The sequence below is a fragment of the Mesoplodon bidens genome (assembly GCF_964165515.1).
Source record: "Mesoplodon bidens genome assembly, chromosome: 2".
NCBI lineage: Eukaryota > Metazoa > Chordata > Mammalia > Artiodactyla > Ziphiidae > Mesoplodon > Mesoplodon bidens.
Genome location: NC_138177.1, coordinates 22801510 through 23084805, shown reverse-complemented (window position 1 = coordinate 23084805; position 283296 = coordinate 22801510). Strand labels below are relative to the sequence as shown.

At 48.4% G+C, this 283296-nt stretch overlaps 7 protein-coding genes and 2 pseudogenes across 11 annotated transcripts; 7 read left to right on the top strand and 2 right to left on the bottom strand.

Moving 5' to 3' along the window:
* Positions 1-59156: 59156 nt before the first annotated feature.
* On the bottom strand, positions 59157-67111 carry H3-3A (H3.3 histone A). The gene is made up of 4 exons (XM_081221022.1): positions 67010-67111; positions 65330-65480; positions 63993-64146; positions 59157-59611 (listed from the first exon to the last, which is right to left on the bottom strand). Exons 2-4 carry the CDS (start codon positions 65455-65457, stop codon positions 59483-59485), a joined length of 411 nt encoding a protein of 136 aa, XP_081077148.1. The 5' UTR covers positions 65458-65480; positions 67010-67111; the 3' UTR covers positions 59157-59482.
* A 51350-nt stretch (positions 67112-118461) lies between these two features.
* On the top strand, positions 118462-131762 carry SDE2 (SDE2 telomere maintenance homolog). 2 transcript variants are annotated; one of them, XM_081224524.1, is made up of 7 exons: positions 118462-118646; positions 124210-124327; positions 125332-125443; positions 125779-125948; positions 126968-127082; positions 129019-129526; positions 131427-131762. In XM_081224524.1, exons 1-7 carry the CDS (start codon positions 118527-118529, stop codon positions 131646-131648), a joined length of 1365 nt encoding a protein of 454 aa, XP_081080650.1. In that variant the 5' UTR covers positions 118462-118526; the 3' UTR covers positions 131649-131762. The 2 variants fall into 2 exon arrangements, with proteins under 2 accessions (XP_081080650.1, XP_081080651.1); XM_081224525.1 differs by lacking the exon at positions 118462-118646 and adding an exon at positions 120815-121468.
* Positions 131763-151878: 20116 nt separating this feature from the next.
* On the top strand, positions 151879-157319 carry LOC308629434 (deleted in azoospermia-like; annotated as a pseudogene). Its single transcript has 2 exons — positions 151879-151908; positions 156458-157319. The product of its transcript is annotated as a deleted in azoospermia-like (transcript).
* An 8178-nt stretch (positions 157320-165497) lies between these two features.
* LOC308612229 (left-right determination factor 2-like) lies at positions 165498-168741 on the top strand (the record flags this gene model as incomplete). Its single annotated transcript, XM_081224574.1, has 4 exons — positions 165498-165803; positions 166676-166922; positions 167157-167399; positions 168378-168741. The coding sequence occupies exons 1-4, from the start codon at positions 165554-165556 to the stop codon at positions 168739-168741; spliced, it is 1104 nt and encodes a 367-aa protein (XP_081080700.1). The 5' UTR covers positions 165498-165553.
* A 5667-nt stretch (positions 168742-174408) lies between these two features.
* PYCR2 (pyrroline-5-carboxylate reductase 2) lies at positions 174409-178431 on the top strand. The gene is made up of 7 exons (XM_081224616.1): positions 174409-174634; positions 174935-175005; positions 176012-176191; positions 176286-176507; positions 176721-176813; positions 176996-177159; positions 177701-178431. Exons 1-7 carry the CDS (start codon positions 174568-174570, stop codon positions 177864-177866), a joined length of 963 nt encoding a protein of 320 aa, XP_081080742.1. The 5' UTR covers positions 174409-174567; the 3' UTR covers positions 177867-178431.
* A 25457-nt stretch (positions 178432-203888) lies between these two features.
* LOC308612723 (left-right determination factor 2-like) lies at positions 203889-206900 on the top strand (the record flags this gene model as incomplete). Its single annotated transcript, XM_081225373.1, has 4 exons — positions 203889-204194; positions 205482-205728; positions 205963-206205; positions 206537-206900. Exons 1-4 carry the CDS (start codon positions 203945-203947, stop codon positions 206898-206900), a joined length of 1104 nt encoding a protein of 367 aa, XP_081081499.1. The 5' UTR covers positions 203889-203944.
* Positions 206901-209294: 2394 nt separating this feature from the next.
* Positions 209295-243048, top strand: TMEM63A (transmembrane protein 63A). The gene is made up of 24 exons (XM_081218941.1): positions 209295-209932; positions 213063-213238; positions 214803-215002; positions 217869-217948; positions 219890-219953; positions 220903-220940; positions 224409-224551; positions 225295-225346; positions 225732-225840; positions 226629-226699; positions 228777-228857; positions 229043-229166; positions 229258-229391; positions 230687-230824; positions 232468-232621; positions 234993-235099; positions 235242-235328; positions 235793-235855; positions 236807-236969; positions 237843-237948; positions 239186-239353; positions 240306-240421; positions 240772-240834; positions 242090-243048. The coding sequence occupies exons 3-24, from the start codon at positions 214814-214816 to the stop codon at positions 242255-242257; spliced, it is 2418 nt and encodes an 805-aa protein (XP_081075067.1). The 5' UTR covers positions 209295-209932; positions 213063-213238; positions 214803-214813; the 3' UTR covers positions 242258-243048.
* Positions 243049-243565: 517 nt separating this feature from the next.
* EPHX1 (epoxide hydrolase 1) lies at positions 243566-282754 on the bottom strand. 2 transcript variants are annotated; one of them, XM_081218951.1, is made up of 9 exons: positions 282646-282754; positions 263048-263235; positions 260369-260549; positions 252552-252779; positions 251856-251985; positions 251137-251342; positions 248930-249038; positions 244681-244797; positions 243566-244071 (listed from the first exon to the last, which is right to left on the bottom strand). In XM_081218951.1, the coding sequence occupies exons 2-9, from the start codon at positions 263228-263230 to the stop codon at positions 243870-243872; spliced, it is 1356 nt and encodes a 451-aa protein (XP_081075077.1). In that variant the 5' UTR covers positions 263231-263235; positions 282646-282754; the 3' UTR covers positions 243566-243869. The 2 variants fall into 2 exon arrangements, with proteins under 2 accessions (XP_081075077.1, XP_081075078.1); XM_081218952.1 differs by lacking the exon at positions 282646-282754 and adding an exon at positions 266204-266372.
* On the top strand, positions 273926-274679 carry LOC308629433 (small ribosomal subunit protein eS19-like; annotated as a pseudogene). Its single transcript has one exon. The product of its transcript is annotated as a small ribosomal subunit protein eS19-like (transcript).
* Positions 282755-283296: the final 542 nt, after the last annotated feature.

Below are 283296 nucleotides of genomic sequence, written 5' to 3'. Positions count from 1 at the left end.
TATCAAGTTGAGAAAGTCCCCTTCTGTTGGTTTGCTGAGAGTTTTTTGTTTGTTTGTTTGTTTTAATTTATTTTTGGCTGCATTGGGTCTTCGTTGCTGCACTGGGCTTTCTCTAGTTGCTGTGAGCAGGGGCTACTCTTCATTGCGGTGCAACGGGCTTCTCATTGCGATGGCTTCTCTTGTTGTGGAGCACGGACTCTAGGCGCCCAGGCTTCTGTAGCTGTGGCACATGGGCTCAGTAGTTGTGGCTCGCGGGCTCTAGAGCTCAGGCTCAGTAGTTGTGACACATGGGCTTAGTTGCTCCACGGCATGTGGGATCTTCCAGGGCCAGGGCTCGAACCCGTGTCCCCTGCATTGGCAGGCGGATTCGTAACCACTGCACCACCAGGGAAGTCCGAGAGCTTTTATTATATGTTGAATATTGCCAAATGCTTTTTCTTTGTCTATGGAGATGAGATATACATGACTTTCCTTTATTGGCCTATTGATATATTGAATTATATTGATTGCTTTTCGAATGTTGAGCCAACTTTGCATTTCTGGGATAAACCCTACTTGGTAATGATCCTTTTTATATATCACTGGATTCAATTTTTAATATTATGTCTGTGTTCATGAGGGATGTTGATATGTAGTTTTGTTTTCTGATAATATTGTTGTCTTGGTTTGGTTTCAGAGTAATGGAGGCCTCATAAAATGAGTTGGGAAGTATACTCTCATCTGTTTTCTGGAAGAGCATGTGTAGGCTTGTTATTATTTCTTCCTTAAACGGTGGTGGAATTCTCCAGAGAAGCTATCTCAGCCTGGAATTTTCTTTCTTTTTAACTGTGAACTTACTTTTTTGATACATACGTAGAGCTATTCAGGTTATCTATTTCTTCTTGAGTGAGCTTTGGTAGTTTGTCACTTTCAAGGAGTGTGTCCGTTTTACCAAACTATCATTTACTGGTATAAATTTATTCATAATATTTCCTATTGTTCACTTAATGTCTGAGGATCTGTTTAGAGTTGTCTCCTCTTTCATTCCAGTTGGTATCTTCTCTCTCTTGATCTGATTGGCTAGTGATTTATTTATATTTTTAGAGAATCAGCTGTTGGTTTCATTGATTTTTTTTTAACATAATCGATTTTACCTCTTACTATTACTTATTTCCTTTTGCTTGTTTTGGGTTTAATTTGCTCCCACCTCTCCACCCCCAGTTTCTTAAGGTAGCTTATTAGGTTATTAACTGGAGATCTTTCTTTGTCTAATCATTTGAAGCTATGAGTTTCCCTCTAAATGCTGCTTTATTTACATCCCATAAATTTGGTATACTGGTAAATTTGGTATTTTTGCACTTATTTAAAATATTTTCTTATTTTCTTTGTGATTTCTTCTTTGATATATAAGCTATTTAGAAGTGCATTGTTTCATTTCCAAATATTTGGAAATTTCCCAAATGTTTTCTGTTGTTGATTTCTAATTTAATTCCATGTGGCCAAAGAACATATTTTATATGATTTCATACCTTTTTAATTTATTGAGACTTGTTTTAGATCCAGAATAGTCTCTCTTAGTAGATGTTCCACGTTCACTTAAATAGAATGTGTTATCTGCTCTTGGTGGTTAGAAAGTTTTGTAAATGTCAAGCAGGTCAAGTTGGTTGATGGTAGTATTAAAGTATTCTATATCCTCACTGATTTTATGTATGCCCTATCAATTACCAACAAAGGAGTGTTAAAGTCTTCAGCTAAATTCTGAGTTTGTCTATTTTGAATCCTTTTTTTTTGGTCGATTTTTGAATTATGTATTTTGAAGCTCTATTATTGGGTGTCTGCATTTATGATTGTTATGTCTTGATGGATTGACCTCTTTTTTATTTATGTAATGTATCTCTTCACTCCTAAGTTTTATTCCTTGTCCTAAAGTCTGTTTCATCTTGTATTAATATTGCCACTTAAGCTTTCTTTTGATTAAAATTTACAGGGTATATCTTATTCCATGTTTTTACTTTTAACCTGTCCATGTCTTTATGTCTAAAGTGGGTTTCTTGTTGATAGCATATAGTCGGATTTTTTTTAAAAAATCATTTGCTCTTAATGGGAGTGTTTAGACAATTTACATTTAATGTAATTGTTGGTAGATATGCATTTAAATCTATTATACTCCTGCTGTTTTCTCTTTGTTGCATCTGTTCTTTGGATGGTTTTTCCCCTCTTTTACTGCCTTCTTTTGGAATTCTCCTACTGACTTATTCTTTTGTTTTTACTTTTTTTTGGTTTACTTAGTGTTTGTGCTAGAGTTCATAATACATGTCTTTAATGTGTCACAGTCTACCTTCAAATATATTATACCACTTCATGTACAGTATAAAAACATTACAGCAGCTGGGCTTCCCTGGTGGCGCAGTGGTTGAGAGTCCGCCTGCCGATGCAGGGGACACGGGTTCGTGCCCCGGTCTGGGAAGATCCCACATGCCGCAGAGCGGCTAGGCCCGTGAGCCATGGCTGCTGAGCCTGCGCATCCGGAGCCTGTGCTCTGCAAGGGGAGAGGCCACAACAGTGAGAGGCCCGCCTACCGCAAAAAAAAAAAAAAAAAAAAAAAAAACATTACAGCAGCATACTTCATGTCCTCCCTAGTGGCTTTAGAATAGATTTTTGCCTGGGCTATGGAGGAGAGAAGGATTCCTGGGAAGGAGGTGGGTTTTCACATCTGTTCCCCCAGAGCAGCCTATCACTCCTGCATGCATGTTCCGCCAAGGGTGGCTCTCTCCATCCTCCTGGTCTGTACCATTGGAGGCCCAACCCAGAAAAGAGCTTGCAAGTGAGTGTGAGTTCTCCTTTTCTGGTCCTCTCTGCTGTCAAAATTGACACACTAGCCCACACTTGGCCTTTAAAAACTTGTTAAAATTTTAGTTCATTTCTTCTTCTTTATCTCCAATGGCACCCACCTTTTTCTTCCATGATCAGCATAATATGACATGCTCAGTGCAATCCCTTTCTCTGCTTGGATGTGTTTATTACCCTTTGGAATTCAGTTTATTTGGTTCCTTTGTAATAGCTCTGAGATGGCCCCAAGGAAAGTTATGATTTTTGAATATTATTCGGTTTTTCTTCCATTGTTAATGTATTTCTACATCTTAAGAATGGTGAACCTTGAAAATATATTTTTAAAATACCTTTTTTCGTGATTTGTTGCTAATTGTTTTGCATATTGATCTTGTATCCAGGAGTCTTTTTAAAAAATATTTATTTATTTATTTATTTATTTATTTGGTTGCACTGGGTCTTTGTTGCAGCAGGCGGGCTCCTTAGTTGTGGCATGCGAACTCTTAGTTGCGGCACACATGTGGGATCTAGTTCCCTGACCAGGGATCAAACCTGGGTCCTGTGCATTGGGAGCACAGAGTCTTAACCACTGTGCCACCAGGGAAGTCCCCAGGAGTCTTTTAGAATAAGCTAGTCTATCTTGAAAAGATTTCACATTTTTTCTCTCCAGCCTTAGAACAAGATTATTTGATACTGTGGTATTGAGAGATGACAGTTGTACCAATCTGGTGACAGATTGATTTTTTATTTAGTTTATTTTTATTTTAGTAAAATATATATAACAAAATATTTACCATATTAACCATTTTTAAGTGTGCATTTCAGTGGCATTAAGTATATTCATGTGTTGTGCAAACATCACCAATATCTCTAGAAATTTTTCATTATCCCAAATTGAAACTCTTTCCCCATTAAACAGTAACTCTCCCTTACCCTCTGCCCCAGCCCCTGGTAATCACTAGTCTACCTTTCTATCTCTATGACTTTGACTCCTCTGTATACTTCATATAATTGAAATCATGCAATATTTGTTCTCTTTGTTTCTGGTTTATTTCAGTGAGCATAATGTCTTCAAGGTTTACCCATGTTTGGCATATGTCAGAATTTCATTCCTTTTTAAAGCTGAATCTTATTCCATTGTATATCTGTGTATACCACATTTTGTTTATCCATTCATCCGATGATGGACATTTGGGTTGTTTCCACATCTTGGCTGTTGTGAACAATGCTATGAACATGGGTGTGCAAATATCTCTTGAGGACCCTACTTTGCAACTCTTTGGGGTATATACCCAGAAGTGGAATAGCTGGATCTATTTTTCACTTTTTGAGGAACATCTGTACTGTTTTCTACAGTGTCACCATTTTACTTTTCCACCAGAATGCAGTGTACAAGAGTTCCAGTTTCTCTCCAGTGCCTGTTTTATATATTTATGAAACAGCCATCCCAATTGGTGTGAAGTGGTATCTCACTGTGGTTTTCATTTGTATTTCCCTAATGATTAGTGATGTTGAGCATCTTTTTTTTTTTTTTTTTTTTTTTTTTTTTTTTTTGCGGTATGCGGACCTCTCACTGCTGTGGCCTCTCCCGCTGCGGAGCACAGGCTCCGGACGCGCAGGCCCAGCGGCCACGGCTCACGGGCCCAGCCGCTCCGCGGCATATGGGATCCTCCCAGACCGGGGCACGAACCCGTATCCCCTGCATCGGCAGGCGGACTCCCAACCACTGCGCCACCAGGGAGGCCCCTTTTTTTTTTTTTTGAGCATCTTTTCACATGCCTGTTAGTTAGCTACTTTTATGTCTTTGGAGAAATGTCTATTCAAGTCCTTTGCCCATTTTTTAACTGGGTGGTTTGGTTTTTTGTTGTTGAGTTGTAGACGTCCTTTATATATTCTGGGTATCAATCCTTTAACAGATAAATGGTTTGCAAACATTTTCTCCAATTCTTTGGGTTGGACATACTGATTTTTTGAAGGCTTTTGCTTTCTTACCTGTGGCATAAGCAAGATTGCTGAACCTTTTTTTTTTTTTTTTTTTTTGCTGTACGCGGGCCTCTCACTGCTGTGGCCTCTCCCGTTGCGGAGCACAGGCTCCGGATGCGCAGGCTCAGCGGCCATGGCTCATGGGCCCAGCCGCTCCGTGGCATGTGGGATCTTCCCGGACCAGGGCACGAACCCGTGTCCCCTGCATCGGCAGGCAGACTCTCAACCACTGTGCCATCAGGGAAGCCCAAATCTTTTAAACAGTAAGTGCAGAGGGGATAGAAAACAGATAACACTCTCCACATCCATCCACTGGGCTTCAGGATTATATTGAGAACTAGCTTCAGAGTCCAAGGTCTGATGAGGACAGCTCTGTCACAGCCAACTGGTGATTATACTTTGAGCTGTGCATGCAGTAAGCCTCTCCTCTGTGGTCTCAAAGACCTTTATTTGGCTACTCTTCCGGAGTCTTTTGTCTGCCTTTTTTTGGTTTGTTTTAAAGGCCCTTTTCTCAGCGATCTGTGAGGAGACTGAGAGGTTTCTGCCTGTATCGTCCCCCCACAGTGATTGTCAGGAACTCCTCCGACTTCAGCCGTTTCCAAATAAGGCAACCAGCAACAGCCTGGAGCCTCAATTAATTGTCTCTGGGGACAGCTGCCTGTCCCCAGAAACCTTTTGCCATGAACTGGCTGTGAAAGGGGAACAGAATCTTTCCTGGAACAGATTCATTTAGCTCTTTAATATAATTAAATCCCTTAAAGAATTAAAACTTCTGTGGCCAACACTGTCTTTATGTTCCATTTATTAATATCCTGTGAATACTATTTCTGCCTAAGGGATTGTATACCTGTGTAGCATCTTGGGGAAGTCTTTATATTACACAACAAAGCACTGAGTACACAGGCAATCCATGGGGATCACAGAAAATTAAAGTGAAGATTTTTGTTTCTTCTGGCCCTAAAATGGGTGTACCACAGAATCTCTGTAATGCTTTCTGGCTTCACGTACTAACTGCCAGTATCTGAACAGGCTGCCTCCCTCTTTTCTCAGTCTCCCTGTCTTTCCAAGACAGCCCTACCCACCTACCCTGCCCCCAGTGTATAGGGCACACACGTGCTGCCACCAACTGTGAGGTTAACAGAGACGCAGCTTTTCTGGACTGACTTGTATTTCTTATCTGTGAAATGGGAGGTTTGGACCAGATGAACTGATCTCTGAGATGTTTTGTGACAGAACTTCCCTCCTGGGCAATTCTTTCATGCTGGGAACAGACATATTTCCTCCTGGTATCCCTACTACGAAGGTCTCCATCCTGGCCAGAAGGAGCCCCAAATTCTGGAGACAAATTTAAAGGAAGAATGAGTGGCTAAAGCCAAGCTCCAGACTTAACAACAGTCCCCAGAGAGGGAGTGGGCACTGCTGGTGGAGTCCTGCTGCCAGGTCAGGGCAGCATGATTGGGGTCAGAGCCACCAGACTGCGTCCCTGCGGCTGTCCCGAGGGTTGCTGACTCACGGAAATTTCTCAGGCTCAAAGCCTCAGAGCCCAGGGAGTCTGCACTTTTATTTCACCACTCCCCTTTAACAATAAGTTAAAAAAAAAAAAAAAAAAGGAAACGGCGCACCTTCATAAAAGCATCTAATCATTTGCAGCAGAACCAAAACTAGATTTGGAGCTACCCAGTCATCTTACTTGGAAACTGTTTTTTAATACTCTTGGTTTCTCCAGTCATTTTGCGAGAGGCCTTGGTATGTATGCTTCAGTGGGACTGTACTATTTTATTTCACCTGTAAATGTAGACCCATGACACTCCCCCCCTTTCTTTTGGATAGTTTTTTGCGTGGCTTTTATGGAAGAATTTTCTTTTGTCCATTGGGTGTTATTGTTAAAGCCAGCTCTCGTGGAGCCATGCTGCTAACCAAAGTTAATGACAAGACCTGCCTCCATAAAATGAGGGTTTGGAGGAGGAGGAAAGCAAAACCCTCGAATCTGTTCCTAGACTTGGGCTGACAAGTGCTTCTGGAGAGAAAGTCTCCTCCCTCTCGAGGGTGTTGGTCCAGGTCACGTGGCCTCAGGGCCCCTCCACTTCTTTGCACGACCGGCCCTCGCTCCCCTACAGCAACAATGACGGGCCTGCCGCTGCCCCTCGACCCCCAACTCCAGCAAGTGAGCTCGCTTCCCGCCAACAAGTGAGAAGCCCCTTCATCTCCGCTCTGCATCACCTCACGTTGCTGCCTTGCTTCCCACCGATCCCGTTCCATCCCCTGTCCCCCAGGGCCTCCCTGCATCATTTAGGTTCTCTTCTGGCCTGGCTGCCTTTCTCTTCCCATGTAGGCATGCTCACATTCCATCTCAAAAGGAAAAAGGCTCATGTCCCCTGAGCACTATGAGCTTTTGCCCAGTCTCCCTTCCATCACAGGCACAAGCACAGGCTCAGTAGTTGTGGCTCGCGGGCTGTAAAGTGCAGGCCTAGTAGTTGTGGCTCGCGGGCTCTAGAGCGCAGGCTCAGTAGTTGTGGCGCACGGGCCTAGTTGCCCCGCGGCATGTGGGATCTTCCCGGACCAGGGCTCAAACTTGTGTCCCCTGCATTGGCAGGCAGATTCTTAACCCCTGCGCCACCAGGGAAGCCCCACCCTTTAAACTGAGTAGGTCTGGGGTCTTAGTCACATGGGAGAAGGAGGGGGGAGGAGGGTTGAGTGACACTTAGAAACAATGGGCCTGCTACTCCTACTCAAGGTGGTAAAGGGAGACGCCGCAGTTACACAATGCTATCCACGTACCTTCTGGATTCTACTGTGGATGTGTCGGAAACCTTCCCCAAATCTGCCCTCCTCCTCAATCCCCCATGTCAGCAAACTGTGTCCTCTTTAGAGTCTCCCCTCATCAGCCCCCAAGTCCTGTTGGTTCCCACGCCAACGCTCTCCTCCCAGGGCCGGCACCTGTTCTCCCTCCACCCTTCTCCCGGCCTCCCCATCCACCCATCCATTCTCTGCAGCGCAGCCAGAGAGCTTTCCAAAAGGCAGATCTAATCATGTCCCTCAGCTTACAACCCTTCGGATCCCCAGAGGATTCTAGATAAAAGCCAAACTATGAAAGCCGGCTAATTACAAAGCTCAGCATCATCGGCTCCACCTCCCCACTGCTCCCCACTTGCCTCCAGGACACACCCCCAGAATTCATCCCAGTTACCCTGCAGGGCCTTTCCTCTGGGGACACTTCTACTTCCCCTGGCCAACTCCTGGTGACCTTCAGGACTCTGGAGCCCCCTCTGCTGCCCCTGTCCTTGCATAGCCTCCTACCATAGCCCAGGCACTGGGACCAAATCGGCTCTTACCCCACCTCCTCTGCAGACTGGAACCGAGAATCCTAGAGCGCCTTTCATCTGTGTGTCTCACGGTTCCAGCACAGCATCGGGCATCCATCACGGGATGAAGGTCATCCCTTCCCAGGAGGGCAGGAGGCAGGATGGCAATAAGGGAAGAGAGCAAGTCTTTTCAGAAGACTTGACAGACTTGGGACGTCGTGATGGGTTTGTTGGGTGACACTGGGTGGCATGGCTGAAGGGGAGTAGCGCCCAGCAGGAGCCACCTGGCAGAGCTCACTGCCACCAGCACTCCAGTGCACATGCAGTCACTGGTCCCCAGCCTGTGCCCACAAGCTTCTTTATGGGCATGAATTGGGGCGGGGGACAGTGTTGGCGGACGAAGGGCAGAGGTGGTCCCTCCATCCCCTCAAGCCAGGTTTCCCCGCGGCGGCCCAGCCTGCCCTGTGCTCCTGGATCCCCACTCCCACCTACAAGGCCTCTGGGATCGCCCTGGTGGCGCCTGGCGGTGGGCAGGGGAGAAGACCCGCGGGTTAGTCAGTGTGTCCACTCTGGTAGGTCTCCTTGTGAGTCGGCGCTGCAGCCAGGGAAGCAAACAGGATCAAGCTCGGCAAGCTTGCTTGCTTGGGGCCCTGAGGCCTCCCCTAGCCGGGTGCTTCCTGCCCCAGGGCCACGCTCTCCCTGCCTGGCTCACCTCCTTTTCCTCTCCCCACACCCGCCCCAGTCTCTCCCCAGCATCCCATAGCTCTTCCTGGATTTTCTGAGCTTCACTGCATGAGGGTTGGGTGGGGAATAGGTACAATCCCATGAGAGGCAAGGGGTCCCTTGCCTCTGTGAGGGAGGATGGTTATAGAAGCCAGTAAAAAAGGAAGTGGAGGGAAAGGTTAGGGGGAGACCATCCCTGAGTGGAAGCTACCATCTGAAGTTCAAGTACACCTGACAGAAGAAGAATAATGGCTAATGCTGAGTGTTCATTTGCTTCGTAGCAACTATGGTGCTAAGTGCTTTAAGCATGCGCTCATCTACTATCCCCATTTTACAGGGGTGAACACTGAGACTAAAGAGGTGAAGTAATTTTCCCAGTATAGACAGCAAATACTTGGCAGAGCTGAGATTCAAATTCAGCCGAATGTCATTAAGACTGTGGTTTCCAGAGTCAAACACTGCCTGAGGTCAAACCCCAACTCCGACCCCTCGCTCTGTGGAAACTTGGGCAAGTTACTTAAGTCTCTGTACTTCTGTTCCCTCATTTGTAAAATGGTGATCAGAACCTACCTCAGGTCCCCACTGAGGAGTGAAGTTAATACCTGAAAAGTGCTTGGCAAAGGGCCTGGCACGTGATAAGTAATCCACAAATGTGGTTATTATGATTGATTGCCATTATCAGGCTGCAGCCCTGGAAGTGGCCAGCTACTGTTCTGCTTGGCTAAGTGGACCTTAGCTTAGTCACCCTAGTCCAGACACAGAGGGAAACGCCCTGCTAGATTTGCCTTCTTCCTGGAGCCAGAAGGTGACACATGTGTGTTCTTCTTATCCAGTCACTTGTTGGGAGACTGAGTGGATGTCACTAGATCCTCAGCCCCGGGACCAAGACCTCCCACACTCCTGGTGGGCTCTAGTATTGCTATCAGGACCAGTGTTACTGATTTTCCCTTTTGCTTCAGGCTCCAGTACACTTCAGACCATACTGAGCCTGTCTTTATTTAATATTTTGTTCATGATGGATTTTTTTGCATGAATTTTCATTTTTAAAATATTACTTTAAAATGTCTATCTTGATAACTGGCTTTATTGGCAACCCCTTAAATTCTGAGCCTGAGGCAAGTGCCTCACTCACCCTCATCCCAGCCCTGGCCCAAGGGGCTGATTGAGTGCCTCACAGTATGGCAGCTGGCTCCCCCGGAGCCAGTGACCCAAGAGTGAGCAAGGAAGAAGCTGCAATACTTTTTTTGTGTGTGTGTGGTACACGGGCCTCTCACCTCTGTGGCCTCTCCTGTTGCGGAGCACAGGCTCCGGCCGCGCAGGCTCAGCGGCCATGGCTCACGGGCCCAGGCGCTCCGTGGCGTGTGGGATCTTCCCGGACCGGAGCACGAACCCGCGTCCCCTGCATTGGCAGGTGGACTCTCAACCACTGCGCCACCAGGGAAGCCCTGCAATACTTCTTAAAGCACAACCTTGGAAGACACTTCATCACTTCTGCAATATCCTATTCATCACACAGGTCAGCCCTGTTCAATATAGGAGGGAGTACATAGGTACGTGAATACCAGGAGACAAGAATCATGGCACCATCTTGGAGGCTGGCTGCCGTACCAGGTCTCCTCCCCAGAGTCTCAGTGGCTGGGAGAGGCCTCCACAGACTGGAGCCAAGTCCTCCCTTCTTCACCACATTTCCCTCTCTCAGACCCTGTGCAGTACTGACTAGGCTGGGCTATTGGGGCCTGCGTAGGATCCTTCTCACTGGTCCAGGGAGAAGCACCTGACCCAATCAGCCCTCCCCCAGAGTTTCTTAATTTGGGAGAGTGAGTTGATCCCCTGGTGGAAGATGTGACCTGTGGGTAATTATGTCCAGCTGGATGGAAAAATGAGCCATGAGAATCGAGAGAATCCCAGGCCTCAGCTCCCACTGTCCATGAGGCCAAATGACATCCTTGCTCTGCTTTGTCCATTGTCTGGGTTTTAGAACCAATAATAAATTCCGGCTTCCTCCCGAGTGTATTTGAGTCAGGTTTCTGTCACTTCATCACCTCTTTGTCAGTGGCCTTCCGTGGAAGATGATGCTAGGGGGTTGCTTCTCAGAGTCTGGCCAACGCTACCTGCATCCAAATCACGTAGGGCTCTTGTCGAAAATGTCGGCGCCTGGGCCCCATCACAGACTCTCGGGGGTGGGTCCAGGAATCTGCAGTCTTCACACTGAAGCTTGGGGCCCTGCAGTAAGGCAGCAGCCGCTTTCTGGCTTTCCTCTGCCCGGGCCTGCAGCTCCTGGTGGCTGGTGCTGACGTGGACTGAGACGCTCAAAATGTGGAGGGCCCATGAGGGGGATGTGGGTTCACAGCGTAGGACCAAGTCGGGTGAGGAGATGTAGGCATCCAGGCTGAGCTGGGGCCAGAGCCTGAGGTAGGAGGGAGCACTACCCAGGAAGGCGGCTGGGAGGGGAGAAGCTTCTCGTTCTCGACGGGTGGTCTTGACAAGTCATGTCAACACACAACCTGCTTCCCTGCTCCCCCCACCCCGCCCAGTTAAAAGAGGAGGTTGGCCCAATGATGGCAAAGGTCCCCTCTAGCTACAAAACTCAAGGCCCTGGGAGATGGGTGGTTTCCCTTGCAGAGGCTTGTCCTCAGGGTTGCTTCCTGAGGGGTGGGGACCTGCAGGCTCCCTCCCTGGCCGAGGGCTGATCTCTGCTGTTTGTTTGTTCACTTCGCTCCTCCCCAGGGGCTGAGGCTCCCTCTGGGAAGCAGGTGCCAAGGAGCCTGGGCACTTCTGGGCTTAGCCTTGTTTCCATAGCACCCAGCCACCCTGCCAGGAAGATGTGGGTTTCTCCTGGTTGACACCCAGAGGACACTGGCCTCCTCCATTTCCTGCCACACTGCTGGATCGCACAGAGGATGAAGTAGTGGGACATGCAGTAAACTGGGATTTGCAGGTCCCGAACTCAGCCTTTCATTCAGGCCAGTCCTTCTGGAAGTATGGGCTCCAACCAGCAACAGGGAACAGGGAACTTGTTAGAAATGCAAATTATTGGACCCAACTCTAGACCCACTAAATTCTAGGGGTAGGGCCCAGCCATCTGTGTTTTAATAAATCCCTAGGTGTTTCTGATGCACATGAAAGTTTGAGAACCACTGCTTTATCCGTGTGCCTTGGACTCTGCCAGTGTCAGCACTGAATGTCTTGAGTCCCAGAAACCTTTCAGTTCCCGGCAAACCGGGATGGTGGGTCACCCCAGCTTTAGGTCTTGTGTTTCATTTTCTGTTGCTGTGAAACAATACCACCCCCAGAATAGAGTGACCCAAAACAATATTATTTTGTTAATGAATCTGCAACTTGGGCAGGGCCAGCCCATCTCTGCTCCACTCTGTGTTAGCTGGGCCGCTCAACGTCTGGGGTTTGCTGCGTCATCAGAAGGTCTGGCTCCTGGGACTTCCCTGGCGGTCCAGTGGTTAAGACTCTGTGCTTCCACTGCAAGGGGGCATAGGTTCGATCCCTGGTCAGGGAACTAAGATCCCACATGCTGCACGGTGCAGCCACAGAAGGAAAAGAAAAAACAAAAAAGTAAAAAGGTCTGGCTCCTGTGCTGAGACTGGAATAGTGAGGCCCCTGGCATCTCTGGCTACACGTGGTCCCTCCAGCCTGGTGGCTTCAGGGTAGATGGCCTTTTACCTGCCGATCAGGGATCCCAGAGGGCATGTCCCAAAAGAGAGAATACAGATGGGAAGCCTGTTGGGCTTCCCTGGTGGCACAGTGGTTAAGAATCCGCCTGCCAATGCAGAGGACACGGGTTCAAGCCCTGCTCTGGGAAGATCCCACATGCCACAGAGCAACTAAGCCTGTGCGCCACAACTACTGAGCCTGCGCTCTAGAGCCCGCGAGCCACAACTACTGAAGCCCACGTGCCACAACTACTGAAGCCCACGCACCTACAGCCCGTGGTCCACGGCAAGAGAAGCCACCGCAATGAGAAGCCCGCACACCGCAACGAAGAGTAGCCCCCGCTCGCCGCAACTAGAGAAAGCCCACGCGCAGCAACAGAGACCCAACTCAACCAATAAATAAATAATTAAAAATTAAAACTACCCCAAAAAACCAAATGGGAAGTCTGTCATCAAACATCACTTCCAAAGCAGTCACAGGCTACCCAGATTCCAGAGGAGGAAACAGACCCCATGCTCCACGGAGGGTGTGACGTCACCCCTGTGTGGCGGGAGATGCTCATCCACAGTCAGGAAACCCACTTAGCCACACCTTGTCTCCTGCCCCAGCACAGAAAGTTAAGGGAAGGGAACTCTGATCAGCCAGAGTCCATTCTTCCTCCCTGCTTCCTTCTTCCGACTCTACAAAGTCCATCACGCACCTACAGTATGCTAGGAACTGGGGCTGGAGGCTAATGTTTCTCTGCAAATTCATTTACTATTTAAAGAGTCAGGCCTGAGCTCCAGTCCTGGGAGCCTGGGGCAGCTTCAGATGCTGGGAGTGGAGAGCCTGGACACTGCTAGGGGGGCTGAGCAGCAGGGTGGGCTCTGAACTTAGGGACAGTGAGGGGGTGGGAGAGAGAAGAGGGAGGGAAGGAAGGAGGGAGAGAGATTCTGCTATTGCTGCTGCTGCTGCTGCTTTGAAGCTTTTCTAGACAAATGGCGAATTATCCCACGCGGATGAGGGCTTTAGGTGTTTCAAAGCACCTTCCCTCACATCATCCTATTTGATTCCAAATGGACCATTAGAGCAGTGCCATAACAAATTGCAATTTGTCCAGTGTCTATTTCCTACCTGACGGTGAGCTCCTTCGTGGGGCAGGACTGTCTACAGCCATCTCGAACCTTCAGTGGCCAACAGAGAGAATCCTTGTGCCATCCGATCCCATATTTTCTCCAGGAGCTGGGTTCCTCTGCAGGTACTAGCAATATGGAACACGGGGCTGTATTACTGGAACTCCCGCCCCACCCTGCCCCGCCCCCGGCCACTGCAAGCGCTGTCTAAACTTGTATGAATGAGAAGAAAGCAGCCCCTCCCCTGGGCTGTCACGGCCAGTCCCACAGCCTGAATTTCAGCCCCTGTGTTGGCCAGAGCCCCCGGGCAGGGCTTAAGCTGTGGAACCATTCACGGCTGCCCCGCCCCCCACCGCGCGACCTCCAAGGTGTTTAAGTGAGGCAGCTGGTGCCTTAGGAAAATCTTCACCTGTCTTCTAGGGGCGAAGGGGTCAGACACTGGAAACCACTTCCCCTGCAGCGACTGGGGCTTCCGAAGCCCAGGCCTCGTCTTACTGGCTTTGGCGCCATCTAGTGGACATGTCTGGGTCCCCCTGGCCCACAGACCTTTCTGTAGCCCAGAAGCAAAACCAGCGACCTACCTGGCCACACGGGTGCCTCTGGACTTTTTGAGTCCCAAATCCACAGGCCAGCCGCTCTCCCACGTGGCTTAGCGTGCAGTGGGGTGCCTGCTGGATGCCAAGTCAACACTTCTTCCCCTGAGATAGGCAGGGATTCACACGGAGACTCTCCCCTTCAAATCCCAGCCCTGCACTCAAACGTGTGCACAAAAGTGCTCATAACTAGGGGCTTCCCTGGTGGCGCAGTGGTTGGGAGTCCATCTGCCGATGCAGGGGACACGGGTTCGTGCCCCGGTCCGGGAGGATCCCACATGCCGCGGGGCGGCTGGGCCCGTGAGCCATGGCCGCTGAGCCTGCGCGCCCGTGAGCCATGGCCGCTGAGCCTCTGCGTCCGGAGCCTCTGCGTCCGGAGCCTGCGCGTTCGGAGCCTGTGCTCCTTAAGGGGAGAGGCCACAACGGTGAGAGGCCCGCGTATCAAAAAAAAAAAAAAAAAAAGTGCTCATAACTAGAGCAGAATGAAACAACCCAAATGTCCATCGAGGCAGTGAACACTGTAGGAAAAAGAAATATGAGGGGCAGAGGGAAAGGTTAGCAGCTGGCAAGAATCCTGTCAATTAAGGCTCACCTTCTCCTGCTCCAGAAATTGCCTCATGGAGAGAAAAGTAAAATAGGAAGAAAAATAACTTTCTTTTCAAAATAGAAAGGGGAGGGAATTCACCAGCGGTCCAGTGGTTAGGACTCGGCACTTTCACTGCCATGGGCCAGGGTTCAATCCCTGGTCGGGGAACTAAGATCCCATAAGCCACGTGGTGCAGCCAAAAAAAAAAAAAAAAAAAAAAAACCAAAAACAAAACAAGTAAAATAGGAAGGGAAAATATTTTGAATGAGATTAGCACAAGTAAGATGCCTGCAATGGGAAATGCTGAAATGAGAAACCAATCAGGTGCTCCTTTCATCCAGCAGCCATCAGGAATTTACTGTTGCAGCTGCAGTAATGGGAAGTTCACAGATTTTTTTAAATTTAATTTATTTATCTATTTTTGGCTGAGTTGGGTTTTTTGTTGCTGTGTGCTGGCTTTCTCTAGTTGCGGCGAGTGGGGGCTACTCTTCATTGTGGTACGTGGGCTTCTCATTGCGGTGGCTTCTCTTGTTGCGGAGCACGGGCTCTAGGCGCGTGGGCTTCAGTAATTGTGGCACGTGGGCTCAGTAGTTGTAGCTCGTGGGCTCTACAGCGCAGGCTCAGTAGTTGTGGCGCACGGGCTTAGTTGCTCCGCGGCATGTGGGATCTTCCCAGAGCGGGGCTCGAACCCGTGTCCCCTGCACTGGCAGGCAGATTCTTAACCACTGCGCCACCAGGGAAGCCCCCAGTTCACAGATTTTTAATTTCCTTCTTAGGGAGTGATAGAAAAACCGAATGAGAATGCTCATAACTTTCTCAATCATAACTTCCCACTTTCATCTCCTTCTCCCTTTCTAGCTTCCCATCCAATTGTGTTTAATGTTTAGAAGAAAAGGTAACCACCTTTCGAAGACATCCATGCAGGTACACTCAGGATTGGAGAAGTGTGCTGCCAGCTGGCGGGTGGTCCAGCAGGTGCTGGAGGACGTTCCCAAATGCTTTTGGAAAAGCTAATGAACCCTTTTGATCAAGACCTTGTTTGTTTTTGCTTTGGTTTTTGGTTTGGGTTTTAACCCCACCTCATGGCTTCTGGGACCTCAGTTCCCTGACCAGGGATGGAACCCAGACCATGGCAGTGAAAGCGCTGAATCCTAACCACTAGACCACCAGGGAACTCCCAATCAAGACTTTGTTTTAATTTTAAAACAAAAACACTGATATTTCATCCTCCCAACTCACGGGGATTTTATGGGGATTCAACCTGAGAGGGATCGAAGCATTTTCAAAGGTGGGGGAATTCCCTGGCAGTCCAGTGGTTAGGACTCTTCACTCTCACTTCTGAGGGCCCGGGTTCGATCCCTGGCTGGGGAACTAAAATCCCATAAGCTGCATGGTGCAGCCAAAAGCAAAACAAAAAAACATTTTCAAAGGTGGGACAGAACTGCAAGAAATAAATGACCCAAACAGGGAAGGAGGAAAGTCACTCCTCCCAGAGCGTGCCGTCCTAGGATGGCTGTCAAGGGGGTAGAATTAGAGAAAGCATCAAGGTAGTGTGAGGACTGGGGCATGGGTCTGGATCTTCTGGTGACTCTCAGTGGCGTCTTAAGCAAGTCACTTTCAATTCACTGGCTATGTTTTCCGTAACTTTCAATAAAATCATCTGGTTATAATAGGAAAAAAAAGATGGTAAACACTGATTCTATGGAATGTTATGTAGTGGCTAAAAGGAGTATGCAGGACTGGAAACATCTTCAACAAGCATATCACAGATCAACATACACAGCACAATTCCAGTTACTAAAAGAGACCAACCCAAACCTGACCTACGGTTTACACATCAGTTTGAAAATGTATAGGAGGACGGGTCAGGACACACGGCCTGGTGAGGGGGGGATGGGGGAGTGTGAAGGAGGCCTTTCGTTTTACAAACCTTTACTGTACATCTTTTTCTGTTTTTAAGAGGTAAATAAAAAAACAAACAAAAACCTTCTGTTGCCAGTATCTGAGTCCCTGCTGCTTTTGCAAAAGGAACAGCCGGCTCCCCAGTGGCTCCGCCCCCCTCCCATCAGCATGTCCTTCTCAGCCTCACACCTGGCAATTGGAACCGCGCTCTGGCTGTGGCTGCCAGCCCCTCCCCACGACATCATCCCCAGCCAGGGGGTAACTTCAGAAGCTTATGTGGTCCGGCTGCTCCTGTTGAAGACCCTGCACAGCTCTCAGCAGCTGTGAGCACTTGGTGGGCTGTCAGCGTCCACACCGCCTTCCCATTGGGGGCAATCTGCATTGTGCAGGGCCTTTCCTCCCACTTCAGAGGCTGAAGGGCTCCAGCTCTCACCTCCCCCTCTCCTGGGCAGTGGGAGCTCCCCCAGGAGCAGAGCCTACAGCTGAGTAACAGCAGCAGGGGCTGAGTCCCAGCAGCGCTGCAGCCCAGTGGTGGCGTCGGCTAACTAGGCTCCCTTGGCCCCTCTTTGTTTTCTGAGCCCCGGTCCCCTGACTCCCAGGCAGCTCCTCGAGCTCCTAGTTCCCGCCCAGTAACTCCTTTTGGGAGTCCCTTTCAAGTGTCACAGGTACCTCACTGTGTGAGGGACCCTGATAAGTGTGATAACCTGTGGTCCATGCAGCTGGTGCAGCAAGAAGTTGCGTCAGGACCCAGATGTTTAGAGTCAGCAAATGTGCCATTCTAAAGGCAGTTTCTACAACCACAGGAGATGACTTTGCTGGGTTTTCAAGGTATATATGGGGACATGAAGGGCTTGGTGAGCTCCCACTTGGGCCTTTCCTGGCTTGGCAGGGCCTCACCTGGAAAGGCCGACCATGGCCACCACCACTGAGCACCCCTCAGGGAGGAGCTGGAGAGATGAGCAGCCGGATTGGGCAAACATTTGCTGGTGACGTGTCCTCTGTGGGTATTGCCAAGTCAACTGTCACTTTTACAAGCAGTAAGCTCCAGCACTCAGAGGGGCCACTTCCCAGGTGCTCTCATCACCCTCTGAGACCCTCTGCCAGCCCTCAGACCCTCCTCAAACTCATCCCCCGCCCGGCCAGCCTTCTCCAACCCAAACACAACCTGGAGCCCCTCTCCTCCAGGCGGCTCCTGACTGCCCCGCAAAGCCCCTGGGCTGCCAGGCTCAAAACAGTCCCCTCAGATCTTTCCAGTCCTCTCTGCTCAGCTGGAGTTCACGCAGCTCAAGTCCCACCTCCACCCTGCAGCAGACACTTAGACATTTATTTATTGAGCCCCTACCATGTGCCAGGTTCTGGAGCGTGCCTAACTCGTCCCCCATCTCCCCCCGCTCTGAATCTTCCAGCAGCGCCCGGCTTCTGCACCAACTTCCGCAGCTCCCCGGGAGAGCCCTGTCTATTCAGCGTCGGTCCCCGGACTGGAAGGCAAGGCCCGACCGCTGCACTCGCTGAATCCTCCCCTCCCCTGCCTGGGCTGCAGCCGCCCCTCAAGTAAGTGCTTGTCTTCTCAAGGCAGCACCTAGGAGCTGGGACCAAATCCCCAGAAGCAGCAGCAGCAGCAAATCACATTCTCCCAGCTCTGATTTCACAGTCCAGGAAGCGGCGCCTCTGACTGGGCTCTGCAAATAAAGGCGATTTTTAAAAACCAGAGGGTGCTGGGGATTTAGCCAGCAAACTGCCTCCCGCACAGCGACTGGGACGGCCCTTCCCCGCCTCCGGGCCTGCACGCCCCAGGGACAGGGAGCGGGGGCGGGAGGGGTGCGGCTCCCACGTCTGCGGGAGGCTCACGCTGGCCCCGCAGACCTGGGTTCGGGTCCTGGCCGTGCCGTGTGACGAGCAACCAGTCACCTCCCCTCCTAGGGAAGGTTTTCTCGGCGGCCGAGACGGGCGATCACACTCCCCTGCTTTTCTCACCCGCGAGGGCCGAGGCGGGGGAGGCGGCGGGCACCGGGCGGGCGGAGTCGCAGGGGCGGAGGGGCGGGGCTCGGCGGCGGACAAAGGGCGGCTGATGCGGCGGGCCAGCCTAGCCGGCTGGGCCCGGACCGGAATGGGGGTGGGGTGGGGGAGTGTCCTTCTCGCCCCCCACCCTGCCCAGGGGCCCCGCGGCCGCGCCCCTCAGCGGGTGGCCCAAGCGGAACCGCGCGCCGCCGCGACAATAGCTACCATTTCCGCTCGGCGCGGCTTCCCCTGGCTTCTGCCCACGGGTCCCGAGCGCCTGGGCGCCTCTCTCTCGTTTTATAGACCGGGTGTCCCTGTCGATTTCATTGATTTTACAGAAGTTCGGTTTTACCCCAAACGTGCTTCCTTTTTGTGGAAAAGGGGAAGCGGGCGCGAGGCCCGGACGCCGCTTCACGCGGGGGGTCCTCGGCCTCTGTCGCCCCCGCCCGGAGGCGGCGGCGCGGGGAACTAGCGCTCCCGCTTCCGCCCGCGGCGGCCACCAGAGGGCGCGTGGCGCCGTCCCCTGGTCCTCCCGCGTCCCGGCCGCCGAGACCCGGCAGAGCGCGCGACCCAGGCTCGGGCCGGGGGACTCCGAGGTCCGTGGCGGGCGGGCCACCCCGCTCCTGCGCAGGGCAGCGGGGACGTGCTGGCGGGGGGCGACCGGCCTGGTCTGGCGGGGAAGGGCCTGGAGGGGATGTGTGTGCCTTGGAGGATAATCGCGCAGACCCTGTCCCGGCCCGAACCTCCTGAGGCCACCAGAGAACCAAGCTCGGTCGCCGTGTGACCTCGGGGCAGGTGTTGGCCCTCCTGGGGACTCGGTTTTCCGCCTGTGGACGGGGAATGAGCACTGCCCCTCTGCGTGCGGGGCGCGGTTGCGAGGCACCCTGAGGCCACCCGGGAGGGGCCCGGCTGGTGGGCTTTCCCAGAGCGGCACCGACGAAGTGGTACAAACTGCCTCGTTATTGTATTTAAAATCGAAAGTGGGTGAGAGTGGGAGCCAGATCCTCTCATTCCCAGGTGCACCTACCCCCCGGCGCTGTGATGTTGTCGCTACCCACCACCAGCCTGGGCCGTCCCGAGCAGCCCTTCCTTTGAGCACACTCCGTACAGGGAAATCTGGCATCAGCTTAACAAAGGGATTCCTCCCCTTACAAAATCACTTGCAGTGGGATTTCTCTCAATGAATAAATTGTAGGAAAGTGTCCCTTGTAAAGAGAGTATCTATAACAGCCCAGGGGACTTGAAAATCAATCCTTTTGTAAAATAAATACTTCCCTGGTAATAACAGATACAGGGCCAAGGGCGGGCATGTGATGGGGGAGCTGACTCAGGGCTCAACTGATAGGTGCCCTGACCTGCTGCTTAGGGTTAGTTCTTTCCCACTCGCTCTGTAGATGGGATTCTGCCTCACCTGGCCTGGGGATACTAAAGCTGGGCCCCTTCCTGCCTCAGTTTCCCCTCCTGACCCCACCTCCTCCTCCCTCACCCCCAGGACAGATTATCTGGCTGCTCCATGTGCCTCTGCGGGAAGAGACCTAGAGCCAGCTTCACTGGCCAGCCAACCCATGTATGCTGACCAGGGCCTCCCACCCTGCCTGGGTGCTCCTCTTGGAGACTTTGGCTTGGGGACACCCACCCATTCCCTACTCCCACTCACAGAATTCCTGAACTCAGTGGGGCATCTCTCTGGATGCTGGTGGATGGAGGAGATGGCATCCAGGACTTCGTGTGAAGTGTGGACCATCTCTTGGTCCACCAGCCCCAGGCCACCCTGCTGCAAGGAAAGACCCAGCCACCCAGCGTTGGGCAAGGAGGTGACACAAGCCTTCTTCTTCCCTGGGCCATTTGGTGCTGGGCAGAGACCGACCATAGCAGATAGCACTGCTCACTCGCTGCTTTTAAATCCTCTGACCTTTGTGAATTTTTCGTCAAGTCCAAAGAGCCAGGCGAACACACAGGCGCTCACCTCCCTTGGCTGATGAGAGGCAGAGCCAGTGAAGTCAGGGTTTCCCATTTAGGGGAACCACCCACCACCCCAGCAGCGCTGGGCCTCCCTGGCCAGAGGGCAAGGGCCAAGCCTGGGAAGCCTGTGGGGAGGGGCACACGACCTGGGGCCTCAGGGAGGAACCACCCGACTGCCTTCACCATGGCAGCCCCCTCCCCTCCTCCGCAACTGGGGCGGGCTTGGAGCCTATTCAGCAGCGATGGGCTCCATCCCCTGGGCAGCATGTGCAGAAGGCACCTCAGGAAGCAGATTTCAGTCATTGTTTTCTATTTATTCTTCACTTATTTGTTCTACACACAGTTCCTGACACCTTTTTTTTTTTAATTATTTTTTTTTTACTTCTTTATTGTTGACACCTATTTTGAATTAGGCTCTCCAGTAGAGGTGGGGGTGGAGACCTAAAACGTATTTCTTTTTTTTTTTTTTAATAAATTTATTTATTTATTTTTGGCTGTGTTGGGACTTTGTTGCTGTGTGTGAGCTTTCTCTAGTTGCGGCGAGCGGGGGCGACTCTTCGTTGCAGTGCACGGACTTATTGCAGTGGCTTCTCTTTTTGTGGATCATGGGCTCTAGGCGTGCAGGGTTCAGTAGTTGTGGCACGTGAGCTCAGCAGTTGTGGCTCGTGGGCTCTAGAGCGCAAGCTCAGTAGTTGTGGCTCACGGGCTTAGTTGCTCCGTGGCATGTGGGATCTTCCTGGACCAGGGCTCGAACCCGTGTCCCCTTAATTGGCAGGCAGATTCTTAACCACTGTGCCACCAGGGAAGTCCAAACATATTTCTTAAAATATGTGTTATTTATTTATTTTCCTTATTTTTTTGGCTTCGTCGTGTCTTAGCTGCAGCACACGGGATCTTCGCTGAGGCATGCGGGACTTTTTTGTTACGGCACGCGGTCCCTTTGTTGAGGCGCTCAGGCTTCTCTCTAGCTGTGGTATGCGGGTGTTCTTTTCTCTAGTTGTGGCACCTGGGCTCCAGGGCGTGTGGGATCTGTAGCTTGAGTCACGCAGGCTCTCTAGTTGAGGCACGTGAGCTCAGTAGTTGTAGTGCGTGGGCTTAGTTGCCCCGCAGCATGTGCGATCTTAGCTCCCCGACCAGGGATCGAACCTGCATACCCCACGTTGGAAAGCAGATTTTTTACCACTGAACCACTAGGGAAGTCCCCCTAAAACATATTTTTATAGGATTCATGGAGAGTGCTTCTTACTTCCTGATACTGAGGCGAAGAACTCTGACTTCACCACTTATCAGCTGTGTGACCTGGGGCAAGTCACTCAACCTCTCTGAGACTCAGTTTCTTCATCTGAAGAGTGAGACCAAGGGCACCTTGAGTCTTGGCCATAAAGCTGTGAGAGGTCCCTGTAGAACTTTCTCTGGCCACAGGAGAAAGACAGCCTGAGGCTCTGGGGGTGCAGATTAGCTCAGACCCTCCTCCCTGAAGGCCCTTGGTCTCCCTCCATCTTCCCTCCCCCGCCAGGGCTCCTCCGGCCCACCAGGCCTCCTCATCAGTCTCTTCCCTATTGTCTGGAGACATGCAAGCGTGTGCTGCCCGCGTGATTGGTAATTGATTGACTGAATGCCAAGGACCACCGAGGACTCCTGACCAGGACAGGGGCAGGTATCCCACGACAAAAGAAAGGGGTCCTCCAGCTCCCCCCAAGTCAGGAGGCCCCCCCGCATCCCAGCTCTGCCTCTGGTGGCTGTGTGTCCTCCTTTCAGGGCCTTACCCCATCCCATGAGGGTCCGCTCCTCACACCTCCCTGTAGTCAGCCATCAGCCAGGAGAATTCATCTGGACCCTTCATCTCCTTCCTTAGAAATACACCCCCCCAACCCAGGAAAATTCCCTATCACAGCGGGAAGGGCTACCCATCCTCCTCCCAGCTTCCTCCCCACCAGAGTAGCCCAGCCGGTAGCCAGGGCTCCGGCCTTTAAGGAAAAGCCGATGTCTCCCCTGCCCTGCCGCTCCCTTTCCTCCCTCTCCTCTTCTCCCTTCCTCCATGCAGTGGGCAGCAGCCCAAGGTCAGAGGGGAGACAGACACCACAGGCCTGCTGTCCCCCACAGCAATTCTAATCACCTTGATGAGCCTAGACAGAGGCCGCCAGAGGCGAGGAGACTTGCGTGGGGCTGGCACCATCGAGAAGACACACGGTTCAGCTCACCCACATTCATCGTCATTATTCTTCAACTCCTCTCTGGTATTGTCAGGGGCTTCTTTAATGAACCTTCTAGCAGACAGTTGATGCTACTCCTCCAAGAAGCGACATTCCCCTGCTGAAATGCCCATCTGATGAGGGAGAATTCTCTCCTCCCCCCACTTCTGACCTAGTTCTGCAAACACTAAAAGTCATCTGGAGTACAGCTGGCATTTGCCCCCCACCCAAAGGGCAAGAGAGGAGCCCTCCCCTCCAGGGACAGGGTTCTGTCCTCAGGAGCTACATGGTGGACGGGGTCAGGTGGACCCAGTGTGGAGAGATTTCCCAATACTTGGGGTCCCTGACAAGCTGGAGCAGAAGGGGAGAGGGCTTTGGGACACACCAGAAGGATGAGTCGATGCCCTGCCAGGCCCAAGAAAGGGAGGGCATCTGTGCTTCCAGGGAGATGAGATGTGCGTAAGGCCACCAGCACCTCTCCTCACTGGGGCAGCCAGAGCCATGGGACCCAGAGGAAATGGGGAAGGGGGACACCATCCTGTCTGGGCCCAAGACAGGCCTCAAGCAGCACACTAGTGCCTTGAGAAAGTCAGGAGGAGCTTGATGGTGGGACCCAGGCAGCTGCAGGTCATGCTGTTCCAACAAGAGGGACATCCCCAGCCCTGGGTCGGCAGTGACCAGTGTCACAGCTTTCCACTCCCTCGCACCTGCTCAGGGCTCTCCCCCGTCTCAGCGGCCCTCTCCACTAGCCCCCGGGCCTCTATTCCGCCTCGGTCCCTCCCGGTTCATTCTCCCCTGTGCTCCCTCCAAGCCAACTTGTCAAGGCCCAGCCTCCTGTTGCTGGTTCCTCCCAGCCTCTCCCAGGCCCTCAGACCCACTCTGGCCCTGCCCTCCACTGGCCTTGGCTGTAACTGCTATCCACACCCAAGAAGCTAGCGCTCATGTTGCCTTGTGGGGTGTTGTCCTTATGACACATCCAGATGGGGGCATCCTGAGGGCAAAGACTTTACATTCTGAGAGCTTCCCATTCTGAAAGCTTAGCTTCACGGACCTCCAGTGAAAAAAATGGGCTTTGGGGACTACAGTTACAATTCTGGATGAACCCTGTGATGGTTTTAAAATGTGTTCACAAGTGCTTTGGCATATCTCCCTTCCAAAGATGGAGCAAAATCCCCTCCCCTTGAGTGTGAGCTGGACTTGACCTAATAACTTGCTTATAATGAATTGGATGTGGTGGAGGTGACATGTGACTTCTGAGACAAGGTCATAAAGGGCATTGCAGCTTCCCCGTGACACCCCCCCCCCGCCCAGATCACTGGCTCTAGGGGAGGCCAGCCAGCATGTTGTGAGGCCACTGAAGCATCTTCGGAGAGGCCCGTGTGTGGGTAGCTGAGGCCTCCCAACAGCAGCAGCACTAACTTGCCAGCCACGTGAGTCAGCAGCCTTGGAAGCAAACTCGCCAGCCCCACTCGAGCCTTCAGATGACTGCAGCCCTGGCTGACATCTTGACTTTAATTTCATAAGAGATCCTGAGCCAGAATGAAGCTACTCCTGAATTTCTGAGCCACATAAAATGTGAGTGATAATAAATGTGCATTGTTTCAAAGCCACTGAGCTTTAGGGTAATTTATTATCCAGCAGTATAAAACCAATAAAGCCACTTATAAGCTGAGTGTGCTTGAGTGTTCTGAGCCTCAGTTCCCTTATCTGTAAAATACAGATCATACATGTACCTCACAGAGTTTTGAAAGGATTAGAAATAAGACATGTTAACACTATGCAGCAGGCCCCTAATATGTGGTAGCTGAATATTAAATAATGTTGAACCCCTGTCTGCCCATCCCTTCCACAAACATGCACTGGTTTCTTGATAGACAAGGCATCAAGTCCTGCTACAGTCAAGAGAGTACTGCCTCCAGGGCTGGGACTGGAGGTGCTCCTGACAGGTGGACCCATAGTCCCGCTGGCAGGGAAATGTTTGTCGTGTAGCTCGGAGCTGAAACCTTTCAGCTGGAACACAGAGCTGAGTCTGCCTTTACAGACAGGAGCAGGGTTGCTGGGGCCTGGGAATAGAGGGAGTTTGTCCCTGAATACCTTTTTTGTGCCTTTTGTATTTTGAACTATGTGAATGTATCATCTACCTGACAAGTAAATAAGTCAAATACTTATAAAAAGTGAGGCATAGGGACTTCCCTGGTGGTCCAGTGTAAAGAATCCGCCTTCCAATGCAGGGGACACGGGTTTGATCCCTGGTCAGGTAACTAAGATTCCACATGCCGCGGGGCAACTAAGCCCGTGGGGCAACTAAGCCCACGCGCCACAACTACTGAGCTGGTGCGCACCTCAACTAGAGCCCATGTGCCACAAACTACAGGGCCCATGCACTCTGGAACCCGCGAGCCACAACTACAGAGCCCACGCACCCTGGAGCCTGTGCGCCACAACTAGAGAAGAGAAAACCCGCATGCCACAACTAGAGAGCCCGCGCACCATGACAAAGAGCCCGCGCGCCTCAACGAAAGATCCCGCATGCCTCAATGAAGATCCCGCGTGCCACAACTAAGACCCGATGCAGCCAAAAAAAAAAAAAAAAAAGTAAGGCATAACAAAAACAAAAAATAAATAAATCACAACAGAGTAACATATTGTGAAAAAAAGTAAGGCAACAGCCCCACATGGAGTTACTTATGCTGGGCCGGATGTCACCAATCCGAGACTTAATTACAGTTTCGGTTCTCCCAGAGATGGAATCTTAGACCAGTCCATCAGGAAACACCCAGTCGGCACTAGTGAGGTCATCTGCCTGGCAGAGCCCTGCCGTTCCCTAAAAGTGACCTTGCCATAGCCAACCTGCTTTTTGCTCCCTTCTATAAAAGTCTTCCCTTTTGTACAGCTCCTCTGCTAGACTGGATGCTGCCCAATTTGACTTGATTTTTGCTCAAATAACTTAAAATGTTTAATGTGTCTCAGTTTATCTCTTAACAATACAAATCTTAGAAAATCCACCAATGAAAGGACCAAAGTGTGATGATCCAGGCAGGGTTCAGTGGTCGTGGATGGAATGCGGGGGGCATACAGAGAGCAGGGGGAGCGAGAGGGGGAGACAGAAGCAATGGAAGCCAGGCGCCCCCTCAGCCTTCGGGGCCCAGTGTCCCCCACCCACACTCCCACCCCGCTCCCCCTGTGCTCCCAATCAACCTCCTGCCCCCCTCGGTTAGGACACCCAGGGGACTGTCCTAGAGCTAGTCACTTAGCCGGCTCCCTTCCCCACCTGAGCCCTGAGTTTCTGGTACCTGAGAATCGTTTCTTGTGGTCTCTTTTCCCCAGGCCTGACCCACTTACCGGTGAAGGGGAGGAGAAGAGAGAAGGCCGTGCAGAACTGGCTTGGAGCAGAAGTCTTCACTGTTCTGTGAGGGCAGGCAGACCCCAGCTGTCCCCGCAGTGCCTCAGCAGTGGAGCTCAGGCCTCTGGGCTGTGCCTGTGGTCCGAACACAGGCATCCTTCTTGGTCGTGGCAATAAGGGACCTAACACTGGTGACCAGTGCACTCCAGGCCCTGGAGGAGAGAACAAGGAGGGCTCTTTTCACCAGTGTGTAGTCTTCCTCACATCCTTCGTGGTCTGGAGGCTGCCTGCAGGCCCAAGGCTGCACCACTCCAGAGAGACCCGAGACAGCCCTGGCTCTCCACACATCCTTGGCTGAATGCATGCCTTGCACGCATGTGGAAGAGACACAAAAGGGCCTGGCAGAAAGTAAAGGTGGGGTCAAACTTGCACAACTGCCTGAACTTTGAATGCATTCCCCTGACCTACACACAGATCCATCAGCGAAGGGTGGAAGCCTTACTGGTCAAAAAGTGTGGGCATAACCTCTGACCAGTCACTGGCTCACAGGGACAGCCTCTAGACAGGCCAGATTAAACATCAAAACAATCTAGAGGCAGGACAGGAATAAGGACGCAGATGTAGAGAATGGACTTGAGGACATGCGGAGGGGGAAGGGTAAGCTGTGACAAAGTGAGAGAGTGGCATGGACATATATACACTACCAAGTGTAAAATAGATAGCTAGTGGGAAGCAGCCGCATAGCACAGGGAGATCAGCTCGGTGCTTTGTGACCACCTGGAGGGGTGGGATAGGGAGGGTGGGAGGGAGACGCAAGAGGGAGGAGATATGGGGATATATGTATATGTATAGCTGATTCACTTTGTTATAAAGCAGGAACCAACACACCATTGTAAAGCAATTATACTCCAATAGAGATGTTAAAAAAATTTTTTTAATTAAAAAAAACAAAACATCAAAACAAGAAGGAAAAACGGAGTAGACGGAGCAGTAGCTGCACACTTCGGGGAGACAGACTCCACAGAATTGGCCTGAGCAAGCCCATAAACAAACACACCCAGCAGTAACAAGGGCGGGCAGGAGGGGTGGGGTGGGGTCCAAGTCCAGAGCCACTACAACATATGACCTCCAATAGCCACTTGTCAATTAAAAAAAAAAATACAGGATATGCAAAGAAACAGAAAAGTGTGCCCTGTCATCTGAATAAAAGGAGTCACTAGAAATTCACTGAGGGGGCCCAGATGTTGGGCTTCGTCTCTCTCCTTCCCTCCCTTTCTCTCTGTTCCAATTTCCAGGGAAGAGCCTGATCGGGCCAGGTGTCCACCCCAATCCTATCACCTGTGAGAGAGGTGCAGGGGTTGGGGGGGGCGGGTAGAGAAAATTTGTAACGTCATAGCAGGTAGGAACTACCTCCTTGAGCCCACAGGGATGAGGATCAGTTCCCAGAGAAGAGAGGGGTCATTGATTCCAATTCAGGCAGTGTTAAAAAATCAATTGAGACATATTGAAAATTGTAAGTTTGTTTGAGCAAAAACCCATTTGAAGGGGGCAGGGTTAAACTGGAAGTGGTTAGGAGCACTCCTCCAGGAGCTGGGGAAAGACAGAAAGACAGACTTATTTGTGGAAGCGAAAAAAGGAAATCATTTGGTTGGCTGTAGCTTACAGCCTAGTTGGCTGTTTGTGATGAGTTGTCTTTATAGTTCTGATTTCATAACCTTGAAGCATTTACAGGCTTAGATTTTGGTCTGCCTAGGTAGCCCCCAAAGCATTAGAGCCACAGTCAGTCTAATGGCCTCCTTGTTTAAGTAATTTAACAGTAGACACCCACAAAGGTGTCTGCCACCCTTGTTTCCCTTCTGAAAAGGTAAGCAGTGATGCCCACAGGAGCCCAAAGTCACTCGAATTTGTTTCCTCCCATCAGAGGAGAGCAGCACCCGGTAGCCATTTCTCAGGCAGGTGCTTTGCAAACGTCCATTCTCCCCACTGTGGGGCTGTGTGGGAGTTGGATGGGAGATGGGCAGTGGGAAGAGGGCTCATCACCCCTAAGCTCCTTTGTGGTTATCATGCCTCAGAAATCATGCCATCATTTTATTTAGTAATATAAATTGCACTCAAAGAAATGGCCGTTGAGTCTTCTTCCTTTTCTTCCCTCTATTCCCTCTGACTCTTCCTGCCAATGATCAAGATTGGGCTGTACGTCCACAGGACATGGGTGGGGGGAGCCCTGACAACACTCAGGGTGGGCCCTGTGTGAAATGCAGCTCCCAAGTTTGCAAGGGAAGACAAAAGAACTAGGTCCAAGAAAAATAAAAGGTATTAAAATAGGCTTAGCTACTTTGGGGCTTTCCTTTGTACGTATTTTTAGCAAGGATTGTGTGCCTAACTCTGCATTAAAATAGCTGATGCTACCAGTCATTGTTTCAGGCCCTTGCACACTGCAGCCTGGCAGGCTTTCTGCAGCCAAAAGTGAAGGCAGCTGGCAGGGCTAGCCCACCCAAGCGGGGGAGAGGGCATCTGTTTCACCGACAGCGCCCCCCTCCCTCATGAAAACCTCAGCGGTGGGAATGCAAACAGAAGCAGGGTGCTTTGGGTATGGCCCAGGGCTGGGAGAGAAAGCTCACAGGAGGCAGCCATGCTTGAGGACTTAAGCCTCCAAAGAGCACGCCCTGCTGACTGTAGCCAGCAGAGGCTGGAATTCCTCCATTGGATCACCAAGGCTGGCATTCCAGCAAGACAGATGTGGCAGCCAGCTCTCCACACGCTCCACCAGGGGGTTTCCTATGAGTACTTGTCCCGGGAGATGTGGTCAGGGAAGGCTTTCTAGTCAGCAAGTCCTACCTTAAGATGCCTGAATCTGTCACAACCTGCCCTCTGGTCCAAGGCCGGTGGGGCTCTGGCCACCTGGGAGGAACACATGTAGCTGGGGAGGGGGTGAGAGGGTGGAAGGGGGAGGGGATCCCGGAGACTAGAGTGAGAAGGTGCCTGAGACAAACTTCCCCTTGCCCAAGGGTTTCCAAGTCTTGGCCCTGGAATGAATGACCTCCATGCCGGGCTGGGCAGAGTGCCTCAGCAGAGCGGGGCTGAAAATACTGAGAAGGAACGCTGCCATAGTGTCTACCACTGACTTGGCAATACTAGGGACAAGGCAGTGCCGTGTTGCTGTGTGTGAGGACTTCAGTTTTTACAGTGGGGATGTTAGCATTTGAAGTAACCTTTTCAGGAGCCACACTTCAGAGGTGGCTATGCCAACCGCTTCATATCTCTTCATCTACATATGCACCTGAGGGATGTTAAAAATAAGTTTTCTTCGGCGAAACGACTGGTGTTCCGGACGTGTGATTGGCTAGGAAGCCTGAGCAGGCACTTCTGTGGTGAAAGGGATTCTGAAAAGCTGGCAAGTCCAGGTGCTGTGGGTCTAGAGTTCTACTCGTTCCCGTGGTTCCCCTTAGGGGACGATCCTGTGGGCGGTACTATAGGAAGAACAGCGTTGCATTTGCTTCCAAGGGACCACTTCTTGCAAGTATGTCAAAAATCGGGGACCTCGCTGTGGGCCAGCAGCACTGCGAGCGCGAGGAGGTTATTGAACTTCTCTGAGCTCCGTTTTCTGTAGACTGGGGTTAACGATGAACTTGCAGGGTGGTTGCGAGGGGTATCGAGCTTTTAAAGATCAAGTTTCTGCAGCAGCGCCCTCGCACTCTGTGGCTGGACCAAGGTCAGAAAGGGCGTCCCGACCTCTTCAGGGCTCTGGGCCTCACCGTCGCCGGTTCCCCGCGAATGCAGGCGGCGGCCGAGCCGCAGGGACCGGGCGGGCGGCCCCTCGCTTGCGGGGACGCGCCCTCCAAGCCGGGGTGCTCCCAGCGCCGCCTTTCCTTCCTCCCCGCCCGCGTCCGCTCCGCGCCGACATCTGCTGGTTGAGCGGCCCTCCCCGCTCCCTCCACCGCCCCCGCTCTGGGAACCCGGAGCTGGCGTCCCGGCTCAGGTCGCAGACTCGGGGCCCGCCTCTCCCCCCACTGCCCCCAAGCGCGACGCTCCCGAGGTCACCCGCCACTGTCGTGCCCGCGCCCCACGGGGGTCCGGGCAGCTCCTGCCTCCGGCGGAGAGGGACGTGTCTCGGAGGCGCGGGGACTGCCCTTCGGCCCCACCGCCGCAGGCCTGCCAAGAACAGTCGGCAGCGCTCAGCAGCTCCCTCTCTCGCGGCTTTGAACTTGGCCCTTCCCCCACCCCACCCCCACCCCCAAGCACTTAAAGCAGCTGCCAGGAACTGAAATATTAATAGGTACAAACTTCCTGGAAAGATTTGCTGCCCCAATATAGAGGACCCCGCCTTCCTCCACCAAAATAAATAAATGAAGGGCAGCTCGGGGCACGCGGCCGGGGAGCCTGGGAGCCTGGAAGCCTGGAGCGGCTCGCGGGCGACCCCTCCCCTTGGTGCCGGGGCCGCGGCTGGCGCGCGGGCGGCGGGGCGCCCGGGAAAGGATCTCCTTTGTGAGCACGGCCCGGGCGCGCGCCGGCAGCGCGGACGTACTGGCGGCGGGGGCGAACCCGGGCACGCGCCCGCGCCGAGCTGCCCCGGGCTCCGGAGACCTCGCCTCCGGCTCCGAGGGGTGGCTCGGGCCTACACTGTCCCGGCGGGACCGAGGACTGAGAAGGTTCGCACGCCGCTCTGCGTCCTCGGCTGACCTCCCGGGCCTCACCGCCCACGGCCCGGCGGTCAGCCCCTTTTCGCAGAGCGGCGCACTGGCGGCCACGTGACGCGCGCGCTTCCCGAGCCCGCAGCTCCTCCTCCCGGGACAAAGCCCGGCCAGCCCTCCGCGCTCCTCCGTGGGGTCAGCTGTCATTTAGGATCCTCTACACAAATCCCCAGCTTGAGTTTAATGACACGTTTTGCTTTCTCAGAGTTCTTCGACATTCGGATCTCCCGGGCTTCCCTGGGTCGGGGGGGAGTGGTGACGGAGGAAGCCAACCCGCCTCTGCCTTTCTGCCAGCCTCTCCGGAGAAGATCACAGACCCGCCGCTTTCCCAAGACTCTGAGCTTCCGGCGCCGGCTCCCATCTTGCAGATAGCAAAGTTTCAGTGCCCACCCCCGACCCACCTCAACCGGGGGAGTGGTCTTTCCCACCCCCCGCTGCTCCCCAGTTCCAGCTTCAGGCTTCTCAAGGTAGCAAGTGCCCTTGGATTTGCTCCAGCTTTTCTCCCTGACCGGAAGTCATTCATCTAAAATATTTCTTGAGCTCCTGATAGGTTCCAGGTATTATCCTAGGCGCCGGGGTTAGGGCAGCAAAACAAACACATACGAAAGTCCCTGCCCTCCTGGAGTTTGTATTATAATAGAAGAGACAGAACGGCATAAGTGAAATATAGAATGTGTTAGTAATTAGGGCTAAAGGCAAAAAGGCAGGGAAAGCGGGTATGAAATGTACATGGAGGAGAACGGCGATTTTTTTTTTTTTTTTTTTTGCTGTATGCGGGCCTCTCACTGTTGTGGCCTCTCCCGTTGCGGAGCACAGGCTCCGGACGCGCAGGCCCAACGGCCATGGCTCACGGGCCCAACCGCTCCGCGGCATGTGGGATCCTCCCAGACCGGGGCACTAACCCGTGTCCCCTGCATCGGCAGGCGGACTCTCAACCACTGCGCCACCAGGGAAGCCCGAGAACGGCGATTTTTGAGTAAAGGACTGAGTGAGCCAGCCACGCAGATATCTGGTGGCCTACAGTGTTCCAGGAACAGCCAGGAGGCTGGAGCAGAGTAGGGGGAGGCACCTAGGAGAAGCTGGGGATGAAGGGGTCAGGGTGGATGATCCGATGTGGGAGGGCCTTATGGGGCCATTGTAAGGACTTGCGCTTCTCCCCTGGGTGAGGTGGGAGCCCTGCAGGGTTCTGAGCAGAAGAAGGATGTGTCTGACTTCTTTTAAAAGCAGCGTTCTGAATGGGAACAGACTGCAGGGGCAGGACCAGAGCCAGGAGGCCCTTCAGTAATCTAGGAGCCATGAGGGGGCATGTCCAAGGCTGGTGGCAGCTGAAATGACCAGAAGTTGTGGGATTCTGGAAATACTTCGATGGGGAGACTGACCAGATATGAGGTAGGAAAGAGAAAAAGGACAAGGAGAGAACCAAGGCTTTGGCCTGAGCAACAGGAAGAAAGAGTGGTCATTAACCAAGATGGAGAAAACTGGCCTTGCTAGTTTGGTGGGTGGGAGTAGACCTCTCTGGAGCACAGTTTTGAACAGGTTAGGTTGGAGGTGCCCATTAGACATCCAGGTGCAGGGTTGAGTAGACACTGGTTAGACAGGTCTGCAGTGCCAGAGGAAATGTACAGGCTGGAGATAAAAATGGGAAGTCATCAGCAAGATCTGCTGGTATTCAGAGCCATAATTTTCTGAGATGATCCAGCTCTGTGCTGTCTGATGCAGTAGCTGCTGGCCGTTTGTGGCTACTGAGCACTTGAAATTAGTGGAAATTGTGCAGCTGAAGAGCTAAATTTTAAATTTTAGTTAAATTTTAAAAACTGATATTTGATTGAATTATTGGAAAATTTTTAATAAGTTTGGAACAACTTGGGTATACAGATATACTTTTTCAGCTGTAGAGTTTATAAAATCTAAATTCAGATCAAGAACTTCCAGTGGGGCTTCCCTGGTGGCGCAGTGGTTGAGAGTCCGCCTGCTGATGCAGGGGACACAGGTTCGTGCCCTGGTCCGGGAAGATCCCACATGCCGCGGAGCGGCTGGGCCTGTGAGCCATGGCCGCTGAGCCTGCGCGTCCGGAGCCTGTGCTCCGCAGCGGGAGAGGCCACAACAGTGAGAGGCCCGCGTACCGCAAAAAAAAAAAAAAAAAAAAAAAAAAGACCTTCCAGTGAAAATTTGGTGTCCACATTGAGATATGCTGTGTCAAATATACACTGTTTTGAAGATTTAATACAAAAAGTTAAACGTCTCATTAATAATTTTTATATTGATTACATGTTTAAATGATGCTATTTTGGATATATTGGGTTAATAAGATGTTATTAAAATCAGTTTTACCTGTTTCTTTTTTACTTTTTAAAAAATGGCTTCTAGAAAATTTTTAATTACACATGTGATTGATATTAAACTTCTATTGGATAGTTTCAATCTAGGGAGGGAATGTGGTTAGAGAAGAGAAGGGGTCCATGGATTAACTGAGCCCAGGGGCACTCCATGATGTAAAAGCCAGCAAGATGCGGAGGAACAGGCAGAAAGCCTGGGAAGGAGCAAAGAGACAGGAGGAAAACCAGGCAGGTGAGGTGTCCCAGAAGACCCTAGAAGAGGGTGACACCAGGAGGAGGGAGTGAGCATCTGGCAGAACGTTGCTGCAGGGTCAAGTGATGAGGAGAGAGCGTGGACACTGGGTCCAAACCAGGAGATCACTCACTGGTGGTGCTGGCAAGGGCAGTTTTGGAGAAGCAGTGGGTCCAAAGCCTGATTGGAGCAGCTCCAAGAGAGGAGGGGAGGAGAGGGATGGACAACTCTTAGCAGAGTTTGCCTGTAAAGGGAGAAGGGAGAGGGAGCTGGAGAGGGAGGTGGGACAGAAAGGGCAGATGCTATGGTGTGGAAGAGTCTGGAAGCTTTTATGGATGAGGTGATACCTGAACTAGGCCTGGAAGAATGGGTAGGATTCCAATGAGCAGAGATGAGGCAGAAAGAACATTACAGGAGGAGTAAAGGAAATAAAGCAGATGTCTACAGAGCAGCAGGGAGTGTCGTGTGGCTTGAGAGGGACTCATGGTGAGGGTGGGGGAGTGGAGGGAAATGAGGCAAAAAGCTGGGCTGAGGCCAGACTGGGTAGAGATCACACTCTGCAGGAGGGGGGAGCAGTGGATCTGATGCTACCAGAGCTGTGCTCTAGGAAGCAGGGTGCAGGCAGAGGGTGGAGGCAACTGGGAGGGAGCCCACACCTCCCCCTGCATCCTTTGTCATCCATCTTTCGGTGTCTAGGCAGGAGCCAACCTGCTCTTGACCCTGGCACTCACCAGGCTGAAAAGACACTGGCCACTGAGCGCCTGTGGGCTTTCCACCTTGCCAAAGTCCTGGCTGCTGGCCGATGGGCCGTCACTGGCAGTGATCTGTGTCAGTTCTGGGTCAGAATTCTCTATGCCCTCTCTTCCCATGCCGCTGTGACTGGTGATTGTCCAGATGGTGGTTCTTCTAGCAGCCTGGATCCCTGAGACGCTAAGTGGAGCGGAGCCCTGCCATCGCCCTCTCCCCCTGCACTGGGCATATAACGTGACTGAGCAAGAAACTTTTACTGTGAAGTCATTGGAGTTTGGGGGCTGATTTACTGCAGTAGAACCGAGCCTAACCTGACTAATATCCCAGCTCTGAGGGGACCTTCCCTCTCAGCAGCACAGAGGTGGGCTCGGCATGGATAGAGCAAGGGATACATCAGGAGTTAGTGCCCTGGGGAGGATTTGGCGGGGATGTCTCCAAGCACAGGGCTCACTACCGCTGCGGGGCCACTGCTGGGCTGAGCCTGCATTGCCTGGGCACAGACACCAGCGTTGTGGTGGGCAGGAGGCACCTGGAGAGGATGCGGGGATCCCGCCTGTAGAGGGTCAGCCAAAGGCGGCAAAAGAAGGGGGAGTGTCCGATTCACCAGCTGCTCAGCCCAGCAAGGACCCTGTCCCAGGAAGGAGTGAGGCTGGAGACCAGACTCCACTCTCAAGGGAACAGCCTCCTCCTGCAGCCCTAGGCTGGGAGCTCTGAGCAAGGCAAACTTGACCATATTACTTCCCCACTTCAAAACCAAGGGAAGGTCCAAGTACCCTAGTGGAGATGTCAAGGTCATTTACAACCCGGCCCCTTCCTTTTGCTTATCCAGCCACTCCCTAGACTGTCTCCTCCAAACTCCTTGAGAGAATGCCTAGAATGCCCCGCGCCCACCCCTCCGTGGCCCCGACCTGCTCCGGCTCTTGCCACGCCACCGTCTGCAGGCTCTGCCTTTGATTCACGCTGACCTGCGCTCCTCTCTCTGCTGGAAGTAGGGCCCTGTCGTTATGGCCTGGAGGCCCCCGTCCACAGTCTCTGTCACCTGTCTGAGTTGCAGACAGGGAATGGTTCCCTCCACAAACTCTGTGCCAGGCATGGTGCTGGGTGCTGGTTCAGAAGTGAGCAAAATAAACGTGGCCTTGCCCTCTTGGAACTGACCGTCTTGGGGGCGGATGGATGTTAAACGCATAATCAGACAAATACACCTATAGATTCGACCTGGAAGGGAAAAACAAGGTGGGAGGGATCTCTTTTCTTGTGGATTGGGGATTTCAAGGGAGGGTCTCTTGGAGGAGGTGTTTTTTAAACTGAGGCTGAGGCTGAGGGGTGAGGAGGCCTCAGGAGGCAGGGGCAGGGAGGGTGCAGCTGGCAGGGGGAGAGCGCAGGGTGGGTAATGAGCAATGCCAGGAAAGCCTAAACTGCAGGCCCTGCAAAACCCAAGGTGTTCTTGTTTCCCCTGGCACTTCCCTCTCTTGCTTTTCTTTTTTTCTCTGTCTCTCCCTTTTTTAAAAATATTTACTTCGTTATTTGGCTGCCCTGGGTCTTAGTTGTGGCACGTGGGATCTTCGTTGCTGCATATGGGATCTTTAGCTGTAGCATGTGAACTTTTTAGTTGCAGCATGTGGGATCTAGTTCCCTGACCAGGCATCGAACCCAGGCCCCCTGCATTGGGAGCACAGAGACTTATCCACTGGACCAGGGAAGCAGGGAAGCCCCTCTCTTGCTTTTCTTTCTCTCCTCCTTGCTGTTCTCCCACCAGCCCCATCTCCTCTGCCTGGACTGTAATAGGTACTGCAGGTGCGCCAGGTACTGTGCCCAGGCCTCTGCATACACTCATCCTCCAACAACCCTGGGAGACAGGTGCAATGGTGCCCATTTTACAGACAAAGTAACTGAGGCTCAGAGAAGTTAAGAGACCTGCCCAGGTCACTGACCAGCAAGTGCTGAAGCGCATATTCAAATCCAGGCCGGGTGTTTGTGCTGCCTTCTTTGGCCCGCAGGGCTCTGGAGCTTGGCTTGTGCCCCAGGGCACTGCCTGGCAGGGGTGAAATGCCCTCCTGCCCTCCCTGTACCCTGGGGGGTTGTGGGCGTAGAGGAGGCTGTGACCCCAGGGCCAGGCTGCCCTCTGGGGCCCTGCACCCCACACATTGGTAATGCAAGGCCCTGAAGGTGCAGGCTGTGTCTGGCTAAATGGTCACAGCCCCAAACCACTCAACGGCCACTGTTTTTGCTGCCAGGCCCAGTTGTGTCTACCAGCATCTCAAAGAAAGTAAAAGTGTCGTCATAAATCAAGGGGGCAGGCCCTCATTCAGGCCTGATGACTTGCTGACATCATTTCTGGGATTAAAATGGAGCCCAGGTGAAGGCAAAGCAGCCAGGTCCAATCGCATGAATGGAACGTCGGCGGTGGCAGCAGCTGGATGGGAGGGCAGGAGCCGGGCCTGCCGGAGCCCTGCCGGAGCCCTGCCGGAGCCCTGTTGGAGCCCTGCCGGAGTCCTGTTGGAGCCCTGCCGGAGTCCTGCCGGAGCCCTGCCGGAGCCCTGCCGGAGCCCTGCCGGAGCCCTGTTGGAGCCCTGCCGGAGTCCTGCCGGAGCCCTGTTGGAGCCCTGCCGGAGCCCTGCCGGAGCCCTGCCGGAGCCCTGTTGGAGCCCTGCCGGAGTCCTGCCGGAGCCCTGCCGGAGCCCTGCCGGAGCCCTGCCGGAGTCCTGTCATCCAGGTGCTGCCACCCTCGACGTTCCATTCATCCACAACAGTCCCTGGAGAGGTAGGGGCGAGGGAAGCTCCGTTTCTACAGCAGAGACACTGTGGTTCCTGAAGTCACACGGCCCGCACACGCCGAGCTGGGGTTGGAACACTGGGCTCTCTGACCCGAAGCCCACATTTCTTTCCAGAGGGCCTGGCAGCGGCCGGGAAAGGGAGCCAAGGCCCCGTGTGGCCACCTGTGGGAGCTGAGTCCAAGCCCCACGCTGGAGGCCTTCTTAGAAGCTTCTTTCCGGGTCGAACGTTTTTGCCAGTGTCTGGGCATCTCGATACGCCGAGGGTCACTATGCTGATGGTCGGGTCTCGAGGTTGGTGACCTCCAGAGGATGAGGAGGGAAGAGGACAAGTGTAGGGCTGCATAGAGGAGACGCCCGGGGATGAAACCAGCTTTCCAGGAAGGGAAAGCAGCCTCCCTTTATGTTTCTGAGATCGTTTACTGCCTCCAGGACCGGGACTGCTGGTCACTAACCTCTTAGATTGTGTGTGTAACGGTAGCGGTGGGTGGAGGGGCGGGCGGGTTTGACCAGTCTCCTGAAGTCCTCTCACTCTGCTCTCTGTAGACAAGGACCCTCTCCTGCTGCATCCTGCTGGCCCCTGCACAGCTTAACTGACCAGAGTAGTTTCTAGAAGCAGTGCTTCCTAGGTACCATAAAAAAAGAGAGCACTGACCCTTCTGGTTCCCCAAGAAGGGGTAGCTTTATGAATTTAGGTACCTGAGCCCGAAGCAGAGCTGAGAAGAGTCACTGTTTCTTTTTTTTTTTTTTTTTTCAACTGAGGTATAGTTGACGTACAATATTATATAAGTTTCAGGTGTACAACATAGTGATTCACAGTTTGTAAACATTATGTTCCATTTATAGTTATAGTAAAATATTGGCTATATTCCCTGTGTTGTAAAGAGAGTCACCATTTCTTAAGCAACCACCATGTTGAGAAACTATTCTAGACATTTCATCTTTTTAAAATAACTTTGTTGAGTCCTATTTTACATATCGTATAATTCACACATTTTGAGTGTCCAATTCAATGAATTTTTTAGTAAATTTATCAAGATGTGCAACCATCAGCATAAATCAGTTGTAGAACATTTCCATCACCCCAATAAGATCCCTCACACCCATTCACTGTTAATTCCTGTTTCCTCTCTGCCCTGGGCAACCACTATTTTCTGTCTCTATATAGATTTGTCTTTTCTGGACATTTTTTCAAAATTGAAGCATAGATGATTTACAATATTGTATTAGTTTCAGGTGTACAGCAAAGTGATTCAGTTTTATGTATAGATATACATTTTCAGATTCTTTTCCATTATAGATATTACAAGATATTGAATATAGTTCTCTGTGCTATACAGTAAATCCTGTTGCTTATCTACTTTACATATAGTAGTGTATACCTGTTAATCCCATACTCCTAATTTATCCCTGTCTTCCTCCCTTCCCCGTCTGGTGACCAGAAGTTTGTTTTCTATGTCTGTGAGTCTGTTTCTGTTTTGTATAATAAATTTGTTTGTATTCTTTTTTAGATTCCACATATAAGTGATATCATATATTATTTGTCTTTTCTGGACATTTCTTATAAATGGAATCATACAATATGCAGTCTCTCGTGTCTGGCTTCTTTCACTTTGCAGAATGTTTTCAAAGCTCATCCATGGTATAGCATGTATCAGTACTTCATTCCTTTTTAGTGCTGAATAGTATTCCATCATTTGGATATACCACAGTTTGCCTATGCATTCACTGGTTGATGGGCACTGAGGTTGTTTCCAGTTTTGGGCCATTATGAATAACGCTGCTAAGAACATTTGTGTTCTTTACGTTAAGTTTGTGTTCTGATACTTTAAATCTGTTATTACTAATCCTCCCAATCCTGTGAGGTGGGTATTATCATCCTCGCCTTATAGATGAGGATACTGAGGATAATAGATACTAAGTAACTCATCCAAGGGCACACAAGTACCATATTTCATCACTTCTAGAAAGTACTTTTTCATATTTTCATATTTCTGAAACCAGGATGCATCTAATGAATGGCTCATCATAGCTCATTCAGCAGCATTTCCCCTTTTCTCAGTGGTATGTAAAATATATTTTACAATCAAAGGCATCTTAAATTTGATGAGCTATGGTATTAAGTGGCTGATCCTAGTAGCCTCCCTTATATATAGTTCACCCTTGTGTCAGGACTCTTGGGTGCAAGTGACAGAAATCCAGCTCAAAGGGGAACTTACCCTCAATAATTAGGAAGGATCCTAGGAATAAGTCATTGGACTGAAGGAAGAGCTGCAGAAACACTGAAAGTAGGACTCAGCACTGTTAGATCTCTGTCCATATTTCATCTCTGCTCATCTTTGCCTATGGGTTCTCTTCCTCCATGGGGGAAACCCCAGCTTAATAGTCCTGAGAGTAAAATAACTCCCGATCCCTCTCTACCTACCTCTGTGCATCAATCCTAAGGAAGAACTCTGATTGGCCCTGCTTAGTCACATACCCATCACTGGTCTAATCACTGAGGCCTGGGGAATGGTATACTACAATGGCCCAGGCCTGGCTGGCATGCCTTTCTTCTGGCCAGAAAGTCTGTTACCAGAAGAAGGGGAGTAGGAGTAAGTGAGCTGGGTACCACCACCCTCACTCCCTTAGGCCAGTTTCACACAGCATCACTCAGTATCACTGCAGACGTTACAGACTAAGAGGTATTTAGAAAGAACATCTGAAGTTGATGATTCATTCATTCTCTTGTGAGGTAATGTTCTAAAGAGTTTAATTATACTTCCAAGAACTGTGTTGTCTGAAGGATTTAAGAAGGCAATGAAATATGCATGTAATATACTAGACGTAATTATGTTTAAACTTCTCATCAAGTAAAGATTTGTTTGCAGACAGTTCTCTAATAGAAACAGGAAAGAATCTCTTAGGATACTAAACCTGTGAATTTGCCATGTTGAATTTAAGCCCCAAAGTACTGGCTTATATTTAGCTCTACTTTTAAACTGCGTACTAGCTCTTCTGCATCTCTCCCAGAAAGATCTGTCATCTTCCTGTCTCCAACTTTTGGCTCACTTTCCCTTTATCTGAACTTCCCATACCCCATTTCCATCTATCCAAATTCTACCTTCGATTTAATGCCACTGTCTCTGCAGGAGTCTTCCCTAATAGTTCCATCTGAAGGCAATTTCTCCTTCTTCTAGGTTCCCATAGCTCCCTTGCTGGGACCAGTTATATGGCACTCATCAGAAGAGACCTTAGAGCAGGATAATTTCCTCAGCATTGGTTGCGATTTTCCTCCCTGTGTTTTAATTCCCATTTTAGGAAAGTAGCCAAGCCCTTCTGTGCCTTTGTCTCAGGGAAGGTTAGGTCACAGGGCTTGAGACACTTCTAGTAGTATTTGGGTAGAGACTAAGCTGCTATAACAAAGAGACCCCAAAGTATAGTCATTCAAACAGGATATAAGTTTACTTCTCTTTCATGTGCCAACGTAGAGGAGGCCAGCTGAGGCTCAAGAAGGATAAACTGCGCTGCTCCACAGGATTATTCAGGGCCCCAGGCTTCCTCTAAGCTGTTGTTCCTCCATCTCCTAGGCTGTTATCCTCATCTGCATGGTTGCAGCTGGGACATCATCCCATCTATGATCCAACCCATTGAAAGGGGTTTAGAAAAGCACATGCCCAAGGCTTAGCAGTAGCACACATCACCCACTCACATTCCATTGTCTGGAATTAAATCAAGTGGCTACATCCAGCTGCAAGGAATGCTCAGAAATGGCATCTCTAGCTGGAGCAACGTGTGCTAACCTAACTCGATTACTCTAGAGGAAGGGGAGAAGATATTTTGAGGCATAACTAGCAAGTGACTGCATTCTCCTTTCTGGCTTTAGTTTTCCCAAAGCTGGTGAGGTTGAAGAGATTATGCTGGGTGCTCCAGGGGGTGGGGAGAGGTGACAAGCAGTAAGACCCAGAGAAGAGAGTCTGGGGAAAGAAGTTATCTGCTGTTCCAGTTATCTGTTGCTGCATAATATAATACCCCAAAACTTAGCATTACACAATGACACCATTTATTTTGCTCACAAATCTGCTACTCGGGCAGTGTTTGGTGGGGACCGCTTGTCTCTGTTCTGCTCGTCATCAGCTTGGACCTGGACTCAAAGGCTGGGGCCTGGAATCACTGAGGCCTCAGTCACATGTCTGGTTGATGTTGGCTGTTGGCTGGGACCTCACTTGGACCTGTAGGCGAAACACCTACACGTGGCCTTTCCATGTGGCTGTTGGGATTTCTCACAGCATGGGGCTTGGGTTCCAAGAGCAAGCATCCTGGGAGAGAGCCACAAGGAAGCATATTGCCTCTTCTAATCTAGCCCCAGAAGCCACGCGGCATCAATTCTGCCACATTCTATTCACTAGAAGCGAGTTGCCAAGGATGGCCCAGGTTCAAGTAGAGGGGAATTAGATTCTACTCTTTGATGGGAAGAGTGTCAAAGAATGTGTGGACCATGTTTGGAAATTGCCACAGGTTCCGTGGAGCCTACTTGCTGTCAGCTGCAGTGAAGGGGGTAGTGTTTCAGAGAGCTGGCTGCCTGTAACACCAGGGAAGGCAGATCCTAGATGTGGGAGGCCCAGCCTCACCTAAGAGGCATGGAAGCAACAGCACCTTCAGACCCATAGGGACCTTGTGAGCTGGGGTCATGGGAGTCACTGCTGATACCACCAGGGACCTATGACCAAAGACTGGAGACCATGTGGTACCTGGGCACTGCACATGACCCTGTGATCCTGGGACGTGTACTTACTAGGATGATTTCCATCTTCAGTAACAGCGAGTCCAATTTAAACTGATCTGAGGGCCGGGACTTCCCTGGTGGTCCAGTGGTTAAGACTCCATGCTTTCACTGCTGAGGGCACAGGTTCGATCCCTGGTCAGGGAACAAAGATCCCGCAAGTCGCATCACACAGCCAACGAAAAAGAAAAAAGAGTTAATAAACTGACCTGAAAAATAAAGCGACCCACTCCTAGGTATTTACTTTAGAGAAATGAAAACTTATATTCACCCCAAAACGTCTATACAAATGTTTATAGTAACTTTAATAAGTCATCAATCTAGAAACAAATGCTCTTCAGTGAGCAAATACATAAACAAATGGTTCATCCACACCATGAAACACCGCTCAGCAAAAGGAACAAACTATGATACAGGAAATGACATGGATGAATCTCAAAGTCATTGTGCTGAGTGAAAGAAGCTAGCGTTGGAAGCTTACATATTGTTCAAGTCAATTTATATGGCACTGTGGAAAAGGCAAATCTATAGGGATGGAGAACAGATCAGTGACTGTCAGGGGCAAGTGGTTGGGTAGACAGTTCAACTACAAAGGGCGAGCATGAGGGAATCTTGCAGAGTGATGGAGCTGTTCTGTACCTTGATTGTGGTGATGGTTACATGAATCTATATATAAGTTAAAACTCAGAAGTGTACACACACACCCTGTGAAAAAGGTCAATTTTTTACTGTATGTAAATTCAAAAAACAAAACTATGCTTTTCAACAAATGGTGCTGAAACAACAGGACATCCACATGCAAAAAAGTGAATGTGAGATGTGGCACATATATACAATGGAATATTACTCAGCCATAAAAAGAAACGAAACTGAGTTATTTGTAGTGAGGTGGATGGACCTAGAGTCTGTCATACAGACTGAAGTAAGTCAGAAAGAGAAAAACAAATACAGTATGCTAATGCATATATATGGAATCTAAAAAAAAAAAATAATGGTACTGATGAACCTAGTTGCAGGGCAGGAATAAAGAGGTAGATGTAGAGAACGGACTTGATGACACAGGGTGGGAGGGCGAAGCTGGGGCGAAGTGAGAATAACATCGACATATATACACTACGGAATGTAAAATAGTTGTCTGGTGGGAAGCAGAAGCATAGCACAGGGAGATCAGCTCGGTGTTTGTGATAACCTAGAGGGGTGGGATAGGGAGGGTGGGAGGGAGGTGGAAGAGGGAGGGGATATGGGGACATGTGTATGCATACGGCTGATTCACTTTGTTGTGCAACAGAAACTTACACGGTATTGTGAAGCAGTTATACTCCAATAAAAATCTATTTAAAAAACAAGGGAATATGGATACAGACCTTATACCCTTCACAGAAACTACCTCTAACTGGATCACAGACCTAAGTATAAAAGGTAAAACTATAAAACTCCTAGAAGATAACACTGGAGAAAATCTAGGTGAACTTGGGTATGGTGATAGCTTTTCAGGTACAACACCTGACACTGGTTTGTCCCGTGGAATGGCACGTGAGAGGCTGGGCTCAAGCGGGTTCAGAAGACACAAGGAGGTTGTGTGTGCCTGTGGCTCAGATGCCTGTAACAGAGACTCTTTCTTCATCGCCTGTCTTCCCTTAATCCCAGGACTTCATAGAAAGTTCCTTGTGACCAGTTAGCTGAGAAGGAAACAATTCAGGTCTGGTTTACAGAAGGTTCCAGCCGTAACTCTACAGTCCCACGCCAGGGTGGCTCCGGAGGACAATGAAAGAAAATCCTCCTAGTGGGCAGGACTTCAAGAGGCACTTTGCCCACTTTGTCTGGGCTGAGAGACAGCCGGAAGTATGGGTCTATATGGATTCATTGGCAGGGATGTGGAAGGAATATGATTGGAAGGTTGGTGACAAGGAGGTCTGGGGAAAAAGTATGTGGATATGTCTCTCCAAACGGGCATGGAATGCCAGGATATTTGTGCCCCATGTAACTGCTCACTAAAGGGTATTCACTGCAAAGCAGGCTCTTGCCAATCAGGTGAACAAAGCACGTTCTAAGGATGTCAGTCAGCCTCTTTGCACAGCTACCCCAGTGCTTGCTCAATGGGCCCATGGCACCAAGTGGCCATGGCGGCAGGGTTTGAGTCCAAGTCTATGCACGGGCTTCCCCTCACCAATGCTGACTTGACCGACTACCGTCTCATCAGCCAGAAGCAGATACCAACACTGAGCCATACTGGGGGGCCCAGCCAGCCACCTCGTGGCAGGTTGATTACATTGGACCCTTTCCATAATGGAAGAGGCAGAGATTTGTGCCCAATGGACTATACACACATTGTGGATATGGACGTGCCTTTCCTGCTCACAGTGTTTCTGCAGGCAACCCCGTGCATGGAGCTGCGGAGTGCCTCGCTCACGGCCCTGCTGCTTCACACAACACTGCTTTGGATCAAAGAAGTCACCTCACGTCAGACGAAGAGCAGCAAAGGGCTGATGCCCGTGGAATTAACCAGTTTAATCACATACCCTATCACTCAGAAGCAGCTGACCTAATAGAAAGGTGGGATGACCGACTGATGACCTAGTTATGGTGCCTGTTGGGAGTCACCACTCTGAAGGGATGGGGTTCTGTCTCACAGGCTACAGCGGATGCTTTGAGTCAGAGACCATCACGTGGTGCTGTTTGTCCCACAGCCACGACAGCCGGGCCTGGGAATCAGGGCAAGAGTGGCTCCTCTTGCTTTTTTTTTTTTTTTTTTTCTTGCGGTACACGGGCCTCTCACTGTTGTGGCCTCTCCCGTTGCGGAGCACAGGCTCCGGACGCACACGCTCAGTGGCCATGGCTCACAGGCCCAGCCGCTCCGCGGCATGTGGGATCTTCCCGGACCGGGGCATGAACCCGTGTCCCCTGCATCGGCAGGCGGACTCTCAACCACTGCGCCACCAGGGAAGCCCTCCTCTTGCTTTTATCACACCTAACACTCCACTCGTGGTCCCAATTTCTGTATCAGTCAAGGACCAGTCAGGAGATGGAAGCCACAGTAGTTTTTTTTAACAGAGAAAATTTAATATAAAGAACTGTTCATTAACACGACATTGTAAATCAACTCTACTTCAACAAAATAAAGTTTTAAAAAAAGAACTGTTAAGTAGGTAAACATTTAACTAGTAAGTGAAAGAGTAAAAAGAAAGCTTTAAGGTATCACAAAGGGAGCAACTGCAGGAAGCAGCCACCACTCTAGAGCTGGGAGAATCAAAGTGGTCAGAATGATGAAAACAGAAACTCACACGAGAGGCCGGGAGCTGACACACAGACCTCAGAGAACGGGGCACTGCTCGGCTGGTGCCAGCGTCTCTGAGCTGGGAAGAACGGCCCTGTGGGTCTGGAACCCAATCTGCCGAGGGGGGTGCGTTGTCCAAATACTGCTGAGATCTCCGGTAGGTGAGGGGGGCGGGGGGTTGCGGTGGTACATGATGAGGAGAAACTCTGCAAACTCGGTTGAGCCGCTGCCACAGCAAAGAACTGCTATTGCTGGGCTGAAGAACTGAGACCGGGGTGATGCCCCCAGAAACTGGAAGCAGATGGAAAGCCCACAGGAAGCCTCCAGGAAGAAGTCAGTCCCCTTTGCCCCCTCTAGGCTGGCAGTCTCCTGCCCTGCTCCCTGGTGCGGTCTACAGGGGAGCCAGCGGGAAAGCAGAGGTGCTGCCCCGCATTGCAAAGTGGAAATGGCACAGGGCAACCCAAGGGGTTGGGGTGCACTGGTCATTCCCGTTTGGAAGACCCTGCTTACTAAACCTGTGGCTGGGTCCGTGTTTGTCCTTATATGCTTCCCAAAACCTAACAAAGGTTTCATCCATTTCTTAATCATCTAAATTTCTCCTTCTACCAAGATTGAAGTCAAGACCTGTCTTATAATTCTGATTCTGCCCCTCAATAGCTGTGTGATTGGTGCCCGTCATTTCATAACTCTGAGCTTCAGTTTCCATATCTCTAAAATAGGGAAAACAATACTTATTCCTCAGGGTTGCTCTGACGACATGAGAATGAAAGCTTAGCGTGGTGCTTGGTCATGGTGAAGAAGATATTCGAGAACATCTCTTGATCCTGAATATGAAACCAAATATCTCCCTTTAAATTGTCTGTCAACCATTTGCAACATTAAGTTCCAGGGTCCTAGAACTCTTGGGTTAATTCATCGTTCTTTATTTCCCAAGAGCAGGCTACTGGGAGACTTCCACAGTGTCCCCACCACTCAACCAGCAGATGGAAGGGAGGGAGGCTCTGGGGAGATCCCAGGTGGCACCTACCTGAAATCCCCAGGAGTGGAGGTGGCATCCTCTCTCTGTGTGTGCCCTTTCCTTAGAAAATTATTCCCCTGCTGTGCTGAGGACTGTTTTATTTTATTATTTATTTATTTATTTATTTTTGGCTGTGTTGGGTCTTCGTTTCTGTGCGAGGGCTTTCTCTAGTTGCGGAGAGCGGGGGGCCACTCTTCATTGCGGTGAGCGGGCCTCTCACTGTCGCGGCCTCTCGTTGCGGAGCACGGGCTCCAGACACGCAGGCTCAGTAGTTGTGGCTCACGGACCTAGTTGCTCCGCGGCACGTGGGATCTTCCCAGACCAGGGCTCGAACCCGTGTCTCCTGCATTGGCAGGCAGATTCTCAACCACTGCGCCACCAGGGAAGCCCCTGAGGGACTGTTTTGACCTGCTCTTTCTCTCAGACTCATTGCCAAGTGCTTGATTCTGTGAGGAGGGAGGAAATGGTCCTGTTAAAACCTCTGGGCAGGGGCTGGGCTGGTACAGAGGCAAAGCTCTGTTGAAGGTGGTTTTCGTGCTGGGGTCCCCTCCCCAGGTCGCCCCAGGCCTCCTCCCCAGCAAGTGGGAGAAGCTGAGCTGGGCCGTTAAGGCACCCTTGGGAGACAGCCCCCATCTCAGGACCCTTCTACATTTGGTGTCCCCAAGATGACTCCTCCAGGACTTAGGATTCCCTCTCCCCCAGGGGCAGCTCCTCAGGCCTTGCCCCGACCTCATAACTGATCACTTTGCGACAATCCCACATGACTGATTCCTAAGTAAAATCCCATCCTAAAGCCTCCCCGGTCGCCTCTCCTGACCTGTATAAATCTTGCTCATCCTCGAGGGCACGAGGAACGCTAACCTGGACGACCGCCCCCCGCCGCTTCCCTCAGCACTGGCTCCCCTCTCCTGAGTGTCCCCTAAGGACTCGCTTTCTCCGGACTGGGAACCGACCGGTCATCCTTTCTCCTAGCTCCCAGCGGGGCGGCTGAATCAAAGACCGAAGCTCCGGGTAAAAAAAAACTTAATCCGGAGCACTGGGAATCGGGCCGGTCCGGGCGAGCCAGGGAAGCGGTCTCCTCCGCCACAGGGGAGGCTGGGGCGCAGTGACTGCGCCTCGGAAGCCTGCGGCGTCCTGGCGTTTTCTCCGACAGCCCTGCTTCCTGATCAGTTTCAGCCACGTCCAGGTGGGTTAAAGGCTGAAGCCCACCTTCGAGGGGCAGAAGGAGGCGGCTGCCGGAGACGACCGCGGGCGCGGCGGGACCAGCAACTCCTGCTCCCCGGGAGCCGCGGCAAGAATAAACGCAGTTTACATGCTCATGGCTTCTCCGTTCATAAATGTTACATTTTCATCCACAGTTTTCATCTGAGGCAGCTGAGCACTAACCAGCTTTGTTTTTCCAAAACGCCAAGTGTAACCCCTCGGCGGGACGTGCGGCGTCTTCGGGGCCGCAGCTGCAGCTCGCGGGCCTCCACGGGGGCGGGCCGTGGGCGGGGAGGCCCTGAGCTCGGAGCCGTGCGGGCCGCCGGCCCCTCGTCGAGGGAAGGGGCCCCAAACCTGAGGGCCGGGAGAAGCTGCGGGGACAGCGAGCCCGGGCCCTGACCCCCGGGGAGGCTGAGGTCTGGGAAGCAGGCCTCATTGTGGGCGCGTGTGGCCCTCGCAGGGACGACAGGGGGCGTCCAGGATCTTCCCTCCTCGGGGTGCGGGCGGGGAGTGCGCTGCAAAGCCGGGACTCCGAGCGCTAGCTCACCTTCCGGAGCTCCAGAAGAGCAGCAGGCGCGGAGGGGCGTGGTCTCGGAGGTGCGTGTCGGGATTCCTAGGGGCGTGGTCTGGGCGGGGCGGCCTCCAGTGACCGCGGACGAAGGCGGCGGTGCTGCCCGCCGGCCTGGCGTTAGGTTGGAAAGGGCTGGAAAGATCAGCTTGGCGTCGTAGGAAGGTACCTCAGGCGCTGGACAGTGGGTGGGGAGGGAGAGATCGCAGGGAGAGATTCCAGGTCAGGAGGCGATTTCAGAAAAGTGCGGAAAAGGAAAAGCCCTCAGTAGAGCAACAACAGGGGCAAGGAGCGAAAGGCGTGGGCTCGAGAGGCGAAAGGCGTGGAGGACTGGCCTCCCAACCTGAGGTAGACGGGGTGTGGGCGGCGAGAGGCAGGGAGGAGTCTGAGCGCTCGGTTCTCGAGGCCCCGTCCGTGCCCCGTCACCCGCTGGCTGCTCCCGAGGGCGGGCTGGCAGCAGCAGCTTTTCCCGCACCCGATTTCCCGAGACTGGGCAGCGCTCCTCCGGAATCAGTCCTTGGCAGCCGCCGCTTCGGGCGCTGAGCCGCGAGTCGCGCAGGAAGTGCAGGAAGGACCCTATGCGCGGCCCTCTGCTGACCAGTCTGGAGCCAGCGCGGTCGCCTCGGCTCAGCTGGCCGTGAGGCCACCGAGTTCCCCAACACGCTGTCGGGCCCCACTGGGGCTAAGCCCGGGCCTGGGACGTCTTGAGGGTGCCCGAGGCTGGTGACAGAAGTCCTGGCCACCTCTCTCTCTCCCCACTCCGTCTCGCTCCCCTACACTTGGAATCAGAACTGCTTATTTCAAGTCCAAATGTGATGATGATAACCAATTAAATCTGTGCATTGATCACTCACTGTGTGTGCGTTCTGGCTCTGTGCTAAGCATTTTTTCATGCTTTTTCTCATAAATTCCCCTCCTCTCCTACCCCTTTCGTCATGTTGGCCAGCACTACCTGTACTATTATTTACTTATTATAATTTTTAATCCACTCAAAATGTAAAGAGGTGCTATCTGAAATCCCAGGTTTGATGTACAATGTTTATTTTACTAGTTCATAAACTATCTATCTATCTATCTATCTATCTATATATATATATATTTTTTAATGTTCACTCATGGGAGTTCCCCAGCGGTCCAGTGGTTAAGATTGCGCTAAGAACTGCACGGGGTGGAAGTTCGATCCCTGGTCTGGGAAATAAGATCCCACATGCCCTGCGGCGCGGCCAAAAAAAAAAAAAAAAAATCACTCATAAGCCACATGAAATCACCTCATGTCCCACCAGTGGTCCCTGTTTTTTGGACTGGTAAACTGAGGCTCATGGAGGTTAAGTGCCCCGCCCACGGTTGTGGCATTGGCCAAGCTACTGCCCTACTTAACTCCTGAAACTGCCCGCAAACCAGACACAGGCGACTACAAAAGGATACAACCTGGAGCGGTCCAAACAGAAGGATTCTCACAAAGGGGAACCACAAACACAGGGATGTGTCCAAGACACTAGGGCTGGGCAGGGATGGGAAGCTGGGGATACTCAGCCTCACTTCTCCCATCTCTGAAATGGAGGTAGTAACAGTCTCCTTCCTGAGGTCCTTGTGAGAACTGAGATAAAGCAGAGTGTTTAGTACAGTGCTTGGCTTGGCACATAGCAAGTCCTCAATAAATCCCTCCTGTTGCTATAAAAAGTTGGGTAAGGAGCTCTGAAGCCATGCTAGTGAGTGAGTGGCTCCTCTTCCAGAATATCTAAGATTCCACAAACTCTGCTCCCCTTAGGCCACCACTGTTAGCGGTTTGGTGCATATCTTTCCAGACCTTTCCTATGCATATGCATGTAGTCTCTGTGTATATATGATGTGTACATACACACACGATTTACAAGTGATTTGCGGTTTTGTTGCTGTTTTTGTTGTTAGACTCATAATGGAAAGAAAGATGCTATGCTTGCTGCACAACTTTCTTTTTTATTTAACAGTATAGCTTGGAAACCTTTCCACATCAGCATGTATAGTCTCTCTGCCTCATTCTTTTCAGTGGCTATATAGTATTTATTTCTTTCTTTTTAAAAAATATTTGTTTATTTATGTGGTTGCACCAGGTCTTAGTTGCAGCAGACAGGCTCCTTAGTTGTGGCATGTGAATTTTTTTAGTTGCGACATGCATGTGGGATCTAGTTCCCTGACCAGGGATCGAACCTGGGCCCCCTGCATTGGGAGAACAGAGTATTATCCACTGCACCACCAGGGAAGTCCTGGCTACACCAGTATTTCTTTTTTTTTTTTTTTTTGCGGTATGCGGGCCTCTCACTCTTGTGGCCTCTCCCGTTGTGGAGCACAGGCTCTGGACACGCAGGCTCAGTGGCCATGGCTCACGGGCCTAGCCGCTCCCGCGGCATGTGGGATCTTCCTGGACCGGGGCACGAACCCGTGTCCCCTGCATCGGCAGGTGGACTCTCAACCACTGCGCCACCAGGGAAGCCCTCATTATAAATTTTAACTAATTATTAATGTATAGAAATTATATTGACTTTTTAAAAACTGGAGTATAATTGACTTACCACATTACATTAGTTTCAGGTGTACAACATAGTGACTCAATGTTTTATACATTACAAAATGATCACCACTATTTACTTTTGTATATTTTATTGCCTACCATCTTATTGAGATCTCATTAAAACCAATAATTTTGTAATTGAGACTCTTGGGTTTCCAAGATAAATATTATTTGTTAATAATAACAATTTTATAATAAACATATCAGTGAATATTTATTGAGCATTTACTATGTGCCAGGAACGTTCCAAGCAGCTGACGTGTTTTAATTCATATAATCCTCACAACCCCAATAGCACAAACATACAAAACACACAACAGCAAACAAATATTCTATCTCTCCCATCTTACAGGGAACAAAAACAAAAACACTGAGCTCCACTTTCCTCTTCATTTACTTTCCATTTCTCTTTATTTTAAGCAAAACTCCTGGAGTTACCAATTCATTTCTTCTAATTCTTTTTTTTTTTTTAAAGTTTATTTATTTATTTTTTTAATTAGTTTCTGCTTTATAACAAAGTGAATCAGTCATACATATACATCTGTTCCCACATCCCTTCCCTCATGCATCTCCCTCCCTCCCACCCTCCCCATCCCACCCCTCCAGGGGGTCACAAAGCACCGAGCTGATCTCCCTGTGCTCTGCGGCTGCTTCCCACTATCTATCTACCTTACGTTTGGTAGTGTATACACGTCCATGCCTCTCTTTCGCCTTGTCACAGCCCACCCTTCCCCCTCCCCATATCCTCAAGTCCATTCTCAAGTAGGTCTGCGTCTTCATTCCCGTTTTGCCCCTAGGGTCTTCATGACATTTTTTTTTTTTTAATTCCGTATATATGTGTTAGCATACGGTATTTGTCTTTCTCTTTCTGACTAACTTCACTCTGTATGACAGACTCTAGGTCTATCTCTTCTAATTCTTTTTAAAAACATTTCCAACTGATGGTTTTGAAAATTTTAAGCCTATAGAAAAGTTGAAAGAATGGCACAATGTAAATTTACCAATTGTTATTTTACCATATTTGTTTTATCTTTTTCTCTATATATGTTTTCTTTTTTTAATTGAAGTATAGTTGATTTACAATGTTGTGTTAATTTCTGCTGTACAGCAGACTCAGTTATACATATATATACTTTTTAAATATTCTTTTCCATTATGGTTTATCCCACGACATTGAATAGAGTTCCCTGTGCTATACAGTAGGACATCATTGTCCATCCATTCTATATATAATAGTTTGCATCTACTAACCCCAAACTCCCAGTCTATCCCTCCCCCACCTTCCCCTCTATATATTTTGGATTAAGCTGCAGCTATTACGACTCTTCACTCCTTCAGCATGAGTGAAGAACAAGTACATTCTCCTCTATAACCTTAACACCATTATCATACACCAAAGAAATTTGAAATTGATATATTATTTAACATATATTCCATACTGAAATTTGCCCAACTGTCCCCAAAGTTTCTTTTTAACTTTTTTTTTTTAATCCAGGATCCAATGAAGGATTGATTAACATGCAATTAATTGTCATGTCTCTTAAGTCACCTTTAATCTGAAACAGTTCCCGGCCTTGTTTTGGTTTGTGAAATGGACATTTTTGAAGAGTCTAAGCCAGTTGTTTTGTAGTATGTCTCACGCTTTGGATTTAGCTGGTTGTTTCCTCATGATTATATACAGATTAAACATTTGGGGTAAACGTTTGGGTAACGTTGTGTCCTTAGTGTTTTACATCAGGGATTTATAATGTCAGTTCGTCTCATTATTGACAATGTGAAGTGTGATCATTTTGCTTAAAGCCCCGGTCGCTCTTGAATCCACTCTAATCAGGTTTTGTTCCCTCGATTTCACCAACATGGTTCTTATCAAGATCACCAATTACCTCCACATTGCCAAATCCAATGGTCAACTCTCAGACCTCCCTCTTCCTGACACAGCAGTAGTATTTGTCACAGAGACCACTCGTCTTCCTTGGAGTACTTGCTTCTTCGGGCTTACAGACATCACGGACGCCTGGCTTTCTTCCTGTCTGCCCACTCGTCTCAGTCTCCTTCGGAGTGCTCCCTCGCTCCCTAAACTCTGAATGCTGAGTCCCTGAGTGCTTGGACCTCTTCTCTAATTTCTATCTACACCTACTCCCTTGGTGATCTCATCCAGCTTCTTGGCTTTTAGACCATACATTTACTGATGACTTCTGAATTTCTGTCTCCAGCCCAAACCTCTCTCTTAAACCCCAGGCTCGTATCCAACAATCTACTTGAAATCTCCACTAAAGTCTAATAAGCGTCTCAATCTTAACATGTCCATAACTAAGGTCCTTATATTCCCCTCCAACCTGCCCCGTCAGGTTCCCTTGTCTCAAGCAGTAGCAACTTCACTCTTGCAGTTGCTCAGGCCAAAAACCTTGGCACCATTAACTCCTCTCTTTCTCATGCCCACACCCATTAGCAAGTCCCAGCCATCCTACCTTTCAAAAATAGCCAGCATGCCACTTCTCACCACCTCCACTGCCAACACTCAAGTCCAAGCCACAATAACATGTCACATTTAGGTTACTGCCAGTAGCTTCCTAAGGGGTTTTCCTTCTTGCTCTACCTTTATTCTACTCATTTTAAAACTTAAGTTTAAAACTTAAGTCACACCATATTATTCTTCTGCTTAAAACTTTCCTGAGGCACCTCCTCTCACTCAGCGTCCTTACTAGGACCTCTAAGTCCTGCAGGATCTGGTCCCCATTGCATCTCTGATTTCTCTCCTACTCTGCTCACTTCTTCCACTGCACCCATTCCTGTCTCCCTGTGGTTCCTGAACACACCAGGCTTGCCCCCAGCAGGACCCCCAGTAGGGCCTGGAATATTCTTCTCTCACATCTGTGTGGCTTGCTCTCTCATTTTCTTTAGGGCTTTACTCCAAAGACACCTCAGTGATGCCTTCCTGGCCTAACTCCCAACACCCACCTCCCTTGTATCACAACACTTTTCACCCATGTTACTTTTTCTCTTTGGCACCTACTGCTATCTAATAAACGATGTACAGTCGTCCCTCCGTGTCTGTGGGGGATTGGTTCCGGGACCCGCCTCACACACCAAAATCTGCTGATGCTCAAGTCCCATAGTGGGCGCTCCGTATTTGCAGATGCGGAACCCGGGGAAATCGAGGGCTCACTGCATATTTATTGGAAAAAAAATCCACCTATAAGTGGACCTGCACAGTTCAAGCCTCCGTTGTTCAAGGGCACGAGTTTGAACTCTGTGGGTCCAAGGATACGCAGATTTTTTCACTAAATACATCCTACAGTACCACACGATCAGTGGTGGTTGATTCCCTGGATGTCGAACCATGGCCGTGGAGGGGCCAACTATGGCACTTGAGCATCCGAGATTTTGGTATCTGCGGTGGGTCCTGGATCCAATCCCAGGGGATTCGGGGGAACAACTGTATTTTCCTTCTTTATCTTTAAGGATTATCCTTGTCTATTTCCCTCACTAGGATGTAGCTCCATGAGGACAGAGAATTTTAACTTTGCTTTGGTCACTTCAGTATTCCTTCAACAGTGCCTGGCACATGGAAGGTGCTCCATAAATACTGAATGAACAAGGCATCAGGTGGACCTGAACTCCCCCTGCACTGCTGGTCTTGCGGGGTCTTATTTCGCCGACCAGGGATCAAACCAAGGCCACGGCAGTGAAAGCCTGGAGTCCTAACCACTGGACAGCCAGGAAACTCCCAGAGCCGGAACTCAGCTATGAAGCTATACTGCAAATAATTATTTCCTTTAAAAAAATACATTTTCTCATTGACTAGAACTTTCCAAAGAATGTTTAGCGATAGTGGTGAAAAAAGTACTCATAATGACTTTAAGAGAATGCCTCTTACCTATGGTTTCACCACTAGTTATGTACTTACTGATTCAACTGACTTTGTCGTGATAAGGGTGTTACCTAAATCCTATTTCACTTAGACACCTATGCTTAATGGCATAAGAATGATAACTATTCAGCAGGGTTTTAATAGAAAATGCGTACTACTTAGAAAGATAGGAAGTTGGAGGCATTTTTCTCTACAACTTTGCAAGAAACAATATGTATGCTGACTTGCTTTACCGGAATTTAAAATTCTAGCCCAGCATTTATTGAATATTATGTGCCAAGCCTCACGTTTTCACTTAATCTTCAAAACAATAAATCAGTTACTATATTTTAAGGTTATACAAGCTTAATGTTAAAATCTGAAGGACAGCAAGAACGTTCATTCTAGCACGAATGCAACTGATTTTTATTTAGGTTTACTATGTACCAGCACTGGGGCTACAATGGAGAAGACAATGAACCCCTGTTTTGTAGCACATTCTAGTAGGGGTAGAGTCAGGAAAAATGCAATGTAATTTCAGATTTTGATAAATAAGGAAATAAAGCCAAGGGATGTGACAAAGGGTATGTGGGCAGAGGGTTTGGCTACAGCTTAATAAGCAAGTGGTGGAAAGAGAAGATTGACAGGGCCAGATCCTGCAGGCCTGCCTCATGAGCCAGTTTAGACGTCACTCTGTGAGCAATGGGAAGTCACTAGATATCTTTAAGTGCGGAAATGATCTGAAATGATTTATGTTTTAGAAACATTCTCTGGGGGCTGTGTGAAGAGGCCGGAGGGAATGAGTGGATGAATGCAGACTGATTTAAGTTATGGCAATAGTCCATAACTTAGCTGCTGATAGCAGCTTGGACTAGGATGGTAGAAGGAGGAAGTGGAAAGTTTTGGATGCACTTTTGGAGAAAGTCAACAGGATTTAATGGAGGTGAGGAAGAGGGAGGAATTAAGGGGGTAGCTCAAGACTGAGCAGGTGGTGAGCAGCATGTTTTCAAATGAAGAGTTTTCTTGTAATTTCTATAATCTGTCCCTCTCATTCCCAATTTTGTCTCCTCTGGCCCCCATTTGTTTCTGCTGTCAAGACTTGCCTTAACTTCTTCTAGTGTCCCCGACCAATTAACTGCTCTTATTTGTATGTCTCACACGTAGAGCATGGGAATTAGAGAGGAAGGCCTTGGATTTAGTCTACCAGGAAACAAATTCCATCCCCTCTATTTATTGTGTGATCTTGGGCAAGTTTCACCTGTAAAATAGGGTATATAATAGTACCCACCTTACAGAGTTGTTGAGAATTTAGATTGGAGCAGCTTTACACCTTTACATACTCAGCATCCAGCAGATCCTCGATATATTCAAATGTGCAAAGTTGATTTCCTCTCAGATTCTAGGCTGTCAAGATGAGAAGGGCAAGAGCTTGGACATTGTTCAAGCACTAACCCACCTGACAGTATTTAGCCAAGAGAAGATTTCCTCCCCTCATTTGCCTAAGAGAATGACATTTCCAAATTCCTTCCTAGAAGTTCTTCCAGCATTCCCTGATTTCCCTAAAACCTTATCTAAAGTTTTTATCTTACCACATGATTTCATAGGGTTTTTCATCTGTAAATGTGTCTTAGATTTTAGGAATATTTTCTGGAAACTTTTACATATTAATCAGCTATTTTCATAAGATACTTCATATTCAAAAGCTGGTTACCACCTTGTTACAGATGCTAAAAACTGAACAATAACGAGTGGTGAGTTTAGCTATGGTCCCCACATATCACTTTGGGCCCAACTCTAATTCACTATAGATTTTTCCTAGGTAAATTCTCATGTAGCCAACTCCAAAGTATAGCAGGTAAGAGGATTTTCAGCCCAGGTTAATAAGCATCAATGGGAGTGGCAGATCACACTCATATCTAAGTCAAAGAATAACCCTGACCTCAAAATTATGAATATTGTTTAGACCCTAGTCAAATAAGAATAATCCTCCCAAATTTCATTGCCTCTTTAGTTAAGTAGGAAAGAGTTACCTACCTTATAGGAATAAGAGAATACATGTCAAGTATTAACAGCCCATGGTATACTGAGACAAGCTCAGTACATTGACCAGACATCCGTGTACCTGCTTTGAGTGCCAAGTTCATCTATTCTGTATCAAACATACTTCAATTGGCTCTTAGTAGCTTATACTGCAGTGAACATATGCTCCTGCCAATACTCCAAGTAATACTAGTGCCTGCCTGTAGAAGCCTATACAAACGATCACACTAAAACTAGGATACCATGTCAACAAATTAGAAACAGGCTCTCAAAAAATCTCATATTTCTCACATTGATTTTATAATGACCTAAAATCTAAAAATGAAGTTACTGCTAAAAAGGAGCTTAACACCAATGTTTATGTTTATAAGCCCAATGTTATATCTTATTGACATGAATCTGTTCTTAGCCCATTGATTAGTTCATCTCAGTTCACTTCCAGAGCAGCTTCACTCATATGCTACAACTCATGTCACAGTTTCCTGTGCTATACTGTATGTTCTCACTAGTTATCTATTTTATACAGAGTATCAATAGTGTATATATGTCAATCCCAATCTCCCAATTCATCCCACCCCCCTTCCCCCTTGGTATCCATACATTTGTTCTCTACATCTGTGTCTCTATTTCTGCTTTGTAAATAAGATCGTCTATACCAATTTTTTCAGGTTCCACATATATGTGTTAATATACGGTATTTGTTTTTCTCTTTCTGACTTACTTCACTCTGTATGACAGTCTCTAGGTCCATGCACATCTCTACAAATGACCCAATTTCGTTCCTTTTTATGGCTGAGTAATATGCCATTGAATATATGTGCCATATCTGCTTTATCCATTCCTCTGTTGGTGGACATTTAGGTTGTTTCCATGTCCTGGCTGTTGTAAACGGTGCTGCAAGGAACACTGGGGGAGCATGTGTCTTTCTGTTCTTGTTTTGAATTTTTTTTTTAATTAATAAATTTTTGGCTGCGTTGGGTCTTCGTTGCTACGCATGGGCTTTTCTCTATTTGCAGCAAGCAGGGGACTACTCTTTATTGCAGTGTGTGGGCTTCTCATTGCAGCGGCTTCTTTTGTGGGGCATGGGCTCTAGGCACACAGGCTTCAGTAGTTGTAACACACAGGCTCTAGAGCACAGGCTTAGTAGTGGCGCACCGGCTTTGTTGCTCCGCGGCATGTGGAATCTTCCCCAACCAGGGCTCGAACCCATGTCCCAATCAGGCGGATTCTTAGCCACTGCGCCACCAGGGAAGCCCCCTTGTTTTGAATTTTATTTTTTACACAGCAGGTTCTTGTTAGTTATCCATTTTATACCTGTTAGTGTATATATGTCAATCCCAATCTCCCATTCATCACACCACCACCCCTCCCCCCCTGCTTTCCCCCCTTGGTGTCCATACGTTTGTTCTCTACATGTGTCTCTATTTCTACCTTGCAAACCTGTTCATCTGTGCCATTTTTCTAGATTCCACATATATGCGTTAATATACAGTTTTCCTCTTTCTGACTTACTCTGTATGACAGTCTCTAGGTCCATCCATGTCTCTACAAATGACCCAATTTCGTTCCTTTTTGTGGCTAATATTCTGTTGTGCATATGTACATCTTCTTTATCCATTCGTCTGTCCATGGGCATTTAGGTTGCTTCCATGATGTGGCTATTGTAAACTGCTGCAATGAACATTGTGGTACATGACTCTTTTTGAATTAGTTTTCTCAGGGTATGTGTCCAGTAGTGGGATTGCTGGGTTGTATGGTAATTCTTTTAGTTTTTTAAGGCAGCTCCACAGTGTTCTCCATAGTAGCTGTATCAATTTACATTCCCACCAACAGTGCTAGAGGGTTCCCTTTTCTCCACACCCTCTCCAGCATTTATTGTTTGTAGACAATTTTTTAATGATGGCCATTCTGACTGGGGTGAGACACCTCACTGTAGTTCTGATTTGCATTTCTCTAATAAGAAATGTTAAGTCTTAAAAGGTTCACCATCCTCATTTCACATTAATCACCCCAATGCTAAATAAAACAGTGCTAAGAATGAACTATAGGTGCTTGATTAGTAACTTCAGGGTTAATATACAATCTTAAAATAGCCAGCTCTCTGATGCACTAATTTTTGAGCTGAAGACTGTTACAATTGCAGTTAAATTACCATTAAATATTCAAAGTTTAATAACAGAGATTATGTTTATAAATGTACTTTCACTACTTATACAGATTTAACTATTTTCGTGTGATTCTGCTGGCCAGCTAGATTTGGGAATTGCTGGTTAAAAGTACACATATCCATAGTCAAACTCTGGTTTTGGAAAATAGATATACCATCTTCAATTTTTTTTTTTTTGTGTGGTACGCGGGCCCCTCACCGTTGTGGCCTCTCCCATTGCGGAGCACAGGCTCCGGACGTGCAGGCTCAGTGGCCATGGCTCACGGGCCCAGCTGCTCCGCGGTATGTGGGATCTTCCCGGACCAAGGCACGAACCCGTGTCCCCTGCATCGCCAGGCGGACTCTCAACCACTGCGCCACCAGGGAAGCCCACCATCTTCAAATTTTTAAAAATTTGGAGGAAAGCCAGTAGCTCCAGTTTCCTTCCCATATGAAGCTTATACTTTCCTCCTCTCTCAACAGTTTCAGATAAAAAGTGACAAAACACTTGATACTAAAATTATTCTGAATATGGAAATTTCAAGTAAGTTAATTGTACAGATAAGGTTTATAGTAAAGACCAAAAGCAGGTATAGTTTAATGTATTTTAATAGCAAACTTACAGGAACAGCACAGAAGACAGACAACATTAAAAACATGTACTTGCATATAGGACAACTCAGTTAGAAAAGTATAGTGAATGGATGGAATCTACTGTATGATAAAAATGCTACAAACACCATTTAGTTGCAGTCAATAAGAAATTTACTTGTTTTAAAAAAATCCAAATGCTGGCATTGTCCAGAAAAATTTAACAGGTTTATTTATAATTGTTATAAAGTTGAACTGCTGAAACTTGTTCACTGAAACATTTTGACTTGCATTAATGCTTTATGTCCCCGCATTTATATTAAAAATTCACACACAAATGAAAATGGGAAAACTGCCAATACCTGATTTCTGTCCCCCATTTTTCCACCTGCAATCATATACTTAGGTACCTTTTGACCCCACGGGAAAAAAAAAAAAAAAAAATCTAACGTTCAGAACTACCAATAACAGGAAGAGAAATTTTTTTTTTTTTTTTTTTAAAGAATGAAATGTTTCCCATCATAGTGGATTCTTAAGCACGTTCTCCACGTATGCGGCGTGCTAGCTGGATGTCTTTTGGCATAATCGTTACACGTTTGGCATGGATAGCACACAGGTTGGTGTCTTCAAAAAGGCCAACCAGATAGGCCTCACTTGCCTCCTACAACAGGAATAAAGAAAAAAATATTAATATTATCAATAGTTAAGTTACATCTGTATCAGTTAAAAAGATGAGGTTTTTGAGCCCTTTAAAAACCTATTTCAGAAGATGTTGACTATTTTACCAAATGCTTACATTGTAAAATCTGTGCGACGAGGCTGAAAGGCAGCTTATGAAAGTGAAAACTCAAGTCTTTATCAAATAATACAAGTCAAATAATTTCACTACTAAAAAAGTTTAATTTTTTAAACGTTATATGTGATTTTTAGTAAACTGAAATGTGTCTTGTGTCTTGATGTAAATGTGTCTTGAGTAAAGCAAAAAATCCAACTTAAATTCTAACATTCATTCTCATCCTCAGAAAGATAAATGGAATCATGTATCTAATCCAAATCCTACCCTGTTGTGTCCTCCTTTTTCTGAATCTTACTCACACTTCATTATATCTGTTTGACCACTGGTTTCCATCATATGGTCCTCATCTACCTTTCCTTTAACACCTCAGTTTTACCACTAGATTGCTATTGGGTCCCAGAACACACCAGATTTGTGTCTTACTTACATACATTGACCTATTTTGCTGAGATATGCCCCTATGCCCCCCACTAACTGTACCTTCCTCTATGCACCTCTATCTGTAACGGCATTTTTGCTACCTCCCAGCATTAACATTGATCCCTCTAGTTTTTCTCATTATACTCTTAAGACTTTTCTGAAGGCATCTTCTTATCCCTACTTTCACTCAAAAACTGGTAGCTACATGAATCATTCACCAACACTTGGCATGTAAAGAGGAAAAAAGGGGAGCTTCTACTTATAATTAACTCTTAAATTGATAGTACATCTTACAGCTGTCTGAAAAGCTGAAGAGTCCTTTAGTCTAGGTTAAAACATCTGCTTACTCATTTTGAAATGAACCTACTGTTTTACTAGTCATCAGCCCAACTGTTTTAGTGGATTAGGAACACACTAAATGAAAGACGTTATTTGGCTTCTCTATTAGCAAGTTATTTCTCTGTTCGAGATATATTTAGGGGAAAAAACCAGATTTTTGTAATTGCTATTTTTGTCCTAATTAAAAAAATTATTTCCATCTTGGAAACTCTAGGTAATAAAACTAAAAGAGAAATACACAGAATACTTGAGCAATTCAAGCGCCACAATACTACATAACACACAAGATACAGAGATGGGAAGAACCAGTTTTGCTTTTTACAAACATTTTGACTTTGCCAATAAAACTTGAGGTTCTGCTTTTAAAAGCACTAACACAGCAATAATTAATCAAAATGGTTTACGTTATTCCATCTTATGAAAAAAATTATTTCCTACATTTATATCTTCATTCTTTTTAGCCTCATCTCTCTCTTCTATAAAAATCTGTTTCACCCAAAGTTTACTATCCCTACATGTCTTTCCGTAGCATTTGTTATCAAGAGCTAAGTCTTATTTACCTACCCTTTATGGACTACCTAAGATTATTCCATGAAGGAGAAAGCAAACACTCCTCCTGCCTCTGGTTCCCAGGTGCAGGTAACTTTGAACTCCTAATTCCTTGGCAATCACATTGGCCTTGTACACTAGTCATCTTTTAATGCCCTTAAATTACTTAACAGAGATCTCTAACCCTAACTGAAATTTGCATGTTTTCCTTTTTTTTTTCTTGGCCGGGATATGTGGCTTGCGGGACAGTTCCCTGACCAGGGATTGAATGCGGCTCCTCAGCTGTGAAAGCGCGGAGTCCTAACCGCTGGACCACAAGGGAATTCCCGAAATTTGCATCTTTTCTATGCAATTAGTTCCGTGTATCTTACCTATTCCAAAAAATATATTAAAAGCAGAAGTCCTTAATGTTCAGGGATTAATTCTTGGGATACTCTAGAAATGGGTAAAAAATTTAGGAAACACTGCATACTGTAGCCTACCTACTCTTACAGGTTCACAACACACATCAGATACTAGGACTGAAGTTCCTCAAGAAAGAAACTAGTTTCTCTTTTGTTTCACCCAGCGTATCTCAGGATTATGCAAATCTAGAAGGCTTCTGCAAAACACAGCACTATGAGCTGCTATATAGACAAGCCAACAGGTCCTGCAATTCTGAGACCATTTAAGAGTGGAATAATGATCTACTGGCTCCCCTAGTGCTACTCAAATGTGGCATGTGGCAGCTGGGCCTCTCACTGCCATCTTACAACCTGGCTATAGGTTTTATAGAGTTGTGTCTGGTCAGCTCTGGGAGAACAGTCAATACTCAGGGAATTTAACCATGACTCATATATTTCTAACTCTATTGCCAGTGTCCCAAAGTCTCCTAAACATTAAGGCCATGATGGGAATTAAAGACTGACACATTAATTTATAGCCCAATGAACGTAATTTTGAGATAACAGCAAAATAAAAAATATCTTATAACTGGAAGGAAATGTTAATGTACAACATTTTGAGTATATTCAATATCTGACTCTTCCACCACTTCAAACCACCAATGTCCATTTTTAACACGATACCTTAGTTCAAACTCTCAGATATTAGGCGCAAAGGCTAAATTTCAAGTTAGCTAATTCTTGATTATCTATGGCAAACCTAGACTAAATTCTCTCCCATCCTCACTGGACTACCTCCCCTCCTCATTTAGTTGTATTAGAAAAGTTGTAAACTGTAATTCTAAAGGCAAAAATAGTGACTTTTGGAATTCTATTTCAACTGCTCTCTTCTATTGCCCTATTTCCATTAGCAAATTCTCCATCTCTGTATCTTTAAGAGAACTTATGTATAAAAAAAGCAAAACAAAATAAACTTCTAACAAAGATTACTCTTCCAATAAAGAGTTACCTAATGCAAGAGTACTACAGGCAGCAGAATTGAACATTTTGCTCAAAACCAATACAACCACACTTACTGACAAATATAAAACACACACCTTAATAACAGCAATGTGGAAGTTTACACACGAATTTTAAAAAGACAATAGTCTTTTACTCAGACTATTTAGTAATCAATTTACAAAGCTCTATCATTGACACTTAAGCTCAACAATGTTGGACTTTCAAGTATAGTGTGTTCTTCAAGCATAGCCCTGCTAACTCTAACTACAAAACAAAATTGGCAGCTTTAGATCAATGCTTGAGAATATCAATATTTCTATATTTAAAATTAGTGGGGAAAATGTGATTAGCAATTATAGTAATAAACAAAATGGGATCTAAAGATAGTCAATGATTAAAACAGAAAATAAAGGTTTTAAATAACAGCACTGGAAGATTTTAGTAGTTTGAAATTTCAGTTATTTCAATTCATTGAGAATTTAATGGATGCCAACTCCTGGAATTCACCAATCAAATGAAGTTCAGACTAACCATAGAAACAGCTCAACCAATTACACTTCAGGGTAGAATCCACCTATCAAATCTTCCTTACACATAAAGGAAAAGCTTGGCAACAGCAGCCTTGAAAAATCCTCCAATGGAGTGTATGTAGATTCTGGACCCTCCCCCAAAAGAGATTCCGATTCAGGTCTGTGGAGGTGCCTAGCAATCTGCAATTTTAACCGCTTCTAACCCCACGCTCTGAAGGAGGTGGCAGTCTTACCATACTTTGAGTTACAATGATCTAACGAATGCCAAACTCGTTAACATTATAGGTTACTTAAGTGATTGATGTTAATTATACCTACATACCTAATCAAATATCTTACTTGTGGGCATTTCAAGTTTTAATCTTGGCACAAACCACCAGTATTTCAAATATATAACCACAGCTAAAACAGTACTTCTCAAAGTTCTGACACACTGGAGCTAAGATTAAATTCACTATGTTTCCCATTTAAGTGGAAATCCATACATAACCCCCTTTAGCAAACTACAAGTCTTCCAGTTTCTCTTTACAGGCCTAGTGTCTTTTCCTCCTTATGGTCAACCTAATCCTAACTACCACTCATGCTTCTTTACCTCAATGCACAATTCTTTTATGCTGCCTGTTCCCATCCCAGATATTAGGTTCTCTCCACTTGCAACTGCCTCTTCAGGCCCAGGAAGCCATTTATTCTAATATTCCTTTTATATCAGTCACTGTTTGAAACTAATTACCAATACAGACCTTTAGCCCCATGACTTCTTGATGTCCTGCAGCAACTGTAAGCCAGACCAGAAGGTTCTTTTTCCCTTTAAACACTGCAACGTCTAAAATTTTAAAATCCTATGCCTGCTTGTATGACCTCGAGCAATTTAACCTTTCTGACATCTTAACAGTGAAATAGATAAGACCTACCTCATCCGCTTGTGATGATTAAATTTAACAAGCATATGCAAAGATTTAGAATTGTTCTTGGCACAAAGCAGGAACCGCCAACTCTTAGAGCCTTTCCCACTCGCCACTTTACCTGCAAAGCACCAATAGCCGCACTCTGGAAGCGCAGATCTGTTTTGAAGTCCTGAGCAATTTCCCGCACCAGACGCTGGAAGGGAAGTTTGCGAATCAGAAGTTCAGTGGACTTCTGGTAACGTCTAATTTCACGGAGCGCCACGGTACCAGGCCTTTAAAACAAAACACAATAAAGACATGGTTACCAAATACATAAAAAACATAAAAGAGTGGTCATCAGCTTTAAAAAGACGCAGTCACTTTTCAAAAAATAAATCACCCAACTATTCTTCAGCTTCTGTATCAAATTTCACTTATTAATTTATGACCTGAATATTCAAGTCTGTTAAGAGTAACACAACAATACCTTTAAAGCAAAAAGCATGATATTAAAGTAGATTCCTGGCAGGGGGGTTTAATCAAAGTCCCCTTTATCTTCTTCCTCTTTAACATATATCACTAACTTGTTATAATTACAACTTGGGAAAGTACTAGGCCACAAATAAAGAGGTCAAAATTGTTCACTCTTCTCAATTTGGCAGCACTCTCCTTCTTCCCACTGGCACCCCCAATTCTTCTAAAAGACCTACCAGCACAACTCAATAAGTTTCCTTTAAAAAAATACATTTATGGCGTTTAAGTTTGATTTCCCAGAATACCTTTGAATACCGCACATCCCTCATGAATGATTAAATGTGAATACTCTTTTATGGTGTATCTTCCATATGGAAGTTTTCTTTCTTTCTTTCTTTTTAAAACTAATTTTAAGCAAGAAATTCACCTCAATTCTGACTTATTTCTTCCACTTTTATTTTAGGCTAACTGTAAAATCACTTGCAGAGCGCACCTAAATACAGACAACTTCTGCCCTCTAATGGCAGATGCCCTTAACAACACTGCTCAGGGTAGTTCAAAACTGTGCTAACAGAAGGAAATAAACGAATTCAAGTAAATGAAGGACTTAGCTAAAACAAAATGACCCCCAATCTTGATCAAATTACTTTACCAAGAGAAAGAGTATCCTCCAAAATGTATTTAAAAACAACACTATACTATTTAAAAAATATACATTACACCTAACAGCTAAATAAAATGTTACCCTATCCCATTAACGTTATTAGTGATACAACCTCTCCTTTGGGCTATGGGCAAGATCATGGCTTCAAAATTAAACATGTTCCCAATAAAACCTAACACTAAATTATATATATATATATATTAGTAAATATTCAAAAGGAAAAATTATCAGTTTCTCTAAAGCAAAAAGTATGATTATACATCTTTTTATTAAATTATATAGATACTGCTTCGGGAGATAGGCTTTGTCCCATTTTTTCCCTCCTCTTGTTTTAATACCTGTAACGATGAGGTTTCTTCACCCCTCCAGTAGAGGGCGCACTCTTGCGAGCGGCTTTTGTAGCCAGTTGTTTCCTCGGTGCTTTACCACCGGTCGATTTGCGGGCAGTCTGCTTTGTACGAGCCATGGTATAAAGACCTCCTTACTTACCTACCAGCATCAAAACACAAAAATCACCATATGCAACAACCAAACATACAAGTTTTCCTGCCACTACCACCGCCCCCCCAAATCTGGAAATTATGATCAGTATAAAAAAATGTCTGTAATGTTACATAATTTGAAAGTGTGCAGATTACGTCTACCACCCAAATATGACTTCCTGAAACAAACTGTAGTACTAGAAAATTGTTAGCATTAACACCAATCATCTCTCAAAAAAGCCAAATCTGAGCGATAAACGGCAAAACAAAAAGACCCCTGACAGCCTTCGCTTCAGTTTCTTTAATTAAAGTAGAAATTAGAAATGTCTGTAAATATTCGATCCACTAACAAGTCAAAAGAACGAAGCCTCAAACCACAGAAAGGTCGAATCAAATTACAGCAAAAAAGGTTTTGGTCACCCCCCCACCGCCCCCCCCTTTACGTCTGGCAGTCGATAGACTGCTGTAAATATCTGAAAACATTCTTGCTTTTGCATCTCTACAGTTCTGTTGACAAAAAGGCGTCTCAAAAAACAAGAGAGGAACAACAGCTACCACCAGCGAGCATTCTACAAAGCACCGTCCTGGCGTCCAGTCCTCAGAAGCTTCGCAGTGAAATAAAAAAAAAAGTGCCCCGCACCCAGGCTTTAATTAACGCACGGGACCGGCCGACCAGTCCACCCCAAGCACCACATAAACTTTTGGTTTCGCCTCCTCCGGCCCCTCGGCACAGGGTCCCCCAGCCTGCCCGCCTCGCTCCCAGCGTCTCGCGCAGGCACAAACTCGGCTCCCAGACCAGAACAAAATGGAAACAATCGCAAAACGTATCCGATTCCCTACCAAAGAGACAAAACACCAAATTGCTCGAAAATAGCCCGATCCCCTGCCACGTGCCGCCCTCCAAAATGCAAAAGTTTTTTTGTGCATTTCAAATGCATCAAGTTTCCGCTTCTCTAAAAAAGGAGAAAAAAATGTTTCTCTTTAAAATTTTTTCCTCCTTTTTTGAAATGGGGAAGAGAGAAACGGGGGAAAAAATATGGTCGGTGACCAGAGAAGAGAGACAAGATGGTGAAGCTTAGCAACAACTGTGGGGAGGCAGCAAAAAGCGAGTTACCCCAGGGTGGGAAGCAGAGGCGATTTCTACCCTTTTCCCGCTCGAAAACTGGGGTCCGGGGTCCGGGGGCGGTAGTTAAGAGGCCCGCGCGGGTCGTGGTGAAGGTCTGGGGTCCCGGGAAGGGGCGGCGGGCGGGATTTCACCGAAGAAAGAGGAGCCAGGGGCGCGGGGAGGGAGAGCAGGCTCGGCGACGCGGCGGTTGCTGCTGTTGGGCTGAGGCGGCGAGAGACTGGGGAGCCGCCGGAGCCGCCGCCGCCTGAGGGGTGCGGGAAACTCGCTCCTCACCTCCATTTCTGGGCCAAAAAGTTTGTGGGCCAAGCCGGAGGGACCGTGGGTCCCCTCACCGCACCGCCGGGGCCCGGCCCGGGGTTGACGGCAAGCGGGGCTCGGTTCCGGGGAAGCGGGCAGACGGGGAAACTTACCCCCCTTCTCCTTCGGCTGGAGCTCAGCGAGCTAGAGGCGGCGCTGGCGTCGGAGAGCGACAGCGGCGCGGCGGCGGCAGCGAACACAATTGAAAGATGGCTGACACCGAGGCTATCCCCCAACACACGCCGCCCCGCCCCCGCGCCGCGCGCCAACCAATCACACACAATGGAGGGAAGGCTCGGCCCCGCCCCCGCCCCCTCGCTCGCGTCCCGCCCCCGCCCCTCCCCCCGCGCGCCCGTTCGCTGGCGCGCGCTCGCCCCTCCCCCGCGCGCCGCCTGCTCCCTCCTCCCGGCCACCTCGCGCCGTGTGTGTACAAACACAAAAGACACGCCGAAGGGCCGCCGGCTCCGGCCGAGACGGCCGTCAGCCCGCCCCCGTTTTAACGTCGGCTCTCCGGCCCCGCACTCCCACCCTGCTCCGTGCGCACACGTCTTGGAACTCGGGAAGCCCGGGTTTGGGGCGCCGAGGGGGAAGTGAGGGGGGGAGGGGCGGGCGGGAGGAGGCGCGGTCGGTGAACACCCGGCCTGCGGGCGTCTCGGGCCGCGGCGGGGAGGGCGAGGGAGGGGGCGCCCCGCTCCGGCGCGGGCCCAGGCGCGCGTCCCCGAGGCGCCCCGGGCGGCGTGGGGGCGGGGAGGAGGGCACCGCCGGCCGGGTCGGTGCACCCCAGTTGAAAACACTACCCAACAGGAAGCTTGCAAATAGCAGCCTGGCGTCCCGCGTCCACTTTCGGATGGGGCTGCTCTAGCCGCTGGCAGGGCTGCCGGACTGCAGCCTTCACGCTCTCTCTCCGGGCCAGGTGCGGCCGGCCCGCCCGTAGACAACTTTAGTCACTCAACACACCGGCCCGGGCCATGGCGGGCCCCGCGGTGCGGGCTGTAGGCAGTCCGCAAGGGCTCTGCCACCTAGGACGCCCGGCCCCGCGCAGGTGGCATCTCCAGGGCCGAGCGGCCGGGGCTCGCCTTCTTCCTGGGCCGGGATGCCTGATGCAAGATGGCTGTATTTTGTAAGCCTCTAAAACAATGTGTGGAATACACAGCTAACTGCACCAGAGCCTGACTACCGGTCCTGGCAGCTTGTCCTACTAGCAAGTTCGGCCTTTTAACCTTTTCAGTATTCGGTGGAATTGCCAAATACTGGATAGTCAAGTGTTGTCAGCAGCTTTTGCATAGTTTAGATGCGGCGGAAAACGGCAGAAATAAGGAAAACGTGGTTTGGGGGTTATCACATTTATCCAGTTAACAATTCTCAGTAGCATAGGAAACAGACTTCAGGTTCAAGTCATCCACGTTGTCAGCTCATTGGCCTTAGAATATCTGTACCGTCCCTAGACGGTTTTGACAGCACTCGCAACCCTGTGTGAAGGTTTTCAATAGAAGTGTCATGAAGACATCCCATAGGATAGTGAAGGAGATAAATTTCACAGATGGAGGGCATAACTACTTTTGGTAGTCTGAAGATCTTATAAAGCATCTTAGTCATAAACATTATCCTGAAACGGATATATGGAAATCAGATACGAGAGATTATCCTGAAACGGATATATGGAAATCAGATATTGAGAGAGGGAGTAGATTTGTCCAAGGACACTTGAGTGATGAACAGACCCAGGAGAAACCAAAAAAAATCCAGACCTCCTGTTTCATTATTATTTAATGAATGTTAAGTGTCTGTGGTTGATCTGCAGAATACACGCAATCTGCAAGCCTATCCTAAAAGCACGTATGCAAAAAAGCTTAGGCTGAGCTGCCAGCGAAGACTTCCTATAATTCGGGCCAAGAAGAGGTTTCTTTGCTTGTTTTTGTTTTGTTTTGATGAAACCAAAATATTTGTTGGTTTTTTTTCTGGGAGTTTTCCAGGAAGGCTGTTATACATCAATTAAATTCATCATATCTTCAAGAAATGTTAAATGACACTGGTAACGTTCTCTTTATATGCTAGATTTTTCCATAGCTTCTATTTTTTGTCTTCAAAATATTTCTAAGGACAGGAAAGACTATTTTAGGTGAAATAGTTCTGATCATGGATTATCTGAACCTACTCAGCTGTCCATCTGTAAAATAGGAGTGATATTTATCTGTGTGAAGATAGGCCACAAGTTTTTTCTAGTTGTAGGATCAAGTACGTTTAGCACCTAGGTGGGTGCCTGGTTACCTACCTAGTGGCTTCTGGAAGTTTTCTCACTGAGTGAATATTTATTGGGTGCTAACTGTGCTTGGCACAGTTCTGGGTGCTGGAAGACAGCAGTGAACAACACAAGCCCTCATGGGGCTTATGATCTCTGGAAGCATTGCTTTGCACAGGGAAGTAGCACTTGGAAGAGGGAAGGAAAGAGGTCCTTTGGAGTCCTAAGAGTGGCAAAAACTGTAGCTGAGGGGGGAAGAGGACTTTAGAGTCAGATGACGGGGGAAGGAAAGCTGTCAGGGCAAAAAGGGATTCTGAAGGGGGTACCAGGGTCAGTCCTGAATTGGCTCTACTTCTAGAACTCTTGGGCTAATAATGGCTTCAAAATTTGGAGTTTAAAAAACAATGGAGGGACTTCCCTGGTGGTCCAGTCGTTAAGGCTCCATGCTCCCAATGCAGGGGGCCCGGGTTCGATCCCTGGTCAGGGAACTAGATCCCGCAAGCTGCAACTAAGACCCAGTGCGGCCAAATGAATTTAAAAAAAAAAAAAAACAGTGGAGAGGAGGGGAGCAAAAGCTTTTAAGTTAAAACGTTTTCCCTAGAGTAGAAAGCTTATGGTCACTAATTCAGATTTGTCTATGAGTAAAAGTTTTAAAAGTAGAATGGAAAGGACTTTAAAAACACCACTACTGATATCTTTTTAGCTCGTGAGTCAGTCCAATGCAAAGATTACTGCCTCAAGGAGCTGTTGCTTCTGGCCACTCAGTTGCTGTACCCATGCACACTTTATCACACTTCCTCTTTATCACATTGATTTAAATCTGTCATATTTGTTTACTTGCTTGTTATCTGTCTCTTCCCCAGAGAATGTCAACTCTAGGACAGCAGTGGTCTTATCTCTTTCTTTCCACTGCACTAGCACTGCCACCTCTACGCCACTCCACCCCCAGTGTGGGGCTGTCCCCATTTGTTGACTATTAGGTGATCTCATCCAGTCCCATGGAATTGTCAAACATACACAAAAGGAGGGTAGTATGGTGATCCTCTGGGTGCCCATCAGCTAGCTTCAGAAATGATCTACTCATGACCAATCTTGTGTTTCATCTACACCAGTACTCATTCTTCCTACCTCCCCCCACTCAAAGGATTTTGAAGCAAATTGCAAGCTTTACATCATTTTACCTGTAGATATTTCAGTATGTATTGTAATCATTGATGAATGATTCATACGCCCATTAAATCTCTTATCATGTATGACTCTATTTGCCCTTTGTTGAAAACTATGTCCTGAGACTTTGGATCTCAGTCCTCCTCCCATAACTATCCCTCTTTCAGTGTTGCCCAGTAAATGGCATTATGAGTTACTTAACTGCTCAAACCAAAAAGTGTAGGCATCCTACTTAAGCCTCCCTTTCTTTCACTCCCATAGTCCTATTGGTCCTACCTCTGAAAAGCTTCTCAGAATGGCCTACTCCTTTCCTCCTCTCCTCACCTCTCACCTGGCCCCCAGTTACTTCCTATATGACCTTTCTCTTTCCACTCTTGCACCTCTGTATTCCATTCTCTACACTGCATGCAGAGATTAGATTTATAGAATGTAAATCAGATGAAGTCGCACCCTTGTGTAAATGCATTCAGAGGCCTCCCACTGCTTTTGGTTAAACGTAGGGCCTAGCGTCACTTCTGCCCTCTCTAGTGGTATTCTGCTCCAGCCCTGCTACCTTACCTTTCAAGCTCTTCCCTCCTGAGGGTCATTTCACTGTGTTTCGCAGCTTGAATGCTCTCCCCAAGCTTTTCACAAGGCTGGCTCCCTCATCTTCTAAGGCAACTTTTCCACTTTTCCATGTCTCTTATAGAGAAAGATCCTCTTTGTACGGTACACTGAGGAAAAGCGAAGGGGATGTGGAGCGATTCAAATAGAACTGGATCAAAACTTTCATTATGCATTTTTATATTCCATAAGCACTATGAAAGAAAATAATTACATTTTAAAGAAGGTAATAAATATCAAACTTGTGTAAAACTCCCAAATAAAATGTTTTCAAAGTTTTTAATGGGAAATGTTGAGCTTACATCCATGAGCATAATTTTTTATATCAGGTTTTCTACTTGAAATGGCCACATGCCATTCCTGATCAAGATTTTAGGATGAAGAGCTCTTCAAATTCTTGATGATCTTACTGAAAAACTTCAAAATAATTGTTTTCAGTCATTCAAAACAGTGTAACTGTTGAAGTTGTCTATTTAAAATTCTTGCCTTTCTTTCATTGACAAATGTAAACTTGGAATTTCTTGTGAATGGATTTTGAATCTAATTAAACTTTTTAAAGGTCAAGTATTTTAAAATTATGATACAGCTCAAATTTGTAAAATGCACATGTTGATAAGCAGTCACCCTGTAGGTGCCTTGGTCACCACCAAAAAGAGTCTAAAATAGTGAGAAGTACCTGGTAGGAGGACGGAAGTTCAAATCTGCACCAGCAGCCCTGTTCAGCCTCCTTGTCCCCAGCCCCGACTGGCTGCATTTTGGGCTACACCAACGCTCCTTGGGCATCTGGCATGGTCTTCCTCTGTCTCCTTGTCCATAATGGGCAGTGTTCCCTGCTGCAGAAGTAAAGCAAGGATGAGGGGCTAGAGCCCCTCCTGGGCTGTGCTCAGCCTATCACATGGAACAGTGGGTCGTGGGCACCGCTTATCTGCTCAGCTCTGTGCCAACCATGGGGCACAGGTCAGACCCATGCCTCTCAGGCTGCCCTCCAAGGAGCCTCGGAAGGGGCTGCTCACAGCCAGGGGCCCTGGGCCATAGGGCCGAGGGGACCTATCTCCTGGTACCTACATAGCCCAGAGTGAAGACCCCTGGATGGCTCTGAGGTCTCAGTTCCAATGTCACCCCTCAGAGAGCCACCCTGTCTTCCTTGAGTCCCTGTCTTCCTTGCCCCCCACCCCTCATGTTATACTCGGTCACATTTCCATGCTTATTTCCATCAGCAGTTCTCACAACCTGATGTTTTGGTTCATTTGCTGATTAGTGGTCTCCCCAACTAGACTGTAAACTTGATGAGAACAAGGACCTTGATATTTTATACACTTTTCCGTCCCTGTCAACTTGCATAGTACCCAGTCCATGCTGGACACCTAATAACTATTTGATAGATAAATAAACAAAAAATGACCATAGTTTATAGAGTTTTATAACCAATTTTTAAATATATTTTGTTTGCAGGATATTCACATCTGAAAAAATGTACCTCTTAGAGTTAATGAGCTATGATAACTTTCTCAGTATTCTCATCAGAATAAGGAAGGTAAATATTTTTCTCATGGTAAAGTTGTGAGGATGAATTGTGCTTTTGACCAGGGCTAACTGTCACTATTAATGTTTTATAAATTTTGAGGGCTTCCCTGGTGGCTCAGTGGTTGAGAGTCCGCCTGCCGATGCAGGGGACACGGGTTCGTGCCCCGGTTCGGGAAGATCCCACATGCTGTGGAGCGGCTGGGCCCGTGAGCCATGGCCGCTGAGCCTGGCGTCCGGAGCCTGTGCTCCACAAGGGGAGAGGCCACAACAGTGAGAGGCCCACATACAGCCAAAAAAAAAAAAAAAAAAAATTTTGAGCACTCATTAAATGACTAATGGCATCTATTCTTATGATTATTTTCTGCTCACCAAGCAGCCTTGGGATTGCAGTTGGGCTCCTTATGTAGATTGGAGGTGCCCTCCCCAGTATCCTGGAGATTGTCACATTTCTTTGTAAATGAATAAATGGGTGTCCCAGTTCTACATCAGTCTTGGTGTAGTGAGTTGGTGTAGGTCTGCCCTGAAGAAGGACGGCCAAGAGGTTAAGTGGTTTCTAAGACCACAAGGCCCAGAGCCAGGCCTTTGAACCATTGTGAATTCATACATATAAATGGCACCTGGTGAAGCTTTTTGGACATTAGACAGCCTTTGAGACACTCCCCAACCCCTTCCTTCAAACTCCAACATTCTAATATGATGATCTTGACACTTGCTAAGTATTAATAAACAGGTGAGAAAATTCTATTTCATAAAAAAGCCTTTAAAAGAAAAGAGGATTCTCCCCTTTTCCAAGAACTGGATTAATTGTCCAAGTTCAAAGAAAAGTAAGGTTCAAGAAGTATACTGCCTTTGGGACTTCCCCGGTGACGCAGTGGTTAAAAATCCGCCTGCCAATACAGGGGACACAGGTTTGATCCCTGGTCCGGGAAGATCCCACATGCTGGGGAGCAACTAAGCCTGTGAGCCACAACTCCTGAAGCCTGCGCACCTAGAGCCCATGCTCCGCAACAAGAGAAGCCACCGCAGTGAGAAGCCTGTGCATCACAATGAAGAGTAGCCCCTGCTCGCTGCAACTAGAGAAAGCCCGTGCGCAGCAACAAAGACCCAACACAGCCAAAAAAAAACCTACTACCTTCTCCTCTGGGAAAAAGAGGAGTTATGCTTCCTTTGACAGACAGAATATTCTACTCTGCAGAGCTTGCCTGTCAGAAGAACAAGGACTTGAATTACCAGGGAGCCCTGAACTGCCTGGTACCATTTTTTAATGGTTCAAGCAGTGGTGTTCCCCTTTTCTAGTATCAAAAAAAGAGTAAATTCTTTCTTCTATAATCCCCTTTCTCACTACTAGCATTTATAAGAATACCTCAAATACCAGACAAGTTAACTTATCCCTAGTATATTAAGATTTTTTTCTTTTTAATAGACTATTTTTTCCCAATTATATTAAGAATTTAAATTATGGAACACATGGGGACTTCCCTGGTGATCCAGTGGCTAAGACTTCATGCTCCCAGTGCAGGGGGTTCAGCTTCAATCCCTGGTCAGGGAACTAGATCCCACATGCCGCAACTAAGTGCACGCTGCAACTAAAGATCCTGTGTGCCACGACTAAAAAGATCCTACACGTGGCAACGAAGATCCCACATGGCACAACTAAGACCCGACAGCCAAATAAATAAAATATTTTTAAAAATTATGGAACGTATGTTATCAAACCTTAAGTATGAAGTCTTTGCCTGGAAAGGAAAATTTCTAAGTCACCTCAGTCTAAAAATCCATGCACCTCTGCTGTATTCTTAGATGCCTTGTCCTACCCTAGGCTGGAATGAGAGAGCTTAGGGCTCATATGGCTCCCTGTTGAGACAGTAAGTTTCCCTAACACCACTTCCAGCACTGACATCCACCAATAGCAAGACCCATCCTGGACACACTGTCCCCTCATAGAGGGAACTCTTTCTACTCAAGTTCAGCTCGGCTAGGGTTTCCAGAAAAAATGGTGCCGGGGACATATTTATACTAAACAATATTTTGTTGTTTTTCTGAAATTCAAATTTAACTGGGCATCCTGTATTTTTATTTCCTAAGTCTAACAGCCCTTACCCATGCTAGGGGGATATTCCTCTCAACTTTCCATGACCCCAGCTCCCATTGCTCAAGCTTCTCTAAGCTTCTTTAGCAACTGAATCTGGTTTCCTTTCCTGGGCCGGCAGGGCTGGTGTCTGCTGGCACTCTTGCCACACCCATATTACCCTTTCTAGAAAGCAAAGTGTTCCATGTAAGATCTCCACACTCGAGGAGTCTCCAGGCCCTCTCAGGTCTCTTCTGGGGCCTTTAGAACCCTCCACCATCATGGCGAAGTGCCGTAATAGCTGAGGTTATTACTCTGTTCTCCCTCCTAAATATTCTGCCGAGAAACTACCCCAGGAAGCAGTCTGGAGTCCTTGTCACATCCTGCCAGTGCTGTAAGGTTTGACAGTGCTATCTGAGTTCAATTCCTACTTAGTCCTTCCCCCAGCAGAACCTACCCAATGATGACTGACACCCATGGCACAGCCAGGATCAAAGGAGACCAAGTAGGAAGGGAGGAGACTTTGGAGTCAAACAGGACTGAGTTTGAATCCTAGCTCTGCCACTAACCAACGGAGCGTTAACCTTTCTGGGTCTTAGTTTCCTCGTCTGTAAAATGAGCAAAATTACCTTAAAGTGTAATAATAATCCTACCTTGCCAGGTCACTAAGGGTCAGAAAGAATAAATACAGAGCACCTGACCCAGAGTACGGGCTCCACAAATGACCACCATTGTGTCAAACCTGTCTTTACTGCTTTCAAAAGGTATGATCTACTATGTATCATTGCAATTTAAAGTAGCTGTGTTAATAGTTCCCAAACACGTAGGCAAACTGTAACCTTTTTTGAAGCATGAAGGTGCAGGTTAGCTTTAGAGAATTTGGCATGCTTTGTTTAGCTTCAGTCCCCTGACAGGTAGCTAGTCAGTGTGCCCCCAGGACATGGTATGGGCCCAGTACTTCTACATAAGGTTTAGGAAGAAGCTTAATTAAGCAATAACCACATTATTCGAAGCCCCGCAATGTCCCCCAGTCTCTGAGGTGCAACAGTAATTGCAGAATCAGGAGGGAGGAAGATCTTTCTACGCTGGGTCTATAGGACTGTTAGCATCTCAGAGAGAGACTGACTCTGCCTACGTGATGTTTTGGCCTGTGAGTAGTGTCCTTCCCTGGATATTCTCTCTGATGACCCCTGGGGGTCAACAAGGACACCCTGCTGCTATTCCCCTCATTCTATGGAGGAGGCTCTCCCTGACTCTATATATGACTCAGTTATTATCTTGGAATGATATGTTTATGTTTCCTCCAAGAGTGATCAGCTTTTCCTTGCCCCTGGGTTATCTTGAACACCAAAAGTAGCTTCTTCACACCTAGTTACCAGGATTCACTGATGAGAGATCCGTTGTCATTTCAGAGGCAAAGTTTCTCTCCCTAGGTGCCTTAAACTTATTAGGAGATGAAGAAACCCCGACACATTAAACATGCTTTATACAAAGATTATTAAAAATCTTTTTTTTTTTTTTTTTTTTTTTGTGGTAAGCAGACCTCTCACTGTTGTGGCCTCTCCTGTTGTGGAGCACAGGCTCCGGACGCGCAGTGGCCATGGCTCACGGGCCCAGCCGCTCCACGGCATGCGGGATCTTCCCGGACCGGGGCACAAACCCGTGTCCCCTACATCGGCAGGCAGACTCTCAACCACTGCGCCACCAGCGAAGCCCTGTACAACGGTTATTAAAAATCTTGGGCTTCCCTGGTGGCGCAGTGGTTGGGAGTCCGCCTGCCGATGCAGGGGACACGGGTTCGTGCCCCGGTTCGGGAGGATCCCGCATGCCGTGGAGCGGCTGGGCCCGTGAGCCATGGCCGCTGAGCCTGGCGTCCGGAGCCTGTGCTCCACAGGGGGAGAGGCCACAACAGTGAGAGGCCCACATACAGCCAAAAAAAAATTATAAAAAAAAAAAAAAAATCTTTTATATGCACTCTTGCCGCCTAAAAATTTTCACGCGTGGGCATAGACTCCCTCCATTTCCTAATCAGACCAGTGCTGGGAAAACGTAGAAGTTAATATATGTGCCAGGAAATGGGAAAAGAAAATTGAAAAACATGGATTTAAATAATTCTGGTTAAAAAATAGTAGGTATTTGGACTGAATTGATCTTTTTTTTTTCTTACTTTATTGCCGTATATGCTTTCCAAATTTTTATTTTTATAGTGAGACGGTATTACTTCTATAGTTAGAAAAAATGGAAGTGCAAAAACTGGGAAAAGGCACCCACGGCTCCTGACAGAGTGACTGGGAATGGCAGACACAGAAAAATGGCTCTGCTCTGGGGTTTGCTTCTGACAAATGTGTGGCCAGGATCTGCCCACAGAGCTGAACAGGATCTCATAGCTGCTCACTAGGTGTGAACGAGGGCAATTCGGGTCGGTTCAACAAGCATCGACTGAGTGCCCCCTGTGTGCCTGGCACTATGCTAGGCACTTGCTACAAAGGCAGAACGATAGCCCTTGTCCTCCTATTGAGGAAGGGATAATCTCAATACGGTGTGACGTGTTCTCCATTCGAGGCATTTCAGGAGTCCTGTGGGAGCACCAAGGGAACCTCGGGGTCAGGGAGCATTTGGGAAGCGGTGACACCTAAACTTTTAAAAAAATATTTTCAACATTTTAAAATATTTTCTTATAAGGAAGAAAATTATTACAGATAACTACTTCTAACAGTTTGTATTTTCAAATATTTTGACTTCTTTCTATACATCAACATGCATAAACATGATATTCATATGCAAACTTTTCTTTTGGCACTTTTTACAAAAAAATAGGAAGTAGCCCTGAAGAATGAGTAGGAATAGAGCAGGTGAAGAAGAGATGGAAGGGTGTTCCAAGTAGAGGGAATAGCGTGAGTAAAGGTAGGGAGGCAAGCATTTTCATAAAACCAGGATACATATATCAAGACGGGAAGTCTCAGGAGAGGAGGCTGGAAAATGACCAGAGACTTGGTGCTAGATGGCCTTGTCTGCCAACCTAAGACACTTGGGCTGTGGGGAGGGTTAGGGAAGAGACATGATCAGGTTTTCTTGTATGCATATCACGTTGGCAGCAGGGTGAGTGGTGAGTTTGAGAGGGTTAAGACTGAAGGCAAAGAATTTGCAACAATATGGATGGACTTTGAGGGTGTTATGCTAAGTGAGGTAAATCAGAGGAAAACAAATACTGTATGATCTCACATATGTGGAATCTAAAAAGAAAACCTCCAAACCCCAAACCCCCAAACCAAGCTCCTATGTACAGAGGACAGACTGCTGGTTGTCAGAGGTGAGGCATGGGTTGTTGGAGGCATGGTGTGTGTGTGGGGTGGGTGAAATGGGTGAAGGGGGTCACGACTTCCAGTTATAAAATAAATAAGTTATGGGGATATAATGTATAACATGGTGACTGTACTTAAACGTACTGTACTGCACATTTGAAGTTGCTAAGAGAGTACATCTTGAAAGCTCTCATCACGAGAAACAAAGTTTTGTAACTATGTGTGGTGACAGGTATTAAGTAGACTTATTGTGGTGATCAATTTGCAATATGCAGCTTCCCCTTGAATTACACGGGGCTGGACTGCGCGGGTTTACATATAGGCGAATTTTTTTCAATAGTAAATACTACAGTACTAAAACAACCATGGTTGGTTGAATCCGTGAATGTGCAATTGTGGATATGGAGGGCCGATTGTAAAGTTCTACACCGATCTTTGAATGCCGGGGTGTGTTACCCCTAACCCCTGAGTTGTTCAAGGATTAACAGGATATAAATATTGAATCATTATGTTATACACCTAAAAGTAATACAATGTAATATGTCAATTATACCCCAATTAAAAAAATTTATCTCTACTCAACAAGTATAATTGAGCATCTAAGAAGTACCAGACACTTAAAAAAAAAAAAAAGACTGAAGGTAAAGAAACTCATGAGGAGACCTCAGGAATGCATATTTATTATTATTATTATCATCTTTGGCCGTGCTGCATGGCTTGCAGGATCTTAGTTCCCCAACCCGGGATTGAACCCGAGTCCTTGGCAGTGAAAGTGTGGAGTCCTAACCACTGGATTGCCAGGAAATTCCCAGGAATGCATATTTTTTATACTTAAGGATATAGTCAATTTCACCTCCCTAATCAAGAGGAATTTAGCTTTTTAGCAAAAATAGTTCAATGATTTGATTGTATCAAAGTCTAAGGGATTAAACATCCCTGCTTATCCTGTGCTTTCATCTGATGGGCTCCATCATCATCATCATCATGTAAAACAATGATAATAAACATAGATAATATTTATTGAGCATTTATGGTATGTCAGGCACTGTGCTGAGTACATTAGATATGTTTTCTCAAATAATAATAAGTATATACTATTCTGCCCCATTTACAGATGAGGAAACAGGCTAAGGAAGGCAGGACTAGCAAGTTGCAGATCTGGGAGCCCATGCTCTCCTGCCCACATGATTTGCAAACGTTTATTTGACTAAGATTAGTCACAGTTATTGGAAATGCACCTTGAACATCTTTCAAATGGCCACATTTCATAATATTTTTACCTACTAAGAACTGGTCAGTTTTTCTAGGGTGTCATGCAGATATACTAAGAACTTCACAATAAGTTGCTAAAATCCAGAATGTAAACCATAATGCTTACTATTAAAAGCTGCAGTAATTTTCAGAGAGATTAGCATCTAAATGCAAGAGTCATCCAGTAAAGAGGGTGAATATCAACCATTGGCCATGTATCGGCAGCCTATTAGCCTAGTACTTAGTAAATACCCTTCTATCATTTTAGAGGTACAGTGCCTGAGCCTGGGGAGCCCCAGCCAAGAAGCCCCAGCTCACTCTGCACCCCTGGAATATGGTTTTCAGAGCTGCCAAGTGAGGCTGAAGGGCCAGCACATTGGATCCAAGCCCATTAAATGGACAAAACCAATGTGAAGGGCCTGGCTCTTTGTAGGTACCCTGTAAATACTATTTTCCCCTTCCTTTGTCAATGAATTGCTGTTTAGTTGTATCTAGCCACTATTTATTGTTGTATTAGAAAATAATAGAGTCGTTCCCATATATTACATCCATAAGTAGCGTTGAAAAGACCAGTGTGTGGCAACAATGCTTTCCAAGGTATTTACATAGAAATCAGACCTTTCGTATGAGGCAGTGTGCCTGGAGCTGTCTGGATTTTGGCTTCAGAGTCAAATCCACCAAAAGACTTTTCTTCTGAAAAAGCTCTCCTAATTGGGATTGCTGCATGACGTTTATTTGCCTGCCATAGTTTTATTTCCTAGCAGTCCTCAGACACATCATTGGAAATTGTGGTTTAGAGCATCATTTAAGTGCTTTTTATTTTTTCCTACTCATCTGGCTTAAAAGATAACCTTTGTCAGTTTACCATCGTCAGTATATCATCTGTTTATAATCCATTTTGTACCTGTACTTTCCCTTCTAAAACAGGGGGCCGTTACTCAATGAAACTATCATGAGAATCGTTCCAAAACTTCACCTCAACACATCAGTTTGTTGGTGGTGATGACGTGGAACAGACACCCTCATGCATTGCTGATGGTTGTGTATGTTAGCTCAACTCTTTTGGGAAGCAATATGTATTGAGAGTGATTAGCATATTCATACTCTGAGCCTGGAATTCAACTTGTAAAAACTAAACTAAAGAAAAATTAAAAATATAGAAAATCTATTACAATGGTATATATTGTGGATTTATTAACATTAGTGAAAATTATAAACAAATATAAATATGATTAATGTATTTTAGCAATCTTCTGAATGAAATATTACCCTTTCATTAAAATGCATGCTTTAAAAATGTTTATTAGCAATGTTTTTTAAAAAAATGTAATGTTGATTGGAGAAATCAGAATATAAAATTGTGTATTTATTTTGGTAATATGCTGGGAAATTATACACTGGTATATATAACTATACAGCAGGATGGTGGTATTATGGGTGCTATGTTTTTCTTCCTAGTTTTGCAGAATTTTAATAATATGATTATATTATTTTTATAGTGGAAAGATTTTTAATAAAGAACTCTTATAAGTACACTTAGAACCATATGACATTATGATGAGAATTTTTAGAACTAAAAACCCCAGGATACATGGACTGACTTACGGTCTGGCAACAGGACACAGGATTTGAAACTGGAATATTCCTGCAGATCCAGGACATGTATGTACATGTAAACTGGCAGTGATGGCTGTAAGCCAAAAGTGAATCAGGTGACAGGGCTTTTGGAGGGAAGCCCTCCTGGCACTATATTGTCAGTGACTCAAGGCCACCCACGGTGCCTTAGTCCCAGGGTGGTGCAAGCTGTCAGGGGACCAAATAAAATCGATACCCTCCTGTGGCTAAAAACAATGAATCTTTTGAGCACTTGTCCTGTTCCAGAAACTTCTCTGTTGGTGGTGTCATCATTCTATACAAAGGCAAGTCCTAACTAACATAAACACTGGTACGGAAGCATTACAATGCCTTACCCATAATTTAGAAGCTTTTTGGTGGAATTCAGATAATGACATTCTGCTACTTTTCCCCTCTCCCAGCGCATTCACCGAGTTTGTCCTGGAAAAGAGCCTTCCTCCTAGCCCCTGCGTTAGCGCCTCCAGGATGGTGCCTGGAGACCACACCAGATGCTCATTGCTGTTGTTGCTTTCTGCTCTCCCCCGCCCCACCCCTCTCTTTCTTTCTCTCTCTCGCTCTCTCTCTCTCACTACTGTTACATACACTCCAAATTAAGTTTTCATAAAAAGGGCTTGCTGAATGTCCTGAAGACTGATTCAGTCATTTGTTCATTTATTAAAGGATTAATTTAAACGGGCATAATTTATTACATACTGGAACTAAAGACCACAGAAAAACATCCCTTCCCCTCCCCCTCAGTTTATAGGTTAAATCAGAGTCACAGAAACTGCTGGGGAAAGAAAGGGGGGCAGGGTAGGGGTGTCTGTGTGCTTAGAACCCTGATCCCATGAGCCCATGTAGAAAGGGCTCAGACAGGGAACTGCCTGCAGAGAGTGGGCCTCAGGGCTGTGCCTGAGGAAGGCCTGAGGAAGGCTGGTGACTTACTCTTAGTGCTGAGATTAGCTGGAAATTTAGAGGGAGATTCAGAAAGGGGAAGGAGAAGACACTAAGGACAAATGTCACATACTAGACAATATTGTTTGCTACGTGAGGGAACAGTGGGACTTTCACTTTTTCTTCCTTGATCCGCCTCTGGATTTCTCCTTAGGGTGGTTCTGCTAATAGAAAAGTGTTCATGGCCACCTGCCTAGGAGGCTTTCTAGGAATTTATTGACCAGAGTTCTTTGATGCCTGAGATTTGATGCTTACCAAGAGTCAGTCTGAACAAATTCCTAAATATTAGACCTGAAGACAACATTCACAGGGGCAGTAGATGGTGCTAATCGCTTCTTTCCCTACTAGAGACTGGCAATAGCACAGGCTCCCTCTAGCTTGTGGGACCCTAGCTCCCCGACTAGCGATCGAACCCACCTCCCCTGCATTGGAAGGCGGATTCTTAACCACTGGACCACCAGGGAAGTCTCTAAAAAATTTTTAAATGAAAAATATTAATTACAAAGCAGTCCTACATTAGAAAAACATTTGGAAAAGAAAGAATAGATCAAGAAAAGAAAAATCCACCCATAATTCCATCACTCTATTATGATCTCTCTTAGCATTCCCAAAACTTTTAGTTATTAGTTCAGCTTAGTGCTCTAGTGGGTACATAGGGTCAACATGAAGGTACTCACAGAGTCTAAACTTAAAAAAAAGACTAGTTTTTGAGAATAAAATTGGAGAAATTGTTGAGATTAGCCCCCCATAGAAATGGCCCAATTCATCACACTGTCTGAAGTAAGTTTGCTGAGAAATTTCAGCTTTCTCATCGGTAAAATGATACTTGAATTCCATTCCTTTTAGAGTTGTTGTGTGATTAAAATGAAATAGTTTCCTAAGCTTCATCCCTTCATGTACAACTGGATGGCCCTCAGGCTTCTCCCATCAGAGATCAGGGTCAAAATCACTTTGTTATGGGCTGAATTGTGTTCAGCCCAAAATCTACATGCTGAAGTCCTTACCCCCAGTACCCTGGAGTGTGACTTTATTTGGAGATAGGGTGGCTGCAGATGTAATTAGTTAAAATGAGGTCATACTGGAGTAGGGTGAGTCCCTGATCTCATAGGATTGGTGTCCTTATCAAAGCGGGAAATTTGGAGACAGACACACATACAGAGAAGAGGATGTGAAGAGACAAAGGGAGAAGACGGCCATCTACAAGCCAAGGGAGAGAGGCCTGGGAGAGATCCTCCCCTGACAGCCCACAGAAGGACCCAGTTGTGCCCACACCTTGATTTCAGACTCTGGCCTCCAGAATTGTAAAACAATATCTCCTTCTTATAGGAGGCACATTTACTCACTCATGATTGGTTCCAGGGAGGAACTTCCTGGAGAAGCTGGGCAAGTCAGTGAGAGCTCAGCCTCTGTCATGCGGCAGTTGGTTTCCAGGCTGCCAAGGCCCACCCAACACCCAAGAAGTTTGGTGATATCCATGTGAGGCCTGTGAGTTTTGGAACACGGTTTCCCGCCATCTCTGGCACAGTCTGATCCTAGCCTAGAATAACCCACATTACCCTCCCTCTCTTGACCTAGACTTGACCACCATTCCTGAGACAACAAACATAGGCGTCATACCTTCTTGAGATTTTGCTTCATCAGAACTTCCTCTGGCCAGAGGCAAGCCAGCTGTGAACCACTGATTATGCAAACCTGCAAACTAGAAACTCTACAGAGCGTGACAAAGGATGCAGAATGTGGACAGAGCTCCAAAGAAATGGCCTGACTTTTCCTTTCCCAAAGCAGAACATTAGGAGATACAGATAGGACATCTTATCCCAGAATCCTCTGGCACCTTCTTGTGGTTAACTTAACCTTCCTTGGTTTCTACCAAGATAATTTTCACTATGAAGAAGAGGGCAGCTGCGTTAAGCAACAGAATGTAGTTTGGAGGTGGGAAGAGTTAGGAGTATAGAGTCAAACAGCTAGGGCAGACAATTGGGGCAACCTAAATATGAACAATATATTACATGATATGGAATTGCTGTTAATTTTATTGGGTGCAGTAATGGTATTGGAGTTATGTAGGAGATTGTTTTTATTGTCTACAAGGAGAGGGAGAAAGGGAGAGGACAGAGAGAGAAGAAAGCAAATATGGCAGAGATGAATTGTTGAATCAAGGTGTAACTTTTCTGTTTGTTGAAATTTTTCACCAAAATGTTAGGGGTGGGGAAGAAAAAAGGAAAAAAAAAAAAAAATCCAGGGCAGAGACACGAGAGTAACCAGGAGAGAATTCAGAAGAATGACATAATTTTGAAACAGAGGTGGACAAAGGCTCTGGAAAGAGGGAGAACTTGGCAGTTGGAGAAAGTGGACGGAAAAGCGTGGGCCACTGTTTTCATCTTTCATTCAGTTCCTCTGTGTCCAGAGGAAATTCTGATGAAGCACAAGGAACCTCAACAAAATCACCTCAAATTTCTGTTTTTACTTTGACACTGCAACATAAGAATGAAAATGCAAACTTACTTTGTACAGGAATACTAACTGTACAGGAATACTAACTGCATAATGAGATTGCTGAGATGAAAGGACAGCCTGCCCACTGCTGATGGACCGGGTTGGGTATCTAACCGCGAGGTCACCCGCTATGCTGTGAATCAGCTGCAATCATTTTGTAGGTAAGAGGGGCCGTTAGAGAGAAGATTAAGCAGAAGACACTGGTCAAGAGAGAGGTGAGCGGTCCAGCCAGGAGAGGCGGAGCTGAAGAAACCAGAAGCCCTGGGAGAGCAGAGCGGCCTCCCTTGGGGTCCATCCGGTCCCCTAAGGCTCCTGCTGCTGCACCCTGTTTCCTGCTCTTGAATCTAAGAACCTGCGGTTGCCGGCTGTGTCCCCATGACCCCTCCCGCCTGCCCACCCTCTTTGGGCCGAGCGAACTCCAGCAGGTACTGGTCTCTCGTGACCCAAATCACCTGGCCTGGAGCAGCATGCCGTCCTCACTTGTGGAGCTACCCAGCCGCCCCTTCCCTGGGCTGCCAGAAGACTGGACCCAGTCGCACTTTCATAACCCCATCTGCATGGATGGAAACTGTGTGGTTCACGGCTGTGGTGCCAGCTCCTAGCAATCCCCAGCAGATGGTAAACACGCGAGGACAGTCTTCGAACGAATGAGATGCACCTCAGCTAGGATCTTTCTTTTTCTCAGCATTTTTCACCTACCTCGGGGCTTCCTTCCTCGCCCGGGCTATTCTAATAATTTCTGCAGTCACTCACCCTCCCTGCCTCTCCTGGCAGTAAGAATAGATGACGTGTACTGAGTGCACATGATATGGCCAGGCACTATGCTGAGTGCTTTCCATGTGTTAAGTCCTTTAATCCTCCTGAAACCTAGGAGGTGAATCCTGTTATTAGCATCCCCATTTTACAGATGAGAAAGCTAAGGCATGGAGACTAATTTACTTGTCCAATGTCACAGAACAGTGATAATGAGGGTTCAAACTAGGCAGCCTGGTTCCAGAGTCGAGGTCCTTAACCCCTTATTAGTTCTGTGATAATAAAACCCAGCTGTGCTTAGCAGTCTAAATAAAGAGCAGAGAAAATGCTTTATCCTTCAGAAAAGAACAAGACTAATTTTTTCTGGAAGCATGGTTGTGAAAAGGAGTGATCCGTCTCTAGCTCTAGTGCCTGCACAGTCACTGCCTCCTAGTTGACCAAGAAAACTGAGGGAATTGGGTGTGAATTCCACGGGCTCCCACCTGCAGACATCTCCATTGGACCACCCTCACCTGCCTCCTCGGGCTCAGAGAACTGGGTGTCCCCTCGCTTTAGCTGATCTGGGTCCCTCTGGCATGCTCCAGGGGCTGGCCTCATCGGATGCGTGAGCCAGGGTCCTGGCAGAGGGAGCTGACCCCTGAGCACCACTAGGACTTGATGGAGAGACCGTCCCCAGGGATGTGGGCAGGGTAGGAGGGGGCACCTGGGCACAAGCAACAGCAGGGAGCCGTGGCTTACTCTAGGCTGAGGGGTGAGAGGCGTGGGGAGAGGTGACACCGTGAGGAGGGGCTGCCTGAGAGAAGGGGGGCCTTAAAGTCAGGCAGAGCAGAGCTGTGTTTGGGGACACAGAGGTCAGAGGAGGGAGGGTCTTGGATAAATGGAGGAGATATTCCTTCACTCCTGTATTATCAGCCTCTCCCCTTTCTTTTATTTTTTTTTAATTTATTTTTGGTTGTGTTGGGTCTTCGTTGCCGCGCTGGCGATTTTTCTAGTTGCAGCGAGTGGGGGCTACTCTTCGTGGCGGTGCGCGGGCTTCTCACGGCGGTGGCTTCTCTTGTCGCGGAGCACGGGCTCTAGGATGGCGCAGCCTCTCCCCTTTCCATTGGTTTCTTTCATCAACTATATTAAAGAGAAAGTTCCCTCAACACTATTTTCCCCTCTACTGCCCACCTGTCCCCTTCCTTGCATGGACAAACTCCTCTATAGAAGAGTTTATAGTACTTGTCTTCATTGTCTTACTACCTGTTAACTCTTTAAAAAAAATCCCTATTGAGTTTTAGATTCCAAACACATATTACATTATGCAAAATTTGAACACTACAAAACTATGTAACATAGACAGTAAAAGTCCTCCTTAATATTAGCACCCCGCCCTGCACATACACACCAGAAATAACCATTGTTAAAAGTTTTGGTGCATATTTGTCTAACTTTTAAAAAATACATGCATAATCAGAATGGCTAAAATAAAAAATTGTGACAACACTAAATGCTGGCGAGGATACAGAGAAATTGGATCTTTAGACTTTGCTGGTGGGAATGTAAAATGGTACAGCCACTCTAGAAGAGAGTATGGCTGTTTCTTAAATTATTAAATATGCACTTACTGTATGACTCAGCAATTGCGCTCCTGGACATCTAGCTTAGAGAAATGAAAACTTATGTTTACACAAAACCTGTGCATGAATGTTCATAATACCTTTATTTGTAGTTGCCAAAAACTGGAAACAACCCAAACATCTAGACAGCTGAAAGGTTAAATAAACTGTGGTACAATCCGTACCATAGAATACTACTCAGCAACAAAAAGGAAGGAACTATTTATACACACAACAACCTGGATGGATCTCCAGAGAATTCTGCTGAGTGAAAAAAAATCTCAAAAGTTTACATAGTGTGTGATTCCATTTATATAACATTCTTGAAATGACAAAATTATAGAGATGTAAAACAGATTAGCAGTTGCCAGGGGTCAGGTAGATGGGAGGAGGGGGGTATGACTGTGGCCATAAAGGGGTGGCACAAGGGGTGTGTGTGATGCAGCTGGTTTTTTGGGGTTTTTTTTTTTTTTTTTTACTTTTGGCTGTGTTGGTTCTTTGTTGCTGCGCACAGGCTTTCTCTAGTTGTGGTGAGCGGGGGCTACTCTTGGTTGTGGTGTGTGTGCTTCTCATTGCGGTGGCTACTCTTGTTGCGGAGCACGGGCTCTAGGTGCATGGGCTTCAGTAGTTGCAGCACACAGGCTCAGTAGTTGTGGCACACGGACTTAGTTGTTTCGCAGCATGTGGGATCTTCCTGGACCAGGGATTGAACCCATTTCCCCTGCATTGGCAGGTGGATTCTTAACCACTGCGCCACCAGGGAGTTCCCTCATATGAGTTTTTGTGTTTGCAGTTCTTTTAGGTACATACCTAAGGAGTGGAATTGCTGAGTCATATGGTAACTCTACGTTTGACTTTCTGAGGAACTGCCAAGCTGTTTTTCAAAGGGTCCGCTCCATTTTACATTCTCACCGCCATATGAAGCTTCTGATTTCGTCACATCCTTACCAACATTTGCGAGTGTCCATCTTTTTTATTATGACCATCCTGAGTGTGAAGTGGTATCTCATTGTGGTTCTGTATTATCTGGCCTTCTATCTTCCACTGTCATTCTTTTCCCCAGCCCCCATCTCCTGTCCTTTGGCCCCCACAGTCCCATGTGCATGTAGGCAGCTATTAGAGCACTCAGGACACCATGTGTCACCTGTGCACGCACTGGACTCCCCTACTAGGTCCAAGCTCCTGGAGCATAGGCTGCCTCTTGCCCACGTGCTCGGGCATCCATCACATCGCTCAGCACACAGCAGTCACTTTAGGACAGTTTGTTAGATGAATGCATGGGCAAACCTCCCCAGAAAGGAACACCAGTGGGATAGGAAGATAAGGAGGCTCACCTAATGGCAGGTGGCCTCATGGAGGTGGAATGGAAAGTGCTTTGTGAGCGGCAGAAAGAGGGACAGTTGGAAAGGAAGAGGGAAGAGAGGAAATGCCTTGGGGCTACCACCTGGGGACTGAGAGCCTCAGAGCCTGCAGGAGAGAGTCTTCCTCCACTGCTGTCCTGGGTGAAGAAGGAAGAAAGTGGAAAAGTAAGGGAAGATACGGAGAACTCAAGTCTGCCTCTGAGTTCCTCCTTTGCTAAACTCAGCACCTAAATTCTAAATTTGGAAGCCCTTTATTTACTGAAAAGATAGATGTTCAGGAAGAATGGCCTCAAACACTTGGCACTTCTTTTCTCCTTGGGTGGAAGGAGAATCCCTCTGAGCAAAGGTTGGACAATGGCTTTGCTGTGTCCATGGAAACCTTTCCCTCTGGGAATAATGTGTCTTCCCGATTACATGGGTATTTTGAGTGTTCTCCTTTTCGGAAAAGTTTAAGAACAATTCATATAAATGCAGTCTTTTCTAATTATAAATTTATATTTGGGTAAAAGTTCATTCATAGCAGGGCTGGAAAAGAATAAATTATAGGACTCAAAGACAGAGAAAACTCCCTGGAAGAAAGTTTGAACTTACTTAAGAATAGTTGAGTGGGGCTTCCCTGGCGGCGCAGTGGTTGAGAGTCTGCCTGCCAATGCAGGGGACACGGGTTCGTGCCCTGGTCTGGGAAGATCCCACATGCCGTGGAGCTGCTGGGCTCGTGAGCCATGGCCGCTGAGCCTGCGCTCCGCAATGGGAGAGGCCACAACAGTGAGAGGCCCGCGTACCGCAAAAAAAAAAAAAAATAGTTGAGTGAAATTCATTAGCTTTCTTTTTGCTTATATCTATTTTATAAATGTGTTAGAATGAACATGTCTTATTTTTGTAATAATAAGAAAAAAAAACAGTACTTTTTTTTAACTAAAAGAATTACTGATCAGTGAACAAGGAGTAAAGATTATGAGTAAAGAAGAAGAGCTGAGGCCACCTTACCCAGATTGGGGGCTTATAGGTTAAGGGAGAGTATGTTTTCTTTTTTTTTTTTTTTTTTTTGTGGTACGTGGGCCTCTCACTGTTGTGGCCTCTCCCGTTGCAGAGCACAGACTCCAGACGCGCAGGCTCAGCGGCCATGGCTCACGGGCCCAGCCGCTCCGTGGCATGTGGAATCTTCCCGGACTGGGGCACGAACCCGTGTCCCCTGCATCGGCAGGCGGACTCTCAACCACTGCGTCACCAGGGAAGCCCGGGAGTGTGTGTTTTCTATGCTGCATAACAAATGACCACAAACTTATAGTGGCTTAAAACAACTCCCATTTATTATCTCACATCCTGTGGGTTAGGAGTCTGGGTGGGCACGGTATAGACTAGACCCCCTGCAAGGCTGTCATCATGGTGCCAGCCAGGCGTCGGTTCCTCTGGAGGATTAACTGGCAATGAATCTACTTTCAAGCTCACTCACCATTAGCAGAATTTAGCTCCTTGTTGCTGTAACCCTGAGGACCCAGCTTTTTGCTGACTGTAGGCTGGAGGCCATGCAACAGGGTGGGTCATGATATGGAATACTAACAGAAGCAGGTGAGAATTCCCTGGTGCTCCAGTGGTTAGGATTCTGCGCTCTCAGGGCCAAGGGCTGGGGTTCAGTCCCTGGTCGGGGAACTGAAATTCCACAAGCCAAAAAAAAGCAAGTGTAGCAAGGAGAATCATGGATTTGGTTGGGGACATATTGATGTTGAGGTATCTTTAAGACTTGCAAGGAAAATCAAGGTACAGTTAACAAGGAAGTGGCCATACTTTTTTTTTTTTTTTTTTTGCGGTACGTGGGCCTCTCACTGTTGTGGCCTCTCCCGTTGCGGAGCACAGGCTCCGGACGCACAGGCTCAGCGGCCATGGCTCACGGGCCCAGCCACTCCGCGGCATGTGGGATCTTCCCGGACTGGGGCACAAACCCGTGTCCCCTGCATCAGCAGGCGGACTCTCAACCACTGCGCCACCAGGGAAGCCCAGAAGTGGCCATACTTTGCTAATTGTCAGAGGACCAAAACATGGCTGTCTCTTCTGTGCCCTTCATCTGTGATGTGTCCAGATTGCCCCATTCAGGGGCAGCGGTTTAGGGTGCAAAAACCTGCTTTATTACACTGTGATGAATCTTAGAATATTTTCTGTCTCTAGATGGGAAAGGTAACCATGCCCAGCTTAGTTACGTTTGCACTAAATAACTTATTGAGGATTGTGTCCGATTTTTCAGTTTCCTCCTTTTCACTCCCAGGCCCGCTAGGCTCTTTCTCCAATTCCAAGTCCTTGCTGATTTCAGGTCCCTTTTGTTGGACTCTGCGGTGGTCTGAATGTTTGTGTCCCTCTCCACAAATTCACATGTTCACGCCCAATACCCAAGGTGATGGTATTAGGAGGTGGGCCCTTTGGGAGGTCATTAGGTTGTGAAGATGGAGTCCTCATGAATGGGATTAGTTTTCTTATAAAAGAGACTCCAGGGGGCAAGTTCACCCCTTCCACCCTGTAAGGACGCAGCAAGAAGTCAGCAATCTGCAACCCAGAAGTGGGTCTCCACCAGATACTAAAACTCTGCACACCATGATCTTGGACTTCCTGGCCTCCAGAACTGTGAGAGATAAATTTCTGTTGTTTATAAGCTACCCTGCCTGTGGTATTTTGTTACAGCCGTCCAAATGGACTACGACACACTCCAGGTATAATACTAAATTCAACTTGTAACTGATTTTTTTCCTCTGCCACCCAGTCTAGTATCGACTCCCACTGTCTTGGGTTGGGTTGTCCCAGAATGGGACACTGACGCAGGATTTGAGTGCAGCTAGTTTACTTAAGAGGTGATCTGGGGCTTCCCTGGTGGCGCAGTAGTTGAGAGTCCGCCTGCCGATGCAGGGGACACGGGTTCGTGCCCCGGTCCTGGAAGATCCCACATGCCGCAGAGCGGCTGGGCCCGTGAGCCATGGCCGCTGAGCCTGTGCGTCTGGAGCCTGTGCTCTGCAACGGGAGAGGCCACAACAGTGAGAGGCCCGCGTACCGCAAAAAAAAAAAAAAAAAAAGAGGTGATCTGAGGAAGACTGGGAGTGGGGAAGGGAGGCAGGGAAGAGAGGGAAACCAAGGAAAGAACATTATCAAGCATGTTAGCTCTGTGGCGACTGGAACTGGGGCTCAGTCCTGCTGGGGACTCTGGGAGCAGTACTGAACATGCATCTGAGTTTTCCTACCCAAGGGGTTAAGAAGCAGGGGAGCCTCCACTTCCCATCCGTCATTGGCTGAGGCTGGCTTCTAGTGACACTAATTCCCCAGGACGTCTGTCGGTCGTATGAAAGGAAAGTTGCCAGGTGGAGAATCATGGGTGCTTGCAGTAGCAGCCTTTGGAATGTACCAGAATGCTGAGTGACAAGGGGATGTGTTTCCCACAAAAATTTTTGAGCTTTGTGTAGCAGACTCTGAGATCATCCCCATGATTCCCACTTCCTGGTACAATCCCTTTTCCTGAGCGGGATGCTTCTAACCACTAGAATATGATGGTGATGGGATGTTAGTCTGTGATCAGGTTATGTTATGTAAGATTCCATTCTTGCTAGCCGTTTCCCTTCCTGGCTTTGCAGATGTGAGCTGCCATGTTGTAAGAGGCCCTGTGGAGAGGCCCACGTGGCAAGGAGCTGTGAGCAGGTTTTTGCACCCTAAACCGCTGCCCCTGAATGGGGCAATCTGGACACATCACAGACGAAGGGCACAGAAGAGACAGCCAGGTTTTGGTCCTCTGACAATTAGCAAAGTATGGCCACTTCTGGGCTTCCCTGGTGGCGCAGTGGTTGAGAGGGACATGGGTTCATGCCCCGGTCCAGGAAGATCCCACATGCCGCGGAGCGGCTGGGCCCGTGAGCCATGGCCGCTGAGCCTGTGCGTCTGGAGCCTGTGCTCCACAACGGGAGAGGCCACAACAGTGAGAGGCCCGTGTACCGCAAAAAAAAAAAAAAAAAGTATGGCCACTTCCTTGTTAACTGTACTCTGATTTTCCTTGCAAGTCTTAAAGATACCTCAACATCAACATGTCCCCAACCAAATCCATGATTCTCCTTGCTACACTTGCTTTTTTTTGGCTTGTGGAATTTCAGTTCCCCGACCAGGGACCGAACCCCAGCCCTTGGCCCTGAGAGCGCAGAATCCTGACCACTGGAGCGCCAGGGAATTCTCACCTGCTTCTGTTAGTATTCCATATCACGACCCACCCTGTTGCATGGGCTAAGCACTCAGGCATCGGTCTGGTTTCCTCTTCTCAGAATCCATCACCAAATCCTGCTCTTCTACCTTCTCAATTTCTGTTGAGTCCGTCCATTTCTCTCCGTGCCCACCACTCCGACTGCCTTAGTCCAGCCCTGCCATCTCTGGACTCCCAAACTGTGTCACTTGCTAATGGGCGATCCCTCTGGGAGGAAGGCCCCTCCTTAGGCCCCCATTCCACGCACCCAACCCGGAGATGCACACACTCTCCCAGTCCCACAGACCATGTTAACTTTCTGCCATGCTTATTTCAAATCTTTTCCTTCCCCTTTAAAATAAATCAAACAGAAAACAGATGTGGTTGAAATTCTTTTGAACTTTTCCCCTCCCCCTCACCCCTATTCTCTTTCCCTTGTCAGAGCCACTACTATCAAAAATTTCATTGTGTTTCTTTCCCATTCATGATTTTATGCTTTTAATATGTAATGTGTGTTTAAAAAAATCAGTGGTTATGTTCCTTTTGTTTTTTGAAATTATGTAAGTGACACTGTATTGAGGCTAGAGGCAGGAGAACACATGAAGCTTTGGGGGCAGAAGACCAACATGTCCCTGAGTTGTTACCACAGAGGTAACTGGGTGCCCAAGTGCCTGAGGCCTCTGGGACATTCCCCCCCCTTCCACCTTCAGCCTGTTATAGAGGAGAGGATATGGCTAAATCAACCTCAGATTTGTTGCCTCTAGATACTGAGGGAGGGCATAAGAAGGACACAAACTCTCTTCCAGGTGGTAATGCCAGCCAATCTATACACTCCAGGTTGAGAATTATACCTTGCCATGATAAAGGGTCCAAAGAACATTGTCAACTCAGTGTCTTTGGCCAAGAGTGAAGTTACTGAATCTTAAGGGACAAGGGACCTTATGGCCTCATGTTGTCAACATACTTGTCACCTCTACCTAGAACTGATCTGGTCCAATGAGCTCCATCACAGTGAAATTTAGAACCTGCTAACACCACAGTGGGATGGACAACATAGAATTGTTGTTTGTTTATCTATAGAATCTATACTTTTGGGGGGTGAGGGAGGGGTGGAAAATGAGGAAGTGGAAAGGACGTGACCTTTGAAGTCAGACAGACCTGGGTTCCCCTCCTGGTGTTGCCTCTTCCTGTGTGTTGCTTAAGCTTCAGTTTTCTCTTCCATAGCCCAAGGAAGAAAATCCCATTACACAAAGCAGTAGAGAGAACTCAGTGAAAGCACTGAGCGCTCTGGGACATGATCCGATCTCCTTTATCTGAATTTGGAGAGAGTGAAAGTTCTGGTTCTGGGTTGTGCCTGCGAAGGGCCACATACAATGTGAAGATCAAATTTGGGTGACCATTCATCAACATGGTCAGCTGGCCTCCGCCACCATCTCACAGCCTGCCAACCGAGGGAGCTGGCTTTGTTTGGATCCTATGGAGTAACCACAATGATGGTTCAGTGTTTGCAAGTGGCCTCCTTTAGTCCTTCACTGTATCACCTTACCAATCCCAGACCCACAGGCTATCACTCACATGTGGAAGGACGGCAGTTTTCTGTTTTCAGAGAACCATGAATGCCATAGCCTCCAGGTGACTATTCAGCTCCGAAGTGTCTAAGGTAGCCTGTTAAACCCTGTCCTGAGTGAAAGAGGCTTCAGACACTGCTATCAGACGTGTCAGGGATCTCTTTCTCCGTGTGAACTAGATTGGAGAATCAGAATCTCTTCTCCTTCTCCACAGCTGAAAGAGCAGTTCTGTCTACTGGCCTCCAGAGCCTGTCATCAGGCTACAATTTGGCCTTTCATCTTAGGAAGGTCAGAATGGGTAGAACAGCTGGGTTCTGTAATTCCACCCCCTGCTCCATCTTCACTCATGTGTAACTTTAGGCTGGATAAACATTGCCAAAGGAAACATACATTATTCAGGGAATGTGAGCTTGTAGGTCTCACGCCCACAGCATGTATCCGTATCACACACTCACCGAAGAGGTGTGTTGCTGATGGTGAGTCAGCCATCTTGCTTCAAACAGTAAGAAGCTAACAATAATTGGAGGAAGATGCCCAAGTCAATTCTGTGGATTATTCTCCTCCTAGGAAAACACAAAGACATTTTGGTGGACAGAGTTCAAGGTGATCACTTCTCCACCTAACCAATTCTTTAAGTCCTTTCAAGCTGGTTTCAGAAGGCTTTCAGTAAGTCACCCAGTTGTGGGTGGGAACTTATCTCCTGGGAACTACTCCCAGGTACCTGAAATACCATTTGAGAGCTAGCAAGACATGTTCCCAAGCCCCAAGGGCTTCTTTGAGGCTACAGTTACACTTCACTATGTGCCGATCACACATGGATTTTGGGTTTGACATATAAACCTTAGCAGGTTGTTGGTTAGTGATTCAAAAATGTGAAATCATAAACTGTATGATATTTATCTTTTCCTTTTCGGTTATAGCACTGTTGCCCTGGAGCTAAGGTGGCAGATATCAGAAATGTTTTACATATAGTACATGTCTTGTATTGTGTGCTCATTCTCAGATTCGGGCTTTGGCACAGATTTGCTAAACACACAGATGCCAATTAGGAAACTAAAATCCAGTCATTACTCAGAGATTAAATATTTCAACAGTGCCTCAAACTATAATTAAAGGCAGTGAGCTTCGTTATTGGGAGAACAAAAACACAGAGAGGCAGACAACTATTTTTGGAATTTGTCTTATCTTCAATACAATTGACATTTTATCAACTTGTTTACAGTATTTCCAACCTTACAAATCAGTCTGAATAAAGTGCCATAAAATGACACATTTGTGAAATGGCCTAGGGAGAAGCAGGGAAGAAGCAGGCGGAAGAAGAGGTGATGAGAACAAGACAGAGGGATAGAATTCGCCCCCAAAAAAAGGTTAAGAAAGAAAATGAAATAATTAAAATCTGTCATCTGTGTTGAATTTTAAGGGGTGGTACAATTCAATTTTGACCCAGATTTACTCTTCGTATTTTGTTGCATCATCCAGTTTATTACTTTTTATTTTATTTTTTAAAAAACATTTTTTTGGAGTATAGTTGCTTTACAGTGTTGTGTTAGTTTCTACTGTACAGCAAAGTGAATCAGCTATATGGATACATATGTCCCCTCTTTTTTGGATTTCCTTCCCATTTAGGTCACCACAGGGCATTGAGTAAAGTTCTCTGTGCCATACAGTAGGTTCTCATTAGTTATCTATTTTATACAGAATATCAATAGTTTTTATATGTCAATACCAATCTCCCAATTCATTCTACCCCTCCCTTTCCCTCTTGGTATCCATATGTTTGTTCTCTACGTCTTTGTCTCTATTGCATCATCCAATTTAAATTGTAGTTGTAAGAGTATAAAGTACACATACAGTATGTGTATGTCTTGAGCATATGCTAATTAAATTAATTACTTTATAAATATCAAGATTTTATAAATGATGGGCCATATATAACAGAATATATATATAATCAGAAAAAAATGACAAGAGAATTAAAGTTAAAAATTCCATTTCTCATTACCTAAACATTTGGTCAACTGTCTTCTTAGGATTTCATTTGTCTCCTTTGTATCCTGTTGTTTTGGCATCATTTGAGCACTTCCTTAATGGCTTTTTTAAAAAATTAAGAGTTAATATAGGTAAAGTGCTTAAAAGCACTGTGTAAGTGTGCACAATTATTATTACTTCTAACTCTAGAAATTAAGAGAACTAAGAATATTTTGAAGGTACTGAGAATATTTTACTATATATTTTAATACTCATACAGCACAGGTATTTCCAAAGCAGTGTCAGGAAACACCACACATTTCAATAACATCTCATACTTCTGACTCTACAGAGAGTGGAGCAGATAGATGTATGGCAGGAAACTGTACTTAAGCCATCTAAGATTCATCTTGGTTAATTACATTTTCTGACAACTAGTGTGATGTCATAGCACCCAAAATGGAAACTCATTTCACAGGTACTGTAATAATATCCAATCCACAGATACTAAGGAACTCTCCTCTAGTACTTACAAACATCTGTATCTAAAAGAAATATGCATTCTTAGAGATATTTTACAAAGAAAGATGTCTAAAGTATTTTCCCTCTTAGTCAGTTTCCCTCTAAAGTTTATTGTGGTAGGTGAGTATCATAATACAGAAGATAGCCAGTTACGACAGAATTAAATAGACTCTATTTCAACAACCAGAGAATTCTGATTATAGTCTGGGTATTAGGAGAAACCAAAGAAGTACTCTTCTTTCTGTTAGGGGTCATACTGACATTATGGTCATGTGAGAACATACATATATTTAAGAGAGGCACACTGACATATGTAGCAGTGAGTTGAAATAATTTCTAGGATTAAAAAAATAATTCAGAGAAAAAGAGAGAAGGGATAGTTCAGCAAAATCTTGCTAATTGTTGAATCTGAGGGATGGAAATATGAAGGTTTATTGTTCTACTCTGTCCACTTTTGTGTGAGTTAAAAAGTTTACATAATAAAACTTATTTTAAAGAACATTAAAATATTTGGTTTAACAGTTTATTTTTTGCATATGCAGAGCATGAATTAGATGGAGAGAGTTCTGCCATATATGAGACTGTTAAAGGATTTTTTCTAGCTTACTAGCTCTCAAACGAGAATGCATCAGAGTCCCCTGGAAGGCTGGTTACAACTCACGTTGCTGGGTCCCCCCGCCCCAGAGTTTCTGATTCAATAGGTCTTTGCAGGGGCCCAAGAATTTGCATTTCTAAAAAGTTCCCATTTGATACGGATGCTGCTGGTCCACGGACCACACTTTGAGAACCACCACTCTAGCTAAACCATCTCTTCTAAACTATCTTGCTTCTTCTTTTTATTTACATATCTATTTATTTGGCTGCACCGAGTCTTCATTGCGGCACGTGGGATCTTCATTGTGGCATGTGGGATCTAGTTCTCTGCTCCGGGAGCGCGGAGCCTTAGCCACTGGACTGCCAGGGAAGTCCCCTGCTTCATTTTTTCTGTCACCAATTCCATTCCTTTTCTTTTTCATGTCAAGTATGAGCTTTAACTATTCACTTTGGCCAGTTTCTGATCCTATTTAATTTATTGTAGAATATGCTGAGTGTCAAAATCTTAAGAATTTAGTATTAAGATTTTCACTATTTGATCTCAATCTACTTAGCTTTCCAATCTTATCTTTCACTCTTCTCCCGATTCCAAAAATATCAGGCTACCTGACTTCTAAACAAATCAGTCATATTCCTACCTCAGTACCTTTGCCCCATGCTATCATCCCCTTCTGGGATGCACTTGTGCACTTACACACTGAGTTCTGTCCAAATACCTCCTCCTCCATGAAGCTCTCCTGGGCTACCAGCATCCATGTTGATCTCTCCTGCTGAAAACCTCTCATTTTACACTAATCATATCCTGTCTTGTAACAATTTAAAAATTATTATTGGTTATATGCATGCATCTTATCTCCAATAGACAGTAAACTCCATAAGGGCAGGGGCTGTGTTTTATACAGAACTTCTTTTTTTTTTTTTTTGGCTGTGTTGAGTCTTCCTTGCTGCGCACGAGCTTTCTCTAGTTGTGGCGAGCAGGGGCTACTCTTCGTTGCGGTGCATGGGCTTCTCACTGCGGTGGCTTCTCTTGTTGCAGAGCATGGGCTCTAGGTGTGCGGGCTTTGGTAGTTGCAGCACACAGGCTCAGTAGTTGTGGCGCACAGGCTTAGTTGCTCCGCGGCATGTGGGATCTTCCCGGAACAGGGCTCGAATCCGTGTCCACTGCATTTGCAGGCGGATTCTCAACCACTGCACCACCAGGGAAGTCCCTATACAGAACTTCTTTGTACAGCTTACAGACTTTGGCAAGTTCATTTACCCTAAAAAATGGGGGAAGGGGATACTTACTTTTTTGCTAAAGTAAATAATGGGATGGAACCTGAAGTCTACAGATGTAGATGCACCAGTGAAAGGCAATTGAATTCTAATATCTGTTTACCTCTGAGCAGTGTTATGAGAATAATTAATGTTTACAAAGGATTTTGAGATGTTCAGCTGAAAGGGACTTTAAAAGAGTTGAAATGATGATGATGATCCCTGGGACTCTTTCAAAACCTCGTACCAAATTTCATAGCACCCCTCAGGTTTGCTCAGGCTGGGAAGAGGGTCGAGGGCTACTCCTCTGAGAGCGGCTAAGAGGTGACTTCCCAACAGCGCTTGGGCTTTTCAGGGAACACAAGCTTTAACACTGGATGTGTTGAAAATCTCAACATAACAAACTCTTGACTTCCTGAGCAAAACTGAAACTGGAATGCTCCTTTTCATCCTCCCGCAGGGATGTTGGACTCTAGAGCTGGTTCTATGCTTCACTTCTGATATCATTCCCTTTGTTGTTATCACTCTCAGTGATAACAGGATTGTGCCTGCAGGTACCTGGATTAGAACCTCCATATTTGTGATATTACAGTTCAAAGGCATTTTTGGTCTGAGTATATATATATATATATATATATATATATATATATATATATATATATATATATATCTGAGTTCTGCTCTTCCGGAAGCCTCCTCTCTCTCTCTCTCTCTCTCTCTCTCTTATAGAGTATCTCAAGAGGCCTCTTGTTTACCAATAGAAAATCTGTTTGTGACCCAAGCTAGAGAATGTTGCACCAACATCTCAACTCAGGTTTTCTCTAGCCCTCATTTTCCTTGATAAGAACTTTCCTCTCTCTTTTTTCTTTGCTTTATTCCTGCATCCTTGTTTAGGCTGACTTAGCTTGGTACCACTTTGGTTTATGGTTAATAATTCATTCACCATAAAAAAATATTTTCTCTGAATCCATAACTATGACTGCCTATTATAGACGAAAAGAAAAAAGCTCCAGTTCTTTTACAGGCCCAGGCAGATGTGGATACAGTTATAATTAAACAGTAAATCAAAACAAGATACTGTCAGAGTATGCCTCAGATGTGTTGGGGAAAGTCAAATGTCCTCACCTGCCAGCAGGAAAGAAAGAAAGAAGGAAAAAAAAAAAAAAGAATAGCCCAGTCAAGCTTGACCAGACAGGGTTTATACCTGGTATGATCATAAAGCCACTCCTGGCCTGTATTTCCAGGAATAAAAAATCCAGTGTACAAAGGGCCAGGGCCATGTCCCACACCAGATGCTTATTCCTTTCTTAGCAGCAAGATCAGGTCAAACCATTTCCTGGTTGGCAAGGGGCAACTTTGGTTAAACTAATGCATGAGATTAGAAGTCCTCAGACTGCTATGACTCGTGTGCCAAGAAAGTCTGCAATTTAATTAAAACAACAATAACAAAAATCACATAAAAAGACTCCACTCCAGACCCTAAATTAGAAGGTGTTGGTTCTGAACCTGGATCTGCCATCAGGTAACCAAGATCTCAGGGCTACTTCCTCTGGCCTCGAAGGCTTTGTTGACATTTGCCCTTGCACAAGGACATCAATGTGGGTGGCCCTTGATTCCTGACTCAGACTTTGGGAAAGCAAACAAATAAGCAGTGGAGGAGGCTTGGATTCTCAGTCTCTAGCTGCCCTTTGAGCCCAATTCAGGATATACTTCTGTGAAAGAAGCATCTCTCTCATGGTCTAATGTAAACGAACGATAACTTAACGATGCTTCCTCCCTACATTACTGTTATAGGAAAATGTTTCCTGAGGTGTACACAACTGGCTTATCACCTTTGGTACACGAATCTCCCAGTAAGTTGATGACTGTCTGTCCTCATCATAGGATCTGATTCTGGAAGAAACCTTACAGATAATATAGTCCAAACTCTAATTTTTCTATGCCTTCTTTTAGACTGCTCCAAGGTAAAGGGATCAAAGGATTTGCCACAGTTACAGAGCCACAGTGTGTAACGTGTCCTCTAAGTGTGGCTCCCAACAATCTGGCAGCCACAGCATCGCCTGGGAACTTACTAGAAATGCAAATTCTCAGGCCTCACTCCAGACCTACAGAATGGGAAGCCCTAGGGATGGGGCCCAGCACTCTGTTTTAACAACCTGACCTGACGGTGCTAAAGTATGAGAACCACTGGTCTCTAGGAAAAACATATATTTATAGAGGCAGAAAATTGGGGTGGGGAGGGATGCTTTATTGTCCGCCTTGAGAGTGCTTAATATTTGTATAAATAGCCATTTTTCTCCTTTCTTTGCAACCCAGTTTCTTCGTGTGAAAATTTAAGATTACCTTATTTTGCTCTATTAACCAAGAGAGGGCTGACCACGTAATGGAAGAGCATTATCTTTCTACCCGTCTTTCATCTCATGATGGAGCCAAGATTCTGCTCAGAGAGAGGCACTCCAGCCCAGGAGGCTGCTAGGCAAAGAGCTTTCCTGTATGATTCAGAAGCAGCCCGGGCAAGCTGAGGGAAGAAATCTGCAGGAGGACCGCCTGGTTAGGAAACACATGGTAGAGAAGTCCACATATGATCAGAGGGGCTGAGGGCCTGGGGCCTCGCAAAGAAAGGACAAACGTCCCCAGTAACCTTCCATGGGCTGTTATCAGAATAAATGATGGTAAGGTGGGGTGTGCCCAAAGGGCTCTGAGTTGTCAAAGAAAGGCATAGTATAAGGACTATTCATAGCGACCTGTATTTATTTATTACATGTGGGTGACATTTTCCTATTTATCTTTCTGCCTTGACAAATCCATCTGAGAATTTTTTTTTTTTTTTGGCTGCACCACGTGGCTTACAGGATCTTAGTTCCCCGACCAGGAATCGAACCCGGGCCCCCAGCAGTGGAAGTGGGAAGTCCTAACCACTGGACTACCAGGGAATTCCCCAACTGGGACTTCTTGAGGAAGTCCATTACTTGGACTTCATAACCCTGCCACCGGGTACCTAGTGAAGTCATTCAACACTGACCGTGTGTGGAGACAAGTTAATTGCTTATTGAACTTGCAGCAGTATAGGCTAATGGCTTGGCATGGGAATCAGACTGCTTGTCTTCTGCGTTAACTAGAGAGGCGGAGAGTTGTTTAACCTCTTTGTGGGGGGACTTCCCTGGTGGTCCAGTGGTTAAGAATCCGCCTTCCAATGAAGGGGACGCGGGTTCGATCCCTAGTCGGGGAACTAAGATCCCACATGCCTCGGGACAACTAAGTCCGCGTGCTGCAACTACTGAGCTCACGTGTCACAGCTAGAGAGAAGCCCGTGCGCCGCAACGAAGAGCCTGCGCGCTGCAACAAAAGATCCCGCATGCCGCATCGAAGATGCCGCGTGCCACACCTAAGACCGGATGCAGCCAAATAAATAAATATTAAACAAAACACTTCTTTGTGCCCCAGGATTTCTGCAGGAAAAAAAAATCAGTAATAATAGCATCTACCTAGTGAGACTTAAAAGAGATAATCCGTATAAGTGCCTGGTATGAAAGCATGAGTAAAATCAAAGTCCTCTGCTTGCGCCTGCGTCTTTGGTTCTGCCATTCTGCACTTCGGAGCCTCCCTGGGCCTCGCCCCGATCCGTTGCAGAGGTTGCCTGCGCCGCCTCCTTCTCCAGAGTGCGCCTCAAACGCCGCTCCTCCCAGAGCCCCTCTCGATCCCCCATCAGGCACACAGCACTGTGTTTTTATACTTTTATCGTATTCATCACATTTTCCCTCAGATTTTATAATGTACCAGGGACCTCAGCTTACTTGTTCTGTTTCACTTTCTATATCCCTCTGACGTGCCGAGTGAGAGGCGTCCTAGACTGAGCATATTGGTGTTACGCGGTTTTCCTGTCACAAAGGACTCAAAACCCCCGTTCAGGTTGGCTTACAAAGTAGAAGGACTTTCTTGCTCATGAAACTGAAGATTCCTGAGGAAATATATTCAGGCTTCATGGGTGGTTCCATCAGGGCTCAGGCTCTGTGTCCTGGGATTCCCTCAGCTCTGGTTTCTGAGGTGTCATCTCTGTTTCTCAGTACAGCCAGTAGCAACAGGCTGGGCTACAGACTTCTCAGTTCAAGTCTAGCGGGGAGAATGCATTTCCCTAAACAGCAAATGGAAGTCTTTAACTTCATTCTGGCGAGGCCAGTTTACATCAGATACTCATCCCTCAACCCGTAAGGGATAACTGAGGCAAGGGGGTGGGGTCACCCTGGTCAGTCAGAGCCTGGCCGGGAATGAGGGGCCGTCCAACTCCTCCCAAACTCCCACGGCTCCACAGTGGGGATGCTGAAGACAAGTTTGGGGCTGTTGAAGAAGGGAAGGATGCTGGGCAGGAAAGCCTTTATTACCCACCAGAGTACACAATCCATGCCGATTAAATAAAAGAGTGTGGAATAAATAGCAGTGTAATTTTTTATCACACTCATCTGCTAGTCTTTACAATATCTTTGTCGGGCAGTTTCTGAGTAGCTCTTTAGATTACACTGAGGTGCAGCAACAAAAATCTTTGGCCTTGGAACATTTAGAACTCAACACACCTTCTCAAAGCCCATTTCTATACCTTTTATTTATTTAACTTATTTATTTTATTTATTTATTTTTGGCTGCTTTGGGTCTTCGTTGCTGTGCACGGGCTTTCTCTAGTTGCGGCGAACGGGGGCTACTCTTCGTTGCGGTGCGCGGGCTTCTCCCTCCGGTGGCTTCTCTTGTTGCGGAGCACGGGCTATAGGCGCTTGGGCTTCAGTAGTTGCAGCACGTGGGCTCAGTAGTTGTGGCACGTGGGCTCAGTAGTTGTGGCTCCTGGGCTCTAGAGCGCAGGCCCAGTAGTTGTGGCGCATGGGCTTAGTGCTCCACAGCATGTGGGATCTTCCCAGACCAGGGCTCGAACCTGTGTCCCCTGCATTGGCAGGCAGATTCTTAACCACTGCACCACCAGGGAAGCTCCTATATCTTTTATTTCATTTCATCTTTTAAACCTCAGAATTGGATTAAACATATCCTCATTATTCAAGCAAGTCTCTCTTTTATTTAGTTATGTTTATTCATGTAACAAGCACCCATAAACCCACCCCCAAGAGACACATGCCTTCCTGTACCTCAAGGAACCTGTCATCCTGAATCCTGTATTCTCATTTATTTGCTTGTCCTTTCATATCATTTTATTTCATCTCTATGTATTCCTACAAAGTACATTTTTATTCTGGTCTTTTTTGATTATATAAAAAGAGTCTTATAATAAATGTAATTTTTTGGAATTTACTTTTTTCACTTCATATATTGCTAAGATTCAACCATTTTGTTACATGAAGCTGTAGTTCATTTGTTGTAACTGCTGAATTACATTCCACTGTGGGAATAAAATAGAGCTTATCCATCTATTCTCCTTTTGATTGGCATTTGAGTTGCTATGGAGTTTTTTGTTACAGTGAAGAGCAGATAGGATACTTGTGAAAGAAGATCAGCAAGGAGAAACTTATGCTGTAGATAGCAATAACTATTGTGAAGCTATAGTAATAAAAGCAGTGTAGTGCTGGCCCAGGGATAGAAAAATTGACCAACGGAATAGAATGGGATGGTATGAAATTTTTCTGTGTCAGAGGTGGCATTTAAGACTAGTGGGGAAAGGAGAGACTACTCAATAAATGGAGTCGGATAAAATTATTATCCATATGAAAAAGGATGAAGTCAAATCCCTACCTCAGACTATAAGTAAAAATTAACATTAAATAGATTAAGATCTTACATATAAAAAAACACATAAAAACTCTAATTAGAAAATGCAGGTGAATCTTTTAGAACTTGGAGTTGGAAAAGACTTCTTAAGACACAAAAAGCATTTAACTAAAAAGGAAAAACTGATAAATTTGACTACATTCAAAGTAAGAACATTTGTTTGCCTATAGATTTTAGGCAATCTCCAGGACTAAAGATTATTCTGCTGTTTTAAACCCCACCCCCATGATAAACATTTTATAATTTGAGATTAGATATGAATATAAATAAAATTGCAGCTGACTTCATAGTCTTAAAGAGACCCATTGTTTCCTCCAAATTGCAATAGTCTTACCGTAGCCAAATCACCCTCTTCACTGGAGGTGGCTCTACTTAACCAGGTGTTTGCCTCTTGCTTCCTGATTGCTCTCTCACTCCCACTTGGAATATAAACATCAGAGTCTTTACAGGCTGGAAACAGTGTTGGGAGAAAAAGGTGAAAATCTTCTGTATTAAAACAAATGGGATATTATGCCTAGCCCAATGCAAAAATTTGAAATTCCTAAAAATAAAGTTTCCAAAGAAGGTAATAAAAATTAATAAACATTCCTTCCTCAAGAAATTAAAGATGATACAAACAGATGGAGAGATATACCATGTTCTTGGATTGGAAGAATCAACATTGTGAAAATGACTCTACTACCCAAAGCAATCTACAGATTCAATGCAATCCCTATCAAACTACCACTGGCATTTTTCACAGAACAAGAACAAAAAATTTCACAATTTGTATGGAAACACAAAAGACCCCAAGTAGACAAAGGAATCTTGAGAAAGAAAAACGGAACTGGAGGAATCAGGCTCCCTGACTTCAGAGTATACTACAAAGCTACAGTAATCAAGACAGTATGGTACTGGCACAAAAACAGAAAGATAGATCAATGGAACAGGATAGAAAGCCCAGAGATAAACCCACACACATATGGTCACCTTATCTTTGATAAAGGAGGCAAGAATATACAGTGGAGAAAAGACAGCCTCTTCAATAAGTGGTGCTGGGAAAAATGGACAGCTACAGGTAAAAGAATGAAATTAGAACACTCCCCAACACCGTACACAAAAATAAACTCAAAATGGATTAAAGACCTAAATGTAAGGCCAGACACTATCAAACTCTTAGAGGAAAACATAGGCAGAACACTCTATGACATAAATCACAGCAAGATCCTTTTGGACCCACCTCCTAGGGAAATGGAAATAAAAACGAAAGTAAACAAATGGGACCTAATGAAACTTCAAAGCTTTTGCACAGCAAAGGAAACCATAAACAAGACCAAAAGACAACCCTCAAAATGGGAAAAAATATTTGCAAATGAAGCAACTGACAAAGGATTAATCTCCAAAATTTACAAGCAGCTTATGCAGCTCAATATCAAAAAAACAAACAACCCAATCCAAAAATGGGCAGAAGACCTAAATAGACATTTATCCGAAGAAGATATACAGATTGCCAACAAACACATGAAAGAATGCTCAACATCATTAATCATTAGAGAAATGCAAATCAAAACTACAATGCAATATCATCTCACACCGGTCAGAATGGCCATCATCGAAAAATCTACAAAAAATAAATGCTGGAGAGGGTGTGGAGAAAAGGGAACCCTCTTGCACTGTTGGTGGGAATGTAATTTGATACAGCCACTATGGAGAACAGTATGGAGGTTCCTTAAAAAACTAAAAATAGAACTACCATATGACCCAGCAATCCCACTACTGGGCATATACTCTGAGAAAACCATAATTCAAAAAGAGTCATGTACCCCAATGTTCACTGCAGCCGTATTTACAATAGCCAGGACATGGAAGCAACCTAAGTGTCCATCAACAGATGAATGGATAAAGAAGATGTGGCACATATATACAATGGAATATTACTCACCCATAAAAAGAAAGGAAACTGAGTTATTTGTAGTGAGGTGGATGGACCTAGAGTCTGTCATACAGAGTGAAGTAAGTCAGAAAGAGAAAAACAAATACCGTATGCTAACACTTACATATGGAATCTAAAAAACAAACAAACAAAATGGTCATGAAGAACCTAGGGGCAAGCCGGGAATAAAGACACAGACCTACTAGAGAATGGGCTTGAGGATATGGGGAGGGGAAAGGGTAAGCTGGGACAAAGTGAGAGAGTGGCATGTTCATATATGCACTACCAAACGTAAAATAGATTGCTAGTGGGAAGCAGCCGCATAGCACAGGGAGATCACCTCCGTGCTTTGTGACCACCTGGAGGGGTGGGATAGGGAGGGTGGGAGGGAGGGAGACGTGGGATGGAGGAGGTATGGGGATGTATGTATATGTATGGCTGATTCACTTTGTTATAAAGTAGAAACTAACACACCATTGTAAAGCAATTATACTCCAACAAAGACGTTAAAAACAAAAACAAAAACATTCCTTCCTCAAATATTTGTTGAGCACCAACTATCTGTCAGACAGTGTGCTAGAAGCTACAAGTACAAAAATAAATAAGATGCAGCCCTGTTCTTAGGGAGACTACAGTGTGTCGGGGAAGACAAGGAGATGATAGGGCAGCGAGAGTCCTTGGTGCTGTTAGAATTGTCGTAGGGTCCAGTAGGGCACCAGGGAAGAGATGGTTCATCCCACCAGAAAAGGCAGGGAATGTTGAGGAAAGGTAAGCATAGGAGAAGCTTGAAAGATGCAATTGAACAAAAACATGTAGGTGTGAATAATGTGAATAACAAGGTAAATATAGAGAAACATAAGTAGCCAGCATGGCTGAAGCATAGAGTCCAATGGGGAAGGTTAGATGAGATCATGATGCAGCATTAGGCAGAGGCCAGTGGGTGCTTGAACTTTTGCCTAGAAGCCCCAGGGTGCCACTGAAGAGTTTTGAACAGGGAGTGACATCATTAAATTTGGTTTCAGGGAGATCACTATGGAGTGTGGGTGGAGGGACTGAGGATGGTGGCTGAGAGCCCACCCAGGCCAGAGACCATGACAGCTGAAACAAGGTGTTAGCATCGGGGGGAGGGGCTGGGAGAGGTGTGAAGGATTTGGACATTGATTTGATTTCAAAGAAAAGGTAGTGGTATTTCCAGGAAGCCACTTTTACCCTAAAATAAGTCCTAGATAGTGTCAAAATTATAGCACCTCTTGCCTCACGGACAGCAAACAATTTCAATGCACAAACAAGGTATATATCCAACATTACAGCAATCACACAAAGGAATGTAACTCAGGGTAACAGGTTCAGGCCTAACGTCTTTATCTATATCTGTATTCCATGAATATGCTAGGCATCCAGCCCTTTTCATTGGGGTTTTCTACTTACGCAGATGTAGTCAGTTGGCCAAAAGTTTCCTTCGTTTTTTGTTTATTTATTTATTTATTTTTGGCTGCATTGGGTTCTCGTTGCTGTGTGCGGGCTTTCTCTAGTTGTGGCGAGCGAGGGCTACTCTTCGTTGTGGTGCACGGGCTTTTCATTGCGGTGGCTTCTCTTGTTGCGGAGCACGGGCTCAGTAGTTGTGGTGCACGGGCTTTGTTGCTCTGCGGCATGTGGGATCTTCCTGGACCAAGGCTTGAACCCGTGTCCCCTGCATTGGCAGGCAGATTCTTAGCCACTGTGCCACCAGGGAAGTGCCTCCTTTGGTTTTTAAGTAAAAATAAAAGACATATTTTTCATTTCACCAACAACTTTATTGAACAACGTATTCACCCTTCTGTTCCATTACCTTCTGCCATTTTTCAGGCAACTTCATAATTCCATCTTTCCAAAACTTTTTATCTTTTTGAGCAAAGAACTGTTCCAGGTTCCTTTTACAATCTTCCAGGGAATTGAAATTTTTTCCATTAAGAGAATTCTGTAAAGACTGAAATAAATGGAAATCCAAAGGTGCAATGTCTGGTGAATATAGTGGATGAATCAGAACTTCCCAGCCAAGCTGTAACAGTTTTTTCGTGGTCAGCAAAAAAACACGTGGTCTTGCGTTATCCTGATGGAAGATTATGTTTTCTGTTGACTAATTCTGGACGCTTTTTGTCGAGTGTTACTTTCAGTTGGTCTAATTGGGAGCAGTACTTATTGGAATTAATCGACTGGTTTTCCAGAAGGAGCTCATAATAGAGGACTCCCTTCCAATCCCACCATATATACAACATCACTTTCTTTTTTTTTTTTTTTTTTTTTGCGGTACGCGGGCCTCTCACTGTTGGGGCCTCTCCCATTGCGGAGCACAGGCTCCGGACGCGCAGGTTCAGCTGCCATGGCTCACGGGCCCAGCTGCTCCGTGGCATGTGGGATCCTCCCGGACCAGGACACGAACCCGTGTCCCCTGCATCGGCAGGCGGACTCTCAACCACTGCGCCACCAGGGAAGCCCAACATCACTTTCTTTAGATGAAGACGGGCCTTTGGTGTGATTGGTGGTGGTTCATTTCACTTGCCCCATTATCTCTTCCGTTCCGCATTATTGTACAGTATCCACTTTTCATCCCCCATCACAATTTGTTTTAAAAACGGAACATTTTCATTATGTTTCAGTAGAGAATCACATGCAGAAGTATGGTCAAGAAGGTTTTTTTTCCTCTTAACTTATGTGGAACCCAAACATCAAAGCAATATACATAGCCAAGTGCGTGCAAATGATTTTCAACGGTTGATTTGGATATTTTACGTATGTCGGCTATCTCCCGCGTGGTATAACATTGATTGTTCTCAATTTGATCGCTATCAACTTCAACTGGTCTACCTGACCGTGGAGCATTGTCCAGCCAGAAATCTCTAGCACGAAACTTCACAAACCGCTTTTGACACGTTCAATCAGTCACAGTCTCTGTACACTGCACAAATCTTTTTTTTGCGTTTCGGTTGCATTTTTGTTCTTGAAATACTAAAGCATAATAAGCCAAAAATGTTGCTTTTTTCCTTCCACCTTCAATATTCACCAATTTTGATGTTTTTTTTTAATGCAAAAATTGTTTTGAATGAAGTTAAAGACAACTAACTGCTACTAGAGCCATCTTACGGAAAGAAAAAAAAAAAAAGAACTTTTTGGCCAACACAATATGATGCAAACACACCAGCATTTTCCAGATTCATGTAGATAATAACAGAATATCATTATGAATTCATAACACGGACATTGACAGGCTGCACACGGAACCCATACATGTAAAACGAAAGGCAAAGAAAAGGGATCTGGCAAGAAGTGCATTGAAGATAAAGACACAACGGAAACGAGTCCCTGAGTTTCCCTGCTCAGCACTCAACAGCCATCTTGAGGCAGGAAGAAGACGCTCACGATTCACCAAATGTCTTCCTGTTTCTTCCCCCATGATAATCTCTCTTCTAGATGGTGGTTTCTCTATGATTTCTCTGTGAGGACGCCACATCATGGGGAATAGGCAGGGAACCAGCTAGCCATTCTGCTTCCTCCGTGTCTCCCACCTGTTCTCTTCTTTTCGCTGTCACTGCCTGCAGGCCGCTTTGACCTTGGCAACAGCCTAATGTAGGACCTACTAGCAGGTCTTGATGCTGTGGAATCAGCTATCAGTAGGGAGAGCTACTCAATAAAGTGTGGCTCTTGTGATTGCTTATGCCTCTGATCTCTCCCCAGATTTACTTTTCTGAAATATAGATCTGATCATGTTTCTTCTGTTCAAAATCTCCTGTGGTCTCTCCCTCCTTCCTTGAAGATTGAGGTCTGGATGTCTCAGCCTGGAGTTAAAAGCCCTATCCACCCCTCCAGCCATTCTCTTCTACGGTTTCCACCCTCTTCCCCCACCTTGCATGCTCTTGCAGTAACTCAGACTTCTTGCAGTCCTGAACCCTGTGCTCTCTTCTTCTGTGCCTCTCTATCGTGTGCATGTGCGTGTGTGTGCATGTGTGTGTGTGTGTGTGTGTGTGTTTACCTAACCAGCCTATACATAGCATAGCCATTCAAAACTCAAATTCTTTGCCTTTCTCTCTCTCTTCCCTATATGCCTATAGGATGTAGTTCGTGTTTGTCTGTTAGAATGCCTATTATAGCATCTATCGGGCTGAGCTGTTTTAAGAACAATTTTTCATTTATTACGGTTTTAGAGCGTCAGGAGAGTGGGCCCTTAACTTTTTTATTTTGGTATCTCTCTGTCCAGTCCCCTCTCTCTCCCTTCTCTTCTCCTGCACTTAAGAGGTAAGAAATAAGCGGTTGTTAAATTGAATTGAACAATTCACTCACACTGCAGGGCTCTAAATCTCCAGTATGAACTATGAAGGTAATGGAGGCTCATCTTGACACAGTAAATTCCTTTGTGTTTATTGACTCTTCATGTGGGCATGAAGAGGACAAGGAATGTCATTGTGTTCACTTATTACCTTATCCCCCAAGAGGCAGAAAGAAGACTTAGCTCACCAGCATAGGTCCTAACAATTTAGAAAAAATATATATGGTAAAGCGGATTTTGATAGTGTGTGGAGGGAAAAAATGTGTTTGTTTTTATGAATTAAAATGAACTGAGCTCTATAATACCCTGAGGAATTGCCTTTGTGGTCAGCGTCTCTGGTTTTTTTTTTTTTTTTTGCGGTACGCGGGCCTCTCATTGTTGTGACCTCTCCCGTTGCGGAGCACAGGCTCCGGACGCGCAGGCTCAGCGGCCATGGCTCACGGGCCCAGCTGCTCCGCGGCATGTGGGATCCTTCCGGACCGGGGCGCGAACCCATGTCCCCAGCATCGGCAGGCAGGCTCTCAACCACTGTGCCACCAGGGAAGCCCCTCTGTTGTTGTTTTTTTTTAAATTTAGAATCCCCATAGGTTAATATCCAAGGACTCATACAACTCAATGGCAAAAAAAAGAAAAAAATCCCAAATAATCTAATTCAGAAATGGGCAAAGGATCTGAACAGACATTTTTCCAAAGAAGATATATGAATGGCCAACAGGTACATGAGAAGGGCTCAACATCACTAATCATAAGGGAAATGCAAATCAAAACCACAATGAGATATCACTTCATACCTGTTAGAAAGGCTATAATCAATAAGACAAGGGGAAACAAATGCGGGTGAAGATGTGGGGAAAAGGGATATTTTGTGCACTGTTGGTGGGATTGTAAATTGGTACAGCCATCATGGAAAAGAGTATGGAGGTTCCTCAAAAAATTAAAAATAGAAGTACCACATGATCCAGCAATTCCACTCCTGGGAATATATCTGAAGGAAATGGAAACACTATGTCGAAGAGATAACTGCATCCCCATGTTCATAGCAGCATTATTTATAATAGCCAAGACATGGGAACAACCTAAATGTCCATCAGCGGATAAATGGATAAAGAAGTTGTGGAATACATACAATGGAATATCATTCAGCCATGAAAGAGAAGGAAATCCTGCCATTTGCAACAACATGGATGGATCTTAAGGGAATTATGCTAAGTGAAATAAGTCAGACAGAGAAAGACAAATACTGTATGATCTCACTTACATGTGGAATCTAAAACACAAAGCAAAAAAGTACTCACAGAAAAAGAGATCAGATTTGTGGTCAGCCGAGGTCAGGGGGTGGGGTGGAAGAAGTAGATGAAGGTGGTCAACTCTTCAAATTTCTACTTATAAGGTAAATGAGCACTAGGGATGTAATGTATAACATGATAGCTGTAGTTAACACTGCTGTGTGTATATTTGAAAGTTGTTAAGAGAGTAGATCCCAACTAAGAGTTCTCATCACAAGGGAAAAAACTCTTTTTTGGTACCTCTATGAGTTGATGCATGTTAACTAAACTTATTGTGGTAATTGTTTCACAATATATGTGAGACAAATCGTCCTGTACACCTTAAACTTATACAGTGCTGTAGGTCAATTATATCTTAATAAAACTGGGGATGGGGGGGAAAGAAACCCCACAGTTAACCATACTTCTGCCTCAGCCTTTTTAAAATACTAATCCTAGGGCAAGCGAATAGGTGTATCTAGAAAAGTTCCATAGTCAAATAAGTTTGTGAAATATTGGATTAAACAAAGATAACAGAATTTCTCAGGGCTTTTATCATGTTAATGAACTTTGTGAATCTCTAGGAGCCAGCATATGGTCTGTGAGTGTTCCCAAATTTATTTGAAAATGGAATTCTTTTATAATAGTGCATTGTAAGAACCTAGCTTTTCATGGAACACACTTTGGGAAATACTGCTCTAATTTAACACTAATACCTGAAGACTGTATATGAGTTTTTTGCATCTCCTAAGAGCAGCACATACTATGCATTACTCCTCTCCTTCTTCCAAGGTCCAGAGGATTTCAACAGTGATTACAGGAGAAATATGCATGTCATATCCTTTATGAATCCTTTAGCCCAGATACATGGGTTGTAGGTTTTTAGTAAATATTCAAAGGAAAGCCCTCTACTAATTTATGGAAAATGAGAGAATTTTTGTATCATTTCCAACCTTATCTTCTTACCCAGAGTGGCACAGATTGCCTTTCAAGGCACTGGGTAATTAAAAGAGAAGTTATGTGTTGAAATCACTGTCATATTATAGTAACAAGGAGAAAGTTTTTTATTTGTACACAAAGCAGTCTGTCTTACCCTCTACTTGAAATATGTTAGAAGACAAAAGTTATTTGTGGGGAGAGCTTAAACAGCTAAGACTTTCACATCTGGAGCTTTCAGGAAACATACTGTTCTGGATAGCTGAGTTTTCTTTATTGCTAGAGTTTAACCTATATTCTCATGAGTTTTCAAAATTCTACCTTTTGGGTAGATCTTTTCTAAAATGTGTATCATGCCACCTTGTCATCTGAACTAGGGTACACTCCACATAACTGAGACTTTCCTTCAAGACTTTCACTCTACTGTGATATAGGAAGATCTCTATGGTCTATAGTGGTGTGTCACACTGTTTGACTCATCACAAAATCTTCTCCAAATCTTCCCTGGCATTAGTTTTGTCTTTTATATCACTCTGGCCAGCAACTACTACTTCTCATTCTTGTTCCCACACCAGACTCTTGCAGCCCCCATTTCGCTCTTCATTCTTGCCTCCCTGTTTCATAGAATTTACTTCATATTAATTTACTAATTTTGCATAGCAGAACACCACGCTTCTTAGAATCCTTTTTATTTTTATTTTTTTTAAATTTTGGTCACGCCACGTGGCTCGCTGGATCTTAATTCCCTGACCAGGGATTGAACCCAGGCCCACAAAAGTGAAAGTGCCGAGTCCTAACCACTGGACCGCCAGGGAATTCCCTTAGAATGCTTTTTAAAACAAAAAGAGTCTAGGGGGGCTTCCCTGGTGGCGCAGTCGTTGAGAGTCCGCCTGCAGATGCAGGGGACACGGGTTCGTGCCCCGGTCCGGGAGGATCCCACATGCCGCGGAGCGGCTGGGTCCGTGAGCCATGGCCGCTGAGCCTGTGCGTCCGGAGCCTGCGCTCCGCAGGGGGAGAGGCCACAACAGTGAGAGGCCCGCGTAACGCAAAAAAAAAAAAAAAAAAAAAAGAGTCTAGGGTTCTGTTGTTACAAATTATGCTGAAAATCTCTTCATGTTTATTGACTATTTGGCTTTCTTTTTCTATATCATTTGCTCATTCTTCTATTGGGTTGTCTGTCTTTTTCTTTTTGATTAGGAAGCGTTTCTATATATTCCAGATACTAATCCTTTTTGGTTATGTGCATTGCAAGTATCTTCTCCTAGCATTGTCATTTTGCTGGTGACATCTTTTGTCCTTTAGAAGCATTTCCATTTTCATGTAATTAAATGTATTATTCTCTGCCTCTATGGTCCCACTAGAATCTAAGTTCTCTGGGATGAAGAATTGTCTATCTTATCCTCTTCTTGTTCTCAGTGCCTAGATCAGTGCCTGGCATCTAGTAGATTCTCAGTAAATATCTGTTAAGTGAATGAATAAATTAATTAATGGATAAAAAAAGGAGTCCAGGATTTTATGAGATAAATTCACAGATGTTAGCTGTGTAGAGACTTTTGGGCTTATTTTATTTTTTACTTTTAAAAAATGTGTTCTTAGGTAGGTGAGTTAGGCAGACAGCTGAGTTATTAAAATAAATTTAGTTAATTTACTTAACCTAGAATCCTAATTCAGTTGCCCAATGACCCCTGACATTTTAATTAATAAGGTACAACACCTTTCATTCAAAAAATCTCAAAGGATTTCACCACTTGAAGTTTGACCACACCCTGCAGTACAAAGATAAATTCTAACAACAGTTGTAGTGTAGTTCTTCAGCTATTTAGAAACAGATACACAAAGCAGTCAGATGAGTTTCCTGAGTTCACACAGTGAAACCTCTGGGGAGTAAGAAACATCTGATTTTTTCTCAGTCTCTCTATTCACCACATAACATTTCCTCTTCAGGTGCAAAGTAAAATTAAATAGTGAAGATTATCTCTTTACTAAAGATAACTCCAGTTAGTGGACATGATGGTTAATTTTACTTTATTTTTATTTTTTATTTATTTTTTTAATATCTTTAAAAAATTTATTTATTTATTTTATTTTTTTACTGTGTTGGGTCTTTGATGCTGCGTGTGGGCTTTTCTCTGGTTGCGGCGAGCAGGGGCTACTCTTCATTGTGGTGTGCAGGCTCCTCATTGCCGTGGCTTCTCTTGTTGTGGAGCACGGGCTCAAGGCGCGCAGGCTTCAGTAGTTGTGGCACGTGGGCTCAGTAGTTGTGGCTCACAGGCTGTAGAGTGCAGGCTCAGTAGTTGTGGCGCACGGGCTTATTTGCTCCTGGGAATGTGGGATCCTCCTGGAGCAGGGCTCGAACCTGTGTCCCATGAATTGGCAGGCGGATTCTTAACCACTGTGCCACTAGGGAAGCCCTATTTTTTTAACATCTTTATTGGAGTATAATTGCTTTACAGTGGTGTGTTAGTTTCTGCTGTATAACAAAGTGAATCAGCTATACATAAACATATATCCCCATATCTCCTCCCTCTTGCGTCTCCCTCTCAGATGGTTAATTTTATATGTCAACTTGACTGGGTCACGAGGTGCCCAAATATTTGTTCTAACGTTATTCTGGGTGTTTCTGGATGAGATTAACATTTGAACCAGTAGACTGAGCAAAGCAGGTTGCCCTCCCTAATGTGGGTGGGCCCCGTCCAATCAGTTGAAGGCCTGAATAGAGCAAAAAGCCCAACCCTCCTCCCAGTAAGGGAGAATTCCTTCTACCTGACTGCTTTCAAATTGGAACATCATCTTTTTCCTGCCTTCAAACGCAAACTGAAACATTGGCTCTTTCTGAGTCTTGAGCCTGCTGACCTTCAGACTAGAACTACATCATCAGCTCTCCTGGGTCTCCATCTTGCCCACTCGCCCTGCAGATCTTGTGACTTGTCATCCTTCATAATTGCACGAGGTGTGAGCCAATTCTTTATAATAAGTCTCTCTCTCTCTCTGTACACACACACACACACACACACACACACACACATATATATCTCCTATTGACTCTGTTTCTCTGGAGAACACTGACTAATGTAGTGGACATACTCTAATGTCAACTAATTAAAGGAAAAAATACTCCCAAAGACTTATCACTTCTCCAGCAGGAAAATCCCCTTTTGAAAGGCTTAGCTTCACAGAATTCATAAAGGATTGTGGATTTCTATTGACTAGAGAGAAATTAAATTTCAGTGTTGAAAAAATTCCAGTGCTGAGATAGTAAATTTCTGGAAGATAGGTGCTTTGCCAGTTTTGTTTTATAGTTCTAGTACACTGAACAGCACAGCACGGCAGAAATGTTTAATGTAATGACATTATTTGGTGGTGATGTAAGAATGATGATACCAAATAAGCCTTTGGAAACAACTGTTGGCATGATGCTGCAAACAAGGTAATATCTAGGGCAATCAGGAGTGACAGAATGTATTGATGTAAGTCCACCCTAAGTGAAGATGCTTTCTTCTTGCTGATACTACAAAGAGGTGGGCTTCTACATTCAGCACTGACTGTGGGTCCAGCTTTTTATCTCTGCTCTGCGCTTCTACCTTACTCTCCTCTTCTGCCCTCTCCAGATCCTTTCCATCATCAGAGCTAAACACAAACCTCTTCTACGTCTCACCTCCATCTCACCCTTGACGGGTCCTGTTTTCTTCCATCCAGTAAAGGAAGGAGGGTGGAGCTGTGCCTTCACTGGCAGCCAAACATCTTGGGTGCTTGCTTCAGGCTCCACCTCCCACACCAACCACCACCCAGTGTGGATTACACAGCTCTTACCCAGAAGCTGTTTTTCCATCCTAGGAGCTGACCTCATTGTTCCTGGGTCGGGAGCCATCTACAAGGTGACACGTACCAACTGGGGAGTCTAGAGCAGTTTTGTGTTTGTGGCGCTGGAGGAGTCATCCTGTTCCATTGTCTTTTGTCGTAAAGACGGCATTAACAACCTCCTTTCGTCTTCTCTGAGCACAGAGCATGGCTGCGAACGCAGAAGTGCGACTTGCATGTCACACATGGATATAGTCTGTGGATTCTCCAGTTCAGGGGCCTTGCTGTCATTTATGAAAACTGCTTCCTATTCTTACAGACTCAGTTGAGCCCCTGTCATGGTGCCACACAAACGTCGTCTGCTGCTGGCATTTCCTGACAGTGAACAACATTCCCCGTTGCCTCAGGACGTTCTCACAGTGTCCTTCTGGTGGTGGTGGAACCAGTCTTCAAAAAGCAAATGTACACCTAGAGTCAATCTTTTGGAGAAGATGGGCAGAAACAAGGTCAGTGGGGTTTATTGGAAAGAACACCAAATACAGTTCCAAGAGCACAGCTACACTCTTCTGATAGTAGAGGAACTAGGCCCCCACCCCCTCACCACTTAGTGTCACAACCCTACCTGTGTCTTCCTGTCCCTTCCCTACCGAACACCTTGAGGTGGGAAACGTGGCAGCAGTTATCTCTATTTTATCATAACCACTGACCAGCCTGGCCACACAACACCGTCTACTGGACACCACCACACACTCTCAGCCATCCGGCCAGTCAGCTGTGTTTCTAGATTTTTTTCCACTGATGTGTACTGTTTTCTTGGCCACAGCCCTAACTAACTTTAGGTACATCAATTTCCTCATTATTTAAATGTATTCAGTAATGATACCCCAAGTTGAATCTGCATCCTTAGGAGAGAAAGCGTTCTATTAGTGCAAGCTATGTCTCTTCAGATGTATATTGGGAATAATTACACTTACTACCTTAGTAATTCATCAAATATCCAGCTAATATTGATTTAATGTCTACTTTGTGTGTGTCACAGTGCTAAGTGCTTATTGTAAAGATTTAACAACAGATTATATACTGCTCAGGAGATTTTTGTCTTTGAAAAGTTAGTAATAGCTATTTCATATATTATAGGACAAATGCCTTTTCAATACTTGGGATTTTTTTTAACAATAGGAATTTAAATGCAACAAAGGGATAAAGAGTGAACAATTTCATTCAGACTTCAGGTTTTGGAAGGACTAGATATAATGTTAGTTAGTAATAAACAATGTGGACTTCCCTTATGAGAAAGATACATACTTAGTGAGACATTTACTGACTCCAGGGTCACCATGTCACCCTCTTTGCAAAACACTGGTCTCTAGCACCGCATCTTTGTTATTTTGTGTAATTTTTCTTTATTTCCTGGCACCCCCATGGAGGCACTTTCTCATTTTTCCTCCTGTGTAAGTGAAATAAAGGTAACAGAGTCTATAACTTCAGAGGCCTTGAACTTTTATGGTTGTTCATACCGCCACAGTTAAAATGATTTCTGAATTTTTTTGTTGCTTTCCCTTCAGCAGAGTTTCATTTGCCAAGTACCTGAGCGGCAGAGAATTCGATTCTGTGGGCGGATATATCTGTGTTTAACAGGCGCAGATATCTCCTAAGAACCCTCCTGTCTTCACACTCGTCGCCTTTATATTTTTCGGGATTTTAGAAATACCATAATCTCAGCATATTAAATATGAAGGGACTCCTTCGGATTCCCAGAGCCTTAAAGTTAGGTTATGCAAATGTGTGCGAGTGTGTTTCCATGCTGCGGAATGAAAGTTACGGCAGGGTTTTTCGAAGCAGCATTTCTATAAGCGTCACTCCTGCCACTGCCTTTCACAAGGGCCCACTTGCTGTGAAATATTTTGAAAACAGAGCTGAAGTGAAGCTAACGCAGAGCGCAAACAGGCGGAAGTACGAATAAACTGAGCGTGGCTGGCAGAAACCGAGAGGTTGGCAGTTTCCGCAAAGGAAGAGAATGCTTGGTAAACCGGGAGGAAAAAAACCGCCCAGGGCTGTTGTTTAGAAACCTCCCGACCTCTGTTTCCCTTGCCCCTAGGGTTGGGGAAGCCCCCCAGAGCCGAGGAAGCAGCCCCCCAAAACCGCTTCCGGGACTGAAGCGTCCCTCCTCACGCCCCCAGGGAGCAGCGCCTTCTCAGGCCACGATTCCCTGCGACCCAAAAATAACTACACAGACTTCAGGAAAAGGGCCAAAGCCTGCGGCACAGGGAGGTGCTTAGTTACCGACTTATCGCTTACAGCCAGAACGCTCGAAACCTAACCCAGCGCTAGCCTTTTATAGAGAGTCCCTGGAGCCCCGCCCTAGCAACTTCTCCTAGCAACGCCTCGTCCGGGTGCTCCGCGGTCTTATCTGCCTCTGCCAGGCTCTTCCTGTTCCCCTCCCCCAGGCAGCAGGCTCGGCCGTCCCAAGTCACGTGACTATCCCCAGGGGAGGAACGGGACGAGCGGAAGATGTGAGGAGCGGGGCGCTGGAGGGCGAGCTCAACGTCATCAAGATAGGCCGAGCTGGTGGTGGCGCTTAGCGCTTCTGGGAGTCTTGAGATTCGGCGACTGGGTGAAATGGCGGAGACTGCGGCCCTGGTGTGGCTTCGGGGCCCCAGCTTCGGGTGCAAGGCGGTGTGGTGTACCTCGGCCCCGCGCTCCGTACGCGATTTTATCCACCGACACTGCCAAGATCAGGTGAGGTTTGTGGTTCCTGGAAGGAATGGGAAAGCAGGACAGGGGCAGGATTAGGTGCGGTGAGGGTCTGTCGGGGGCATGTCTGTTCTTTGGGGTTCTCAGTTTTTGAGGGTGAGGGTTCGGGTTTCAAGGTGCTTCAAACTGATGCTGAGGCCTGCCTTTGCTTTTGTTTTGTGGTGGTTTTGTCTCACAGAAGGGAGAAAAACCCCTCCGCTCACGGTGCGTTTACTCCGGCCCTCGGTCTGGACTAACAGAATACACTTTGGTGTTCTCTTCATCCGTAAATGAGGCAGTTGGACCAGATGATTTTTAAGGCTCATTTCCTTACGTTCGCTCTGTGCTATGTGACGTGCATTTTTTGTCCACTGATAACACAGCCCTCTTAGCTCCAACCTAGAGAAGTATGTCATATCCAAACCCAGGCCAAAGGATGGTTGGGAAGGAAATGGATTTATCTGGTCACTGGTCGGGGCCAAGCACTCACATAGGTCATGTCGAGGGCATGATTCTTAGGGCCTGTCATGTAGATGTTTTCACTAATCATTATGATGCTCTGATTTGCCCAGGCATATTTTTGAAAACCTGTCATTGACTTCTAAAGTTACATGTGTGGTTTACTTAATTATCAAGTCAGCAAGCTTTTACCAAGTATAAGATATTAAACCTATTCAGTTATTTAAAGAATATGCTGGTCCCAATGAATCTAATTTTAATTTTGACATTTGATCTCCTATTAACACGTTAACACTGCAGTCTAAACCAAATCTTTACTTGGATTGGTTCCATGAAGAAGCAAGGTCTGTTTGCAAATAATGTTGTTTTTCAGTTTCCTCATTTTTCTTCCTAGACTTCAGTCCAGTTTAAAAACTGTCAGAAATGTTTTTACCATCTGAATGGGGAAATATTTTCCAAAATAGTTGGATTTTAATATCTCTGAAAATAACTTTTATCTGATGACCAGTTTTCAGACTTACTGACAGTTGATCCAAAGTGAGACCAGAAAAAATTAAGATCTTAATTATGAGGAGTCTTGGAAAAAATAATTTAAAATAAGCAAGAAATATAAACGAATGGATTCATTCATATACTTAAGACACATGGCCATAACAAATATGAACAAAAACACAAAACTTATAAAAGGGCATTTGATGAGACACTGGAACGAATAAAAATAGCTCAAGTTCATGCTTATGCCTTTTAAAACAACTATTCTGACACATGATAAAGTTGGTGTTAGCTCTACCTGATAAAGTAAAAATCAGGCTGGGATAATACACAGATAAAGCTAGCTGCAAAGTTAATAGGAAACAGTGTTTCTCCCAAGGACATGGTACAGTGATGAAATGTCATAATGACTTCCTTGAAAGTCTGCTTCTTTTTTAGTCTTTGTGAAACCTTACCTCAAAAATCATAGATTATAAGAATAAACTGCTGTTGGAAGTTTTATCAGTAAGAAGCATCCCACTCTTACCTTGAGACTCTAAGTCACTTTGATGTAGAGAAGCACTCTTGATTTCCCAGGTGCAGAGCTTCAGATTAGGGGTTTCTGGACACAACATTCCACATTTATCTTAACTTTGTAGTTTCTGAGGAAAGAGGAGCCTGGATCTCCTTCACAGTCTAGACCTGATGTTGACCCTTCATACACACAGCCCTGCTTTATTGTGAGCCTCTCAAAACATTGTTTCATTTAAATTTTACCTAAATTCCGTCTGCCCCAAATCCTATAGTAACTATATCTTTTTATTTGTTGGTGAGACACCTCATGATTCCTCTGGTGTGCAGTCCCTCTTTTGTAGTGAGTCAAGAAATTTGAGTTGTTGAACTATATGTTGTCTCTGGTGGCCTTCGGCTGATTGGCCTAAGACACACGTAATACTTTCTGCTTGAAATGCTTTATAATGGTTAAAAACAGTTAAATTGATTGTAAATTTTCTTTGTTATTTTTTTCTACTAGTGATTATTAACTGACAAGTATCTTAACAAGTAGAAAATGCAATTTTGTTCATCAGTTGTCTCGTTAAATAAGCAGTTCTGTTTGGAAATGAAGTATGATGCATGATGTATAATCTTTCAGCCTTCATGTTAAAGTCTCTTAAAGTTATTTAGGATTTTAGAAATACCATACCCATTGGATATATAAGATATTAAAAGAAGCTAAAGTAGCTTTTAATTTATAAACATTAAACATATAGGAGGTATAGTACATGTCTCATTTAATTTTTACAGCTCTTTAAAGTGGACAGCATTTTATAGGCAAGAATAGTCCTTCATGTTAATCACATCATTGCATACAGCCTGAGCTCCTTTGCTCCTGTCTCCTGGTATCATATTTGCCTGGGAAAACTCCAGTCAATTTAAATCCAACTCTCCACCTATTTTACCTGGCATCTGGGCAGTGACTGTGGTAGGGGAACTAATCACGCAAACCAGTCTCACTACAAATTCATAAACACCAAACTTAGTGGTGCTTGACATTTCTACTGTATTTCTCTAACCCAGAGCATGCTTCCACTGGGTTGCAGGACTGCTGAGAGTATTGATCTAAGTAGTCCTTGGGCAGCTGGACAGAACCCAGGATCTCAACACATCTTCAGTAGCTTTGCTCATTTTCCCTAGAGTGTCATCCACATATCATTTGTGTATACTATGGTGTGAAAAGGGTTGAGAGGCACTGCTCAGTTCATCACTCTTTCACTCTCCTAGATTACTTTTTCACATCTTCTCTCTTTAAATCTCCAAGACTTCTTCCATCCCAAGGACCATACTTTGTACTCAAGCAGTAAAGAGAGAATTTCTGCATCGTCACACCAGTGCCTCTGGTAGGTACCTGCTGTATATTCAGCCTTCTTGTCTGTTACTGTGGATGAACTGTCATTATTTTACAAATAATTTGCAATTATCTTCTACTTTGTACAGTAACCCCTCCCCCTCACCTACTGAAAGACTTATTTTGACATTAGTTCTTTCTCCCCTGTATTTTCCAGTGTTTACCCTTTTTACAGCATCATTCCTACCAGTGCGCAAACGTGAGCCCACATCCCTTCTAGCTATCACCTTATTTTCTCTGATTTTCTTTATAAAAAAATATTCTTGAACATAAAAGTTTTCTCCTTTAGAACCCACTCTAGTAAGGCTTTTTTGTTGCCATCACTCCAACAGAACAGCTCTTTGTCATACTGGTCAGTATCTTCTGTGTTGCCCTATCCAGTGATCAGTTTGCAGTTTTCATCTTGTTTTGTCTGTCAGTGCCAGTTTGCACAACTGACCATTCCCCGCCGGAGTACACTTTTCTCACTTGTCCAGATATCACTCTCAGTTCTCTTCCACCTCACTGACCTCTCCTTTCCAGTCTTTTACAGCTTCCTCCTCATCACCCTGAACTCTAATCTTGGAGGGGCCCCTCCCTCATCCCAGTGCTTTCATCCATACTCATGGCTTTAACTATCATCAGTATGCCGACAACTTTCAAATGTAACTCCCCAGTGCAGACCTCTTCCCCAGACTCCAGACTTGTATAGCCACCAGTCTACTCGGCATCTCCATCTGGCTGTGCAATAAACACCTCAAAGTAAAATATCTGAGATGAGACTAATTTTCTCCCTCAAACTTCCTTTTCCCTCTTAATGAATGACAACTCCATTTTCCCATTTATCAAACCAGATTTTTGGAATCATCTCTAATTCCTCTATTGATCTCACTCCCTTCACCCAGAGCATTAGCAAATCCTGTTGCCTTTACCTTCAGAGTATCCTCAGAATCTCACATTTCTCATCATCTCTGCCACTACTGCCCTGGTACAAATAGCCTTCATTTCTTACCTGGATTATCACAATAGCTTCTCAATGATCTCTCTGCTTCTATAGTCTTACTTTCAGTTTAACAGCTAGAGTGATACTTTAAGAGCATGACTCAGATCTCACTTTGTTCAAAACTCTACAGTAGTTTTATTCAGAGTAACATCCAGAGTCCTTACAATGGTTTTGAAGGCCTTATCACTCCCCTTTTGTGCCCTTCATTCTAGCCTCATTGGCTGTGTTGTTCCTTGAATGCTCTAAGTTCATTCCTGTTGCGTTTGCTCTTGTCTCTGTCTGGAATGCTGTTCCCCCAGATAGTCACATGGCTCATTCTCTCACTTTCTTTAATTCTCCGCTCAAATGTCACTTGATCAGAGAGGCTTTCCTTGACTATATATATTAAATAGATTACCACCACACCCATCCACATATCTTATCCCCTTTACCCTGCATATCACCACTTGACATGACACATAATTTGTTCATTATTTGTCTTCCCCCACTAGAATGTTAGCTTCATGAGGCAGGATCTGTACTCACTGTAGTATTCATGGTAGTATTCCAACACTTGAAAAGTACCTGGCAAATAGTAGGTACTTAATATTTGCTGAATGAATGAATGGGTCCCATTGAAATAGCTGTATGATGTGGTTCAGAATGAATGTTCATAGTTTCCACTTCAGGAAGTTGCCGGCAATGCATTTTTCTTTTCTATTCCTATTTAGATCTCTCTTTTCTTCTTGTTGCAGATTTAATTGTCAACCTCCTAAGTTCCATATAACTTTGGAGAATACTCCTCTCTTGTCTCATTTTATGGCATTAGAAACTTGTTTAGAAAGACTTACAGTTTTTATATTTTCTTTTCATCATTTGATCTGAGAATTTTTTTGAAATACATAGAGTGGGTTTGGGGGAGTGTACTTGGGCTTCTGCAGTGATTGGCTGGAACTCAGGGGGATGCTGGCAGAAGAGATGAGGCACCAACTGCCAGCTGGTCCTAAAGCTGTTAAAGCTTATATAGGTAGTATATTAAAAATCATACTTTTGTCTCCTCCTCTCCTCTCTTCTTATCCCTATCTACACTTTTCAAGATGTCACTTTTAAACTTGGGGCCACTCAGTGTTCAACTTGATACTACCTGTTTTAAAAAGTCAGAGGAAATGGGACCTTCAGAGTTACTAGATCTGAACACTGAATAGTCTTCTACCTTGACCCCTATTTCCTATTAGAGAAGGAGAAAAAGCAGGTTTTTTGTTTCTGGGTTTTTTGGGGTTTTTAAACATTTATTTATTTATTTGGCTGTGCCTGTCTTAGTTGCGGCACGTGGGATCATTGCCGCATGCGGGCTTTTGCAGCATTTGGGATCTTTTTTTTAAGTTGCATCATGCAGTATCTTTAGTTGTGGCATGCGATCTCTTAGTTGTGGCGTGTGGGATCTAGTTCCCTAACCAGAGATCGAACTTGGGCCCCCTGCACTGGGAGTGTGGAGTCGGAAGTCCCGAGAGCAGTTTTAATTTTCACCCAAAAGGCAGAAAGTTCCTCTGTATATCATGATTAAGTATTAGGAGGAAATCGTACCTAGAATACATCATACAAAATGAGTTTTTTCTTTTAGTAGTTTCCATTTTTGCAATTCAACAAATATTAATTGAACACACAGTATCTCCTTATAACTGGAGTAATAAAAAGATAAGCTAGGTCCCTTCCTGCCAGAAACTTGTATTGTCTCATAAACAGCATTGAAAAAGCCCCGAACTTGTCTCTAGGATATTCCAGTGGAATGCTACTTTGTGAAATGCAATGGATCACTCGTTAACACCAGTGACACAGTGCAGCATGGAGCTGTTTACAGTTTGGAACCCAGACTTCGTGGTGGCAAAGGAGGTAGGACATGAATGTTGATGGCTTAGTTGTAACACATCTGCGTTCTGTAGCCATCTGTATTAAATTAACAAACTCCTTGGTGTCTGTAATGTACCAGCCTCGATTTGCCTTGTGAAATCCTTTGTTTGCTTATCTCATTTTGCATATTTTCTCTTTTATTCTTTTTGAGGTAGATACCGTATGATAAAATTCCCACCTTCTCCAGTTGGATCACTCTTAGGCACCCTAGGCTCTCAAGCTCTAGGGAGGATTAGATGAAGAGAGGTGATTGTTACTCTGTCCAGTTTGCAGACGAGTGTCAAAACAATCAAATCTCCTTGTGCTTTTCTCAAGATTTTTGCCTAGTTATTGTAGTTCCAAGGGAGGTGTAAAGTCACTTTATGAAATACAACCATTTACAGATTGAGGTAGATTAAGGTCCTGGTTGTAGTAACTCATCTTAGAAGAGAAAAAAGAAACTAAAAGAGCAAAAACTGAATATGAACAGTTCTTGATATTTCTCCTGATGCACTAACATATAATCCTTAGGCTTTCTCAAAATCTGTGGTGATTCGGTTTGGTTTTCAAAGAGCTAACATTTCAGATTCTAATCATCGTGCTGTTGGAAATTGTGTCAGTGAGAATGAAGCTTGTCGTATCAGCCAGTGACAGCTTAAAATTGCCTCCTTGCAAAATCTCACCATATAATTTTAAAAATTCTTAATCGTTGAATCTTGGGAATTCTGGCACTAGGTAAAGCCCTCTAAAATAGCCCAGTGGTGCAGGTATTGATACAATATTGCAGAAGTATAAGAGGAAGTGTAAAAAGCATGAGATTGAATCAAGTTTATCAGTACCCTTACCTTTGCTACCTGGGTTAGAATCTTGATGTACATTTCCTTTAAAACTGAAAAGAAAGTAGAGATCACCTGTAGTCTTGTGATATAATACTATTTTCACAAATTTGGCTTTTGTCCATCCTTGAACACTTTTTTAACCTGCTTTCTCCAAACATATTTGCTCAGGTTTTGGCTCTATGCTCCGAGCACTTGGTGCTCAGATTGAGAAGACAACCAATCGAGAAGCTTGCCGGGATCTCAGTGGAAGGAGACTGCGAGATGTCAATCACGAAAAAGCGTAAGATGCCCACCTGTTTTTATTTTTTTTTAAGAAACATACTTTTCTATCATTAGAGATTGTACACATGCCATGCATATCAGAAATGTAAACTTGAAATACTTATGCTCTAATTTGTTGTTATCAGATTTAACTTTTCCTGTAATTTAATAATTATCTTTGGGTTTTAGTCAAGTCCATAACAGTATGCTAGTAGTAAGCATGGCACACCTTTCTGAGGGAATATCACAGTATGAACAAGAGTGCATTAATTTGTCTGGGTGGGGTGTTTTATGTATAAAAACACATGTGTATAATATAGCCATTCAGTTACATCTCTTCTCTCCCATCCCTAGAATGGCTGAATGGGTAAAACAACAAGCCGAGCGAGAAGCTGAAAGGGAACAAAAGCGCCTGGAACGACTGCAGCGGAAGCTTGCAGAACCCAGGCACTGCTTCACCAGCCCGGACTACCAGCAGCAGTGCCATGAGATGGCCGAGCGTCTGGAGGATTCCGTCCTCCGAGGTGAGAATGGGGATTCCTTAGTGCCGTCAGCCGGTGTCAGCAGGCGTCCCTGGAGCCAGCTGTTCCGCACAGAGGGCAGTTCTTAAGCCTTTTTGGGTTACAGACTTCTGAGAAACTGATGAAGCTGTGGAATTTCTCCCCTCAGTAATGAACACAGTATATCTTACAACCCAGGGAAAAAACCCATACACTCACACAACATTTGACATACTTGACCCCTGAACTCTGTGGGCTCATGGGCCCCAGCTAAGAATACTTTTTGTGCTTCATGGGAATAAGCTAAGTCTTCAGGAGGTGCCTAGACCCCAACATTTTGCATCCAGTTTTAGGTCCCTTTTTTGAAACATGGTTTTTAATGAGAATGATTTTCATTAACTTTTATGTTTTTAGCATCCAAAACATTACGCTAGGGCTATTGTGCATTCATTTGAATAAGAAAGAGTCTTTTCCATCAAAAGGGTTATGGCATAACAGGGGAAAGACAGTTGTATGCAAATAACAAGCACAAGGGGATGAATCGTTAGGTTTGAGGAGAGATAGATATGAATCTGTCAGCCTCAAAATTACAAATTGGACATGGTGCTTTAAAAATCCGGTTCAAGGGCTTCCCTGGTGGCACAGTGGTTGAGAGCCCGCCTGCCGATGCAGGGGACGCGGGTTCGTGCCCCGGTCCGGAAAGATCCCACATGCCAGGGAGCGGCTGGGCCCGTGAGCCATGGCCGCTGAACCCGCGCATCCGGAGCCTGTGTTGCGCAACGGGAGAGGCCACAACAGTGAGAGGCCCGAGTACAGCAAAAAAAAAAAAAAAAAAAAATCCGGTTCAAGAGCCAGAGTGCTTATCTTAAATCTGTGTAAATTTGAGATTAGTCTCATTTTAACTGGATTAACTTTTGGTATGTTAAGAAATTTAAATCTAGAGCTTTAGATTGCAGCTGTTTTTGCAATTCAGATTATTTATAAATTCTTTAATTGAACTTAGTCCTGATAGCAGAAACTGAGTTGTTAAAATGTCTGGTTAGGTATGCAGGCTGCCTCCACCAAGACGGTATCGGCAGAAATCCGTGAGAGTCGGAAACGGCCTAACAAATCAAAAACAGACAAAGCAGCCAGTGCAGAGAAAAGGAAATGCTTTTGGTAAGTATGTTCATTTTCATTTCAAATAGATCTTTGAGAACTGAAGAAAAAAATTTTTTTTTCTTTCTGTTTATCCCTCTGGAATATCTTGTTCTGAAACTTACCTACTATATTTTTTTCTTATCTACCTGAAATAAACATACTTTTAAGTCAAGTCTGATGGAAGCTCAGAAATTTTCCAGAGTGCTTCAGTTCAGGTTTCAGTGATTCTCACATTGTATACATTAGTAATGGTTTCTGCCATAAGTGCCATTCATAGAATCTAAAGGATAATTTTTTTCCTTACAGTGGAAAATCACATAAAAATAGCTTTATCCTTGAATTACTGTTAGGTGTTGAAAGAGTTAACTTTCAGAAATTCCAGATGGAAACCATGGCTTTACTTTCCAGGTTGTTCTGTTTTCTCTGTGGTTTTTCATAGTCATCACTGAGGTCTTTGGTCACTTTGCCAGACCTCTCTTCACCAGTTTTGCACTTGCAGGTGAAAAGCACAACAATACTTTCTCTTATCCATTCTTCTTACAGTTCTCCCACCCTTCCCAGTTGGTCCTCTGGTTACCAGCTCAGTTCCCTTGGGCCGAGTTCTAGAATATGATAAGTGCAAATGGATCTTGGTTTCATTGTTGGCTTCCCCTTTGGGGATAGAAAGATAATTATTAACTAAACACCATGTAACTCTGTGAGTCCAGCATAGAATTTTTTGTGTTCTTTCTGAAATGTGAATTAAATGTTCCTGAGAGAAAAGATAGTAGTATTTCCTGTGGGTTTCTTTTTTTCAAGCCAGGTTTATTGTAGTATAATTTATATATGGTAAAATTCACCCTTTTTGAACAGTTGTACAAGTTTTTAAAATTTTATAATACACAGTCATGTAGCCATCACCAAAATCAAGCTATGGAATATTTTCATCACCCTAAGAAGTTCCCATGTGTCCCTTTGCTGTTAATTTTCTTCCCCCACCTCCATTCCTGGCAACCCCTGATCACTGGTGTGATGTTTGTTCATATGGTTTTGTCTTTTCCAGAATGTCATTATGTCTGCTGCTTTCACTTACAATAATGCTTTCGAGATCCACAGATGGTATTATATGTATCAGTAGTTTGTTCCTTTCTATTGCCAAGTATTGTTGCCTGGTATGGCTGTACCACAATTTGTTTATCATCCATTCTCTAGCTGTTAGAGGTTTGGGTAGTTTCCAGTTTTGGGCAATTATGAATAAAACAGGATTTTCTTTCCTTTTTTTTGGCCGTGCCATGTGACATGCGGGATCTTAATTCCTCAACCAAGGATCGAACCTGTGCCCCCTGCAGTGGAAACTCGGAGTCCTAACCACTGGACTGCCAGGGAATTCCCAGGATTTTCTTTTAACTGTTTCTTATTTTATCTAATTTCCAACAGTTAAAATTCATACAGTATTGGGCAAAAAAGTTTTAAGCAAAACCAGTTTGTTTTAAGAGAGTCACAGTTGTTTTTTTTTTTTTTTTTTTTTTTTTTGCGGTACGCAGGCCTCTCACTGTTGTGGCCTCTCCCGCTGCGGAGCACAGGCTCCAGATGTGCAGGCCCAGCGGCCATGTCTCATGGGCCCAGCCGCTCCACGGCATGTGGGATCTTCCCGGAGCGGGGCACGAACCCGTGTCCCCTGCATCGGCAGGCGGACTCTCAACCACTGCGCCACCAGGGAAGCCCGAGAGTCACAGTTTTTAAAAGGAGATCCTGTTGGATCTTTGGCATGTTGCTTCCAGTCTCACTGAAGTTTTTTTTCCTTTTATACCTCTGGAATATCTTGTTCTGAAACTCACCTACTCTCCATCTCAAGCTAGCTGATACCTTTATTCAGAGTCTGTTTCCTGGACAAACTGCAACTCTTTTTTTTTCTTTTTTTTTTTTTTAAGTAGAAGCTGTAAATGGTGTTAAACCTTTTTGTTGCTTCTAATAGGTTGGGCATGGAAGGACTAGAGACTGCAGAAGGATCTGGCTCTGAGAGCTCTGATGATGACAGTGCAGAAGCACCTAGTACTTCAGGAATGAGCTTTCACGTTCCCAGAAATGGCAGTGATGGTGTTGAGATGGCAGCCAAATTTCCTAGTAGCTCTCAGCGGGCAAGAGTATTGAGTGCAGACTCTAGATCACGAGAAAAACTACAGACCCCTGTGACGGACTCTGGGAATGATATTTCAGAAGACTTGTATGCTGCTGAGCTAGGAGAGGCATCTACCCAGGAGTACATGGAAAGGAAGATGGCTATAGAAACGGAGAAAACCCAGGAGAAAAATGAGGCAGAGAGTAAAGAACCCTTAGAAAAGGAAGCAGCTGGAGTTGGACTGAATAAGGAGCAGGACACCAAAGAAATGACTGATGGGGAAAGAGCTGCCAAGGGAGCACCTGGAGGAGACAGGGAAAACATACCTGTTGCCAAGCTGGAGGAAAGCCAGTCAGGAAACACAGTAAGTAAATTTGGGGGGTTGACGTCTGAAGCCAAATCAGTTTAATCTCTGTAGTAAGTCGTTAAAATGAAAAGATGTGCTTTTTCCCATCAGCTGCTTAGTGGAAAGGCTTGTTTAATAATCAGAAGTACAGATGATGGTGAAGCTTGCCATGTTCCCCCGAAAAATCCTTAGTTTTTTTTTTTTTTTAAAGCTCTGGAATTGGTATTATTTTGCCACTAGGTGGTGTCCTTGGTTCCATATTTCATCAATTCTAAGTGCACGTTTTTCACGTTTTAACACCTCTGAATTTGGATATATATCACGTTATAGTTTAATTGGTATTGTTATTCTTTCTTAATAACACATGCACTAATAAGGCATATTATGATAGATGGCATTTTTAGCTTTGATAAAATGTGCTTATTTTCCTATCTCTAAATTTCTAGTTACTTAGTTTTTCTTTCTCATGTGAGTTACTGTTGAACACAGTTGTCAGTTGGATGTGAAGATCTTTCCTGTAGAAGAGGAGCAGCTCCTTTTTAATTTATCATTAAATCTTAAGCCCCACACTCAACCTTTTAAAAATTTATTTTCATTGTGCATGCTTTTCCTTAACTAGTTATTTGCTGCCTTTAGTGGACTTACTTCCAGCAAAAATCTTTAATGTTTACTCTTCAGTCTAATGATTTGCTTTTTAGGATAGATGAAACCTGAACTACTTGGCTTCTTTGGTAAACACAAAGCCTATCATTATTTATTTAACCAGCACCTTCCCTACTGGTGCTGGTTAAATAAGCAAAAATGCACATATTGCCCTTTCTAGGGAAGATAGTGAAATTTTTTATGCTAAGGGCTTTAAATTGATTCTTGCACCATCTCTGGAGTTACAAGCATGTAGCTTTTATGTTACTCATATATGCTAGGAGTTTATCCTAACCAAAGTCTTGGAAAAATGAAGAAAGGAAAATAGAATAAAACCTGATTTGACTTTCAATCTTTGAGCTTTTAACTGTGGAAATTTTGTTCTTGATGTAGTTGTAGCTGTTGTATTCATAATAAGCATGTACAACCATGTGTGATTCTCCAAAGACACATAAGTGGTGGTTTAGGATTTGGCCATATATAAAGAAGCCAAGATTCACTCCAGAAATCTTAACAAAATGGACTTTTTTTTTTTTTTAATAAAGATCACCTAGAATGATAGTTTGTCCGTAGAGCTCTTCAATATTTTTAAAAAACAACTTGCTGTGAGAGGAAATTTCTGACCTTTGGATATGTTTTTTAAAAAAAACCCCTAGGTGGTGAATGTTTTCATTCTTTGCAGAGCACCTGTCATTACAAGTATTTAATTTTTTTAAAAAAGTATTTAATTTTGTCTTAAAAGTCTATAAAGGTACTTGGTGGATAGAACAGTTGCAAGTCTTTTGAACAGCATTTAAATTTGTCAAGTTATATAAGTGAGAACTTTGATAATCACAGTTATTTGATTAAAATAGAAAGTTTAGGATTATGGGGTTAGTAGATTCACAGGCATAGGAATCTCATTAAAATGAGGCTTTAGAGGGTGCTGCTCTTTTCTCTGGTCATAGTATGGGCGTAGGTGAGGTACATTTTGCTGTTTGAATTTTTACTGGAAAAATCAAAAAAAGAAAAGTAATATTAAGAATCTGTTCAGAAATTCTATAACTTGTTACTCTTCTGAATACTTGTTTCTAAGTATATAGATAAAAAATTAATATTTATTAATTAAATGTGTTGACAATGTGTAGAGAATAACATGATTATTACAATTCAGTAGTAAGATATGGCATATTAAATGAAGATTTCTTGAAAAACAGAAGGTCGATGACAATTGAAAAAAGTTTTATTCAGAGGAATGGACCTATTTAAAATTTTTCTTTCTTTTTCTTCTTCTCAGGATATTGGTCAGGAAACTGTAGATTTACTGGCGTTCAGCTCTGTTGCAGAAGTGGAGTTGCTGGGTTTGGAGAAGCTCAAGTGTGAACTCACGGCCCGGGGATTGAAGTGCGGGGGCACTCTCCAGGAGCGGGCAGCGAGGCTCTTCTCTGTCAGAGGACTGGCAAAGGAGCAGATAGATCCAGCTTTATTTGCCAAGCCTTCGAAAGGGAAGAGGAAGTGAATTTCATCGGAGCTGATTTCCTGTTTCTCTATAGGCTAGCGCTTACAACCTGTATAACGTTGACTCTTGGGCATTATTCTTGTTGCTATTAAAGGTGACTTTTTAATAACCAAATTCTAACTATCCTCTTTTTCATTATTAGATTTATAGAATTAATTTGTGAAACCCTCTGGGCCTGAAGTTTTTTTTGTGGGAAGGCTTCTTATAACTTATTTCTTTAATAAATATAGGGCTATTCAGAGTTTGGGTTTCATCTTGGGTCGTTTAGGTAAATTATAATTTCAAAGAATTTATCCATTTGACCCCAGTTGTCAGATTTGTGGACATAAAGTTATTCATAATAGTCCTTTCTATCCTTTTAACATCTTTTAGGAGCTGTAGTGGTAACTTCTTTTTCATTCTGGTACTGGTAATTTCTGTTTTCTCCTTCTTGATCAGTCTAGCTAGGAGTTTATTGTTTTGTTGGTCTGTTTTCAGAGCCAACTTTTGGCTTTGTTGATTTTTAATTGTTTTTAATTTCATTGATGTCTGCTCTTTATCATTTCGTTTCTTTAGGTTGGGTTTACTTTGCTCTTTTTATCTTCCTAAGGTAAGTCCTAGGTCATTGATTTTAGACTTTTTTTCTAGTATAAATATTTAAAGCTGTAAGTTTTTCTTTAAGCACTGTTTTAGCTGCATCTCAAAAATTTTAATATGTTGTATTTTCATTTTCATTCAGTTCCAAGTATTTTCTAGCTTCCTTGTGAATTCTTTGACCCATGGATTATCTAGAAGTATGTTGTCTAATTAGCAAATGTTAAACTTTCAATTTATTTAAACTTAAAAAAAAGTTCACCCATTTCTCCCACCCTGTACCCCCCTGCCTCTGACAACCACCAATCAGTTCTCTGTATCTATCAGCTTGAGGGGTTTTTTTAATTAAAAAAAATTTTTTTTAATTCCACGTTTAAGAGAGGTCATACAGTATTTGCCTTTATCTGACTTATTTCACTGAGCATAGTGCCCTCAAGTTCCATTCATGTTGTTGCAAATAGCAAGATTTACTTCTTTGTTACAGCTGAATAATATTCCATCATATAAATTTACCACATCTTCATTCACCTATCATCCATCGATGGACACTTAGGTTGTTTTCATATCTTGGCTATTATAAATAATGCTGCAGAGAACATGGGGGTGCGTATAGCTTTTCAAGTTAATGTTTTCATTTTCCTCAGATAAATACCTAGAAGTGAAATTGCTATATTGTATAGTAGTTCTAGTTTTAATTTTTTGAGGAACCTCCATACTATTTTCCATAGTAGCTGCACCAATTCACATGCCCACCAACAGTGCATGAGGGAGGGTTCCCTTCTCTCCACATCCCTGCCAACACTTGTTACTTCTAGTCTTTTTGATAACAGCCATTCTAATAGGTATGAGGTGATATCTCACTCTGGTTTTGATTTGTATTTCCCTGATCATTAATGATGTAGAGCAGCTTTTCATGTACCTGTTTGCCATCTGTATGTCTTCTTTGGAAAAAAGTATTCAGATCTTCTGCCCATTTTTATTATCAGATTGTTTTTTTTGCTGTTGAGTTATATGAGTTCTTTATGTATTTGGATATTAGCGCCTTATCAGATACATGATTAGCAAATATTTTCTCCCATTCAGTAGACTGCCTTTTCATTTTGTTGATGGTTTCCTTTGCTATGCAGAAGCTTTTTAGTTTGATGTATTCCCATTTGTTTATTTTTGCTTTTGTTGCTTTTAGTGTCAGATTGAAAAAAAATCATTGCCAAGACCTATGTCAAGGAGCTTACCGCTATGTTTTCTTCTAGGAGTTTTACGGTTTCAGGTCTTAAGTTCAAGTCTTTAATCCATTTGAGTTAATTTTTATGGATGGCATAACATAGAACAAATGTTTGTTTTTTCTCCTAAATATTTTCTTGATACTGGTTTCTGCTTTTAATTCCACTGTGGTCAGAAAATAGCCTGTTTATGATTTCAGTCCTTTTAATTTTATTGAGACTTGTATTATGACACAGTGTATGGTCCGTCTAGATGAATGTTCCACGTAAACTTGAAAAAGCAGCCTTAGAATCCTTGTCTGCTTGTTCTGACACTTGGATCATCTCAGGCTCAGTCTTTGTTGATTCTCTTGAAAATGGATCTCATTTTCCGGATTGTTCGCATGTCAAATAGTTTTAGGTTGTATCTTGGATATGGTGAATGATTTTACAGAGATTCTGGTTTCTGTTATATGCCTTCAAGAGTATTGCTCTTTCTTTGTTTGCTATTAGGCATATAACTTGGCTGGACTCAAACCCTAAACTCTTTTTCTAGGTGGGCAGCACCTCATATCTCAGTTGCTTCTTAGAGTCTGCCCTGTGCCTGTGTGGTTCAGGGGGCAGAGTTAATGTAGACAGAATTTTTGGCTTACCTATTCTGGCTCTGCCTTCCAGGGCCTCCTCCCTCACTTGCCTGCAGCTGTGATTTCCCTGAATTCTTATCAGTGAATTTTTGCAATTTTTCCATCAGAGTTCTAGCTGCCTGGCAAGGTATAGAGTAGGGACTAAAAACTGTAAAAGTGGGAGACTTCCGCAGTGCTATTCCTTTCTTTGAAGTGTGAACTCTGCCTGCTTCTGGTCATTCTCCAGTGTATTCAGTTAGTTGTTTTTTGTATTTTGTTCAGAGTTTATACCTATTAACAACAGGAGGGTTGGTCCAAAAGAAGCTGCTCAGCCATATTAGGAGCAGAACCTCTAGTACTGCATTACAGATGTGTGTGTGTCTATATCTTTATAAACTGAATTGCAAGAGTCCATATATTTTGAGTTATGAAGGGATGATTTTACGTGGTGAAATTGTTCATTCACACGTATTAATGGTTCCTAACAACTCAGTAGGGTTGTCTGTAAAACTACAAGTAAAATCATAGGCACAATTTTGTGTGTAAGTGCTTTTATTCTGAAGAAAATGAAGCATTTTAGTGTAGTGATGGAGAACTTGGATTTGGAGATATTTGCAGTCCTAGCTCATACACTTCACAAGCTATGTGGCTTTGGAAAAATTATTTAACCTCTCTGGGAATCAGTCTGTTCAGCTGTAAAAGGAATAATGGTAGGGTTGTGAAGATTACATAAGGCATAAATGTAATGGGCTAAACTCTGCACAGCATTTATTAGATGTGCTTAGCTATTGATTTTGTCTGATTTTTCAAACGGTGTTCCTGTAACGGAGAAAGCCACTGCCATAATTCCCTTCATGGTATTACCGGGGGCTCTCTGTTTATATAGAAGTATGGTTATTACACAGAAAACAGCTGTTCAATGAAATGCCTTGGGCAAAACTGGACAGTAAATAGTTACCTAAGGAATCAAAAAGAAGTGCATTTTTTTCTATTCTTTCAGGAATATTTTGGACATTACCTTGTTTCACGATGATAGAAACAACCTTACGGAGACACCACTGTTTTTCCTGGTTTCCATTAATTGCTATTTTTTTACTGTATCTTCACTCCACTCCCTTCCCTTCCCTTTGTAATGTCTCAGTTTTTATTTGGGCCCAAATTCAGTATCATACTACATAGTCTGGCCAGTTCTTTAATTATTACTATTTTTTTTGTCTTCTCTGGTATTCTTAATTTCTTTCTTTCTTTTTTTTTCTTTAAATAAAGAGTATATGGGTGGTGCACTTTCTGAACCCTCACATAGCTGGCGATGTTTTTCTGTTACCTTTGCATATGTGATACCGTGACTGGATATCAAATCCTTAGCTTACAATCTTCTCCTTTAAAAACAATAGATATTTGCTTTTGTTTTCTGGGATAGAGTATTGCAGAAGAGAGGCTTTCTGTCTGATTTTGAGTTTCTTTTGGACAATGTGAAATTTTCTCCTTAGATAGATACCTCTATATCTTTTTCTTTATCCTTTAGATTTTAAAATGTCACCATGTTATTTCTAGGTGTGGTCTCTTCCTTAATATTCCTTTTCTTACCCAAAAAGGTTGGGTAACCTTTTTGAGGTCTGAAGACTAGCCTTTTAATTTTAGACCATTATTTTCCTATTACTTGATTCTTGCCTTTATTCTCTGCTCTGTTTCCATGGAACCTGCTATTTTGCCACATCCAATCTACTGTTTACCACTCCTCCTGTATTTGTCAACATTAGGTTTTTCCCTTAGAGAATCTTTCTCACTCTCAGATTAGTCCCTCTTCATGCTTACTTGGATTTTTAGATGTGTTCTCTTGAAACTCGGTATGCATATGCTTTAGGGTCTTCTATGTTTACTGTTTCTCTTTCATAAGGGCACCTTTCCTCTAATCCCTCAAATTGATTTCTTTACAATTTTTCGATTTTTTAGTATGTCTGCATGTGCATGCATTTAGGTCTGCTAGGATGGGATTAGATCTACAAGAGATTCATTGGGGGCTGGGGCTGGGGGCTGGTGCCAGAGAAGGTAGGGAGAGGCTTCAGATCTAGATTTGACACCCATGGAAGGAGAGGGAAGAAAGAAGATAGGAAGAATCTCGGACTACAGTTCCAAGAAAGATTTGGCCAGGCGGATGGAGACTCAAGCCAAAGTCATCTGTTGGAATCCAGCATCTCGCTGAATGGGCCTGCCTTAGCACCCCACCATGCTCATTGGCTAGAAAGAGTCCCCAGGAAGTGTAGGCTGGGGTGAACTTGGTGGATCCAGGGGGCAGCTGATGGAACCATCAGGCAATGATGCTCTCCACCAGGGGATCTGAAGGGTATTTACACATGGTTGCCACAGTATGTTCTTCTGTTGCTTAGGATTATTTTTCTAGTTCAGGTAGTTGAAATCCGTTTTCTTCAAATTATGTGGGTGCCTATGCAAATCTTAAAAAGCACACTCAAAGGGGGAAGGGGAGAGTTTAGATTTAGTGGAGGTTTACTTTGTCAGATTAGAGGTTCTTTCACGTGTGAGAGATTCGGCCAGCCATGTCCAAAGAGTTTTTCTGTTGTGGCAGCATGAAGTTGGCTGGGTCAGTGCCCCTTTCCCAAGTGGCATGGTTATGCCCTTCAGTTGCCAGCTCGAGCTGTGCCCTGCTTCACTGAGTGTGGAAGTGTGAGCAGCCCTCACCCTGCTCCCCAAAGCAAAATGACCTTGGCTGGCAAAGTAAGAAGGTCATAATTCTGAAATTGCCCCTTGTAGCATTAAAGACCGGAAGTAAGCAGGTTCACAATGAACAGAGACTGACCATCTTGACATCATTATATGTGGCTGTAGTTTGTCCAGCTCTCACTGGTCCACGGGTGGGGATGTTAATGAGCTTCTGCTGCGGTCCATTCCAATGGCTCACACTTTTATTTTTCCTGCTTTATTGAGAAATAGTTGACATACATCACTATAAGTTGTAGACGTACAGCATGATGATTTGATTTACATATATTGTGAAATGATTACCACAATAGGTTCAACTAACATCCATCTTCCCAAATATATACAATAAAAGGAAAAGAAAAAAGGAAAAAAAATTCTCCTTGTGATGAGAACTCTTAGGATTTACTTGTAACAACTTACCTATGTGCCACGCAGCAGTATTGGCTATAGTCCTGTCATACATTACATCCCTAGTACTTAAAAAAAATTTTTTTTTAATTTTATTGGAACATAGTTGATTTACAATGTTGTATTACTTTCAGGTGTACAGCAAAGTGATTCAGTTATACGTATACATTTATTCATTCTTTTTTAGATTCTTATATAGGTTATCACAGCCTAGTGATAACCTATTTAATCTTATAAATTTGTACCTTTTCACTATCTTCCTCCAATTCCCCCTCTCCCACCCTCCACCTCTGGTAACCACAAGTCTGATCTCTCTCTCTCTCTCTCTCTCTCTCTTTTTTTTTTTTATGAGCTTGGTTTTTTTTCCTTATATATAAGTCAGATTGTGAATTTGTCTTCCTCTGTCTGACTCATTTCACTTACTTGCTCACACTTTGATTTGAAGGTAGCAGCCTTTCTCTCTCCTCAGTTTCTAGTACTAATACAGAGTTTTCTTGTTATATTCCTTTGATCACTTAAGTGGGAGTTTGCAAGAAGGAGTTAAGTGTATGTTCTCAGATTACCATCCTGAACCAGCCCCTGTTAGTGGGTTTTCTAAATTAAAAGTGCCTCCCAGAAAGTCCAATATTTTAATAGCAGGTGTTAACAAGTCTAGGCTGGCTCTGATCAAAATCGGGAAGGTACCAACTGTTAAACTTCATGACACTCCTTGTGTGTCTGAACTCGAACACGGGGAATCCAGGTGTCACTGTGTCACACAGGCCCTCGCTCTAAGCCATCTGTCTGTCGACGTGTTTCTGGGGAGAAATCTGATTCAGGTAAGGAATCAGGACTAGTAAGGAAGAGAGTGAGGAATTAGGAGTGTGGACAAATACTCAATGAAAATGGGCATTCAGTATGGAGAAGGCCCCCAGTGCTGGATGCCTCAGTTTACCAACTAGATCACTTGCTACACTTCGAGGTTTAGCATAGGAATGACGATTAGTCTAGGAAGGCCTGTCATGTCTGCTTGTTGAAGTTCTCATCTTTCAAGACAGCTCACGTGGCCTCCTCCAATGTGGGTCTCAGTGAAAGGAAACAGTGGGCTGATTTTAGAGTTCATTCTGCAGACCTCTAGTTTCCAAACATTAATTGTGCACGTCTATCAGTAAAACACTTGGGGGTGTTTACCCCAGATCATGTCACTTATCTATTTAGAGCCCCATCTGCCTCTGAATAAAAAGCCCAAGTGCTTGGGCTTCCCTGGTGGTGCAGTGGATGAGAATCTGCCCCCTAATGCAGGGGACGCGGGTTCGAGCCCTGGTCTGGGAAGATCCCACATGCCGCGGAGCAACTAGGCCCGTGAGCCACAACTACTGAGCCTGCGCGTCTGGAGCTTGTGCTCCGCAGCAAGAGAGGACGCGATCGTGAGAGGCCCGAGCACCGCGATGAAGAGTGGCCCCCACTCTCCGCAACTAGAGAAAGCCCTCGCACAGAACCGAAGACCCAACACAGCTAAAAAAAAAAAAAAAAAAAAGCCAAGCATTTGAAGCCCTTAAAAAAAAAAAAAAACTCAAGTGCTTGCTTACAATCCCCGGCAACCCCTTCACAGTCTCTGCCCTCGCCCCTCTCTGACCTCATCTCCTCCCCGCCTCACTGCACCTCAGCCAAGGCGGCCTCCTTGCTGTTTCTTGGACAAACCCAACACACCAAAGACACTCTGCTTACAGAGCTTTGCACTAACTTCCCTCTGCCCGGAATATTCTATCTCCAGATATCCTCACTTCTCTAATTTAAAAAGTCAACTACCCCTCCCCCATACATATCCGTACTTTCTTTCCTGCGTATTCTTTTTTGTACCACCAATTTCATGCTATTTATTTATTTATTTATTTATTTATTTTATTTATTTATTTTTTTTGCGGTACGCGGGCCTCTCACTGTTGTGGCCTCTCCTGTTGCAGAGCGCAGGCTCAGCGACCACGGCTCACGGACCCAGCTGCTCCGCGGCATGTGGGATCCTCCCGGACCGGGGTACGAACCCGTGTGCCCTGCATCGGCAGGCGGACTCTCAACCACTGCGCCACCAGGGAAGCCCCATGCTATTTATTTTACTTGTTTATTAAATGTCCCTCTCCCCCCTCCCCCCACAGAGATAAGCTCCATCAGGGCAGAAATATTTGTCTGTTTTCTAGTACCCGCTACATAGAAGCAGCTCAAAAAATATTTATTGAACGAATGAATGTACTACTGCCCTAATATGATGTATTTTATAAAAACAATAAGCATGGAATTCAGAATATATTCATCATCCCTCATATGGCATATCCAATGGAGTGCCTTTGAAACCTTTGCTTGTAAACGTAGGTGCCTTTGAAGGTCGTTGTGGAAAATGACTGGAACTTAATATTTTATCAAAATAAAAGCTGAGAGCAATCTCCAGTTGGGCAGGAAGGGCCACCCTACAGAAAGGGATTCTATTGCTCACCACCTGCCAAGCGACAAAACACTGCCGATTTCTGGAGGAAGAAAGACTTTTCTTGTTGCCAGTAGAGGGTGCTGGGCACCAACAAACGTGAACAGGAGCAGGGCACGGTGGGAACCTGCTCCGAGGTGAGGCGACAGACAGAGGGTCAGGGGCAGCTGGCCTGGATTTGACCAGGCTCTATCCGTTCTGATTCTTAGATTCCCGTATTGCATTTCAGCTTTCACTCTACCAGGTGTTAATAGGCTTGCAGGCTATAGGTTAATAGGTTACAGGCTTGCTGAGTATCCCAGAGCTACTTCTTTTTAAAAAAAAAATAAATTTATTTATTTTATTTATTTACTTTTGGCTGTGTTGGGTCTTCATTGCTGCGCGCGGGCTTTCTCTAGTTGCGGCGAGCGGGGGCTACTCTTCGTTGCGGTACACGGGCTTCTCACTGTGGTGGCTTCTCTTGTTGCAGAGCACGGGCTCTAGGCACGTGGTCTTCAGTAGTTGTGGTTCACGGCTCTAGAGCACAGGCTGCAGGCTCAGTAGTTGTGGCGCACGGGCTTAGTTGCTCTGCGGCATGTGGGATCTTCCCGGACCAGGGCTCGAACCCGAGTCCCCTGAATTGGCAGGCAGATTCTTAACCACTGCACCACCAGGGAAGCCCCCAGAGCTACTTCTTAACGAACAACTCTCTCCTAATCATTTGCCGTTGTTTTCTGCCAGAGGAATTGGAGTATCCCTGTGTAACAATTGCTTTATTTTTGTGTTATAAAACAAATTAGAGGAGGCGGGTACAGCTGTATTTTGTACACCTCTGACATTTATTTCTGCCCGGTGTCCTCAGGTCACTTTAGTGGGAACTGTGTGCACTGATGCTCCAGCTCGTACTACGGCCCCTCACTGCCCTCACTCCAGCCGGCAGAAGAGGCCTCTGACCAGAGCCGGCCTCCTGTCCCGAAACGCAGAGACACAAGAAAATACCCCGTCTTCTCTTCCTTCTCTCTCATCTCTGCAGAAAGGCTGTTGGAAGGTTCAACCACAGATTTTTGTTTTTTAATTAATTTATTTTATTTTTTGTTGCATTGGGTCTTCCTTGCTGCACACGGGCTTTCTCTAGTTGCAGCGAGCGGGGGGCTACTCTTTGTTGCGGTGCGCGGGCTTCTCATTGCGGTGGCTTCTCGTTGTGGAGCACGGGCTCCAGGGACGCAGGCTTCAGTAGTTGTGGCACGTGGGCTCAGTAGTTGTGGTGCACGGGCTTAGTTGCTCTGCGGCATGTGGGATCTTCCCGGACCAGGGCTCGAACCCGTGTCCTCTGCATTGGCAGGCAGATTCCTAACCACTGCACCACCAGGGAAGCCCTCGACCACAGATTGAGTGAGAGGAGACTGCAGGAGAGGGGCAGAAGGGAGAAATCAGTGCCTGGGGGTGGGGAGGACAAAATCCCAGCCTCTGCCCTGGAAAATCAGAGATAAGTGGCTGCTTTTGCTTAAAGGCAATCCCCCAAGTCACCCTATGTGAGTGTTGAGGTAGATGGGGTTCCTCAGAGATGCCTCTTCCTCTCCTCCGTTCACTTGGAGGAATTGGGAGGCTCCTGGAACTGCCTGGAAATCTTGACTGGTCACAGCCTGGCATGGGGAGGGAAACCCATCTGCCAGGCTCCTGGGGAGCTGGCAGGTCTGTCCCCTTCTCTATGGAGCTGCCACAGAATCCCAGGGTGTTCAGGGTGCTGTGATTCTGTGGGTGTGGCTCCTCAGAGCCTGTAATGTAGCCCCAGGCTCCAATTTTGTCTTCATCTAAATAGCCTTAGTGTGCAAATTGACTGATGTTACCACAAGCAAATACCAGGCTTTTGACTTAGAAAATGATTTTATTTGAATAAAATATTATCTCTTTGCATATTTGAGTTCTATATAAGATTCAATTTATGGGCTTCCCTGGTGGCACAGTGGTTGAAAGTCCGCCTGCCGATGCAGGGGACACAGGTTCATGCCCTGGTCCGGGAAGATCCCACATGCCGCGGAGCGGCTGGGCCCATGAGCCATGGCCGCTGAGCCTGCGCGTCCAGAGCCTGTGCTCCACAGCGGGAGAGGCCACAACAGTGCGAGGCCCGTGTACCGCAAAAAAAAAAAAAAAAAAAGAATGAAATATTGTAACAGTTATAATGTTAAAAGAGGCCAGATTTTAAAATTGCATGTATAAATTACAAAATCATTATGTAAAAACAGAGCACATCTAGGAAAAAATGACTGGAAAGAAATACAGGTTGGGACTGCCCTGGTGGTCCAGCAGTTAAGACTCCACCCTCTCAATGCAGGGGGCCTGGGTTCAATCACTGGTCAGGGAACTAGACCCCACATGCCACAACTAGAGATCCCGCATGCTGCAACTAAAGATCTCGCATGCCAAAACTAAAGATCCTCCACACCGCAACAAAGATGCTGAGTGCCGCAGCTAAGACCCAGTGCAGCCAAATAAATTAAAATAAAATAAATAAATATTTTTAAAAAAGAAATATGGGTTAATGTTTACCAAAATTATCACTGGGGGATGTGAAAATGGATTACTCCCCCTTCTTTCTAATCTCATATATCCCCTAAATATTCTATGATCTATGATCAGGTTACTTTTTTTTTTTTTTGACAACTTCTAATCTGTTCTTTGTATCATCTACAAGTTGTTGTTTTATTTTATTTTAGATTCCATATATGAGGGAGATCATACAGTATTTGTCTGTCTCTGACTTATTTCACTTAGCATAATGCCCTCATTGTCCATCCATGTTGTCAAAAATGGCAGGATTTCCTTCTTTTTTATGGCTGAATAATATTCCATTATCTATATATGTGTATATGTATTTAATTTTTTAATATAATTTTTAAAATTTTTATTTATCTATTTTTGGCTGTGTTGGGTCTTCGTTGCAGTGCGCAGGCTTCTCATTGCAGTGGCTTGTCTTGTTGTGGAGCACAGGCTCTAGGCGTGCGGGCTTCAGTAATTGTGGCACGTGGGCTCAGTAGTTGCGGCTCCCGGGCTCTAGAGCACAGGCTCAGTTGTTGTGGCACACAGGCTTAGTTGCTCTGCAGCATGTGGGATCTTCCCAGACCAGGGCTCGAACCCATGTCCCCTGCATTGGCAGGCGGATTCTTAACCACTGCGCCACCAGGGAATTCCCATGTATATAATTTTTATAACAATGAAACATGTTATGGCTCCTTTGCTGGAACGTCACTTTGGTTTATTTCGATTTTATCTAACAAATACTTGTTGAGCACCTGCCCTGTTCTCCACTCTCCCTGGCCCTGGGGATGCCTTTCTCACAGAGCTCAAATCCAGCAGCCAAAGTAGGTGTCTATAACGTGGTTATAATAGTTTTTCATCAATACATAGAAGGTGCAATAATGAAGCGTATTCATAGGCGACACAGCACGAAGAAGGAGGACCCATTCCATCTGGTGGAGTGAGGTCAGGTCACTGGGGAGGCGACTGGGGGCCTGGGTTTTAAAAGATCTTCCACCCCAGACAAAAAGATCCTCCACCCCAGACGAAAAGATCTACCCCAGACAGAAAGACAGAAAGATCTTCCACCCCAGACAAAAAGATCCTCCACCCCAGACAAAAAGATCCACCCCAGACAAAAAGACAAAAAGATCTTCCACCCCAGTTTCATCTTCCCAAACTGAAACTCTGAACGCTTTGAACGGTAACTCCCTATCCCCACTGCTTCCAGCTCCTGGCAACCACCATCCTACTTTCTGTCTTTATTAACTTGATGACTCTAGGTACCTCGCGTAAGTGGAATCACACAGTAGTGGTCCTTTTGTGACTGGCTTATTTCACTTAGCGTAATATCCTCAAGGTTGTAGCATGTGTCAGAATGTCTACCTTTTTTAAGGCTGAGTAATGTCCCATTGTATGTGTATACCACACTTTGTTTATCCATGAGAATTATCTTTTAAAATGCAAATCAGATCATGTCCCTTTTTTGCTTAAGGTTCCTCAGTGGCTTCCCATGGCTCTCAGTCAGCGCCTTCCCATGGCTGGGATGCCCTCCTCCAGCTTCCGCCCCTCGGCCTCTGTGCTCTGGCCACGCGGGCCGCTTCCTAATCCCGGAACATGCCAAGCCCTTTCCCAGCCCTGCACTCACGTTGCCCTCTGCCTGGAACCATCTTCCCTGCTCCCTTGGCGCTGGTTCGTTCTCACTCCAGATGTTGCCTCCTTGGTGAGGCCTCCCCGGTCACTCTCCCTTTCATCACCCTGTTTACTTCCTTCACATTATCTGGCTTCTTTGGTGGCTTGTTTATTGTCTGTCTCCTCTCCTTGGAATGGGAGCTTCACAAGATGCAGGCCTGGCCGTCTGGGTCACTGTTGTAGGCTCGGTAAAGATGCTCTGATGAGCGCCTGGCTGAATGGGCACTGTCGGGCTGTCTGCAGGGGGCGTGACCTGCCATGATTTAGTGTCACTTGCGCACTTGTCCTAAATGCGCTTTTATAAAAGTACTGATATTAGAAGGTGGCTGTGACCTTGCAAGGGGCTGCACTTGACTTTAGGAACCCAGGTTTTCTCTCTCTCTTCCTTGTATCCACAGCCTCCTGATCAGGTAGCTGGACTGAAGGTCTCAGTTTCTCCTTCCATCAAATCAAGGTGGGGCATGCTGACAGCATGTGTCTCCTCCTGACTTCCTAGCACTTTGTGACGATGTAGGGAGGGAGAGAAACTGAGAATATTGGGTAAAGAGCTTTAAAAAGAAATATATCAAATCTTTTAACTAGAGGAAGAAAGAAACCAAGAACAACATAAAAAAATTATTTGAAAAATTTCCCCAGAGAAAGAGCAGGATTTCCATTCATCTGCATTTAAAAGTTTGTAATGAGGGAAAATATGTTCAATAAACACAAAAAATAATTTAGTTTCAAATTACACATATCTATAGAAACACATAAAAATGCATAGTTAGAGAAGGATGAGGAGATCTTAAAAGGAAAAGTCCTTAATTTAACATGCTGGCAAAGAGCTAAGTGATATATGTACCGGCATACTTTTTCTGTGTTGCAAATATCTCCTCCTACTTTCAGCTTGCCTTTTCATCAATGGGGTCTTAAAATAAACATATTATTGAATATAACATACATACATACATACAGAACAGTGAATACATCATACAGTACAATGTGAATTTTTTACAAATGAACTGTGTAACCAGCATCCAGATTGAGAATCAATATCACCAGCGTCCCCAAAGCCCCTTTATGCCTCCTCTGGTCACCAACCCTCCAAGGTAACCACTATCCTGACTTACGTACATGGGAGATGAGGAAAGTTCTCTTTGGTGTGTGCTTGCGTGTGGGATTCAGTGAATTGATTTGGGCAGTTGTTATTAACTCATGTTTGTCGCATTATTGCAGTCTATTACATGACAGTTTATCCATTCTATGATTGATGGACATTTGGATAGTTTCCAGTGTGGAGGCATTACAAATAGTGCTGCTGTGAACATTCTTGTATGTGCTTTTTTTTTTTTTTTTTAATTTTATTTATTTATTTATTTATTTATTTATAGCTGTGTTGGCTCTTCATTTCTGTGCCAGGGCTTTCTGTAGTTGCGGCAAGCGGGGGCCCCTCCTCATCGCGGTGCGCGGGCCTCTCACTATCGCGGCCTCTCTTGTTGTGGAGCACAGGCTCCAGACGCGCAGGCTCAGTAATTGTGGCTCACGGGGCTAGTTGCTCCGCGGCATGTGGGATCTTCCCAGACCAAGGCTCGAACCTGTGTCCCCTGCATTGGCAGGCAGATTCTCAACCACTGCGCCACCAGGGAAGCCCTCGTATGTGCTTTTGATGAGCACAAGGACACGTTTCTGTTGGGTGTACACCTATGCTGGTCACAGGATGTGTATATCTTCCTCTTTAGGAGACACTGGGAGAAATACCAACGCTTGGTACTTTTTGTCTTTTTCATTACAGTGGGAGGATGCTGGTATTGTATTGTGGTTTAACTTGCATTTCCCTAATGATGAATTGAGCATCTTTTCATATGTTTATTGGCCATTTGGATAGCCTCTTCTGTAACACACCTGTTCTAGTTTTTTGCCCATTTTTCTGTTGGATTGTCTGTTCTTGTCTTATTGTCATTTTCTTACTGACTTTTGGGAAGTCTTTCTATATCCTGAATACAAGTCCTCTGTCAAATATATGACTTGTGAATATCTTCTCTCACTCTCTGGCTTGATTTTTCACTCAGTGGTGGCTTTTGAGGAACGGAAATCTTAAATTTAATATAGTCTAACTTATCAGTTTTTTTTCCTTTATGGTTAACTCTTTTCTGTTTCTGTTTAATTAAAATATCTTTGATAAGTAAACATCTCCAATTTTAATACAGTCAAATTGAGCAATCCTTTCTTTCATGATAGTTCTTCTAGCGTCTGATGTGTCTAAGGAATCTTGCCCTACCCTGCATTCATTGAGATATAAACCCTATGTTCTCTCCTAAAAATTTTTTAGTTGTGCCTCACACATTTAGGTCCATAATCCACCAAGAATTGATCTGGGGGGGTGGATAGGGAGAGGGATGGACTGGGAGTGTGGGGTTAGCAGATGCAAACTATTACATATAGAATGGATAAACAACAAGGTCCTACTGTATAGCACAAGGAACTATGTTCAATATCCTGAGATAAACCATAATGGAAAAGAATATAAAAAAAGAATGTATGTTTATGTATAACTGAATCACTTTGCTGTACAGCAGAAATTAACACAACATTGTAAATCAACTATACTTCAATTAAAAAAAAGAATTGAGGGACTTCCCTGGTGGCACAGCGGTTAAGAATCCGCCTGCCAATGCAGGGGACACGGGTTCGAGCCCTGGTCCAGGAAGATCCCACATGCCGTGGAGCAACTAAGCCCGCGTGCCACAACTACGGAGCCTGCGCTCTAGAGCCCGTGAGACACAACTACTGAGCCTGCATGCTGCAACTACTGAAGCCCGTGTGCCTAGAGCCTGTGCTCCACAACAAGAGAAGCCACCACAACGAGCAGCCTGCGCACCACAACGAAGAAAGCCCGTGCACAGCAACAAAGACCCAACACAGCCAAAAATAAATAAATATATTAAAAAAAAAAAAAAGAATCCGCCTGCCATTGCACGGGACACGGGTTCAATCCCCAGCCTGGGAAGATCCCACATGCCGCGGAGCAACTAAGCCCATGCACCACAGCAACTGAGCCTGCGCTCTAGAGCCTGGGAACCGCAACTACTGAGCCCATGTGCCACAACTACTGAAGCCTGCACACCTAGAGCCCGTGCTCTGCAACAAGAGAAGCCACCACAATGAGAAGCACGTGCCCCGCAATGAAGAGTAGCCCCCCGCACGCCGCAACTAGAGAAAGCCCGCCTGTAGCAATGAAGACCCAACACAGCCAAAAGTAAATTAAAAAAAAAAAAAACTTAAAAAAAAATCTGGCTGTTTGGGTGTTTTCAGCTTAAAAGTAAGAGTGGGGAGCAATGAGTCACCAGCCTGGAGCAGGCAGCCTCTCTTTCCACTGCCCTGCCTGGCTAAAGCCTACTCATTCTCCATGTACCATATTAAATGTCAGCTCATCACGGAGACCTAACTCCCTGTCTCCCTAAATTAGACCCCAGACACGCACTTTCATTTTCTCTCCAAGTGCTCTATACGTCACCTTCTTAGCTCTTCTCCCTTCCCTCTAGAACCAGATGGCTTGAGTTTACTTCTCAGCCCCAAGTTACTAACACTTTGCTCACCACTCTGTGCCGCAGGTTCCTCATCTGTGAAGTGGGGGTAATGATAGCACCTTCCTGAGAGGGTCGTGGTGAAGAGCTGTCGAACTGGTGCTTGTAAAATGCAGCGTGTTCTGGGTTCACGGTAAGAACAGCTGTGGATTGAATTGTGTCCCCCCAAAATTCATATGTGCCAGCCTTAACCCTCAGTGTGATGGTATTAGGAGTTGGGGGTATTAGGACTTGGGGGTCTGTTTTTTTTTAAAACAGCCTTACTGAGATATCACTGACATAGAAAAATTGTATATAATTAAAGGATACAACCTGATATTTTGATGTACTTATATATTGTGAAATGATCACCACAATGCAGCTAATTAATGTATCTATCACGTCTATGTACTTACCATTTGTATGTGTGTGTGTTGAGAAGATTTAAGCTACATCCTCTTAGCAGATATCAGTTATACAATGCAGTATTATTAGCTATAGTCACCATACAGTACATTAGGTCTCCAGATCCTATTCATCTTGCATAACTGAAACGCTGTACTTTTGACCAACATCACCCCACTTCCCCCTCCCCCCATCCCGGCAATCACCATCCTTCTCTCTGCTTCTAGGAGTTTGACTGTTTTAGCTTCCACGTAAAGTGAGATCATGTGGTATTTCTCTTTCTGTGTCTTGCATATTTTGCTTAGCGTAATGTCCTTCAGCTCCATCCCACTTATTCAAATGGCAGGATTTTCTTTTTTGTGGCTGAAAAATATTCCAATGTGTCACACAATTCTTACCAACAACAATCCCCAACCCTTGAACAGCCCTTGACATCTTTTGCCTGCAAGACCGTTTTACGAACGCTCTTTCAATTGAATGCTTGGAAGGAAATTTCTTTGTGTGCGTTAATGAATACAGCTTATGCAGCCAAGAAGCACTTCCTTCTGAACGTTTTTCAAAATTGTAAGGGCAGCAAAGCCAGTCTGTAAACTCTCAAAAGGTCTATTCTGACATCCCAAGGGAGGATGCGACTCTTCCCCAACAGCATCCCCCACTGGCCTAAGGTGTGGTGGACGGAACTGCCAGGTGCTGGCTTTACTTCATTTTCTCATCCTCCAGTCTTCATGAAGTAGGTATTCTTTCCCCCATTTTGTGGTGGATCAAACCGAGTTATCAAGAGTGCTTAAATAACTTGCCCAAGCTCCTATGCAGGCAGGTTATCGTCAGAATTTATCTGTTTTAACTACAGAGATTGTGCATTAAAAACAAAGCAAAGAAAAACAAAAATCTCACTTTTCTAATTACTAAAAAAGGCCTTCAGAAATTCTGGAAGATACAGAAGAAATATAAAGATGATACTAAAAATCACCCAGATTTCTTCAACTCAGTAGTAATCATTGTTAACACACTGGTAAATTTTCTTTTTTTTTTCCTTCTGTGTGCGTTGACTGAAATCATACATTTTATTTTTTCATATTCTTTTCCATTATGGTTTATTACAGGGTAGTGAATATAGTTCCCTGTGCTATACAGTAGGGCCTTATTGTTTATCCATTCTATAAATAATAGTTTGCATCTGCTAGTCCCAAACTCCTAACCCAACCTCCTCCCCCTTGACAACCATAAGTCTGTTCTCTATGTCTGTGAGTCTGTTTCTGTTTCTGTTTCGTAGATAAGTTCATTTGTGTTATCTTTTAGATTCTACATACAAGTGATATCATATGGTATTTGTCTTTCTCTGTCTGACTTACTTCACTTAGTATGATAATGGCATTATTTCATTCTTTTTTATGGCTGAGTAATATTCCATTGTATATATGTACCACATCTCCTTTATCCATTCATCTGTTGTTGGACATGTAGGTTGTTTCCACATCTTGGCTATTGTAAATAGTGCTACTATCAACATCGGGGTACATGCATCTTTTCAAATTATAGTTTTGTCTGGATATATGCCCAGAAGAGGGATTGCTGGCTCATATGATAACTCTATTTTTAGTTTTTTAAGGACCCTCCATACTGTTTTCTATAGTGGGGTCCACCAATTTACATTCCCATCAACAGTGTAGGAGGGTTCCCTTTTCTCCACACCCTTTCCAGCATGAAATCATACATTTTAATGATGATACATATTCCTTTTTAACTGACATTGCATAGTGTGAGCTTTCTTTATGCCATTTAAAATTCTTCTGAACATGGTTTTTAATGACTACTTAACAATTTATTTTGTGTATTTATCTTTCTTTTGTTGGGTATTTTCATTTTCTTAATTTTTTTGGTAATTGTATGAAATGCTGTAGAAAATCTTTGTGTTTCAACTGTTGTCTAAATCTCAAATTATCTCTGTGGGACAGATTCATTTAAAAGAAGAGTTACTGGGGCAAGTTTATGAATATTTTTAAGGCCCTTGATACATATGACCAAATTACTGCTGAAAAGGTGGCACCTGTAAATGCACCTGGCACCTTCTCACCGCTCTCTCTGCAACATTGACTATTAACTTCTTAAAAGAAGTCTTTACTAATTTGGTGCCTGAATAATGCTACCTTCCTGTTTTTTTGGTTTTGTTTTTGTTTATTGAAGTTAGTTGATTTACAATGCTGTGTTAGTTTCAGGTATACAGCAAAGTGATTCAGATATATATTCTTTTTCAGATTCTTCTCTATTATAGTTTATTACAAGATACTGAATATAGTTGCCTGTGCTCTTCAGTAGGTCCTTGTTGTTTATCTATTTTGTATATAGTAGTTTGTATCTGTGAATTACAAACTCCTAATTTATACCCCCACCTTTCCCCTTTGGTAACCATAAGTTTATTTTCTATGTCTGTGAGTCTGTTTCTGTTTTGTAAATAAGTTCATTTGTATCATTTTTTAGATTCCACATGTAAGTGATATCATATGCTATTTGTGTTTCTCTGACTTCCTTCACTTAGTATGATAATCTCTAGGTCTTTCCATGTTGCTGCAAATGGCATTATTTCATTCTTTTTTATGGCTGAGTAATATTCCATTGTATATATATATATATATATATATATATATATATATATATATATATACACACACACAATGGAATATTATATATACATATACACTGCATATATATATATATATATACCACATCTTCTTTATCCATTCATCTGTTGATGGACATTTAGGTTGCTTCCATGTCTTGGCTATTGTGAATAGTGCTGCTGTGAATATTGGGGTGCATGTATCTTTTCGAATTATAGTTTTCTCTGGATATATACCCAGGAGTGGGATTTCAGGACCATACGGTAGCTCTATTTTTGTTTTCTGAGGAACCTCTATACTGTTTTCTACAGTGGGTGCACCAATTTACATTCCACCAACAGTGCTACCTTCCTGTTGATTAAGCCTGTCCTCTTTTGACTTCTCCATGCTCCATGGATGGGATCCTGGCTGAAAGTAACGGGGCCACTGCCTCTTGGATCCCTTCTTTTATTTTTTTTAAAAAGCCCTTCCATAGTGTTTTCCATGTCCTGGGAACTGTTTAAGTGCTTAACAAATACTAATTCAAATAACCCTACAATGAAGGCTCTATTGTCATCCTCCTTATTCAGTAGATGTGGAAACTAAGGCACAGAGAGCAGCTCAAGGCCACCTGACTTGTGACAAGGTAGAGCTGGGCTCGGTCTGGGAGCAGGCGCTGGGGCCACTCAGAAGCAGGGAAGGGTTCCTGCTGTGCAAAGAACCCAGCACCTCTGATTTGGGTCTCAGCCATGCATTCCCTGACTCATCACCCTTCTTTCTTTTAGGCCCTGTCTTATTTCTTCAGGTGCCTTGAGCATGGACACTGTTGCCAAGCCTGGTCACATTAATGGGCCTACAGGCAGCCTGGCCAGTGTCCTTGGGGTGTCAAGAATGACACTTGCTTTGTAGTCAAGGCTGTGGCACAGACAGGTCATAAGGAATCACAGCCGTGAGTCACTGTGTCAGGGCCTTTTCCAACCCCAAAGCTCAGTGGATGGCAGGGCTACCTCTGCCAGTCAGCATGGAAGTGTCCCAAACCCCAGAGGAAGGGAAATCTGACATCGACTGCTCACTGGGAAGCTAGCGAGAATCCACATTGGCCTCACGTCAGCCCAGCCACACTTATCACCCCGTGCAGCTGTCTGTTTACTAAGGGTGGACTTCCTACTGCTGGGACCCTGTCTTTGTCTCCCCAGCCCTGAGGTGTCTGGTGATTGTTAGGTGCTCAGTGAATGCTGATTGAATGAATGAACTGCAGATGGGATGATCTGGCTGACCAGAAGTGGCCCACCTACTGAGAGTAAGAGATTGTTTACCCACGAGATTAAGGTGCTGCGGCCCGGCCTACCCTGGTCAGGGGGCCTGCGTTCAAATCCCAGTGATGTCCCTGACATTCAGGCTCATGACCTTGAGTGATATTAGTTTGTGTGTTTTGGCCTCAGTTTTCCTTCTCAAAGGCCCCCACTGTTGTGAGGGTAGAAATGGAATGTATGTGATGGCAAGGAGACCCAGGTAGATGTAAGCGATGGGCGCTGAGCCTTTGGACGGGGATCTCGTAACCACAGGGTCTGCTCACCATTAGGGGTCCCAGGGCTGACTTTCCTGCCCTACTCATAAATGCTTTTCCTGAAGGGGGCTCTGCCCTCTTGACAGGCCTTCAGCCTCTGGGAGGCAGGAAGCTGATATGCCAAGAGCTCTGGGGTCTGGCTGGACACGTTTCACATCGGCTGAGGCTGGACTCCAGGAAGTTCTAAACTTCCCTCCCACTGTTAACAAATTAAGAAGCAGGGGCTTCCCTGGTGGCGCAGTGGTTGAGAGTCCGCCTGCCGATGCAGGGGACGCGGGTTCGTGCCCCTGTCCGGGAGGATCCCACATGCCGTGGAGCTGCTGGGCCCGTGAGCCATGGCCGCTGAGCCTGCGCGTCCGGAGCCTGTGCTCCGCAACGGGAGAGGCCACAGCAGTGAGAGGCCCGCGTACCTCAAAAAAAAAAAAAAAAGAAAAAAAGAAGGGGCCATGGTGATGTGGTGAAGACAGAGGAAGGAATAGGGTACCACGGAAGCAAGGGCCCATCTCGGCTGCATCCTTTGTGAAACTCCTCTCTCCACCCTTCCCCGTTTTCTCTTTCCTGGCATTCTCCGACGTAGGCCTAAAGGGGTGACAGGGGCTCAGCCTCCCTCAGCCTCCCTCCTCTGACCTTCCTCAGAGGGAGATAGCTTCTCATTCCGGGACAAGGCAAACAAGTCCTCAGGACTGAGAGACCCCCTCCTTAGGGCTTTGGCCTCAGGGTCCTGTCCCCAGACCGCCTGGCAGAGGTCATCCCATCCACTCCAGCTGGAGCCTTCCTTTTTGCAAGGACTCTGAAGGCTTTAAAAAAAAAAGTATTATTCTGTTTATAGACACCCCGAAACAGGCCATGTTAACATAGGGCCATAGCAACATCTTCCTCTGAGAGGCTGCCCGCTGTAAGTGGTCGCGAGCAGGTTAAGGGGCAAGGGCTGTGCTGTGCTCTTTTGCAAACAGCATGTCAGTTTCAGCTCCGAGTCTCATTCGCAATCTCACTGCCTCTTCAGGCTTCTGTGGGGCACACCGGTTGCTTTCCTTCTGCAGGATTTTGGGCAAAATGTTGGGCTCCTATATCCCAGTCCTTCAATTTGTCCACCTCAGAGGCTTCTCCAGGCTCTGGGGAAAGTTGGGGAGGGGAACCCTTTTCTTAGAGAAATCTTCCTCAGGAAAGAGTCAAGGGGCTGCACAGTTCTGTGGTTAGTGCCCCTGGGGGAGCCTAGAAGCTGCCCTTGGACAAGGGACTTGGGTGATGTCCAGGGATGTCTCTTTTGCTCACAGAGCGCTGGTCACCCTCCCACTGAAGATGAGGCTGAAATGCATGCATCCTCGTACAAGAAGCACGCTGACCTAAATTCACAATGAGGAGACATGGCCTCAGGTCTTTGCCAAAGAACAAATTTTGATAGTGAAGACCCACAGCCCTACTTTCTCCAAAGTAATAGGTGATTCCTTAGGTTAGTCCCCTTTGAAGGACTGACTCTAGAGCAAACAAATATTATTTGGGCACATAAAACGCTCAAAAATTATAATTAGTATTCTCAGAATGATTTTTAGTTGAATATATAGTTGATTTCCAATATTGTGATAGTTTCAGGTGTACAGCAAAGTGATTCAGTTATACATATATATATTTTTTCCAGTTCTTTTCCATTATAGGTGATTACAAGGTATTGAATAGAGTTCCCTGTGCTATACAGTAGGTCCTTGTTGTTTATCTATTTTGTATATACTGGTATGTATCTGTTAATCCCATACTCTTAATTTATCCCTCCCCCAGGCCTTAGGTTGCTTTTCGTTTTGTTTATGATTTCCTTTACTGTTCTAAAATAACATTTTTAGAGAAGTTCCTGAAGGTCCAGTGGTTAGGACTCTGCGCTTTCACTGCTGAGGGTGCCGGTTCAATCCCTGGTCAGGGAACTAAAATCCTGCAAGCTATGTGGTATAAGTAGAAAATAAATAAATAAAATAAAATAAAATGTTTATTTAAAATAAGAAACAGCAACAGAAAGCCTAGGCTATAAAGTCATGATATTTCTGAATGTGAAGCCACGGGCACTGACAATAAATATAAATAAACAAACAAATAAATGAATGAAATGAAATGAGAAATGTAGAGGTTCAACCAGGTCTGCATATAGAGAACAAAGACCACAGAGTGGGGATGGACAGGGCTGGAGGATGAAATTTTATTAAAAGAAAAAAGAAGAGGAAGAGATTTCCTAAAGTTAACTTCAGATGAGAAGGGCTCACAGATCTTGGAGTAAAGAAGGCATTCCTTTCTTTTTTTTTTTTTTTTTTTTTGTTTTGTTTTGTTTTGTTTTTTTTTTATTATTATTTTTTTATTTTTATTTTTTTTTTTAATTGAAGTATAGTTGATTTACAGTGTTATGTTAGTTTCAGGTGTACAGCAAAGTGATTCAGTTACACATATACATATATATATATTCTTTTCATATTCTTTTCTATTATGGTTTATCACAGGATATTGAATATAGTTCCCTGTGCTATACAGTAGGACCTTGTTGTTTATCCATTCCATATATAATAGTTTGCATCTGCTAATCGTAAACTCCCAGTCCGACCCTCTCCCACACCCCCTCCCCCTTGGCAACCACTGGTCTCTATGTCTGTGAGTCTGTTTCATAGATAAGTTCATTTGTGTCATATTTTAGATTCCACATATAAGTGATATCATATGGTACTTGTCCTTCTCTTTCTGACTTACTTCGCTTAGAATGAGTGGCCCAGGGTTTATTTTGGACCCATAGCTTTTTTTTTTTTTTGGCTCTACAATAAAGAATATTTACATAATAATGGTAACATAAATGTCACTTACTTGTTTTCAGCATTTAAAATCAACTTATAAACAAGGGACTAAACAGAATGTTAAGGTTACCAATCTTGACATTGCAAATGTTAAGGTGTAGCTAGTACAGGGCTGGGAGACCAGGTTGGGTGAGGAGGTGCAAGACATGGTTGCTTCATAGTCTAGTTTTACATGATGCAAAAATAAGACACTGTCTGCAGCTCAGGGAGCAAGAAACAGAGGTTTTCGTATATTGTTTAAATTTGCAAAAGTGATGAAAATAGGGCTTCCCTGGTGGCGCAGTGGTTGGGAGTCTGCCTGCTAATGCAGGGGACACGGGTTTGAGCCCTGGTCTGGGAAGATCCCACATGCCGCGGAGCAGCTAGGCCCGTGTGCCACAACTACTGAGCCTGCGCGTCTGGAGCCTGTGCTCCACAACAAGAGAGGCCGAGATAATGAGAGGCCTGCGCACTGCAATGAAGAGTGGGCCCTGTTTGCCGCAACTAGAGAAAGCCCTCACACAGAAACGAAGACCCAACACAGCCATAAATAAATAAATAAATAAATAAATAAACTTTTTTTAAAAAAGTGATGAAAATAACTAAAATTTCCAATGCATTTATTAAAAATTTGAGAGGAGGATGGAATCCAGAATGAGGGGGGAAAAGAGCTAAATCCTTGTTTTTTGTAGCAGGGAGTCAACAGATACGTCTAAGGTAAGAAATCAAGCATACTGTTTATGGTTCGGGAGGTAAACTGTCAGAAGTGAGGTTTGAAGAGTGGGGAAGGATGGAGTGGGAGACTATTACTTTTCATTATAAATCTTTCTTTGCTATGTGATTTAGTACCATAGATAGTCTTTGAACGAACACACACACACACACACACACACACACACACACACACACACGGCTCTTCAGAAAACTCATCAGCTCCCACCAGGAAACTCTCAGAGCTCCAAGAGCAAGCAGCAGGCCAAATGCTCAAAGGACAGCTTAGAGCTGCATTGCAGAGGAAGCAAAAAGTGTTTCCAGGAGGTGTCGGGGCTGCTTGGTGGCTGGAGTGTCACATTCCCTAATGAACATGCAGGAAGCGGGTAAAACAGGCCAGTAGCTTCTCACCAGAGTGGATGGCAAAAGCTCGTTTCCTTTCCATGACAGTTGCAGTGCTGAGCTATTAACAAAATGCTGAAGTAGCTGGGAAAAGGATCTGGCTCAGCAGGACAGAGCTAATCCTAGGGATTCCCAAATGACTCCACACTCGTTATTATGTATTTTGTTTACTCAGGCCACCTTGCCAATTACCCGTCAGAATGTGCAAATGCTTCCTCCCTGCTCTATCAGGTAGAGAACAGGATAATGATATCAGTACCATAATAATGATTATGATAGTAAATATCAATTAATGATGTCAAATACCAATACCACCGCCCTCCATTAACACCCTCCCCTGGACTGGTTAGAACTCTGGCTCCACTAGGATGAACTTAGTACTGACAGCCTAGAAAATATGATCTGATCCAGGCCTTAAAGTATTTTCCATCTACAACAGGTGATCCTAAGGAAAAGGCCAAGGGAGTCCGCCTGTGCCCCTCGGCCTCGCCACCCGTCTCTGACTGTCCCCACTCGTCCGCCTGTGCCCAGTCAAGCCGGGCGGCGGGCACGAGCAGGCCTAACAAAAGCCCCTGCTCCTCCTCAAGCCCCTCTGAGGGAACCCTGGCTGCCGCCATCCTGAGGCTGCAAATCCTGAGACTCCAAACTCAACCACCTCCAGAGAGGCCAGCACCCAGCCTTCATCAACTACGACCACCCAAGGCTATGTTTTACCAGAAGGCGAAATCATGCCAAATACCTTTTTTTTTTTGGTGGTGGAATTGATGTTAGGATGGATGAAACCGAAATTGTAAGTTTCTTTGCTAGATATGGTTCAGTAAAAGAAGTGAAGATAATCACGGACTGAACTGGTGTGTCCAAAGGCTATGGATTTGTTTCATTTTATAATGACATGGATGTGCAGAAGAGAGTAGAATCACAGATAAGTTTCCATGGTAAAAAGCTGAAACTGGGCCCTGCAATCAGGAAACAAAATTTAAGTGCTTATCATGGACAGCCACGTCCTTTGGTTTTTAATCCTCCTCCTCTACCACAGTTTCAGTGTAATCCAAACACTGGAGTAATCCCAACACTGAAACTTACATGCAGCCTCCAACCACGATGAATCAGTATGTTCAGGCTTATCCTCCTTATCCAAATTCACCAGTTCAGGTTATGACCGGATATCAGCTGTGGGTTTATAATTATCAGATGCCACCTCAGTGGCCTCCTGGGGAACAAAGGAGTTACGTTAACAGCTGGATTATACAGCTGTTAACTACCACTGTAATGAAGCCGACCCAGGAGCTGAAGTTTTGCCAAGTGAATGCTCAATTCATGAAGCTACTCCATCCTCTGGAAATGGCCCATCAAAGAAATCTGTGGGCTGAAGCATACAGACGGTGGAATCGTGTCTATTTAATCCAGAGAACAGACTGAGAAACTCCCTTGTTACTCAAGGTGACTACTTCAAGGATAAGAGTTCATCACTTTAGCAGAAGTTGAGCAGTGCTTAAGTCTGTTTGATCTTCTCTGCTGACTTTCTAGTCTCATAGGAAGTTGCAGGTTTTGAATAGTAAGAAGAGAGACTGAAAGTTTTTCAACTATTATAGAAATTTAAGTCTGAATTTTGATAAATCACACTCAGACTTTTCTATACAAGTTATATTAGATTGCCTAGTTTTATTTTACAGTGAAACTGTTTTTCATTAGACATTTACCTAGAAACTGATTCTGTGTTCAATATATAGTTAAAAGTAAAAAAATAATTGAGACTGAAAGGAATAACTTTAAGATTTATCTGTAAGGATTTTTTTAACTGACATTTGAAGAGTTTAAAAGCAAATGCTGATTTTCAAAAAAATTTGTTTTAGAAAACCTATTTTGAAAGGTCAGCATTTTGATAGTTTAAATACACGCAATTCACTTCTGCAACAAGTACCTGTGAACAGTACAATATCTATGATGTGCTTTTATGATTTGTCCAGAAATTTACCACAAAAGCAGAGTTTTTAAAACTGCATTTTTAGTCCGTGGAACTCAGTGTATAGTTAGCTTTATTGATGTTTTCCTTATCTAAACCCAGTAAAACAGATTCCAAACAAACAGTCCAATCAGTGGGTCTTACATTTATTAGTTCAAAATATTTTATCTTATCTAGAATCCACACATAGAGATATCCGATTGGGATGGTAATGAAGATAATTAAATTCTGGGCCTAATTTTTTTTAAAGACTCCAAAACAAACTAAACTTTATTAAGTACATAAGCTTCTTGATAAGTTACCATTCTCCTTTTTTTCTTTACTTTTTTTCCCTTGAAATGCTAAACTCAATGGCTCTATCTTAAATTGTGCAAAATATTGTTATTCAAGAAGGCTGAAACTTTTTTTTGTTCTTTTTAAAATTTATTTATTTTTGGCTATGTTGCGTCTTCGTTGCTGTGCACAGGCTTTCTCTCGTTGAGGTGAGCAGAGGCTACTCTTCGTTGCAGTGCGCGGGCTTCTCATTGTGGTGGCTTCTTCTTGTTGCAGAGCACGGGCTCTAGGCACATGGACTTCAGTAGCTGTGGCTCACAGCCTCAGTAGTTGTGGCGCACGGGCTTAGCTGCTCCGCGGCATATGGGATCTTCCCGGACCAAGGCTCGAACCCGTTTCTCCGGCATTGGCAGGCGGATTTTTAACCACTATGTCACCAGGCAAGCCCTGAAACTTTTTTTAATGTCACTTAAAAGTTACTCAGAGCACCTGAAAGGAATTGTTTCTATAAAAACGTTAAAATATTTGTTATTTGTTAAAGAACAGATAGATTTTTAGTTTTGTTTTTTAGCCTATTATATTTCCTTTTTTAAAGTAAAATATGTCCAGGAGAGTCAAGGAAGTTTTGGCATTTCTAAACCAAAAAAGTTGTTTAGCAATAAGCATATCCCCAAAATATACTAGATTTAGAGTTAACAGTCCATTTTTAGATCAGCTAGATTCCTCATTAGACAGTGTAAACCATGACAAATAACTTGAGATCCAGAGCCCCTTTGCTATACCCACAGTCTTGCTTTTCCAGTCTGTAGCACCATTCTTCCAGGCGGTTTGCTCCTAGAACAGGTGATGTGAAGAAGAGAAGTATCAGTATAAACAATTTGAGGGCTAAGCCTTGGAAAGGTAGCAATGGGATAATACCTTTCTAAGGGAAACACTTGTATCAGCATCATTTGACCTGCCATGGACATGAGTTTAAAGTGGCTTCCTGGGTTTTCTTTCATTGGCCAGCCCCTTCACTAAAACATGGAAACTCCATTTTTCCCTAACCTAATGAATCTTCCATCGGCCATATCATCAGTGCCCATTGTCTTACAATTCCTAATAATCTTCATTCTGAATCTGAAGAGAAGAGTCTTTTAACTTCAGGATCCCCAAGAGTGCTTTCTTATGCCTCAGAATTTGAAAGTGCCCTGAAATTGGTTCTTTTTAAAATCCTCTGTACTTTTTTGTGTGTGCTATAACATTTTACATGTATTATTCTATGATTAAATCTCCAGTTTACTCTAAATGATACTTAAATTCTAAAGAGCCAATTCTAATTATCCCAATATGACCTTAAGAAAAGTAAGGGAATAAACTTTTTATTTGTGTGCTCTTTTGTTGGACCGAAGTATTTAAAAAGGTAGAAAGAAGAGACAAAATTCTGAACCTTTCAAAATGGAAAATTAAACTTAAAAGTGTCTTCCTATTACCTATGTTGATACTGTCTTTGCATAAATGAATAAATAGAAATAAAGAAAAAAAATTTTTTTCAAAAGCGTTTTGACCTACTTATGCATGTCATATTATCTAAAAAGATGGTGGGGATTTGGGTGGGGAGTATGTGACAAGATTTAGATCCCTGAAGTTCAGAAGTGTAAGTATTGTTCAGTTTCTTAATCTGGCCAAGTTAGTTTATAAAAGCAAATCTTGACACACTGAAAAAAAATAAAATAAAGAAAAGGCCAAGGGAATCACGTGAGAGCAGGAGAACCAGGACCCAGCTCTGGCCCTGATGACTCCTGGCTGTGTCTCCAAGGGCAGGGAGGCGGCGGAGGATGTGTGAAAACAGGAGAACATGTTACCACATGGATATTGTCACACACCTGGGCTTGTGCAGGTCCAGACGTTCCGGAAGCTCATACAAGATTTAGTGTTGCTTTGGGGAAGCAGAGGTTAGAGGTGAGCACAGGAGACACTTCTCATTGTCTGTCCATCTGCCAAGTTGGTCAACTTTAAAGTTGTATGTGTTGGCTATTAGTTTCCTGAATCAATAGTGGCCTTAACCTGGACTAAGATCTCGTGTGTCTAATTTCCATCCATCTACTCTTGTCTTTTTCCCCTGCTGCCACCCCCCCGCCTCTCTCTTTTTTCAGCAAGTGCAGTTCGAGCACAAACTATCTGCCGGGTACCATGTTAGAGGGTGTCCGTCCCTCGCTGAGCAGGTGCTCTATCGGGAGAGCTGCACCCCAGCATCTCTTTCCAGAATGCCACAGGGAGCGTCATCCCCCTGTTTTCACGAGGGACCAAGGGCATCCAGAGAACATAGTGATGAACTGGGCAGGGAGAGATGGGAGTGCTCAGAACATTAGGAAGTGAAATTTATGCTGAGACTTGCCAGATGAGGACATTTCAAAGATAAAAGAGAGATGAGGAATGAGCCACGAGATGACCCTCCAGGGGGTGTTCTGTGAGAGGCCTGAATGCTGAGATGGAGGGCGGCTGTGAGGGGCAGGATGCGGGGGTGGGAAAGCGGGCTGGGCCCCAGGGGAGGAACCTCTGTCTGTGCTCCGTGTGGCCACAAGAGAGTGACAAGTTAGGCGTCCCCTGGGCAGAGAGGCACGGTTCAGAATCAGCACCCTGGGCTCCCGTGTCCTATGTAACGGTCCTTGAATGGGAAAATATTCAGAAGTGCTGAAGCTGTGGGGAAAGACACAAAAGGGCTTTTTACCAGAGGGAGAAAAAAAAAAAAACCTTTCTGTTCGCCTGCTCTTACTCTCAAATGTTCAGGGAAAGCCCAGAAAAGACCTCAGGGAAAAAATTCTTTTCCCTTTTTTTTCTGGTCACTTTATTTCCTCTCATCACAGGCAATCAGGAAGCGGAGGAACCCTCTGGAAAGGGCTGGGTTACAGTTCTCCTTAATGGTAGGATGGGATGCTTTTCTCCCACAGGACTCCTATCGCACAGCCACCCAACCCTGCTCTCCTCCACCCTCATGTGCACGTGCAGAAGCTCTAACATTCAGATTCCTGGCCCCGGACCCCCATCCGAGCCCTTAAGGAGGTCTGGGCTGGATTCCAGGAATCCATAGTTACACCAGCTCCTCAGATGATTTGCCCCCAAGAGTCTCCTGTGGAAAAACACCCAGACCTGGCGGAAGGTGGGAGGTGCCCGAACAGGGGTTGTAGAGAAGCTGTCTGGGGCTGAGGGGAGGGGAGGCATGGGGGGGCCACCCCTGACACTCAGGGGCTGCGGGCTTTGTGGCTCCATGATGACCAAGCTGTGCTGGGTGGCCGGGGTGGGTGACGCCAGGTCAGGGAAAGCGGCTGCAGGAGCCGTGGACTCTGGTCTGGGGAAAACAGAGCAAGGCTGCCAGTCTAGGTTATCTAAAGGCCACCGGGGGCGGGGAGGAGACTGGTCGTAAATGTCCCCAGTCCTAACGCATGTGCACGCCCACAACATGCCAACAAAACAGACGGGAGGCGGAGTAATTGGATGCTTGTACAGAATTCACACGATTACACTTAGAGCATTCACAACATACTACCTCTGGGGAAAAAAGTCTTCACAAACTTTTCAAACCCCTAACAACACAGGTTCGTGAACAGTATGCACTCCTTCTACCTTAGAAAGGTCTGATTCAGACAGCTTTGTAAGTAGTCTCCCCTCCCACGAGGTCAGTGGAGGCTATTTTACAATTTTTCCACTTTCCAAGCCCAACCTGACCCCACAGACTGCCTGACCAGACTCTCCCCCTAGATCCACAGTTGGAGGGGAGGCCTGGTTCCCAGCTCTGCATGACAAAGGGCAGTTGCCCTTCCTCCCTGCAACTAATAGGTCCCTTGAAAAAAGTCTCCCAATCCACATTCACCACTAGCTAATTGCTCAATTATTTTATTTCCCCAACAAAACTCTTCAGTCCGCCTGGAATCCACATTGCAGGACTAGGACGCTGTGTCCAGAAAGCCTCAGGAGTCTGGGGGACTTGCCCTCTGTCTGTCTGCCTCCCCTGCATCCCCTGTCCAGCCCAGACTCGACCCTGGATTGACTGAGTCCCCAGCTTGCCTGGGGCTTATGGATGCTCCCAGCCAGCTTCAGGGGGTCCTGCAGGACCATGCGCTGGAAATAGTTGGAAGGTGTGGAAAGATCTGGGGCTGGGAATCGGAAGACCTGACGTCCATCATCACCTGTGTGAGCTTGGAGGTGCTATCACCTTTCTGGGCCTCAGTTTTCTTAGCTCTAAAAACCAGGGGGCAGGAGAATGGATGGGATGGTCCACTTCAGCCTTAAGCCCTCTGATTCTACAAAGTAGCCAGGAAACGGCCGGGGATGGGGCACCTTGCTGGACAAATCCTCTGAGGGTGACAAATGCTCCCAGGCTGTCGTGCCTAAAGGAAGATTGGGAAGGATTCTCAGTTTCCAAACCGTGGACCATCTGCCCAGGCACCAGTGGCCCTAGGAGCTCCCTGAGCACCGGACCCCAGAAGCCCGTCCACGAAGGCAGGACTGGTCCTGGTCAGTTCCAGTTCCCGTGAAGGACTCAGTCTAGAGTCGGCTCCGTGCTAGGAGGCCAGCCCAGGAGCCCAGTGAGACACCTGGGAAAGGCAGAAAATCTGGCAGAGGAGGGTGCTTCCACTTTACTTTCTTATCTGAGAAACTAAGTTTCAGTTTCACTGGTCAGTTACCCCAGGTACAGAAGCAGCTTCTGACCCGGGGGACTCCCAGAGGTCCTCAGCCCTGAGGCATCTCCTCGGCGCACCGGCTGGTCAGGGAGCTGCAGCACAGGGGCCCCGCAAGGCCTCATCGTGAGCTTCCAGCCCCGGGGAGCTCCGGGGGGTCTAGATGTTGGGGGCCTGGAGGGGGGCCTCGGCTTGCAAGGGCAGCCTGGGTGTTATATCCTTGGCACCGCCCTGGCCAGTGATAAGCCACATCTCTTCCTCTCACCCAGCAGCGAGGGTGGTGGACTACTGCATATTTATGGAACTACTTCCAGGGACTGAGGGCCACAAGTCCTGGGTCTCCTGTAAATGTGACACTTCTGCACCTTTTGGCCTGACTCAAGGCCCAAATGTTTGCATCAAGTAAGTCCTTTCCTTGCTAATCACTTGCAAAGAAAGGCAACAGCTCTCCTTTTGAAGAAGGCTACACTTTTCGCAGGGAGAGCAGGAGGGCCCCCTCAGGCCGGACCCAGAGGTGGCGCCTTATATTTCAGGGGGTGTCGGAACAACATGATATATGAACTCCAAGATGGGATTTGAATTCTGCCTTGTGAATTACACAAATGCTGAGGAAACAGAGGTGCAAGAGAAGGAAAGGGGAGCAGAGAAGCAGTAAAGGTCATGATTGTGTTGCCCCCTGAGAGGCTCCCAGCTCTCCCCCATCCATTACCCCTCCCACCCCGTTCAACTGTCAGGATTTCTGTATTTCCTCTTACCTTGTCCTGTGAGCGTGTTTGACAGAATCCTTGTTTCCTTCCCTTCAGATAACCCGAGCTCTGCCACTTACTAGCTGTATGACCTTGGGCAAGTCAGGTACCCAGTTTTATGCCTCAGTTTCTTCATCTATAAAATGGGAACACTCATGGCAAATTGTGAGGATAAAGAGTTAATGTATATAAAGCACTCAGAACAGTGTGCAGCCCATAAACAATATTAGCCATTATGATTATTATCAGCATTATTATTATTTCTCCCCTTCCTTGAATTCAAAGCCCTCCCCCACCTTATTACTAAAACCCAAGCAAATGCACACACACAGGTATATGCATATGTGTGTGTATATATATATATATATATGTACGCACATAGGCGTATGGTAGCAATTTGTGCTCTCCTCCAGGGGGAATTCCGCCCTCAATCACCAGAAGGTTCTCTCTTCCTCTGCCTGGGACATGTGAGGAGCACAGAGGCAGGGGGATGGCATGAGAGACCTGTCTGTGACACAGCATACCCACAGAGGAGGCCAGAGTGCCCCCTGCTGGGAAAGAGCTCAGGGGTGCTCCCTGCGCACTGGGCCCCTCGGCCCCCAACCACCGTCCATCCTCTTCCACCGTCATTGCTCACCTCCCACGTGACAGGACAGGGGGAGGTGAGGCTGTCTCGTTTAGGGAAAGGCTTCCTCCTGTGCATACTCAAATCCCCTGTGCCAGGAGGGGCGTGGGGGACTCGCTGAGCAAGCGCAGGCAGGTTCCTTCGCCGCGCATGTTCTGACTTCGCATCTGGAAGATCTGCGGATGCTGGCACCTGCCTCCTAGGGCTGTTGTGAATCCACGTTCAGGGCCCAGAACACTGCCTGGCACAGAGCGACACTCAGGAAATGACTGCTCTTCTTGTCGTCGTCATTTTTAGAAAGGTGCCCCCGAGACTGCAAGAGCAGGCAGATGGTAACCAGAGCCAGCCCTCTAGGGTGCTCACTACACCAGGCACTGCACCCAGCGTCTTAACGCGTGTAATCCGTTCAATCTTCACACTAGCCTGTGAAGTAGACCTGTCATTGCCCCCTCCTTCAGAGGAGAAACTGAGACACTGAGAAGTTAGGGGACTTGTTGGCAGGTCAAATAGCCAGCGAGCAGCAGGCTCCCTACTTGAGCCCAGCCAGCCTCAAACGTGTGTTCGAGGAGGCACTGGGGGCTCCCACCCACATGACTCTGGGCAGCTCTGTTGCTCTGAATCCGGGCATGACCTGGGCTCAGACTGCGCTGGTGCTGTGAGCCCGCGGCCGGCTCACCGTGCAGAGGGCTGGCTCTCCAGAAGGATGCTGCGCCTGAGGGCTGCCTCACTGCAGTCCTGTGGTTGCAAAGACATTTGCAGAAATGGCTTCTCCTGGGATTGGCAGAGAGCCAAGCTGCCAGCTTTCCTGTCCTGATAGTGTCTAGCTTCCTTCTGTCACGGGGAGGACAGGGTCACCTGAGGGACTGTGGAGATGAACGGGAGAGGGCTTGCAGGGACTGGAGAACGGAGGGAGGCGACTCAAGGGGCTTCTGTGAAAGTGCCCTGAACGGGGCCTGGACCGGAACAGGCAGCAGTGCAGAACGCTTTCCCTCCTTCCTCTCAGTGAGCAAACCTAGGCCCAGACTGGCCTGCAGGGAAGAGATTTAAGCAGCCGGCTACTGGGACACTCGTCTCCACAGAATAGGCTCACTTTTTCATAGACTAGGACTGGGGTGGGGTCAGGGAAATTCAATAGGCACTAAAATTATTATTGAGCTGCCAGACAGCAGCGGTCAGAGACCCCAGGCCTGTGTGGCATCCAGACAGCCCTTTGTGCCCTTTCTAGACAGCCCCCTCCTCGGGGCTCAGGGACCTGTCTGGCCGCTGAACTCCCAGGAGGTCCGAGGGGTGTGACCTCCCTCCCTCCCGGGCTCCCTCCCTCCCACCACCCAGGCCCAGCCCAGGCCTGGCTATAAAGCTGGCCCAGCCTGGCCCTCAGCACACCCAGCTGGGACCCTCCTGGAGCCTCGTCCGGGGACACATCCGCTCTGCCCCTCCCTCTCCCGAGCAGCACCATGCGGCCCCTCTGGCTCTGCTGGGTGTTCTGGGCGCTGCCCCTGGCCGGCCCCGCGGTGGCCCTGACCGAGGAGCGGGTCCTGGGCAGCCTGCTGCGGCAGCTGCGCCTCAGCGAGGCTCCCGTCCTGGACAAAGCCGACGTGGAGAGGCTGATCATCCCTGCCCACGTGAGGGCCCAGTACGTGGCCCTGCTGCAGCGCAGCCACGAGGCCCGCTCCCGGGGGAAGAGGTTCAGCCAGAACTTCCGAGGTGAGGCCCTCCCTCCCTGCTGCAGCCTGGTCCTCGCGGGGGTTTGGGGGGAGGGCCTGCTCTGGGGAGGCGGTCTGGGGGTTCAGGGTCCACAGGGCGATGAGGAGGGACCATGGACTGTGAGGAAGGCTGGGCCCGGGTCCCTGGTCTCTGTCTGCACTGAGGGCCCCACCCCTCGGGGCCAGGAGGAGCTGGACCAAAGCTAAGGCATCAGAGAAGATGAGGCTGGAGAAGAGAAAGCAGAGCCAATGGGAGCGTGTGGGTGTGGCGAGAACCCTGGCGCAGTCTCAGGGAGCGGCGGCGTAGAGTCAGGGCTTCCGGGGTACCATTTTCACATTGCCACCAGTAGCCTGAGCAAATGGTTTTAGGATCATCTTTTTGCTTCTCTGTTTGTTCCTCCGGAGCACTGGTTTGACTGTAGCTGACCCATCTCCCAGCGCTGTGAATATTAAAGTGCGTTATTGTGGATGAAAAGGTGTAGGGACAACACTGTAGTGTAACGCCGACCTATTCAGCTGTCAGGGATGCAGCCATCCTGAGTCCTATTCGGCCTCTTACCCCCCTGGGCTGGACTCACCTCCTCAGTGCCCAGAGCTAGACCCAAGGCCATGTGCCCCCAGGGGAGGATTCTGATCTTCAGCATCTCAGCTGAGGCAGCCCTGTCAGCCCTGCCAGCCTTCCCGCTGGGCGGAGATTGTTACAAACAAGGCCCAGACGCATAGGGGGATTTTCAGGTAACTGGGCTTGGCCCAGGGAGACAGAACAGGGGCTGGTCTCTCCCTGCCTGGCCACCGCCTCAGTGGCCGGCCCTGCCACCCTCAGAGCTCCCCTGGTGCCCGAAGGGGCCCCGCTGACCCCGCTCGTGTCCCCAGAGGTGGCCGGCAGGTTCCTGGTGTCCGAGGTCTCCTCGCACCTGCTGGTGTTCGACATGGAGCAGCGGCTGCCGCCCCACAGCGAGCTGGTGCAGGCCGTGCTGCGCCTCTTCCAGGAGCCGGTCCCCAAGGCCGCGCTCCGCAGCCACGAGCGGCTCTTCCCGCGCAGCGACCGCGCCCGGGTCACCGTCCAGTGGCTGCACGTCCGCGACGACGGCTCCAACCGCACTTCCCTCATCGACTCCAGGTGGGGAGGTGGCGGCTGGGGTGTGGGGAGGGGGATGAGGAGAGGGCTGGGCCCGGCGCGGGAGGAGGGGCGGCCTGGGGGAGGAGGGGCGGCGCGGTCGGGGCCGGGCCCCTGGGGGGGGAGGGGAGAGGGAGGGGAGAAGGGAGGGGGTGGGAGAGGGCCCCCCCGGGGCCACCCCAGCCGTCCCAGTCCCCACCCCTCAGCGCGGACCTGTGTCTCCGTGTGGTGTCGCAGGCTGGTGTCCATCCACGAGAGCGGCTGGAAGGCCTTGGACGTGACGGATGCCGTGAACTTCTGGCAGCAGCTGCGCCGGCCCCGGCAGCCGCTGCTGCTGCAGGTGTCGGTGCAGCGGGAGCACCTGGGCCCGCTGGCCTCCAGCGCCCACAGGCTGGTCCGCTTTGCCTCGCAGGGGCCGTCGGGCACCGGGCAGCGGGAGCCCCAGCTGGAGCTGCACACCCTGGACCTCAGGGATTACGGGTAGGTGCAGGGACAGGACTCTAGTAGACTGGGTGGTCCAGTCCCACGGCGGTGGGGACCAGCTGGGGGGCAGATGCAGATAGCCCCAGGATGCAACTGATTCCCCACTACATGTTAAGAGTTTCTAATGGTAGAAATTTTTATTATTCAAATATTTTATTGAAAATATCTTCAGGGAATTCCCTGGCATCCCAATGGTTAGAACTCCTCCCTTTCACTGTGGGTGGGGAGTGAGGAGGGGGCAGGTTCAGTCCCTGGTCGGGGAACTAAGATCCCACAAGCCAACCAACTGGCAAGAAAAACCCAAAAAAACCGAAAACCAGAAACCAAAAAACTTCAGGTAGTTTCAACGAGCTTTATGTTGTCATTGATACATATACATTATTGTAATCATCTGTTTTCACTCTACCCTTTTCCCTGATTAATTCTTTGAAAAATATTAGCATTAGCGGTTACTAAGGTTGAACAGCTTTCCTCTGGCATTAGTGAATTCTTTCTTCTTGGGACAAGTTAGCTATTTGGAGTGGATGGAGCTGTGTAGTAGGGTGATTAATAACAGGGCTTTGGAATCATACAGCCTGGGTCCATGTAGCTTTGCCTTCTACTGCTGCAGGAACTCTGGCATGTCAGTTAACACCTTTGGGTCTCTGTGTCCTCATGTGTAATAGGAATGATACTGGAACCTCTTCAAGGTTCATCTGAGGATGAAATGCAAGTATCATCTGAGATAATATATGTAAAGTACTTAGTTCAGTGCCTAGCATAATAGGAAACCTTTAGTGAACAGTAACTGATTTATAATTTATGTTTTGGATATGTTTATTCATTCACCACTTATCACAAATAGCCAACATTTTGAACATAACAAGAGATGGACCATACATCTCCCTCCAGATGCCCCACTAAGCCCCGCCCTGGGCCCCCTGACCTCTGCCCTCCCAGCTGACCTCTGACTCTGCCTCTCCTTGCCCCCCACAGAGCTCAGGGAAACTGTGATCCTAAGGCACCAGTGACCGAGGGCACCCGCTGCTGCCGCCGGGAGGTGTACATTGACCTGCAGGGGATGAAGTGGACCGAGAACTGGGTCCTGGAGCCCCCAGGCTTCCTGGCCTATGAGTGTGTGGGCACATGCCAGCAGCCCCCAGAGCCCCTGACCTTCAAGTGGCCATTTCTGGGGCCTCGACAGTGCATCGCCTCAGAGACGACCTCGCTGCCCATGATTGTCAGCATCCCGGAGGGAGGCAAGCCCAGGACCCAGGTGGTCAGCTTGCCCAACATGAGGGTGCAGAAGTGCAGCTGTGCCTCAGATGGGGCACCTGTACCAAGGAAGCTGAAGCCGTAGGTGTGGGGTGCAGCCGTAGAGGCCTCTGACTAGACGCGTGCACAAAACAGGTCTTAACATAGGTCCTAATTTTCTACTTAGCAAGTTACCCCTGCCCCAGTTGAGTGCCCCTATTTTACCTTTCTCGTGTGTTCTTCCATTTCTTGCTCTCCTGTCCGTCACCCTAAGCACTTACATGAGTAATTAATGCAACCCGATTGCAGAGCTGTAGAAGGAAACCCCAGCCTACTTGTTAAAGGATATAGCTGAGCAGGGACAGATTGTCAGCTAGGAGCTTCTGTTCTCTAGCAGATTCTCAACCGAGTATGGGACAACAGACCCTACAATGAGAAGTGGGAAAATAGACTGATTTACTCTATTATATGATGAATTAAAACAAAACAAAAAATCCCTCTGTTTCCCCTAGGTAGGGAGGAGGTCTAAAAAGAACCCCCATTCACCAAAATGCTCATCCACTCTGGGCTTTTGTACATATACTTGGGTCCCCAGTCCCCTGAGAGAGTGCTAGAAGGGAGGATGAAGGGTTTTAGGCTAGGGGCAGTGGACAGGGTATCAGGACACCTGGTTTCTGGATCTAATAGGGCCATAAACTGTGACCTCAAACAAATGCAGAAGCCTTTGGGCCACCATTTCCTTTTAAAAAGGAGGGTTTGGGATTCAGCTCTAGGACTTCATTGCCCTGGGGATCAGACAGCCCTAAACTCACCCACTTCTCTGCTCCTCCAGAGACAGCATTGCCTGTGCATATTTAGGTTATTTCCCCCACTGTTTTAGAGAACTTATCACCAGAACCCACATGTATTTACGTGCTCGTTTTTTTTTAACTTAGCAAAAAGAAAACAATCGAATGTAGATACTCTGCTGAAATAAAAGTGATGTTTCACTCTGTGTCTCTGTATTTAATTTCTAGTGTCCTTGACGTAGGAGAGAGGAAGCAATAATGGGGAATGAGAGTGACATAATGATCTGAAGAATGGGCGTGACCAAGGTCCCCCAACCCCTAGGTGGCGCTGAAGACTGTAATAACGGTTTAGATTCTGCTTTTATTTGTAATATTTATATCCCTCCAACTCTCATTCCAAAAATAGTATTGTAAACAATCACTCACATATGCCATCTCCTTAGAAAGCACTTTAACCTTTGCAATAGTGGTTCTGGGGACAGGGCAGGCAAGCGAATGTTTACTGAGCATTCACTCTGAACCTGGGAGCTATGCTAGGCAACCTCATATACATTATATGACTTAATTCTTGCAACTACTCCTTGAGGTAGGTATTATTATTCCCATTTTTCAGATGAAGAAATCAAGGCTGAGGCAATACAAATCTATGGGCTAGAGATCAGCATGCACCATGCTCTGCTGATGACACAGGCATTAGTTAACATGTCATTTGGAAGCTGCCACATCTGGCAACTCCCCTACATTTACCTTTCCCGCTCAGCAGGGTTTCCTTATGCCTGACTTACTGAAGTTCATGGATTTTCTATTTTGGCATACAAAGCTAATTAATAGCAACTGAATAGCAAAGGGGAAAATGAGCTAGTCTATGGACAGTGAGGACTTGAGAACTTGGCAAGAATATTGTTGGAGATGGGGAGAGATTTGTCTCTGATTTGTAAATGGCTATCTTACCTCTATAAGACATCAAAATGAAGAACTGCCACTTGGCATGTTGTGAGTACCAGGGCATACAGTCGCTTTCTCTACAAGAAGGATATCAAAATCATCTAAAGAATTCTACCAGCTTCTCAGTGATGTATCTGTGGCTCTAAAAGGTCTGTGTACTCCCAACCAGTCACATGCAATCAGTGCCAAGGATGGGCCTGCTCACATCATCCCATGTGAGCTAAAAATACCTAGGAGATCAGCTTCATTTCAAAATGTAAGGATGTGCTCATCAGCACAGGGAAACAATGTGGTAGACAAAATGTTCTCCCCAAATACGTCCATGCCCCCCAATCCTTAGAAACTGTGACTATGTTCTGTCACATGGCAAAGGGACTTCGCAAATGTAATTAAGTTTACAGACCTTAACATAGGGAGATTGGAGCTTTTTGAATCTCCTGTTCATACACAACCTGACCTGTTTACATACAACATGAGTACGTACCTGTTTTTAAAAATCAAGTTTAAGGGAATTCCCTGGTGGTCCAGTGGTTAGGACTCAGTGCTCTCACTGCCAAGGGCCCCAGGTTCGATCCCTGGTGGGGGAAAAAGCCGGATCCTGCAAGCCGTGTGGCATGGCCAAAAAAAAAAAAAAAAAAATCAAGGTTAAGGTGTGCCTTGCCGCATATGAAAAAGCGGTGTAGAGTCATATTCCAAAAGAGTCACATTGATTCTCTTTAGGTGGTGGGATTAAAGGCAGTGTTCATTTTTCCGTTTGATCTAATTTCTAATTGTTCTACAGTAAACATGGATTATTGGTATAAGAACAACAACAACAAAGCAAATATGTGTGCAAAGTGTGAATCCCTGGAGATTCCTATATCGGGAAGGAGTCAAGGGGAACTGCCATTTGACTGGCTGGGAGCAGCTCAGGATTCGCCCTCATTCCCTGGATCGTTTCCATTCTTAGGAAGATGAGCCTGCTATCCAGAGACAGACCAGGAAGGATGCCCTGAAGCCTTGAGAGTGAAGACCCTGGACAAGTGAAGGCAGAAATGAAGCGCTGTCCACTTTGTTGGGACAGCTGGAGGTGAAGAGGGGGCAGGACCGTGGGGTGGGGGGTGAGAAGGGAGGAGGGGCAGGAACAGCTCAACCCATCTGACTGGTGGATGCGAGGATCAGAGGAGAGGAGTGAGGTGGGCCGTCCTGGAAGCTTAGTGAACTCCCCGTTTTCCTTCTGGACTTCTCTGTCTGTTCAGATGGAGGAAAGTGATAGAGCAGGCACCCAAGAAGACAGGTGCCAGAGAAGGAGAGTATATGTCCATGGCAGAATGACAGCACCAGGCTTCCTGAGGGTATGTCCTGAGTGGCTGGGTGGGGAGGACGGGTCTTTTCTCATCTCATCTCATCTCATCCATCCAACACTTGTACCCAAAGGAACTTCACAGGCATCAAACGTAATGGCCATGGGAGCCAGAGCAGGGGCCGCTGCGCAGATGAAATGAGCCTTTAGAGTCAGCAAGGTCATTACAAGAAAATGAAAAGGGATCGCCTACAATTAAAATATATATTTAAAACTTTGTACGCATAAACTTTAAACTTTGGAGATGAAAAAAAAAAAAAAAAAGATCACAAAGTACCCCCAAAAAATAGCCAGTTTCTGGTCAGGAGTTCACATGTTCAAGCTTAGTCAGGAGGACCAAGTGCTTTGGCTGCTCCCTGTCTTACGTGGCCTGCCCTGGCTGGGAATCCAGCCAGCACTGGGGGCCACCAACTCGGCCTCCTTTCCCAGCCTCTCCAGTCCTCCTCATATTTCACCTCCACTCCTGGAAGCTGAGGCAGGAGTTACCAAGGCAACCAGATAAGGGATGGATGTGTGTAAGGGGACTGACAGGTGTGAGATACTGGTGTCTCCTACACCTCGCCCCACTCGAACACACACATACTCACGCGCGCACACACACACTCGGCGCACAACCTTTTGTACTGCAGGCCAGAGCCAGACGGCCAGGGGGCCCTGCACCCTCCCAGTGGACCGTGGGGAACCCGAGCATCCCTCAGAAGCACAGGCACCGTTAGGAAGTTCTGGTTCCAGTCCCCAAGGTCCTCGTGATGTAGGTGTTCCTTCTGGTTAGTGTGCTCCTCGGCACCTTTCCTAAGGGCTGTGTCGTAAGTCCCCCTCTTCCTTCAGCTAGTTTGAGCTGTAGGGTTTCTGGTGTCAGAGCCCATGCTGGTGACAACTAGGCTGGGCTGCAACATGGCCACTATGGGAAGCATTTAAGGCTTCTACACACAGAACCACGAGATCTCACTTTCAGGGATCCAGGCTAAGGAAATAGTCAAAGAGTTAGGTAAAGACTTTCTCACAGTAGTTTGAACAGTAATTTTAAAAATTGATAGAGGTTTTATGAAGGTAAGGACTTCTGTCTGTTTTGTTCGTGGCTGGATCCCCAGAAACTGGCTCAATAAATATATATTGAATGAATGAATAAACCTAATGCTGATCTTTGAAAGCATGGCTAAATTAGTACAGTGCATCCATTTAATGGAACGCTAAGTAGTCACTAAAATCTTGTTTTAAATAACTTTTCAGTGACATTGGAAAATATTTATTGTATATCTAGTATAGAAATTTCAAAACCACATGTATATAATTTATTGCCAACGATGGAAAAGCTATGTATGCATACAAAATAATGTGTAAGGAAATACACAAAAAATGTCTGCAGAAAATGATCCTTAGGAAGTATGGCTATGGGTGATTTTGACTTTTCCTTTTTTTGTATTTTCTAAATTTTTTCTCAATATACATGTATTACTTTCCTAATCAGAGAAAGTTATAGAAATGTAATTTTGCTTCATAGTAAATATTTGGTCCTCATTTTTTAAAAATTAATTAATTTTTGGCTGCATTGGGTCTTCCTTGCTGCCAAAGGAAGGGGGGGGAGCTACTCTTCATTGCGGTGCACGGGCTTCTCATTGCTGTGGCTTCAGTAGTTGTGACACGCGGGCTCAGTAGTCGTGGCCCGCGGGCTCTAGGCGCGCAGCTTCAAAAGTTGTGGCGTGCCGGCTAAGTTGCTCCGCGGCACGTGGGCATGTGGGATCTTCCAGGACCAGGGATCCAACCGGTGTCCCCTGCATTGTCACGCGGATTCTTAACCACTGCAACACCAGGGAAGTCCCTGGTCCTCACTTTTAAGGGTCCAGAAACTCAAGAACCAGGGACTTGTCCTCCTGGACGTGATCAACTAGAGGAACATTGCAGAAAGCAGCCCGCTGCTGTGGGTGGAGTGTGGATTATACGGAAAGGCCTGTAGAAAGACAGAGAGGCGGTGGGGAACCAACGGCCTCTCCTGCTGTTCTGAGACGCCTCCCTCTTGAGATGCCATCTCCTTCCTCTGTCACCTTTCCCCCCGTAGTACTTAAATTTACTACTGATGAAAACGTAAACATCACGTTTGTGGAGCGTTTTAAAGCAAGTGGCGGTGGTCGGGGTTACTTTAGTCAGGCTCTAAGGAGCCCATCATTTCCTAAACAGAGGAACTAACCCTATTCGCAATCCAGTTAATAAGACCAATCGCGTGAACCACTTAAGTTCAAGTGAGTAACCGCGGCTCCCCCGCCGCCTTCCAGCGCGGGCCGGGAGGGAGCGGGCGGCAGCCGGGGGCCTCCCAGCTCCAAGCCGGGCGCACCGAGGCGCCTGGCTCGGAGCCCACAGGTCCCCAAGCTCCTGTCTGAAGCCCCGCCAAGAGCGTCACATCCGTCCCCTCAAATCAGCAACCTGGAGAGGTCCTCTTGCCCTCGAGGTGCGGCTCATGGCCAGCACCAGGAAATAACATTAGCCAGACCTCTGCCCGGCCTCAGCCCTGAGCCCCACGCGACTCCCAATGGCGTGTGGGGCCCACACGAGGCGGAAATCCCGACTTCGCGCGCCGCGTCCGAGATTCCACCCGCCAATCCCGTGCGCAGGAGGCGGGCACACGGCCTCGTCCCGGCCTCGGATTGGTCGCCCTGGAGGGGCGGGGACACTTGGGCCCCTGCGGCGCAGTCGGTGAGTGTGAGTGAGGAGGGGTAGCGGTATCCGGCCCGGAAGCTGCGGGCAACTCCCGGGATTCGGCTACGGGGCTCTGCGCCCGCTGGGCCCTCCGTTCTCTACTCTTCTTTTAGGGCACCTTTGAGCCGACTTCTGCGGCGGCCCGGCAGAAGCAGAGCCTGGAACCATGAGCGTGGGCTTCATCGGCGCTGGCCAGCTGGCCTGTGCCCTGGCGCGGGGCTTCACGGCCGCAGGTAAGCGCCTGGAGGCGGGAGGCGGATGTGCGGACGGTCCCTAGCCTACCCTGTGAACCGCCCTCCACCCCACGAACGTGAATGAATGAAGAAAGGGGAATTTGTGTCTGCTGGGGGAGAGGAAACTCCTCTTAAGCAGCAAAAGAGTCCTGCCCGCATAAGGGATTGAGCGGGGAGAAGGACACTAGAAGCCGTCTCCACAACGGTCAGAACGTCGTGGGGTTTGACTCTGCTTTCCCAGGGAAAGCATGGGAACCGGGTGGGCCATGATTCCCAGTTGAAAAGCCCTGTATTCTCCAGGCATCCTGTCGGCTCACAAGATAATAGCCAGCTCCCCGGACATGGACCCGCCCACAGTGTCCGCGCTCAGGGTAGGTGGGGCAGGGGGGTAACTGGGGAGGAGGGTGAAGGCCCAGGAGAAGGATGGCCTGATGAGCTGAGCCCCTGTGCTGGTCCATGGTCGGCGCTGACATACCCACCAGGAGCATAATCCTCCACCTTCCATGGGGCAGCTCAGGGTGGTGGGAGCACCCAGGCAGACAGACTTGGGTTCTAATCCAGATACTGGTGGGGTGGTTAGAAGGTTAGTTGAGGTTTTATGTATGGAAAGCACCTGGCGCATAGTAGGCATCCAATAAAATACTCACTTTTCTTCATCCACTGGCTAAGTGGCCTTACGGTACTCGGCTACTCTGGGACTCAGTTTCCTCATTTATAAAATGGAGACCACAATAGCCACTTAGCTGAATTATTCTGAGGCATAAAAGAGCGTGTTGGGAAAGAACCTGGCAGGTTCGTTGTTCCTCTGTCTAAAAAAGGAATATCCCAAGTCTTCACCCCAAACCTGAGCAGTGTGGGAGAGGATGTCTGATGAGGCGGGCGACAGGTAGTGTCTGTGCCTGGGATGGCTGATGTTACCGGCACTGGAGGGCCCTGCTTCTCAGTATGGAGTCTTAGAGAGATGGGTGTCCTCCAGCCCACCCCTGGACCACACAGAGACTGCACTCTGATGAACAAGTGTCTGGAGTTGGGATACGGCCTCGCTTCCGACCATTGGGCACTAGTAGCATTTCACCTTTCCCATTGCCACTTTCCAGCCATGGAGACTAATTACCTGGCAGAGGGGTGCCTTGGGGGCCAGAGAAGTGGTGGGCATGGGGGACAGCTATTTCCTGGTTGCCATGGGGAAGCTTGTCGGCGTCCAGCACCTATGCTCACTTGCCCGGTAGCAACATTGGAAAACTTGGTGCCGGTGGCAGTACGGGCAGACCCTGAGGGGCTGGGGCAGGGAATTCCAGGCTTGTCGGGGGTTCAGCTGCTCCTTGGGAGGCCCTGGGCCCAGTGAGGCTGCTGCTGCACAGTGGTCTCCTCCCGCAGAAGATGGGTGTGAACCTGACCCGGAGCAATAAGGAGACGGTGAGGCACAGTGACGTCCTGTTCCTAGCCGTGAAGCCACACATCATCCCCTTCATCCTGGACGAGATCGGGGCCGACGTTCAGGCCAGGCACATTGTGGTCTCCTGCGCGGCCGGTGTCACCATCAGCTCCGTCGAGAAGGTGCCCATCTCAGCCCTGGCAGTCCTGTGTGAGGGGAGGAGGGGTGGGTGCTAGTGGGACTGGCCACTCACTCGGCCCTCTGCCTTAACCCCAGAAGCTGATGGCATTCCAGCCAGCCCCCAAGGTGATCCGCTGCATGACCAACACGCCCGTGTTGGTGCGAGAGGGCGCAACGGTGTACGCCACGGGCACCCACGCCCTGGTGGAGGATGGGCAGCTCCTGGAGCAGCTCATGAGCAGCGTGGGCTTCTGCACTGAGGTGGAGGAGGACCTGATTGACGCCGTCACAGGGCTCAGCGGCAGCGGGCCTGCCTATGTGAGGCCCTCATATACTTACGCAGCCTTCCGGGGACCCAGGGGCGCAAGATGGGCTGGCAGGCCTGGGCTGGGGGTGTCACCCACCTCTTGGGCAAGGCAGGCTGGTGGAGAAGGTCAACCCTTGGAGCTAATTCCAGTCATCAGGAAAAGTAGACCCTAGGGCGTGCCCCCGAGTGCCTGCTGCCCCAGGGCTCAGTGAGTGTCTCCACAGGCGTTCATGGCCTTGGACGCGTTGGCTGACGGTGGGGTGAAGATGGGCCTGCCGAGGCGCCTGGCTGTCCGACTGGGGGCCCAGGCCTTGCTGGTCAGTGTCTTCCGCCTGCGTGTTCTGGACCACAGTGTGGGGATGGGGTTCTTAGGGGTCACTGGGCCGGGGCAGGGCTTGGTTGGGAAGCTAGGATAAGGATTGGGGGGGAACAGTGGGTGTGGAGAAGCTCATCTCAAGGGGCACCAGTTTTCTGCTCTAATGCTTCCTTCCTGCCCTAGGGGGCTGCCAAGATGCTTCTGGACTCAGAGCAGCATCCGGGCCAGCTCAAGGACAATGTCTGCTCCCCTGGGGGGGCCACCATCCACGCCCTGCACGTCCTAGAGAGTGGGGGCTTCCGCTCCCTGCTCATCAACGCAGTTGAGGCCTCCTGCATCCAAACACGGTGGGTCTCTCTCTTTCTCTGCCCAGGCCCTCTCCTCCCAGCCAGCCCCAGTATGGGCTGCACACCGTCTTGCAGAATCTGCCATCTTTGGTCCCATTACCAGTGCTGGAGTCTGCTCTGTTAATAACCACGATTCATTAGACTTTGTTAGCTAAGGGTTTGTAGGCCTTCATTTAATTCTCACACAGTTCTGATAGCTGGGGTTAGCTTGATTTACAGATGAGGAAGTCGAGGCTTCGAGATACAGCTCTCCCAAGGTCAAACAGCTAGTCAGTGATGGAGGCAGGATTCGACCTCAAGTCTTTGACCTCCAGTCCTGTGATTTTTTCCACACTCTCTCTCTCCCCACCTGATCACAGCTCTACATCTATGTAGTAACCCCTACTTAGTTAAATAGCACTTCTAGGAAGCTTAGGGGAGTTTTTGGTTTGGGCTTCTAAGTTGGGCTGGTACCAAGTCAACAAGGGTTGGGGGTTAAGTGGATGGGGAAGCCTCGTGCAGCTCTGGCTCCTCCTTCAACCTGTTGGGGCTTTGTCTGCAGAGAGCTGCAGTCCATGGCCGACCAAGAAAAGATCTCCCCAGCCGCCCTCAAGAAGACCCTCCTGGACAGAGTGAAGCTGGACTCCCGCACAGTGACCTCACTGACCCCCTGCAGCTCAGGGAGGCTCCTCACAAGAAGCCCAGTCCCAGGAGGCAAGAAGGACTAAGACAGCCTCGGTCTGCCCTGCTCTCTGTGACCGGCGCCCTCGGGTGAGGGGCGCTGTGCAGCGCAGGGGTGGGCTCAGTCAGTCTTGGGGCCTTGGGATAAAACCTCCTTAAGTCTGTTCAGACCACAGCACTAGTTTCCTCTCCTGTCTCGGGTTAGAAGGTGCTCTGAAGGGGTGGTGGATGCTGGAAACCAGATGCAGCCCTGCACACCTCACACAGTGACAGGAGAGAGAGGCTGGGGCCCCAGTCAGAGCCCCAGCTCCATAGGGAGGTCTGGAGACCTTCAGCTGATGACCCCTTCAACTGGGGTCCTCCAGCTGGAGCCCAAGGCAGGGTCAGTTTGTTGCCAGGTCAAGGAGGTAAGAGGTACAAAACATGACAAGAGCTTTTCTCTTTGAATTGGTAAATGGAAAAGAAGTGAGTGACTTAGAGTTATCACAGTTACTCAGAAATGCACATATTAGACTGTGTTATATTTAAGTCTTGCTTCAGAGGTATACCATTGAAAGTGTGTTCACAGTGCTGCTAAGCTTAGCTGCTTTAATAAAGCTTTATTTTTTATTACCCTCCTTTTCTTATGCTTTATCTTACGTCATCATTCTAGAGAACTCGAGGCCCTCTCCAGGTGCTCCAGCTTCGGGAGAGTACTGCCTAAAGGCAAGAAGTAGGGATGAGAGGAAATAAGGGGCCAGGCCCTGAGAGCTGTAATGACACCCTGCTCCAGCCTGGCCCCTAGGGTCAGGGTCATGGTCAGGAGATTGTGTTGTAGGATGTGCCAAAGCTCAGGGCAAAGAAGAGCCAAGTGGCCTTGGTGGGGAGCTGGCTGTAGCCCAGACACAAAGGAGGAAGCTGCCTGCTTGTAGTGGGCCACACACTATATCAGATCCAGACAGATGCCCTCTGAGGGAGGAATTATTCTTTTTCTGACTTTATAGAGGATGCTGAGGCCTGAAGGGGATAAGCAGCTTACTCCAGTTGAGTTGTTCATCAGTTGTGGGACCGTCTACACAGCTGGACTGAGCCCGCAGTTTCTCCGTGCAGGCCGAGTGCCTGGCGCTTGTGCCCACCAGCTCCTGCCTGTGGCATTGGCTTTAGCATCAGCTCTGAGTTCACATCTTACTTCCCACCGCTTTCAACTAGGCGACCTTGGAGAAGGTACTGAATATCTTGGACCTCAAGGTTTCATCCCTAGAAATATGGAGGTCATGCTTCATCCAAAGGTTCTGGTGGGTATGAAGTGAGATCGTGTGGAATTGCTCAGCAGGACATCCAGAACATGTGGACCCTTGTGCCAGTGGAGCTCATCCTCCACCCTCCCCTGAGGAGGGAGGGCAGCTGGGCTCCAACTCCAAACTGGAGAGCCCATGGGGAAGGCTTATTCCTAGGGGGTCAGAGTGACAACGAGTACGACAATACTAAAAGCTGTCATCTTTCAGCCCTCATTATATGGCAGCCCCTTTGCAAACCCTCTACATAAAGTCTCATGGCCTTAGGAGCCGGGTATAATTAACAGTAAGAGGTTAAGTAAGTGGCCCAAAAAGATGATAGACATTTCACCAAAGAAGATTTACAAATGGCAAATGAGTTGCTCCGCATCATTAGTTATGAGGGAAATGCAAACCAAAACCCAGTGAGATACCACTTCACACCCACTAGTGTGACTTCTAGTTAAAAAGGATAATAATGAATGTTGGCAAGGATGTGGAGAAGTTAGAACCCTTGTGTATTGCTGGTAGGGATGTAAAATGGTGCAACACCTCTGGAAAACAGTCTGGTAGTTCCTCAAAAGATTACATAGAGTTGCCATATGACCAGGCAATTCTACTTGTAGATACCTACCCGAGAGAAATAAGAACAGATGTCCACACAAAAACTTGCTCATGACTGTGGCAGCATTACTCAAAATAGCCAAGAAGTGAAAACAACCCAAATGTTGAAAAACTGGTGAAGGGATGGAATGTGTTATACCCGCACGATGGATATTACTCAGTAATAAAAAGGAACTACTGACACATGGTACAACATACGAACTCCAAAAACATCATGCTAAGGAAGTTGCTTGCAGAAGGCCACAGATTATATGATTTCATTGACATGAAATGTCCAGAAAATGCAACTCTATAGAGATAGACGGGTTGCCTAGGGCTGGGGTGGGAATGGGACGAGGACAGGGTTTCTGTGATGAAGTGATTTAAACTCAGATGATGGCAGTGGTTGCACAACTCTGTACATAGTTATTGAATCGTAAACAAAGTGCATGAATTTTACGGTGTGTAAGTTACACTTCATAAAACTTTAAGAAAAGGAAATAGGCAGTTCCCTTGTGGCCTAGTGGTTAGGATTCTGGGCTTTCACTGCTGCGGCCCGAGCTCAGTCCCTGGCTTAATCAGCTAGGAAGTGGCACCAGGACTCAGACCCAAGCCTGACACCAAGTTCTGTCCTCTCTGCACGCAGCCTGCTGGCGAGCTGTCCTAGGTGACAGGAGACGGTCCTTCATCTCTCCTCCGCCCCCCTGCAAGGCCACCTCCTTCCCAGGCCTAAACCCACCAACGTACATTTACTGAGGACCTACTAACTGCCAGGCCCTGGCTCATGCTTTGGTGTGTAGGGTCCACCTGGTTCAGGTGAGTCCTCACCTGCTTAGGACCCCCCGCCCTTTGCTTCTGAGCTTCAACCGGGTATGGTCAGGACTAGATTTCACCCAAGGTGGCTGTGGCTCCAGTCCTCCAGGGCATAGGCGAAGAGGGCCACCCCTTGGAAATCAGTTCCGGTCGCCTTTCTGCGGGGCCTCAGGCCTGCCCCTCTCAGCTGCCTGCCTCCTCACAGGGCTGACGGGCGCGGGGACTGGAGCTGCAGAAGACACCCTGGACAGAGGGTCTAGAGGCTGGGGCCCGAGCCACCAGGAAAGGCCGTGAATGCCTCCTGACGCCTCGTAGGAGTAAAAGCTGGTGTGAGAGGCTGGGGCAGCCTTCCCAAGAAGCACGTGCACAGCATTCCCTCTGCGCCAAGCACGCTGTGAGGCCTGGGTGTGCCGCAGTCAGGAAGACTTGGTCCTTGTTCTGAGTTGCACAAAGGCCGAGGAAAGATGTGGACACAGGGAGGAGAAGTGGAAAACATGGGAAGGCAGAGGAAAAGGCAGCACGGAGATGGGTAAGAGTGAGGGAGGGCACCAACTAACCCCCTGCCCGCCCTCCCCCACTCTCTGCTCCTGCACCTGGACTCTGGGGGCAGCTGGGCCTAGAGCACAGCCCTCGTTTCATAACTGGCTTCTCTCAGGACCCCCCAAACACTCCCTCATCTATTGCCTCAGTTTTGCTGTCCTGTGAAATGGGGGCACAGACCTCCGGCCCAAAAGTTAGCAATAGTTACTTTGGGGAAGTGGGCTTGAGGTTGACGTCTCAGTTGATTTCTTTCTCTGTTTGTTTTGCTTTAGATTGTTGCTTGCAATAAGCAGGCATGATCTCCATAATTAAAAGATTTTAAAATGTTTCCCCTGATCCCCAACGGCAGGCCGCGTGGGGCACAGACACACCCTTCTTCATCCTTGTCCGCGCGTGACCATTACTAAGCAATGCTCTGGGGAGGGACACCAGAGAGCCTGACTGTGCTTCTTCCCTCACTGTTCGCGATGCTGTAGACAGGCCTTTCTGCGTATCTAATCAAATACTTAAAGCCTTGACCTGTGCTCTGCTTTTACCAATAAACCAGAACATAGGCAGAATGGATACCGTGTCTACTTGAAATCAGTAGCGTTTTGAAAATGAAATGCACCTCTTTTCAAGGTCCAAGCCAGTGTGGATAGCTTGCTACCTTTATGTAAGAAAAGGAGGAAATACGAAATTGGATGAAGAAACTCTAGTAGAAGGATACACAAGACACCAAGAAGGGGTACTTGCTGGGGGACAGAGGGAAGGAGGCCGACGGGAACAGGGGCAGGAGTAACATCTCATTACAAACCTTTTTGTAGTGTACTGATTTAGCAGTCATACGAGGGTGTTACCTAGTCACCAGATACATTCTGTAGACCTTTTGGGGGGCTGCCGGGCTGCCCTGGCTGTGCAGTGCTCTAGCAGGATGCATTGCCCCGAGGCGGTCAGTCAGGGCTGGAGCGACCCGAATGCCCTACTCTGGTCTTGCACTGCACCCAGGAACACTCTGGGCATGAGTGTGTCCTCCTTGGCAAAGGTGGACAGATGGGTGCTCTGGGCCCAGCCTCTTCCTTCCACCTGGGCCCACCTTCTGCGTCACTGTGGGCAGGAGCCCAGCTCTGGGCTCCCGTGGAACCTGGTACTCCTCCGCAGTGACACTGACCACGTCATGTGCTAATCATCTGCTTTCCTGTCTGTTTCCGCCACCAACTTGCGTGCTTCGAGGTGTGGGGAACAGGCTGTGTTGTAGGCCATCCGTCCTGGTCCTAATGCTCGACACCCAGTAAACACAGCTGAATGAATGCATACAGTCATGAATGAATGAATGACAACTCTTCTGCTTAAATGTCAGTTTGGGCTCTTACTTGCTGTGCCTCGAGAAGCTTCTGATTTACTGGGGTGAAAGCCCTGGGCAGCTCCCAGCCTGACCCTCAACTGTTGAGTTCTGACCCTTTTATTCAATCAGCCAGTGTTTGCTGAGCACTTCTGAGATGCTGTGCTCGTGCTAGATTGGCTGGGATGTGGGGAACTCTTAGTGAATTTCTATCCTGGCCACTCTGTCTCGGGGGCACCTCTATTAGTGCACCCTGTCCCTCCCTCAGGGCTGCCTGAGAGCTTTTTCAGCATGTGGACACCTCAAAGCCATCTGTAATTTCAGACAGCTCTGGGGTTCCTTAGGTAAGAGGGAAGCACCTCAGGAATGTTTAGGTAAAATGGGATTGGGATGGAAATCAATTTCATAACAGCTTTCAATTTTAGAAAGGGTTACATGGATAAGTGTTCTCTCTTCCTTGAAGATAAAAACAACCAGGAACGCACTCGGTGGGCTGGAGCAGCAATATATTTGGTTAGACATCAGAGACTTTTCCTGTCAATCAAGAATCGTCGATAGTGGTGACCTGGAGAAGCTGAGAAACCCCAGCGCCTCTCAGTTACTGGTCACCCTGAATTGTAAGACCTGAATATTGAACTGGAATTTCATTTGTTGTATGTTTTCAATTACATCACAGTAAAGATTGTTTTCCTTCTGCCAGCTTGGTTAATGCATTTCTGATAACAGAAAGAGCAAAGGTCTGGGTTCTAATCTGGGTCACTGGCCAGGTGACCTTGTGCAAGTCATTCATCTGCTTTGGTTTCAATTTATTATTATTACATTAAAATGGAAAAATAATAATAATTGCATTTGCTTCTCCCAGGGTGGTCTTTGCTTTGGGTAAAGGCTTAGTGAAGGCTGAGTCACCGCACAGCCTGGTGGCACCTCGGCAGATGACAAGTGTTGCCCGGACACAGTGGTATGTCTCCCGCCCCTCCCCCCGCCCCTCCCCCCGTCTCCCTCCTATCCCCCCCCCAACCCTTTCTGCAATCCCACACCGCAAGGTTTCCTCTTTTCTGAGATGGGAAGCCTGGCTGACATTCCTTGTCAAGCAGCCTCTCACTTATAACCTAAAGCATAGAAACTTCCTTAATAAACTAACATGTATTTTCTTCCTAAGTGCCAGGCACAGTATTATATATGCAATATACATGATCTCATTGAATCTTTAATTGAGTAATTATGATGTAGTTATTATTTCCCCATTTTACTGATGGGAACACTGAGGTTTGGAGATGTTAGGAACAAAGCCAATGAAGGGAAAAGCCTGGGTGCTAGAAACCAAGACTCTTGTTCTGAAGCACTGAATGTCCTGCTTCAGGCGGGCATGGCCGCCCTCCTCACTGCTCTAACTGAGGGGCCCTCCTGCCGGAACACAAGGAACGACCGGAAAACTAGGCTGAGAGGGGATGCAAACGGGGGATAATGTGCAGGGGTCCCTGGTGGGTGCCCGGGAAGGAGACCCGGAACACAGGCGGGGTCAGGACTGGCCTCATTACAGCCTTCAGCGGGGGTAGGGACCTTTTTTTGAGGGTACCAAGCCACGGGAAAGCCACTCAGAGAAGTAGATATTTTAATTGTTTCATTTTCGTATGGAAGCAAATATAACCATCATTTTTTTTTTTTGCGGTACGCGGGCCTCTCACTGCTGTGGCCTCTCTCGTTGCGGAGCACAGGCTCCGGACGCGCAGGCTCAGCGGCCATGGCTCACGGGCCCAGCCGCTCCGCGGCATGTGGGATCCTCCCGCACCGGGGCACGAACCCGTGTCCCCTGCATCGGCAGGCGGACTCTCAACCACTGCGCCACCAGGGAAGCCCTATAACCATCATTTTGAATGAAGAGAAAGGAATGAGAAATGAGTATTTACGCGTCTCCTTTTCCAACGCCATTGCCCACATCTCCCCCAAAAGGCTCCCCTTGCCCTACACACATGGGCCTGTCTCTGCTGAACCCCGTGCCCCCCACCGTCTTGCTCACTCCATCCCTCTACTGCCTCCCCTCTCCTCAGCCCTCTGCCCAGCCCTTCACTGGTCCTTAGCATCCTGGACCTCACTCTGTCGGCAATTTTCTCATGGACGCGGGAATTTGCTGGTTAGCGATGCTATCGAGCTAGCAAGGTGCTGTCACCCATCACATCCCAGAGGATCCTCACAAGGTCTTGGGAAGCAGGTGGGGAGGGTATGAGCATCCCCATCTCGCACAGGAAGAGCTAAAGCAACCGGGCGCCTTAGGTCCCAGCTTTCGGATTCCTGAGGAAAGCTTGTCCTGGCTGCCCGGGCCAGTCAGGCCCCCACGGCTCAGAGGCAGAAGAAAGGCTCCCTCGCGCCACTAGAGGGCCCCAGGCGCCAGCCGCTGAGCACCCAGGCCGCCTGATTCCGGTTGCAAAACGCGGAACGCCTGTGCCCTGGGGAGAAACTCGGTCAGAAACACGGATCCAGCTCGGTGCCCCGCGTGCCAGCTGCAGCAGGTGATTTCATGTATTCACATAACAAAGCAGCTTAGTGTTGGTTACAGAGGGAAGCCCTTGAATCATCTTCCTCTGAGCAGTCTTTGCCCTCTTCTCCTCAGCATCATCATCCCTGGTGGGAAAAGCGGGACACCTGACTGCCCACACCGGGGTCCCTCCCCTGGGCATCCCGGGCTGAGGGAGAGGAGCCTTCTCGAGGGCCCCTGTGTCCAGGCTTCTCATAGGTCATCTCAGTCAGTACACACCAGACTTGCTCAAGAAGAAGCTTTGAATAAATAAGTACTAGGGATATAATGTACAACGTGATAAAGGTAACACTGCTGTACGTTATAAATGAAAGAGAGACCTAAGAGTTATCGTCACACGGAAAAAATTTTTTCCTATTTCTTTAATATATTTAATATTTATATGAGGTGATGGATGTTCACTAAGCCTATTGTAGTAATCATTTCATGATGTATGTAAGTCAAATCATTACACTGTACACCTTAAACTTACACAGTGCTATATGCCAGTTATATCTCAATAAAACTGGGGAGAAAAACAAGCGTCCTTGAGAGTCAGATCATTTAGCGGTCCTGTGACCCTGGGCAAGTTACTTACCCTCCAGGCACTTATCTGCTGCATAAGGATGATAACAGTCCCCATCTTGAAGGGTTGAGATGAGGATTAAATGAGATAAAGGGCTGGGCTTGGTGTCTGGCAGGAGGTGAGTGCTAACGACTGGAGGTGCTGTTGTTTTTACTGTAATTGTTCAGGAAGCTGAAGCTCAGAGAAGTCAAGCAGAACAGGTCCAAGAGCCAGGGCCTGGCGGAGCCAGAGTCAGCCTCAGGTCTGGGTGTGCGCGTGGCCCCTGTTCCCTGGGCACCACTGACTCCAGACCTGGTTCTCAAACCAGTTGGTCACCTGCCTTTTTTTTTTTTTTTTTTTTTTGCATTACGCGGGCCTCTCACTGTTGTGGCCCCTCCCGCCGCGGAGCACAGGCTCCGGACGCACAGGCTCAGCGGCCATGGCTCACGGGCCCAGCCGCTCCGTGGCATGTGGGATCCCCCCGGACCGGGGCACGAACCCTTGTCCCTGCATCGGCAGGCAGACTCTCAACCACTGCGCCACCAGGGAAGCCCCCAATTTTATTACTCTTGACTCTCCAAAATCTGGACCCCAGACTTACCCTTACCCATATGCCCTCCACTGCTTTTGCTCATCCCCTTTCCCGCACTGGAAATGCACTTCTCCCTCTTTTCTCTTCTCTAAATGTGACAGATCCTCATCTCCCACTAAAACCTCAGAATCAGAGATTCCAAGCCTCAGCCAGTGTGGGAGCCACTGCCCAGCACTTGACAAATGGGTTTTGAATTGAGCTGATTGTGGCCACAGCCAACATTCCCGGGTATCCATGGAGATAGACCAGAAAAAAAAACGACGACCAGAGAAGAATAACTGCATGATCACCAGTCAACACGTATTCACTTAGAGCTTATTATGGGCACATGAAATGCAAATCATTCAGGTACCAGGACTCTCCATGGTTTGGTGTCAGTATCCTGAGCCATTCAGGGCAGAGAGGGAAGCTGGCTCTCCTGTAAACTTGTACTTCCTCAGCTGTGTGGGGATTAAATGGGAGGAGGTGTAAGGAGCATCTGGCTCAGTCTGACTCGCCTGCCTTTGTCAGTCATTTATTCACTCTGCACATGTGGAGCGCCCCTGTGTGGCGGGCACTGGAACAGCAGATGTAACCAGACCTGATCTCTTCCTCCCCTGATGGGGTTCCTGATCTAGTGGAGACAACAAATATGAAAGAAATCGCTGCAAGCTCCACACTACAAGGTGATAAATGCTGTGATGGAGACAGTAAAGCCCTGGGAGCCGAGAGGAGGTGTTTGGGAAGATCTGGTGAAGGAAGTGATGTTGGAGCTGGTTCTTGAAAGATAAGGGGAGTTTTTCAGATAGAAAGAAGTGGCTAAGAGCAAAGGTGCGCTAAGGAGTGACACCCAGGTGATGGGCACTGCCTGTGCCCAGGTCTAGAGGTGGACAGAGGCCAGTGTCTCTCACCTGACAAGAGTGAAGGATGTGGGACTTCCCTGGTGATACAGTGGTTAAGACTCCACGCTCCCAATGCAGGGGGCCCGGGTTCCCTCCCTGGCCAGGGAACTAGATCCCACATCCATGCCACAACTAAGAGTTTGCATGCCACAACTAAGGAGCCCACGAGCTGCAACTAAGACCCAGTGCAACCAAATAAATAAATAAATATTTTTAAAAAAGAAAAAAGAGTGAAGGATGTGCTGGAGGAGATAGGCGGGAAGACAGGTAAGGCTGCACCAGGTAGAGGAGGGCCCACTGAAGGCAGGAGCAGCCAGGGAGGATTTTAAGCAGGGAAGGATCCGGTCTATTGTTGCTTAAGAAAGGAAATTCTGGAAGCCTTTGGGAACAGTAACTTGAGACTTGCAGCCTTCTGGGTAAAAGACAAGCCAGCCAAAGAAGGTGATTCACTGGCTTAAGGACCCCTCCCCCTCTTCCCCCAGCATAACCCCCTCCATAGTAATTGATTGTTTAAAACTCAATTTGTTTATTCATTTGCAGATAAGCTGAAATTCCTCCCTGCCCACAGGCTTCATTCAGGCCCGGGTGCTCAGCGGAGCACAATGGCTGTTGTTTAGTAGGTGCTGGATGAGGATTGTTGAGTTAATGAAGCAAACACAGGTCAGATCCAGGAGGCGGGGGCAGGTAGGGGGGTGCAGGTGTGGAGGTCCCGCCGAGGCTCCCAGCTTGGTGGCTCCAGGAGCTGACCTGGGAAATACTGGGTCAGGTTTGAGAGAAATAATAAAAATAACAGCTGCCATTCGTTGAGTCCCAAGTAAGGGTCAGACCCAGGGCTGGGCCTTTGCACAATCTTCCCAAATCCTTGCAAGCAACCCTGCTGAGTGGGTGTTTTGATCCCCACTTTCACAAAGAGGAAATTGAGGCTTACCCACTTGCCCTGGGGCTGTGGCAGGCAGCAGTGGAGGCCAGAGCCTGTGCTCACCCCACTCTGCTGTCAGGGGTGCAGTGAGGGTTAGGTGGAGACCCCTGAGGTGCAGCCTCAGAAGAAGCTTTTAGAGCCAGGTGTGGATTTGCGACCCAGCACCATGCTTTAGAGCTGAGCAGAGTTGGAGCTCTGTGGGCATCTGTGTGAGAAAAGCAGAATAGTAGTTTGCTAGGACCGCTCTAACTAAACACTGCAGACTGGGCGGCTTAGAAACAGACATTTATTGTCCCATAATTTTGGAGGCTGGAAGCCCCAGATCCAGGTGTCTGCGGGGTGGGTTTCTTCCTAGGCTGGTAGATGGCTGCCTTCTCACTGTGTCCTCACAGGGTCTTCCCTGTGTCTGTGTTCTACTTTCCCTCCTTATAAGGACACCAGTCAGATTGGATAAGGGCTCATGCGAATGGCCCCATTTTTCCTTAATTCCCTGTTTAAAAGCCCTGTCTTGGGACTTCCCTGGTGGCCCAGTGGTTAAGACTCCGCGCCCCCAATGCAGGGGGCCTGGGTTCGATCCCTGGTCAGGGAACTAGATCCCACATGCTGCAGCTGAAAGATCCCACATGCAGCAACTAAAGATCCTGCATGCGGCAGCGAAGATCCCGCATGCTGCAACTAAGACCCGGTGCAGCCAAATAAATAAATAAATATTTAAAAAATAATAATAAATAAATAAAAGCCCTGTCTCCAAACACAGTCACATTCTGAGGCTCTGGGGGTTAGGGCTTCAACATGTGAATTTGGGGGTACAGTTCAGCCCATAGCAAGCACAGTCTGGGGATCATGAAGGTTCAAAGGCTGAGGGGAGAAGGGCCAGAGAGAGCCTGGGAGGCGGGAGAGGACGTCCTGGGAGTGTGGTGGCAGCTCGTAGGATGGGGGTGGAACAGAAGCCCTGAGGCTGGCAAATGACAGAGGTCCCGGTGATCCAGGGAGAGGGGACCAGGGTGACCGGGGCTCTGTTCCTCAACCCAGAACTTTGAGAAATGGGAGGTTTCTCAGGAGGAGGAGGAAGTGGCTGGAGTGGCTGGAGTGGCCACACCTCCAGCTAAAGCATCAGTCAGACCTGCTTCAGACAAAGGTCAACGCAGTTGTGGAGGCACCTCTGGTCAATTGCCACCGGGGACTGTGGTGTCTTCATCAGTGGGGATGAAGGCCACTCCCCAGAGCTGGGGGCCAGGGGCGCCTGCTGCACTGAACACACCCCTGCTGGCGTGACCAGCTGCAAAGCCAGGCCACAGGGAAGCAGGCTCTCTCCAGGTGTGTCCACTCCCATCAGCGCATAGTCTGCTTCAAGCACAGCCCAAGCCTGGGACAAAGGTGGTCCAAGCATCCCTGAGCCGCTGAGCTACTGACTACAGGACCCAGAACGCCAGCCCAACCCAGGTGTGTGAACCATCTCCAAAGGGGCCAGTTTGGTTCCTTTTCTTTCCCCATCCTGTCCATGTCTAGAATCTACCTATAGCCGCTCCCACGTGGAGACCAAGGGACCCTGGCCTTGTTACTAGACGCATTCTGGGGGCCTCAGGGGTACCTGCCAGGAGCAAATGGCCTTCCCACTAAAACACAAACAAAACATTTCCTGGGACCACCATGAGCTCCTCTGTGGTCATCGTGCGGTTACAGAGCCCGAGGTCCTGCCCTTGGTCAGCTTGTAGTCAGGGAGGGGTTTGCACACCCATGCACACACTCACACTCTCACACTCACACACACACTCACACACACGTGCACACCCAGAAGATGCTTCTGTTTTACCCAATTGCTGCTGACGCTGAACTAACGCATCTCAGGATCTTATGAAAAACAGCAACAGTAAAAATGGATTGGAAGTAAAACAGAGACACATCTTGGATGATTCCTAACTAGAGGAGATCGCCATGGTCAAGAACCAGTCTCTGGAGCGATGTGAAGATTATGCAGGTCAAATCCCTCTTTGTCCAGAGAGGGTCCTGGGCTGCCCAAGATCACACAGCTTGAAGGCTTGTCCTGCGTCCACTCCCTCTTTCAGGCCCTCTTGGTTTGAGTTCAAGCCACGAGGGCCAGCCCCAAGTCTACCTTTGTCAATGCTGACCCACAAACAGATGCTGGGGTGCTCCCACCCGGTGCTTTGATTCAAGGTGGGGACTCCAACCTCCCACACAGCCTCCATCCTCTTTCGGGAGGCCCCAGGAGGGAGTTTCCCCTGCAGGAAATGAGAGGCTGGTCACCCGGCAGCCCTGGGGACTGGCTCCCTCCTCACTTTGAATGTTCTTTCATTTTTAATTACAGAGCCAGGCAGCAAAGCCTCTGAGACTGAGTCAGAAATAGTAAGCTTTCTTTTTTTTTTTTTTTTTTTTTTTTGGTGGTACGCGAGCCTCTCACTGTTGTGGCCTCTCCCGTTGCGGAGCACAGGCTCCTGACGCGCAGGCTCAACGGCCATGGCTCACGGGCCCAGCCGCTCCACGGCATGTGGGATCTTCCCGGACCGGGGCACAAACCCGTGTCCCCTGCATCAGCAGGCAGACTCTCAACCACTGCGCCACCAGGGAAGCCCAGAAATAGTAAGCTTTCTAATTTGACTTTTGTTCTCCTGATGGAAAGCCTTGCAGGCCCACAGCATGGAACACAGAGTGAGGGGCTCAGTGCGGCCTGGAGCTTGGAGATGCGGGGGATTCTGTGACCCAGACGTTGGACTCCAGTCTGGCTCCGCTTCGGCAGGCCTCGGTTTCCCCATCTGTGAAGTAAGGCATTGGGTCAAAGCTTCCCCTCAGGTCCCTTCCAGCACTAGAAATTAGTAAATCCTGTACAGGCCTTCACTCCACACGTGTACGGCTTTGCAGGGCCTCTGACCTGTCTTCCGTTTCTGGGCTTTCCTCTTTCCTGGAAATGGTCCAAGTGTTCTCCTTCCCTCCCTGCCCACGCCTCCAGCACCAGCCTGGGGCTCTCTGGAGTGGGGTGGGGTAGGAGATGTCTCCTGCTTCTCTAACAGCTCCTTTTGTCCCATCAGGCTTCCTCCCTCTCCTCCACCCACAGCCGCTAGTTATTTCCCAGAGTTTGCCCTTGGCCCCTGCGCTCAGCCCGGCCCTTGTCCTTCTGCACAGGTGCCTGACCATCTCTCCTGCTCTTACCTCCGGCTGCCAAGTGCCCACGCCTGACCTCCAGCAGGTTCCTGGGTGTGGCTGCCGGACTTGCCCCTGGCTTCTCAGACTGCCTCTGTCCACTCTCTGCCCCCCCATACGCCCCACCTACGTGTCCCTATTCCATCCTTGCCTCAGTTAATGGAGCCACCCCCTGCCTGGTCTGTGCCCTGGGGCCCAGAGGAGTGCAGGAGGATGGGGCCTTGCCACAGGGTGGGAAGGACCCTCCTCCCTGCTCTCCCCACGGGAGCTTGACCCTCCTCCTTTCTCTGTGCCCAGTGCAGCTTTCTTGCTCCAAAAGATGGGAACAGATACTTATTTTTGAAATTCCAGGATATCTATCCCTCAGGCCCAGAGTGCAGAAGAGTCTTCATTATGAGCTGGTGAAGAGTCAGGTCAAAGCCAGGTCTCCAGACTCCTGCCCCTGGGGTGTCCAGGGCTGCTCTGCATGCCATGTCATGCCCTGTCCCCAGCCCCTCACCACCTCAGGCTCAGGGAGCTCTCTGTGGCTGTAGCACAGACTGATTTTAGCAGGACCTGCCACCCTGGGACTGAGGGAGTCCAGGCTCCTGATGTTGTCTCCCTCACCAAGCGAGGCCTCCACAAAAAGCACAGGGTGCTCTCCTGTCAGGAGATGCCTCGGTGGAGGGTGACTCTGGGGGGTCCGGTGTGGCCAGAGTCCTTCCTGGACCCAGGGAGACCGACCACTTAAATGAAGAGCTTATTTTCCTGAGGAGATGAAGTTGAGCCCACCTCCTCACCAGACACATCCTGCAGGCTCTGGGTCAGCCTTACAGTAAGCACAGAGCCAACTGGGGCCACTGTGTGGGGCTGAGCTCCATTCCTTGCTGGAGCTGAGCCCTGGGCAGGTGCAGAAACTTCCCCGTCAGCAGCAGGGCTTGCTGCTCAAGGAAGAGTCCCACCCGTGGGCATGGGCCTGACATTCAGAGGGCTGCCGGGTAGGAAGCCCACAGCTGGGACATGGTCAGCCCTTCCTGGTCCTGGGGAGACCAGCCTTGGCAGGAGTCTGGCAGCATCTTACACTGGTGGCTGTTTGTCCAGGAAGACGCCCAATCCACCCTTCTTCTCTCTACCAGTGCTGTGGAGCTGGAAGGAAAATCTAGTTTATCTCCCTCATTTTACAAAGAAATTGAGATCCAGAGACATTCACAAAGCTTGCACAGGGACTTCCCTGGTGGCGCAGTGGTTAAGAATCTGCCCACCAATGCAGGGGACACGGGTTCCAGCCCTGGTCCAGGAAGATCCCACATGCCGCGAAGCAACTAAGCCTGTGAGCCACAACTACTGAGCCTGCACTCTAGAGCCCGTGCGCCACAACTACTGAGCCCCCAAGCCACAACTACGGAGCCTGCGAGCCACAACTACTGAAGCCCAAGCACCTAGAGACCATGCTCCGCTACAAGAGAAGCCACCGCAGTGAGAAGCCTGTGCACCACAACGAAGAGTAGCCCCCACTTGCTGCAACTAACGAAAACCTACGCACAGCAAAGAAGACCCAACATAGTCAAAAATAAATAAATAAATAAATTTATTAACAAACAAAAAACGAAGCTTGCACAGCTAAAACTCCCACTTTTTTTTTTTTTTTTTTTTTTGTGCTACGCGGGCCTCTCACTGTTGTGGCCTCTCCCATTGCGGAGCACAGGCTCCGGATGCGCAGCCTCAGCAGCCGTGGCTCACGGGCCCAGCCGCTCCGCGGCATGTGGGATCTTCCCAGACCAGGGCTTGAACCTGTGTCCCCTGTACTGGCAGGCAGATTCTTAACCACTGCGCCACCAGGGAAGTCTCTGAATAATAGTCTTTAATTAGATGTGTCTTTGCAAATGTTTTCTCCTAGTCTGTGGCTTGTGTTGCTGTTCTTTCTCTCTTTTTTTAAAACAATATTTATTTATTTTGGCTGCGCCGGGTCTTAGTTGCAGCATGCGGACTCTTAGTTGCGGCATGCATGCCAGATCTAGTTCCCTGGCTAGGGATGGAACCCGGGCCCCCTGCATTGGGAGCGTGGAGTCTCACCCACAGGACCACCAGGGAAGTCCCATGTTACTGTTCTCTTGACAGTGTCTTTTGCAGAGCCAAAGTTTTTAATTTTAATGAAGTCCAGATTATCAATTCTTTCTTTTATGGATCTTGCCTTTGGTGTTGTGTCCAAAACATCATTGCCAAACCCAAGTTCATCTAGATTTTCTTTTATGTTATCTTCTAGGAGTTTTATAGTTTAGGGCTTTATATTTAGTCCTATGATGCATTTTGAGATAATTTTTGGAGGATTTTAATGGATAGAGTTCATCTGGTTAAAGTTTGCCTAAGATTACTGTTGACTAGGGGGTGGGGAATGGGAGTAGGGAGATGGCAGTGACAGTTGCTCAGGTAAGTGATGGAAGGTCACGAACAAATACAAGATTGATTTTGCAGGGGAGACCAACGGGGCTTCCTGGGAATTGACTCTGAAGGATGTGGGATAGGAATCAAGAATGACCCTGAGGTCTGGAGGTCTAGCTGGGTGTAGGGTGGAGCCATTTACTGAGATAGGAACAGGTCAGGGTGGAAAGGCAGCTGGATATGTGGTTCTGGTACCCAGTGAAGTGGGCAGGCTGAAGGTGTGAGCCTAGAGCCATCAGTGATTGGATGGCGAGGGAAGCCAGGAGACTGGACCACATCACCTCGGAAGAAAGAGCAGCAGGTTCTTTCCATGACCTCAGGCTGTTCGTAATAGCAGGTCAGCCCCAGGGCCCTTCTGGCCCGAGGTCAGAGAGATGGTGAGACACCATTAATACAGGGGACTGATTGAGTGCAGACCTGGCAAGCGGATCAGTAGAAGCAGACAATGAGAAAATCCCCCAGACCTATTATCCCTCTGCAAACACAGGCCCCTTTCCTGAATGTGGATTCCACACGGGTTCAAGAGTTTTGCTGGGGAAGTAAAATAATTGGGCAATCAGCCAGAAGAAGGTCAGTGTGGATTGGGAGGCTTCTTACAATGGACTGATTAGCCCTCTGGGGTAATCTTTGTCATGCAGAGGGAGGAGCCTGGCTTCCGGCTGTGGGTCTGGGGGAGAGTCTGGCCCTCTGCAGACTGGCTTTGTCCTAAAAGGCCCAGAGGTGGTGAACTCATCCCAAAGCCTGGGAGCCTGAGTCTGGAGGAAGGGGGAAAGCTCAACACCCCTGACTGCGGGCCTGGCCGTGGGCCTGAGCTTGAGAACTGTGGGGAGATGGATGGTGGGAGCCATGACCACCCTCCTGCCCCTGGAGGCCAGGATTTGACTCCAGCTAGAGTCCCGGCTGCCAGCTGAGGCTTCATGAGAAAATATGAGGGTCAGAGGTCATCCCATGGGCTCCATCGGTGGGGATGAGCTGGACCTGGGCCTGGGCTCAGAACCAAAGAGGACCCAGGTCAGTGGAGGCTGGAGCCCGGGAGCAGGTTCCCTTCTAGATTAGAGCCCAGCATCTGGGGGCTCCAGGGGTGTCCTGTTCCCTTTCCAGCCAGGGGCAGACACCACTCTGTGAACCCCAGAGACACCCCGAGGCCCAGCCCCGGGTGCCCTGTGCTGCCACAACCCTGCACCCAGACATGGGGGCCCATGTGGCTTTTTGGGGTCTCCAGATACACCCCTGCCCACAGGGTGGGCAGTGGGCCCTCCCTGTCCTCCCAGATCAGCTTGGTCTCAGCATCAGCAGACCAGCCCTTCCCCGGGACTCCCTGGGCTGAAGAGGGTGGGGGGTGGAGGAGGGCCCGCGTTTCCATTCATCCACACCTTCCCAGCGAGGCTGGGTCCTGGGTTCAGTCCTTGCTGGGCGCCTGTGTGGCCCAGGAGGATCATTGAGCCTCCCTGTGACAGCTGTCTGCTGGTCAGCTGGGTGAGGCAAGGAGAGGCCTGGCTTCTGGAAAGAGGGCCAGGAAGGACACCTTTGCAGCCAGATAACAATAGCTGGTCTGGATTGAGTGTTTACTCTGGGCCTGTACCTCATTGAACTCTCACCCTGAGCTCGTGGAATACATATTATTAGTGCTCCCACCTCACAGATAAGGAAACCAAGGCGCAGGCAAGGTGATGAACTCGTCCAAGGTCATTGGCCAGGATTGGCCCCCCCTCCGTGCTCTCATTAGCCACCTATGACCTTGGACCAGGGTCTTAACTGTTCGGAGCCTCCTTCCTGCAATGTCAACAATGTCTTCCTCCCAAGGGTGTGAGGGGGATTGAGGGGGAAATGGGAGGCGAGTGAGGCAAAGGGAGAGCCCAACCGGGGCAGGGGTGAGGCTGTGGAACCACCAAAGCATGGCATTTAGGGTGCCCTTGGCCCACGGCCTCCAGCCCCACTGAACTCAAGCTTCTTCCTGCCTCAGCTGCCCCTTTGTGTTCTCAGCTGCCCCCAGGTTACAGAGAAGAGGCAAAATCATCAATATACATTTGCTTAATTAATTGAAGAGAAAGAGAGGCCGGAAGAGGAGCATATGGAGATGTAGGGCTTCTAGAAGGTCCTTCCTCAGGGCAAGATTTGAGGATAGTCTATGTGGGTGTTTTTCTTTTCGGATTTGTTTGTTTGTTTGCGGTACGCGGGCCTCTCACCGTTGTGGCCTCTCCCACTGCGGAGCACAGGCTCCAGACGCGCAGGCTCAGCAGCCATGGCTCACGGGCCCAGCTGCTCCGTGGCATGTGGGATCTTCCTGGACCGGGGCACGAACCCGTGTCCCCTGCATCAGCAGGCAGACTCTCAACCACTGCGTCACGAGGGAAGCCCAAAGATGTACAGTTTTTAAACTGCAGGCCCATATGACTCACACAGTCCATGGTAGCATATGTTTGGAGGCAGGAGAGGGCAGGACATGTTTTCACTCAACATTGATGGAGCCCCTGCTGCTGCCTGCCACCATGCTAGGTCCTGGGGATCTATCAGTGAACAATTCAAGGTTGTTCCTTCAAGAGCTTGCTTTCCATGGGGAATTGTGGGAGCATATTGGAGAAGTGGAGCAAAGAGGGAGGGTGGCCTGGGGTTTTCAGTAGAAGGCCTTGGGTACCTTGTGAAGGGCGCTCACCACCCCTCTTGCCAAGTGCCAGGGTAAAACCCTCTGTGTCTGGGGGCTCAGAGGGAGAGCTTAGGATAAAGGCTCTCCACCAGGGCAGAACCAGTGTCACTCACCGTCCAGGACCCAGGCCTGCCCTCAGCCGGGCCCCGGGAGGACAGTGGTGTACGAGGAATGGGACCCCACCACAACTGCTAACAGCTTGGCTCTTAGAAGACCATGGACAGAAGATGCATATGGGGTTCACGGCTTTCATAGGGCTGACTCCCCTCTTCTCTCCAGGCCACTGGTGGGTAGAGGGTAAGAGAACAGCGGTACAGTATGTGTATCATAGAATTATAGTATAAAGTATGAAGAAGGACATGGATAAGTCAAAAATCACTGCTAGCCTGAAGGTATTTCCTAAAAAGTTTGTACACAGTGACTGCAAATTCTCAAGTGAGTGACTGTAGAGAGAAATCAGGGGTAAATATTAGAAACAAGGAGCAAAATTATCATATTAGCAAATAACGATTTTTCTCTTTCCTAAGAAAGCAAAGGAATACATCTCTAAACACTACGGTATTGCCTGGTTTGAATTTAAATAAATGGTATCATATGTCTTTCGGGTCTGGCATCTTCTGCTCAGTTTTCTGTTTGTGATCATCACCAATATTGTATACAGTTTGGTTCATTTTCTTTGCTGCAGGATATTCCATTACAGGACCATACTACATTCTATTTATCCATTACACTGTTGATGGATATTTTTGGTGGGTTGCTTCAGTTTGGGCTCTTATAAGCAATGCTGTTATAATCATCCATACACGTGCATTTCTGTCCAACTGAGTGGAATTTCTAGGTCTTTGGGTAATGTGGTATCTTGAACTGTAGTAAATACTGGGAAAGAATTCTCCAGTGAGGTTGTAGAACTTTACCCTCTCACTAGCAACATAGAAGAGTTCTTGCTTCTCCAGATCTTCACCAATCTTCCGCAAGATCCATTCTTGATTTTTAAAAACTCCTACTGTGGATACTTCCTTAATATGATAAAATGTGTTTATCTCAACTGTAAAGCTCATACTTAATGGGGAAATAGTAAAGTAGTCCTGTTAAAACAAGGGACAAGACAATGATATTTATTATCATCAATTTTATTTAGCATTGTTCTGAAGATACTAGCTAATGAAATAAGACAATAAAAAGAAACCAGAGGAATACATTTATTTATTTATTTATTTATTTATTTTCGTTACGCGGGCCTGTCACTGTTGTGGCCTCTGCCGTTGTGGAGCACAGGCTCCGGACATGCAGGCTCAGCGGCCATGGCTCACGGGCCCAGCCGCTCTGCGGCATGTGGGATCTTCCCAGACCAGGGCACGAACCCACGTCCCCTGCATCGGCAGGCAGACTCTCAACCACTGCACCACCAGGGAAGCCCGAGGAATACATTTTTTTAACATCTTTATTGGAGTATAATTGCTTTAAAGTGTTGCGTTAGTTTCTGCCGTATAACAAAGTGAATCAGCTATATGCATACGTATATCCCCATATCTCCTCCCTCTTGCGTCTCCCTCCCACCCTCCTTATCCCACCACTCTAGGTGGTTGCAAAGCACCGAGCTGATCTCCCTGTGCCATGCAGCTGCTTTCCACTAGCTATCTATTTTACATTTGGTAGTGTATATATGTCCATGCCACTCTCTCACTTCGTCCCAGCTTACCCTTCCCCCTCCCCATGTCCTCAAGTCCATTCTCTACATCTGCATCTTTATTCCTGTCCTGCCCCTAGGTGCATCAGAACCTTTTTTTTCTTTAGATTCCATATATATGTGTTAGCATACAGTATTTGTTTTTCTCTTTCTGACTTACTTCACTCTGTATGACAGACTCTAGGTCCATCCACCCCACTGCAAATAACTCAGTTTCGTTTCTTTTTTATGGCTGAGTAATATTCCATTGTATATATGTGCCACATCTTCTTTATCCATTCATCTGTCGATGGGCACTTAGGTTGCTTCCATGTCTTGGCTATTGTAAATAGAGCTGCAGTGAACATTGTGGTACATGACTCTTTTTGAATTATGGTTTTCTCAGGGTATATGCCCAGTAGTGGGAGTGGTGGGTCGTATGGTAGTTATATTTTTAGTTTTTTAAGGAATTTCCATGCTGTTCTCCATAGTGGCTGTACCAATTTACATTCCCACCAATACTGCAAGAGGGTTCCCTTTTCTCCACACCCTCTCCAGCATCTATTATTTGTAGATTTTTTTGATGATGACCATTCTGACTGGTGTGAGGTGATACCTCATTGTAGTTTTGATTTGCATTTCTCAGAGGAATACAGGTTTAAAAAGAAGAATTCAATTATCATTATTAACAAACATTGAGATTTTGTACCTAGGGACTTCCCTGGTGGTCCAGTGGTTAAGACTCTGAGCTTCCAATGCAGGGAGTGTGGGTTCGATCCCTGGTTGGGGAACTAAGTTCCCACATGCTGTGGGTGGCATGGACAAAAAAAAAAAAAAACTGTACTAGAACATATATACAATGGAATATTACTCACCCATAAAAAGGAATGAAATAGTGCCATTTGCAGAAAAGTGAATGGACCTAGAGATGGTCACACACAGTGAAGTAAGTCAGAAAGAGGAAAACAAATATCGAATAATACCGCTTATGTGTGGAATCTAGAAAAATGGTACAGATGAACTTATTTGCAAAGCGGAAATAGAGTCGCAGAGAACAAACTTATGGTTACCAAGGGGGGTGGGGTGGGATGAATTGGGAAATTGGGATTGACATGTATACACTACTATGTATAAAATAGATAACTAATGAGAACCTACTGTATAGCACAGGGAATTCCACTCAATGCTCTGTGGTGACTTAAATGGGAAGGAAATCAAAAAAAGAGTGGAAATATATATATATATATATATATATATAACTGATTCACTTTGCTGCACAGCAGAAACTAACACAACATTGTAAAGCAACTATGCTCCAATAAAAATTTTTTTAAAAAAAGATTTTGTACCTAGACAATGCAAGAGAATCGACTAAGAACTAGTACAAATGATAAGACTATTCAGTATGGAGACTGGGCTCAAAATTGGTACATAGAAATCAATATTCTTCAATGATACAAACAATAATTGACAGTGCTGTGGAATAAAAGATCCCATTTTCAAAAACAAAAAAATATAAACTACTACTATAAACTACTATAAAAATATAAACTATCAGTAACTGATTTAACTATCTATCAAAATGAAAACTACACATGCACTGTAACTCAGTGTATCAACTTGTAGACATTTATCCAAAAGATACATTCTTATATGTATAAAGTGTCATTTATACTAGGCGATTTATTGCAACATTATTTGTAATAGCAAAGGATTGAAATGGAATTTGCATATTCACTCAAAAGATTCTGGTTATATAAATTATGGTACATCTATATAAAAAATTTATGTAACAGTAAAATAAAATAAAAGAATGTGGCAGTACTATACAGAAGATTCTACAGGTATATTGTTAAGTAAAAGAAGAAAACTGTAGGAAATATGTGTAGTATGCTAATCTTTGAGTTAAAAAAGGAAAGAAAGAAATGTATCTGCATATATTTGCATAGAATATCTCTGAAGGATACCTAAGAAATTATGGTATTTCCTCAAACCTAAGAGCTTTTTTTTTTTTTTTGCGGTACGCGGGCCTCTCACTGTTGTGGCCTCTCCCGTTGCGGAGCACAGGCTCCGGACGCGCAGGCTCAGCGGCCATGGCTCACGGTCCCAGCCGCTCTGCGGCACATGGGATCTTCCCGGACCGGGGCACGAACCTGTGTTCCCTGCATCGGCAGGAGGACTCTCAACCACCACGCCACCAGGGAAGCCCTCTAAGGGCTTTTGATGCTGGAGCTTCCTTCATCTGACCAGGGCTGAACTGTGTCAAAAATTCATATGTTGAAGTCCTAACTCCCAGTACCTCAGAGCGTGACTGTAGTTGGAGATGGTGGTGCAGGGGGCTTTAAGGGGTGATTAAATTAAATGAGGCCCTTAGGGTGGGCTCTAAACCAATCTGACTGGTGTCCTAAGAAGACGAAATTTAGACACATGGAGAGACACCAGGGATGTGTGTGCACAGAGGAAAGACCATGTGAGGACACAGCAAGAAGGTGGCCGTCTGCAAGCCAAGGAGAGAGGCCTTAGAAGAAACCAAATTTGCTGGCACCTTGATCTTGGACTTCCAGCCTCCACACTGTGAGGAAATAAATTTCTGCTGTTTAAGACCGCCCTCTCCCCTCTCCCCACTAACATTTTGTTATGGCCACCAGAGCAGCCTGAGACACCAAATGTCATCAGAAGGTTGTTGCACAAGAGTGTCCTAACTGCCTGTCAGTGATTATGAGACAATTTCTGATTTCAAAGAGGCAGCGTGTCAGAGAGAACAATAAACCCCTTTGAATCAATTGAACTAAACCCCTTTCAATAAACCCCTTTGAATCAACTGAACACTGGTGTCTATGGGGTGGGGGTGGGGGTGGATAGAGAGACTGGGGCCAGGGATGGGAGAGACTTTTTACTGTACCATTTACAGAATAAAATTATAATTTTGAAAAGGGGGTATGGATCACGATGATAGATTAGTAAGATTCGTACGGTGGGAAAAATATCTGAGTTTCTTTGTAAGCAGACTGTCTCTGGGGAGGAGAAGAGGGAGATGAGCAGCAAAGGCAGGGAGGCTGACTTTTAAAAAAAAAAAAAAAAATATATATATATATATATATATATATATATTTATTTATTTATTTAGGCTGCACTGGGTCTTAGTTGTGGCATGTGGGATCTTTTAGTTGCAGCATGTGGACTCCTTAGTTGTGGCATGCATGCAGGGTCTAGTTCTCGGACCGGGGCTCAAACCCGGGCCCTCTGCATTGGGAGCATGGAATCTTACCCACTGGACCACCAGGGAACTCCCGAGGCTGCTATTTTTCATGAACACCTTTTGACTTTTGTACTATGTGTATTAACTAGAAAATAATTAAGAAACATTGTTAACTTAAAAATTAAAAAAGTTAAACATGGGCTTCCCTGGTGGCGCAGTGGTTAAGAGTCCGCCTGCCGATGCAGGGGACACGGGTTCGTGCCCCGGTCTGGGAAGATCCCACATGCTGCGGAGCGGCTGGGCCCGTGAGCCATGGCCGCTGAGCCTGCGCTCCGCAATGGGAGAGGCCACAACAATGAGAGGCCCGCGTACCGCAAAAAAAAAAAAAAAAAAAAAAAAGTTAAACATGGTAAGTTAGTATCAGTTGAAAGACCCCTACCATTTTTTTTTTTTTTTTTTTTTTTTTTGCGGTAGGCGGGCCTCTCACTGTTGTGGCCTCTCCCCTTGCAGAGCACAGGCTCCGGACGCGCAGGCTCAGCAGCCATGGCTCACGGGCCCAGCCGCTCTGCGGCATGTGGGATCTTCCCAGACCGGGGCACGAACCCGTGTCCCCTGCATCGGCAGGCGGACTCTCAACCACTGCGCCACCAGGGAAGCCCCGACCCCTACCATTTATTGAGCACCTATTGTGTGTGTGTTGGGGGGGGAGTTTGTGAGAGGCACTTTGCTGACATCTCCACTAATACTGACAAGTTCTTTGCAAAAAAAAAGTACATTATCCCCATTTTGTAGGAGGAGACTTACATTGAAGGGGATAGAAAACCCATCTAAGGCCACACAGCCGATTAGTGGCACAGCAAGCACTGAACCCAGGGCTCACCCTTGCCCGAAAGGTGTGGATAAACGGAAACATGGGTCCTTAGTCCTCTCCTGTTCCCCACCCTTCTCAGCCCAGGGAGCCCCAGGGAAGGGTTGGCCCTGCTAATGCGGAGGCCAAGCTGCTCTGGGAGGACAGGGAGGGCCCACTGCCCACCCAGAGGTGTGTCTGGAGACCCCAAGGAGCCACATGGGCCCCCAGGTCTGGGGTCGGGGAGGATAATGGGTGCAGGGCTGGGGCAGCCCAGGGCACCTGGGGCTGGGCCTCAGGGAATTTCGGAAGCACCACAGCAGTGCCTGCCCTGCTCAGGAAGGGGACAGGAGGCCCTATCCCTGCAAAGACCCCCAGATGCTCTAATCCACAGGTGAACTGGCTCCCGGCCTCCAGTCTTCACCAACCTCACAGCTCACTTTAGTTCCAAGCCCAGGGTCTGGTCCAGTTTGTCCCCATCTGCAGAGTCCGCAGGATGACCTCTGACCTCACATTTTCTCACAGCCCTCAGCTGGCAGTCGGGACTCTGGCTGGGGTCAAATCCCACCCTATTAGGGGCAGGAGGATGGTGGTGGGCACCTGGTCCCGCTCCTCACCTGCCTCAGTCCCTATCATCCATCTCTCCTGGACCCTCTGGGGGCCAGGTCTGCTGCCCACACCCCAAGACGGCCAGCCCACTGCCCTCTGGGGTACCCTTGGCTGTGGGCCAGGTCCAGATTGGCCCGTAATCAGGGGTAGTGACGCCCTGTTCCCTTGGCCCCTCTCCTCCCTTCAAGATCTGGCTCAGGGGCCACTTAACCATCTCCAGCCGACCTGACCTGGCAGGGTGTTAGGCCAGACACAGGTTGGGGTGGAAGTGGGGGAGGCCTGGCTCCTTCTTCTGCATGACAAAGGATGGGGGCTGCCCTCCCGCCCGACCGCTAATCAGCCCATTGTCAAAAGTCTCCCAATCCACATTCGATTTCTTCTTTTGGCCTCTGGCTAGGGTTGCCAGATTTAGCAACTAAAAATATAGGACTCCCAGTGAGAGATGAAATTTCAATTTCAGATAAACAACAAATAATTTGTTAAAGTACATCCCAAATTGTGTTGGGTGTTTCATCTGGCAGCCTGATCCCTGGCTGATTGCCCAACTGTTTTATTTCCCCAGTGAAACTCTTCAACCGGGCAAATCCACATTCACATGGGGAAGTCTCAGGAAACTGGCGGACATGACCCCTGCCCCTGCCCAGCCCTGATCACCTGGATTGAGTCCACTTGGTTAGCTTTAGGGGGTTGAGCAGGACTCTGGCTGCAAATAGCTGAGGCTGTGGAAAGAATTCTGGGCTGGGAATCAGAAGACCTGACTTTACGCAGGCGTCCATGGAGAACGGCTGTGAGCCTGGGGATGTTTTCCTCTCTGAGCCTTGGTTTTCTTGACTCAAAAACTGGAGGAGGGGATGGACTGGATGGTCTTTTTGACTCTGACCTCTGAATCCATGAACAGCCAGGAAGAGGGAGAGGATGGGCTTCCTTATTGGACAAAACCCCATTGGAACTAAATTATCCCAGGCTCCCTTGCCTAGGAAGACCCCCCAGAACACCGGGGAAAATAATGGGTTTTCCAACCGTGGACAGCCCAGGAGCACAACAGCTCCCGGGAGCCCAGCAGCTCCCAGGAGCCCTTTGAGCACCAGGCTCAGACGCTCATCCCGGCAGGCAGGATTGGTCCTTAGGCAGAGAGCTCTGGTGCTGAATTGGCAGTTCAGCTGCAGCAAGGAACAGGACTCTACGTCCACACTCCAGGGACGGGAGTTTGCTCTTTGACTTGCGGACAGGGGATCTAGCACAGAATGAGATCCCTGCCTCTTCTTCAGGAAACAAGCTTTTAAATTTAACTGGTCAGGGACCCCAAGCCAAGGTAGAGGCTTCTGACCCACAACAATAGCCAACGGTCCACAGTCCAGACAGCCCCCTCCTCGGGGCTCAGGGACCTGTCTGGCCACTGAACTCCCAGGAGGTCCGAGGGGTGTGACCTCCCTCCCTCCTGGGCTCCCTCCCTCCCACCACCCAGGCCCAGCCCAGGCCTGGCTATAAAGCTGGCCCAGCCTGGCCCTCAGCACACCCAGCTGGGACCCTCCTGGAGCCTCGTCCGGGGACACGTCCGCTCTGCCCCTCCCTCTCCCGAGCAGCACCATGTGGCCCCTCTGGCTCTGCTGGGTGTTCTGGGCGCTGCCCCTGGCCGGCCCCGCGGTGGCCCTGACCGAGGAGCGGGTCCTGGGCAGCCTGCTGCGGCAGCTGCGCCTCAGCGAGGCTCCCGTCCTGGACAAAGCCGACGTGGAGAGGCTGATCATCCCTGCCCACGTGAGGGCCCAGTACGTGGCCCTGCTGCAGCGCAGCCACGAGGCCCGCTCCCGGGGGAAGAGGTTCAGCCAGAACTTCCGAGGTGAGGCCCTCCCTCCCTGCTGCAGCCTGGTCCTCGCGGGGGTTTGGGGGGAGGGCCTGCTCTGGGGAGGCGGTCTGGGGGTTCAGGGTCCACAGGGCGATGAGGAGGGACCATGGACTGTGAGGAAGGCTGGGCCCGGGTCCCTGGTCTCTGTCTGCACTGAGGGCCCCACCCCTCGGGGCCAGCAGGAGCTGGGCCAGGCTGGACCTGCTGCCAAGGCCAAGGCAAGACCAGATATCACGGGGTGGGGAAGCAAAGTGAATAGAGGGGAGAATAGAGAAGAGAAGACAGACTGTCAAGGGGACTTTGTGCTGGTGGACAAAAAGGCTGGCCTGAGCAGAGGTTACCTCAGAGAGTAAGGACCTCTGAGTTCAGTTCTCAGTTCTGATATTTGTTTTACTTTGTACAAGTCACCGAACAACTCTAGCCTATTTGTGTTTCTGGAAGTGAGATTAAAGTAGCTCTGACTACTTCCCAGAAGTGTGGGCGTTCTATGAGATGGGAGGTACCAGGTCTGAATCCTGTTGCAGCCTGTCACCTCCCTGGGGCTGGGGCTCACCTCCTCAGTGCCCAGAGATAGACCAGGCCAGGTGTCTGGGGAGATAAGGAGACCTGGACACTTGGAGGCGGTGACTGCTTGTGGCCACGTGGCTGGCTGGTCAGGTGATCATGCTGTCCACCTGGAGCCTCAGGTGTTGGGGACATGTTGCTGGTGCCTCTGAGGAGGGTGCTGTACCCATCCTCACCATTTCCCTCAGGGCTCAGTAGTCCCACAAAAGTTGTTTACAGGCCCCTGGCTGCTCTTCCTCCTTTGGGGGACATTTCACTGGGCATGAGCAGGGAAATGAAAGTAAATTCTGGGCTCTTCCTCTGGCTCTTAGGAAAAGCCAGTTTCAGCCGGTGACCATAGATTTTCACTAGCTGGGTCTTCTGCCTCCTGCCCTCCATTCCCCCTCCTGCCCCTTTGCCTAAAGAAGGCTGTGGGTTTGTAGTCCTCACTGGAACCACCAGTCTTTGCAGAGCATCTCAAAGCTGCCCTACCAGGTGAGGGCAGACGCCACTAGTAAACAAGCCCCAATCTCAGATGATGGGGGAGAGCCGGCTTGGCCCTAGCAGTTTTTCTAGGAGTGGAGGTGCTTTCTTTCTGGCCTGGCCCATTAGTTTCCCAGCCCCCAAACTCTCCCTAGGGATTACTGGGGAAACCCTGGTCACTGGCCCTGGACCCTGCCACCCTCAGAGCTCTCCTGGTGCCCGGAGGGGCCCCGCTGACCCCGCTCGTGTCCCCAGAGGTGGCCGGCAGGTTCCTGGTGTCCGAGGTCTCCTCGCACCTGCTGGTGTTCGACATGGAGCAGCGGCTGCCGCCCCACAGCGAGCTGGTGCAGGCCGTGCTGCGCCTCTTCCAGGAGCCGGTCCCCAAGGCCGCGCTCCGCAGCCACGAGCGGCTCTTCCCGCGCAGCGACCGCGCCCGGCTCACCGTCCAGTGGCTGCACGTCCGCGACGACGGCTCCAACCGCACTTCCCTCATCGACTCCAGGTGGGGAGGTGGCGGCTGGGGTGTGGGGTGGGGGATGAGGAGGGGGCTGGGCCCGGCGCGGGAGGAGGGGCGGCCTGGGGGAGGAGGGGCGGCGCGGTCGGGGCCGGGCCCCTGGGGGGGGAGGGGAGAGGGAGGGGAGAAGGGAGGGGGTGGGAGAGGGCCCCCCCGGGGCCACCCCAGCCGTCCCAGTCCCCACCCCTCAGCGCGGACCTGTGTCTCCGTGTGGTGTCGCAGGCTGGTGTCCATCCACGAGAGCGGCTGGAAGGCCTTGGACGTGACGGATGCCGTGAACTTCTGGCAGCAGCTGCGCCGGCCCCGGCAGCCGCTGCTGCTGCAGGTGTTGGTGCAGCGGGAGCACCTGGGCCCGCTGGCCTCCAGCGCCCACAGGCTGGTCCGCTTTGCCTCGCAGGGGCCGTCGGGCGCCAGGCAGCGGGAGCCCCAGCTGGAGCTGCACACCCTGGACCTCAGGGATTATGGGTAGGTGCTGTGGGTCAGATGGGTGAACCCGAATAATGAGGCAAATGGCGGAATTAAACTTATTTTGAAATGGGCAACTTTACAGGGTGCTATGGGAACGGATGAATATATAAAATTTCTCCTAACGCTCTTAGGAGTAGTATCAGGTCTAATTATTTATTTGGGGGTTATTTCTAGTTATCCATCCTTATCACAAATATCCAGCATTTTGAACATAACAAGAGATGGACCATACATCTCCCTCCAGATGCCCCACTAAGCCCCGCCCTGGGCCCCCTGACCTCTGCCCTCCCAGCTGACCTCTGACTCTGCCTCTCCTTGCCCCCCACAGAGCTCAGGGAAACTGTGATCCTAAGGCACCAGTGACCGAGGGCACCCGCTGCTGCCGCCGGGAGGTGTACATTGACCTGCAGGGGATGAAGTGGGCCGAGAACTGGGTCCTGGAGCCCCCAGGCTTCCTGGCCTATGAGTGTGTGGGCACCTGCCAGCAGCCCCCAGAGCCCCTGACCTTCAAGTGGCCATTTCTGGGGCCTCGACAGTGCATCGCCTCAGAGACGACCTCGCTGCCCATGATTGTCAGCATCCCGGAGGGAGGCAAGCCCAGGACCCAGGTGGTCAGTTTGCCCAACATGAGGGTACAGAAGTGCAGCTGTGCCTGGGACGGGGCACCTGTACCAAGGAAGCTGGAGCCGTAGGCACAGGGTGTAGCCATCGAGGGACTTGGCTCGTGTGTGTGTCACGGTGTTCCAGGGCACAAGGAGGGATGGGGATTACTGAACCGTGGATGGCACACGCTCTGTGCTCTCTCCTGAGTTCTTCTGACCAGTCAGCTCACCTTCTGATTTTTGTTTCCCAGGAACAAGACTCCCTGGCCACTGGGTAACCCCTGCCCAGTCTACCTTGTCTTGACATTATTCACTGCACTGTATCCTAAGCACTTATCTGTGTAGATTTTGTAACCTAAGAGGAGAAACCACAATTTGTCATTGTTTCCTTGTCCTGTCACTGGATCTGGGCTGAGCTCTGTGGTATGGGTGGGAGATGCAGCTGCCACTCTGGGCTTAAAACCTAGGGTCAAGTATGGGTTGTGCATTCCCAACTCAGATAATAAGGGTATTCTGTAAGAAACAAATAAAACAGATTTTATTTGGTATTGCTATGTTTTAATCAGAATCCTGCAAATTGTGAGGGAACAGAAAGTTCTATAGGGATTGGGTCAACCAGATTAGAAAACTAAGAGAAAAGCTTAAAAAGACTTGTTCAAAGTCTCAGTTAAGTGATACAGGGTGCTAGGATCAAAAGGCATTGATTCTCAGGTGCCTGTCCTCTTAGGATTAAGGCAGAATTTATTTTGGTCATTGTTGTTGACATTTTAACTTTTCTGGGCACAGGGAGTGGGCTTTATTTCAATTCTACTTGATACAAAATTTTTAAAAATCTGTGATCAAAATCATCATCAATATTACAAGAATGTGGGTCACTTCTTTAGATTTGGGGGCAGATAAAGGGAGCAAATGATAAAATGGTGAATATAAGACTTTCAAATGCCAAGATTACACTGGCTTTTAAACTGAGTTTGATGTAGGATCTGGGCCTGGGCCGTGTATGTCTTGGATTCCTTGCCAGCCAGGCTGCACAGCTCTTATTAGCTATAAATTCTATATCCTCTAAATTTTCATTTTCTTGTCTATCAGATAGGAACAATCCCTGACTTCTGTACTTTTACTGGAGATTTAAGGAAATAGTGGGGGGTTTTTTGTTTGTTTTTTTAATATTTATTTATTTGGTTGTGCCAGGTCTTAGTTGCAGCAGGTGGGCTCCTTAGTTGTGGCATGCTTGTGGGATCTAGTTCCCTGACCAGGGATCGAACCTGGGCCTCCTACATTGGGAGCATAGAGTCAACCACTGTGCTGCCAGGGAAGTCCCGGAAATAGTGTTTTTATAAGCACTCTACGTACTGCCTGACACGTAATGGGGGCTATAGTTATCTCAACTCACATTTTGATCTATCTTGGCCTTCTCTTGATTTTGAAATAACCAACTGAAAGCCAAATTTAGAAATCCCTTCCCTCTCTGAAATCAAGGATCCTAACTTTTCTCTTCGTCAGTGGCTCCACCAGGGTAGGGGTTAGAACTTTGCACTTCCCTGGGCCCCAGGGCACAGACCAGGCAGGGGGTGGCTCCATTAACTGAGGCAGGGACGGGGAATAGGGACACGTAGGTGGGGCGTATGGGGGGGCAGAGAGTGGACAGAGGCAGTCTGAGAAGCCAGGGGCAAGTCCGGCAGCCACACCCAGGAACCTGCTGGAGGTCAGGCGTGGGCCCTTGGCAACGGGAGGTAAGAGCAGGAGAGATGGTCAGGCACCTGCGCAGAAGGACAAGGGCCGGGCTGAGCGCAGGGGCCAAGGGCAAACTCTGGGAAATAACTAGCGGCTGTGAGGTGGAGGAGAGGGAGGAAGCCTGATGGGACAAAAGGAGCTGTTAGAGAAGCAGGAGACATCTCCTACCCCACCCCACTTCAGAGAGCCCCAGGCTGGTGCTGGAGGCGTGGGCAGGGAGGGAAGGAGAACACTTGGACCATTTCCAGGAAAGAGGAAAGCCCAGAAACGGAAGACAGGTCAGAGGCCCTGCAAAGCCGTACACGTGCGGAGTGAAGGCCTGTACAGGATTTACTAATTTCTAGTGCCGGAAGGGACCTGAGGGGAAGCTTCCGGTCCCACCCCCTTGTGTTGCAGACGCGGAAACCGAGGCATGCGGAAGAGCGAAGTTTGGTGCCGCAGGCAGGCGGTGGTCTTCGGTTTCACAGGCGGCGCAGTCCTCACTGAACCCCGTCCTGCGTGTGGCCCAGCGCACACCCCGGCGCCCCCGGGGAGCTTACAATCCAGTTGCGGAGGCCGCTGGCTCATAGGAAACACCCTGGTACCCAGCCCGGGGAAACAAGGCACGCTTAGTGAGCTGGGCTAGATGGGTGCCCCCGGCGGCCTGGTCCTGGCAGTACCCGCTTTGGCTCTAGGGGACCGATGAAAATACTGCGACCTCCGTTTGGGGCCAAACGTAGGACGCACCCACCCACCCTCCACAGGGCGTTCCCTGTCCGGCTGCCCAGAGCGGTGGGGGAGCCGCGGCCCTTCACACTGGGAGCCGGGTGACCGCGGGCTGCGTGGAGCCGAGGTGTGGGCTGAGCCCAGCCGAGCTTCCCATCCTCCCACTCCCCCGGGCGGGCCTAAGAGCCGGTCGCGGAAATTCAGTGCAATACAGGACAATCAAGAACGTTTGCCGATGCTCTCCCCGCGCATCCCCCGGACGCGACCACCCTGTGCTAGGCCCGGGGCTCCCCGAGGTGCCGGGGTAAAGGGGACGCGCCGGGGGCTGGGGAGAGGAATTAGCCGTGGCGGCGCCCTCCTCGGTCCCAGGACACGAGCCGGCCCGACCGGGGCCTGCAGAACGTTAGGAGGAGCTGCGCGGGCTGAGCAGCCGCCCCGGGGCCAGGCCAGGGCAGAGGATCGCCGAGGGGCGCACGGTGCGGGGCGCGGGAGCCGGCAGCAGCGCGGACGCCTGCCCTGCCGAAGCTGCAAATTGAGCAAGCTGTGGATGCGGGTCTGCGCATGTGCACGAGCGCCGGAGTTTCACTTTGTAACTTTTAAGTAGTCGGGACACGGCCCCGCCCGGCCAGGTGGAGCCAGACAACCTCCCCGGGCCGCGCCGGGCCGCAGCGCCGCCGCCGCAGGTAAAAGGGAAGAAGCGTTGGGAGGGGGGAATGTCGCCCTCCGCCTTCCCCGGGACGTGCAGGACCTGGGGTCTACGTCAGGGTGCCATGTCTAGTGTCCGGTTCCGGGGTGCGGCCCTCCGGCCTCCGCAGCCCCGACTCCAGAGCAGGGGTGACCGGGTGGGTGGGAGGAGAAGGTCCGTCCCTGGGCCGCGCAGACCCCGCGCCCCTCTTCCAGCGCCGCGCCTCTCCAGCTTTCCTAACGGCTTTTCGGGACTTCCCCTTCCAAGGCTCCAGCTTTTCGCCTTCTTGGCTGATCCCTTTCTCTTCCCACCCCTCTCTTTGGGGATTTGTCAGCTGGAGTCGACCTCCCAGCCTAATCCGGAGCGCAGCCTGGGGGCCTTTCCTTCTCCGACTCTGCGAGGTGGGCCTGGGAAGGGGCCAGGCATCTGAGTCACCTGCTGCTGGGAAGGTAGAAAGCACCTTGGGGCTGCTCCCCCGTGACCGCTCCCTGCAGCCCTGGTGGAGTCCTGAGGAGGGAAGCTGGGGGTTTGGGGAGGGTGGGGAGGGTGAGGAGAGCTCTGCCAGGAAACCCAAAACGCAGAGGTGCTCGTACCTGATAAGCCCGGCCACCTGAGACTCTGGCGTGGCCTCTGTCTTTCAGCTCAGGCGGTGTCCTGAAGAGCAGCAGGCCACAGCTGTACACAGAATGGCCCGCCAGCTTCCTTCCACGCTGAAGTTGTGTGGCTGTGTCCCAGCCCCACAGTGTGCAGGGTTTGAGGTTAAGCCAGTGGATTGTGCTCACCAGTCCAGGCCCAGTGCGTACAAGGTGGCATCCTGGGGTCTTTCTCAGGCCCTGGCTCCTGCAGGGCTGTGGACGGTCGTTGGGGAGAAGGAAAGACTCCAGGTCATCGCTTATTGGAGAAACGACCCATATTTCCCTTCTGCCTTCTGCATACCCACTGTCTTTCTACCTTCTCCCCTCCTCGGACACCTGTCAGGTAGTCTTGAGCCTGCTTCTGCATTGAGGTGGATGTGTACAGAGGCAGAGGCCTCCTTTTGCCTTCATACACCTCTTGTTTGTTTAGTTTGGGGGCAAAGGTCTCCCTTGGCTGCTCACTGGGCTGTAACAGGAAAAATATCAGATGGGGTCCTGCTATTCCTAATATTGTCTTTCCCATTGTCTGGAGAGGTGACAAAATAGGAGCAGATTTTGAGTGCCCACAAGGGCTCAGTGCTTTATGGGCATTGCCTCTCACCAGCCCTGCAGGAGAGACGTCCTTGTGCCCATTTCATGGAGAAGGAAGCCAAAGCACAGAGTGGTTAAGCCACTTGTCTAAAGGCATGTGGTGCTGAGACCCTAACTCCAGAGCCTGCTCAGGTGACTGCCGGCAGCCCCGCCTCCCACTGCAGCCAGACTCTGTGCCGTGTCCTTGGCGCTCCAGGGCTTGTGTCTGTGGAGGTAAATGGTTGTCCAGGTTCCTGGGCCCTGTTTGGTGGGGCTTTAAGGAGAAGTTTGCAACCTGCCATCTAGAACATCAGAGTCACCTCCTGTGGCAGAAGGCCTGGAGCTGCTTGTCATCCTAACAAAGTCGGAAAATTTGGTGATGATAAAAATACCCTGAATTTGCAAGAGCTGACGATGCTCACACACTTCCTGCAGCGTTCTGTTTCCACTCCTGGCAGGGGAGGCGTAGAGATCTTCCAGTGTGCTACAGGGGCCAGCGGCTACCAGCTCAGGTGGGCAGGGGGTTAACATTGGTGGCTGACTTCTCTGGCAATTTTCGGACCAGCCATGGCATTGAGCTCTCTGTCTCACTGGCCACAACCAGACTGTAGGGTGTATGTGGGCTGAACTTGGCGTTGGGGCCTGAGTCACCTGCTGCTCACCTGGCGCCTGGGCCTCAGCTGTATATCTTGCCTTTCCTGAATGAGGTGATGAGCAGAGAGCTCTCTGGAAGGCATGGATAAGACTAAGCATTCACACATGCATATATGACAAATATGGGATGAGTGAACATTGCCAGGCAGGGCGCCTTTGGCCACAGGGCCTACTTGCTGGTTTGGCCCCTGCCCAGCACTACCAGTCTTTTGCCCACTGAGCTAGCTCTCTCCCGGTCACCACCAGCTCAGTTCCCTTCTCTCCCTGTCCTGTTCCTTCTGAGCCTGGCGGGGCCACCCTGTGGTTGGTGCGTGTGTTTCCAGCTACCCTCTCAGAGCGTGCCCGTTTGGGAGGATGCAGGGGGCTGGCCCTGGAGGGACCGTGATGGTTCAGCAGGATCTGGACTTTCCATGTGTAACAGACTACAACTAAGCAGAAAGTTCTGAGAGAGAATGCGGGCCCCCAAAGCTGTGCCCTCACATGGAGGGGGCAGGCAAGACAGGCCACCCCTGGGGAGCCCTGAGGTTCCATCCCAGGCTGAGTCCTTCTTATCAAACCTTGTAAAACCACCCAGGGGGGGCCTGTTTGACTTAGAGGTGTGACTGGGGCTGAAGGGGGAAGAGGAGCTTACGTACCTGCTTCCCACGGGGCCTCTGCGCTCCCAAAGCTCAGCACAAAGCAGCATTGGTGAGGCTCATCCTGCCCCAGCACCACTGCAGTAGCTGCCCCTTTCCAGGGACAATGCTCCCTCTGTGACCATGTTATGGGGATGTTTTTTTTTTTTCCACTTCACTTTTCAAGCCTTCCTTGTTTGTTCTGCTGCATTCCTTTTTCCTGATTCTAGCCTTTGGGGGCCCTGGGGAAGCCTCTTGGGGCCCGTATGAGGTCCTGGACTCAGTCTTCCTGGAGCCTACAGCTGCCAGTGCTTCTGTAGGGGGGAGGTCCACTGCCCTGGCTTCAGTAGGGCCTTGAGCCGTTGGATAAGACAGGGGAGGCTGGACCCTCAGGTGATGCTGGGAAAGAGAGAGGAGAGAGGAGCAAGGCAGCACAGAGGAGTGTGGACCCTCCGTAGTGCTAGGAGTCTGGGGAGAGAGCCAGGGCAGGAGGGAGCGCCTTGGGAAGAACCACAGGCTCCGTACGAGCGTTTGAGTTCCGACACGTTGGGGCACGCGTGAGTGCAGGGGAAGTGGGTTGCAGGGTTTCAGGCCAGAAGCCCTGAACTGGAACAGGGCAGCTCCCACGTGACTCTGACTGTCTGTGTTTCTTCAGGGAAGTCTCTAAAGGCTGGCGCCCCATGACCCCAGTCAGGAAAGCCCTGCAGGAAATGAGTGGCGGACCCGAGGCAGCTGGGGAGGTGGCCAGGGCTGCCACTGCCTTTGCTAGAGCCTGCATCAACTGAGGTCCTCTCCAAGGCATTCATCCACACTTCCTTCCCCTGGCATCTGGTAAGTGCGGGGACAGGAAGGAGGGGCAGGCCTTTGCCCATCAGTGTCAGGCTGGGCGTTCCGCTGGGGCGGTGCCAGGGGGTGGGGTTTAAAGGAGGGAAGCTAAGACCATCTGTCTGCCAGAGGCAGCTTTTGTGGCTCTGCCATCCCACCCTGCGGCCATTGCCCAGTCTCTTACAGGGCTGAGGGAGTGGCTTGGCCTTCTGGGGAGTCCTCCCATGCCCTTGACCTGCCACCTCCCCCCCCCACCCTGCACTTCCTGTCGTGTGTGTGTGAGACTGTCCCCAACCCAGCCGTCCCAGGGGCCAGAATTGGGAATCACCTTCCCCCAACACACACCCTGCCAGTATTACCAGGTAGTCCAAATATCTGCCTGTTCTCTGTACCTCCTCTTCTTGTCCCCAAGATTTTTGTCCCTCTAACGGGTAGAAAGACCAGACTTAGCCGCAGTCCCCTGGGAATCTAGGTTAACCAGATTTAAGAAGGTGGGACCTTGAGAGGAAGGTGTTGCTGAGCATTTCTCCAGGCTCTTCAGCCACAGACAGTGTGAAAAGCAGGCCAGAACTTGGCCACTAACTCTGGGGCCTTTGGTGTTTGGAGATTTCCATTAGTTTCACCTGGGTTACCAGGAGCCTCAAAGGAAAAATCAACAACCAGCCTGGAGCGATATTTGCTTTGGAAATGCCGGACCTTCCGGTAAGGCTAGGGGTGTAGGAATGAGAGGGCAGAGCCTGGGGAGTGCTCCAGCGATGCACGGTGGGTGACTCAGGGGTCCCTGAGGAGGCCTGGGACCCCATCCTCCTCACCCTAGACCACCCCCTTTTGCCTTCTCTGTCTCCTCTCCGCTGCCCCTTTCCTGGCTTTTAATCTCTCACTAAACTAACCCATGTGTGTAGCCGGCTGCAGAGGGAGTGTGGCATAGTAGAAAGAGAGCTGGCGTCTGGGACCCAGGAGGCTGGGTCTGAGACCCAGTTCTGCCCCGAGCAGCTCCTTAATCTTAATGGAAATCTCAAGCCTCTGAGCCTCGGTTTCCAAGTGTATGCAGTGGGCCTGTCTCTGAGGCCCCGGCCTGACATCCCATGAACTCTTGTCTGTGGCTCAGATGATCAAGGGTTGTTGCACTTGGACTCTCTTCCTCCTCCTCTGTTGATTCCTGTGCCCTGCCTGGCCTCCCCTGCCTGCCCTCCGGACCTCCCAGGGTCCCCCTGCAGGAATGACTTCCCGGCAGTCGTCCCTGAGGCTGGAGGAACTTGGCACCCCTTAGGCAGGCACCACAGCAGCTCCTGTCCTTCCCTGTCCTCCTGTTCACCCCCCGCTGGGGGAGGCGGCCAGCTGTGTCCTGGGTGAGCCATCTGCCCAGTCCATCTGACCCTCCAGGCTGTTCCCACAATGGAGCTATTCTCTGTAGACTCTGCCGGGCACTCGGGACCAGTGTCTGCCTCTCCCCGATCCCTGTGCCCCACCAGCCCCTGGAGGAGACACCCGCCCTTGGCTCTGCCAGCGCTGGCTGGGGAAACCACGGGAGAGTTGGAGCCCTGACCCTCCGCCGGGTCCCGTTCTCCAGGGAGGACCAGCATGATGACTGACTCCCCATTCCTGGAGCTGTGGCAATCCAGGGCGGTGGCCATCCGCCAGCGGCTGGGCATCGGGGACCAGCCCAACGACTCCTACTGCTACAACTCGGCCAAAAACAGCACCGTGCTCCAGGGGGTCACCTTCGGTGGCATCCCCACTGTCCTGTTCATAGACGTCACCTGCTTCCTGGTGAGACTCCTTGGGGATCGTGTCAGTTATTTGTTTGTTTAACCTCCACCCCCCAACTCCCCGCCACCCCAGGGCTTTCTGGGAAACTCAGGTGAGGAGCCAGCAGACATCCCTGGGTTGAAGCCCTAGCTCCGTGACTTCGCAGCTCTGTAACCTTGGGCGTGTTACATAGCTTGTTTAGGCCTCAGGTGTTTGCTCTGTAAATGGAGGTAATAGTTTTTACCTCGTAGATTCTGGGACAAGATTAAATAAGGCAATGTATGTAAAGAATACACATTACGATTCTTTTGATTATTACCATTGTACTGAGTTATCAGCCTGTCATGTGTCTAAGACCCTTGGGAAGGGTCAGTCCACAGGGATGAGAGATGTGAATGAGCATTAGAGCAGCTGCAATTCCCAATTTGTAAATGTCATCCCCCGGTTCCCCACTGGGGTCCCTGGACCTTTAGAGGATCAGCCGAGAAAAGGAGAAAACTGGGGAAAGGCGAGTATACCTTATCAGTGCCGACCCTCACAGGTGGCCTTTCTTTAGTTCAGACCTCCTTGTTCCCATAGACCGCCCCCCCAACCCAATTTGAAATATGCCGTATTCTCCCCTAGACTGGCTCAGACATGCTAGGTGAGATTTACTGGGGCTCAGGGGCACCTTCTTTTGACAAGTGCCCATGGGATGGTTGGTCCCTCTTGTCACCTTCTCCTCCCATGTAGTGGAGACCATCTGATTAAACAGGGTAAGAGGTGGCGGAGGGAGTAGACCCCTTGGACTGCTTTGAGCCAGAGGTTAGGTGGGGGCCTGGGGGAGGGGGGTTAGGGTAGCCCGAGGGCCCCCATCCCTGAAGGAGGCGGGTATCCAACCCAAGTTTGCTTGGGGGGAAAAATATAGGAAGAGGGAAAGGGAGTCCTAACTCCTCTTTGCGTTTTCCTCCCTAGGATTAAAGTCTAAATTGTTGCCTTAGACTTTTGCTACATTTGTTGGTCCTCTAGGGGCAGATGTGGGAACCCGTGTGCCACTCATGTTGCTTTTACGAAAAAGGGCTCTTTAAGTGCCGAATAACCCACGTCTTGGAGCCAGAACCCATTTGTAGGTTGGGAACAGTCATATCTACCAGCCTTGGTTGGGAGGAGGGAGTAGGCAGGAGCTTGGTGATGGATTTGAGGGTTGGTGGGATTCATGGAGGAGGGTGGCCCTAGAGCTGTGATCCAGCGTCTCCAGGGAGGGGAGGGTCTGGGCCAAGGAGAGAAGTCCGGAGAGGCAGGCTGGGCTGGGTATGTCTTAGCTGAGAAGAGAGAGTAGCTCTCCAGTGGAGTGTGCTGGTGGGGGTGGATTTGTATTGCAGGAAGTTACGGGGATTGGGGGTGGGGTGGAGGAAGGGACCCACCGAAGAGCCCGAGGGGCCTGGAGGAGAGAGATGCGTGGGAAATGTCCACACCGCTCGAGCCAAGGGAGCAGCAGCCAGGGCAGAGGGCAGGCACTTGCCGAGCCGCCTTCATGTTTATCCGACAGCAGGACTCACCTGCCTTTGAAAATATATCACCAACTTCCAGATTCACCTTGAGAAAATGCTGCTGGAACTCAGCCCCTCTGGGGTCCAAAACCCACATTTTTTTTTTTTTTAATATCTTAATATCTTCATGCTTAAGCATGAAGGAATACCAGAAAGAGTATCATGACGTGAATAAAGGGAATGTCCAACACGGACAAATAGGAAGGATTTCTTGCTTTCTTTTTATTTTTAAAATATACAATGTTCTTTATTATAAATTCCATTTAGCCAATTCATTCATTAATTTTTTTAACATCTTTATTGGAGTATAATTGCTTTACAATGATGTGTTAGTTTCTGCTGTATAACAAAGTGAATCAGCTATACATATACATATATCCCCATATCTCCTCCCTCTTGCATCTCCCTCCCACCCTCCCTATCCCACCCCTCTAGGTGGTCACAAACCACCGAGCTGATCTCCCTGTGCTATGCGGATGCTTCCCACTAGCTATCTATTTTACACAAAACCCACATTTCAAACCACAGTTCCTGACTAGGGCAGGCAGGGATATACTGATTAAAACGCTGAGCCCTGAAGGGAGGGAGCCTGTCCAGGGAGGGGAGACAGGCAGAAGCAAGGCAGAGGACCTGCAAAGGTGGACACGGAGGGAGGGAGGAGACAGTCTAGAATCGACAGACTTTGAGAGCGGAAAGGGGGTTAGAGTTGAGTCCAGCGCCTCGCGTTGCCGTTGGGCACACAGGCCTGCCAAGGGCCCCTGCTTGTGGAGGCCGAGCCACACTGAGCACCAGCCCCTCAGTGGGCGTTGCCCCTGCATGCTCTGCATCAGGCGTCCCCAGGACTTGCCTCCAGGAGAACCAAACTCAAGATAAAGATCTGAGCACCTCTGGCTCAGCATCTGGGAGCTCCGCTACCTCTGTTCTGTAATGAAAAATGCAGCTCTCTGTAAAGTGAAGGAGGGAGCTGGTCCCCAGGGCTGCTGTGAGGGCCTTGCTGCTCAGGAGACCCTGCAGGCAAACCAGGGCTGAGGAAGGCCGTGGCTGTCAGGGCTGCCTTGAGAGTACAGAGCAGGACCTGAGTGCTTGACTAGGGGGCTGCCAGGGCAAGCTCCGGGTCAGCGTTGACAGCCCTTGTGGCTTGGGCACAGGGGACAGGAGCTGGTGAAGGGGGTGAGCACAGCATTCAGCCCTTGAGCTGTGTGGCCTTGGGCAGCTCCGTGCCTTCTCTGGCCCTTTTAGCCCTCCTGAGTCTGGGGGTGGTGGTTGGGGAGGGGTGGGCTTTGCCCCTAAGACAATTGCCCCTAATTAGAAGCCATCCAATATGCTTTTACAAGACTTGATTTCTTTTCTACTTTTAGTTTTTAGTATTGGTATTTTCCATCATAAGAAGAAAATTCTGGGATTATGGCCGCATTGCCCTGGTGTCAGAAGCAGACAGGTAAAAAAGACTCATTACGTCAAGTGTTTGTGTGTGTGTGTGTGTGTGTGTGTGTGTGTGTGTGAGAGAGAGAGAGAGCAAGAGAGACAGACAGAGACAGAGGCTGGGATGGGGCTGGGGGCTTGTGAAGCCCACCAGGCACAGACCACACATGATGCTCATATTAGATTGTGTTCATTAGTGTGTCTGCCAGGCCTGTACCAGAAACTGTTCTCTCTACTCTTCACCACAGACCTGTGAGATTAGCCTTGGTACCTTCTTTGTGGTGGTAAGAAAACCATTGCCCACACACCCAGCTTTCCCCCGGGGCTTGGAGCTGGTGGCTGACTGTGAACCAGCTGCTTCAGGCTACGGAAGAAATCTAGTTGCCTTAGATACTTAAGGCTTTCATCATCAGCCGAGGAGGATGCCAGCTTTCTTTCTCGCCTTGGACATTTTCAAGTGTATCTTCTTTGAGACTAATTAGTTCGGGGCTGGGGATGAGGCGAGCTGGATTGAGAAGGGCCGTAGGTGAGCTGCTCCTGTCCTCCGGGTCAGGGTCAGCCAGCGGCCCCAATCCGCCAGCTTCGGACGCTCTGTCACAGAGCACAGACTGCCGTGGCCAGGACTCACGTCCTCTACCCTGGGCTCTCTACGCATGTCACCTGAAGGGGGAGAATGAGTTCCAGGTCTGCACAACTGGAATTTCCAGCTCCAGCTAGCTGTCCCTCACCCCAGGATCTTGTGTCAGATGCAGCAATAGGAAGCGACTGGGGAAACAGAGACTGGCCCGGGCTGCCCCGCCCAAGCCTCCCCGGGGGTTCCGCAGGCAGACCCCCACTCTTGCTTCACAGGGGGCTCCCGTGTTGAAATGCGGTCTGTGCAGGAGGGCGATGGCGGTGTCTGTAAATGCACCTTCTTTCCCCACAGTCTCCACCCTGGTGTTTGCAGAATCCCAAGGGTATTAACCTTGGGGTGAGGTGCTGGGGCCTCTGCTTCAGCTGTGTGCCAGCCTTGGACTGTTTGGGGGGAAACTTTTGAAACACCTGGTGCATTTTTGGCACATTCACTCTGCTAGGAGGGCTGAGTACCACAACAGACTAGAGCACCTGGAAATCAGGAGCCTCCGCACTTCGTGGCTGTGTCATCTTGGTCAGAACCCTGAGCTCGTTGGGTTGTTCCCTCTTGCCTTTTCTTGCCCATAGGGTTACCATGAAGGTCAAATGAGGCGGTTCTCTGGAAAGGCTTTGAAAGTTGAGCTTCACCAGGCCTTATGCCGTTAGAAGTGGGATGGTGAAGCCAGGAGTAGGAAAACAGAGAGAAAAGCAAAACTTAGCACATTGCAAATGCCTCAGATTCACAGCGCACGGGGTGTTTTTATGGGTTACTCAGAAGAAAGGATCTGCCCAAATTAGCAATGTAAAATGCCCCAGCTCATCAAGTCTAAGATGCGCATTTTTGGCATTTTCTCATCTATGAAATTGGGTGCAACTTATTATCAATGGTGATCATAGTTAATTGACAGCATCCTTTACTTCTTAGTGGTTCAAAAAATAATTGTGCCCTTTACAACCAGTGGTGTCTTCGATTTGATAAAATACAGTATTTATTCCAAGTTTTATTTGCTATATTGGGAAATATATTGTAAACAGGCAACACTTTGAAGTCACTTTACGTAGACCCGTCACAGGGCTGAGGTTCAAGGGTGTGGAGCACAGGATGGTCCACTGATGCCCTGAGCCCCTGTTATTCATCCCACGTAACATAGAGTTTGACGTCTCACCAAACCTTGGAATGGTCGATGCCCTTGCCTATATTTTTCACAGGGTGAGTTATATTTTGTCCCAGCCACTGAGCACTAGTAGCTTTGGTCCTGAGTTCTAAGAGGCAGCGAGATACTAGACATAAGTTTTTAGACCTTTTAAAAGGATTATCTGCCATTTTTCCCTTTTGTGTTTCTAGTGAGTCCAGATTCCAGAGACTGTCATCTTCCTCCTCAGGGCAGCAGGACTTTGAAAACGAGCTGGTTGGTATTTAAGGGGCAGGTATGGTTGTGGCTGCGGGATGGGGGCTTGCAAGGATGGGCAGTAATGAATTGGCAGGGAGAGGGCAGTTGTACTCCTGCTGAGCCGCTAACTCAATACCCTTGACCTTGAGTGGCACATGCTGGTGAGAGCTCTTCTCTGCTTTGACAAAGACACCTGAACTTGGGAAATGCCACAGCAAAGATGGCAGCTGGGTGGTCCAGGATCGTGAGACTTGATTAATTCTCAGGCACCTGGCTACAGCTGTTGTCTGTGTTATCATACTTAACGGCTTTGTGTGACAGTTAATTATTGACTTGCTCGCTAGCTTATGAGCCAGCTGTGGGCAGGAAACCAAATCTTATCCAGTCCCCTTCCCCACCTCCTGACACCCAGTAGGTGCTAAGTAACTGTCAAATGAATGACGAGCAAATATTTGTCTTTCCCAGCTGTGTGATAGTCCAGCTTTACGGGGTATCAAGTTTAAGAGATACGATGGACACTAAAACCCATGAAATCCTTTCCCTCTCTAAACCCCGCCCCAGGGAACTGTCCAGTTGAGTGGGCTTGGTTCCTTGCTTTTGTCTTGCATCTCATTCAGTCATTTTGAAACAAACAGAAGCCCCCATCAGCTTCTCCAGAGCGGCCTTGAACTTTCATCAGCTCTCTCAAGTTGCACCATTTGACCCAGGAGCCTGTATAATTCCACAAATTGTCAAAACTTGAGAGGCGTTCACAAGATCTCCAGGCACAGGATGCATGTTACAGAGGACTGGGAACACACCGACTCTGTCGCATTTGGACAAGAGGGTTGCTTGCTGAATTGGGGACAAAAGCACTGCTTTTTATAAAACGGGAGGTTAGATGGTTGTTTAAAGTCAAAGATGATGATTATATCTGCCTCCGAAAAACAGAGATTGTTGGAAGCTAATCCCTGTTCTCCGTTTCCAGGGATGCTGCCCGTGGCTGACTGCAATCTTCCGCCTGCAGTGAGTACAGCGCGGGTGGCTGGAGGTGTCTTTGTCTGGGTGGGTTTGTTTGGTTGTTCAGCCAGTCAGCAGGAGAGAGCCAAGGTGCCTGATCCTGAGCTGGAGTCTCTCAGATACTTTTCGGTTCGGACCCAAAGCTATACTTGGGGGCTGAGAATAAAGGTGGCCCAGGGAGCCCCTGTGCAAGCTAATTAAAGCTCATTTTTTTGCTTTAGGCAGGAATTATATCTATGTACTATTTAACACGGATATATTTGGATGGAAGCTCTTCGAGGCAGTGTCATGTCTTTGAATTAGTGAAAAGTGGAGAAATAATGATTGCTTAATATATTCAGCTCATTTGGTTGAAAGTTTTCTGTTTTTTCTTAAAACTTGGGCCCTTTGGAGAGAAATCCTGAAAGAGGTGCTTGGTGATTATAAGCCAGTTAGTCCCCTTGCGTGTGGTGGCGGAGCCAGGCTGCGAGTCTCAGCTCTGCTGCCTGCGGCCGTATTGCATCCTATCTGAGAAACCACCGTTGTAAGACGCACAGCACCAAGAATGAGAAAATGCTTCCTATTATGCTGTGATTGGCTATGATCCCAGGGTGCTCCCCATTTCAGAGGTGTTGAAATATGGAAATGGCATCTTAGAAGTGATGAAATGTGATAGTTCTAGGATATTGGGTAAGTCCCTCTCTCTGGGCTTCAGTTTCCCCAACTATAAAAGCAGGCTGAGAATAACACCTGCTCTGTCTAGTTCAAATGCATTCACACGTGTGAGCGTGTTCTAAACAGTCCAGGCTGGTGAGAGTTGTTCCCAGGGGAACTGGCAGGAGGCAGTTTGTGCAGAAGAAACCAGTGAACTCTGGTCTGGAGTAGGAGGGGAGGTTTCTGGGAGGGACAAGGGGACAGAGGTGGGAGAGGGAGGTTTGCCAGCCTCGCCCTTCCCTGCCCACTCCAAAGTCATGTCAGCGTTTCCTCTGGGTGTTGGAAGTCATGCGTATTCTGTGCAAAAATCCATCACGGGGCTTCCCTGGTGGCACGGTGGTTGAGAGTCCGCCTGCCAGTGCAGGGGACGCGGGTTCGTGCCCCGGTCCGGGAAGATTCCACATGCCGCGGAGCGGCTGGGCCCGTGAGCCATGGCCACTGAGCCTGCGCGTCCAGAGCCTGTGCTCCGCAAGGGGAGAGGCCACAAAGTGAGAGGCCCGCGTACCGCAAAAAAAAAAAAAAAAAAAATCCATCACATACAGAACAGAATTCATAGGAAGAAATTTTAAGTCAGCCCTACCCCTACCTCTGAAAGATGCCCTCGGCATGTTTCCGTCTGCTCAGACACTCCCCATGGCACCGCTGGTTGGGACTCAGGCCATTCCCCTACCCTGGGCTGTGCCCCCGACTCTCTGCCTCGATCGGGTGGGGCAAAGCCAGAAACTTTGACTCGTCATCTTCACGTTAACTAGCAAAGGCTGCTGACGGTTTGCACTGCAGTCCATACCCACTGTTTCTGTCACTCCATGTCCCCTTCCAGCCCTCTCTGCATGGACCTCACCTCTCATTGAGTGAGGCCATACCCATACAGCTGTGTATTCTGCTTTGTCATTTTAATGCTGTATCAGACACATTTTTCCATTTCAACTCCCACTGTTTTTTCTCTTCTGTTCCTGCCACAGAAAGGACTACCCTTTGACTTTTTTTAAGGCTGCAATTAAATTTTAACAGCTGCTCACGCCCAGCGTTAACAACTGACATTTAAAGAGGCCTCTCAGTTTCCTTCCAAATTGCCTTTCCCAGCAAGATAGGGAAATTAGAGGTGTATCTCAAGAAAAAATTGTTGATGAAAATTGCTCACTTATTGGTTTTATTTTTTTTAAATATTTATTTATTTATTTATTTATTTCAGCGGCACGGGGTCTTAGTTGCGGCATGCGGGATCTTTTTAGTTGCGGCATGCACGTGGGATCTAGTTCCCCGACCGGGGATCAAACCCGGGCCCCCTGCATTGGGAACGTGGAGTCTTACCCACTGGCCTACCAGGGAAGTCCCACTTACGGGTTGTAATCTTCACCAATGTTTGTTTAGTAAGCACGTATTGTGGCAAAGTATATGCATTTTGGTAGTTTATTTAGAAGTGAAAACAGTGTAGTCAGTGGTAGAGCTTTGTCCTCCAGGTAAGCAGTAAAAAGGAGTAACACTAGCAAGTGTACTGCGAGCGTCCACCCGGCACCAGGCACGGTGTTGGGCCTGGATTCTCACTGCCTCCTGTGCACCTGCTGAGTGACCAGCTAGCTAGCGGGTAGTAGCCTCCCTGCTTTAGGTCCCAGCCTCTGGTGGGTGCTGTGACCCTCTCTGGAGGCAGCTGAGCTGGAGTCCACTGTGGTCTGTCTGGCTGGCTGCAGAGCCCTCGCGCCACGCCTTTCACACCTGCCTTTTTATGCTGTGGCCCTTGCTTCCCTGAGCTCTTTCTTCCCAGTGCAGGGCTTTGCCTGCCTTCTGGAAGCAGGATCCTCAGGGTAGCTCCCTGTCAGGAGAGTGGGAAAGCAGGAGACACCCCCCTCCCCTTCTCCCTCTGTAGTATGGAAGTCTGGCTGTCAGAACCCAGAATTGTCTGGGTCCCCAAATGACCTGGAGCCTCCAAATACAGCACTGAGGGTGGGAAAGGGTGGAGCAGGTCGCCCCCCGCCTCTGTGGCCACAGCAGGGACACAGGGAAGAGGCAGGGCCAGCAGGATGGACTGAGCCTTAGAATGTTTAAAGCAGTAGCTCCAGGGACTTCCCTGGTGGTCCAGTGGTTGAAACTCTGCGCTCCCAATGCAGGGGGCCCGGGTTCAATCCCTGGTCAGGGAACTAGATCCCACGTGCCACAACTAAAAGATCCCACACGTGGCAACTAAAGACCCCGCATGCCACAATGAAGATCCGCACATGGTAACGAAGATCCCACACGCCTCAACTAAGACCAGCACAGCCAAATAAATAAATAAATATTAAAAGATAAATAAAATACAGCAGTGGCTCCACCTCTGTCTCCCAGTTTCCCTGAGGAGGAGATGGGAGAAAGGGTGGGAGCCACGAGCCTGGACACACACAGCTTCGCTCAGGAGATTCTCAGCAGCCCTCTTGTCAGTGGCTTGGCTTGTCCATAGGTGCAGGAAAGGGCTGAGGGATAATTGTATTTACACACAAACGTGGGCACGAATGTTTCTAGAGACCTAAAGTGGAGCAGTGGCAGGTTCCTTCGTCCAGGAGTGTGGGGCGAGGCCTGAGAGGCAGGCTCTGGAGTTCACATCATAGCTCTGCTGTTACAGGCTGGATGATTGTAGAAGTTAACGTGCTTTTTCTGTACCTGTTTCCTCATATTTAAAAAAATGGAGATCAAATTGGGACCTACCTCTCGGACGGTCATGAGGGTTAAATGAGATCATCCATGCAAGGCCCAAAGGGCCCAGTCTGTTACCACTACTCATTACGATTCCATGTGTGTCTTGGCCAGAGATGACCAGATCCTGGAGTGGTGTGGGGAGGACGCCATCCACTACCTGTCGTTCCAGAGACACATCATCTTCCTGCTGGTGGTGGTCAGCTTCTTGTCTCTGTGTGTCATCCTGCCCGTCAACCTCTCGGGGAGCTTGCTGGGTAAGGAGTCCTCATCTTGCCTGAGCTGGGCCCAGGCAGAGCAGCAGCCCTGGGGCAAGGGCCTCGTGGTGGTGGATCAGAACCCCAGGATTCATGCTCAAATTCAGATGTGAGAAGGTCTCAGGGTGACTTTCTGAACTTTTCCATTTGCTTAAAGATCTGGAGAAGAATCCACCCCAAACCTGGGCCAAGAGCTGGGGCCCCTAATATCTAAGTAGGAGGAAGACCCCAAGACTGATAAGATCAGGGGCTTTCAGAGTGTGTTTTATAGTTTCCTGCCCCCACCCAAATCAGGAGGCCACAAGTAGTGGATCCAGAAGATGTTTGTGATGCTCAAAGTGAAAATCAAAGTGTGGCATTCTATTTCCAAGCACCCACAGGAATCCAGCGTCACCATCACGAATCCACTTCTTACGCCCAGTGATTCCCAGCCTTGGTTTTGGGAACAGCTTAGGGTGTTTCTAGATTTCTCAAGGAATGCCACAAGACTCTCAAAGCAAGATGAATTCAGATTTTGACTTTACCCACCTGGTAGGTTGAGAAGAAGTTGCCAGAAGCATCTTGGAGTAAAGCAGAGGCCTTGGTTGGTGTAGCTCTGAAAAGACCGGACAGTTGCCACAGTCCTCTGACTTCTCGGACATCTTATGCTGCTCCTTCTTAGAGCTCCACAAACCAAGGCTGTGCTGCCCCCCTCCCACTTCCCTAGTGTGACCCTGCAACTGAGTATCTGTGCTTCTCTGCAGACAAAGACCCTTACAGCTTTGGGAGGACGACCATCGCAAACCTACAGACTGAGTGAGTTCGAGGTGGGAGGGCCTGAGGGTGCTGATGGGTGAGACCAAGGAGAGGGCAGATTATGGAGCCTGGGATAGGCCAGAGGTCGTCCAAAGTGAGCGAGTTAATGTCTGAAAGCCTCTTTGCCACTAGTGCTCGCTGCTGGGCTATGGGCATGGACACGCCCCAGGCCGCTGTTGTTTTGCTGTGGGTTTTAGGAAACACAGAGGGCCCCGTGGAGCTGGGGTTCATTTGTCAGGACAGTGCCCTCTCTAAAGGGCACTGGCCGCTCAACCTCTGTTGGAGGAATCTGTTGTGAGGACGGCTTTGGCCCTCAGCTCAGTGCCATGAGGGTGACCAAGCCCAGCCCTGATGGCAGGTGGTGTCCCTCCCCTCCCCCCCCCAGCAACGACCTCCTTTGGCTACACACCATCTTCGCCATCCTTTACCTCATCCTCACTGTGGGCTTCATGCGGCACCACACCCAGTCCATCAAGTACAAAGAGGAGAACCTGGTGAGTGAGGGGTGGTGGGGGGCTGGGCATGTGCTGGGGAGGGTCTCAGGTGGAGCTGGGGAGGAGTGGCACCAGGCTTATTCCCCAGCACAACGATGGCAGTGAGGGGAAGGAGGGGCCTCAGGCTTGCACATGTGTGCTTAGAATCGGCATTAAGCATTTTTTTCTGGTAGATTGTTTTAGGATTTGGCTATTTCCCCCCGTTTTGCCAACTAGCCTTTAGATTTGTGGGGTTTGGGCTTGTCGTTACTGATTCTAAGTAACTTCCGAGAAGTTTGAATTGCGAGCAGCTCCCTCTCTCACTGCGGCCCATAACTTGATGGGGGGACAGGGAGTTTCTATTACTTGGTTCCAGGCCTGGGTCCTCCTCTGATCTGCTGTGTGGCCTCATTTGAGTCACTTCCCCTTTCTGGGTTCTTTCTCAGTCTCTTGTGATGCAAAGGAGGCTCATCGAAATTGCTTTGGAAATGTATTTTTTTTTTTTTTGGCCACGCTGCGTGGCATGCGGGATCTTAGTTCCCTGACCAGGGATCGAACCCGTGCCCCGTGCAGCGGAAGCGCAGAGCCCTAACCACTGGACCGCCAGGGAAGCCCCTGGAAATTTATTCTTGACTGCCTAGAAGAAGCTGCTATGTAAAGAAGAGACTTCAAGGCTCTGTCAGGCCAGGAAGTCGAGCACCTGAGCCTCTGAGTCCCCATCGTTCTCCTTGGGGAGGCTTGAACAGAGTGTCCCCCTGGCAGACTGGCTTGCCCTGGTGACTTTTCTCCCTGGTGTGTTTCTCCGGCAGGTGAGGCGGACCCTGTTCATCACAGGACTCCCCAGAGACGCGAAGAAGGAGACCATGGAGAGCCACTTCCGGTGAGCAGGGCCGCTTCCACTGGGAGGGAAGGGGAGGGAGACCCTAGGAGGACCTGGCCCAGCCACAGAGCCGCGGATGCTGCCCTGGGCAGGCTCTGCTGGGGCTCTGAGGGCCTGGGCTGGGGCGGCACGTCCTCTGCCAGCAGCCGCGGCTGCCCACGTGACCGCAGTAGCCAGAATACAGGCCAGGGTGTGGGGCAGGTAAACATCTTGAGAGCTCAGGGGCAGAGAAAAAGATTTATAGAAACAACACGCCCACACATCCCCCACAAAAAAAAAAAGAAAAGGAAAGGATTCACCCTGGGCTTCTCAGCGTCAGCTCTGCAGAGTAAGAGAGAGCCGAGAGATAGCAGTGTTGGCGGCGGCGGGGAGCTGGGCCCCGCTCTGCATTTCGTGGTGCATCCTTCTGCTCAGCACGTGTCTCTCGAGTCAGCACTCCGGGTCCGGAGCCCTGTCCTCACACAGCTCGCTCACGGCTGTCCCAGCAGAACCTCCTTTCCAGCAGCCTCCTCTGAGCGCCTGCACCGGGGATACCTGCAGGTGGAGGCTAGAGGAAGGGCCTTCCTGTGAGAAGGAAATTGTGTGTACGGTGCGATGAATGCAGGGCATCTCATGGAGCTTCAGGAAAGGGGGTGCTCGGGGGAGAGGCAGGCCGGGAAGGCTCCCAGGACCCTGGGCTGGAGGACTTGAACCTGGGCTAGGGAGCTGCGGCTTCAGTCTGTATTCATTCCTCAGCAGCAGTCATTAATTTGTAGTATGGATTAGGGGTTGGCTGTGGCTTGGCTTTGCACTAGTTATGAAGAACACTTGCTAAGCAAATTATTAGTGTAAACAGAATTGTAAAATGAATGTTTAAAATTTATTGACTGACCTCTCTTTTAGAAACTCTAAGTATTTTAGAAGTATTTTTCTATATATAAACATTGGGTACTGGAATCATTTTTCTCTATTCCTTGAAACAGCTCCCCAAAGTTGCCTGTTAGGCAACATTTGGAAACAGTAGCTCCACTTAATATATTACCTTAAAGAGAAAAAAAAGTCCTCTCATTCCCATTACAAACACTGAATCACACTTTCTCCTATTTCAGGCAGCCCTTTTAGTGAACACTGCTGCAATCCATGGGGATTGATGTGTGAATTTGCCTTGTAGCAGGGATGCATACACCATTGTTCTCTTCCGCAAAGCTCGTAATGGGACCTGAAATTGTCTACCTGACATGTCTATGGGCTGTGTGTCTCTCTCTCACTAAAATGTAAACTTATCCAGGCTCCATCCCAGTGCCTAGCAAGTAGTAGGTGGGGATTTACACGGTTCAGGAATGCCCAGGAGTTGCACATAGGATTTTGCGTATATGGTGGGGGAGCATCATACGCTGAGTACAGGCATGGGCCCTGGAGCTGGGCCGCCTGGATTCACTTCCTGGCTCAGACACTCACTAGCTGTGTGATCTTGGGCACAAGTCATTTTACCTCTCCGACGCTTATTGTCCTCATCTGTAAAATGGGACAAAAACCTCACAGGTTATGGTGAGGATCAAATAAGTTACTGCTCTAACAGTACCTGGCCAAGAATAAGTATACATACAGCGTACTTATAGTATTTTACTATGATTGTTAGTGTATGTGTAGACATTTACTGGGCTGAGGGTCGTTTGCTTTCATGAGACCAAAAAGGTCTGTGATCTTCAAAAGGGTCACAAACTGAATAGGATTTCAGTGATGGTCCAGAGTAGAAATGACCTAGAGCAAACAATAAATTGACTCCTTTGCATGGGTAAAGGAGGTAATGAATAGTGTTATTTTTTTTCTTCAGGAGAAGTACTGACTGATTTAAAGCCAAGTGGGTATAAATTTGTCAGTTTCAGGCAGTTACTTTCATGCTATTTAAAAGGACCTCTTTGTATTACATTTCAAACTTTCCCCCTTTGGTAAAAGACAAAGAGGAAAGAGGTCTCCCCTGGCACAGAAATGAGCAGTGTAATTGCTCTGACACCCCTGGAGTCTTGGGGGTCTCTCCTGCCTGGGGGGTTCTCTTTTCCAATGGCTATCTTTTGCTCCTGATCTGCCCTGGGCACAGGGACGCGTATCCCACGTGTGAAGTGGTGGAGGTCCAGCTGTGCTACAACGTGGCCAAGCTGATCTACCTGTGCAGGGAGAGGTAAGGGAGGGCCGGCAGGGTGGGCGGGCGTGGGCTGAGCTGGCTGCATCTTTCTGACTCCTTCCCTCTGAGGTGCCATCCTCCTTCCTTGCTGGCCCCGGATCCCCTAGCGAGGAAAGGAGCGGAGTGGCTCTGTGAGTCACACCACAGGATTGCGAGTCTGAAGTGTGTCCCTCCCACTGCAGAAAAAAGACAGAGAAGAGCCTGACCTATTACACAAACCTGCAGGTGAAGACAGGCCAGCGGACCCTCATCAACCCCAAGCCCTGCGGCCAGTTCTGCTGCTGTGAAGTGAAGGGGTGTGAGTGGGTGAGGGCCCACACCCCCGGGAACGTGGGCGCTGGGTCCCCCGAGACCTGCACAGGGCCACGTCATCACAAGGGCATGTGTCCTCTGGTAGGAGGACGCCATCTCCTACTACACGCGCATGAAGGACAGGCTGATGGAGAGGATCACAGAGGAGGAATGCAGGGTCCAGGACCAGTCCCTGGGAATGGCCTTCGTCACCTTCCAGGAAAAGTCCATGGCCACCTAGTGAGTGTGGGCATGTTCCTTGTCTGCCTCTGTCCAAATTGCTGTCCCTCTTGGACAGAGCCGGTACTGCTGAACCGCCACTGCTGGGATTTGTTTGTAGCATTTCCATCTCCTGCGGGCGTGGCTGGGAATGGGGGCAGCCATCCACACCCACTACCTTGGTGAGCCCGGCCGATGTTTGTGTGACAGCTGGTTATGGGTGATTCCAGCTGAGCCCCTCTTGGGTGGATATGGCCTTACCCCACTGCCGGGCTCTCACCAGCTGCCCCAGGGATCCCATTGCCTCTATGACCCAGCATTTCACCAGGTCGGGTGGATGCCACCCTCTTTCATGTACCCACTCTGGAGCCACAGATCTTCCTTCTGTGCGTGGCCTTCCCATCTCCCTACAAATGCACTGCTGTGGGGGAATACCTCTGGGCACTCCAGGATGCTCACTGCTGCTGAGAGCCTGGCCCAAGGGAGTGGGTTTTCATAGTGCACCTTGGCATGAGCTCTAGCTCCTAAAATGCTCTCATGCCTGGGATCTCCATCTCGTCTCGCCTCGGGAGCAGCAGGGGATGGGGTCGGTAGAGGGAGACGGAAAGGAGTTGGCCCAGCAAATGCTCCTTCCCCTGCCTTCCCTGCTTCGGGCATCGTGAACCCTGGGAACAGACTCTTGGCTGTGCCTTGCAGACTCTCAAGTGAGGCTGGGGTGGGGACGAGGCCAGTGGAAAGAGGAAGAGTGTTCTGAGACAGGAGTAGGGGCGCTGGTGGGTTCTTTGTGGGAGACTAAAGGGGGAAGGAGTGGAGAGGGCGGGGCTGGGAGTCCTAGGGAGGGGCATCTTGGAGTCGTAGGTGGTGAAGTCTAATGCTGCTATGGGGCCTGGGAAGAGGTGAGGGAGTGGAAAAGTGAGGCCCCGGGCCTGGCAGCGGGATGTCCAACTTCATGGACAGGGCAGAGAGGGCCGCAAGGAGGAGCCCTATGTTGGGGCAATGCCAACAGCATGGGAGCTGGGGTCAGACAGACAGGGTGCAAAACCTAACTCTGAGAGCCTCAGTTTCCTCATCTGTAAAATAGGAATGGTAATCCCTGGCTTAGAGGGTTGTCCTGAGGATTAAGCAAAATTCTGCACATAATGTGCTAAGAATGGCATCTCTTTCATAGCATTAATTATAGCATAAGTACAATAAACTAAAAATAAAGCAAAGGTCCTGTGCCATGGGGCTCCCACTCTCACACAGTCCTTTCTGCTGTATGGGTACATGGTACCCCGAGGGGTCTGAACCCTGGCCATTTCTACATTTCCTGGCAGCATCCTGAAGGACTTCAACGCCTGCAAGTGTCAGGGCCTTCAGTGCAAAAGTGACCCGCAGCCATCCTCCCACAGCAGAGAGCTCTGCACCTCCAAGTGGACGGTCAGCTTCGCCGCTTACCCCGAAGACATCTGCTGGTGAGCCCCCAGGCCGGCAAGGGGCGGGAATGGGGCCTGGGAGCCCTGCAGGGCTGCCCAAGTCACCTGGAAGCACAGGTGTGACCTGGCACTCAGAGAGACACTCATACTCTCCTGCACCCCTCTGGGCAGGGGGTGGGAGGCGTGATGGGGGTGGGTGGTGTGTCCACACCCACGACTTCACTCCAGTGTTTCTCCCCAGTATCAGCAGCGTCTGGTAGGATTATAATGGGAGCAATGTATGTAATTTTAAGTTTCCTTTTAGCCACATTAAAAAAAGTAAAAGAAACTGGGGAGTTCCCTGGTGGCCTAGTGGTTAGGATTTCAGGCTTTCACGGCCATGGCCCAGGTTCAATCCCTGGTCAGGGAACTGAGATCCTGCAAGCTGCACGGCGAGGCCAAAAAACACCAAAAAAACCACAACAAAAAAACAGGTCTTAGGGCTTCCCTGGTGGTGCAGTGGTTGAGAGTCCGCCTGCCGATGCAGGGGACACGGGTTTGTGCCCCGGCCCGGGAAGATCCCACATGCCGCGGAGCGGCTGGGCCCGTGAGCCATGGCCGCTGAGCCTGTGCGTCCGGAGCCCGTGCTCCGCAACGGGAAAGGCCACAACAGTGAGAGGCCCGCGTACCGCAAAAAAAAAAAAAAAAAAAAAAAAAACAGGTCTTAAAAAAAAGAAAAAAAGTAAAAGAAACTGTTAAAATTAACTTTAATAAGAGTTCTCCCTCTATATCTAAAATATTATCATTTCAATATGTAATCAATTTTTTTTAATTGAGATGTTTTACAGTCTCCTTTTCATACGTAGTGTCTTTGAGATCCAGCGTGTATGTGCCACTTCTGGCCCATCTCTGTTTGGACCAGCCACATTTCAACACGCAGTAGCCTGCTGTGGCTCGAGGCTGCTGTATCAGACAGTGCGGCCCTGGGTTAGGTGCCGGCTGCCTCTCTAGCCTGGGGCACAAGCTGGTGAGCTGAGCTGTGTCCACAGGAGCCTTAAGCACGATGCCAAGGGTGAGGACGGCCCGGCAGAGGCCCCAGCATGGCTCGCCATCCAGCCTGGCCTCAGTTCCTGGTCCAGAGCAGGGTTTGGGCGCTCATCTCCACCGGGCTGTACTTCATTCAGCCCCCGGCAGTTCTGCTGTTTGGTTCACTGAGCTTTCTAAACTTGGGACTGGTTTGTCGGTCTGCTCTTGGTGGGATGAGAAGCCAGGGCGGGTTCCAGGCGTTTTGCTTTTGTCCCCCGCCTCCCTCCAGCTCACACCACAGCTCACGGCCCCGTGGGGAGTCACGTGTCTTTAGTGCGTCTGAAAAACGCCATGTTGGAGCCTTGTTTGGTCTGCTAGGGGGCTCACGGCATCTCTTCGAGTAGGTTCTGGCTCCTAGACTCTAGCTGCAAATAACCTGTTTTCCCTCGGAGCTCATAGGGACCCCAAATTCGACCTTCCTATAGCTGAAGGTCAGTGCAGGACACTTGCCTGTGCTCCCAAGGTCCAGATGGACCCTCAGCCAGAGCCCTCAGTCTAGTCTCTTGCCTTGCCTAAATTTGACCTTCTGACTCACCCAAGCCGTGGGCACTGTAGGTGTCATAGGTGGCCAGAGCCTGAGAGATAAACCTCCAAGGCCTGTGTCCTCCCCTCTGCAGGAAGAACCTCTCTATCCAGGGCCTCCGCTGGTGGTTCCAATGGCTGGGCATCAACTTCACTCTCTTCTTGGGGCTGTTTTTCCTGACCACGCCCTCCATCATCCTGTCCACCATGGACAAGTTCAACGTCACCAAACCCATCCATGCGCTAAATGTGAGTGACCATTCTGCAGGACCTCTCCCAAGAGGGCATGGCGGGTGGGGGAGGAATGGGACCAAGAGCCATGGGGGCCACTGAACCAGGAGGCCGTGTCACTCGGCTCATGTGCTTTTAAGCCCTGAGCAGGCATGGCCACATTTATTACAGTGTCTTTATAATAACGTTATGTAGATATACATATGTGTATATACTTTATGTATACATGTATGTGTATGATATGTGTGTGTGTATGTGTTACTATAGAGACATAGATACAGTGGAATCAATCTAAATGTTCAACAGTAGGGGTAATTTGAGTTGAATGAGGTATATTCAGTCTGACAGACTGTTAAGCATCCATTAAAAAATTGTATAGGGCTTCCCTGGTGGCGCAGTGGCTGGGTGTCCGCCTGCCGGTGCAGGGGACACGGGTTTGTGCCCCGGTCCGGGGGGATCCCACGTGCCGCGGAGCGGCGGGGCCCGTGAACCATGGCCACTGGACCTGGGCGTCCGGAGCCTGTGCTCCGCGGTGGAAGAGGTCACAACAGTGAGAGGCCCGCGTACCGCAAAAAAAAAAAAAAAAAAAAAAATTGTATAGACTTTGTGGCAGACGTGGGGTTTTACGATAAAAGCAGAATATAAAATTATCTCTCAGCAATGGTTATAGTCATGTGCCAGTGATGTGTGTGCAGGATGGCTGCTACGGGGAGTGGGTAGCAAAGAATGCAAAGCGCTTCTCTGACTGGGGTGGCAGGGTCATGAATCCAGTTTTCTTTTTATATGTCAGTTTCTGATAACCCTGTTGTAAAGTTACTTATTCTAGATAGGTAATGAATGATTTTTAAGGATCTTAGATGAATTGATAACAGCTGAACACTCCCTAAAAATGGCATCTACTTGGTTTCCCATAATCGGCTTTGCTGAAATATCACTCCACATCCTTTTCGTGTTTTCAGTTCCACTTGGCATTTCGTTAATCACACTCTGGGAAAGCACAGTGGGCTGGAGGGCCTGAGGGCCTGGTCCTTGCCCTGCCATTCCCTAGCTGATGAATTCTGAGCCTTTGTTTTTCCTCTAAAAACTGGCTTTGTCCTCTGTAGCACTCTGCTATGTTATACTCATGGGGCCGTTGTGATGATCAAATGACTCAATAAAAAATATGTAAGTTTTGTTTAGATCTAAAGCATCTACATGTTTATTCCTTTGCCAGTCTTTTGATGTATGGTCAAGGCCTGTTCTTTTGAGGAAGGATCTGCTGATTAGATTTCCCCTTTGTGTATTTTATATAAAATACACGCTTATTTCATTGTTTGTGATTCTAGTTTTGGTTTCTTACAGTTAAGCAAGAACTTAAAGATACTTGCAAAGCTGTTCAAAGTATAGAACCCTCCTAGATTTCGTTTCCCTTGGTCTTTTACAGTTAATTCACTCTCATCTAATTTAGCAGCATTTTTGAGAAATTGGCCTTTATCAAGTCTTTCCAATGTATCCAACTTAGTTTTCAAAGAAATCTCTCTGTTGCTATGCTCCTTTTATCAGAGAAGGGAATAAGTTAATCGAACCATGTAATTGCAATAACAAGTACAACAGGCATAGATGAGATTGGGAACAAACACGAAGCAGTTCTGGGAAGCTACGACTGGGCCAGTGGGAGCTGAGTGGGCAGGCGGCTGGGGAAGGGCTCTGGCCGTCAGTGCTCCGTCTTCCTTTGGCGTCCGTCGTTGGCTTTCTATACGGAATGGAGGAGGTTATCTCTCTGGTCAGTAAGACAAGTGGAGTTCAGTTGTATGTGAAGTTGCATTCTTCGCTCTAAAGAGCTATACAGGGACTTCCCTGGCGGTCCAGTGGTTAAGACTCTGTGCTTCCACTGCAGGGGGTACAGGTTCGATCCCTGGTGGGGGAACTAAGATCCCACGTGTCACGTAGCATGGCCAAAAAATTTTTTTAAATAAAAATAAGAAAAATAAAGCACTGGGGCTTCCCTGCTGGCGCAGTGGTTGAGAGTCCGCCTGCCGATGCAGGGGACACGGGTTCGTGCCCCGGTCCGGGAGGATCCCACATGCCGCGGAACGGCTGGGCCCGTGAGCCATGGCCGCTGAGCCTGCGCGTCCGGAGCCCGTGCTCCGCAACGGGAGAGGCCACAACAGTGAGAGGCCCACGTACCGCAAAAGAAAAAAAAAAGAAAAAGAAAAAGAAAGCACTGTACAAATGTCAGGTGCTGTTATTGTCTGTTCAGCCAACATTATCTACCCTGTACCAGGTACAGTGTTGGTTCTGGGGGACAAAAGTGACCCAAATCCCAGAGGTCACTGAGTCACCATGCCAACAGGTCACGGCCCAAAGCCCCCAGGGCTCACAGCGCTCTCTGCTATGGACTGTTTTCTAGGACCCCATCATCAGCCAGTTCTTCCCGACCCTCCTCCTGTGGTCCTTCTCAGCCCTGCTGCCCACCGTCGTTTACTATTCTACGCTGCTAGAGTCTCACTGGACCAAGTGAGTTCCCTGGGGCTCGCCCCTGAGCTGGGTGTCTCTGATGCCCCCTCCCCACCAGCACGATGGGCATACAGCAGGGGCCTTACTGGGGACGCCCGGTACATCTGAGGGACTGTGAGGGCTCACCTCTGACTTCCTGCAGGTCAGGGGAAAACCGAATCATGATGACCAAGGTCTACATATTCTTGATCTTCATGGTGCTGATTCTGCCCTCCCTGGGCCTCACCAGGTACCTATTACCACCTCCTGCTCTAAATTCAGAACCAGGGTCACAACAGAGAACACTGTCCTCAAGAAAATGCAGATGCTTTGGGAGTGGTTGCAAATTCCTGACAACATTTAAACCTGTCACACTCACTTGGCATGCAGTTGTGCTGGCCCACTGATTCTTCCAGAGATCTGATCTTTCTGCCTTAAAAAAAAAAAGCTTGAAAATGAAACTTACCATGGACCTTCCACTTAGGGAGAGGGTCTAATCATGGCTTTGGTTATTTTGAGGAAGGAAGTTTCTGTTAAAGCAGGCCCTGATGAGTTACGGTATAATAAGTAGCATCTTAGAGAACCAGGGTAGATCTTGAGATCTGGCCTTTTTTTTAAAAAAAAAAAAAAAAGCAGCAGAAGAAAATGAAAACATATGCGGTGATCACATGGACTGTTGGAAATAAGTTTTTACGGGATTCATCTTTCTTTCAGTTTGGATTTTTTCTTCCGGTGGCTCTTTGATAAAACTTCGTCGGAGGCCTCTGTCAGGTTGGAGTAAGTATCAGCCACGCTGAGTTTTGGAGCCACGTCCCCCAGGGACTTGGGCTGGGGCTGCAGTGGGGGGAGGGTTGTCTGTCCTTCAGGGCCTGTGGACTCCCCGCACCACTACAGGTTCCTGGCGGGGCTGCATCGGGGGAACTGACCCACTTTGTGCTACAAGTGCAGAAGTGTGGTTAATCTTTTAGGTTGAAACTCAATTAGTGGCGTTCTCATTCATTCTTTGAAACTTACTTACTGAGAACAGAACCTCCTGGGGAGAAGGAACTGCTGGGTCTCAGTGGTGCCAGGGAAGGGGGAAGGAGAATAATAATTAACGCAGCAACCAGAATGACTGTCTGGTCCAGGATTATTTTTGCTAGGAGAGAGGAGTTGAACTTATTTCTAATGTGTGTCCTCGTTAGTATTTTCAACTTGTACCGAACCCACTTAATAGTAATAGCTGTTATTTAAGAAGATGCTATGCTAAATGCTTGATTCTTTTTTTCATTTAATCTTTAAACAAGCTATGAGTCAGAAATTTGACTATTTCCATTTTACAGATGAGGAGACTGAGGCCCAGACATGCTGAAGAGAAAAAGGCTACCCAGCTAGTTAAGAGACAGAGCTGGGATTCATCCCCAGCCCCTACTGTACTATACTTTAAGTCCTAATGTAGGCCCGAATGTCCAAGATAGACTTTTCCAAAGGACTGTTCACAGGGAAGCCTGGCCGTGCCTATCTGAAAGGATAGAGTGAATTTTCTTAAATGGGTTCTCGCTGGGTAAAACGAGGACTTGGGAGCTGGCAGCCACAGACAGACACACCCATACCCAACCAGCTCGGGTCCAGGTTGACAGTGACTTCCAGATGGCCAAATCCGTGGTCAGTTCTGAGTCCCGTCTCTGCTCAGTCACGGGCCCCTCTCCCTCTCGGGGCGCTCAGCTCGCACACCCGGTGGTTCCCCAGGTGCGTCTTCCTGCCCGACCAGGGCGCCTTCTTTGTGAACTATGTCATCGCCTCGGCCTTCATTGGCAACGGCATGGAGCTGCTGCGGCTGCCCGGCCTCATCCTGTACACCTTCCGCATGGTCATGGCCAAGACTGCAGCCGACCGCAGGAACATTAAGCAGGTACAGAGGGTGGGGGTGGGCGCCGCCTTAAAGTCCCAGAGCCTCCCCGCCGCCGGTGTTTACCCAGCCGCCTGCTAAGTGCCGGGCACTCTGCTCAGGACCTCTCAACTGGGCCCAGGGCTGTGGGGGGAGGAGGTGTAAGGAGCCTGGGTGAGGGCCTGGCTAGGTCATCCTCCACGCTGACTCGGGCTGGAGGAGAGAGTGGGGATTCTTGCATTTTAACCGGGCTGATCACACACACACACACACACATACATACATTTCTTTCCCATGGACCTTCATTTGCATAAATTCTTAGATTACTACAGAGGTCAAAGCATTTTGGGCTGGTGGCATTTGTTCCAGGACTCTCTAAATTGGGTGTGTGCGGTTCTCTTTTATTCTCCTTCGCCACTGTGGGAACCATAAGAGGAGAAGCCCTGCATCCTGTCATTTAATCCTCAGAGCCCGCTGTGAGATGGGCGCTACTGGAGCTTGCTTTGCAGACGCACAGACTAAGCCACCGGGAGGTCAAGTGCTTGGCCCAGGACACACGGCTAGAAGGGGCGGAGTGATGTTGGGTCTGACAGAGTCTGTGGAGGATCATTCTACAGTCAGATGTACCCCCTGTGCCCTCTGGGGGCTCACAGGCCTGTTGTGTAGACAGGATTAGAACACGAGAAACACTACGAAAACACGAGTCATTGTGCCTTTCGAGGTCTGGGTGTGAGCCAGGTGAAGCTGGAGGAGGTTTGCAGAGGGATAGAAGGGGCCTTGAGAGGTGAGGGGCGCGGTGAGGCTCCCACTTCCAAAGTCCTCCCGACCACTTGGAGTGCACGGAGGCGGGCTGGTGTGGACCAAACCCCTAAGCCCCTCACCACCTCCCCCTCCCAGAACCAGGCCTTCGAGTACGAGTTTGGAGCCATGTACGCGTGGATGCTGTGTGTCTTCACCGTCATCATGGCCTACAGCATCACCTGCCCCATCATCGTGCCGTTCGGTGAGTGGCCCTGGGGCCGGTCCCAGGGTGGGTGGATGACTGATTCTGCCGAGCACCCCAGGACAGCCATCAGCAGGGCGTCATGGAGCCCCACAAGCAGAGGGCCTCTTGTAGCCACAGGAACTGTAAGCTGCCAAGGAGCCACAGGGGACACCAGATTTAATTTCACTTGCTCACGGATTCCTTCTACGGGCCTTCCAGACTGTGAGCTCTCTTAGTACCCCTCCTGGTCTGAAGGCCTCTGCCGGCTGACCGCTTCATTCTTGGTTGATCCTCCAGCAGCAGCTGGGACAGCGCCAGCAGCACTGGTGGAGGCTCTCGTGTTTGTGCTCTGGCAGCCACTGTCACTCTCCACGTGTATTGTCACACTTAATTCTCTCACGATCGTTCAAGGCAGGTCTTGCTTCTGTCCCCTTTTCACAGATGAAGCACTTAACGCTTTGTTAAGTGAGGATTAGAGCCCAGATATGAACTCAGGACTGTTTGACTTAGAAGGTCAAGGTCTTGCAGTTAAAATACACCCTCAGGGGCCGGCAGACAAATGGAAGCGTCTGGAAGGAAACAGAACACCCAGGAGACTGGTGGCAGTGACAGCTGTGGTTTAGGGCAAGGAGGAAGTGTTAGTTTTCCCTGTACACTCTCTCGTACTGTTTTAAAGATCTACAATAGTATTACTGTTTCAAAACAACAACGAAAAATGTTTTTAAAGAACCTGACATAATAGAAAAGGCAGCACCCACCCACCTCCTGTGCCATCCCTGGGTTTAGACCCTTGGGCATCTGTTGGCAGTGACGGTACAGGGGGTCAGCTTGGGTGGGAGAAGGAAGGGAGCGTGGGAGCCCTGAGGGATGAGGGGAGGGGGGCTCAGCGTGGGAGGAAGTTGAGGCCAGGCCTCTGGGTGTAAACTCGCCTCTTTCCCCAAAACGGTCCTAGAATGTCAGCGTTCCGTGGGGACAGCAGCACAGACACGTCTACTCGTGGGTCAGAAAGCGGCTGGGAGGGAGCAGGGTGGGTGGGGAGAGGAGGGAGGGAGAGAGGTGGACAGGGCGGGGCGGGGGGAGAGAAGGAGAAGGAGAAGAAACAGCAGGAGCCAGGACGTGCACGTGTGCACTTGTGCACGTAGCCCAGCCGCGGCCCCAGCCCAGCTCCCGGCACAGGTAGCCACCTCCAGGAGGAAGGGCGTAGAGTGGCCCCCGCGGCCCAGCCACTGTCCAGCTCACGGCCCTGGCTCTGCAGGCCTCATCTACATCCTGCTCAAGCACATGGTCGACCGGCACAACCTCTACTTCGCCTACCTGCCGGCAAAGCTGCAGAAGAGAATCCACCTGGCAGCCGTGAACCAGGCCTTGGCTGCTCCCATCCTGTGCCTCTTCTGGCTCTACTTCTTTTCCTTCCTGCGCCTGGGTGAGCGGCCCTTCTGACTGGGGTGGGGGTGGAGGGCAGGAGGCAACACTCGGCCTCCTATTCCCGCATCCACACCAGCCAGTCAAATCCCTTCCTGTTTTTTGTTTGTTTGTTTGTTTTTTGCGGTACGCGGGCCTCTCACTGTTGTGGCCTCTCCCGCTGCGGAGCACAGGCTCCGGACGCGCAGGCTCAGCGGCCATGGCTCACGGGCCCAGCCGCTCCGCAGCATGTGGGATCTTCCTGGACCGGGGCACGAACCCATGTCCCCTGCATCGGCAGGTGGACTCCCAACCACTGCGCCACCAGGGAAGCCCCCTCCCTTCCTGTTTTAAGAGCATCAACTTGGTGTCCAACCAGAAGGTGGGACCCCAAGGGTGAGGGCTGATTGGGCAGCACTGACAACCCAGTTCCAAGCTATCCTGAGGTCAGGTGTAACCTGGTGAAGGCCAGGTCGATTGCCCCAGACAGCCTTACAGGGAAGATGGTCCCTTTACCAGCTATGGAGGGGCTGAACCAGAGAGGGGGAAGTTACTCCGCGATGCTCTTTGTGGGTGTGGATGGGCCCAGGTCCTCACACTTCACAGTGTGGAGGCAGTGAGGACACGCAGGAGGGAGAACTGCCACTCTTGAGAAGAAGGAGGAGGCAGAAGAGATGTGTGACTCTGCCCGGGGCACTGGAGACGGGAGGGAACCGACCCAGCAAGGAAGCTGGCAACTGGCCTTTGACTCGGTGCCCCAGCACCTGAAATCTGACCAGGGATAATGCCAGCTGCTCAGTGGGTCACTCTCTGTGACCCTGCCTGTGAAGATACCATCCCAGCTGCTGGAGATGGTGGGAAGGGGGTGGGTGATGCCTTCTCTTCATCTTCGGCCTGAGAGAGAAGCCACACACAGTTCCTGCACCAGGTGTGACCTCCCCCCCACGCCAAGGCTGGCATCCCTTTGTCCCCAGGTCTGAAGGCTCCCCTCACCCTGTTCACCTTCCTGGTGCTTCTGCTCACCATCCTGGTCTGCCTGGCCTACACCTGCTTTGGATGCTTCAAGCACCTCAGCCCTCTGAACTACAAGGTAAAGGGCCCCTCCCCCACTGCTGCCCAGCCAGGGTCTGGGAGGAGGAGATGGTGGCTTCATTCTCCATCTCTCCTCCACCTCTTCCCAGATCAACAGATCAACAGCCTTCTCCAGGTTTTATTTATCCACGGGGAAGGCGTGGGTAGTTGGGTGTGATGTGTAGCTTCCCTCCCTGCCCCCTTCCCTGCTCCCTGCGCTGCCCACACCATCCTCTCTTGGGCTGCCGCTGGGAGCTTTGTGCCAGCTGGCACTATTATTCTGGGTGTTAATAGTCTGTTTGTTTAGAGGGTGTTAGTTCAGGAAGATCGGTTTTGTTTATCATTGCAAGTTTTTGCTGTTGTCTGCAGACAGAAGAATCCGCAAGTGACAAAGGAAGTGAGGCGGAGGCCCACGTGCCTTTACCATTCACAGTAAGTGCGGTTCTTAGCCGAGCATGAGCACCTGCAACGGCCCCGACCAGGTGGGCCCTGCAAACCTGCTTTGATCCTCTTTTGTTAAGACAGAAGTCCCTTGATCACGTGCCAGGCGGGTTTCTGAATTAACATCATTGGAGAAGGAATCCCTGGTCCCTCTGGATGTTTTCTCTTGCATGTGTGAAGCCACATCCATCACCAGAAGATAATTAGTTTTGCCATGATGTATACCCACCTCCCTCGGTTTCAGTTGCCTGCTCACTTTCCTTCTCTGCATATTTAATGCTTGGTGAGCCTGGGCCTTTAGAAGCCGTATCGCAAGGCCCTGCGGTTTGATGAAGCTTTCTCAGCATTTTGCCAGCACCTGCCTGTGTGAGGTCCTTTGCTATAGGCACCAAGAGGGTGTCACACTAACTCCCCCCTGAATTCAACAAATGAACATTTTACCTGCTATGGAGGGGGGCACAGTGTTAGAAAGACACCAGGACTCCTTTCCTTCCTGGTTCTCCCTGCTTCCGGCCTCCAGGGTCCTGCTCCTAGGGTGGGGTTGGGAAAGGAAGGTAGAGCCACAGGCTCCCCGAGCTGTGACCACCGCCCCGGCCTGACAGACAGGGCTGGGACAGCGCTGATCTAGATCAGCAGCAGCATTCTTTCCAGTGGCTCCCTCTCAGGTGTCGGGCACTCTTACCAGTGTCTGTCTTTGGACCAGCCCCAGAGAAGGTTTCAGGAAGATTCATTACCCAGAGGCACACCTGTGACTGTGCCTGCCAGACAGGGCAGGTGGATGATGCAGATCCCTCATTCTCAGCCTGGTTCAGGTCGGCAGCTGGAGTCTGGGATTGAGAGGAAACAGAACCTACACAGAGTCGGTCCGCTGCTCAGAAGTCCCACTGACAGCATTCTAAGCCTGCCCTGTGTAGATAGACCTGTTTCCTACATAAAGTGAGAAATTCTTCTAGAATCCAGTGCCAGGAAAAGTTTTGCTTCCTCTGAGAAATTAGTGTTTGTGTGCTTTCTTTATGACCACGAGAGCTCTGCGACTGTGTGTTCTGATTTGCTCTGGCTGTTAGGAAAATCTGCAGTTGGCATATTTTAGGTCCTGACGTCCTAGGTTGATGTTATTTCTTTATGTGCCCTTCATGAGCATTCTGTGTGTCTTCCGGCTGGAGGGAGGCGGGGCGGTAGGGGAGGAACGGGACAGGGACTCTCACGCCCACCCCACCCAAGCACTAACACCCCCATTTGTTGGCAGTCCTACGTGCCCCGGATTCTGAACAGCTTGTCCTCGGAGAAAATAGCCCTGTCCCCGCAGCAGCAGCAGACCTACGGTGCCATCCACAACATCAGTGGGACCGTCCCGGGGCAGTGCCTGGATCAGAGCCCTGTGGACAGTGTGGCGGCCGCCAGCCAGGAGGCCTGAGGGCCGGGGAGCTGCCGGACTGGTCCAGACCCGGGGAGTTGGGAGGGGAAGAGACACAGGTGGAGAAGTGGCTTGACTCCAACTTCAACCAAGTCAGGACTTCTTTTCACCTCTTTTAAGCACAACAGCTCTAAAAACATGGGAGCAGAGAGGGGCTCTGGCCCTTGGCTGAGGCGGAAGTGAGGGACTGCCATCAGGTGGTGGTCTTGTCTAGTCCTAGCACTGGTAAGGGGAGGATGTGCAGCTCTGGACTCTCCCTTGCTTGCCCGAGGCTCTGTTTATTTCCAAGTCCCCCTTCTGCCTAAGTGCCCAGCTCTGTGTCCGGGATGATGCCCCTGATGATTTTCAGCAGGATCATGTGTTGGCACTGTGTCCCTTCAACCCATCAGTGTGGTGACTGTATCAAGTAAGAGGGGGAGGTACCGTGTGGAAGACCTTCTCCCTCTGAGCATCCAGACACTGCCCCCCTCCTCCGGGCACACACGCAACTGATAACCAAAGAGTCCGCAGCAACCGCAGGCCTGAGATGGGTGCCAGATGATGGTCCAGGTCCATCCCGCTTCCCCTTCTGGCTATCAGGCCCTTTACACCCCTGCTCCCCGCCCCCCAGGAACGAGCTGCAGGGCGCAGGACGGGAGCGGGCCGGTGCTGGGCCGCCCCAGTCTCCTCTACATCCCTGCCATGGTTCTGTGTTTTTCTGTCACGTTGCCAGTGACACTGTGGCTGGGTCAGGGTCCCCTACAGCTGGCAGGGACAATGAGGACCACTAATAAAATGCCCATTCAGCCAGACTGGTGAGATGCCGCCTCTTCGGGGCCCAGTGTGTGGGGCTCAGCCTCCAGCCCTTGATTCCATCTGTCTGTTCCCTCCAAAGGGAGAAGTGCTCAGGGCCTCCTGGAAGCCAAGGGAAAACTATGGCCACAGAAGGAGGGGCACAGCCGCTTGCTTTTTCTCTCCCCACGGGATTCTGCGGCTGGGACGCACCTTTGGGCACTTGCCAGAGAAGCTGCCTCCCTACTGCCAGAGGCACAAGCCGGTGTGATGGGTGCCGGTGGGCAGAGCTGGGAGGCCGCTTCCATCCCCGCTGAGGCGAGGCGGGCAGGTCCCCGGCAGTCACTCGGCCTCACTGCCTCTGCTCACAGCTGCCTCAGGCGGGCACGTGGGAGGACAGAGTGGCCTCCCTCCGGCCCCAGTGGCCCATCCTGCCTCTCTCAGCCGGGCTGGAGCAAGAGCCCCAGTGCAGACCTGGCAGCTCTGCTGGAAGGGGCACCCCACGTGGGGTTGGGGCTCGACATGTCACTTGTTCCAGCCGCTCTTAGAAGGAAAATCATTTATCATCAAAGCCATGTTGCTTAACAAAGTGTGTGGGGAGGGTGTGGAGGGGTAAGCATGGGGTCCCAGCACGCACAGGGGACGGAAGCAAGCACATTCCTGGGGAAAGGGGCAACTCCACCAACAGAGGACTGGGAGGGGGCCTCCCTGCCAGCCTCACTTCTACTGGGAGCTGGGCTGGGAGACCGGGGGCTTCCGGGGAAAACGGCGGGTGTCAGGAGGAAGCCTGCCATGCCAGGGCAGGGGCTGCCTGCGAGGTGACAGCCACTCCCCGCCAGGGTCACTGCCGCTCCAGCAGCCCCATGAACTTGTGGATGTCCTGGGCAAGCAGCTCTGGCTCCTCAAAGGCAGCAAAGTGGCCCCCACGGGGCATGTAGGAATAAGAGATGAGTTTCGTGTACTTGGACTTCACCCACTTTTCTGGGATGTGTATTAACTCACAAGGGAAGGCAGCAAAGCCCGTGGGCACGTGGACCTTTATCCTGGAAGAGACAAGAGATCCCACTGAGGGGGAAGCTGTGGCCTGGCCCCCCTCTCCCCCAAAGCAGGGGTTCAGGGGGCTGGGGGTTCAGTTTGCCCACCCACGTGGAGCCATAGAAGGACAGACCCAGGGTTTTAACCACCCACCTCATTTCCAGCCCTCTCTGGGGCCCTCTTTTCTGGAAGGGCTGCCCCAGCTGGACAGCGTCACCGAGGTGGGGTGGGACAGCCTCTTACTCCCACCTTCGTCCCCCTTCCCTTTGCTGCTGCCTGAGAGTCTCCCTGTGAGATCAGGAAAGGGTTCCAGGGAAGTCCCAGAGCCGTCACCGCCACCCTAGGACAGCCTCCTGGCCCTGGGGGAGCCCCTCGGGATGTCTGGGGACCAGGCCTGGTGTTCCCTCCGTGAGCTACTTCTAATGACAGGAATCTCTCCCGACACCCCTGACCTTTAAATTGTGTTCTCATCTTACACTCCCGGTGCGCACCCAAGGCTAGGCTGTCCTTTACCGCATCCAACATCCTCCCTTGAGTCCAAGGCCAGGCCATTCCCCTGCTCCCTGCCTCGGAGGCACCCTCCTCAGAAGCCCCGCTCCAGGCTCAGCCGGACTTACCCCTCATGCTTATTGTCCAGTCTCATGTTCTCTTTGTAGAAGCGCTGGGAGGAGGTGATGGTGCTTGTCGTCCAGTAGAGCATCACGCCCGTCAGCAGATCGTCCAGGGAGAACTTCCTGGGAAAGCAGACCGGAAGGCCCCTCTCAGTGCCAGGGGCAGTTGTATCACAAATAAGAGCCGCCACTTTCAAGCTGTACGCCAGGCGCTATGCCCTCCTGGCTTCCCTCCTCAGGCCTCACTGCCAGCTTGGTGATCTTATCCCCGTGCCACAGGCAGGCCCGGCCCGGGGTCGCCGTAACCGTGACGACAGGTAATGCAGAGTGATGACCATGTACGAGGCAGGCTGTCATCTTGGGTGGTGTCAGCCAACCCCCTTCCTGACCTGCCTAACGGTTCAGGCCAGAAGGGATGAAGCAGGTGAGGTCAACTGAACCCAGAGGCTTTGGCTGGTCACCGCTGGGTAGCCAGGAGGTCCGTGGGTAGGATGCTGCAAACCCTGCTCAGAGGTGGTGCCCACTCCTGGGACCTCAGTGCAGGCCACCTTCAGACCATCCTCAGGGGGGCCCACCCCTGCCAGGCCCTGAGCAAAACCTGATCTCCAGGCAGGCTTTAGGAGCCCTGATCCTGTCCTGACCGGGCACCAGGAGAAGCAGGGCAGGGTCAGCAGCTCCTGGGGCATTTTTATTCACTAGCCCCCAGCTTGCCTCCCCACCAAACCTGTGTCACCCCAGGAGGGAGCCACGGGGTCCTGCAGAGACCCGCCACACCCGCTCAGCATGGGACATCCCTTTTCTTCTCCAGCCTGGGAACTGCTGAGCAGGTGAACCCCACCCAGACTGCAGAGCCCCACACTCTGGAGGGAAATCATCATTTGGTACCTAGTGTTGGAGCACGTGGCCTGTGGACTCTGGAAAGCCCCGCTTCCTCCTGGGCCCACCCGGCCCTCTCCCTCTCCTGCTGCTGGGCTCCCTCAGCCCGGCCTGCGTCCAGAGCCCCCGGAGCCCTCCATGGCCTCCCCTCTGCCCACTTCAGCTGCTGCTTTCCACTGGCTGGGCCTCCTGGGCCTCCATGTCCCCACTGTTCCCCAACTCGTCCTCCACTCCCCAGCACGTGCCCTCTTTCCCAGAATAACTGCCCACCGCACCCCAGACCCTCTCGCTCCCCTGACATCACTCACCCCTTCAGTGCCCTCACCCTGGGGGCCTCCTGCCACCCTGAGCCCACCCGACAGTCCACAGACGTGAGGGGACTCCAGCACTACTGACGCCACCGCTCTCCAACTCAGCTGCCACCTCCTCAGAAGGTCCTGACAGCCGTGTGCTCACCCACAGCCCCCCGCCTGCCCTGCCTGCCTCTTTGAGGAAATCCAAGTTCATGGGGCAGCAGCTCCCACCCCCCCACCCTTCCCTGCTTGAGTCCAGATCTGGGGCTTAGGAGAGCTGTCGCCCCTTGTCCTGGGCCCTAAATGCCTCCATCTGCCTCTTCAGGCCCAAACATCGGTCACCCGCCCCCCCAACCCCGAATGCCCTCAGGACTTCCCCTCGCTCCATCCCCGTCCCCTCTCTCCCGCCCCTGCCATCTCGCCCATACCTCCTCACCCTGCACACCGGAACTGTCCCTGCCGCCCAGGCCTCGCGGGTAGGGCCCTCTCGCTGGGTCTGGCCTCCCAGACTCTCTCACTTCTGGTCCTTCTGCAGCCAGTAAGGCTCCTCCCAGCATCCCTGGACGCTGCCCTGCTGCACTCTGTCTGAGGAGATCTACCCTGTGGCTCCAGCTACTAATTCACCAAGAGAACAGTGGAAATAACTCCTTCCAATTCAGCGCCTCACCTGAGCTCCAGATCTGTGAGCCCAGTTACCAAGTGGGCACCTCTGCCTGGGCATCCTGCCAGCATCTCCCACTCGGCATGTCTGTGACGAAAATGAGCTCAGCCTGTCTGTGTCCCCGCCAAGCCCTGCTGCCCTCAATCCTGCATTCCCACCCCATCCTTGCTGCCTGGATTAAAGAACATTTGCGGGCTTCCCTGGTGGCGCAGTGGTTGAGAGTCCGCCTGCTGATGCAGGGGACGCGGGTTCGTGCCCCGGTCCGGGAAGATCCCACATGCCGCGGAGCGGCTGGGCCCGTGAGCCATGGCCACTGAGCCTGCGCATCCGGAGCCTGTGCTCCGCAACGGGAGAGGCCACAACAGTGAGAGGCCCGCGTACCACAAAAAAAATAATAAAAAAGAACATTTGCTGCTCCGCCTGCCGGGCTCCTCAGCTGTATGCAATTAGCTTCGTTGATTCATCAGAAGCCAATTGGCCCAAAATGGTCAGTTTGCTTAATTTACTTTTTTGCTTCAGCTATTTAGATGCAGTTGGTCAATTATATTTTTATCCTTAGAACCACATTTTGTGCCACCAGGGAAGTCCTGAACATCTTTTTAAATGCAATTTTGATAACAAAATGAAAACCAGTCAATGGAAACTGAACAGTTAAAAGAAGCATTTAAACTTGTGAACTGGGACTTCCCTGGTGGCGCAGTGGTTAAGAATCCACCTGCCAATGCAGGGGACATGGGTTCGAGCCCTGGTCCGGGAAGATCCCACATGCCGCAGAGCAACTAAGCCCGTGCACCACAGCCACTGAGCCTGTGCTCTAGAGCCCACATGCCACAACTAGTGAGCCCACGCGCCACAACTACTGCAGCCTGCGTGCTTAGGGCCCGTGCTCGGCAACAAAGGAAGCCACCGCAATGGGAAGCCTGCGCACTGCAACAAAGAGTAGCCCCCACTCGCCGCAACTAGAGAAAGCCCACGTGCAGCAACGAAGACCCAGCGCAGCCAAAAATAAATATATAAATTAAAAAAAAAAAAACAACTGGTGAACTGGCTTTTGGCAAGTTGGCCAAGTGCTTCCATCTCCCCTACAGCTATGACCACAGCTTGAAAACTACCACAGCAACCATTTCCACCCTCCTGCAAAAAGATCTGTGTCCCTTATAGAACACAGCTCTGATCACATCTGTCCCCTGCTCAAAGCTTTGGTGTTCCTGGTATGCAGCCAAGCAGGAGCTGAAGGGGGAAGCCTGTGGGCGGTCTGGCCCGCCTCACATCTGGCTCCAGGTACTTGTGTGCAAGGAGCAGGGCCGGACCCCTCGCCAGGGTGCTCCCGGTGGCACTCCACTGACCTCTGGGTGCTGCCCAGTGTGGGGCGGGGGAGACAGATCCCAGGGTGAGGCTCTAGGAGGAGCCGCCTATAGGGATGAGTTTTTGGTGTGGCTCCGCTGTCCCTGCTCCAGCCTCGGGACAAGGGACCCCTTCCAAGCACACTGTGCATTTTAATCGCTCCAACCTTGGCTTCTGCTCTGCTCTTTGCCTAAATTCCCTTCTCTGCCCTTTCCACCTGGCGAACTCCTACTCATCCTTTAAGGCCCAGATCAAATAGATTCTCCCAGTCATTTCCCCTCCCTGTCCCTTAAACAAAGTGAATCCTCCTTTCTCTGTGCCCCACAGTCCTTGGCATGCATCTTTAGAGCTCATTTCACCACACAAATATTTATGGAGCACCGACTATATGCCCAGTGCTGTTCCAGGTGCTGGGGCTAGGGCATGGCTTAGACAAAGTCCCTACTTCCAGGGCCAGATCCATTCACTCTTTTCCACATCTTAGCACTGTATCTGGCACCCTCTGTGTCTCTGAAGGAATAACAAAAGGGATGGGCCCTGGAGAAGGTGGGTCAAGACCAACCTTGATGAAGCTTAAGTCAGACCAGGGACCCAGGAGTCTTGCGCCGTCGAGGCCGCAGCCTCCAAGGCTTCGGGAGACAGGACGGCCTCCCCACTCTTTCTGCAGCCATCCTGCAGGACCGGCTTCCACAGAGCATGCATTCCTACAGCCATGAGGCCCGGCTCTGCCGAGGTTCAGGGGGGAGGGGCCATGGGCTGCTCCTACTCCTGGCCAAAAAGAGGCTCTTGCTGCCCTCTGGACGCCCCGGTCCCAGGAGGAGGCTGTTTAGCAAGCGGAACAGTCTTGAGCCCTGTATCCTATTCTCGACCCCTCCACTGTGAGGCTAGACCTTTCTGGGCCTCAGCTTCCTCCTCCAAAAATCAGGGTTAGGTTGGCCACAGGGTGAGGATTTGTGGGACATCCAGCAACAGATGGAACTTGCTGACCATCCACCCAGATTAAGCAAGCAGAGATGAAGATGGCGAGAAGGGAGGGGGGTAAGGAAGGTGGTGCCAGCAGCAGGGGTGGATGGGGTCTCACCTCTCCAGGCCTCCATCCTCCAGGTCTCGGAACTCTGGATTGGTCCAGGTAGAAAACTTCTCTAGAATATAGGCAGCCAGTCCCACGGGAGAGTCATTCAGAGCACAGCCTGACAAGGGAAGAAGCAAGCGAGCGACTCAGGCCTGGGGCCAGGGAGCTGGCCAGCAGGACAGAGGTGTGGTGCTGGCCCCACAGAGCGGCACCGTGGGCAGGAAGCCTGCGTCAGAGCACAGCCCTGCCCTAACTCTAGGAGCACCTCACTTCCTTGACCCTTGGCCTTGGAATCCTTAATGGCAAAGGGGTAACACCTCTCCCACTACCTCTTAGGGATCCATACGCTACATGGGCAACTTCCTTCACACTGAAGAGTCTACGACTCCAGGTTTTGTAGGATCCAAATGAGAAATACATATGAATGCTGTTTTTTAAAAGCGGGCTTTTTTAGGTTTCTATTCTATGATTAGTGAAAAATTAGAAACAACCTAAAAGTCCGAAATAGGGAATCAGTTACAGATCATATTGATCTACTCATAAGCTCAAAGACTGAGCAAGCATTAAAAATGGCATGGATGGATCTCACAAACAAAATATTCAGCAAAAGAAGCCAGACTCAAAAGAGCACCTATTTGAGGATTCCAATGCATATAAAGTATAAAAACAGGCAAAAGCAATCTATCTGTCAGAGGTCAGGAGGGTGGCTGCCCTGGGCATGGTGGGTAGTGCCCAGAAGAGGGTGCAGGTGGCTTCTGGGCTGGTGGGTCATGCTTTGTTTCTTGAGTGCGTGCTGGTTATATGGACAGATCCCATTTGCGAAAATTCATCAACCAAAATGTTAGCAAGTTCTTCTGCAGGTCTGGGAGAGGAGAGGTAGGGAAGGACGAGAGGTTTCAGGCGGTTGTCTTTTCTGTTTTGTGCTTTTTTGCATCTTTCAATTTTTTGACAGTGAACATGGATTACTTTTATAATCAGAGGAAAAAAACTGGTTTTATAAAACACTGTTATTATCATGAGCTGCCTAACGTGTGTGAGCATGAGACTGTCACGGAAACTCTAAAAGACTTGGAAATGGGCAAAACAAGTTCTGGGTATCCTCTGAGTGGAATTCGGAGAGTTTCTAGTGGACCTTTCTAGAGTCATGTGATTGTCAAGGGGACCCCTCTTCCCTTGTCTTAGAGCTATTTTACAGCTCTGTAAATTGTTGAAAACTGACAGGAATGCAAATGATTCTTGTTCACAGAGAAGCAAAGTAGATCCTAAAGGTTCTCATCACATAGTAAAAAACATTTTTTTCTCTTTTTCTTTGTATCTATGAGATGTTGGATGTTAACTAAACTTATCGTGCGAATCATTTTGCAACAGATGTAAGTCAAGTCATTATGCTGTACACCTTACATGTATACAGTGCTGTATGTCAGTTATATCTCAAAAAAACTACAAGAAAAATAAATTTGTCCAGTGGAGATTTACTTGAGTTTTACCCTGTGGATTTTGACAAGTTTTGCATCTATTAGCAAATTTACTTTAGTGTTCCCAATTGCCTTTGAACTGTTCTGTTTTACATTTTACTAGTTCCTTTATTAATTAATGAGTTAAGTAAAATCTTTTACACGTGTTCATTTTTTATTTGTATGATTTTATCTTTTTAAATATTTGGGGGTTTTTTATTTACATTTGTAACTTACTTTATTGACAAAATATATAGTATACCCCCCCACACACACAAAGTATAGCTGTGTGATTAATATCTTTAAAAAAAATATTATTCCTTAACAGGGCCCTGATGGCAGAAACGGTTGCTGGGCCCTCCTCAGTGTCTTGGAGACACTGCCCCCAGGCCCTGGGGCACCCTCCTGCCCCCAAAGCCCCAGGCCTAAAGAGCCCTAGGCTTCGTCCTCCCCCCCATCCCTGTCCATCCCTCTGCTTCTCACTGTAGGACTTGGACCAGGGGTCAAAGCCAACAGGAACACTGATGCCGCTCAGTGGAGTTGTTTGGGAATTTTATGACCACGCATCACTCACGTCTGTGGAGAAATGCCATGTAAGGGTGGAAGGAGCTCTGAGTCTCTCACAAGAGGTTTTCACCCCGTGAACCGTGTTCCTGGGGTGGGTGAGGCTTCCCCCCGGTTGGGAGCCTTGCTGAATGGAATGGATGTAAGCCCACCTGACCCGAACCACTGAGCCAGGCTTTCTTCCGCCTGCCCACTCACCTACGGTGTCCGGCTTGGTGCTCTGGATGTGCAGGTAGCCGCTCTCCCTCATTAATTTGAAGAAGACCTTCTTGAAGGGGTACATCAGCTCCATATCCCTCTTGGTGTAGCCAAAAAGCCTCCCAAAACGCCATCCCAGGAGTAGGATCAGGGTGTAGAAATTTCTTAAAATGATTGCCATGTTCAAGTGCAGGCCTTTCACGTGGCTGAGGGCAGAGAAGGGCCAGGGGAGGCTGGGTGACATCAACGATGGGGAAGCGATGGGGGCGGAGATGGAGGAGAAAGAGGCCACAGGGCTGGAGAGCACAGGGCCAGCCCTCTTTGGCATCTGCCCCTGGGGTGACCACATGGTGGAAAAGCAGGTCCCGGTCAGGCCTCTCCCAGGACTTGGTCCATCAGAACGGTCTACTCCCTGACTTTCCCCTCCTCTAACTGGCCCTCTCTGCCTGGGAACCTGGCCCAGAGTCACCAATCCTGTGTGACACCAAGTGGAGGGAAGATCCACATCGAAGCGCCCCAGGCAGAGCTGAATGACGAGGACCCTCCCTTGTCTCCCCTGGGCCCACACATATCCTGCTTGTGTGGCCCCTGCTCCAAGGCTCAGACACTACGCCCAGGCAGGGCCTGGCGTGCATAACCCGCCTCCCTGCACATCCACCTCACATGGGCTGTGCACACACACCTGCACACGTACACACATGCCTGACAACCACCCTCACCTGGGCACCAGCTGGGCCATGTTGGTGCAGATCAGGGCTCCCCAGTCTCCGCCTTGAACATAGAATTGCTGGAAGCCCAGCCGCAGCATCAGCTTATAAAAGATCCTGGCAGTGGCCACTGAGTTGAAGCCTGGTTGTAAAGGGGAAAGAAGAACCATGCGGGGGTCACGCCTTGGGTCCTCCCGGGCCCTCTGAGATTCCTCATCCCCCCCACCCCAGGCTGAGGGGAGAGCAGCTCACAGGGGGTGAGAAGGAATCCTGGAGCCCAAAGGTGGGGTGCCCAGTGCCCAGAAGGCAGTGCCCCTGGTGCTGGCCTTGGTGCAGGAGACAGTGAGGGTGTGTGATGGGCTCAGGCCGGTCCGGCTGGGCGTCCGTGGGCCCACGCTGCGTGCGGGGCTTAGTCGACCTCGCTGGCCCGGAACAGTGCAGGGCCCACACATGGACCTGCCCTGAGTGGGCAGCTCCTGAGGACACGAGAGTCCAGGCCCTGAGCCAGCTCTGGACAGTCGTGACGCCTGCCACGTCCCTCACAACCTGAGAAGATGCACTGGCCCTTTGGCAATAAAATCGCCCCCATTGCTTCTCTTCCCTCTGGTCTCAGACCCCTCCTTCCTCAGCCTCCTTAGGCTCTGAAGGAAGCTGTCCCAGCCGACTCCCCACCCCTGGGGCAGTGACACAGCCTGCAGCAGCCTGTACCCTTCTGGGAGGATGCCTCTGAGAAGGCATAGCCAGGAATGGATGGACAGATGACTTCAAAAACATGCTCATCGCTCAGGCCATGGTTCTGAGGGTCAGTCAGGAACGGGATGATCTTATAAAACTCGAAGAAGGAGCCAGGCCAGCCATGCACCATCAGCAAGGGCTTTGGGGTCTGGCCGGAGGGCAGCTGGGGGGGCTTCACGTGGATGAAGTGGATGTCCAGGCCTAGGGAGACAGAACACGGTCAGGGTCAGGGGGAGAGGGCCCTGAGGCTGTGGAGGCCACAGTCCCAGCTCTCAGGGCAGCCCATCAGGCTCTGCACCACCAGAGCAGGGCTGCCACCCTCGGCGCCCCCATGGTATTGACTACAGTCACCACCGCTAGTGCTGGCTGCGTGCTTACACGGAGCTCCAGATACCCAGGGAGCTTGCTCAGTGTCATGGCCAGCTGCAGCGTGCCCCTTTCACGTGAGAACGTGAGCTCTGTCTGTAAGGCCGGGGCCAGGCTGCTCACACACGGCTTGATTCCCAGAGGCCAGAACAGGTCCTGGCTCGTGGCAGCACTCAATGAATACTTGTTTAGTAATTTACAAATTGCGGGGGAAAAAAGCCCTATATATCCAGCAGTAGAGAATGAAATAGATTATAATTTAACAGTATACTGAAATTTAACACAGTCATCTAAAATGACTTCCCTGGCGGTCAGGAGTCCCCGGGCGGTCCAGTGCTTAGGACTCTGCGCTTCCACTGCAGGGGGCACAAGTTCAATCCCTGGTTAGGGAACTAAGATTCCACATGCTGGGCGGTGCAGCCAAAAAGTAAATAAATAAAATAAAATGACAGTGTCGACGTGTATTGAATATGGAAATCAGTTCCATATACATTGCTAAGTGATAAAAGCAAACTACCAAGCCATATCCATCGTATGACCCAATTTTCATAAGCAGTCATATGTATGCATATGTTTACATGGTGTGCATAGGAATTTTAAAGTCTGAAGAGATAAACTACAAGAATATAAGAAGTAGCCCTCTCTGAGCAATAGAATTTCAAGTAAATGACTGTCTTTTTTGTGTTATATGAACTTCTAAATTTTTCTACAATGGACATATGCATAACTTTTTTTTTTTTTTAAGTGGAGAAAATTTTTCTAAGGTAGAGCGCTGGGCACTGGAACACCATCCTGGCCAAGGGCAGGTGAATGGATTCCAGGCCCCACTAGGGTCCCTTTGATAGCAGCCCCTTCCCAGGCAAGTGGACTGAATTGCGCCTGGATGTTCAAGGCAAACACAGCCACGGCTGCTGGCACACCTGGAGCCCTCCACCATGAGGGCTGGCACCGATAGCAAGGTCTGTTGTTTATTCATTATACAAATAATCCATGTTTTCTATAGAAAACAAGAAACAAAGGTAAATCAAAAGGGGGGAAAAACCACATTGTAATCCCATGATCTGAAGAGAACATTGTGTTGTCTGTCCAACTTTTTGCAACAAATTTTTGGGGGAACAATTTTATATTTATAGAAAAATAGTGAAGCTTGTACAGGAAGTTCCCGTATACCACTACTCAGTTTCCCCTACTATTAATCATCTCATGTTAGGATGGTACATTTGTTACAATGCATGAACCAGTACCGATATATTAATAACTAAAGTCCCTGCTTTAAGTATGCAGATTTCCTTAGTTTTTTTTTTTAAGTTTTAATGTTTTAAATTTTATGGTGGTAAGAACATCTAACATGAGACTTACTGTCTTCACAAAGTTTTAAGTGTATAGTACAGTATCATTATCCACAGGCGCAATGTCCTTCAGCGGATCCTTAGAACTTACTCAACTGTAACTGAAACTTTGTACCCAGTAATTAGCAACTCTCCAGTTCGCCCCCCTCCCAGCCCCTGGCAACCACCATTCTACTCTCTTTGACACTTTTAGACACCTCCTATAAGTGGAATCATGCAGTATTTGTCCTTCGGTGATTGGCTTATAACACTTGGCATGATGTTCTCAAACTTCATCCATATTGTCACGTATCACAGGATTTCCTTCTTTTTAAAGGCTGAATAATATTGGTACATACAAACAATGGAATATTACTCAGATTTCCTTAGTTTTTACCCAATGTCCTTTTTCTATTCCAGGGTCCCATCCAGGACACATTACATTTATCTGTCATGTCTCCTTAGGCTCCTCTTTGGCTGTTCAGACAGTTCAGACTTTTTTAAAAAGAGAGAACATAACTTTCTTTTAACAAAGATAGAACCCTACATACATTCTATTTTGGAACCTCATTTTCTTCACTTAACAATATATCCTGGGTGTCCTTCTATGCTGCTAAATTTACTCCTAAAGTTTATTTTAGTAGGTAATTTTATCTCCTTTGGAACACAGAGCATGATGTGAGATTATTTTTTATTCGAATTCTATCAATCACATTATCATTTGAGTTTAAAGTTAGAAAAAACATACATATACATCCATTCTTGTGTATGCATGGGCTATCCCTGGAAGCGTATGGTTTTGGTTTTTTTTAAATAAATTTATTTATTTATTCATTTTTTATTTATTTATTTTTGGCTGCGTTGGGTCTTCGTTGCTGCGTGCAGGCTTTCTCTAGTCACGGTGAACGGGGGCTACTCTTCATTACAGTGCAGGGGCTTTCACTGCGGTGGCTTCTCTTGTTGCAGAGCACGGGCTCTATGCGTGCGGGATTCAGTAGTTGTGGCACGTGGGCTCAGTAGTTGTGGCTCGCGGGCTCTAGAGGGCAGGCTCGGTAGTTGTGGTGCACGGGCTTAGTTGCTCTGCGGCACGTGGGATCTTCCCTGACCAGGGCTCGAACCTGTGTCCCCTGCAGTGGCAGGTGGATGCTTAACCACTGCTCCACCAGGGAAGCCCCTGGAAGCGTATGTTTAACAGAAGCAGACACTGTCCCTGGGGAGGGACAAGAGGGAGACTTCCTTTTCACTCTGTCTCCTTCTGTACTTTTTGAATTTTAAATACGTAAATTTTTAAAATTAAAAAAAAATGTTAAAATATGCCCTATGGGCCCCCCTTCCCTTTAGGGAGGAAACGCTCTCTCGGTTGCCCTACGTAGTACTGGTAGGTTCTCTGTGCCCAGGCTGCTGGGTCAGAATCAAGAAGACAAACTGGGCTCAGAGGGCAGCACTGAGCCTGGCCAGGGGGTGAGGGGAGGCGGTGGTCACAGCCTAGGGCCCGAGCTGAAACCGTGGCCACAGGTGAAGGAAGAACAGACAGGCTGGGAGGCTGGAGAGCTGGGTTCTGGCCCTGAACCTCCACTTTCCTGCAACTCGGGTGACTCCCCCCTCCCGTCTGGAGGTGATGGGCTGCATTCCCCGGAGTCCCTGAATGTCTTAGACTCTCTGAGAACAGAGACTGATCTGTGGCAGGAGGCCCAGGTCATGGGCTGGAGCCAGAAGCTCATCACAGAACAAGGAAGTGGCAGGAACAGGGAGGCCGAATAAGGAGGCTAGTGGGGATGAGGAGAGAGCATCGGGGAGGGGTGGGGGCAGAGGTTGAGCCTTGAGCAGCCTGGAGCACAGGGGTCAGTGCAGAGACAGAAAGGACCCCGAAAAGGTCCAAAAGTGAGGGAGGAGGATAGCAGCAGAGAGAGTGACGAGGGAGCCTTCTTGGGTCAAGAAGGCTTTTCCTTGGACTGGGGAGCCAGGAAAAGAGACACGTTGAAGGCGTGCTGGGCCCAGGGCTGGGAGGTGGCCAGCTCAGCACTGTGGCGGCGGGGGGGCAGGCGGCACGTGAAGCTGGGTCCAGCAGGAGGACCCACACTGCAGGGCCCAGGGCCAAGGCCAAGCTGCAGGCCTAGGGAAGTGACTGAACTGCACACAGGTTCAGTCACAGTGGGCTGCTTCCGTGATAAACTCCACGCAAGAAACTACCCCCTTTGGAGCACTTGTACCCTGAGAAGGTTTTGTGCTATAAACACTTGATATCCTGTGATGTCGTGAGGAACCCTGAGATGGTCCAGCAGGGTAAGGCTTTCTCAAGCTTGCAAGCCTCCAGGAAGAAAACAGCCCTTTAGTGCCTCTTGCCTCTGGGTTTTGGAACATGCTGTTCCCTCCTCTGGACAACCTTCCCCACACACCTGGCAAACTCCCATCCATCCTTTAAGTTTCAGCCTAGATGCCTCCTCCTCCAGGAAGCCTTCCCTTATACTCCCAGGTGGCATGTGGGGCTCAAAAAGTTCCCGGAGCCTCTTCCCTCATAGCACCCCTTACCACATGCTATAACCATCCCCGAGAGCCTGTGAGCTGGGAAGGCAGGGACCTTGTCTTCTCTGACTGTGTGTCACAAGCAGAATGCTTGGGTACAGGAGGTGCCCTGTCAATATCTGCTGGATGGACATTGAAGAGCTGGGGTAACAGAAGGAGCTGAGTCAAACCCAAGGGAGCCAGGCATCTGGCACCAGGGATCCAAAAGGCAACCTTTGGGGCTTCCCTGGTGGTGCAGTGGTTGAGAGTCCACCTGCCGATGCAGGGGACGCAGGTTCGTGCCCCAGTCCGGGAAGATCCCACATGCCGCGGAGCGGCTGGGCCCACGAGCCATGGCCGCTGAGCCTGTGCGTCCAGAGCCTGTGCTCCGCAACGGGAGAGGCCACCAAAGTGAGAGGCCCGCGTACCAAACACACACACACAAAGAGGCAACCTTCGTAAATTACATACAAAGACCTGTAGGTACTGTGGCTTAGATAAAATGGTTTAGATCCTCGTGTTAGGCTCATGACAGAAGGTATCAAAGTCCTCTAAAGTGCACAGCAACAACTGGTTTATATTTAGAATTATTCTCCTACTTATTGAAGTTACAGATTTAAAAATTATTCTTCAACTTACTGAAGTTACAAATTTCAAGCTCTTCATTAAGCATTTGAGTTCAACTTACAAATATTATTCTATTTATTTCTTAATCTAGCAAATGTTGACAGTCATTCTCCAGGAACCTTTGATTAATGGGGCTGCACGTCTATACTTGCTTTATGACACTCCCTTAAACACTGTATAATTTCAATTTCCTTTATAAGAACTTTACTTGATTTGACTAACCAGTATATCTTCCACAAACTTTAAGTAACTCTTACATTTTAATAAATTAAATTTATAAATATGGTGAGGCTTAAATCTTCCAATATTGCATATAAACTCAGGAAGATTTTCATATAAAATCACAGGTCTAAATCCATGACTCAACTACCCACTTTAAATTAGTACTGAAAAGTCGTATCTGTTATTTGCAAAGGCCAAATTCTCTTAAACATTACAAATATCTAAAATTCCAAACACACGCAATTTCTTCAACATGAAAAATTATTGGTAGAGCAACCCACCGAATGGGAGAAAATGTTTTCAAATCACATTATCTCATAGGGGATGAATATCCAGAATATATAGAGAACTCCTAAAACTCAACAACAACAACAAAAAACAAACAACTCGATTCAAAAATGAACAAAGGACTTGAGTAGACATTTCTCCAAAGAAGAAAAACAAATGGCCATCAAGCACATGAAAACGTGCTCAACGTCATTAATCATTAGAGAAACGTAAATCAAACCCACAATGAGATATTACCACTTCACACCCATTAGGATGGCTATTACAAAAACAAAACCAGAAAATAACAAATATTGGCAAGAATATGGAGAAACTGAGAATCTTGTACACTTCAAAAAATATTTACTCATTTTATTATTTTTCATCCCCAAATACATATAAATGAGAACCTACTCTTCAAATGCAGGGAGGCCCTTGCCTATAATGTAGTATTTATTACATTTACATTACAAAACATTCTCATATGAAAATCAGTATGCAGCTCTTTCACACGCAGTTTTATATATACTCACACACGATATATGTAAGCAGTTAGGACTTTTCTACTTACATGTTCCTCTGGTGGAAAATTAGGAAACTGGACAATTCCCGCACTTTTCAGCCTTGGGAAGGTAAATACAACCTCTCTGAACATTTTTTAAGAAGATGAATTTAAAATGGTGCAACTGCTAGGAAAAACAGTATTATAGTTCCCCAAAAAAATCAGCATAGAATTACTATTTGACTCAGCAATTTCACTTCTGGGTATATACCCAAAGAACAGAAAGCAGGAACATAAACAGATATTTGTACACTCATAATCGTAGCAATATTTTTCACAATAGCTAAAAGGCAGAAGCAACCCAAGTGTCCACTGACGGATGAATGGATAAGCAAAATGTGCCATATCTATACCATGGGATATTATTCAGCCTTAGAAAGGAAATTCTGACACATGTTACAACATGGATGAACCTTGAGGACATTATGCTAAGTGCAATAAGCCAGTCAAAAGGACAAATACTGTATGATTTCATTCATATGAGATACTTAGATTCAGAATCATATTTAAATTCATAGAGACAGAAAAGAGAATGGTGGTTTCCAGAGGCTAGGGAGAGGGAGGGAATGAGGAGTTATTGCTTAATGAGTACAGAGTTTCAGTTTATTTATTTATTAATTATTTATTTATTTACTTTTGGCTACGTTGGGCCTTCATTGCTGTGCTCGGGCTTTCTCTAGTTGCGGCGAGTGAGGGCTACTCTTCGTTGCCGTGCGCAGGCTTCTCACCGCAGAGGCTTCTCTTGTTGCGGAGCACAGGCTCTAGGCACGCAGGCTTCAGTAGTTGTGGCACGCAGGCTCAGTAGTTGTGGCTTGCGGGCTCTAGAGTGCAGGCTCAGTAGTTGTGGCACCCGGGCTTAGCTGCCCCGCGGCATGTGGGATCTTCCTGGACCAGGGCTCGAAGCCGTGTCCCCTGCACTGGCAGGCAGATTCTTAACCACTGTGCCACCAGGGAAGTCCCCAGAGTTTCAGTTTTGTAAAATAAAAAAAGTTCTGAAGATAGATGGCTGTGCTGGCTGATAACAATATAAAAGTACTTACTCCACTGTGGCGTTACACATAACAATGTACACTTAATGGTTTAAATGGTCAACTTTATGTTATGTGTATTTTACCATAATTAAAAACAGATAAATTTGTAAAAATTAACAGCATGAGCTTGATTTTCTTAAGCATTTCTATATTTGATTCTAAATCTTTCTGGGGCTAAAAAAATGCTTTTCCACTTAGGAAACTATTATCTCCTCCCAAATGATATTAGGTTACTTTCCCAAGAACATTTTGAGAGATACCTTCCCTTCCAGATGAAGTTGGGTGACAACCTGTGATACTGTTGGGACAGGAGGTCTAGAGCTGCAGAGACAGGACAGTTTTTATTCGGACCTTGACTGACAGGCTGAGCACCCTTGAACAGTCACAGCATCACGGACTCCAAAGCTTCAAGGAGGGGCTGATTGACCCGAGGCCACGCCCAGATCTAAATCTTATCTCCATCCTCTCAGAGATTGTTCCATCACTGAAGTGGATTGTTCATTTCTTTGGTTTTTAATTTATTTATATGTTTTCCTGTTTAGTTCTAAAGACCATTGGATTTTTTGGGATTCTGCATTATTTTTGCATCCTTGTGGCGTTATACCTTCCAAATACATCTCAGTGGCCAATAATTGAATTCTGGGTCTCCCGGCTTTATCTAAGTCATGTCCAGTATCTAAGGAAGGTTGTTTTTTTTTTTTCTGCCACACTGGGAGGCATGCGGGATCTTAGTTCCCTGACTACGGATCGAATCCATGCCCCTGTGGTGGAAGCGCAGAGTCTTAACCACTGGACCACCAGGGAATTCCCTAAGTCACGTCCAGTACCTAAGAAGGCCGTTCCTGTGATATACATCCCCCTCCAGCTGGTGTTCTGGAAACATACCTTCAATCTTAGTCTTGAAGTGAGGGTATCTGTTGAGACTCTCCACCTGCTTCCTCCAGTCAAATTCATTCCGCCAGTAGGAGATGATTTTCTTCAGATAGTTGGAGTTGAAACCGTAGTGGAAGCGGCTGTCCTCCAAAGGTGGGGTTAAACGGACCTTGTCAATCCTCTGGTGTAAATCCTGGAGCAAAATGCGGGACCCCAAGTAGAGAAGGTGAATGAGGCACAGCACAAGAGAAAGTTTGTTTCCAGAAGACAGTTCCCTGCAGCCACAAGACCCAAATATTATATATTTTATAACATTATTATATTACATAAAATGTATAATATATTATATATTTTATATTATTATATCCTATATATTATATGTAATATATATTATATATTAATATAGTTAATATATATGATATGTATTATATATTATAATTATATTAACATATATTATATATAATATGTATAGCAGAGGCAAAGCAAAGTTTCACCAGACAAGGTGAGGAGACTCCTGGTCTGCACACGTGCACCCTGGGTTGTTAGGTTTATCCCAGAAGAAACCTCCTGGCTTCCCACAGTGGTGGCTGTTCCCCAAACATATGTTCTTCACTTTCGACTTCAGGTTTACTTCTCATCTTTCAGTTTTTAAATGTATGAACAATACAGATCTTTAATTTATCGAGGCTTATATACAGCAAGGGTTGGCAAACTTTTTTGTAAAGGGCCAGATCATAAATATCTTAGGCTTTTTGAGCTGCAGCCACTCCACTCTACCCTGTAGTGTGGAAACAGTCGTGGATGGTACATGGACAAATGGGCATGGCTGTGTTCCAAAAAAACTTTATTTATGGACACTGAAATTTGATGTCATGTAATTTCCACATGTCGCAAAGTATTATTCTTCTTTTGATTTTTTTTCAACCATTTAAAGATGTAAATACGATTCTTAGCATGGGAGCTGTACAAAAGCAGGTGGCAGGCTACATATAAAACAGATAATCAACAAGGACCTACTGTATAGCACAGGGAACTCTACTCAATATTCTGCAATAACCTATATGGGAAAAAAATCTGAAAAAAAAAATGGATATATGTCTATGTATAACTGAATCACTTTGCTGGACACCTGAAACTAACACAACCTTGTAAATCAACTCTACTCGGATATAAAATAAAAATTAAATTTAAAAAAAAACAGGTGGCAGGATGGATTTGCTGACTCTGATACGCAGCACTGAACGATACAGTATATCCTAACTCAGTTAGGATAAAAATGACAGACCTGGAGAGAGGGTACAAGTCTCACGGGAAGGCATGCATCAAGCTGAAAGAGCAGCCCCAGCTGGGGAAGTTCAAGTTTGTCCACAGAGCCTCTCAAGTGTTACCCTTCCCAGAGTGTCCTCCCAAGCACGGCAGTAACCTCCACACAGATTTTAGGAATGTCAGACGCTGAGCCTAGGAACCCACTAAAGGAGGTATCGACAGGGCTCAGCTTCTGTCCTCAATAGCGACACCTCATCAACTGCTACTAAGGGAGCCTCAGTCTGGCTTCTCTTGGGTACAGCTGTCTCCGCTCTTTTTTTTTTTTTTTGCGGTTACACGGGCCTCTCACTGTTGTGGCCTCTCCCGTTGCGGAGCGCAGGCTCCGGACGCGCAGGCTCAGCGGCCATGGCTCACGGGCCCAGCTGCTCTGCGGCATGCGGGATCTTCCCGGACCGGGGCACGAACCCGTGTCCCCTGCATTGGCAGGTGGACTCTCAACCACTGCGCCACCAGGGAAGCCCTGTCTCCGCTCTTTAATCCCGTCCTCCTCAGCGCTCCCATGACTTTTTATCGGCACTTCTTACTGCATTTATCTCTATTAATCATTAACGTTTCTCTGTCCACATTTCTCAACTGCTGGACTAGGAGCTCTTTGAGGGAAGGCTCTCCCTCTTCTTCCAAGCACCCAGCACAGGGCCTGCACACAGTAGGTGCTCCCACACCCACAAAATGAAAAGAGGATGAGTAGGGACATCCCAGGTCCCACCCACCCTCCTGGCCCTGCTCAAGCCTCGCTCTCAGATCAGCCCACCCCACGATCATGTCCATCCATCCTGATTCCAGCCCCGTGCAGAGGACGGGCCTAGGCTTTGGAGTTAGACAGATCTGAGTTTAAACCCTCTGCTTATTATCTCGGTCACCTTGGGTCAGTTGCTTTGCCTCTCTGAGCTTCACTTTCTGCATGACCGTAGGGACTGCATGTGACTACAAGGGGGCTGACACACAGTAGGTGCCTGGCCACGGCTGGCCCTGTGCAGCAGCATTTATGTCACCACGGCCTTGCTTTTCACTCACGATCTCCACCCAGGCCCTGAGCCGACAAGCTCACCCCCAGGGCTTCAGGTGGGGCACCAAGGAGGCAAAAACAGCTGCTTTCTGTGACCCTTGGGTCTGGCTGGCACCCACTCGCCAGCCTGGGTACTGCTGGGCCTTGGGAAGGGGAAGGTGGAAACAGGGGAGGGAAGGACCAGAAAGGACGGGTGGGCAGAGCGGGAGAGCCCAGTGGGAGAAGAGTAGGTGAAAAACACCCCCCCCAGAGGAGCACTTCCCAAGCACCCCCCCATCCCAGCCCCAGCCTGAGGCCCAGCCCCAGAAGGGGCCTCCCCACTCTCCCTCTGCTCCCTCGCCTGGAAAGAGGTGCCTTACATTGATCTCCTCATCTGACGTTTCCACCTTGAACGGGCGGATGCTCTCGTCCTCCCCAGTTGTGGGCCTCACCCCGGGCCCCCACCATCCATCTTCAAGTGGCAAAGTTTCCTCCTTGTCCTTGGAGACGAACCAGTAGATGACAAAGCCCAGCACTGAAGCGAGGAGTATTTCCAACCACATGACTCCTGCAAGGGGGATAGAATCCACCTTGACCTCTGGCCGGAAACGCCAGATCCCCGACTTCTTTCCCACCCAACCCTCGACTTTAGGTACTTTTGACCTGAGGAAAATAATATAAGCATAGTATGGAAAAATTGGAAAACAACAGAAAAAGACACAAAAATTACCCATAATCCTACTGAGCTATGAAATTCATGAATCAAATTTGGAAAAGGCGAAGCTGCGTTGGCTTCTGCACAGCCCTGGGCGGTGGGCCTGCATTTCTGAGGCCTCATGGTTCTCTGAGGGGCCTCTGGCTCCAGACGCTTTGGAGAAGCTTTTCTCCACCCTCGTGACACCACCCCCCCCAACGGGAGACGCAGGGACTTCTCTGAGTGGTGGGCTCAGGAGAGGAGACGGAGCCATGCTTGCCCCTTACTGTCTCTCTCTGAGGAGGGCCTGTCCTCAGGGTACATGTAAGGGGTAAGAGGGGAGGTCTGAAGAGCTGGGAGGTTAACTTCATTCGGGGTGGGCGAATGTTCAGTGGCCCAAACATGGCTACATATCTCAGTTGGTTGTCAATAGCTTTATTGAGATATAATTCATATACCATGTAATTCACTTATTGAAGGTGTACAACCCGGTGGTTTTTAGTATATTCACAGATATGTGCAACCATGACCACAATTGTAGAACATTTTCATCACCACAAAGAGGAACCCTGTACCCTTTAGCTATCACCCCACTTTGTCCCGCACACCACCCCAGGCCCCAAGCAACCACTGATCTAACTTCTGTCTCTATAGACTTGCCTATTACATTTCATATCAACTCAGCCCTTTTAACCCTCATTAGTCTGATTCCCCTGCTTTTTTCTCAGAAGGGGAAGAAAGAACTTAGTTCCTGCAAACCAGTACCAGGCTGACACTGGCCCAGCATTATCATGTAGCTCCTCATCTTGCACATTCCCAGGGGAAGTAACCCCCCGAAGGTTCACCTTCAGAGAAATGTGCATGAATACGGGCACCGTCCTCGGGCCTGAGCCAGCAGAGGGTCTCCTGGATGCAGGGCCGTCAGGACCCAACCGGAGGAGAAAGCATGGATCTCAGGTGAGGCCTCAGAAGATCCGCTTCCCAGGCCCATCCGGACTCTCCCTTGGGAAACTGGGGCAGGAGAAGGACGCTGCTAGCAAACCCACCCTAGGGTGCCCTCTATCTGCCACAGGACTCTGCTGGGGGCTTGCTGAGGCTCTGAGGTTTGCTCCTGCCAAGAAAAGAAAACACGCACAGGCTTCTCCCGCCTCCCCCAGAGAGATGCTCTTTCCCTGCCAGGAAACCCTACCCTTTGAGAAGATGGAGAAAAGCCAGCTGCTAGTCTCTGTGGTATTCGAAGGCAGGACTAGGCTTAGGGATTGTGGGGCACTGGGGAGCACACGGGAAAAGGCAGAAGGCAGAGAGCAGAGCTGCCCCCAGCAGCAGGAGCAGATGGACACAGTTCACCCAGTGGGAGGGTCACGACACGATAGTCTGGAGCTGGGATGGCAAGGACTGTGTCTATCCTGGTCCCTGCCCTGACCCCAGTGCCCAGCATAATGCCTGCCCAGAAAGGCACTTTGCCAATATCTGTGAAATCAGCATACACGGTAGAAGCAAATACGATACATTTTGCAGGATGTTGTCAAGCGCAGAGAGGCCAAGAGCACGGTTGTCACTTCCTGCTGGGATATAAATGCCCAACTTTCCCTTTTCTGCATAGAATTATCCCAGTGCTTTCATTTGTCCACATGAGCTCTGAGTTCTCACCCTTTGATCAGCTCCTTGGGAAGCAGCCAGGGAAGCAGAGCTGTGGAGTTCTGCACCCAGACACCTGCTAGGGGCCTGCAGGAGAGGTGGGGCGGCTGCAGGCACCACCCTCACTCCCCACTGCCTTTTTTTAAAAAATTTATTTGTTTTTTAGTTATTTTTTTTTTTGGCTGCATTGGATCTTCGTTGCTGCACGTGGGCTTTCTCTAGTTGCGGCGAGCAGGGGCTACACTTTGTTGTGGTGCGTGGGCTTCTCATTGAGGTGGCTTCTCTTGCTGCGGAGCACGGGCTCTAGGCGTGCGGGCTTCAGTAGTTGTGGCATGTGGGCTCAGTAGTTGTGGCACGCGGGCTCAGTAGTTGTGGCACCCACGCTTAGTTGCTCTGCGGCATGTGGGATCTTCCCGGACCAGGGATCGAACCCGTGTTCCCTGCATCGGCAGGCAGATTCTTAACCACTGCGCCACCAGGGAAGCCCCCCCTCCCACTGCCTTTTAACAATTGCTGGGTCCTACCAACTTAGCAGATCTGATGTGTGTGCAGCGTAGTTATGTCCCCGGACTTCAACAGCAAACAGAACCACGAGAGAGAATGTTGAAATGATCAGTGTTCAAGCACTGCATCTAAACTCAGGGAACCAGGACAAGGGGCACCATGATAGGCCACGGCCCAGGGAAAAATAACAGATTCAAGGAGAAAGTTTAAAGCCCTCTCTCTTGCATCCTAATTAAGATAATAAGAATATTAGTCCTTGGCTCAAGGAGGGCGCTTTAGAGCCTCTGATCTCAGATTACAAAGCAAGCTTTATTGCAGTGTGTTAATTTGCCACCTATTAACCGCCCTTTATTTAATAGCGGGTACTAAATGCACACGAAGTAAGGCGCTCTAGGTTAGCCAGGTGTTAACAGGCATTGACTATCTGCAGGTGGGTTTTCCAGGGATGTGATAAACCATGGCCCATGCAAATCCACCCACTAAGGAGTCAAAATTCATTGAACTTGACTTTCCTTTTCACTTAAGGTAAGAATCAGAGCAGGCAAGGGACTTGCCCCGAATCGCATCGCACTTGTGAGGATTAGAATTTGTAGTCAAAGCATTCATTCCCTGTCTGTCATTGGGCATGTTGCTCCTGCCAACCCCGCCCCCATCCCATCTCGTCTCCCTTCAGCATGTTTTCAGCCTCAAGCCTACATACCTGCTCTTTGGGACCCTCAGAGCACAGGAGAGCCACGACTGCACGCGGGCCGCGGCCGTCTACCCGAGTGGGTCTCTCAGGCCTGCACATTTTTTTTCCGAAAAATTAAATAATAATAAACAAGACCTTCCCCTTCCCGGTGCACAGGAGCTGCGGGTCCATGAGGAAGGAGGTCAGCGAGCTCCGAGAAGAGGCGGGGCCTCAGAGTCCGACCAATCAGAGTTCAGGGCCCCCCCTGCGTCCTTAGGTTTAACCCCGCCCCCACGCTCCCTGGTAGGGAGGGAGAGCCGAGACGCCCATCCCCGGGGCGTGGAGAGTCTGGGCGTGCCGGGCGCCGGCGGGACGGCTACCAGGGTGCCGCGGCTGCCCTCAGGCCTCCGGCCCTCCCTGCTGGTTTACTTAGCGTATGAGGAAAGTGGAAGTTTGAGGCTCAGGAGAGAAGGCGCCGCTCTGCCTGCCCAGCTCCCTGCCCAGTGCAGGCGAGGGCGTGGAGCCAGCTGGTGACTCTCCTCCCCAGGGCGGGCTCCTTGGGGTGGTTGGGCTCCCCATCTCCCCCAATGGGGAGAAGCACTGTTCACCGGGAAACCCAAGGCCAGCTGGACTCTAGCTGCTGGAGCCTGGGTTGGGAAGGCGGTAGCACTAGGCAGATGACACAGCCCTTACCTGCCTCCCTTCCCACAATGCCTCTCTAGGCCAGTTGACACCTGAGACGAAGAGTAGGGCTGCTTCAGCCCAACCTCCCTGGGTCGGCCAGTTGCTAGGTTGGAACCACTGAACGTCCAAGCTAAAGAGGAACTCAGCAACGTGAGTTCACCCCCCTCACTTCATAGCTGGGGAAACTGAGGCCGGGGGTGGCCGTGACTCACCCCAGGTCATGTGGCCAGGGAGCAACACACCTGGAACAAAGGGAGAAAAGGACCACTGCCCTCGCTGCCCTCTACTGTAACTGCTCTAGGGCAGGGCTTCTCAACCTCAGCACAACTGACATTTTGGACCAGATAGTTCTTTGTTATGAGGCCTGTCCTGTGCATTGTAGGGTGTTTAACAGCATCCCTGGCCTCTACCCAGTAATACCAGCTCCACCTCCTCCCCTACCCCCCACCCCCACCCCACCACGCCCCGTGTGACCAAACATATCTCCAGATATGGCCGAATGTTCCCTCGGAGGGAAACTGCCCTCAGTGCAGAACCCATGCTGCAGATCAGCGGTTCCAACTTCAGGATGTGTTAGAATCACCTGAGAAGCTGTTAAACGATTCAAGGGATCTGGAGTATGGCCGGAGAATCTGCATTTCTAACTAGTTCCCAGGTAATGCTGCTGCTGGTGGTCCAGGGACCACACTTTGAGAACCCTTGCTCTAGACTGGATTATAAACTCTAAGAAGGCTGGCTATCTGTCTTGCTCCCCAAGGTATCCCAGTGAGCAGCGAGCCCAGTTCTGGCAGATGCAGGAATCTCACCAACAGTTGTTGAATAAACACTTGGGCCTGACTGAGGTGGGAGGGACTGTGGCCCTTCTATAGGATCAAGAAGCAAAGAGAGGGGCTTCCCTGGTGGCGCAGTGGTTGAGAGTCCGCCTGCCGATGCAGGGGACACGGGTTCGTGCCCCGGTCCAGGAGGACCCCACACGCCGCGGAGCGGCTGGGCCCGTGAGCCATGGCCGCTGAGCCTGCGCATCTGGAGCCTGTGCTCCACAACGGGAGAGGCCACAACAGTGAGAGGCCCGCGTACCGCTAAATAAATAAATAAATAAATAAATAGCAAAGAGAAAATGCCATCTCCAAGATAACAGGTGAGCAGACAATCCCAGAGCCTCTCTCAGCGCACAGACTGGTAAGTTGGTCCCGTGCAGAAAGCTGGATTCCCCAAGCTGCCCTCCTGGTTGTAACCCTCAGGGGGAAGGGTGGACCCATGACTCCACATCCATGGTGTCCAAGATCCCAGTAGAAATTTGAAGAAAATGCTACAGTTCCAGGGGGGCTTGCTGCCCCCGCAGCCAGGCCTGTGAAAGTCTCAGCAGCCCAACTCTCACATTTTACCAGCCCTCTTTTCCTTGGGAGGAGAAATTCCATAATCTGTCCTCACCGCCTGCAAGCTACAGGCTAAACTCCTAGCCAGCCCCAGGAGGCACCCCGACTCTGGAGCCTGAAGCCATACAAGGCAGTTTCTCTGTCCCCCACAAACAGACCTCCAGATCCTGGGACAACCCTCCATTTCCCCCATCAGAACCCTGCGCTTCCTCCCTCAGGAGCCCGCAAAACCTCTTGTCTGTGAGCCGCCCTTGACCCCATGGCAGTGTGTATTTATGCTCGTCCTGAACTCTCACCCCAGTGGGCTCAAGGTCTGAGGGTAGCAGGCGTCTTAGGGAGGGCTTCCTCGGACACTGCTGTGAGCACTTTGTATCATTTGACCCATTGATCCTCACAACAGTCCCACTTTACAGATGAGAAAACCAAGGTTGTGTAACTTGTCTGAGATCACAGCCAGTAAAGGAGGTGGGGTTGGAGGGGAAATATGGCAGGATTCTAATGCAGACATCCAGACCCACAACCCACCCTTCCCCAGACCACCTCTATTCCTTATGCTTTGTTACTTGGGGAGGATTTTTCTGTACGATGAAACTGTGTGCTTCTCAAAGGCAGGGATTCTGTCCTGTTCAGCCCCAAATCCCCACCATGCCTTGTGTGTAACAGGTGGCCGATAAACCACAGAACTGAATACTGTAATAGCCAAGCCCGACGTGACAAAGAGAGCGGGCGGAGGCTCAGGGAGACCACATGGCTCTGCTCAAGGTCACCAGGGGTTATGAGCTAGCTCAGGCCTGCCTGAGGCAGGGGGACTGCTGAGAGCTTGGAAGGAAGCTGGGGAGACCTGTCTAAGTCACCTTCCTTGCAGGTGTCTTTCCTATCTTCCCCCAACCCCTCGGCCCCCTCCAGCTAGAATGCGATCTTCTGTTTCTTCTGTCTTCCCCGTGGCTCCAAGCATGGGGCTCTGCCCACGGAGGCGCTCAGTGTCAGTGCAAGCACACACTTGAAGCTGCAGGGCTGGGGTTTCAGGCCCACCTCTGGCTGGTGGGCCTCAGTCCTACCGCTGGACTCAGGTAAGACGTTGACCTTTAAGATGGAAGGGTCTGTGGAGGGTCCCCTCAAAATTGGAATTGAGGTAACAGTGCTAGAGAGAAACTAGGATGAATCAAAATGTAACAGGAGACTTTGATACAATCCCTCTGGAAGACTGTTTGGCAGAACCTCCTAAAACTGGGCAGATACAAACGCTATGACTCAGCAATTCATTCCTAGGTATAGATCCAACCAAGATGTGTCCCCGTGTTTACCAAAAGTCACAAACAAGAATGTCCGTAACAGCACGATCTGATCCGATCTGTAGAAGCCAAAAACTAGAAACAATCCAGATGTCCTTCCACCACAGATGATGGTCTCTTGACACAAGGGAACACCATACAAAGAGAACAGACAATCTGTAACTACACACAGTGACAGGGATCAGTCCCACAAACAGTGCTGGGCCAAAGATGCCAGACACAAAAGAGCACACACTGCATGACTCCACTTATATAAAGGACAAGACAAGCGAAACGAATCTGTAGTAAGAGACTTGAGAACAGCGCTTTCCTTTGGTATGGGGGCTGGAGCCCAAGCGCTATTTTTTAAACTCCCCAGTGAATACAGTGTGCAGACAGGGGACAGGTCCGTATGTAGCCCAGGAAAGAGAGGCCTCAAGAGCAAGACTGGGGCATGTGCCTTAACAATGCAGGGGTGTGCTGAGCAGTCACGGGTGTGGGGTGACCACGGTCGCAGGCCTTCCTATAAGCCTGTATGGTGGCACACCACCCGGGCTCTGATTCTCTACTCAGTGAGAACTACTGACTCAGAAGTCAGCCGCAGGTAAGCCTGATTCCTGGAGGAGGGTGGGACATTAAGAGGGCAGACCTAGTCACTGGGTCCCTGGGAACAAGGTGTCACCCCGTCCTGCCCTACATCAAGGAAATGCAAACACCCTGTGAGTTTGGGGAAGCCTGGTGGCCCACTTGGGTGTTCCCATCTGAAGAGCCAGCCTGGCTTTCCTGGAGAACCTCCGTTCCATGAGACATCACCCCACCAACAGCAACTCGGACTACCTTTGACTTTAAGAACCGGGAACATTCTGGAGTTTACAGTAAAGGATCTTCTAGCCTGCTTCCCTGTTTGAGTAGTTCAAAGCCCAGCTCTGCCGTTTACCAGCTGAAGGGCTTTGGACAAGTTACCAAACTGCTCTGAGCACCTGTGGCCTCCTCTGTAAATGGGGATAACGCCGACCTCACAGGCTCAAAACAGGTACTCTACCAATGTGTGTTCCTTCCCCTTCCCCCAGAGCCCTTATTACTGTGCCGCATCTTCATGCAGGAAGAGACCCCAGAGGACCCCTATCCCTATTAGATGACTTAGGGATAAGCAGGCTGGGAGCAGGAAAGTGCATGGCATGGGCATCTGCTGGCCTCCCCATGTGCCCTCACCAAGGACGGACTTGAAGGGTAAGAAGAGCACAAGGCCACGTACGTCTTGGCTACCAGTGTTTTGCAGTCCGTGTACCTGGGTAGTCCCCACTCTTCTGAGAAGTTACATTCTCAGTGTAAGGGAGCAGAATTCTGTTTACTAAGCCTCCCCGTTTCCAAGGAAAGCTAGATTTATCTCTTCTGTGTGGTCAGCTCCTGCTGGTGTAGAAAATATTCTATCTACTTCAAAACATCAACACTTAGGAGACACCATGAAAAATTCAGAAGTAATACAATGCAAAACGAGAGTGCCTGCTTTGTTATGCTGGCACCCGCAACTGGAGGTTAATTCATCTGCTCCAAAAGTTCAGAAAATATATTTTATCTGATTAAGTTGTTGTTTTGTTTGTAAAGCACGTTTCCAGAATACTGGCAAAATACTTTGCTGAGAGAATTGGAGAGCGGGGGGTAGCCTTTCAGAATGAAAGCATTTTTTTCTTGGAGCCACAGTACCCTTCCTTAAAAAATGATTAGTCTGTCTAGTAAGGAAAATGCAGTTTTTGTTGTAAACTAGCCTAATTTTTTTTAAAGACACAGTAGCTGGAGGACAGTGGTCATTTAGTTCTAAAATGTTGAGCTTAGAGGTAAATCTGAGCAGCAGTTGACTACCCTGATAAGAAATGGGATTATATGAAGTTTAAGTCCCCACATTCTATACTGAAGCTTTGAGCATGCGCTTCTGAAACTTGGGAAAAAATTAGGAATTAGTTCAAGCTGAAGAAGTCAGTTGTGCAATTATGGTGACCCTTACCCTTAAAAGATGCAAATAGAGCAATTTATTATTTTACTTTTCTTTTGTCTTTCTGGGTCTTACTCGAAAAGGACAATTTTAACTATAGATCAAGTAAAAGGGGTGCTTAGTTCTCTAGAATTGCTAAAAGGAAACCCAGTCTAATAATTTCACTGAATGTATAGTATTTCTGTTATGCTTGGGGCAAAAACACAAGTTTTAAAGCATATGATTGGGACTTCCCTGGTGGCACAGTGGTTAAGAATCCACCTGCCAATGCAGGGGACATGGGTTCGAGCCCTGGTCCAAGCCCGTGCACCACAACTACTGAGCCTGTGCTCTAGAGCCCACGAGCCACAACTACTGAGCCCACATGCCACAACTACTGAAGCCCACACACCTAGAGCCCATGCTCCACAACAATAGAAGCCACAGCAGTGAGAAGCCCGCACACCGCAACGAAGAGTAGTCCCTGCTCGCCACAACTAGAGGAAGCCCGCCTGCAGCAACGAAGACCCAACGCAGCCAAAAATAATAAATTAAATAAATAAATAAAAATACCGATGGAATTAAAAAGAAAAACATACAATTCACTTTTTTTTCTTTAATTTATTTATCTTATTTTATTTATTTTTGGCTGTGTTGGGTCTTCGTTGCTGTGCACGGGCTTTCTCTAGTTGCGGCGAGCAGGGGCTACTCTAGTTGTGGAGCACGGGCTCTAGGCGTACGGGCTCAATAGCTGTGGCACATGAGCTCTAGAGCAGAGGCTCAGTAGTTGTGGCGCATGGGCTTAGCTGCTCTGCGGCATGTGGGATCTTCCCGGACCAGGGCTCGAACCTGTGTCCCCTGCATTGGCAGGCAGATTCTTAACCACTGCACCACCAGAGAAGCCCACAATTCACTTTTAGATTGATACTGAAAGTTCAAGTGAAAACTATTTTCTTGTAATTTGAATATGTAAAGTATCAAGAAGTCATTTTGTTCTTTTAAAGTAAATCAGAGATGATGGAAGGATCTTGCATTCACCATGGAGCCACCAGCCCAGGCCTGGACTGCTTACTCCCAAACTTCCCTTGTATGACAGGAAAATAAACTTCTATATTGTTTAATCCATTGTTATTTTGAGTTTTCTAATTATATAAAGCCTAACATAATCCCAACTAATTGAGAAAGTCAGGGGGGAAAGAAAATATATCAAGTTCCCCCAGGATACACACTCTTAAGAACAAATGCCCAGTCTTCAAAATTTGCAATGTTCTATTACTGTTCTGTCTCTGGAACATTTATATGATAAATAAACATTTTCCTGCTTCCCCAATCACATAAAGGTATGTTCTCAAAAGATAGCAAAGAGGAAACAAACTTTCACTGAATATGCTTTTGCATGTTGAAAAAAAAAATTTTTTTTACCAAATGCATGTACTATCTACCCCAAAACAAAATAATTATACATTTTAAAAATATGGACAACCACAAGAGTGAGTCTTCCCTGTGATCCAGCTCTAACAGTGAGTCAGACACCTCGCAGCACCAGAACTGCGCAAACGCACTCAGCAGCTGAGGTGTGACTTCCCAGTGGCCAAGAAACCCTGGAGACAAAGGTGAATCCGGAAACTCAGAAACCCATGGGCATCTGAGGGCCGGGGGCCTGGCGAACCTATGACACAGGGTAAAGAAAGCTGGCTGGGCTGTGGGAGAAACACTGGCTGCCGAAGAACTGGTGTCCAAATGGGGCTGTCCTTTCTGTGCACATGGCTCCCACTGCCATCTCTGGACAGATGACAGACATGAGCATCTCTAACCCAGACCTCCTCTGAGCTCCAGACCCAGGCACCCACCTGCCAAGTCGATAGTTCCTCAATGTCTCAAAACCTCCTCCAGGGCATCCGAAGTCGCACTTGTCTCCCTAAACTTTGTCTTCCTCCGGGGTTCCCTCTCACTGTAGCTGGCACTAGCCACCTTCCATCTGCAAGCCAAAAACCCAGGCGATGTCCCTGAAAGCCCCCTCCTCCATTTCACCCGCATCCAATCTCTCGGCAAGTTCCGGCAGCTCTACCTCCCAGTTTATATCCCCAATCCTGCTCCACCACCACCACCCCGCCCAGGTGCCCAGGTGCCCGTCTCTCCCTGGACTACAGCCGGTCCACTCACCCCTGCTCTGCACCCCCCAATACTCTCTGCAGCCAGAGCGATCTTTTGGCAATGCAAATCTGACCCTGTTGCGTTCCCTGCTAAAACTCTTAAATAGCTTCCTGCTACTTTGGTTAAGGTGACCTTCAAGGCCTGTGTGGTCTGACCTGCCCACACCCCTCCCAGGCTTCAGCCCCGACCCCCATATCCTTTCAGGCGTGTGCGCTCGCCTGCTCCCTCCGGCTGCAGGGCTTCGCGGAAATGCTGGTTCCCTCTGTCTACAACGCTCTTCCCGTCCCTTCTCAGCTCCTTAACTTGTGTTCACCCTTCTGATTTCAGATCGTGTCCCTCCTCCAAGCCTATTTCAGCACCATGCACCTCTCCTTCCTACCCCTCGTCACTGTCACGTTTGTCCATGAGGTTATGTGACTGGTGGGGTCTCCCCCACTGGAAGGAAGCTCTTTGAGGGTAGAGACTAGGGCTGCTTTGGCTCCCCTGTCTCCCCAGTGCCTGGCACTTATTGGATGCTCGGTAAATATTTGTTGAATGGCCTTTTCCCGCCGGCTGGCAGCTCGGAGGCTGCTCAATGCCTGGAGTTACTGTAAAAGACGTGAGCCAGTGGGAGTTCGTCAAAGCCCTGGCAGCCTTCCTCAGAAAGTCCAGGAAGTTGAAAGCCCCTGAATGGGTGGACACTGTCAAGCTGGCCAAGCATAAAGAGCTCACTCCCTAAGATAAGAACGGGTTCTACACACGAGCTGCTTCCATAGCACGGCACCTGTACCTCCGGGGCAGCGCAGGGTTGGCGGGGGGTGGGTGGGCAGTGCTCTGTGACCAAGATCTATGGTGGGTGTCAGGGAAACGGTGTCACGCCCAGCCACTTCGGCAGAGGCTCCAAAAGCATGGCCCGTCGGGTTCTCCAAGCCCTGGAGGGGCTGAAAAAGGTGGGAAAGGACCAAGATGGGGGCCACAAACTGACACCTCAGGGACAGAGAGATCTGGACAGAATTGCTGGACAGGTGGCAGCTGCCAACAAGAAGCATTCGAACAAAATAAAGTGCTGTTGACAACTTGTGATAAAAAATTTGTTGAATGAATGAATTTAAAAGTTCTTTGAATGACAGCGTTGAAAATGATCAGACCTTTTGAGCAAGAAGATGGCTGAATTCTCCTTGAGGAATTATAGACGACCTACTTCTGAGCCTAGTTTTTAGAGATGGGCCAGTATCCCAGGCGCACGGTAAATGTCAGGGTTTGGGATCTAGAAAGATGAGGATCAGCCTCAGGATCCTGCTGAACACGATGGAGGAGGGGTGGGTCGGCCAGCCTGCCCTCAAAGAGTCTCCTCCCTCGGACCCAGGCAGGTGGTGAGAACCCCACAATCTGAAAATGCTCCCCAAATCACAGAAAGCTGCTAGCTAACTCCGACTCTTACCATGTACCTGGCCTTGGGCTGGATGCCCAAATGTCCTTCAAGAGAAGAGGCCGAGGGCTTCCCTGGTGGCGCAGTGGTTGAGAGTCCGCCTGCCGATGCAGGGGACGCGGGTTCGTGCCCCGGTCCGGGAGGATCCCACATGCCGCGGAGCAGCTGGGCCCGTGAGCCATGGCCGCTGAGCCTGCGCGTCCGGAGCCTGTGCTCCGCAATGGGAGAGGCCACAACAGTGAGAGGCCCCAAAAAAAGAGAAGAGGCCGAGAGGGTGGACACAGACCTGAGCCCGAGGAGAAGGCCCAGCTGTGGCCTGCACGGGGGATTCCTCCCTCCAGCCTGTTGTCTGATGTCTTCCTGACAGGGATTCAGACTCAGGAGCTTGATAACCTCGTGTTCCTTCTGGGGAAGTAGTCGGCCAGCAGTCCACAACCGCGGGGCAGAGGGGTACACTGTGTGCCCCCAGACTCCAGGCCAGAGAAAGGTGGGGCTGGGGGTCTGTGTGCTTCCTCGGCCTCGGCCCCTCGCCGCCCTACCCAGCCTTGCTGCTCCTCCCTGGGGAGAGGCATATCCAGCAGAAAGGGGAAAACAGATGGCTTCCCTTCTGCTCCAGGTGGGCATGCCAAGGAAGGCCACCCAGACCAGGAACGTCCCTCCAGCAACATGCACCAAAGGCTGGCCAAAGCCTGGGGCTCCCAGGGGCTCCCCAACAGCGATGCCCAAAACTCCCAGGCAAGCTCACTGTAACGGAGACCGCTCTGGCCCAGGATAGATGGGGGAATACACTGGGTGAAGGGCCTCCCCAACTCTGCACAGCCCAGCACGTGACCAGCCTCTCCACCCACAGGCTTTTCCCGGAACCCCAGTGGCCAGCGGTGCTGGGGTGGGCCAGGCCCATGGGCAAGGTCAGCTGGGCTGGACAGATTAGAATGCTCTGCACTTGGGACAAGGGCCATGTTTATCTCCCTGAAAGATCTGGAACCAAGCCCCGGGAGAGCAGCCTGGCAGGAAAAGAAACACGTCGTTTGTAGGCAAAAACAAAGGGAAGTAAAAAAGTAAAAACAGTGTGGGGGGCAGCCTTCTTATGGGGAACCCTGTTCTGGGGCCAGAGTGAAGGCACATAACTGTATGCCCTGGAGGGTCACCCCCGCCCCCTGCCCCCATCCCCATGCCCCCAACGAGATATATATATATATATATATATATATATATATATATGCACACACACATATACACACACCTGTATAGACAGACAGAAAGAATACAATTACTGACTGCTGATCTGATCTGATGAAAAGCTTCATGGACTCAGGAGCCAGCTCGGCTGGTGGTCAAGCACTCATGGTCTGCTTTGAATCCTGGCCCTATCCCTTACCAGCCATAGCCTAGGTAAACTTCATTGACATTTAGCCAGTGTCTTCATTTCTCCAAGCCTCAGTCTCCACACCTGCAAAATGGGTGGAATAAAGTACATCCCTGGGCTTCCCTGGTGGCGCAGTGGTTGAGAGTCTGCCTGCCGATGCAGGGGACGTGGGTTTGTGCCCCGGTCCGGGAAGATCCCACATGCCGCAGAGCGGCTGGGCCCGTGAGCCATGGCTGCTGAGCCTGTGCGTCCGGAGCCTGTGCTCCACAACGGGAGAGGCCACAGCAGTGAGAGGTCCGCGTACCGCAAAAAAAAAAAAAAAAAAAAAAAAGTACACCCCTTACTGAATGAACTCAGGGAAAGTGGCCACACAGGGAACAGCTGTCACAGGCATTCACTTTTTGTTTTTAAATCCTGAGGACACTAAAGGTCGGGGAGAGAGGCCTACCCTGAAGCTGAGGGAACCTTCCCTGAGGAAGTGTTACCTGAACCAAGAAGGGAAGTTAGGAGCGATCCTTGAAAGAGGGAGGGCAGAGGGTTCCAGGGCGGATAGGATGCCTGAAGGCCGGTGTGGCTGGAAGGCAGAAAGTGAGGGAAGCACGGCCTAGGATAAGGAGGGGGCTCTCGGCTCTGGGGCCTGAGTGAAGGCAGCCTCAGCACCTGCCTGCAGGGTCTGCATGGGTGAAAGGGGGGAATCCGATGGGTGGGCTGCCTGGTCCAGAGCACCTTCAGAGAGGGGATGCTGACCTCCACAGATTTTAAATGCCCCTGAGCTGGGGGAGCAGGGGCCACCACAAACTCATTTACACAAGCTGCCATGCAGACTTTTAGTTAAACGGCACAAGTGGGGAGCAGGCTCTCTCCACCCTGCAGGGTTCACACACGCATGCTCTGGGAGTTTCATTTGAATCCTTTCCATCTCGCATTCTGTCAAGTTGTCCACTGGTTCTAAGTTACCAGAGAAAACACCCAAGTGGAACACAGTTCACTGCCTATGAGGAAAAAACATTCCCTTCCTGAAATTTCAATACGTGACATTCTCTATTTGAGGAGAGAAAGACTCCTATTTCAGGAGATAATAGGCGTGGGCCGTATAATACACCTATTTGATTTCCTTTCCACCATTAACCACACTCTCTCTCCTCCCTCCCCTCCCCAAGTCTGCTTTTCCTCAGCGATGTGCTCCCAGTCTGGAAGCTTCCTCAACAGTGTGTAACAGGATAGCACTGCGAGCTGGGCCACAGCACAGTCACCTGAGCTGGCTTTATTGTCTGAAACGCACTGAAAGGGTCCCTGTGCTTCACATACTGAAGCCCTAAGGACTAGAGTCTGAGTTCAGAGGAATATTCTGGGTTGCTGGTGTCTTGGTGGGGTCAGTTTGCTTGTGGAAATGTCTAGCCTGCAAAAAGAAATAAAAAATCAAAAAAGGCTAAAAATACTTCTGAAGTTCAACCAAAGGTCCAGGGGGCAACTCTGAAATTAAGGTGTTCCATCTTGACAGTATCACTGTGACCCTGAGACCCACCTGTGGGAAGGGGGCACAGACCCGGCCGAGGGCAGGGGGCCGCCTTCCCCCACCTGGTGGCCAGCCTGCCAGCTCCTGCCTCCTCACAGCGACAACTTGGTTCACAGGCAGAAAACTTGGAAAGCAGGAAAATATATCCACTTTCTCCCAAAGAGTTGGTAAGAGCGTCAGATTTCCCTGAGCCCTTGGCACTCAGGGGTTAACCATGGAGCTTGGTGCTGGAATCAGTGTTTCTCTTACTTTCCAAAAGGTCCAAGTCTCGCCAGTTCGAACGAGAAGGGTAGTACAATCGGAAAGTTGCACCCAGTATCGCAAAGGTCACGCATGCTACCTGGAAAGCCAAGTCGCAGGCTGAGCCGCCGAGGAACACCCTGAGGTGGAGGTCCTCGGGGAAGACCCACACCCAGCCACTGAGAAGCACTGCACGGGTTTCTGACTCAGAGGCACCTGGCCTCCCACTCCTGGTCATTGGCTTCCTGCAGCCCTCACGGCTCACAGCACAGGCCACAGTCTGGCTAGAGCCAGCCCGATAGGCCCACGGCGGGGACGCTCAGATCCCTTCCAGAACATGAGGATGCGTCTGGGCAGCACCACCTCCTCTGAGGAAGCCCAAAGAAGCCCTGGACTGGGACATGGTAGTGGGAAGACTCCATAAGCATAGCATCTCCTGTGCTACGGTAACCCTAAGGAGTAAGGCGTAGTTGTTTTCTGTTTTAAAGAGATCTAAAAATGAAGCTCCAAGAGGCTAAACAGCTTGCCCAAGTTAACCCAGCTTGCAAGTGCCAAGAAGATATATATATATATATATATATTTTTTTTTTTTTTTTTTTTTTTTTGCGGTACGCGGGCCTCTCACTGTCGTGGCCTCTCCCGTTGCGGAGCACAGGCTCCGGACGCGCAGGCTCAGCGGCCATGGCTCACGGGCCCAGCCGCTCCGCGGCATGTGGGATCTTCCCGGACCGGGGCACGAACCCGTGTCCCCTGCATCGGCAGGTGGACTCTCAACCACTGCGCCACCAGGGAAGCCCCCAAGAAAATATTTTAATTCAGTCTGTTTATCAATCTTCCCAAACACTAAAGGTAGTAAAAACTCCTGCTCTTGACTCAGGACAACACCCATGGTTCCCATTTGTGGGTTAGCTATAGATTCCTCCAGAAAGTCCTTGAAATCCCCAAAGAGAAGAGCTTTTTTTTTTTTTTCCTACTGCAAGCACTTTCAGTTGAGCCTAACAGGTGTGGCTTTGCAGTAGTCGGACCGTGCACTCAAATGGCTCCTCATGAGAACGGTGCCCGCTGCCCGACAGCAAAGCCAAGACAGACAATGGGGTCCAGTGGACAGAAGACTCCACTCCAGGTCCTTGAGCCTGTCTAAAGGAATGTTCACAGGCTAGACTTGAGACAGTGAAAAGAGCTGCTCTCTGGTGACAAAGGATGAACGAGGACCTCCCTCAGGAAGTAAACATAGAGTCATTCCTCAGTATCCGTGGGGGATTGGTCCCAGCACCCTCCGGATACCAAAATCGGTGGATGCTCAGGTCCCTTATATAAAGTGGCAGAGGACAGTCTGCCCTCCGTATGGCTGGGTTCCACATCCACGGCCTCAAAGCCTAGGCATACGGAGGGCCAACTGTAACCTTGATGGCAGAAGAGGCAGTTTCGGTTTGAACCTGGTTTGCACAATGGCGTGTTCACTTAGGCAACCAAGGTCAGGCTCCTACCGTTCTCTCCTTGACAAGAGAGCGTCCAGCACTCCCTCCTCAGGGAAGGGGGTGGGGGGTGGGGGCTGGATCCTTGGCGAAGCTTTGGTTCCCTCTTGGGGGTACTGCTGGGGTGCCACCTCCCTGCTGCAACCTCCCCACCTGGCCATACGGCCCCTGGAGCCTCTGCTCCTAAACCGCTGGGCTCGGGCCAAGAACCACCCACCAGCAGCCCACAGGTGACCCATGGGGCCAGCTGGCCTGGGTAGTGACGCTTCTGCCTCCACCCTGGGCCCTCGACCTCTGCCTGGGGTCTTGCCCCCTACACCCTGGCCAGGCCCTTCACTCTATTTGACGCTGCCCGCAGCGAACCCGGCGTAGGCTGCGGGACCACCTAGGCCCCATCAAAACTGACAGCTTCCCACTAACCTCTTTCCTTTTCTGAAGATCCCTTTGGATTCTTAACCACAGGATCATCACAGATTAGATCTGTAAGAAGCCTTGCAGATTATATAGCCCAACCTCATTTCATGGACGAGGTCCCCAGAGGGGAACTTCTTGGCAGAGCTGGGACACCAGCCAGATATTCTTCCTATGCCAATTCTCTTTCCACATCACTGTATCACCTCTCAAAGGAATGAATCACTCTGATGGGATGTAGGGTCCTGTCAGAGGTGGGTTTTGAGCATGGGATCCTAGAGACCCCTCAAGTCACCACAGGCCTGCTGTGTCTGTGTCCACTCCAGCCTGAGTGGGTATGCTCTGGGCTCCTTCTTCAGCAGTAGTGAGCAGCTCACACTGAGCCCTGCCTTATTTTGTAAGCCCAGCTGGGTTCCATGTCTTTGAGTATCTCAGCTCAAGGATAGAGAACTGGAATCTGGGCAGCCCCTGCCTTCCCGTGTCTGGGCTAGGCCAGGATGCTGCAAGGAAAGTCAAGGTGCAAGTCAGCAATCACTAAGCCTGGGCATGTCGGGAGGGTCACCGTGTATTGATAACATGGGGGCCCCCTGTGCCCTCCAGCTGGTGCTGGATTTAGACCTCAGACATGAACGAGGACACCACAGGAGGGGGCTGGGGGAGGCACTCCACTTCCTCCAGTGATCTGATGCCCTTTCTCTAAAGGTCCCTCTGCCCAAAGAGGCCCCATTCAGTCTCTTACCACGGACATCCCACTCCCATAAGTCTGTACCAGCCCATGCACTTAAGGGATAGCCGGGAGGCAGGCGGGATCACACAGGGAGCACGTGGGTTGGAGCAGGTGGTGTTGAAGTTTACCCTGGCGGCCTTGCTGAGCAGTTATTTCCCATGGAAGACTTTCCTTTCCTGGAACTGGAGGTGGGGGGAGCCTCTTGTTCTCAGGTTGAGCCAGCCAAGTTTATCCAGTAGCTCACTCACACCAAAGGACCCTGGTGGCAGCTTGGCCCACACTCAGCAAACACAGATATAAAGTTCATCCATGCCAGCCACATGCCTGCCATGGGGCCTTTGCACTTGCTTGACCTGTGAACCATCACTCCAGATAGCAGTCTGCCACCCCCTTACTCCTCAGTATTATTCAAATATCCCCTCTCAGGGGGGCCTTCTTTTACCCGCCCCCCACTTCTCTTTTCAGTGCTGTATTTTGCTCCCACATCGCTTTCTGACATAGTTTATATTTAACAAATCTATTGTGCGTATCGTCCATCTTTCCCCCAGCAGAACGGTAGACTCCGTGAAGGCATGCTCCCTGCTGAGCCCCCTGCGGGGGCAGAGCCTGCACCCAGTGGTCAGTCCGCTCGCACTGCCCACGCCTAGGTGTGGACATGTGGGAAGGAAAAACTGATTTTTGCTAAATCAGACCTGCTGGGGCTAGTAAAAGGCTCCTACAACGTCCCCAAGCCCCCACTCCCTGAAGGAAGCAACCACCATCCCAGAAGACAAGGCTACTTTCCGGAGCGGTGCCGCTTCTTGCCAAAGTTTATTTTTAATGCTGAATTCAGAGGAGTCTGCAGAGCGGCACCGAGACAGGCATAAATCCCAATGCTCTCAGCAATTTCCCGCAACAGCTCGTAAATCCGATGTACTGGGTGCTGAGGTGCCGAATGCAGAGGTCCCCCCGCTACTCCACGGCGGAGCCGGCACGGAGCTGCAGCGCGGGGAGGGGGGCAGGGCAGAGGAAAGGCTGTCTGTGCATCTGGGCGCCAGGGGCCCACCCAGGCTTTGTGGAGCCTGAAGTTTATATAGTGGAGGAGAGTGAAGGGGGTGGGGGACGAAGCTTCATAAGAAGTCAAAACTAGGATCACAACATTGCTAGAGTCGCTGACCGCGCCTCCACCCCGAAGGCGTCAGAAGGGCCGGGCAAGTGAGGGGCCGGAGGCTTGAATTCCCCAGCTTCCTGCGGGGAGGGAGGCTAAAGGAGTCTCGGGTCTCTGCTGCGCTTACACTGATCACATCCCTGGGCTCCTGCTACATGGTGGACTCTTAACCTCAGGCCCAGGTTTCCTCTCCTGTGCGCTGAGCTGAGGAGGTTGGCCTTCTCTCCCGAGACAAGAGCAATGGGAGGGAGAGAAAAACTGGGGCGGCGCACAGAGATGGCGAGACAGCTCGTCTCAGCTAAGAGACCTGAGATCGGTTTTAGGACTCCGGTGACAAACAAGTGCAGTTGCACTGCGTGAGCCAGACGCACCCTGGAAGCGGTACTCTCCAGGAGAGCCAGGCAACGGGGCCCCGCTGCTCTCCCCCGCTGGCCCGAGCCCGCTCGCAGGGCTCACGCCGGCCTCTCCCGGAGCCCGGAGCGCTAGCGGGCCAGAGGGGGCGGGGGCCGAGCGGCGCGCTCGGAGCCTAGGTCTGGACGGAGCTGCAGGCTGCGGGGAAGCGGGCGGGAGCGGAGGCCTGTCTGGAAGTCTCCCTGGAGCCCTGGCCGGACGGCGCCGGCCGACAGCGTCCCCCAGCCCGCGGGATCGCGATCCGCCCCTGCACCCCGGGAGCGCGGTCAGGGCCGCCCGGGCCCCGGAAACTGCGCACGACGCCCCCGGGCGCTTACGGTCGTCTGCTCCTGGCTCCCGGGCTCGGCGGCAGCAGGTACGCGGTCCCTCCGGCTCTGGCTCCCCGGGTTCCCCGGCTCCCTATCCGCGCGTCCCCTGCCAACCCCGCGCTGACCCCGCCCCGGCTCGGCCCGGCCCCCCAGAGGGGCGGGCCGGGGCCGGGCCCAGGGCGGCGGGGCAACCCGGGTTCAGTCGCGCTCCGCCCCTGTTACCTGAGCGACCCGGGCGAATCTCTGCACCTGCCTAAGCTCCGCCTCTGCTTTGGAAGAGGGCTCTCAAAGCGCTGCCCGCGGACCCGAGGACAGAAACGAAGCCGAAGTGTTTAGTAACTCAGGCAGTAACTTTGTCCCCTGAATCAAAAAACAAACAAACCCCAAGGTTGCACGTTGTATGACTTGTTTCATGTTTCTAGTCGTTCGTTCCTATTGTATTTTACACGTGTATTGGTCCAGGACAGATTGGGAAATTTAAAAACAAACACATTTGTCTTTCAACACAGAGTCTGAGAAGCAGTAGTCTGGGTGAAAGTACGACCCATTTAAAGAGGTCTTCATCGCACTCGTAGAGAACGGACGTGAGGGCACGGATGGGACGAAGGTTAAGCTGGGACGAAGTGCGAGAGTAGCAATGACATATATACGCTACCAAAT

What these genes read in the sequence shown, in the direction of transcription:
- H3-3A (XM_081221022.1), bottom strand. Translation starts at nt 65,457, where the DNA reads ATGGCTCGTACAAAGCAGACTGCCCGCAAATCGACCGGTGGTAAAGCA. An exon ending in AAGAAACCTCATCGTTACAG is followed by an intron (nt 64,147 to 65,329) that starts GTATTAAAACAA and finishes TTTGTTTTAAAG; the next exon opens with GCCTGGTACCGTGGCGCTCC. An exon ending in CGGCTATTGGTGCTTTGCAG is followed by an intron (nt 59,612 to 63,992) that starts GTAAAGTGGCGA and finishes TTCCTGTTGTAG; the next exon opens with GAGGCAAGTGAGGCCTATCT.
- SDE2 (XM_081224524.1), top strand. Translation starts at nt 118,527, where the DNA reads ATGGCGGAGACTGCGGCCCTGGTGTGGCTTCGGGGCCCCAGCTTCGGG. An exon ending in ACCGACACTGCCAAGATCAG is followed by an intron (nt 118,647 to 124,209) that starts GTGAGGTTTGTG and finishes ACTTGTCTCTAG; the next exon opens with GATATTCCAGTGGAATGCTA. An exon ending in GATGTCAATCACGAAAAAGC is followed by an intron (nt 125,444 to 125,778) that starts GTAAGATGCCCA and finishes TCCCATCCCTAG; the next exon opens with AATGGCTGAATGGGTAAAAC.
- PYCR2 (XM_081224616.1), top strand. Translation starts at nt 174,568, where the DNA reads ATGAGCGTGGGCTTCATCGGCGCTGGCCAGCTGGCCTGTGCCCTGGCG. An exon ending in GCGGCAGCGGGCCTGCCTAT is followed by an intron (nt 176,508 to 176,720) that starts GTGAGGCCCTCA and finishes GTGTCTCCACAG; the next exon opens with GCGTTCATGGCCTTGGACGC. An exon ending in TGGGGGCCCAGGCCTTGCTG is followed by an intron (nt 176,814 to 176,995) that starts GTCAGTGTCTTC and finishes TTCCTGCCCTAG; the next exon opens with GGGGCTGCCAAGATGCTTCT.
- TMEM63A (XM_081218941.1), top strand. Translation starts at nt 214,814, where the DNA reads ATGATGACTGACTCCCCATTCCTGGAGCTGTGGCAATCCAGGGCGGTG. An exon ending in TAGACGTCACCTGCTTCCTG is followed by an intron (nt 215,003 to 217,868) that starts GTGAGACTCCTT and finishes TTCTACTTTTAG; the next exon opens with TTTTTAGTATTGGTATTTTC. An exon ending in ACCATGGAGAGCCACTTCCG is followed by an intron (nt 226,700 to 228,776) that starts GTGAGCAGGGCC and finishes CCCTGGGCACAG; the next exon opens with GGACGCGTATCCCACGTGTG.
- EPHX1 (XM_081218951.1), bottom strand. Translation starts at nt 263,230, where the DNA reads ATGTGGTTGGAAATACTCCTCGCTTCAGTGCTGGGCTTTGTCATCTAC. An exon ending in CGTCAGATGAGGAGATCAAT is followed by an intron (nt 260,550 to 263,047) that starts GTAAGGCACCTC and finishes ATTTTGCTCCAG; the next exon opens with GATTTACACCAGAGGATTGA. An exon ending in CTTCAAGACTAAGATTGAAG is followed by an intron (nt 252,780 to 260,368) that starts GTATGTTTCCAG and finishes CTGTCTCCCTAG; the next exon opens with GCCTGGACATCCACTTCATC.